A 269,061-nucleotide genomic window follows, 5' to 3' on the forward strand; every position below is an offset into this window, starting at 1 on the left:
TCTTGGGGTTGCACACGTGAAAATAAAAACCAGAAGTTCCTTTCGCCCTAACAGGGACTCTCCCAGCTGTATGAAGGGTTAGCCCACCTAAACAGAGGAGTCGTTACTAGCCACGCCCTTAAACAATGGTGTGGGTTATTGTTATTAATATTACTAAATTAACCTCTGACCCCAGATTTGTAATTAGTTTGTTGTCCGGAGGTGCTGTAACACTAGTTCTTAAGGTTCATATGTGAAAGTTTACTTTTCCCTCCGATTTCTCAGTGATTATTACATTTATTAATTTTGAGAAGTCTCTCTCTGGCCAATTTTACCCATCTTTATATTTAAAAGGCTAGGAAACAGAGAACACATTTAGAGTACTCCAGGGCTGACTGTTACTGTGGTTACCAAATTACGCTCAGTTGGCAACTTTTTTCTATATTAGCAAAGTGATAGTTTCCATGGTCACAATCGATTATAAAAAAGGATATTTATTGGGTGCAACCTTACAAAGATGTTTCTTAGTATAATCTGAAAATGATCACTGTGATTAATAGCCTTTATTCAACTTTTATTTATAGTGATAATTTATGCAAAAGTAAAAACCTTAGGGGTCCCAGTAAATTTCGAATGATCTAAAATTAGCTGAAGCATTAAACAGTAAAGAGAGAAACCTGAATTTGGCAAGGTCATTCTATATTCTGTACCAGTTAGATAACTCTGGAACATACTCTAAACTATGACACTGCTTATTGCCAGGGATGTATTGATTACTGTTACATGCATTGACATCTGCAATAATGATTTTAGTTAAAGTATTGAAAATTAATGTTCAGGAGTACATAATTGGGCAGAAAGTACCAATATATTAATTGCCAGAAGTGGGGCCAGGGGCTATACTCTATTAATTTATAAAAACAATTTATGAAATGTTCCTTTACATTTCTGTTGCCTATTACAAACAGAATTTTAAGCTGCTCTTTTCCAGAATTCTCTTATTGAAAAAGCCTCTTTTTTCTTGCAATCAAAAACTGCATATAGAGACGCTGAAAACGGCTGGAATCAACTTGATTTCAGTATCTTATTCATTACTATGACTTTTAGGTGTTGCTGAAAATTAAACCAACAAATCTATAACCCTACACGCTACCTGGATTTCTTCCTGAAGTTTCACTGCAGCAAAGTCATCAAGCTCAGCAAAGATCTGCCAGGAATATAACTTGAATCCCTCGTGTCCCAAATTCCAGCACCGGCAGACTTCTATACAAATTAAAGAATCTTTTTAATGCAACCAAAATCCATCTCCAAATAAGAATTCCCCATTCCCTCTGCACAAACTCTGCAATAGAATCAGCTCGCTAGAGGCAAAATCACGTGGCGTCAAAAGAGGTGACAGGACGCGGTTGCGTCTCTGCAGGTTTTCCTGCTGGAAACAACTGCCAAGGCGGAGAGGAAAAAAAAAAAAAAAGAAGAAGAAGAAGAAGAAGAAGAAGAAAGAAAGGAAAAGAAAGGAAAAGAAGAAAGAAAACAAACAACCCCCAACTGCAAACCAGAGAGAGGTTCATAGTTTTCACCGGCCAGTGTGGAACTAAATCCCCGGAGACAGAAGCAGCCAGGAATTCAGAAGGGGCTTCCATTTAATTTTTTCACTCTCCCAGCACAGATCACGTCCTTCTTATTCTAGTAGGTTTCAATGTGCTGCACACACTGCAAGCGTGTTTATTAAAGCTTGTTGGTGCTTCTGGCTTTTGTCCCGATTTTAGGATGCAGAAGGAAGAGGGCGTTTTCGCAGGGTTACCCTAGATGATTTACAATGTGTTGAGTTTTAATCGTATTGAACATTAATTAAAAAAAAACCAAAACAAAAACAAATCAAAAAACCCGAATACCAACAATGGCTCTACTGTAAGGCAGTCTCATTACTCACCACCACTTTGTCTGCTGCTGGGCTGGTAAAATGCATACACACACGAGGTACCAAGCTGTGCCAGAGTATCTCAGAGAAATGCAGCAATATTCCTGAGCTGACCTCACTGGGCCTCGGAGAGAGAGGGTGGGGGAGGGAGGAAGCAGCAAAGGGAAGAGAAAAGAAAAGAAGAGATTAAACGACAAGAACCACGCCCAGGCCTTGAGGCTCAATTGCAGTTCTCCTTAGCGGCACATGGCAGTATCGGATTGCAAGGCAAACAGGAGAATTAGGTTGCAGTAGATGGAGACAATTTTCCTTCAGAATTCATTCCAGGGAAACAATAGATTTCGATCAATTATTTATTCTTCTTTTTAAGGAAGACTAGCATGAGGAGACAGTGATGCCAGACGCCTTCTGATGCAGCAGCAGGATGACAACAACTGGATTTTCCTTTGTTCATTTCCTTGATTTGCATTTCAAGTATAGCAAAATCATAATTACATTTCATTAGCAAACTCCTAATGCAATTGGTAAAGGTAGAGAGACACTGCCAAACTGTTCTCCTCTGCTAGAGATAATTCCATATGTAATTAATTAATGTATGCTTTGATTAAACAAGCTGGTATTTCATTGATGAAATCCTAAAATATTTGGTAAAAATAGAAAGAGTGCCATTCTAATTTACTAAAGACTATTCAAATATTTATTTATTCTTGTGAATATTATGTAGATTTGTCTACATATCCAAGCATTATGTGGCCAGTATCACTTTGTATCTGAGTATCTCCCAAGTATATCAAAATAAAAACAACAATAAAAATACCTCTTTTTCTTCCTTCTGAGTTTGATTACAATGGGGCTATAGGAGCAACAGGAGGGAAATCAGTGGGGGAATCTGCTCAACACTTTAGATGTCTATACACAAATGCAGGGAGTATGGGGAATAAACAGGAAGAACTGGAAACATTAATACATATGCTACATTATGACTTAATTGGCATCAGAGACTTGGTGGGATAAGTCTCAGGACTGGAATACTGGTATAGAGGGATATAGCTTGTTCAGGAAGGACAGGCAAGGTAAAAAGGGAGGAGGTGTTGCATTATACATCAAGAAAACATACACTTGTTCTGAGGTGCAGAAGGAAGTGGGAGGCAGACCAAATGAGAGTCTCTGAGTAAAGACAAAAGAGGGAGAATAGGAGTGATGTCATAGTAGGGGGCTGCTATAGACCACCAAATCAGAAAGAGGAGGTAGATGAGGCATTTCTAGAATACATAACAGAAACATCCAAAATACAAAACCTAGTAGTAATGGGGGACTTTAACTATCCAGACATCTGTTGGAAAAGTAATACAGCAAAGCACAAAATTTCCAAGAAGTTATTGGAATGTACTGGGGACAACTGTTTGTTCCAGAAATTAGAGAAAGTTACCAGGGGAACAGTCATTTTAGACTTGATTCTGATATACTGGGAGGGAGGAATTCGTAGCAAATCTGAAGAGTGAAGGCAATTCAGGTACAAGTGATCACAACATGATACATTTCATGATTCTAAGGAAAGGAAGGGGTGAAAGCAGCAGAATAAGGACAATGGACTTCAACCAATCAGATTTTAACAAACTCAGAGTGTTAGCTGCACACTCTAGCCACCCACCTTTACCCTTCTGTGGGATCAAGGCATAACCCAAATCTGTTACTTGCGCACTCTAGGGCACACACCTTTACTCTTCCATGAGTTCAAGGTGTAACCCTGTTAATTTAGGCACCCCCCCTTTCCCCTCCTAGGTTCAGTGAAAGAGCCTTACATAGTAATATCCTTAATCTCTATTTATTAACAATCACCAACACAGAATGCACATGCTAAGCATACAATGCTCACCACTCCCAATAAGGCAGATGAACTTTTCCTGCTGGCCAGTCAGGATCAGGTCATCTGAAGACTCCAGCTCATGTATGATATAGTTGGCAGGGTGTTGAGGTCTGGCAGCTCTGATCTTGGGCTGTGTCCTGGAGTTGGTTCCAAAGAACTTCCTTTTGGACCCCAGTTTATATACTGACATTTGAGTCCTGCTTAACTAAACCTTAATCAATTATTTTATTAAAATATTGCAAAATAATTTTTGACCAGTCCCAACATATTGCAAAACAATTCTTTAACCAATCATACCCCAACAACTTACTTCCTTTAAATCTTGCAAAATTAGTTATCCAAGAGACAGAAACAATTAAAGAATCAGACAGAAACCATACAGACAAACAATAGAGAAGTGGGGACCATAAAGGCAAAACAATAAAAGTATAAATTTCACAATCACAACTGTTGATAAGTGATTTTTTGCCAGACAGAATGCAATCAAAGTTTTCTTTAAACATCTTAAGATCTGTTTCTTTATCTGGTGATGGTGGGTGCTATTAGGACAGGATTCACCTTCTTAATAGCCCAATATTACATTATTTTAATGTTATTTAGATGGAATGTCAGGATGTGACTTTCTGCTTCTTGGCTCGTGGTTGCTGCTCTCCTAATATGGCTTTAGAAAAAGGCCTCAGACCTTACAAGAGAACTGGTAGGTAAGGTCTCATGAGAAGAAAATCTAAGATGAAAAGGAGTTCAGGAGAGCTGGCAATTTCTCAAGGAGATAATATTAAAGGCACAACTGCAAACTATCCGAATGTGAAGGAAAGATAGGAAGAATAGTAGGAGGCCAATATGGTTCCATTAGGAGCTCTTACATGATGTCAGAAAAATAAAGGGAAGGGTAACCACCTATCTGTATACAGTGCTATAAAATCCCTCCTGGCCAGAGGCAAAACCCTTTCACCTGTAAAGGGTTAAGAAGCTAAGGTAACCTCACTGGCACCTGACCAAAATGACCAATGAGAAGAAGACAAGACAAGACAAAAAGGAGAAACAAAGGGTCTGTCTGTCTGTGTGATGTTTTTGCAGGGAACAGATCCGGAATGCAGTCTCAGAAACTCTGTTAAGTTAGTAAGTAATCTAGCTAGAAATGCATTAGATTTCCTTTTGTTAAATGGCTGGTAAAATAAGCTGTGCTGGGTGGAATGTATATTCCTGTTTTTGTGTCTTTTTGTAACTTAAGATTTTGCCTTGAGGGATTCTCTATGTTTTGAATCTGATTACTCTGTAAGGTATTTACCATCCTGATTTTACAGAGGTGATTCTCTTACCTTTTCTTTAATTACAATTCTTCGTTTAAGAACCTGATTGATTTTTCATTGTTCTTAAGATCCAAGGGTTTGGGTCTGTGTTCACCTGTACAAATTGGTGAGGATTTTTATCAAGTCCTCCCCAGGAAAGGGGGTGTAGGGCTTGGGGGGATATTTGGAGGGAAGACGTCTCCAAGTGGGCTCTTTCTCTGTTCTTTGTTTAAAATGCTTGGTGGTGGCAGCATAGGGTTCAAAGAAAAAGCAAAGTTTGTACCTTGGGGAAGTTTTTAACCTAAGCTAGTAAGAATAAGCTTAGGGGGTCTTTCATGCAGGTCCCCACATCAGAGTGGGGAAGGAACCTTGACACATGACCTTAAAATCAAAGAGGAATCCTACAAAAAGTAGAAACATGGTCAAATTGCTAAGAAGGAGTATAAAAGAATAGCACAGGTATGCAGGGACAAAATCAGAAAGGCTAAGGAAAATGATTATACTTAGCAAGGGACATCAAGGGCAGTAAGAGGTTCTTTCCATATATTAGGAGCAAGAGAAAGACAAACCAATTTTCACTCCATGCATCTGAAGAAGTGGGTTTTTTACCCATGAAAGCTTATGCCCAAATAAATCTGTTAGTCTTTAAGCTGCCACCCAGCCTCCTCATTGTTTTTGTGGATACAGACTAACACAGCTACCCCTCTGAAACAAAAGTGTAGGTCCTCTACTTAGTTGGGAAGGAGAGTTAATAACTGATCACTTCAAGAAAGCTTCAAGAATGTGTGTTTCTCTTCAGTCTTCATTAAAAGGTTACAAATACTCAACACAATTAATATTAACAGCATGGAGGAAAGAATGCAAGTCAAAATAGGGAAAGAACAGGTTAAAGAATATTTAGATAAGTTAGATGTATTCCGATTGACAGGACCTGATGGAATTCATCCTAGAATATTTACAAAATAGCTAAAGCAACCTTGGAATTGCTAGGAATCATCTTTAAGAACTCCAGGAGTTGAGGTCCCAGAAGACTGGAGATGGGCAAACATAGTACCTATCTTTAAAAAGTGGAACAAAGAGCATCAGGGGCCTTATAGACCAGTCAGCCTAACTTTGTTTAACAATTTGTTCCAATATCTTTCCAGGTTTCAATCAATTTGTAGGACACTGGAGGACAATAAGGTAATTAGGAATAGCTAACATGGATTTATCAAGAACAAACCATACCAAACCAATTTTATTTCCTTCTTCAACAGGAGTATTTACCTATGGATAGGGGAGAAGCTGTAGATGTGATATATCTTGATTTGAATAAGACTTTTGACAGTCCCACATGACATTCTAATACAAAAACTAGGGAAATGTGTCTAGATGAAATTTCTATAAGGTGGGTGTGATGCAGAAACCCACAGGTGGTTCATTATTCTATTTCAGCAACTCCTGTCAGGCTTGATATACTCACTACGTCTAACACACTGTTGTCATGATATATATCCAGAAGGTGGCACATAATACTGGAAAACTAATAGCTCATTGATCATTAATATTCTTGCATGATGTATGTACAGCATGTGTATAAAGAATAATTGATACACTAGAATTATGTTCTTAAAATGTGATTGGCAAGCAATGCATTAGCCCAATCTACACTAGACAATGAAATGTGTATTTTCCGACTAGCCTGGTTGTCAGGCAGAGCCAATGAAGATGCAAAGAGAAACTCGTAATATTACTATACATTCCCCAGCATAATTAGCGAGTTCTATGTGGATCAAATAACTATATAAATAACAGACAGAACTGTTTATTACAGAACTTCTGGAAAACAGGAATTTGGCCACATTTTCCATAAAAATATCGAGAAAGAGGGAATACTGCTTTTTGAATTTATTATATTTAATAACTTAATTTAGGTCTTTAAACATTTACCCATCACCAAATTTGTTGGCAAAAAACAAACAACAAAATAACAGGTTAAATAATGTGGAATGACAAACATGAAATATTTCTGGCGGATGAAGTTTGGAAATAAATCCAGCACACTGTAAAATGAACTTATTAATACTGAACAGATTCTATCAAAGAAAAATCAGATTATAAGACTAGTTGAATCTACAAAGTGATAGCCATTCATATCACTCACTATCACACATTGTTTGGTCCTGCCCTTGATGGCCAGCTAGATCTAGTTGAAAAATCTTCAGATAAATGCTCTTTTGTTGAAATCAGAACAGTTCATGGGAACAGATATATTTCAACAACATTTTCAATGGGAAAAAGTTTCAATGAACCATTTCAACTTTGCTGTTGTAGCCATGTTGGTCCCAGGATATTAGAGAGACAAGGTGGCTGAGGTCATATCTTTTATTGGACCAACTTCTGTTGGACAAAATTCTGTTCTGTGTAAGCTTGAAAGCTTGTATCTCTCTCACCAGCAGAAGTTGGTCCAAAAGTTCAAAAGCTTGTCTCTCTCATCAACAGATGGTGGTCCAATAAAATATATTACTTCACCCACGTTGTCTCTTTCATTTCAACTTTCTCATTTCAGTTCAAAAATGTAGAAACATGTCATTTTGATATGGTAATAACATCTCATTTTTACCTTATAATTTTGATTAGTTTTGAATTGAGTGTAAATTAAAATATTTAGTATTATATTTTATTTATATACTTTATAGTTAACACTTTAATATAAAAGTTGTTTCAATGATGTTGAATTGATTTGGTTTGACAATGTAAAATTTGAAAATAAAAACATTATTAAAAAATATTTCAATAGTTCTAAATTGAAATTTTTTGGCATTTTTATTCCACACTACATTTTGAAATTTCCACTTTTTGTTCATATTTGCATTTTTTTTTCAAAATTTTGGCATTTACCATAGAACAAAAATTCTGGTTTCTGGCTAGCACTGAGGTTTACCGCCTTGGCCCTCAGGTAGACGAACTAAGCTGCCATATCATCCTTTCTGTTAGACTCTGCATTCTTGGCTTTGATGAGGATGAGCCCATACTTATCTCTAAAATGTGTCCTAATAGCTCTTACTCATCTTGTGTAAATAGTCTCACTGAGACACTGGAAAGTTCCCCATCCCTCTCATACACCATCCTCACAGTGGAAATCAGATTTAGCTTCTATCCGCCTAATGGAGGAAAAAAATCATCCTGTCTAGGAGAGACAACCTGACTTGTTCTCCCAGTACAAGGAGATGCAAGAAATGTTAATAAAAACTCTTTTTGGTTAAGTTTTATTGTAGGTGTGACCCGATGCCCCATATTCTTCAGCAATATGCTTATGATATGAATATGGCATAACTAAGATATGTTTTGTGCAAGATAGGTCATGTCAGGTATCATTGGAAAGGTTATGATGTACTGACTATGATTATCCTATTTGTATGCATGTATCATTTCTGTATATGAAGTTAGAATACTGATTATGTAATCATTACAACTGTGTTTTAACCTGGGGAACGCCCACCAGACAATATGCAAACAGCCTGGATGGGCCATTAGGAAGGACAATAGGACTTTGAAGATACTCATCTCCCTCCTTCCTGAGAAGCTTCCTGGGATGCTGCTTTGACATTGCAGGGTCATGTGATCATGTTACCTGGTACAGGATACCATCCTGAAATGCTGGTACTTTTCCACAGGAAGGGATGGGGGCCAAACTAGGAAACAAAGCGTTCCAGCCACGTGCAAATCCTATTTAAGGATAGGGAGTGAGTTAATCTGGGCTCTTGTCCACTGCCTCCCTATCCAAGAAGGAAGACTGCTGAAAACACCAGAAGAAACAAAGGAACTAAGCTGGGGGAGGCAGGGGTTGAGCCCAGGCGAGAAAGGTCACCCTGTAAAAGGAATCGCTGGAGATTTAAGCTGCAAGCAGTGCAGTTTACCTTCAAGAAACTCTGTAACCTAATTGAAACAACATTTAGGGTGAGAAATTATCCAGTATTCCTTAGGGTATTAAGTTTAATTTGCATGTTTTGTTTTATTTGATCAGTAATCCGCTTTGATCTGTTTGCTATCCTTTATAATAACTTAAAATTTATCTTTTGTAGTTAATAAACTTATTTTTTGTTTATTACATAATGCAGTTTGTGCAATTCATGACTCGAGGGTGGGGAAAAAAGCTGTGCATATCTTCCTCCACACTGAGGGAGGGGGCAAATTTCATGAGTTTACACAGTATAGATCTCCATACAGTGCAAGGCAATATAATTTTAGGTTTACACTCCAGAGGGTGTGTGCACCAGAGTACTGGGCAATTCCCTGAGCCGAGTCTTCCCACACACAGCTGATTGCAGACTCTGTGTAATTCTACAGCGGGGTGCATCCCTACCTGTGTGTGTGTGTGCAGCAGGGCAGGGTGAGGGAGCCCAGGCTAGTGGAAGGGGTGGGCTCAGTGGGACCCCAGCACATCAGGTGGTGGGACGGGGGGGGTCCAATGCGTCACAGTAGGTTCTCATCAGACAAGCTAATGAACCTTCACTTAGACCTGGTCTTCACTTAAAAATTAGATTGACCTAGCTACATCACTCAGCTGTGAAAAATGTCAAACCCTGAGCAGTGTAGTTAGATTGACGTAATATGCAGCGTAGACGCAGCTAGGTCGACAGAAGAAGTCTTCTGTCAACCTAACTGCATCACTTGGAGAGCTGGATTAACTATACCAATGGAAAAAACCCTTCAGTTGATGTCAGAAGTATCTATGCTACAGTGCTGCAGCTGTGCTGCTGTAGTGGAGTGACAGCCGTAGTCTTCACTTCCCTTCTCAAAGAGCCTTTGTCTTCTTTTTCCCTTCCTGTGTCTCCCTATCTTCATTTCTCTCATTCTTCCTCCTCAGATTTGTTTTCATGTAGATCAGTACGTTGTCGATTCAACATTGTGAACCTGCAACCATACTGTTGCTTTTTTTTAAATCGCTTTTCAATTTTGCCTTGAATAAATTGAAGCTTTAAATGTTTCAATCCACAACTCTCCCTCCCCCTCCCCCCCCCCACATACACACACACTGTTGTTTGCTCATACGGAGAGATGTTTCTTTGTCCAATTTGCTTTTTCTGTACGTTTGAATTTTATTTACGCATGGGGATGGAGATCTTAAAGGAACGAAAAAGAAGGAAAAGTGCATCCATTCATACTATAGTCACTTTCTCTTGGGCAAAAGTATGAGTCATCTCACACTATGCGCTAAACATCAGCCAGATCAGGCCATCAGGAAAAGACCATTAGGATTAGACCATCAGGAAAAGAAACTTCTAGAGCTGAGAGCCTTCAATCAAGAATACTCTGGGCCTGATGTAGGACCCTGGTGCATTTCTTCTCTACAGTTCTGGTGGCCCAAATGGGACTGAAAGTTGATTTTAAAAAGGCAGCTAAGGATTCCCCTTGTTCAGGCATACTAAGGTCAGGAGGAGAAGTTGCTGGAGCATACTGTGTTGCACTGGCAATTCCGGCTATTTCTATAGGGTTGCTCCTGCTGGCTCAAGTAAGAGAAGCCCTGAGGCCCCCAGAATCAAAAGCCAATCCTCCTCCTCCTCTCCCTGCAGTCAACTGTACAAAGCACAGTTTAAGTACACCGGAAAAATCTTGTCCTCTGCCTCTAATCCCTGCAAATTCAACTCTAAGGACTTTAACTCACCAGTTGAAGCAGTTTCTAACATATTTCTAAACCTTCCTATAAGGCTGACAGTAATTTGGAAAAAAAGGTGAAGAAAACATGAATTCCTTAATTGTTCTCCTTTTTCATTTAAACTAAGAAAATACAAATTGTTTTCTGTTTCTTTGTTTGTTTTATGCACATAAGAGACCTACACAGCAGTAAATCACAGTAAATAAAACAGAAGAGCCCTTTGTGGGTAATAAGAGTTTGGAAAAAAGTGTTATGAGTTGGGTGGAAACTTGTTATGGGATTGAGGTTGATAGGTGTGAGCTCTTCCTTCAGTTCACATAACTGTAAAAATAAGCCCTACTGAAGGGAAAAGGAGCGTGTGAACCTGCTCAGGAGCTTTTGCTGCATATTGTGGTAGGTGTGTGCTGGGGGGAGGTAGACCACAAAGAGAGACAGCCTAACGGAGCAGCTAAAAGCATGCTGGCTGTTCCTGGAAGAAACCTGGGTTTCTGGGTCAGAGGTGCAGGCTGAAAAGAGTGCTTGTTGGTGCTGGGAGCAAAAAAAGCTGTTTCCTGCCATTTGATTCATTCGGCATTCAGAAACACAGGACTTTGTACCTTCTCTGTAAATGAACAAAATGCATCAAAGTAATACCTGACTATCACTAATTTCTACTCCCAGCTGGAACACGCACAGGGCCCCAAACTGACTAGCCACTCAGGTCAAACGGAGCAGCAATGGGAACACCTCAGTTTCTCCAATTAAGTAACATACCATTTTAGGCCCATAGGAGTTATGGAGCAGAAACATGCATTGGAAGCACAAAACTGCTTATTAGTTCATAAGAAGAAAAGGAGTACTTGTGGCACCTTAGAGACTAACCAATTTATTTGAGCATAAGCTTTCATGAGCTACAGCTCACTTCATCGGATGCACGAAAGCTTATGCTCAAATAAACTAGTTAGTCTCTAAGGTGCCACAAGTACTCCTTTTCTTTTTGCGAATACAAACTAACACGGCTGCTACTCTGAAACCTGTTATTAGTTCATAGTCACAGTTTGGCACATCCATTTGACCAAATTGTAGAACTGATCCATGAAATTGTTTTTAATTGTTCTCTTTATTAATATAACTTCATAAGCAAAGTTTTATGAATGAAACAACATTCATTCATAAAGCTGGTTACCCCAATAACTGGCTAATTGAGTTTCACTTTCAATCGAATTGCTGCTTAAATCGCTTAAACTTACACTGTTTCAACATTGTAACTTCTGCTCACTGTTTGTTAGTCATTATACTTGTCTATATTGTAACTTCTGTTCACTGTTTGCCATTCCTTACACTTGTCCATATTTCAGAGTAGCAGCCGTGTTAGTCTGTATTCACATAAAGAAAAGGAGGACTTGTGGCACCTTAGAGACTAACCAATTTATTTGAGCATAAGCTTTCATGAGCTACAGCTCACTTCATCTACTGCATGCATCCGATAAAGTGAGCTGTAGCTCACGAAACCTTCTGCTCAAATAAATTTGTTAGTCTCTAAGGTGCCACAAGTACTCCTTTTCTTTTTATTTGTCCATATTGTAACTCAAACTCCATTTTAACTTGTCTCAAACTCCATTTTAAAATGCTCACTCCATTTTGTAAAAGCTTGCTGCAACCTTCATTTTTGCAAAACCTTGCTGAAATCTTATTAGTTTAGTTTAGATGTGTGAATGAGGTATGTATGGATGATGGAATCAACCTCCAGCCCCAGCCTGTCCTGATGAAATAAAGTGTAAACACACAACGGCTGAAGATGCAGACAACAGCACTGACAAAGTAAGAGGAGTCCGCCCTCAAAAGAAAAGAATAAAAGTACAACTGAAGAAACATGAAAGCCAGGTCCTAGGCTGAAAGTCATGTCTGCACTTGACAGTTGATCAATCACACCGGACCCAGAGGCAGCGTGACACAGCAAGACCTGTAGACTCTGGATTCAAACTAAAGCCTCCTCCAGTGCTGGGAGGAGCAGGAGCCTCAGCCACCACATCAGCACATTGAGGACCTAACACGTGACAGCAGGCCCAAGTGCCGTGCCGGCAGCGCTCCCAGAAGAATGTGTGACCCCGTGTGTCGATTGCTGCACATCCACCAGCACTGTTACAAAACTGGCCGCCAACAACCTAGTAGAAAAACTGACCAGGTGGCAATCCTAGCAGCTGGGCCAAACCTGAGTGGTGCTACGACCCCCAGCATGCCAGATCACAATACCACTCACTCAAATTTGCCCTCCCCCCATCATGACAGAGGAATGGCCAGGCCAAATTTGAGTGTATGGCATTGCAACCTAGCACAGGGGTTGCAAAGCCACTGAGATTTTTTCCGGCGGTTGCCTCCCCCCACCACTACCATTTCCATGGCCTATGACTTTACTCTTGCTGTCCTGTCTTCCCACCCACACAGACATTTGGGTCTTAGGCATGTGCCTCATTTGCCTATGTCTTCAGCCAGCCCTGTTCAGGGGGTGGTGGCTTGGGGTCCACTATGCCAGGTTTATAAAATTGGGGATTCTTCCAAGTTGGGGGAATCACCAGCTGGCTAGCTAGAGCTGCTTCCTGGTCTGGCATAAAGGGACTGCATGGGCCATGATCTAGCCCAGTGTCTCCAGCCCGGAGATAATGAATGTCTTGCTATTTCTTGCTGCTTGAATTTAAGGACATTACATATAATGTGCTGTAATACCTTAGTCAAGTAAAGCTTAGTCCTTTTATTCCAGTATCTATTGTGTGTTTCCAGCCTCACAAGAAATAATGTGATATATAAATTAAAGGTATCCTTAAAAACAGAAAAATCTTTGTCTCTGGCAGCGGAGAATAAAACTAGATGATTGAAGATTTAATCCTTTACTTTGTTGACCAGAATTTATTTCTAATAATTAACAAAGGTTGTAAAATACAGTATTCTGTTAGCGCTACTCTGGCTAATAGACATTTCATTCATGCTGAGGACTGCAGAAAGTTTGCTATCCCGGTCTTCTACAGTGATCAAATGTACCCATTGTTTTAAAAATGTGCTTGTACTGAGCAGGCCTTAAAACAAGCTAAGCCATCCACACATTCATCTCTGTCCCTCACAGACTTGCTATTCCCTCTTTTGTTATCGGAAACTATTTATATTATAAATGATTCATGAATGAGAAATGAAAAATGTTATTTACACTGAGGAAATGAATCCCACATTGTTTAAAGCTTTCTGTACCATGTACCGATGAAGTGAGCTGTAACTCACGAAAGCTTATGCTCAAATAGCTTGGTTAGTCTCTAAGGTGCCACAAGTACTCCTTTTCTTTTTGCAAATACAGACTAACACGGCTGCTACTCTGAAACCTGTACCATTATAGTCATTGTGGCTCTTCTGATTCTTTATTCCACATTTGGGTCTCAGAAATGGGAGTTATGCCACAGCAGCACTTTTACATACCTACCAAAACCCTATCATACATAAATTGCTGCAAGAACTATTCGTCTTGATGTTATATTTGTGCCCACGGCACATTGATTACATAAGAAAGCTAATGGTAATGTAAGGATGTAAGTAATTCTATGTCTGACAAGACCAAAATGTGAGGTTTCTGTGGATAAACCAGCCCTATGAGTAGAGTGCACATTAAATCCTCACATTTATATAGTATGTTGACTGAAAGCTAACGGAAATAGTGTCCCTGGTAGTTAAATGGAAATAAAAATGTTACCCGTATGTTGAAATAGCTGACTCCAAGAAGAGATTGTAAATCCAGTGTACAAAAACAAAGGTGACGTCCAACCCTGAAACCCCTTATTTGAGGAGCAGTTCTGTCTTACCCACGTAGTCCCATTCATTTCCGCAGTAGTCAATGGGTCTACTCTTGTGGGTGCTGGTTTGCCCCGAAGACTAAGGGCCAGATTGTGCCTGCCCCTAGCAAGGTTGGAGGCAGAAAAAAGAAGGCTGCAAAGAGCCTTTCAATTCATTGTGTTTTCCAGGCAAGGCCTAGGGATAGCTGTGGTCCCTGCACTCAGGGTAGAATCATAGGGTTAGAAGGAACTGCAAGGGTCATCTAGCCATCAACCCCCTGCCAAGATGCAGGATGTGTTGTGTCTAAGCTATCCAAGACAGATGGCTATCCAGCCTCCTTTCGAAAGCCTCCAGTTAAGAAGCTTCCACAAACTCCCAAGGCAGTCTGTTCCATTGTCTTACTGCTCTTACAGTCAGGAAGTTTTTCCTGAGATTTAATCTAAATCTGTTGTGCTGTAGTTTGAACCCACTGCCTCTTGTCCTGTTCTTTGTGGCAAAAGAGAACTTTTCTCCATTTCTTTTATGGCAGACTTTCAAGTATCCGAAGACCACTATCATGTCCCCACTTAATCTCCTCTTTTCCAAACTCAACATACCCAGTTCCTTCAGTCTTTGCTCATATGGCTGGCATTCCATCCCTTTGATCATCTTTGTTGCTCACCTCTGGATCCTTTCTAGTTTCCTCTATGTCCTTTCCATACATTGGCAACCAAAATTGGACACACTACTCCATCTGAGGCCTAACAAGCACCAGGTAGAATGGCACTATCACTTCCCATGACTTGAACTCTAATATATTCCAAGCTAAGGATTCTGCCCTTCATGCACCCCTAGAATGCAATTGACCTCAAAGAAGGTGTGGAAGAGCCTGAGTTAGCAGGGAATGATGTAGTCAGAATGTGCCCACTCTAGCTATCAACCATATTTAAAAGAATGAAGTGACTAAACAGCTGATAAAATATTCTACATCTCTTTGGCTGGGAGATTTGTTTTTATTTTTTAATCTATAATTTATTCTTCGTTAATATTAATTTAATTTTAATTTCAACTATGCTAATTTGGGAAACTTGTTTTGTTAATAACTGGATACACCTAATTGCTCAGACAGGAACTATATCACATTTGTTTTTCATTAATTCCTTCTGAATGGTCATCCTCTTTGTGATGATTGATCTTCTCCATGGTTGTCTATGTCTTTCTGACGTTATGCTCTATAACAGTGATTTATGCAGTTCAACTGGTATTTCCAGATCAATTAATAAAATTTTCAAAAGTACCTAAGCGCTAGATCCACAAAGGGATTTAGGCACCTAACGGCCACATTAGGCACTGAAGTCCAAAATTTCAAAGTTCAAAATGCTGTAGGTGCCTACATTCCTTGGCACCAAAGTTTCTGTTGGTAAAGTCCCCATGATACATTTTTGCTGGTGGGCATGCTCAAAGTTGCCTAAGTCCCTCCACTGCTGAGTTGCTCATTCCCCCTGCCCCGGCAAACTCATAAAACTAGAAATTTCCCTGCCTATCTTGTGTAAATGGCCTGATCCAGAGTCTGTCCCAGAATGCCACTGTGCTTGAGGGAATAACAGCAACAGCCCCATCACCACCATTTTTTGCAATAAAGTGCTGACCTAGCTTAGGTGCTTAACTCTGGAAAGGGGTCACAGTTATGAATCCTAAATAGAAATAAGTGCCTAAATCCCATTGATGGGCAGGGATTAGGCTACATCCCTCTTAACATGTCCTACTGGATAGCTTAGGTGGATCTAGTTAGCATGCTAGTTTTTGTGAATCCTATTCTTAGGGTGCCTAAGTCCATATCTGCACTACAGCGGCACAGCTATGGTGCCATAATGTCACAGTGTAGATGGGTCCCACATCAACGGAAGAGTTATTTTCTGTTAATGTAGTTATTCTACTTTTCTGCGAGGCAGTACCTAGGTCAACAGAAGAATTCTTCTGTTGGCCTAGCCACATGTAGGGGTTTGGCATCCAGGGGGTGAAATTTTTCACAGACTTGAGTGATGTAGCTAGGTCAAGCTAATTTTTAAGTGTAGACCAGGCCTAGTTCCCCCTATGCATTGTATAAGGAGTCAGGGTGTTTAAAGTGGATTCCAGGGGTGGAGGGAACGCAGGGTGCCTAAAGATTGTGAATTTCACCTATGTGACTTAGGAGCCTGTGATAAATGAAGGGCAGGGAAGCTACCTTTTATGGACACTCAGCCAGCTAGTAGCTATAAAATCCCTCTTAGTAGCTGTTCTCTAATTGCTCTACCTGTAAAGGGTTAAAAAGTCTCACTGCTATGCATAAGTAAAAGGAAGTGAGTGGGCACCTGGCCAAAAGAGCCAATGGGAAGACTAGAACTTTTTAAAATTGAAAAAAGACTTCTCTTTTGTCTGTCTGTTGTTGATCTCCCGGGGAGAGGTAGACAGGGCATCAGCTAAGTTGTAAGAAGCTTGGTATGAAAAAATCATCAGTATCATACCTAGAAACTACTCATTTAAAACCTCAGATATGTAAGTAGATCAGGAAATGTCTAGGAAGATGCTATTAGGTTTATGCCTTTTATTTTGTTATGGCTTGTGGATTTCTCTGTGCTAACCCCAGGTACTTTTGTTTTGCTTGTAACCTTTAATTTGGACCTCAAGAAAGCTATTCTTGGTGCTTAGTTCTTGTAGTTGTTCTTTTAAAATCCAGCAATAGCCTGAATTCCCAAATGTATTTTCTTTCTTTTTTTTTTTTATTATCAAAATTTACCTTTTTTAAGGACAAAATTTGATTTTTGTGTCTTAAGAGATTTGTGCACATGTTGTTTAATTAGCTGGTGGCAACATCTTATTTCCTTTTTTCCCCCCTCTTTCTCAGCTCTTCCCCAGAGGGGGGGAATGAAAGGGCTTGAGGGTACCCCACAGGAAGGAATTCCCAAGTGCTCCTTCCAGGGCTCTCAAAGGGGTTCTGCACTTGGGTGGTGGCAGCATCAACCAATCCAAGGTCAGAGAAAAGCTGTAATCTTTGGAGTTTAATACAATCCTGGAGTGGACAGTATTAATTTTTGGAATCCTTGCAGGCCCCCACCTTCTGCACTCGAAGTGCCAGAGTGGGGAATTAGCCTTGACAGAGCCGAACTATCATTTGCAAAAATTATTTATGCTTCTAAGTACTTTTGAATTAGTGTCCATCTACATCTTTAGACTCCTAAATACCTTTACAAATCTAGCCACAAGTCACTTTCAAAAATTAGGGTCCTAAGTCATTTAGTTGCTTTTGAAAATTGTAGCCAGTGTTTATATAGATATGTATACCTAGCATTTCTTCATTCCCACAGCAAGAGCTCAAGGTTTTATCTATTAATGTTTGTACAGTGTTTAGAAAAAACTGGATTTAAACTGATGTAAAAACTGGAATCATGCAGTGGTGAATCAGGCCCTGTCTGTCTGTCAGTTCTTCAATATTCCTAAAGCGCATATCATTCATTGTACTATCTAGGTGTTGTATTGTGTCTTGGCATGTTACCTAATACACAGCTCCTGCAGCTGTTGTGGAGTTTAAAAAGTTCAGGTACATGTCAAAATAATAAAAGAGAGAGTGCTGGTTTGCCACTAGGTCATTTCAAGCTGCGTAGGTATTTTTCAGGGTTAAGAATACTTGCCTATTGTCTGATTCAGCCACTGTATATGAGACCAGCACCTTCAGAAAGTGGTTTTCCCCAAATATTTCTCTCTTCTTACATTGACACTGCTTTAAAAGGTTTTGAATTATAGGCAATTTTGCTAGAATCTGTTATTGTATCTACAATGGCTTCTGTTCTCTCTCTGGACTGCCTCAGAAGCGTTTTTTGTGTGAATGAGGCTGGAGTCCTGGTTTCTATGGATACATCAACCACATGTCACCTCATCAAACAGTTGCAACCTCTCTTCCACATAGTGGTTAGCTTGCTTTCAATTGAATTGTTATTTCATGGGGAAGGGTAAGAGGCTAGGAAGAGGGAAGCGACATTTTTAAGGAGGAGTGTGGGAAATTAGAGGAACAAAATATTTTACCTTTTTTAAAGCTGTCATTCACATTTGAAGACTGTAAAAACCAAAAAGAGTACAAGCATAACTCTTTCAGGACAGGTTCCCCATGGAAATTGTGCCCCCGCCACTTCAGGACTCCCTTATGCACTGCCCAGAATCTAACAGAATTACACTAGAGATCAGACACGAGTCCAATATTATTCTAGTCAGTGTAAATCTGGAGAAATTCCATTGAACACAACCTATTTACTATTGTTAAAGCTGTTATGGGTGGGATTAGAAGGTCCAATGGAGTAATGGTGGATTTATACCAATGTAACTAAATTCAGAATCTGACCCATAGGTTCTGTCTCCAGCTGACCCTGAGCAGATACAGGAGCTTGAGTCATGGACAGCTGATGCTGTCACTAGTGGGGGACCAAATCATCACATGATAGTCTTGAAATGCTCCTTCTTCAATTAGAGTAGGGTATTGATTCAAAGATACTCTCAAAGACTGGAACTTCAGATAATACATTTGAATGACGGAAGGAGGAGCAAATAGCCCCCATCTCTGTCTTTGGAAACTGAAGTGCTGGGTTAACTTGGTACCTGGCCCGGCAAGATTAAATCAAAATAGCAAATATTTCCAATGCCTGCAGATGGGACACTAGATGGGGAGGGCTCTGAGTTATACAGAGAATTCTTTCCAAGGTGTCTGACTGGTGGGTCTTGCCCACATTTCAGAGTCTAAGTGATCACCATATTTGTGGTTGGGAAGGAATTTTTCCCCAGGTCAGATTGACGGAGACATTGGAAATGTTTCCACTTTCCTCTGCAGCATGGGGCACAGGTCACTTGCTGGTTTGAACTAGAGTAAATGGTAGATTCTCTGTAACTGGAAATCTTTAATCAAGTAATTCAGCAGAGATTATGGGCCTCTTACAGGAGTGGGTGGGTGAGGTTCTCTGACCTACAATGTGCAGGAGGTCAGACTAATGTGACATACCGAGGTGCCATCTAGACCAGTGAGGGCTGTGGCACCCCTGCCCTCAACCTAGGTGCCTTACAATGCCTTCCTAAAGTAGCTCCCACCTGGGCTGCTCACAAACAGCCTTCCAGCATGCAAGTCATACCTTGAATGTCTGTGTGTAACTACAGCCTGCCAGCCACACTTGGGTTACACTCTGGCTCTCACCAGCCTCAGTTATACTGCAGGGTGACCCCAACATACTCCTAGTCCCAGATTTTCCCCCCAAAATTTATGTCTTGTACTGTCCAGCCCTCTCCTGGACAGTCCAAATATATTAAGTCCATTATTCCTTTTAAGGGAATAATATACATCGGCTTCCCATCTTAAAAGGAGTTATCCAGATACTTTAATTTAAACACACTGGGTTAAATAAAATAATAAAACAAGTTTATTAATTTACAAAGAGATATATTTTAAATGAGTACAAGTAATGAGGCATAAAAGTCAGAAATGGTTACAAGAAAATAAAGATAAAATGCGCTCTAGTGCCTAGCTTAACAAAACAAACTCTATTAGATTTAAACACCACATGCTTCCAACAGCACTCAGACCAAACTCTTCAGGATAGGCTGCCCCCCAGTCCAACAGCTGTTTCCTTATTCCTTTGCCTTCGCAGGTGCAGTGAATGCTAAGGGGAGAGAGAGAGGAGTGTCTTGGGGTGTTTGCCCCTCCATTTTATCGTTTCAGTCCCTCTTTGAAAAGCATTTTCAGCTCAGAACTAAGAATCAGGGGGTCTGATGGAGGAAGGAGACCTCATACTACTTCTTTGTTAAGACACAGATCTTTGTCCCTGTCCCCCTTTTTTGCCAAATAATTACCACTTTTTAGATGATGGCTGATCAGCTTTGTTGTCACCTAGCTGTAATGTCAGCTTGCCCTTCATCTTTGAGAAACTAGTTTAGCCACTCCCAGACTTATCTGAAAAACATACTTCCGCCATGATTTCTCCTTAAGTTCATAACTTTACACATAATGTTGCATTTTACCATGATACTCCTTATCAACATGTTATGAATTTTCAAATGATACCTCCACAAGGATTGCCTTGCACAAAGATTATTACAATAATATGTAGGGTGTGAATAAGAGGTGCATTCCATCACAACTAAATGATCACAGTGGTCCCTTCTGGCCTTAAAAATCTATGAGTCTATAGTCTCGATATGCATAAAGTCTATTGTCTGATAGATTTCTTTCTTTCTTTCTTTCTTTCTTTCTTTCTTTCTTTCTTTCTTTTTTTTGACAGTTTTGAACAGTGAATACCCCTGCTTATACACAGAACTGATACTGGACAGGTGATGGCAGTTCAGTTTCAGCCCCACTGTCTTGACAATGTGCTTCCAATCTGACCTGGTGGACATCTGTAGGAATGGAGCGAGTTTAGTCTCCAGGTTAATTCAGTCTTGTCCTCTCTTTGGAGACAGTCAACAAGGGTATCAGTTGTGGTCTGTGTGATGACATGGACATCTATCCACTAGAAACTCAACTGAACAGTTTAAGCAACCTTATTACTAAAGAACAGAAAAAGATTAAATGATTTGCCCCCATTCCACAACACCACGTGGCAAATGGTGATAGACCCCAGGTCTCCTGATTTCCAGCCCCTTGCTTGCCACAGATGTAAATATATGAATTGCAGTTTTCCATTTCAAAATAGCCTTATGTTTTTGTGTCAGCAATACCATGACATTTTTCTTCTTACAGGAAGCTATGGGGGGAGGGGGGGAGCGTTTCATAATCTGACTTGGCATGGGGCAGACATGTGAGACTGAACTTTGTCCTATGAAAGTAAATAATACTTTGTACTTGTACGGAACCTTTCACCAACTCATGGTGCGTTACATAAATTATTTAATTAAGTCACGCATTCTTCCAATTATGTTGATTTACCCTACTTTGAACATGTTCTGTTGCTCCTTTCAATGTCTAAAGCTGTTGAAAGATTCACCACCAACAAAACACACACAAAATTATATTTACAGACTTCTTTTGACTCCAGAGGCTCTCTGACAGGAATAAATGGCCTCCTCCTATTCATCCGCTGCTGCAGTGATGAATCCTAATATGAATCTCCCTCATTGAGAGATGTTTTGTGAGCCATTAAGGATACGAGCACTGATGTGTGAATCTGATTTTGATTACGTTTCTTTTTTATTGCCTTTATGCTGTATTTTCTAAGCCTTGTTTGAGATCTCTAGAAGTGTAATAAAGCAACGGCTAATAGACGGGACTTAACATTCAGTACTGTTTATGCAATCCAGCTGAAGTATGTACCAAAAATAATGCTGTGGGCTCTCAGAGGTGGGAACTCAAGAAGTTATTTAAGCAGCCTCGTCTTTAAAGCCTCATAAAATAGGGAATTACATTGTTAGGGATTTTGATGGTCATACTGGAGAAATCTAATAAAGTCAGTGTAGCTACTCTTAGCTAATGGATGGAATAGAATATCATGGGCCTGCACTTCTGGGTGCCCCCGGCAAGGTGCTGAGCACCCTCTATTTCCTCTGGCATTAATGAGAGTTGAAGGCACTCATATGAAGCATGTGTAGATGTTCATCTGCTTAGAGTTTAAAAAACTGGGGGAGGGGGGAAAAGGGTGTTGTGGAAGAACTTAATATACCTTAGATAGAGAAAAACCTCTGAAAATGAAAGCATTATAAGAGGGTACATTGTGGTTCTTATTAAAGAATGGAAAGTTTGTATTCACCAGTAAAATTCTTATATTCTTACTATACATACATTTAATACCACAAAAAACAAAGCTCTTAGCTGCAGCTCTCTGCTTCGCTGAGCAGTTACAGAGCCCTGTATTCTAATACCGAGGGTGACCTTTACTTCCACGACTCTTCCCTCCCCTCTTCCACATGCTTCCGCAACAACAGCAGCTACTCCACAGGCATTTCCTCACAATTATATTTCATCTTTTCCTCTGCCATACATATTTGTCACAATGACAGTCTGCTCGGAGTATCTAGCGACGGGAAGACTACTAAATCCAGCCCCTTACCTTTGGCTTTTCATATGCATTTTCCCTCTCCCTAGATGCCGATGGTAAATAAGTGTAACCCTTCTGCCCGTCAGAGTTGGCAGCAACAAGGGCCGGGTTCAATATCTAGGGGATCCATTCCAATAACACAATGCAAACCGGCTCGAGCCCCCACCCAGTGACCTGGGACAAATATATACCACCCCCGCTGGGCACCTCCAAGAGGCAATACTTCCCCTCTCGCAAGCACATAGTCTGAGTGTAGCAAAAGCCTTTTAATAACAGAGAGAAACAATGTGGCATTATGTTGGGGAAACACCACCAACAGGATTCATAACACAACCCATGAGCAAAAAAACCCACCCCAAGCAAATTAGGGCATGCCCCTTTTCCCTTTTGTTCTTGAGCCCAGCAACCCCAAATCACCCAAAGTCCCAAAAGTCCAACCCAAAAGTCTCTATCCCTGGTCAGGGCAGCCCCAGAGTTCGAAAGTTTATCTGCGGAGCTTTACCTCCCAACCTGGGTGGAGATGGGCTGGGGGAAAGAGGCACCTTACATGATCTGAAGCTGACCGCCCCACAGCTCCATAGGCCTTCGCTTCGCTCTGCCAGCCGCCCCACGAACTCCTTCGCTCAGCTCCGCGGCCCACAAGCAGCTCCCACCATCCCACGAACTGCTCCACCAGCCGGTCCACAAACTGCTCCACGTCCCACCAGCAGCTCCTGCCGTCCTATGAACTGCTGCACCAGCCTGTCCACAAGGCACTCCAGCCGTCCTGCAAACTGCTCCACAATATATCTTCAGGCTCCCTCACTACTTAACACAATGCTCAGTGATTTCAGCTCTTAGTCAGTTCAGCTCTTTGGTGAATTCAGCTTGTAGTAGGGGAGCCTCAATGCCGGTGCACCATTAGCCCAAAGTGAGCTCAGCAGCCTGCAACTAGACTCCTAATGGAATCAAAATTAGCTCTGATATTCCACAGTGGAGAGAGGAGGAAGTGCAATTAGCATGTAAGGCCCTCACCATGCCACCAAGTATTAATACTTGTCCCCAGCCTCTCTCAATTCACAGAGTTTTAAAACCCATGACCCTTGCCTAGCGAGTGCTACTTAGTTGATGGTGAGTCCCTCCATCATAACAAAAGGCCAAGTACAGTTCCAAGCACAGTTCCCATAATCAGGGTAATAACAATTTATTCTTCCTGCCCCAATAACAGAGACACTGGGGATCCCACAGCAGCCAAAGTAACCATTTGGGCAGCTATGGCCTCATTCTAGGCGGGGTGGGTGTGCCTATGCAAATGAGATCGGCCCCTGAAGTTCTTTTCCACAACTTGCCACACCTCACCACCAGCTGTCAGGGTGGAGCTCATCCTGACACTGCTTACATCAGTAACAGCTGCAATGAGTGATAGCTATTGATACAGAGGCAGATATCTTACTAGAGGAGATACATGGGCACATGTGGCATTGCTAAGTATAACATAATCTTTTTGACTGTGACTGGAGTGGGATACATTTAAAGAAGCATTTTCTCAAAAAAAACAAACCCCAGCAGAATTTTGTCCCTTTCCTGCTCAGAAATTTGTGATCTCATTTTGTTTTGTAGTTTTCATCTATGCAAATAATTCCCAGGAAAAGAGAGTGGGGCCTCCAGAGCAGCAGGAGGCCATGGAAGATCCAGTATAGCAGGAAGGAGTGTGGCAAGGAAGGAAGCCTCCCTCTAGCCCAATGCGGGAAGGGCAAAAGAAAACATGGGAATCCAGAAATAAGAAGAAGCAGCAGAGTTTAAAAGAAGATGAGCACAAAATACAATTTTTCATATTTATAAATTGTATTCCAAGTATAAAACAGTGCTGTGCATAGGGGTGGGGTTTGCTACTGAACTATGATGATCATATAAGTGCTTTCTTAAATCAATATCAAATCCACTTGAAGATAGATTAGCAACACTCACAAATCCTCCCTTCTCTCTGGATGCCTCCTGCAGCCAGATAACCCTTTTCCCTATGCCATCACATATATCCAGGACAATAATAAAATCACTTTAAGCATGTTCTTATAAAGGATAAAGTAACGAAAATGCAGTAACTCACATAAGAATGTGTAAATGAGATGAGATCAGCTGGAACATACAGAAAGCCAGTGGCCTTCCTTGGCCCTTATCTAATCTATTTTATCTAAGCTAATGTACTCAATGCTTTTTTTGCCTCTGTCTTCACGAACAAGGTCAGCTCCCAGACTGCTGTGCTGGACATCACAACATGGGGAATAGATGGCCAGCCCTCTGTGGAGACAGAGGTGGTTAGGGACTATTTAGAAAAACTGGACGTGCACAAGTCCATGGGGCCAGATGAGTTGCATCCGAGAGTGCTAAAGGAATTGGCGGCTGTGATTGCAGAGCCATTGGCCATTATCTTTGAAAACTCGTGGCGAACGGGGGAAGTCCCGGATGACTGGAAAAAGGCTAATGTAGTGCCAATCTTTAAAAAAGGGAAGAAGGAGGATCCTGGGAACTACAGGCCAGTAAGCCTCACTTCAGTCCCCGGAAAAATCATGGAGCAGGTCCTCAAAGAATCAATCCTGAAGCACTTACATGAGAGGAAAGTGATCAGGAACAGTCAGCATGGATTCACCAAGGGAAGGTCATGCCTGACTAATCTAATCGCCTTCTCTGATGAGATTACTGGTTCTGTGGATGAAGGGAAAGCAGTGGATGTATTGTATCTTGACTTTAGCAAAGCTTTTGACACGGTCTCCCACAGTATTCTTGTCAGCAAGTTACAGAAGTATGGGCTGGATGAATGCACTACGAGGTGGGTAGAAAGTTGGCTAGATTGTCGGGCTCAACGGGTAGTGATCAATGGCTCCATGTCTAGTTGGCAGCTGGTGTCAAGTGGAGTGCCCCAGGGGTCGGTCCTGGGGCCGGTTTTGTTCAATATCTTCATAAATGATCTGGAGGATGGTGTGTATTGCACTCTCAGCAAATTTGCGGATGATACTAAACTGGGAGGAGTGGTAGATACGCTGGAGGGCAGGGATAGGATACAGAGGGACCTAGACAAATTGGAGGATTGGGCCAAAAGAAATCTGATGAGGTTCAATAAGGATAAGTGCAGGGTCCTGCACTTAGGACGGAAGAACCCAATGCACAGCTACAGACTAGGGACAGAATGGCTAGGCAGCAGTTCTGCGGAAAAGGACCTAGGGGTGACAGTGGATGAGAAGCTGGATATGAGCCAGCAGTGTGCCCTTGTTGCCAAGAAGGCCAATGGCATTTTGGGATGTATAAGTAGGGGCATAGCGAGCAGATCGAGGGATGTGATCGTTCCCCTCTATTCGACATCGGTGAGGCCTCATCTGGAGTACTGTGTCCAGTTTTGGGCCCCACGCTACAAGAAGGATGTGGATAAATTGGAGAGAGTCCAGCGAAGGGCAACAAAAATGATTAGGGGTCTGGAACACATGAGTTATGAGGAGAGGCTGAGGGAACTGGGATTGTTTAGTCTGCAGAAGAGAAGAATGAGGGGGGATTTGATAGCTGCTTTCAACTACCTGAGAGGTAGTTCCAGAGAGGATGGTTCTAGACTATTCTCAGTGGTGGAAGAGGACAGGACAAGGAGTAATGGTCTCAAGTTGCAGTGGGGGAGGTTTAGGTTGGATATTAGGAAAAACTTTTTCACTAGGAGGGTGGTGAAACACTGGAATGCGTTGCCTAGGGAGGTGGTGGAATCTCCTTCCTTAGAAGTTTTTAAGGTCAGGCTTGACAAAGCCCTGGCTGGGATGATTTAATTGGGTATGGGTCCTGCTTTTGAGCAGGGGGTTGGACTAGATGACCTCCTGAGGTCCCTTCCAACCCTGATATTCTATGATTCTATGATCTAGTCCTGACAATCAATACGGGTCTGTCTTATGCGGGTAGCCTTAATACAAATTACAACATTCAAGTCAAATTGTGTAGTATCATGTTTCTACAAGAGCCAAAATGACTGAAAACCATGGGCCACACCCTCAGCTGGTGTAAATCAGCAGAGCTCTGTTAAAGACGCTGGCTCTAGTCCAATTAATCCAGGATCTGCCCCAAAGTACTTAGCTCCAAGGACTACTGCCTATTCTGCTGAGCTAGCAAGCAACTGGACTGAAGACATAAAATGTACAGAAGGGTTGTATATTATGATATACGAAATAGTAGCAACATGGTGATGGGAGCCCGGGCACTGCTGTACCAAAATCCATACATGCCTTCTCTTTGAATCTTTAAATAAACTTAGTGCTTATGATTTACAGTCCTGATTCTGAACTCACACTGGTTTTATACCCATATAACTGCATTGACATCAATGGAGTTATTCCTATCACCAGCGTGAGATCAGAATCATGTCAAAGTCTTCTCTTTAGCCACAGAACAGGTACACAGCATGGGCAGAGGCAATGGCAAGTTTCTGCATCATGCCCCCACCAATATACCTCAACCCTGTTCCGTGGCGGTCAAGGCCCCGAGGGCCTTGTGTGGGTTTTGTTTTCTTAAGTGTATATGTTTTGTTGCATTGATGCTACCAAAAATATAAGCCCTGGTGTAAACCACTATAGTTTTACCACTATATCATCTAATCCTGCTCTAAAAGCTTACAGTTTCCTAGGGTAATTGCTGCCTTAGGATGAGTTTCAGAGTAGTAGCCGTGTTAGTCTGTATCCGCAAAAAGAACAGGAGGATTTGTGGCACCTTAGAGACTAACAAATTTGGTGCCACAAGTACTCCTGTTCTTCTTAGGATGAGGGTGATTCAGTTTTCATGCTCATTTGAATCCTCAGCCTCTCTTCTAGTCTGACAACAAATGTCAGTTGTGATAGATATGAGGTCTGTAATAAAAATGCACATTTAACACAAACAACTAACAATACTTGGTTTATTTTCAGATTTGCCAGTGTATTAAAACAAATCTGGTTATAGTCTATCATCTTTCTTTGCTAGTTAAAATTGAAATAAATACAATATAGAGGTTGTAATATAATTATATGGCATCATCTAGTGGTCTTGTAGAGAACAACAGCATCCTACAGTTCCGTCATATTTCACTTCAAGGCTGGCATTTCAGGCAAATATATTTTATTACCAATTTCATTATTTCTAGCTGTGTGTTTGTGAACTTTAAGAAAGGCGTGTACTATTCATTTAGCAGCTGTGTAATCCCACGCACTGCTTGTGTGCAAAAACGCACTACAGAATATCAAATTTATTACTACAAAGTTTTGATTGCAGATGAGCTCAAGCCACAACATTTGGATCTGGATTTTAAGTACTTCTAAGCTTGAGGGGGTTCAGATCTGGGTAAGGGATTAAGATAAGGGCCATCTCCAATTCTCATATTGTACGTGGTTTGGTCATTTTGACACTGATTTGAGAGCTGGGTACTATATTCCTGAGAATAAGCTAGAGAATTTAAATTAGTTTCCCAAAGCCAAATGGCAAATCAGTACAAATTTACAATGATCAGCCCTATTCAAATCTCAGCTTCTTAAGATCATTGTTCCCAAGAATTTCTGTATTTAAGCTCTTGCTTGGCACTTCAAGGGCTGGTCTACACTGAAAAGTTACACTGGCATAACCACATCTCTCAGAAGTGTGAAAAATCCACACTCCTAAAAGACGTAGTTAAAATGACCTAGTCCCCAGTGTAGACAGCACTATGTTGATGGAGGAATTCTTCCATTGATCTAGCTACTGCTTCGTGGGGAGATGGATTATCTAGAGCAACGGGAATGTCTACACTGAAGCACTACAGCAGTGCAATGGTGCCACTTTAGTGTTTTAAGTGTAGACATAACCTAGCATTTCTTTGGTTCTGCATGGCTGCATCCATCTCTCAAAGTCACTTCCGATCCAGTGCCACTCTGTCTCAAGGTGCCTTGCCACACAACAGTGACACTCCCAAGCTGTTACATCTCATAATTCTACCTTATAAAGAACTCTTTATTCTTAAAGACAATAGCAGCTGTTAATTTCTGTTAAATTCAAACAGTGAATTTAATTTAACAGACTTGGTGGCTGCCATATTATGTCTCTAGAAGTGCGGTGGAACCACCTCAGCTCACAGCTCAGACCAACACCTACAACAGGGCAGAGAAATGGAAGGGAGGTCATGTGGTGACAGCCACCCAGCCTTTCTATAAATGCCTCCTATTCTTGGTAAAACAATTAACTCCTTAACACGTGAACTAGAAGGCAGCATAGTCACTTCAGCGAAATGGCCCTTCTGAAGATGCTACCAAATAGTCAGAAAACTGGGTCTTAAGTTCTATCATGTAAACAGTAAGGTTTGTGGTTATTCCAGGCTGATCCGAAAGGGAATCCCATTGAAATTCAATGCAAATTGAGCAACTAACTCCCAGCCCTAATTTCTTGTGGCAGGGAACTCCATAGACATGGGCCTATGGATTATAAAGCTAGTTCCTCACAATATTTAGCCTTGTTGTTGACAGTTTCACGATTCTGAGTAAGAACAGTTGTCATCCGAGATCTTGTGCTTCTAGTCGTCATGTTTGTTTTTAACTTTCCCACCTCCCTTTGATTTTTACTGAAGTAAAGAAAGGTTCTCATTACTCTGCTTAGGCGAGTGCACAAGGGGCCACATATTTCCCCTTTTGCCAGGATGTTACATAAATCCACAAAAATTGCTATTTTCCTGCCACCTCCCAGCTACTGAGCCTGTCCATTCTATCTTTTAGGAGTCTGTATGGCTTGCTGAGTTATTGGGCAAGCAGGAAGCATGCAGCAGCATGAGGGGCAGAGGTATAGTTTGTGAAGGAACAGGAAGAACCTGTGGAAGGAGATGGATACCATCCTGAAGCTCCTTAACTGCATGGGAGCTGAGCGTTGCTGCTGTAGGGGTTAGGAAAGTGCATGGCCTGTGGACCTCCTTAGCTGCACTGCTCCTAACCCATGTCAAAATGCTTTACTCCAGCTTTAGATGGCAGCTGCATCCTCCTAAGAGCCCCTGGTCTCCCCTGAAAAAAGAGCTTGACATCCTTGTGCCTCTGCCTCAACCCAGATTGCACAGCCCTAAGGTGGGAGAGCAATTAAACCATATAAGTAATGAACTTTAGCAAATAATCTACACAATTCAATGCAGATCTGCCCCATAAATCAATGGGCCTTGTTGCACAATTTAGGTCTAATGTGCTGAATACTACAAGGTATCTTAGATGTAGTTGAATAGCTGTCAACTCTAGATGATTTCATGCCATTGCTCCATCCCCACGGATATGAGTGGGGAAGTGCCATGTACAAATCAATGGCTATATATGGCCCTGTATCTCACTTGTCTCATTATGCATGTGGTATTGGTTTTGTTAAATTTGCTTTGGAGCATGTGAAATGACAGCATATATGAAACTCCCTGACCAGAGTTCCTAGTGCCACTGAGAATACTGGGGAAGGTTCTAAAAAGAAATAAAATGGAAGCTGGGATATGGTAATGACTGTGTCTATCTTAATGTGAAATATTTATCAGACTCACTTTTTCGAAAAAAAAGTGTCACACATTTGTTTAAAAAAACCCAGGCACTACTGTTCTCTGCTCTGTGACATAATGTCTCTCCATAAGCTGCTCAAATTGATGCTTCAAGATCATCCTTACTTTGTGTTCCCTGTCATCTCTGGATCTCTTTCAACAGCCATACTTTCCAGGCATCTCCCACTCACTGGATACATCTCCACATTGCATACACATTCCCTTGGTCTGAAGTGCCAAGACTGCACATTTACATTTCAGGCAGAGGCCATGTGGTGGGGTGACCACCCCACCATGCCTGGAAGGGCTTAAAACAGCCCTAAGAGAGGGCTGTAGCTGGAGGAAAGCTAGGCTGATTGGGGGGAAGTAGCCACAGGTGGGGCCACGCCCCAATCAGGCCACAGCTGGCCCTATAAGAGGACTGTTAGCCAGGAGCTGAGACAGACACTCTCTCTAACTACATGGAGAGAGGAGGACAACCACCTGGCTGCCTGGGAAGCTGAGGCGGGTACCTAGGGCAAAGCAGTGCTGGGGAATGGAAGGGGGAGCTCCTGCCTAGCAGAACCCAAGCTGCAGGCTGAGGTAAAGGCCCACTCAAGGGTACTAAGGCTGCAGAAGAGCTGCCCAGACTTAGACAGAGGCAGCTGGTCCAACCCACCTTGCTGATGATGAGTGGTACAGACTGCAATCTGTCCCAGGGAGCAGGGGCTACACGATGACTGACAGTAGGCACTGAGGCAAGGGAGGGGTTGGGGGTTCCTCTGGGGTGGGAGACCCAGACTGAGGCAGTACTGCCAGGGGGCAGAACCCTAATCTAGAAAGGCACCGGGGTCTGGGAGGGGCACGGGGCCAGCAGCAGGCGAGACACCGACTGGCATAGGGCGCTCCTGGCTGAAAAGAGCTAATTCCCTGGACAACCAGCAGGAGGCACTGCAGCAGTGAGTTGTCACCTGGCCACAAAACATTGCGGCATGACAGCCACACAATACGCATGAATCTGGATTTAACTCTGTTAGCATATGCTAATTTTTTTCAAGCATTTACTCTGAACAAGATCCTGAAAGAGTGATGCTGGAACTGGAAGGACCAGGGAGCCTTGGCCCTCCCACTTTTTAGACCCTGCCCTCTTCCTCTCCTCTTCCTTCCCCCCCCACCCCCCCCCCCAAAAAAAACCCCTATCACTTGGCCAGGTCAGCATGGAGCCCTGGCAACTGTAGAAGCCACACGGACCTTCCACCTGCCCAAGGTGCGGGGCGGGGGGGGGCTGAGAGTAGCCACCCGCCTGTGTCCCTGGCTCCAGGCTCCCTGCCCGGCCCAGAGCAGGTGGAGGTGGAGGGTCCGCGACTCCGCACTGGCTCCCCGCGTGGTTCTCCCGGACCCAGCTTCGGCTAGGGGAGAGCCTTGGATCTGGAGTCTGGCCATGGTAAGAGCCGCACAGGCAGCTGTGGGGAGTCACAGCGCAGACCTGCCACTGTAGCCGGTAGGGCTAGCCTGCTTACTTGCCTATGTAGCTTTTCTGATAGGTTTCTTATTTTCCTATGGTTTTGATTATTTGTTTTATTAGAATAGTTTATAATAGTTTATATTAAAGTAGTTTTGCTGTAACGCAAGGGACCTACAAGCCATGTCCTGTATGTTGAGCTAAGGCAAAGTTAGCATACATATGTCTGGGACTTTTCCCCTGGATAGATAGTGATGTGTTAAAGTATAAGGTCCATATATGTCTGAGACCTTTAACAAAGATAGATAAAGAATGTGTTGAAGCATAGGGGGATTTCCTAGGTTCATACCTTCTGTAAATGGGTACACCACAATGAAAAAAACAAAATAACTGGGAGGACAAAAACAAACATAAGAATAATCTCATGTCATTAATGTGTATATGTCATCAATACGTACAAACATACCAGCCTATGGAGTAAGTGTACCCAACATTTTGGTGGGTAAGGAAAGTAAGTCTGGACATAGAAGGAGGGTTCAAGCTCATGCCCTGGAAGAGGGATGACCCACTATGCCAAGGGAGCTTCTAGGTTTTCTAAACTTCTGTGCTTCAGAGCTTGTTTTCCAAGTTTTCTAAGCTTCAAGCTTCTTCATTCATAGTTCTTTGTTTTACTAGTCTATTAGTCTGTGAGTTCTCAGTTTTAAGTGAGTGAGTTAAGTAAAACTCCAAGTTAGCTTTGATAGCTCTTAGCTCTAGCTTCTCCTAAGCTCTACACCTCCCATTCAAGCACTGAGGAAACTGGACCTGAACTCTCTTGGCATGCCAGAGGTGAGGCTGGTCCTGTGTCTCTTACCACCAGGTTATCAAGGAAGGGTGTGAGTATATTAATCAAAAGCTTTATAGTATATCATACCATATGTATCTTTAGAATAATAGTATTGCATTTGTAACTGATTATTTTACCATTTAATTACTATTTGAGTAGAATTCCATTTAGCTCAATAAAAGTCTTTAAGACCATATTTGTCTCAGTGTAAGCATCCTGTTATACCCCCAAGGGTCCTTTGCAAATCCTGTGTAGCCTGATTCTGGGACAAAAACCTTATTATCTTCTAATCAGATTAATTGGTGAGCCTATAACCCATATTATCCAAATTAATAATATTAACTTCCTAAAATCAGGCAACACATTGGTGGGGGCTCCAGGAAACAGGGACACAGGCCATGGGCTGCTCTCAGCAGGTCCCCTGCACCATGGGCTAGGGTGGAGGGTCCACTGTGGCTCCCCACAGCTGGTGTGTGTTAGCTCTCTGATACTGGCAGCCCAAGCGCTCCTCTCTCAGCTCATGTGGGCTCCGCCGTCCCTCTGCAGGTAAGCAATAGGCACATTCCAACCTTGAGCCCTACAAGTATTTCCTGTAGCATCCAGCCCCTGCTCCACTGGAAATTCACAGAATTCCAGATCCTCTGTTTCCAAAGGAACAGTACACAAGAGTTTACTAGTTACACCATAGAACACAGGTTCTCTTAGCACACAGCACTTACACTTGCTTTCTCTATTAAAAAAAAATCTAAGTTTATTTTTCAAAACAGATTCAAATGAGAGCAAGTATTGGAAACAAAGGGTAACACAAAATAAAATCTTAGCACAAATACTACAGCCTAAACTTAACTAATAGGACATTGTCATAACAGCAAAAGACCCCCAAAATCCTTCCAGCGTATTATAGTCAGCCTTGGCTGTTCATGAAACAACCCTACTGTCAGCTTACTTCCTTAGTGAAAGATTCCAAGGTGTCCCTTAGCAACCCCAGATATATTTAAAAAAAAGTCCTTTGATCTTTATTCATAAACCAGCCACCCTCCTGCTGTGTGATCCTTCCTATAGATTTTGCAATCCCATGTTAATTTCTTAATCTAGTGTCTAAGTATGCAGATATATATTTCATAATGGATACCTAATACTTCATTTGCATATAACCAGGTAGAGCGATAAGCAACTCCAGGCTGAAAGGAACAAGTGGGGCCAGGGGTGAAAGGGAGCCGGTAGGGGTTGGTACTGCGTACTGGTAAGAACCCGCACTGGCCCATACCCAGCCCACATTAAGGCACTGCCGTGGCACCGCTTTAATGTCACTGCCCCTTTTGCCTCCCCTGTCAGCGGCCCTGCTGGTCGGGTCCGTAAGGGCAGCCGACAGGGTGGGAGGGGGAAGGGGCAGCAACATTAAAGCGCTGCCATGGCAAAGGACCTTGCAGCTTTTTAACAGGCGGGGCGGGGGGCAAAGGGAGCAGCTGCCCTGGGGCCAGCGATTTAAAAGGGCCCAGGGCTCCGGACGCTGCTGCCACTACTGCAGCAGCAGCGTCTGGAACCCTGGGCCCTTTAAATCAACACGGGAGCCCCAAGCAATGTGGGCCAGGTGGCCTGGAAGGGCTGGCTGGGGGATGCTGACCTCCCAGCTCTGCCCCCTCTGCCTGAGGCCCCACTGCTTCCTGAGCTAAAGGCATGCAATATTGGATTATGCTTTGTTGAGGATCTGGTCTGGTAAATTAGGGTCTATCACCTCTAGATTGATAGTTGAAAATATGGAAATGCAGATAAGATTATTAACAGGATGTAAGGAACAGGCATTCCCCAGTGGGAGTTGAAGGTGAGGAGATGAGGTTTTGATTCTTAATGGGGACCTAAATATCTGGCATGGAGGATTAATCTCCGAATGAACAGCTGATGATCCCAAAAATGTATGTGACCAAAGAACCTTTAAGGAACTGTGAAAATTGGGGTTAAGTAACCCACCAAAAGAAGTTTTGACACATTAGTCCAGTCTTTCTCAAACCACTGATTGATTATAAGCAATAAGTCAGTGTGCTAATTAGAAGCAGAATAATAGGTGATTGAATGAATTACGTCACAATGACCCCAGTTATAAGTAACTTAACCTGAACATATGGCAATGTAGATTAGGCTCCCAATGGAGAATTAAAGATCTTATCTATGGATTTATCGCTCTGCGGGAAGCTGAAGATCTGGAAATATGGCTTAGGCCCTACTAGGGAGCTGATGATCTGGGCTAGTGGATTAGGCTCGGAGTGAGAAGTTGAAGGTTTGGAAATATGAATTAGTCTTCAAACAGGGAGCTGAAGATTTGACCTGGGGAAATAGGTTCTGAATGTAGAGTTGAAGATCTGGAATGCTGAGGTAGGCTCTATGAGGAAGCAGAAAATCTGGTTTGATGTGCAGACTAGTATGTGGCCACAGAATCTTTTAGCACCTGTGACACATGGGCACAAGTAAACTACCATCAAGAAGTCTTGACATGTCAGTCCAGTCATACCTTTGATTTAATACAACCATTTGAACTGTTTGCAAATAGCTGTAGAATCAGGGACATGACTGGCATCACAATGGCCCTAGTCAAGAGTTATCTGACTAGAAAATATAGCTTTGTTGATCAGGCTCCCACTGAAGAAATGAAGATCTAGAAATGACTAGGCTCCAGATGGGAAGCCAAAGATCTGTTCTAATACATGTGAAGATCTGGAAATGTGAATTAGACTCTGAACAAGGAGCTAAAGATCAATGCTGTTGATGTAGAGTCATTAGGATTCTGAAGATGTAGCTTGAGATCAGTGCTAACATGCAGTCATGGAACCTTTCAGGCCCTATAAAAATTAGGACTTGTATTGGTTGTAATAAGTCAGTGGATCAACTGCACATGATAAATTAGCTGGACAATAATTGTAACTATTCATTGAAGTACATTAATGCTACAATAGCCCCAGTTAAAAGTAACTTGACCTGGACATCTGGCAATGTAGATTAGGCTCTAAATAGGAAACTGAAGATTTGGAAATAGGGATTAGGCTCACAATGGGGATCTGAAGGTCTGGAAATATGAATTTAGCCCCCACTAGTGAGCTGAAGATCTGGGGTGGTGAATTAGGCTTTGAATAAGGGTCTGAAGATATTAGCTGTACTCTGAAAGGGAGCCTTTGATTCAGCTCAGAATGTGGAGCTGAAGATCTGGCATGGTGAAGTAGGCTGTCAATGGGGAACAGAAGGTCTAAAAATACATAGCTGAACAGCTAATAATGTGAATTAGGTGCCAACTAGAATGCAGAGGATCTAGATATGGATTAGGATCCATATGAGGAGTTGAAGTTTGGTAAATATGGATAAGGCTCCTACTAGTGTTGCAAATATCTGGTATGATAGATTACGCTTTTAATGTGAAGTAGAAGATCTAGAAATGTAGATGAGGCTTCTAATGAGATGCTAAAGATGTGGTCTGTTGGATTAGGCTTTTAATGTGAAGCTGAAGAGCTGGCATACCAACTTTGGTTTTGATTTGGAAGCTAAAGGTCTAGGTTTATGCCCAAACCAGTACAAAAGCACAGAACCTTTCAGGACCAAATAACCTACCAATGGGACGTTTTGATATATAAATCCAGCCTCTCTCAACCACTGATTTATTTCAACCAATACAGTGTCACCTTGCAAGTTAGCTGCAGAAAAATGGTGATGCTTGGTTGAGTTACACAATGGGCCCAGTTAAGTTACCTGATTGGAACAGCTGGCAACCTGGATTAAGTGCCCAGTAGGGAGTTGAGCATCATGCCTACATGAGTTTGGCTTCAAATGAGAATCTGAAAATTTAACAAGATGAACTGGTATCCCAGTGGATAGTTGAAAAGATGGAAATATGGATTAGACACAAATTGGAAGTCTGAAAATCCAGATTTGATTGCTAAAGGACACTTGAATTTATGGCATGATGAATTAAGCTCCAAAAAAGGAAAATGAACTGTAAATGTGGATTAGTTTCAACTAGGGAATGGAAGTTCTGGCCTAGGGGAATAAACTCTGAATATAGAGCTGAATATCTGGCATGGCAGATATGTCTAAAGTGGCAATAGCCTCAAGTCTAAAGAGACCTGACCAGAAGCCCTTATTATGTAAATTAATCTCCCAGTGGGGAGCTAAAGATCTGGAAATGTGGATTTCCCCTCACCCCCGGCACCTTTGGCCCCTAATAGCTGACACAATGGATTAAGCTCCAGATGGGGAGTTGAAGGCATGTAACAGTGAATTCTGGTTTGATTCATGAGATAAATGTCTGTCTTGGTGGGTTAGGCTCCCAAAAGGGAGCTGAACATCAAGAAACATAGATCAGTCAGCAAATGGGTAGCTGAAGATCTGGTACTTTGGATTAGGTTCAGAATGGGATCCTGAATTATTGGTTTTTAGATGAGGCTCCAGATGGGAAAATTGAAAATCTGTTGAGACCCGGTGTGCCTGGGGCGGCCCTCACTGGACATGCCAAGGGCAGGGCAGGCTGCTAAAAGGAGAGCAGATATTCCCAAGACTGGTGGGCAACCCTGAAGTTAAACTCTCCAACCAGTCACAAACTGTGCTTCTGATCCCCCACACAGGTTATCAAGAAGCTGAAAAAAGAAATCACACAGCCCCCTTTATTGCATTCCAGTTCTCTGGCTCCCAGTCATCACATAGGCCCAGTACTCTGAGAAGTTATTTTAAAACTCTGCTCACATATACAAAATGTTCTTCTGACCCCAAAGGGTCAGCCATATTACCAGGTCAATATGAATTTGGATCTTCCTCCAAATACCATGCTGCCAGCTGATCCTTTAGTGTCTAAAACTAAAGGTTTATTATAAAGAAAAAAGAAAGAAAAGAAGAGTTGTTAAATGGTAATACAGTCACATGCAGTCTATATGCCTACTATTCTACTATCCAAATTTATCCTTCATGCTTGCTTATCTAGAGACCATTGTGGTGTGCACTGGGCCTTATTTTCTAAAAGGCAGAATTTAAGGGCTGTTTGCCATTTCAGATAACTTGAAAAAGGTGAATTTGGTACCTGATCTGCCTGCACAAATATGGTAATTGTGTATGAATTAGAAATACAAACACACACACTTTTATTCATGGCGCTGGGCTTCTGCCCTTTGCTGATCATGCCCACTGTGTCTATCATGTCCCTGGCATATCCTAGCTGTCCCCTAACTCTACCTTGCAGCATCATATTTTCCCTCTGGTGAGCTTGGTAATCCCCACATTACCGGAACGACACCCCAACAGACCTGACATTTGTTTCCAGGATTATCCTGTGTAGGTCATTTCTGAATTGGTCCTGGAGAGTAAATAAGAGACTAATTTAGGGACAAGTTCTACGATGTGAAGCCACTACAATGCACCCTGAATGGACAAAACATGCTTGCGTCTGGCCTCTGATATGTTCTATTTGTTGAACCTGGACTGTTTTCCTATAACCTGCAAGGCTAAAGCCACAAATACTAAGTGGCAAATGACTATCAAAGGGTGTAATCTGATGGAAACTTTTCTTACAGCATGCAATAAATACATCTTGGGCTAAACATCCATTTATTTCATAGGGCAGCACCAGGTTCATGTCACTGTCATTCCCTAATCCAGGAGACTGGTTTATATTACCTTGTGTACACAAAACCCAAACTATGTTCAGAGTTCTTTCAAAGAAAATAAGCATTTGCAGTTTTTCTCATATGGGAAAAAAAAAAGTAGATTTAAAGGGATTTGCTTGTTTAAATACTGCTCTTTTGCAATGGTTGTTTTTCTGAGAAAAAGCAGTTGAAGATGACAAAATTCCAAAATGTCAGAAGGTCAAAGTACCATAGTAACAGTTTTCTTTTTGTTGAAGAATAATATATGCAGAGATCAGGTTAAACAGAAGTGTCTCTTATTCTTATTCAGATTCCACAAGGTCAGCAAAGGAATTTAGGAGATAAATTTTTCAGGCGCAAGTGATATTTATAATTATTTTATAAAAGCTAATGAAAGGAAGGCATTTTAAATTATTTAGAATTATGTAAATTAAAAACAGCCTTAATGGCTCTAGTTCAATATTGATAAAGGTTGGACATACTCCAATGCGCTGTGTCACAAATAGGGCTTGCTGCTGAGGCAGAGTAATAAAGTTCTCAGCTCACTGTCACTACTATACCATCCTCTGCACACGCTTTATCAATGGCTACCCCCTCCTCCACAGACCTTCTTTCCCACTAACAGCCTCATCAATCTTAATCTGAAACCAATTAAACAAGACAGACAAAGAGAAGGATGACACTTTGTAAAAGACAGGGAAAACAAAAAGGCAGACAATGCTAATGTTCAAACAAAACTCCTAACACTGCAGGGATCCAGAGGAGCAGACCCTCAAGACTTTGAGCCTGCAGATCTGAGCTGCACCTTGTGAGGGGCATAAATTAGAAGGGGGGGAAGGCAACAGTGACTGTTCATCTCCCTTGTGTTTCCAAAGTTCTAGCCTGGTTTAATGGACAGCGTGACCTCTGGCCTAAAAATGAGAGCAGCCACAGAGACTGCCCAATTTATGGCTGCTGTCCATAGCTCTCTAAAGAGACATGCTGAATAGCATTACACAAAATAGCTCCTGCACTATGGGAATTCCCAGGAGGCAGGATTCACCAGGCTTCTGGTCCCTTTATGCTGGATCATACCCCAGATTCAGACCATTACATCCATTTCACAAGAGACTAACAGAGTAACTTTCTAGTGCCTTTTAAATGGTAGAAGAGCAAGAGTTTCTGGTGGTTTCACTGCATGGACCCAATAAGGATCTTCAGCAGACCCCTAGGCAAACAGAAATAATGTCTAACTAATGTTTCTAGTGCTTCTTCACAGTGGAATCTAGGCAACAAAATCAATTAAAAGTAGCAACAGTAGCAGATGGTGATTAAAAACTGCTTGATTATGACCATCTTCTGTGCCCCTCTTTGTAAGGTCACATTAAAATGGATCATTAGAGAAGAGAAACATAAAGGGAAAATAAAAACATCACAGCAACTCTGAAGAAATCGTTATAGGGGTGCTCCTAGCAACTCCATAGTTAAGGGCGAGTTTAGATTTGTACCTAAAGCAGGACTGAAATCCCACTGTTTCACAGTTTAACTTAGTTTTCAAATTTGGCACAATTACTTTTCAGAGGACAATTCAATTTTGTAGGAGATTTTCTGGATGAAAGACTTTACTTTTCCAGAATAGATTTCGCAATAACATTTTTTTAAAATTCAGTAATTATCTTACCTTCTCATGGCTCAAATAAGCTTAATAATGGAATAATAGAGACTCTTCAAACTTTCCAGATTGTTACATCTCTTAACAAATATGTGAGCTTTCAAAGTTAGTAATGATTTTTGCAGTATTGCCAACCCCAACAGTGCTAAACCCATGACTCAAGTCCCCAAAATAACACTTTGGGGTTGTTTTTTATTTTTATTATTTGCTTTCTGATGTTGGAATCTTTAGGACTCGTATATTTAAGCTTTTCTTCATAGCCACAAGCCATTCCCAGAAGATAACCTCATTCCAGCTGGAGCTGTAATAAAAATACAAAATACCACAAGATGCATGATAAAACCTTGAGATTTGGCTCAGCTGCTGTCATAAATATAAAGGGAAGGGTAAACCCCTTTGAAATCCCTCCTGGCCAGGGGAAAGCTCCTCTCACCTGTAAAGGGTTAAGAAGCTAAAGGTAACCTCGCTGGCACCTGACCAAAATGACCAATGAGGAGACAAGATACTTTCAAAAGCTGGGAGGAGGGAGAGAAACAAAGGGTCTGTGTGTCTGTCTATATGCTGGTCTTTGTCGGGGATAGACCAGGAATGGAGTCTTAGAACTTTTAGTAAGTAATCTAGCTAGGTATGTGTTAGATTATGATTTCTTTAAATGGCTGAGAAAAGAATTGTGCTGAATAGAATAACTATTTCTGTCTGTGTATCTTTTTTGTAACTTAAGGTTTTGCCTAGAGGGGTTCTCTATGTTTTTGAATCTAATTACCCTGTAAGATATCTACCATCCTGATTTTACAGGGGGGATTTCTTTATTTCTATTTACTTCTATTTTTATTAAAAGTCTTCTTGTAAGAAAACTGAATGCTTTTTCATTGTTCTCAGATCCAAGGGTTTGGATCGGTGGTCACCTATGCAAATTGGTGAGGCTTTTTATCCAACATTTCCCAGGAAAGGGGGGGTGCAAGTGTTGGGAGGATTGTTCATTGTTCTTAAGATCCAAGGGTCTGGGTCTGTAGTCACCTAGGCAAATTGGTGAGGCTTTTTACCAAACCTTGTCCAGGAAGTGGGGTGCAAGGTTTTGGGAAGTATTTTGGGGGGAAAGACGTGTCCAAACAGCTCTTCCCCAGTAACCAGTATTAGTTTGGTGGTGGTAGCGGCCAGTCCAAGGACAACAGGTGGAATATTTTGTACCTTGGGGAAGTTTTGACCTAAGCTGGTAAAGATAAACTTAGGAGGTTTTTCATGCAGGTCCCCACATCTGTACCCTAGAGTTCAGAGTGGGGGAGGAACCTTGACAGCTGCTGTTGAGCCAGATCCTAAGTTAGTCAAATTGGCATAGTTCCCCTGAAGTCAGTAGAGCAGCACTGAATTTCACAGCTGAGGCTCTGGCCCATTATAGTCAAGGGAAAGTCAAAAGCTCAAGACACTCATTAAGTGGTGTCATCAGAGATAATTCAACCAATCCTCACCCTTAACCTCCAGCTAATTTGCATGCCATATTTCTTTTGGTTGACATAAGTCAGCAGAGTGAAGGGTTTTGTACCTGTATGACTTCTCATTGGTAGATCATCTTTATGTAAACAGAAAGATAATGGATTGGTCCCAACTGTCTGTTTTCTATTGCCACATACCTAGGCATACAACTCTCTACCATGGACCTTCGTGAAGACAATACAACTGAAGAACAGGAGTTATGGAAAATGGCAAGAAGAAAGATGATGCTTTGACATGTTGAGATAATTACAACAATTTTGTAATGTTTTTAACCCTTAAATTACTCTAAATTTCACTAGGAGGGTGGTGAAGCACTGGAATGGGTTACCTAGGGAGGTGGTGGAATCTCCTTCTTTAGAGGTTTTTAAGGTCAGGCTTGACAAAGCCCTGGCTGGGATGATTAGGTCCTGCTTTGAGCATGGGGTTGGACTAGATGACCTTTTGAGGTCCCTTCCAACCCTGATATTCTATGATTCTTATCTACTCTCAGTCTTAACACCAGTTTAGCATCGTGTTTTGTCTGGGAACTGAATTAAGACCTGTGCTAAGAGCCATCTTGCATTGTGCTCTAAAAGAGACAAAACACAAATTCAGCCTGATCTACAGCTGGTATGGCTCTTAAAGCTGCAGACTCTGTCAAAAACACTTTCCCCCCATCTAAATGAGAATATCATCCTGGATGCTGTCAGCAACTGTATCTTTGTTAATTATAGAATTCTCAGTGTGGTGTGAAAAGTAAACAGGCCATCGCTCATTGAAAGCTTTGATGTAGCAAACTAGGCTATAAAATTGGATTCAGAATTGCATGGGGAGCTAGTGCAGAATGCAGAGCACTGGTGTACAGATCTCATCAACCTGTTCCATTCTGAAGACAGGGTGCTGTGTAAATAGTATGACCCAGAGCATCTGTATGGCCTCCATAGTTAGCCCTAGGTACTGCAATGAACCTTTTGACTCACTATTGGCACTGTGTTCCCCCAGTTCAACATCCAATCAGTAGAGGGCTCTATAGTACAAGAAAGAAAAACAGATCTGACCAAGTTTGGGAAATTCCAACGTGTTGCCAACTTAGTCATTTTGTTGCTAGATTTACTGACTTTTTGGTTTCCTTAGCAAGGAAATAAGTGTCAAAGCAACCAGTGACAAATCTAGTGACTTTCACTGCCAATTACAGTGATATTCAGAGAAAGAAGTAGCCAATTTGTAGAGTCACAAAATTATTCACAAGTAGCTCAATAGTGTTAATAAAATCCATTCCATGCTCTCCTCGCCAGCTAACTTACCTCCCCCACCCTGCCCACTTCATTAGCCATGTTTCCCTGTATCACAATGTGTGCGCTACTTACTACAGAGCAGTGAGAAAGAAAACGTTTGGGTAAAAACAACTATCCCAGATTAATAGTGTCAATAAAGGAGGTTTTGGAACAAATTGATAAATTTTAAACAGTAATAAGTCACAAGGACCAGATCATATTCACCCAAGAGTTCTGAAGGAACTCAAGAAATTGCAGAACTACTAACTGTGGTATGTAATTTATTGTTTAAATCAGCCTCTGTGTCAGATGACTGGAGAGTAGCTAATGTAATGCTTATTTTTTAAAAAAGGCCCGGAGGAGATCCTGGCAATTACAGGTAGCTAAGCTTAACTGCAGTACCAGGCAAATTGGTAGAAACTATAGTCTGCAGAACAGAATTATCAGAAACATAGATAAATACAATATGTTGGGGAAGAGTCAACACAGCTTTTGTAAAGGAAAATCATGCCTCGCCAATCTATTAGAATTATTTGACGGTGTCAACCAGTATGTGGACAAGGGTAATCCAGTTGATATCATGTACTTGGACTTAAAGGAAGTATTTGACAGGGTCACTCAAAGACTCTTAAGCAAAGTAAGCGGACATGTGATGAGAGGAAAAGTCCTCTCCTGGATCAGTAGCAGGTTAAAATTTAGGAAACAAAGGGTAGGAATAAATCATCAGTTGTCACTCTGAAGAGAGGTCAATAGCAGGGTCCCCAAAGGATCTGTACTTGGACCTATGCTATTCAACATATTCATAAATGATCTAAAAGAGGGAGTGAACTATGAGGAGGCAAAATTTGCAGATGATATAAAATTACTCAAGGTAATTAAGTCCAAAGCAGACTGTGAAAAGTTACAAATGGACCTCACAAAACTGGGTTACTGGGCAACAAAATGCCAGGTGAAATTCAGTGTTGATAAATGCAAAGTAATGCACATGGAAAAAAATAATCCCACCTATATATACAAAATGATGGTGTCTAAATTAGCTGATATCTCTAGGAAGATCTTGGAGTCATTGTGTATAATTCTCTGAAAACATTCTCTCAATATGTGGCAGCATTCAAAAAAACTAACAATGTTCAGAACCATGAAGAAAGGGATAGATAAAACAGAAAATATGATAATACCACTATATAAATCCATAGTACACAACACATTGAATACTGCATACAGTTCTGGTCTCCCCATCTCAGAAAAGATATTTAGAATTGGAAAAGGTGCAGAGAAGGGCAACAAAACTGATTAGGCGTATGGAACAGCTTCCATACGAGGAGAGGTTAAAAAGACTGGGATTATTCATTTTAGAAAAGAGATGACAGTGGTGGGGGGGAGATATGATAGAAGTCTATAAAATCATAAATGGTATAGAAAAAAAGTGAATAGGGAAGTGTTATTCGCCCCTTTGTATACCACAAAAACTAGGGTCACCCATTGAAATGAATAGGCAGAAGGTTTAACAAAAACAAAAGGAAGTACTTCTTCACATAACACACAGTCATCCTCTGTAGCTTGTTGCCATGGGATGTTCTGAAGGCCAAAAGTATAACTGGATTCAAAAAAGAATTGGATAAGTCCATGGAGGATAGGTCCCACAATAGCTATTAGCCAAGATGGTCAGAGAGATGCAACTGCATGCTCCAGGTGTCCCTAAGCCTCCAAGTGCCAGAAGCTGGTGCTGGATGACAGGGGATGGAACACTCAAAATTGCCCTGTTATACCTGAAATATCTGCCACTGGCCACTCTCAGAGACAGGATAGTGAGCTAGATGGACCATTTATGGCTGTTCTTATGTTGAACTACAACCAACAGTCCCCAAATACAGACCTTTGGGAGGGGATTCAGCTCATGCCCAGCTGCTGTCTCTGCCCCCATACTCATTTCCCCTGATCCTTCTAATAGGTCAGGATTAATTGCCTGCTGCATTCATCCTGAAGTTATATGGTTGTTAAAATGGACATTTAAGCCATGATTTTCAAAAGGCGAAGGGAGCTAGGTACCCAAATTGCTTTGAGTTTCAGTGAGATTTTGGCACCTTGGCCAGAATTCTCGAAGATATTTAGGTACCCAACTCCCATTGAAATCAGTGGGAGTTAGGGACTTAAATACTTTTAAGGATCTTGGTCCTAACTCCTTTAGGTTTCGGAGTAACAGCCGTGTTAGTCTGTATTCGCAAAAAGAAAAGGAGTACTTGTGGCACCTTAGAGTCTAACCAATTTAGCCTCCTTTGAAAATCCCAGCCTAATAATTAATTGAAACTCAAGTTCTAAAAATAAACAAGGTTTAGGGATCCTGTATGTACGGATAGCTGGAGCCACAAATAGGAAGTTTCAACCAATGTTCCCTGTAAACTGCCTGGCTAGACAGAAATCTTGTATGTACTGCACAGGTCAGAAACCATGCCACTTACGCTTCCTCCATACAGCCCAGCAGAAACAGCTACCTGTCAGAATTAACTACTGGCAATGGTTTCAACACAGCGCTCCACAACTTCAGAGCTGCGGTTGACAGGACCCAACTCACATGCTCACCACACACTTACCCTCTCCCCTCCACACAACTCGGCATACCCCTCACTGAAAAAAAGGCATAAGCCTGCCCAAGGACAAAAATGTATTGCTCAGTAGAGTGTGTAGCCTGCTCACTACAACAAATTTTTAGAGGGAACATTGGTAGCAGGAAGTTACTTTCAGTTTTCCTGACAGAGGTTGTCTAGGTATTGGGCTATATTATGGTTTTACCCACAGCCCAGTACTGCATTGTCCAAGGAGAAGCACAAGTCCCCTCCCTACTGCTCCCTCATTTTTGCCCCCTGCCCTTGTTATTGTCTCTCAGCTTGCCATGCCCCCCCTTGTTTTTCCCCTTTTGTCCCCTCACCCCCATTTTTTAAATCCCTTCTCCTTCCCCCATTTTTATCCCCATTTTGTTGGAGAAGAAGATTGTTATGGTAGGAGGGCAGCAGCTTCATTTATTCCTGCTTCTTTCCTCTGTTGTTACCGAGCATGTTCAAGTCCCTCAGAGCTGATACAGCGCCAGAGATCCTTCAGCTCCCCATCCCTGCCTCAAAGGCAGCATTGGAATGGCAGGGGTATGAGCATCACTCTTGGTATGCCAGTCTGACAGAGCCACGTCAGCTTCATGGGAAAAGGGGCAGGGTGATCCAAGCTAACTGACTTCATAGGTAGCCTGAGCCACCATCCCGCCCCTGCCTTCCCTGATGAAAGCTCATACCTACTCTGAAAGCCCCAGATACCTGTATAAGATGGTCCTACCTGACATGTGTGTGTTCCTGGGGCAGCACTCTCTTCTCCTTGTGCTACTCACCGCCGTTGCTCTCAGTCCAACAACTGTAGTAGCACTAACCCAAGAGGATGTCTGCAAAAACGATGTCTATCCTCCTCTGTGGCATCAGGCTCCTGGAAGCATAGAGGATTTCCCAGTACATGGCAACAAAATCTTCATCAGTGCCTGGAACTATCTAGAGAGACTGGGAGTGTATAAGATCTTGCTCAACTATTCAGCTAAATATTTCACCACATCTGGATCAAATAATGTTGGCAATATCCTATGGGGCTTGCCTCTGCAGCTTGGCTGGCAATATCATACAGGTACAAACTCTCTCCTTAAAGGGCTGTAATAACTAAATATTTAATAGATAAATGCAGGTTCGTTATTTTCATGGTCTCTTACTTGCAACCAGTACAGTCCCATACATTCTGAATTTTGCTTTACCCAGAAGAGAGTTAAGTTGCTAGGTTGGAAGGGAACTTTTGAGATGAATGCAATGTCCTTGCACTGTTGAGCAATAGATACGGGGACTTGAAGTTGCCTTGCTGATATGGGAACATATTGCCACATACAATGTTAATCAGAAGCCAAGTATGTTTTTTAAAATTCCTATTAGGCCAAAAATAGAGGTAGAAAATTAATAGATTAGTGTCTTAATTCACTGCTTTAAAAAGCATTTCCTGATCATCTAATTTTATACTGGATATTGCAACTCTGTTTTTAAAATATTAACTGATTGTTTTTGTTGTTGTTTTAATTTGGTAGCTTATCAGATCTTCATTGGTAGCTTCAGCATAATTCCTTGAGTGGGTTGAAAATTTTTAATTTTTTATTAATTTGTTTTTGAAAATATTTTCAAAACTTGTCACTTTTTTCCTTTTTGACCAGCTTAAAGTGCATGAGAGATTTTTTGAAATGTCAAAGTTTTAACAAAAAGAGTTGTGAAAAAATTCATGAAAACGTTTGTGCAGGTCAGCCAGGCCTAGTATCTGAGGGCCCAGTCCACAAAAGCCAAGCAACATCACTATTTTCAATGATTTGTCATTCTTGTTGTCAGTCTTAGTAGACTGCAAAATGAAAGTATATATGTGGTACAGGGAGGCATACCTATGCTAACCAGATTAAAGCTAGCCTGCCGGGGAACCTGGGTACATACCTGGGTTGCTAGCTTATGCTGAAACCCACGCTGCCATGTCTACAGTGCTGTTGTTACTGGTATTAGCAAGATTAAAATTAGCTTAGATATGCCTATCCATGCTAAAATCAGATCTTCATTTTGCAGTGTATACGTACCCTAAAGGTCTCTCCAGGTCAGATATGAGGCACATTAGTAAGAATTTTATGAGGAATCTTGCCCTGCTACTTACTGTAGTGTAACTGTTCTGTGGATACAGAGAAGCCTCCCAATTAAAGGTGGTGTTAATTCCCCCCATTTCATGTGTTAACAACTGAATTTACCAGGGCTACCACTCAGGAGACTAAATTTTCTAAGAAATTTCCTAGCTAAAAAATTGTTGGTAAATTTTCAAGTAAACATTTAAAAATCACCCTGTTCTGAAATTCCCTGCCTTCCATTGCACAGTGTTGGGAGACGGTCCTAACTTAAACAATGAAGTGCTTTTGCATCTTCCCAGTGCCATTGGGGAAATATGGAAAAAAGTTTTAGCTAAACATGATAGCGTCAGTTATCTATTGTAACAAGTTTCAGAGTAACAGCCGTGTTAGTCTGTATTCGCAAAAAGAAAAGGAGTACTTGTGGCACCTTAGAGACTAACCAATTTATTTGAGCATAAGCTTTCGTGAGCTACAGCTCACTTCATCGGATGCAAATTCTGCCTAGCTGTTCCTCTCTGCTCCCAGATTTTCACGGGAGGTCTCTTCCTGCAAGTGCCCTCTGATTAGAACCCCACTGCTGAAGCACATGGGAGAGTAGGAGCCAGAGTGCCCATTATAGGATGGTCCATGCAGTCAGCCAGGATGGGACAACATTTGGGGGCAGTGCCAGAGCTCAAGTCCTCACATTGGGCAGTAGTATAACACCCTAGGTATCAGCACACAATACTCTTAGCAGTCTGCTGGTTTCTTCTCTGACAAGTTTTTCAGCAATTCCTCAGAAGTAGCTAGAGTTAAATTTTAATTACGAACATACCTCCCACACATCTAACCTGTAATCTCCATATTCTAAATTAAGAGAAGAACAATGGAATTCATCATGCAGGGACACTCTCTTTAATTGCTTTGTTTTGTAAAGCGCTATGGATATCTTCAGCACTACTATGGAGGCTTCGGTAACTAGTGAATTTATGAAACTGTAGCTAAATATAGTTAGGCAACAGTCTCCAGGACTGTCAATATATCATCTTTCTAAAGCACTTAATTCACTTTAAAAAGCTGAACTACAATCAATTTCGACTTAGATTTGACCCATATCATTGACTAGTTTCAAATTAGGCTCCTAGTAGGGCTGTCAAATGATTAAAAAAATTGCGTGATTAATCGCACTGTTAATAATACAATACCATTTATTTAAAGATTTTTGGATGTTTTCTACATTTTCAAATATATTGATTTCAATTACAACATGGAATACAAAGTGTACAGTGCTCACTTTATATTTATTTTTATTACAAATATTTGCACTGTAAAAAAACAAAAGAAATAGTATTTTCAAGTATTGTAGTGCAATCTCTTTATCATGAAAGTTGAACTTACAAATGTAGAATTATGTATAAAATATAACTGCATTCAAAAACAAAACAATGTAAAACTTTAGAGCCTACAAGTCCACTCAGTCCTATTTCTTGTTCAACCAGTCCCTCAGACAGGCAAGTTTGTTTACATTTGCAGGAGATAATGCTGCCAGCTTCTTGTTCACAGTGTCACCTGAAAGTGAGAACAGGCATTCACATGGCACTGCTTCAGCCAGTGTCCCAAGATATTTACATGCCAGATGCACTAAAGATCCATATGTCTCTTCAGTGTGATTAAAACTGCAATTAATCGCAAATAATTTTTTTAATAATTTTAGTTAATTGCGTGAGTTAACTGTGATTAATTGACAGCTCTAGCTCCTAGTTATTTCATTTTGGTTACACAATGTATTGAAATATAATAGAAAAAGGGTCCCCAAACTTTTTCATGGTATGGATGACATCTTACCAGAGGGATTGTTTTGTGGATATCTTCTCACCGTTCATGATTACATGTCTTCCCTAAGGCAAGTACAGCAATTGTTTATATATAAAATAGTAATAAAAAAGGATTTAATGTATTTTAGATTTCATTTAATGTGATTTGCCTGGCAGAAACAAAGGTGAAAAACACCACCACATACCCAGCTCATTCTCCACAGACCAAATGCTCTACTGTCCAGCATTTGGGAACCTCTGTAATAGCAGATATTTAAGACCCGATTCACCAAAGCACATGCGTAAATAGTTTGCTTAATAAGCATGGGAATACTCACGTCACATGCTTGAATGTGTGTATAAGTGAAATGCTGAATTACAATGAGGTTACTCACATAATTAACATTAAACACATGATTTAAATATGTTGCTGAACAGGAGAGGATTACTTATGTTACATCCTTCAAGTTAAACATGTGCTTAAATGCCTTGAAAGAATCACCAGGAGACTGTAAACATGTTTAACATGAAGCACGTGTTGAAGAGTTTGGCTGAACAGGAGTGGGATTACTCAAATGCTTAATGTTGAGGACACACTTTTGTGCTTTGTTGAGTTCAGGCCTTGGTTTGGGAGTCTCAATTCATTGGCACTATAAGAGGCATTGATTGTGAAATTAAACTACCATATGAACAGTAACCATTTTCTTTCACTGAGCCAAATCCTGCATGCTTTGCTTATACAAGAAGTCCCATAGGCTTCAGTGGGACTGCTCCTGTGAATAAGGTGAGTAGCATCTGGCATTCCATTTTGTTTTGATTCAGGCAGGCTAGCAGATCCTTCCAATGTTACCACCTGCAGCCATGGCGCTGGACAGCATCTGTGCATCTCTGTCCGAAGCTGGTGGGCCTGTAAGTACATGTTATTAGTTTGCTTTTATTTGGAAAATGAGTAATGACCTAGAAGGCAATTCAGAGTCTCTCATCCATTTGAACTCCACTTCAAAGTAATTTCAGCATTACATGACTGTGCAGTGAAAGGTCACAGAACAATACATAAACACAAGTAAACTAAGACTTCTTAACCCTGAAACTTGTGGAGGTTTAAATTCTCAACCTTAAAATGGGGCAGTATTCTGAAAAGTGAATAAAAATGGCAGAGTGGGGTTCCATATTTGACATCTATCAATGACCCCAGATCCAGTTTGCTCATTTTAACTTCCAGCACCACAGCCAGTCAATGATGTGAAAGTCAAGCTGGGTTCTTTTCTGGTTCATGCATCAGCGTGAAGAATAAAAATCCTGTGGAGCAATTCTATCCTCAGTTGCACCTTCCCAACTCCATTGTTGTCAATACGATTGTACTGGGGCCAATTGGACAGGAGGAACAGGAGTAGGCTAATCCCACAGGAAGCAAGCCTGTGCTCTTATCACCTCCTCCCCTCAGAGCATGTGAATCCTTTCCTGAGATAAAAGCGTAAAGCCACCAGCTCACCCACCAGGTCTGTAGGAGGTGACTGAGGTGACTGCCCTGACTGAGCATATGATTGCCCAGACTTTCATGTGGAAGGGAAAACACACTGCTCCTACATCAGCAGTTTTCAAACTTTGAGCTGACCCACCCCACCCTCCCCCACTTTGAATTACAATTTTTGGTTGCACCAGTCCCTCCCGCTATGGGAATTTGATGGTCTCTGAGGTAGAACCAGCACTGGGCATGGAGGCTGCCAGGACTGGAAATCAGCACGGGTGCAGAAGATGTTAACACTGGCCCACAAACTGGGTAGCCCAAAAAGGTGTCAGGGGTGGAGGTGGCACTCCCTCTCCAAGTCCTGCTGTGCAAGGATGGCACCAGCTGCCTGGCATCGCTGATTGCCCCCCCCAACCTTCCTCCATGGCCCCCAGGGAGGTGCACCCCACAATTTGCAAATCTCTGTTCTACATACATCCAGGCTTGTTAAGAGACTTTGCAGTGATACTGGCAGTTGATTTATTGCCCTTTCCTTTAGGCTTATGAGTTCCAGGAGCTTATGTAACAGGTCTTCTGTTTTCCAAAAAAAGCTGTGCCAAAGTTTGCAGAAAAACAAAGGCTGCATTCTTTACCGGCTGAGGATTTGAGTGTCTTAATTTGCTATTCCACTCTCCTTTTAATTCATAGACATATGGAAATAAGCTCCAAAAACACACATTGAAACAATATAGCCAGTTTTTTTCTCCCCGAGCTGGCCTTACATGGCAGTATTTCTAGTCTTTCTACTGAAGCATAACTCCTCAAAGAAAGAAAAAGGATTTTTTTTTTTTAAAGAAATCACTGATTTCTTACTGGCCTGTTTCTCCTTGAGGGCTACCCACATGCCAGTTGAGAAACTTTAGCTATTCTAAAATGAACCATAAAAAGCATACTTTTCTCTGTTTACATATCCAAAAATGAATGAACCTGTTCAGAGATTTTAAAGAAATTTCTATTTTATGTCCTGGGTAAGATTTTCAAAAGCATCAAAATGATTTAGATTCTAAGCCTCATTGAACGGCAATGGAATCTGGGCTTGGCACTTTTGATATGAGGCTTAGGCTCCCAGGTCACTTAAGCCTTGCAATGCTGAGTGGAGTAATGCCTGAATACCTTCAAAAAGTTGGGCCATAGGTGCTTTTGTAATTTTATCTTGTGCCTTTTTTCAAAAAGGAAACTGACAGGTAGGGAAAAAATGAGAATAATCCTTTACAGCTTAATATGAATATTTGAGTTTAAAGACACTTACATGGAACCAATGTTTGTTAAACAACCCTGTTCTTTTAGATAAGGCAGGCTTTTTCCTACAGAAAACTTCAATCTTCAAATTTTTATGATCTTTTTTAATGTTCAACCAATAGTCTATCTCCTTTAAAAAAAATAAATCTTTTCCCTCCATCACTTCTGTCCCTCACTCCCGAATCTCCCCTGCTCATATTTTCCTGTCAAGTGACCCTCCTCCTGCTCCACACCACATGCTGGCTGGCTGCCTGGATCTACTTCATCCTAGCAACCTCCCATGCCATACACATTTTTTTTTTGGAGACTTCTGTAATTAAGAGTCTGGCAACAAGTCAGACCCTAAAAATATACATCATGTGACCAGTGGGTGCTCAAAGTTACAAAGAAACATAGGAATTGCCATGCTGGATCAAACCATCTAATCCAGCATCCTCTCCCTGACAGTGGCCAGCATCACAGAGGAGGGTGCGAGAAACCTTGCGTTAGGATAACCAATTTGAATGGGTATCATAATGTCATCAGGTATTCTTAGCAAAATAGAAACATGACTTTACTTTTAACTGTGTTTACGCTACCTCTCTTCAACAACATAGTGCAGCACATTTGCTACACAGAGCTCACAGTGTGTGACTTTTTTTGCTATCTTCAGAAAAGATGATTAAATAAACTCATTCCTGTAAGAATGGAGCAGTGCAAGTATGGGTGTGTGTTGAAGATTTTTTGAAACTAGCAAGATACATGTAAAACACCAGGGCTAGATCACTTTGCTTATATGTTGCATTTGTCCCCACCCCCATCCTTTTCTCCTTCTTAGATGGTAACCGTTTCAGTACTGGGCTCCAATCTCAATACATGTCTGAAGCACCAAGCAAACTTTTGGTGCTACGTAAATGGGAAAAAAAAATGTCAGGCTTATAAGTGTATGAAGGTAAATATGAGTTTAAAATAAGAGCTGTAACTTGTAATTAGAGGTATGTATGCATACCTTCCTTCCATTCCGGTTTTTATATCATGCCCATCATCAGGATAAGTCCCTCCTTCTGAGTAATAGAGCATTGTCAAACAAGGAGTACTGCTCACACTAATAGGAGACATGATGTCAAACCTTTGGTATCCTTCTGACGGAGTGTAAAGCTTGAGGGCATGAGCAGAGTGAACTGCATACTATATTTTAACTAGCATCATTCTCGTATCATGGAAATGTGTCTCCATAGGAAAAGAAAGAGGCTATATGATCTTCAGTCACTTTTTCCCCAAGCATGCAGTATAAATACTCCACAGACTTTCAGATCTGGGCTCAAACACTTAAATAGTCAGAAATAAACCTACTGTTACCACTATCTACTTTCGACCACTGGTTAGTTATTTCTGAAAGCCTGCCTCAGAGTGACCCACCAAAACAACCACTATACTTATAAATAAAACCATATTTGGGGGCCATTCCTGAATTTCTTGTGCACCTAAAATTCAATGAGTTTGAGGGGCAAAGGAATGCCAGGAGACTGGGAATAGGGAGAAGAAAGAGAAAACTCTTTCTTCCAGCAACTAGATGGAGATCAGAGACTTAAAAACCAGGAGGCACCCACAATCTATATGCTGTTAGGAAGCAAACAGCCCCATACAATGCCCACCAGAGGGCACCCTGATAAGAGTGTCAGCACCTTTTCGTTTCCTAGATGCTAGATGTGGGTGCTGGGCTTCTCTCCAGGATAAGGCCCATGGAGCTAATTTTCATGAGTTTAGTATTGTGCGAGTGTCTGGTAAACTTTTGAGCCCTGTACATGGTAACATTTAAGGGCCTCATTTTTCAAGTTGCTAACCCATCCTGCAAAATACTGAACACCTTCAACTCCTATTGACTTAACAACAATCGAACTATCATGTGTAAACGACTGGTGATTTTAAACATTAGCACAGAGGCAGAATCTCACTGTTTTCTCTAGGTAGGCATGTTTCATTCACTTGCAACTGTCATCTCTTTTTCTTTTCATGTGTTATTATAGCTGTGAATTACTATCTGGGTATTATACCATTTCTGGGTGCCACGGAAGCTGGTTTCTTTGGACAGTTGCAACACGAGATAAAAATATTACCACCAGAAGAGCTAAGAGCAGACTTCTGCTACAGCACTGCTGACTGCCGTTCCCGCATTCCAAAAGTCATGGATGCATGGAAGGCTTATTTTGAGGTAGATCATCTTTTTTCTGTTGTTCATAGTTTGTGACAGATGATACCAGAACATTGCTTTTTAAACTTATTATTAATGTTTTTTAAGAATCAGAGGGCCTGATTCACATCTCATTAATACCCGTTTCAGTTAGGAGAAATCCAGGTGAAGTCAATGGAGTTACCATGATGTAAAATTAGTTAGAGAGGAGTATCACGTCCAGAATTTTTAAGGTTTATAGCTTTATTTCTTCACTTTAAATAATTCTATGTTTTGGAGTCTGACTCGAGAGATTGTTATGCTAATACTTATACTAGTAATTTGGGAGCTGTGCTATGGCTATACAAAGAACAGAAATGTGATACAGAATCTTCTCCTTGAGAAATGCCCTTATCCTACTTTTATATGATCCCTTTGCTTCTTTTGAGTGTCAAAAGAGTTGTTGAAAGTTTCACCCAGAAAGACAGTCTTTTGTACACGTACACAGTCTTTCCCTCTCACTTCACACCTTTTCTCTAAAAGAGAGGTGACAGTTTCTTTTCCATCCCAAGTTTCAATAATGATTCCTTTACTTACACTTCCTCTCAGATTTTCAGTGAACAGCCAGAGATGCAAGTATTATAATGTCCAGTCCATCAGAGACTCAAAGTCTAAAACAAAAATTCTCTTGGTAAACTAGACAGATGAACCAGAGAGCGGAAGGGTATGACTGGATCAGTCATTACAGATATTTGTTTTCTTAAGTTTATTCATCTGAAATAATATGTTTAAAAGATTATAATCAAAGAACTAAAATTATAATCCTAACCTAAAAGACAGCTGGCATGATACATTTTACAGCTAACTTTCTTTCTGACTTCCTGAAAATCTATATCAATGCACTTGAAAGTGTGTAAGAGACTGCTCAAGTCAGACCAAGAATACAAGGATTGTAGCATAGAAAATTCCATGATGTCAAAACACAGAACTCTTGTTTATAATAAGACATTTTAATAAAAATGTCCCCACTATTGCTAATACCAGTTCAGCTCCACAAGTTTTGGCAACATTGGGAACCTACGGGAAGTGGTGGTGTTTTTTTTAAAAAAACCCAACATATCCTAACAATTTCGTGGGACCTCTCCATAATCCAAAAAATCAACTAAAGCCACTGCACAACTTAATTTAGAAATCAGTACCCACTGACTGTAGCAGAAAGAGGTAATCCAATTGTACCAAGCCCTTTGTTTATTGTTGACTTGTTTGTTTCTTGTCTTCCCCTTGGAAATAATATCCTCAGCTGAATCATCCATTATAAGTACAGCAAACTATAGAAGAATTCAGTCTAAACATTTTTTCCCCAACTCTAGCAGCAGTTTCCCATATTTTAAAAAGCAAAGTGGGACTGTAATGAAATGTATCCATTTAAACAGGAATTTTGAATAACAGAATGCTTTCAGGTTGCAAATCAACTATTTCAGAGTCAGAAAAAGCACCACTTTAGGAGTAAATTACAATGTGTGTCATCCAGTTTTAGGCCTGATGCATAAGTTACTGGGTGAAATTCTATGTCGCGTACTATGCAGAAGATCATCCTAGATCATCAGAATGGCAACCCTTGTCCCTCCCTTTCCCCTCACCCCCATTTTGTCTTCTAGATTTGACCTGGCTCCATTGAAGTCAATGACAAAATCTCACTAACCTTAATGATTAGTCATGATTTCACCCTGTAAATTTATTAATCATTCTTTCTCCCCCCCCCATGTCAAATATTAAGCTTTAATCGATATGCAACATGACCACACTCTAACTATTTAAAAGCAATTTGCCCCAGTTAAACAAAACACTTGTCAAAATAATTGTTTTGCAAGTAACTAACTACTATGTATTTTTTTAAACTAGTCTCACTGGTAATATTTGTATGTTCTGCTTTTACTTTAGTATCTATTATCCACTGAACAGAAATCTGAAAGGCCCACAGCATCTTCCTTCTCAATAGAAAAGGATGAAGCATTGCATTACTTGTGGGAAGCGCATGTAGCATCCATCGCTTATGCAGTTCCAAAGTTCAGAAACAGGTAAGAGAAAGCCACAAAAGTAAGTTCAAAAGGGGATGATTCCCCAGTTCCATGTCCATTAGTAGGCACCATATTTGCACGGTTTAGTATACTCTTTCTTGCTCATCATGCTCCTGACTCTTTAGTTATATTGTAGTGGTACGTGTTCAGCAAGATTTGTATATTCAAAGAGTGACAGGGACTGCAACATGAACGCTCCTTCTAGAAAATGGCAGGGCATCAAACAACCTAAGACATGGCTGAAGTGGCAAGAAGACCAGGAGATGTATCATTCTGGGGCAGTGTATACAATGACGGAATTAACTGGAATTAACATCCTCAAGAATGGCAAAGCAGCTGGTATAGATGACATTCACAAAGAACAAATCAAATACTTCTGACCAGCAACAAAGATCTGGTTATTCAAGTTGTTTAACACACTCTCAGCCACACATAAAGTCCCCAGTGTCTGGGGGTGAGCATGTGCCATGGCACTCCTTAAGCCAGGGAAGAATGAAATGGAGCTGAAGAACTTAAGGCCTATAACCACTGCTATGCCACCTCTACAAACTATATGAGCATTTCATCTTAAACCACCTATCACCACTTGCTGAAAAGCAACTAATCCCAGAGCAAGCTTTGAAAAGCGTATGGTAACAGGCTCTGTGTTTGCCGACCTATCAGCAGCAAACGACACAGCTATGTTAAAATTGGCAAGATCTGGGCTCTCAGTTTATTACACCAAGAACCAATTGTGGACCAAGCCAGCCAAAACACAGGTGAGTCTGTTCCATTTTTGGTACCATGAGGCCAATAGACAAGTCAGCATCATCTGGAATGGGGTACCATTTGCCCTCTATCTACCTACGAGTGATCCTAGAACTCTCTCTCTCCTTCAGGGCACATGTGGAGAAGATAAAAGGCAAAGTTAGCACCCAGGATAACATACTCAGGAAGCTTGTAAATTCAAAATGGGGAGCCAACCCAGCAACACTAAGAGCCACTGCACTTGCACTTTGCTATTCAATGGCCAAATACGCATATCCGGGGTAGAAAAGATCAACTCATGCAAAGAAGCTGGATCCTGTTCTGAATGACAGATGCTCCATCATCACAGAATGTCTAAAACCAACAAATGTGAACAGCCTTTATGCGCTAGCTGGACTCGCTCCACTGGATATCAGATCAGTCACAAACAAAACGGAATGATTACAACAGGTCAACAATACCAGACATCTGTTACGTGGCTATAATGTAGTAGTGAGCCACCTGAAGTCATGGAAAAGCTTCCTTGCTGCAACAGGCCTGCTTAAAAAAAATCACTGACTGTCGCACAACTGGAAATGTAGCACATATAACTAGAAATACTTATCAAGGATGTCAAAATGCACATTGACATTGCTGGACACCTTCTCACAGGCACGGAGTAGGGTTGGTTGACCTGGAGATGTTTAAATCACCTCCGAACAAGAGTTGACTGGTCAAAAGTCAATATGTGGAAGTGGGGCTACTCCAGTGACCCAGGCACATGTGACTGAGGTAAAATACAGACCATAGAACATCTGTTAGTCTTCCAGCTTGTGCCAGACTTCACCAGAGCCAGAGGCCAGGCCATATTATGTGCCCAATACTGGAAAAACCTATGACTTCAGTGGAAGGACATTGGAAGAAGATGGGCCTGATCCAGAGCCCACTGATTTCAACAGGAGTTAACTTCAGTAAGTTTTGGATTAGCCTCCTAGAGAGATTTAATGAGTGACTTCCTCCAGTCCTTTCATCTACTGCCTCCATATTCACCACTTTGGTTTGCACTAAGCACAATCATTTCATCCTGTGTACACTCTTATTTACGCTTTCCCCTTGCTTGCTCTGTACCTCAGTTTCCCTACTGTTAGGTAGGGATAATGATACTGACTGCCTTTGTAAAGTACTTTGAGATCTACAGATTAAAGTGCTATATGAGAGCTAATTGTCATTCTTAGTATTATTTTAGGTATCCATTCAAATCTTTCTCTCACTCAGTTGTTTGGGTCATGATACTAACTCAAAACCAAGTTAGATAAATGATACCACCAATGCTACCAACCATATACAGGAGTGAACTTGACAGGAAATCTGCAGCACTGCCCTTACAATAACAAGCATTGGAACAGTATTATTCTTGCATCTATGCATAGTCCTAATCATTCTGCCATCATGTGTAGGAATTAGAGCTGGTTGAAAAAGCAAATTTTTTTCACAGGAAATTTTGAAAAATATTAGGTTTTTTTCTGAAATTTCCCATGGAAAATTTTTAGTTTCTTGAAAAATGTAAACAAACTAAACATTTTTGGATTTTTGCCCAAAGGCCTTGTGACAGGTTTGCTCTACTCACCACTGGATGGTGCCGCCTGCTGGCAGTTCTGGAGATTAGCTTGGTCAGACTGATGCCCTTTCCAGTTGTTGCATGCTGTCCCTCCACCTTGGTCTCTGTCTGCAGCCCCTCTCTTGCTCCAGGAGCTGTTGCATCCCATTTCTGACTCAGCCCTCTGGCTAGGTCACTATCGTGGTTTCCCCTTCCGGGGCAGGAAGTCTCTTCTCCAAAACAGGCGCAAGGAGTCTTCTTCCTGTGCACTACTTCCCCGGTGGCTAGTTGGGGAGCCCGAGCCCACCCACTACTCTGAGATCTGGCTCAGGCACCCTCTAGTCAGCAGTTAATGTCTGTTCTCCCCCATACCTTGTGGCATTTCCCTGAACCCTTTCCTAACCTTCTGGTTCTCCCTTCCTTCTCTGGGTCTGCCAGATTCATGGCTCTATCATCCAAAGGAGCAACTGCAGCCTCCAGGTCTCTGCAGCCTCCAAACACTTCTCACTCCTTCCAGGGAGTGACTGCAGCCTTTCCCAGCAGCCCCTTCTGTTGCCAGCCTCCTGGCTTTTGTAGAAGCCCTGCCTGTCCCTCACAGGTGAGCTTCTAACTAGCTTTCTCCAGCTTAAAGCTCCCTTGCTTGCAGCCTAATTAGCTGATTTGGGCCCACCTGGCCTAATTCAGCTCTTGCAGGGCTTGTGTGAGGAGCACACCCCATTACGGGCCTGAACATTTTAACCAAAATAAACCATTTTTACCAAAAATGTTTGTTTTAGTCAAAAAGCCATTTTCTGTTGAAAAAAAAATGATTCTAGGATAAAAATTTTAGCCAGCCCTAGTAGAAACCATCAGAGAAACACAAGTCCTCCTTTTCGTTTTGCGGATACAGACTAACATGGCTGCTACTCTGAAACCACAATTATATAATGGAGGCACTGGTCATGACTCCATAATTAAGGCTGAATTCCACTTTGCATGTAAAGTACGGATTCAATGAACTTCTTTTGGATGAAATATACAGCATATCCTCCTCAAACTTGCAGTGGTTATTCTCTGTGTACATCATTGGTTTTCTGAGAATTTACAAGAAATCCATTCCTTAGTTTGTGAGCCAGAATTAATTAAAAACTGGGTGGTTCTTTAAGAAGTTTAGCATCTTTGTCAGTCTTTTCTTTGCCCCAGATAATCTTAGCAACAGAATAATACAGGCACTTCAAAATTTCCTTATATTTAAAATTAAACTGAAATCCTGTTCAAAGGCTACATTTAAATGTGGTCATAGTTAAGATATTAACTTAGTTTTTATTATATAGGTAACAAGCAGGCTCAGGTAACTCTTAAGGAGGGCCACTGTGATTTCAGGTAACTCAGCCAATCATCACCCTTCCTCTACTGCTAATTTGCATGCTACAGTTCTGTTAGTCATAATGACTCAGTGTTATGAGGGAGACTAGTCACACATATCACGAATTCTCATTGGTAGACTACGGAGACCAGATGTCACTGCTCTTTAAAGTTTGCATGGCCATATTCTAGGTTGGGAATCAGTGCTTGAAAGGCTCCACAATAGCACTTCAAACAGCTCACTTGCACTCCAAGGTAGCACTGCCAGGGAAACTGAGGCAGGAGCACCCAGGGAGCCCTTAAGGCCCAATGATATTGGGTCTCTGGGACTAAGCTTTCTCTGCTACCCCTTTCACATATCACTGGTCTCACTAACACAGTCCTTTAAAGCAAGAAGTCATTTATGGATTAAGGCATCTGACACGTTAGATGTAATGAAATATAAATGGGAGATTCATGAGCTCTGGGTAGGATTAATTTACCTGTTAACTTTGAGTTTTTATTTCTTTCAGCTTAAAATATGTCTCTGGCCCCGAAGCAAGTTTTGGGGAGAATTGGGCTAATGCTGTGGATTTCATTGCGGCTACACATTTTTCAGCAGATCTACAGAACACAAACTATTTCCAGGCTTTCTTACCACCGCGGATGCTTTCTGAACGTGATAAAGCCCCATTCATTAGTGACTTCAGTCCAGAGCAGAACAAAGTCTTACTTTTATTTTGTGTTCTTCACAAAACAAATAAATTGACAGGTATGCGCCACCCATATTTTGTGTGTATATTACACCTTATCCATCATCTGTATAGTAAAAAAAAAAAAAATCACAGGTAAATGGGTCAACCAACAGAGTGTGTGGAGACAACTTTGATTAGGGATTGTGTGTGTGTGTGTGTGTACGTACACCAAAGCAACTGACTTCATGCTTTTTCTCAATTATCAAAGGTATCATATAAATTTGAGTCTTCTTTAAAGTTAACATGAAAGCTGCAAAATCAGTTACACAGCATCATCTGATGGCAAAGTTTAGAACTACAAGCTCCTACGGTTCCAGTTCATTTACAGTTACACTGCTTAAATCTCTTTATTTAGTTCCCTTTATTTAGGAAAAGAGGTCGGCATCTTGAAGTGAAAATACAGTACTGTATAAGTATAGTGATATTGTAAAATAAGGATATTATATAATAAGTCTGAAAGAAATCTTTAATCCACGCAGTATTCATGTACAACAATACAGAGCACATGTCAAAATTGTTCCTGTGACAGGCTCTCTGATTTGTGAATTCAGTATGTGCTTGTGTCATTCTGATGCTTCTTTGAGAGCTGTAAGAAAGATTTCTTGCTGTAAAGGCCTTCTCACAGGAAACTTTCAGAAATGCCACAGAACTTGTATTCAACGAGCACTGAATAAATGTAAGAGCTGGATTATCTATAGAGATCTTTCTTTTAGATGTGCCTGTCTTCATGGAACTTCAGCACGAACAAATTTACATAAAACAATGGTCTCTCAGTAAGACTGTCTTCTCTGTCCTTCCTTGTAATGCCATTAGTGTATGTTTGGTAGCAATTTCTTTTATCAATTGGCCATCTGTAGGATAGTTATTGTATAGGAACGGGTTTTCTGTTTAATTGTATAGATGAGGACAGCCATGGTCAGTCTGATGTCTGCTTGGAAAGGGCTTCTGTAGCTAGGGACACCTGCCAATCTACCCTGAAATACTTGAGGCCCACTGAGTAGTTTCGGAACCAGGATTAGGACTTCAAATTGCATCTGAGTTGAGATTGGAACCGCTGCAGTGACTGGAGCACTGAAATGTTGTTTCCTCATCACTGAAACTCAGATGCCAGGCTGTGGCAAGTTGCTGGCCTTCACTTTCAGCTCCAGGTTTTAGTGATATCAAGCTTGGAATTGACCACAGTATGGATCACTATGGCCAGCTCCACCTCTGACCAGGATGGGGTGAAAGTGCCTTGCCAGCCAAAGATGATGCAGGGGATTTCTAGCCACGGATGCCATTTGGGTGTCCAGGAGTTTGAATAGTCCAGAAGGACCCTGAGTCTGTCATACCACTTGATTAGAGGACTGACACATTCTACTGAGGGAAATGTGCTTTTGGATAGTCATTCAAACTTTTATGCTCTTGCCACTACTGTCATCTCCATCTTATCTGGATTAAGTTTCAGCCAGCCACTCTTCATCCAGGTGCCTATCTACTTCAGACATCGGGGAAGCTAGGTGACGGAGCAGCTGCCCTGTTCAGTGTGGAAGAGATGTAGAGCTGGATATTATCTGTATTTTCAGACTGTTCAAGATCACAGCCCCAAGTGGGTGAATGGTTGCATTGAATAACATAGGAGAAAAATCTGACCCTTTCGGCACTCTGCAAATGGGTGCTCTAGAGGCAGATCTCCACTCTCTGTGATCTGTCTGACACCAGAGATCAGAGGGAAAGCTCAGCCTCCTGTTAAGTGTCTCAGAAGACTCAGCTGTGTCTGTACATGGCTGGGTGCCTGTCCATTATTCATACCTAAAGGTATGAGCATCAACATGTCTAGTATCATCCTAGTTTTATCTGGGTGCGAAACCTGACTGTGAAGAGTTTATTGTAGGATAATGTTAGACGACAGCTGGTGATGAAGCCCTTTGTCTTCTTCCCCCCAAATGGGCGATTAGTCTAGACACATCTCCCACTTCCTCCTTCAGAACTCTCAGTTGAAATTGACATTGTCCCAAAATCTTTCCTAGCTTGTTCTCTGTCCCAATAACATGTCTTATTCCTCTCTGAACTGAACTTTTGTCCTATATCTTCTTTTCTTGTCTTGTCATTTCTTGGACCTGGTTCTGCAGGCTGTTGAGCACCTCCTGTGAGGTGCTGAGTCTCCTCGGCTCTGGCTGACTTCAACGGGACTTGATGAGTTTTGGTACCGCACAGGACTGGGCCCTTGGACCGTAAGCTCTTTGGAGCAGGGCACATGTCTCAATCTATGTTAGTGAAGCACCACATAAACGTCTTGTGCTAGATACATTTTTATTGCCAGAAGTTGTAGAGATTTGAAACAAAATACAAAGAGCTTTATGCAAACAGGCAATAAAACCCTGCCATGCTCAGCCATAACCATCTTTTCCAATCTGGTGTAAACATCTGCCTCCCAGGTGCCTAGTTTAGGCTGCTCCCTACTGTCCTCTAGTCTCCCCTAACTAGCAGGGAGCTATATTTGTAGAGATCTCCTCCTCGCTCATTCATTAGCTCCTGCTTGATGCCATCATTCAGGAGCACCAGTTCCATTTAGGTTTTTATACTATATGCATCACTGGAGACCTGCCTTTTTATAGTGCTCCTTTCCACTTGTTCTCACAGGGGGCAGCAGGAAGGAGTGAACGCCCTATATATTGGTGTTAGTATATGGTTTCTGAACCCCAGCATACACACTGTCAGCTGGAATAATCGATAGTCTATATGGAAATATTAGTGTATTTTCCCCACTTTGGCTTGATCTTTGAAGCCTCAGCTTAATAGTGGTGCAAAACCTGGATGGATTTTAAAAAAAATTAAGAAGTGTGTGATCATAACTGCTAGCGCATTGTCTTTTAAACACAGAAGCTATACATAGTTGTCAAAACAACATCTATATTTGATCATAAATATAAAAAAACCAAGATCACAACATCTATATTTGATCATCCTTTCTTGCCACAGGCGTTCTGAGAGAACTTACCCAGTTGTTTATCACTACCACAATGCCCTAATTTGACAGACCAGTTTCTGTCTCCATATATAGTTTTAAGTGATTATTATGCAGGCAACCCACTTCTGTTTTGTACATATTACCTTCCACTATTCACACTTTTGTAATAGGTTTCAGCAGAGGTGTCTTCCACCTGATGGCCTCTTTGCCCCTGGACAGCTCACCCTACTCTTTTGTAGTGGCACTGATTTTACAGTAGCATATTTTTGTTTGTTTCTTTCCAAGGAGGAACCTTGCTGCTGCTGTGGAGAATGGCTATGTCTACTGAAGCAGGAAGGGCAGTGGTCCAAAGCCTCATTGAAAACTTGATTACAGGCTCCGGAGTTTGATCCAGTGGGAATATATAATGAGCTGAGCTACTTTGACAGCACTTCATGTCTCAAAAACAGTTCCAATATGACCCTGATTGATTCAGCTATTTAACCCACAGTATATCAGGTGACCTGGTCACATTAACTTCTTGAAGCAGGATTTCCTAAGTAGCCATGTGAGTGCCTCTCTCTCTCCTATTGAATCAATATCATTCTGCCTAATTTTCTTTATTAGTCCTTATTTAGCTCATTTGCATGTAATTAAAATGTCTCGCTAAAATTATAAATGAGAACTCAGTTAATTTGCCTTATAAACAAATGTATAATGAATGAAAAATTAAATAAAGCCCAATTACAGTCTGACTGTCTCTCTTTTTCTGTATTCAATGGTCTTGCTAAATATGTAATTTGTCTGGTCTCTGATGGTCTCTGAATTGGTATTTCTCTGCTACAGCAGATTCCAGATTTTACATGACAGCAGCAATTAGGTTTGAAACTTCCAGCCTTTTCAATTTAAATACAGATCAGATGAATCATCTATCTGCTGCATTGCATCTTGGAAACACCTCAGTTTATAACATGGAGTCAAATCCTAAGTGGTGCCAGATATCTGTAACTCCCATTGATACTATTCTCTGGCATAATCCAGCTACTGCTAGAGGACCAACACAGACTTTGAGTATTTCATTTATTTTACCTATTAATCCATGCGCTCAACCCTAAAAAATAGCCCACTGGTACCATTTGAGTGGGCAAAATCTGTTCCTGCATTTTGAATAGCTCTATGTCAACAGCTAACAAAAAAGTTGTGGGTGACCTTCCTGCAGAGCAGTTTAGTGGTCGAGCTGAACCTGGTTTTTCATTAAATTTTTTTTATAAAAAATTCCTAAAATGCAGATGCTTTTATTTCGTGAAAAATGAAAGGCAACACACTTTGATTATCTTTTATTCAACACATCATTCGTTTATAAGCAAAAAGGATTGTTTCGGTATCATGTTCAAGACATTAATTTCCAGTTTAAAAATTTACAAAATATATCATTATACCACATAATGTAATAGAAATGTGTCTCACCATGTTTTCTGAAGCTTTTTCAATGCTCCTAACGTAATTGTGTGTCTTGCCATAACTACACTGATGAGTAACATATCAAGCCCAGCAACCCAATAGTCAATTGGAACGTCATCTCCTGATTCATGTACAAAGGGCAAAATCTTTGTCGGAAACACCAGGGGTGAGATCCTCACCCCGGCTGCAGCCCTTTTCCACTATAAAAGGGCTCTTGTAGCCTCAGTTGCAGCTGGGTGAGGATTCACCCTTGCCATTTGCTCAGTTTGATTGGCCAGTTTCCCCCCAAATGTGTATGAAATCTGTACTGGAAATCAAGAAATAATTGTTAGTACATTGAGCAGTTCAATGTTATTCTGTCCTTTAATGTCCCAGGATAAAGATTTCAATTACTCAATGTCATTTTATGGATAAACTTTTAATGTGCTTTAATGATTCCTGTCATTATCCAACCATTTTCAAAAGAAATACATTAATGAGGTCTAAGAAAATGTGGGAGTTTTTACCTTAATTACCTGGTTCATAGATCAGAGTAATTATACTTCAACAGATTTTGTGTATAATCTAAAAGTAATTACTACAGCTTCCAGCTGTTAAAATATTAAGCTAATTGTATTCAAGAAAAGTTTGAAAACAAGATTTTGACCTTTTCTGTGTTTAAATTAGCTCCATCCCCATGGAGTCTTTGGGAAAAACAAGAGCTGACAACATAAATGTCCAGATAAATCAACAAGGAGCATAACTACGTATTGTAATTAGAATATATTTGTAGAATACATTTTTAAAAACCAGAAATTTCTTTACATACATTGATTACATTTATTAATAATTTGTAAATGGCAATCAGTAATTTCAGCACTTTGAAAAACAAAATTGAGTTGAACAATTCCTCTTTTTCAAAAATAATTATTGGGTGCTCAGAAATTTGAACTGACAATACTTAGGCCCTGATCCTGCAATGAGTTCTGCATACATATTAAGCCCCATTGACTTACTTTGAGGAGGATATCCTTACTGGTCAAACCTTTATTTCCTTTTTAGTCTGTGGTTTCTCTGGTGAAATTCTCAGTGAAGGCAACAGAGGTTTGCCTGAGTAAGGACTAGTCAGGCAGACTTCAGAATTTGGCTCATTGTTATGCTTTTCGGGTTTAGCTTTCTACAGTATTTTCTGATTTTAGGTGTTCATGTTTGTGACAAAAGATGGCTTACTTTGAGAATGAAGTTTAGTTTAAAAATGTATTTCCCTTAAAATATGTATTTAAAACTGTCCTATTCCTGATCCATGGCCTCCAGCAGGACAGAAGTCACAGTGGTTGTGGGAAATCTTTAACATTGTTTCTCAGCTCCCTCTGCAAACAATCCTCACCAGTGCAAAAAAAGAGTAAATATCACTTGTTTGGGTATATACCGACTGATGAGCAGGAGGTGGCTGGGGGATAGGAGTGAATGGAGCTTGTACAAGCTGGCCTCAGGAACCAGACTCAGCAAACCTCATTTTTTGAAGAAAGAAAGAAGGAAGGAAAGAAAGAAAGAACACAAACTACATTTCTAGCTATTTTTCTTGCTAAATTAGACTTGAAAATGTAAACGGATGTAACATGATTACTGTAGTTGAAAGGATTATAGTTGAAAGTAGCAGGATTTCTCCTCTCCTAAGCAAACTAGGGAAAGGTGGTCTAAATGAAATTACAGTAAGGTGGGTGTACAACTGGTTAAAACACCGCACTCACAGTAGTTATCAATGGTTTGCTGTCAAACTAGGAGGGTGGATCTACTGAGCCCGTGCAGGGGTCAGATCTGGATCCTCTACTAGTCAATATTTTCAATGATGACTCTGATAATGGAGTGGAGAGTATGTTTATAAAATTTATAGACTCCAAGCTGGGAGGGGTTGCAAACACTTTGGAGACAGGATTAGAATTAAAAACAACCTTAACGAATTGGTCTGAAATCAACAAGGTGAAAGTCAATAAAGACAAGTGCAAAGTACTACACTTAGGAAGGAAAAATCAAACACACAGTTATAAAATGGGGACTGACAGGGTTGTAGTACTGTTGAACAGAAGCTGGAAGTTATAGTGGATCACCAATAAATATGAGTCAAAAATGTGATGCAGTTGCAAAAAAAGATGACTATCATTCTTAGGTGTATTATCAGGAATGGTGAATAAACACAGGAGCTAATTGTCCCTTTCTAGTCAGCACTGGTGAGGCCCCAGGTGGAGTACTGTGTCCAACTCTGGGCACCACACTTTAGGAAAGAGCAACAGAAATGATAAAAGGTTTAGAAAACCTGAGCTATGAGGAAAGGTTAAAAAACTGGGCATGTTTAGTCTTGAGAAAGGAAGACTGAGGTGGGACCTTATAAAAGTCTTCAAAAATGTTAAGGCTGTTATAAAGAAGACTGTGATCAATTGCTCTCCATGTCTACTGAAGGAAAAACAAGAAGTAATTGTCTTAATCTGCAGCAAAGGAGATTTAGGTTAGATATTAGCAATTAGAAAGTCAGTTATTTATAGTGTACTGCATAGAATCATCTCACTAACTCTTCCTAATCTGCCCCTGTACACCTTCGCAGGATTATGAGGGAATCAGGTATGTTTATGAGAAAGGGAGGACACAAAGATTTGTTTTTCAAGACTTTCAAAAATAGCTAAGGCCAATTCTGTTGCTTATCTGAGGCAAAGCCTGAGCTGGCAGGTGCTTGCTAAGGCAGCTGCAGACATGCCATGACTATTCCCACATCCAGGTGAACTCACAGACATAAAGACAAACATGTGCGGTAGTCTTTGCAGGATCAGGGTCTGAGTCGCCATTTGGCCATGCTCCACATATTGATTGAACTCTTTTCATCTTTCCTCATCAGAGGAAGTATGAGTTACACAGGAAAGGGTATCCTGTGGAGACATTTAGAGAAGAGATATGAAACCTAAGGGGGAAGAGCCAAATAGGCAAATCTATCACTGGAAAACAAAAAAGTATTCCTGTAATGGGATGGTCACCCACTTTAAGGGCCAGGACGCATGAGGTCAGCCAGCCCTACTGTTAGGCAGAACCCCTTTAAGAATGGGTGTTTGGGCTGGGTGGAGGGAAAGGGGTCAGGGGATTCCCGTAAAGGGCTGAACAAGCTCAGCTGAAGGGGTTGCTGCAGGAAGGAGTTTGGCTCCTGTTCTGTGGCAGACCCTGGAAATGAAAGGGAGTGGGGTAAAGAGAGACACAAAGGGCTTCTGGGCACCTGCTTTGTGTTTGTTGGTGAGTTTTGTGTTTGAAGATTAAACAGTACCCTGAAGGAAGAGCCTGAACAGACTCTTGGCATGGTGTTAGTCCTTCCTGAGCTTTGCAAGACAGGCCAGCAGCCCAGCAATTCCTAAACCTCCCTCCTTCCCCCCAAGCACAACACAAACATTACACCCTGCTTCTAATCTTTGAAAGCAAACTTGGTTTCTCTTTGAAGACTTCAAGTATTTAACACTATGTCAGATACTTGCAAAGAGCGGCATCAAAGCAAAAATTTAAAATAACCCTTGGGCAGACATAAGAGGTAACGAAAGCATCAAATGCACTAAGTGGAGAGATAACAAGCATCAACAGCAGCACTCCTTGGCAAGAGTGTTGTAGATAAGGATTTGTCTGACACAAAGAAGGAGCACATTGTATTTAAACAAAAGACTTTTTGGCATTTGAAGAAGAATGCTGGGAGAAAGGTTTTTCTTATCTTCTCCAAGCACAAAGGCGGAACATATGGAAAATGTGCATGTTGATTATCCACATGGAAATGCTGTCTCACTAGGGGTTTGTGTACACAATAACTCCACGTGGGACACTCTTATTCCAATATAAGGCTGACCTGCCCCTATTTAATTTAATACACTTTCTGGGTTAAGCCAAACAGACCCAAGGCATTCCTATTCCTGAATAAAGGCGGCTGCATGTAGAGTTATTCAGGAATGGCTGTTTCTGAATAACTCCATGTGCAGTAAGCCCTTAGTGAGAGTGCAGTGGAAGGAAATGCTCATTAACACTCATTAACAATAAATAAATTAAGCCTTTAAACTAGCAAATATATGTGAGGGATTATGCCAATCATTTACAAGGCAACTATTTTATTATTTAAGGTGCTGGCCTCTGCTTCCTGCAGCTCCCATTGGCTGGGAATGGAGAACCGCGGCCCCTGGGAGCTGCAAGGGGCCATGCCTGCAGATGGTTGACGTAAACAAAATGTCTCGTGGCCCACCAGCAGATTACCCTGATACGCCGCGTGCCCAAGGTTGCCGACTCCTGTGCTACAGTAAGGGCTAATACCACTGAGACTTCATTTTTACAAAAGAGACCACCACATGCATATATACATATGTGTGTGCTGTGAAATAAACCTACGATTGTCACAATAACAGCTTGATTCTATGATGAGTTGAGCAGGCACAACCATTGAGGGTGCTCAACACCTCATAGGAGGCGCTTAGCCACTTACAGGCTTGAGCTTTATTATATTTGTCCTTGTAGCTCCAAAAACACAGACCTCTGCCACTTGAGCTAAAGGAGAGTTTGGTAGTAATAGATCCCTTATCTCTAAACCACCGACTGAATGGCAACATCCCCCACACAAAAACCTAGTAAAATACCGCATGAACTACATTTATTTATGCAGAAGATTGGGTTTGCCAATGTTACAAGCTGGACTGTTTTCACCTACAAAAAGGCAAATATTGTTTTTTGTGCAATCTATCCAAAGAGGCACATCAGTACATTCACAGGCCACATTACCCAATTAATCCTATGTATACAATAGACAGACAAGGTGGGTGCATACATACAATAGACACACATCCAAAACTGTCCCTCATGTTAACTATTTATATGCCGAATGTTGCATAAAAACATGTGCATACAAAGTACTGTTTAGGTTTCAGAGTAGGAGCCGTGTTAGTCTGTATCCGCAAAAAGAAAAGGAGGACTTGTGGCACCTCAGAGACTAACCAATTTATTAGAGCATAAGCTTTCGTGAGCTACAGCTCACTTCATCGGATGAAGTGAGCTGTAGCTCACAAAAGCTTATGCTCTAATAAATTGGTCAGTCTCTGAAGTACTGTTTAGTAATTGGAATAATTTAAACAATGGTTATAGTAAGGAAAAGGATTTACCCTAATTAAATTAATATAAAACAGTGCAAAGAAATCCTAAATGAATTTACCATACAGGTAACTAACCATTCTATGGATTTCCTATCAGCAATTCAGGGTATACTATATATCGTAGGGATTTTTTCTTTAAAAATATTTACAGAAAAATGTTGTAGGCATTTTTGGTGATTCGTTGCTTTGTAATATGAGAGTACAGAATGTATGTTTCCCACATCAGCACTGCTCATACATTCACAGCTAGATTTAAAAGCATCCTCATCTAAATAAGCAGAAATACCCACCATAATTGCTATTTCCACAATACTAAGAAGGATAGTGGTAGGGCACCAATGAATGTACCTCAGATGCTTATCAGGTAGGTTTTGCATCCAGCAAACCCTTCACCTCTCATGGAACTGTCTAAGCACTTATTTTTCATTTTTCAAAAATATTTTTAAAAAGGAAAACATTTTAAAGCAAATTTTTAAAAAATATGAAGAATCTGGTATGCTCTTTTTCCCGTGACCTCACTTGTCTTGGGATATTCTTTGTTACAGGCAGTTACCCATTTATATGTAACAGATAGAGCGTTAATCAAGACCTAATGGCTCCTGTTTGGCACAGCCCATTGAAAGGCTGTGTGGAGATGCACTGGCCCAGTTGTGCTTGGGTGTGGATGGGAGAATAATTTGCTACATAACTTTTTAAAAGTGCAGCGTGCTCCCTGCTCACAACGCACAGGGAGGACGGAGACATGACTCCACCTGCTCTCACCCCTCCCCATGCTTCCTTGTTCTGTTTTCAGCAAATAACTCCCAGACTGAGCAACTGTCTCTTCCTGAACAAAGAGGCTATGATTCTTAGTGGCTCCTACTCCGAGCCCAGAAGATCAGCCCTTCCTATCCCTCATATGGACACAATCTAACCCAAAATACTCTGATTTACTTTGTTCCAGGTTCAGCCACCCTTACTCCCACTGGGTAGTATTTTACTCTGTGAGCACTTGCATTGATTTCAGTGGGATTACTTGTGAAGCAAAGGTACTACCTGTACAGTAAGGTACTACGCAGCACCAGAAAGGGTGGCAGAATCTGTCCCTTGGTAATTTTGAGTACACCACACCTGAAACTCAACCCGGAACATTTGCAAGTGTTTAATTAAATGAGGAATTACTTTACCCTCTCTCCCCAAAACATTTACAATTATAGCACACTTTAGAATAAGGAATTGGCCTGGAGCAAGTGCCATACAGTGGCCTAGGAAATCAATGGGTGTTTTGGGTGCACTGAGAAGGCAAAATTGTATCCTAATTGGCATAATTATATGAATTTGTGAATAAATATTTACTAGGGGAACCAGTACCGTGCATGACTTTTTATTTATGATTGTGAAAGTAGTTTAGTTTCTCAGGGGCTTGGTGTAGTTGAATTGCAGCCTTGAGAGCTTTTCATGAGACAGAAGGAAGACGGTGTTTCTTTCGTGATTCGTTTGTTCTTGTAGTTGTGGATGATCTTATTACATAATATATGCAGTTTTCCAGTCATTTCGGGTTAATTTCAGTATTATTCCATTTTAGAGGTTTCTGAAAACAAACAAAAAAAGAAAATGAATGGCTGAAATTGAAACGGAAATCTTTTATATTGGTTTTAAAATGACACAGTGAATGAATGTGCGGGTGCATGAGTGTTGTGTTGTGTGAACAGTTGTGTGTCAATGAAGAGTTAGCAAGCAACAGTACCTGAATGATATTTAGCTTAAAACAGATGGGGAGCAGATCAGTCACTGAGGAGAAAAAACCCTGTTGCTTCTACTGAACTAAGAAAAATGCAAACTCAGCTTTTGCGTGGGCTGGTGATTAAAGCAAAGGAGTGGGAGTCAACAGACCTTGGATGAAATCTTGGCTCTGTTGAAGTCAATGACAAAGCACTCACCGATTTCAACAGGGCCAGGATTTCACCATCCTCTGCTCTGCCACGGACCAGTTGCATGATGTGAGTCACTTCACCTCTTTGTCCATCTGTTTTTATTTTATTTATCTGAGTGTCCCACTGTCACTGTGCACCGGGGTGCAATCCAGACCAGTGAGGGGTTGTATCACCACCTGTCCTGTAACCTGGGGTGCCTCACAATGCTTTGCTGTTGTAGCTCTTAACCTGGGCTGCTCAGGGCTAGTCTACCAGCATGTAGGTCACGCCGAGTGACTGTGTGCCAGACAGCACTGGTTTAACAGTTCTGACCCCAGCAGCCGGTCTACAGCCCCACTCGAGCTTCCACCAGCCTTGATTACTACTTGCACGGTGATCCCAACACATTCCCATACTGTGTGTTTTTCACTGTCCAGCCCTCTCCTGGATAGCTCAGAGAAATTATATGGTTTGTTCATTCCTCTAAAAACACAAAAGCACATCACAGCTTAATTTAACTGGGGTGAACACACAGTTCCTTTTAAACACAGCACTGAGTTGGTTTATGGTAAAAATGAAAGAAATGTATTAACAAAATATACATAGGATTAAGTGAGTTCACATATAAGGAATGAATATTAAAAGAGTTACAAGTAAAACAAACCAAAATATGCTTCTAAAATTCTAAAACTTAATCTAGCAAGATACAGGCTTTGTTCAAGCTGGTTTCTCTCACCACTCATTCTTTTTCCCCAACATGGCTGACTTTCCCACAGTCAGGACCTTCCACAAAAGTACAAGGCTTTCCTTGTCATCCTAAGTGCAAGATCTTTACCTTAGCAAGTTTCTCACCTATATTCAGTTCCAGAAACTTCAACTCCCCCTTTGTTGAAGGACCCATCTTTCTCAGCTTGCAAGAGCTCTGTTTCCTCATGTCTGTCTTGTGATGGATGCCAAAAATGGCTTCTGCCCTTGCTTTTATCTTTCAAAGTTCAATGAACTTGTTTCAAGAGGCAGGGTGACCTCATGCTGTTCTTTCCTTCCTGTGGGCTTCCTATCCCCCTGTATGTAATGGGGATTCCATTGTTTTGATTCCACCATGCTTAATTAACATAGAAAACAGGTAGATAGCTGTTTCCCCTCCTGTCTGGGTGGGAACTATTCCTTCCGTTGTTTGGCCACACATTTTAAAATGTGTGAGTATTCATAATTCTTCCAGTAGTATTGATATATACTTTTTACAATGATATCTGATCACTGGTTCAAGCATCCCCTACCCCTTATCATCTTTATAGACTGGTAAACCTTTTATATGGATTCTTCTGAAAAATAAAACCCAGACCAAGCTTCTCTCTCCGGCTGGGTGTATACGCCATTCTGTCTTCTCCCGCACTTGTTAACATAACATTTACCTCCATCCCTTGTTAGCTTGATGGGTCTGTTTACTGCTTATATGTAAATTGAGGTGAACACATTCCTTTGTTTACCATAGACCTGTTTAACAAGTCCCCCGACATACCTGGTTTACACACACTTTAGTTATAATTCCAGCATAGATTTATAACTCTTAATACCCACTGTGTACATATATTACACAAGAATATTAATAGATCAGCGAGTTATTAATTTTCAAATAATACCTCACACAGCATATTTTGTTCAAAGATGATTACATCAGTGTGTAGGATGTGAATACTGGGGTGACACCCACAATCTTTAATACGTTTGTCCTCACAACACCCCTGAAATAGGACTACACTATCATTCTCTCTTTACAGATAAGGAATTGAGAAAGAGAGAAGTAAAGCAACTTGCCAAGTTCACACAGGAAGCTGGTGGCAGACCAGGGAACTGAACCTGTGTCTCCCAACTCCTATGCGAGTACCCCAATCACTCCCTGTTCATTTTTCCTCCTACATTCACCATTCATTATTCTCTCATTTAAAAGCTTCAGTCTTCTCATCGGAGAGTAGAGAAAATACCAAATGGCAAAAGTTTTCAAATTTGGCTGACTAAAACTAGGCACCCAAATCCATATTTAAGAATCTAAATAAAAGTGATTGGATTTTTCAAAGATGCTAGGAACCCACAACTCCCAATGACTTAAGCAGGAGTTCTGAATGCCTAAATATGGATTTAGATGCCTGAGTTTAAGGTACCTGAGTCTGAAAATTTTGACCTTTATCATTTGGTCCAGGTTCAGTGAAGCAACAAAATAAATAGTTAACTTCACTTTGTGTAAGAACAAAAGGATATGAAAGCCCAGAGAAAGTCTATTGAAATTAGTACAAAAGATAGAAAGGCAGTGTGGTCTAGTAGACAGTGCAGTAGCCTGGGAGTGACAAGACCTGGGTTCTGTTCCCAGATCTGCCAGTGACCTTGGGTAAGTATCTTTGCCTCCATTTCCCCTCTCACTCTTTATCGTGTCTGTTTGGATTGTAAGCTCTTTGGGACAAGGAGCGGTTTTTACTATGTGTTGGTATAGTGCCTGGTACAATGGAGCTTTAATCTTGGTTGGAGTCTCTGTACTCGACTAAATAACTGATTATAAACACTGATTTAAAATCCGTTCTTTGAGGGTTGAAGCTCAGACAAGGGTTAAATTATTGGGGTTTGCTTTTATTTTTAATATCTTAAAATATTTTCTAACAATTCTGTTATAACATAATTTGCACCAATGAATTTGAGTTTGACTGTCTGTACATGTTTAAATAATAGAAAGGAAGAATTAAATGAATGGTATAAATTAATGGGAAGCAGTCCTGTGGTGTAACCAATATGACAGATAATTAAACCTTTGGCAGAGATGCAGCAGACCATTGATTCTTGTAAATCTTTTCCCCTTAAAAAGCTTATAAGAGATGTTCTCAATCAGGCCAAAGCAGCAAATTCATCTATGTTTTGAATGGCCCATTGACCTGACTTTATGAGACTTTTTCAAAAGCAGCCTCTTATGCTGTCCCTGCTGGCTCACCAGAAGTCTTCCAGGTTTGTTTTTAAACTCACCAAAGCTTGGATTGACATGCACAAATCAAATCCACATTTCCCAATGCACACACAAATGTGCACACAGAGAACCTTGGCAGAAATGTTTAATATAAACCTTAATGGAGGATTTCTGAATGTCAGAAGGAGACCAAAAGATTGGATGAAAATCAACATGTCCTTTGGTTATCTAATGATCTTAGAGCGGGTGGCAGCTCCTTCAATCACTGAATAAAATAATTTGTGGGACTGTTTCATAATCCAAGACTCTGATAGCAATATCCCTAGAGACAGCAAAGGTCTTTTCTTGCATATTTTGCTAAAGCCTTAAAACAAGAGGAGTAATAAAGTGCAGCCTTTTCTCTGTTAACAGGGAGTTTAAAGGGCAGGTGAATAAAGGTTTGAAGGATCTGATGCCTCAACAGTAATAATTAGAGGCTGGCATAATTAGAGGCTGAGCCCTCAGGCAGATGTTTGTCTCTTGAAGCTGCATTCTGCCTGGTTACCTGTGGGTAAAAAGTCAAATGGAAAAATTTTCTTTTCCAGTGTAAGCCCTGTTTACAGTGTCCAGTTAGGCCCTGTCTACATGACAGTGCAGCCACATTAGCCAGAATCATTACTGACCCTGTTTGGGCTAGCTGGGCACTAATTCCCTGGCTAGTGTAGATCTGGACTACAATGTTGTCCTCAGTCTCTCCCCCTTCCTTCTATGCCAGCTGCTTGTTTTTTCCCCACCCTTCTGGGTGTGATCTGCTGTGGTTGCTGGGCATGCAGCGGACTCCAATCTCTATGCTCTTGCTGCTTCCTGGCTCTCCTTCTCTCATGCTCCATGAAAATTTCTTTCTCAGCATAGGCACAGGGGAGAGGGGAAGCAGCATGAATTTAAATCAGCTGCCCCCATCTGAATTAGAAATGCCTCATCTCAGTTAATGAGAGGGAAGAGAAGCCAGGCTGCAGAACCCCCACTGCTGGTCCTCCTCGAGGCATTGCTGCAATGAGGTTTGGAGATGGAAGAGAACATGATCTGTTGCTACAGATCCCACAATGCCTGCATACAGGAAGAAGAGGATTTGCTTCTGTGAACACTGGCCACAAGCGTGAGGAGGGGAAGACGAGGATCCACAGCTGCACCACATGTGCTGCCTGCAAAGGACTGGAAACCACTCTTGAGACAAGGGAATTGATACAAGCTGCAACACACAAACGTCAGCTATAGGGAGGAGTAGACTACTAGGGCATCCTGTTCACCTCCCCAGGCATGGGAGAAATTTCACTACCTAGGATCCTCACTGAAAATTAGTCTTTGGATCCTGCACTGAGTTAAGAGGAGGATTTGGCAGGAAGAGAGATTAAGAGGGAACCTAGAGAGGGGAAAATCAGGAGTTGTTGTTAGAGCATGGGAAAGCTGAGGAGCTCAGTCACCTCTTCCACCAGCTCCACCCCTACTTACCAATATAAATGCAATTTGTGCTAAGTTGGAACTGACAATTTGGGGTTATTAAGCAGTAAGAACCTGATTCTTGTTTACTCCTGCTTTAAGTCTCCTTCCCACAGCCAGAGCAGCAGAAAGTAGCCTTAGTGTAAATTAAAATCAGGGCCTAAAAGTTTACCTCTTTTTAAAAAGCTTAGTTATGTATTACACTTAGAGCAGAGTGAAGAACTGGGTTTTTGCTTCACTGGCAGTTCTGAAAAATGGAACAAAAATGCTGGAAAATTTCAGCAAATTTGTGAGTTGACAAAAATTTCATTTTAGGCTGAATGAAACTTTTTGTCTTTGGGCATTTTTAAAATAGAAAGCAAAGCATATGAAGGGCTAGAGTGACAAAACAGCTGATGGAGGAAGAGCTAGTTCCCTTATAACCATTAGTCCTTTAGCGTATGTCTACTCAGCAGCTGGGAGATGTGATTCCCAGGGTGGGTTGACAGACACATGCTAGCTCTGCTCCACGTAGGGTGCTAAAAATAGCAGCATGGCCATGGTGGCTGCTCAGGCTAGCTGTCCAAGTATGTACCGGGGGGTTGGGCAGAATCACACTCAGGTGGCTAGCCTAAGCCGGCACCACAGCTACACTGCTATTTTTAGTGCACTAACTTGAGCAGAGCTAGCATGTGTTGGGCTACCCTAGCTTGGAATCACATACCTCCCAGCTGCTGTGTAGATATACCTTTAGTGATTAGGACAGTCACCTGGGCTGGGGGAAGACCTGGGTTCAATTCCCCGCTCTGCCTGATATGCAGAAGGGATTTGAACTTGGATCTCCTATACCACAGGAGAGTGCCCTGACCGCTGGGCTAGGGGACGTTCTGGGGCAGGCTCTCAATCTCTCCATTGAAGCTGTTCCACTTTGTAGAAGTGATTAAACAGTTATTAGCACAGGGACTTAAACTTGGATCTCTCACATCCCAGCTGAGTGCTCTGACTACCAAGCGCTAGGGTCACTGGCTCTTCCTCTGAGCCAATGACTATTCAAATAGTTTATACAAAGTGGTACAGTTTCAACTGGAGAGGGTTATGGCCACATCTGCACTGAGGCAGGGCTGCAATTTGTAGCTTGTGCAGACATAGCTGAACCCTAACTAGCTTGCTATAAAGATCAGCGAGGATGTGGCAGCATAGGCTTCAGTGCAGGCTGGACAAGGCCGCCTGCCCCTGTTCCCCCTCCCCCGGTATATACGTGCATTGCTAGCTCATGGCTGCCACATACTTGCTATTATTTTTAGCAAGCTTCCTAAATTAAAAGCTAGTGTGGGTACATCTACACAAGCTGCAAATTACATCCCTTGTTGCAGTGCAGACACCCACCTCCAGACTGCCCTACATCCCAGGGCATCCTCTTCTAAAGGAGGCGGGGCAGCAGCACCACCACTGGACAAATATTTTTTGTCCAAAACTATTCAGCGCATCTGTGTCAAATTTGCAAATACTTTTTGGTCGAATGAAACTGCATTTTTTGGTGAATAAACTATTGTGCAAAAAATTTCACTCAGCTCGAATGACTCAGTGTCTATTTAACAAGGTGTCATTCTCAACAATGACAGTGAGTCATGAATTGTACTATTGGTGTCTCCCCTGCTCTGCCCCTGTTCCTCAGAAAAGGCTACTGTAGAGACTTGGACACTTTCACAGACAATTCCCAAATTCATGAAGAGTGAAGACTGCCATTAGATCTGAAAACAGTGGCACGCATTTGTTAACATTCGTAAGTGATCGAATGACACACCCACCTTCCCTCTTCTTCTTCAGGGGATACGTTTTATGATGAACTGTGCTTTCTTGGAATTTTTTCCTTATGTTTTCAATTACGTTTTCATCCACATATTCATAGGTGTGCTTCTCCTCCAGTTCCTTTTCTGTTCCATACGTCAGAAGCATATTGTTTATTGGACCTAAATAACAAAGAAAGAAAACATAAAATATCTGTAAGGAGGTGACACGGGAGTCTGTTGATCACTGTATTTATATGATCCCCATTCTTCAGAATTATCTCCTTGTTTTTAACCATTTTTTCACTGCTTTTACTCCTCTTTTCTCTTCTCCTTCCTTCTTCATGTCAAGAACAGATCATACCAAACCAATCTAATTTCCTTCTTTGACAGGGTTACTGGCCTCGTGGATGCGGGGAGCAGTAGATGTGATATACCATGATTTTAGTAAGGATTTTGACACAGTCCCGTATGACATTTTTATAAGCAGACTAATGAAATGCAATCTAGATGAAATTTCTATAAGGGTGGGTGCACAACGGGTTGAAAGACCATACTCAAAGGGTTATCATCAATGGTTCACTGTAAAACACGGAGGGCCTATCTAGTGAGGTCTGGCGCCATTCAGTATTTTCACTAATGACTTGGATAATGGAGGGTATGCTCATAAAGTTTGTGGATGACACCAAGATGGGAGGGGTCACTAGCACTTTGGAGGACAGGATTAGAATTCAAAAGGACCTTGACAAATTAGAGAATTGGTCTAAAATCAACAAGATGCAATTCAATAAAGACAAGTGCAAAGTACTACCCCGAGGAAGGAAAAATCAAATGCACAACTACAAAATCACTGTCTAAGTGGGAGCACTACTGAAAAAGATCTCAACAATGTGATGCAGCTGCGAATAAGGCTACTATCATTCTGGGGTTTATTAACAGGAACGTATGTAAGATGGGACATAAATTGCCTCAGTCTGCTTGGCACAGATGAGGCCTCAGCTGAAGTACTGTGCATAGACACTGACTTCCTCTCTACCCAGGGGATGCTCGACTCCTCCCCCTCCACCCCAGGCCTGCCCTCAGTCCACCCCTTCCCCCAGGCTCCCACCTCCATCCTGCCTCTTCCCTCCCCCTCCCACGAGCATGCCCTGTCCGTGGCAGGTAGGAGATACTCGGGGGGAGTGGAAGGAGTTGATCGGTGGGGCCGCTAGCAGGCGTGAGAAGCTGGGGGGAGGAGGGGAGCTTGGCTGCCAGAAGGTGCTAAGCACCCGCTAATTTTTGCGGTGGGTGCTCCAGCCGTGGAGCATCCATGGAGTTGATGCCTATCATACTGTGTCCAGTTCTGGGTGCCACACTCTAAGAAAAATACAGACAAAGAGAGGTAACTGGCTCTGTGGATATGGGGAAAGTGGTAGATGTGATATATCTTGACTTTAGCAAAGCTTTTCATATGGTATCCCACAGTATTCTTCACAGCAAGTTAAAAAAAGTATGGATTGGATGAACATCTTTATTAATGACATCTTTATTAATGATCTGGACGATGGGATAGATTGCACCCTCAACAAGTTCGTAGATGGCACTAAGCTGCGGGGGAAAGGTAGATACGCTGGAGGGTAGGTATAAAGTCCAGAGTGACCTAGGCAAGTTGGAGGATTGGGCCAAAAGAAATCTGATAAGGTTCAACAAGGATAAGTGCAGAGTCCTGCACTTAGGATGGAAGAATCCCATGCACTGCTACAGGCTGGGGACCGACTGGCTAAGTGGCAGTTCTGTAGAAAAGGACTTGGGGATTACAGTGGGTGAGAAGCTGGATATGAGTCAGCAGCGTGCCCTTGTTGCCAAGAAGGCTAACGGCATATTGGGCTGCATTAGTAGGAGCCTTGCCAGCAGATCAGGGAAGCGACTATTCCCTTCTATTTGGCACTAGTGAGCCCACATCTGGAGTATTATGTCCAGTTTTGGGCCCCACACTACAGAAAGGATGTGGACAAATTGGAGAGAGTCCAGCAGAGGGCAACAAAAATGATGAGGGAGCTGGGGCACATGACTTATGAGGAGAGGCTGAGGGAACTGGGCTTGATTATTCTGCAGAAGAGAAGAGTCAGGGGGATTTGATAGCAGCCTTCAACTACTTGAAGAGGGGTTCCAAAGAGGATGGAGCTCTGCTGTTCTCAGTGATGGCAGATGACAGAACAAGGAGTAATGGTCTCAAGTTGCAGTGGGGGAGGTCTAGGCTGGATATTAGGAAACACTATTTCACTAGGAGGGTGGTGAAGCACTGGAGTACGTTACCTAGGGAGATGGTGGAATCTCCATCCTTAGAAGTTTTTAAGGTCAGGCTTGACAAAGCCCTGGCTGGGATGATTTAGTTGGGGTTGATCCTGCTTTGCACAGGGGTTGGACTTGATGACTTCCTGAGGTCTCTTCCACATCTAATATTTTATGATTCTATGAATCCAGATGAGAGAAAAAAAAACTATGCAAGATTAAGAAAACCTGACCTAGCAGGAACGGTTAAAAAAATGGGCAGTTTAGTCTTGAGAAAAGACAACTGAGGCAGGACAGTATAACCATCTTCAAATATGTTAAAGGCAGTTACAAAGAAGATGATGATCAGTTGTTCTCCATGTCCATTGAAGGCAGGACAAGTAATAATGAGCTTAATCTGCAGCAAGGGAGAATTAGGTTTGATTTTAGGAAAATCTTACTAACTGGAAGGATGGTTAATCTCTGGAATAGGTTTCCAAAGGAGGCTGAGGAATGCCCATCACTGGAGGTTTTAGCAAATGTTACACAAACCCCTGTTAGGGATGGTCTAGGGTTACTTGGCCTTGCCTCAGCACAGGGAGCTGGACTTCAGGACCTCTCTTGGTCTTTTTCACCCCTCCATTTCTATTATTCTATTTGTATTACAGCAGCATCTAGAGGCCCCCAATCAAGACCAAGGACCCATTGTGGTAAGCACTCTACAGACACAGTGAGAGATTGGTTTCAGAGTAACAGCCGTGTTAGTCTGTATTCGCAAAAAGAAAAGGAGTACTTGCGGCACCTTAGAGACTAACCAATTTATTTGAGTGTAAGCTTTCGTGATCTACATGCATCCGATGAAGTGAGCTGTAGCTCACGAAAGCTTAGGCTCAAATAAATTGGTTAGTCTCTAAGGTGCCAGAAGTACTCCTTTTCTTTTAGTGAGAGATTGCATACTTTTCAGGGCAGGGACTATCTAAACAGACAAGGCACACAAAAGTGTGAGAGAAAGGAAACATTATTACCCACACTTTACATATTTTCCCACAGAGAGATTAAGTGATTTGCACAAGATTACCTAGGAAATCTGTGGCAGACCCAAGAATTAATCCCAGGTCTCCCATTTCAGTGCCATAGCCACGAGAGCATCCTTCCTTCTCTTTTAGGAATCCTTCTTTTGGATTGTATATATTAGTGTCAGATCAAAATTTGTGCATACACGAGGTGATCTGTTATTCACCCCCTGTCCATAGTACACCAGTAACCCTCAAATGTAAACAAACTGTTAATATAGTATGATCACTCACAGACCGAGTGCAGATAGATCTAGATCTGACTGTTAGTAAAAGGCCTGAAGACAAAAAGAACTTGTTACCTTCTTAAAAAATGTTGCCATAGTAAATTCAGATTATCTGCCATGTGTGGCACGTAGCCTCCATAATACAAATTTATTCCACATATGGTTGTGTCTCATGGAAGTGACGAATCACTCTAGCTGGGAAACTGCATTCTTACCTTGGTATTTCCTAGGGATGTGCCCTTCAGCTATGTCTCATTTAGAGGGTGATATGCTCCATATCAGATGTATGTTTTGCTCCAGTTACGTAAGACTTGACTACATTTGCATGTTGTTTTGAGTTAATTTGAGTGTTTCGGGGGAAAACTGCCTTGTGTTCAGAGACAGAGGATTTTATTTCTCATTCCCTGCTTTAATGAACCCTCCTTGGAAATGAGTTTGCTGGCATGCAGGATGAGTTTTTCCAGAACACAGTTGGTGTGATCAAATTCCCATTTCAGTTCACAATGGTCCACCTCTGGCAGTTCTCCCATTGCCATCCCACGCTGCTCTGCCCTACAGCTGGATCAGCCTGTCTGTTTACCTGTGTGCCCGCTACAGCTTCAGGGACATCTTGATAAGACATCACCTCCTCCTTTAAATGCTGTCATGCAGCCAGATGTGTCTCTTTGCAATTCCAGCTTGTGGAAAGTACACACACCTGGTGCCACATACCTCACCAGTCATAGCAGCCATGCCCCACGCTTTCACATGGTCTCATGCTGAGGTCCTGGACTTCCTTGCCCACTGGGGAGAGGAGATCCAGTCCCGTCTTAACAGCACTCACCAGAATGCCAAGTTACACAAGAGGTTATCAAGCAAATGAAAGAAGGGGCCATTCCTGGGACCCGATCCAGTGACTCAAAATAGGAAAGGCACACTGGCAGGGTTAGAAAGATTTCGGGGACAGTAACAAGAGCTCTGTGAGAGCTTGCATGAACTATGCCTATTATAAGGCACTGGAATGAATTTTTGCAAATTTTGCCCTGGTTTTCATTTTGCATCATGGGGTGTTCAATAAAGGTGATTTTTTTTAAATGCATGACTTGCAACTTCTGTTATTCTTTGTTAAATCAATTCATAAAATCCTTGCCCAGACCACCATGAAATCCCTACATACAGCATCACTAGTATTTGCATTACCGTTGAGCCCCATTGTGCTAGGTGCTGTACAAACACAGAATAAAAAGATGGCCCCCGCACCAAGGAGTTTACAATCTAAGTACAAGACAAGAAACAACACATAGATACAGACCGAAGGGAAGTACAATCAGTTGATATTAGTCAGCATGATAGGCAGAGATCGCAGCACACCTGCAGCCTAACTGTTGTTCAGAGCTTTTTAGGCATAATGGCAAAGGCAATTATTGAAGGTGAATAATGAGATAGCTTTGCAGATGTTTACAGGAGTTCCTCCCAAGCATGAGGGGAAGAATGGGAGAAAGCACAAAGGTACTTGTTTTACAAGTGGGCAGTAGAGGCTAGCATTAGGGGCCTATCAGAGCTGGGAATCAGCAACATGATAGCAAATGAGAGATGATAGGCAGGGCTGGTACTGAAGGTGAAGGGCCTTCAGCATAAGACAAGCATCTTATGTTTGGTGCCATAGCAACGGGGGTGGGGGGAGCCAGTGGAGAGAAATCAAAGAGGGGGGTGACAGGGTCAGTGAGATGGTCGAGGAAAATGATCTTTGCAGCAACATTCTGAATGGATCTGAATAGGGTCTGACTGCATTTGTCAAGGCCTGAGAGATGGACGTTGCAGTCATGAAGATGTGAGATGATAACATCTTAAATTAAAGTTTTAGCTGGGTGGATTGATAAGAAAAACTGTTTCTTGGAGATGTTATGAAGAAAGAATCAGCAAGACTTTGATACAACATAATTGCCACACAGATTAACATAAAATAATTACCCAAAGCATCATGTAAACCCTACACAAAGTTTTATGCATTTTTCACATTGACACTCTGACGTCAATCTAGGAGCACAATGTATCCCTGACCCTGTGTCCCTCTAGCGGTTGGCAGTGTCCAGAAAGCCTGTCTACCTCTGGCCTCATCAATGAGGCGCTCTCTCTTGCTCTCACAGAGGTTGTGCAAAACTCAGCAAACAGCTATCCCATGAGGCAGATATTGCTCCTCAGCTTCCAGACTTATCATGAAACACTTCTGTCTGTCGTTCAGTCACATATTCCAATGCCATTCTGCAGCTATTCACATTCCACAGGTTCCTAAATGGGACTCAGACAAAGATCCCCCCAATCTACCCTTGAGTCCACCCTACTTCTACTCAAGAAGAAATAAACAGGACTCCCTTAGCTCCCATCAATATTCCTTAATCAGTCACGATTGAGCAATGTGAAAAACAATTCCACCTGCCTCTCTCTGGGACTGAACAAACTAGCAGTGTTTCCAGACCTTGGCAGCCTGGGGAGCAGAGAAGCCAGTAACTGAATGCAGAGTTCAGACACAGAAGTGATGCAGCCATCATTTTCTTCATATACATTTCTACATTTGTAATTCATTTTCAACTGGGGGCATCTCTTATCGGTGAAAATAAGCTAAAGAATGAAACAAGCACTGCAAGGAATAAAGTAATCCTTGGGGGTCAGACGGAGAAATATTGTTTGTGCTCACTGGACTTGTTAATATGGAATTAAACCACAGAAGAGCTCAGAATTGATATTGCTCTGTTTTTTCTCTCCCCAAAATGCATGCTTATAAACAAAATCATAACATCTAAGTCAGACACGTCAGGGAGAAAGGAAATTAATGGCACTAACCCAAAACACATCCCAAGGGATTAATGTCAGTAAGACTTCATTGGAAGTATCCTTTAATCCCAAACTGGAGTGGTACATGTTTTGAAATATATGTATTTACACTTCAATTAAGTATTAGAAAATGAGACAGAGAAAACGAATGATCTCAAGAGAATCCCAAGCAGTAAAATCAATGCAACTTAACTCCTTGCTTGGAAATCTATTAACCTCAACACTAAATTTACATAACAGCTATATGAATTTTTTAATTACATTCCTTTCCTAAGGGTTGAAGGGCATGCTCCCCAAAACTCAAAGCTCTGAAACTCTCCACCCTAACCCACTTGTTAATGGCTATGGACACTCTCTTTGCAGAGAGGTAGGCTGGATTTAATTTCTTCTGAAGTCCTTCTCTGATCCCTCCAGCGGCACCAATTTAGATATTTCTTTGGGGGAGGGGGCAACTTCCAGCTCCCACCTTCCCCCAGCAGGGACTCCAGTCTGGTCCCTGTTCATTCCCCACTCCTTCCTCCCACATAGATCCTGGGTCTCCCCTGGCCAGGAAGTCTTCCCTCTCTCTTACCCACACAGTCCATCAGAAAGTGCCACCAGAAGTCACCTTCTCGGCAGACTCCCCTGCACTCTCCACCATACAAGAACAGACTCCACGTGCCCCAGGTTATAATACCATTTGGCACAGCCATCCTTCCATCTGAACAGAGGCAAGGTTGGGCCAAATTTGAGTGGCGTTGCTACCCTGGGTGCCAGGTCACAATGGAATGGGCTGAAATTTGGTTCGGCCACCCTTCTGTCTGTACCAAGGGGTGTCTGGGTCAAATTCCAGGAAGATTGCAACCACACAACTGGAATGACACTCCAGCAGTAGCCACGCTGATTTAGTACAGGACCACTGCTTAAAAGTAGTTGAGTGATGGCCCCCTTGATGCCACAGCCTATGGAATTTAGAACGAGTTTAAAAGTCTAAGAGTCTAAAAACCTGGGGGGGGGCCTTACCCCAGCTCCCCTTACTGGTGTTACTGGCTTCTTGGTAGCTTTTAAGGCCAGAAGAGACCATTATGATCATCTAGTCTGACCTCCTCCATAAGACAGGCCATGGAAGTCTAGAGAGCAACATGAGGTTCCTATATCCACAGCGCTCAAATCTCCTTCCAGCCCAGCCGTGAAAGCCAGCATAGTCAAATCCCAAACTCGGCTCCCTTTGAGGATGCCCACTGCACAGCTGGCAGCCTCATCAGGCTGGCCCTAAAAATAATACTTTGTAATACAATTGTGTAATTGCAAGATGATACTCCAGAGCTAGAGTTATGTTTCATCACTTTGCATCCAGGCACACAGAGAGCACTCCATCTTTGGCCTTATGCTGAACAGAACAATATAGCTGTAAATGATCACTCAATAATTCAAACCCTGTTGTGATCTAAATGAGACACGAGTGCGTATTTATTTATGAGAGCACACCTCGCTAGATGTTACATACAAAGCTGAAGAGCAAGTGTTGTGAGCAAACTCAGGTGTGTATTTATGCCCAGTTGTGTTTTATTTACTGTGAGGCAGATTCTGGTACTCTTACTCATGCTCACAGCTACCTTGATCATTGAGGTGCTCCATGGAGATCAATGACTAAGGTATATCAGAATCTGGCCCTATACAAATCACATTTCACAACAATGGGCCGTATCCTCCGCTGATATAAATCAAGAGAGCTTCACTGGTTCAGTGAAGCCACCACAATAGACACCAGCAGAGGATACCCAGTATCTTTTAAAATAGCATTTTTGACATGTTAAAACATACAGCGACTATTATATAGGTTAAATACATGAAAGATTAATGTTTACAATGTGCTGGAATCAAATAAAACATTAGTAATAAAAGTTGAATTTTAAATTGTATGTTTTGCTGAAAGGTTTAGCTGCTGAATACGTTCGCTGTTTCTCTTTTTTATTTTGAGTAGCTACTATGCCCTGGTTGTGTCTCTTTTTCTGTTACTTCACTTTCAGTAATTCTACCTTATTAATTATAATTATAATCTTTCTGTCCTGAATTTCTGTTTGCTGTACCATTGTTTCTTTTTGGTACAATAAATCTTCCATCCATTCTTTAATATATCAACACTTCTGACCGGTAAGAAACAGATATTTCAAGGTTTAAATTGTTCTGTCACTGCTAGTAACAGTTACATTGTTAAAAATGTCTTGTGCTTATGTGATTTAGAGTCTGATCCAGGGGCGCTGGAACAATTTTTATTGTGGGGGTGCTGATGATGGAAACCATGGAAACCAGGTATTTGGTGTTTGTTATTACTACTTCAAGCCAGGGGATGCAGCAGCACCACTGGTCTGATCCTGGTCCTGTTGAAATCAGTGCTATTGTCTTCAACGAAGACAGTGAAAAGGGGGCCCAACTTGGCTCCTGCCACAGAGCATATGAGGATTCTTGAGGACGGTGCATAACAATCTGACCCCACCTGCTACCCAACGGGCAGAATCTGTGGCCTTGTTTCCCCAAAGCCTTTGGGGCACAGTAGGGGAAGCAGGGCTTAATTTGTGCCAGGGCTGACCACTGGCACCTCTAGGCTTGGGCGTTCATAGCCTCGGCACCTCTGGGCTTGCTGCATCAGTTATGAAGAGAAACAAATTGTTTGAGCCCCGGAACCTCTTTCATTACAAATTGAGCACTGAGGGGAAGTATTGTACCTGTGCAGAGTCTGCCCACCTCATCAGAGGTACACTCAGCCATGGAGATCTTTAAAGAGGCCATGTAGCCCCAGACAACTCTGAAATGAAGTCGTCAGCAAACTAAAAATCTCCTTCCCTGTAACCACTCCCAGGTACAGCTGGGCAGGAAACAGCTATCCCATTTCATGAAAATTTTCAGCATTTTGAATTGTTTCCCATTTTTGCTTCAGGACAAGGCTGAGACCTTTTAAAATGAAAGAGAAACAGAAAGACCCACCCCAGCCTGGTGGTCAGGGCACTCAATCCTGCTGTGAAAGCCGCAGGTTCAAACCCCCTACTCTGCCTGATTTGGAGCAGGGACTTGAACCCAGGACTCCCATATCACAAGCGAGTGGCCGAACCACTTGGCTATTCTAGGGTGGGTTTTACTTAGTTGCTCCTGTTAGTGTTGTTTCACTTAGAATAAACAATTTGAATATTCATTGCAACAGGGACTAAATTTTGATTCTCTCACTTTGAGGAGCAAAATCTACCCTGGACCTGAGAAACTTATCCCAATGAACATTTTGGTTTTGATAGATCAGTACTTGCAGACAAAAAACTGTTTTGTCAAAAAATTCCCACCAGCTCTACTCCCAATCCCCTGACTGGGACTTCTGGCTGCTACTCTAAGACATAATAAATATATAATAATTAATGAAAATGTGTAGGAGTACAGAACAGGTTATTCCTGCAATACAGAGGGTCAGTATTTGGTCATGAGAGATTAGTCAGGTGCACTGTAGACTAAATCTGACCAGTGCATTAATGCAGATACTTATCAAGATTGTTACAAGGAGGAGGGAGAAAAATTATTTTTCTTAACCTCTGAGGACAGGACAAGAAGCAATGGGCTTAAATTTCAGCAAAGGACATTTAGGGTCGACATTAGGAAAAACTTCTGTCAGAGTGGTTAAAAATTGAAATAAATTGCCCGGGCAGGTTGTGGAATCTCCATCATTGGAGATATTTAAGAGCAGGTTAGACAAACACCTGTCAGGGATGGTCTAGATAATACTTAGTCCTGCCATGAGTGCAGGGGACTGGACTAGATGACCTTTTGAGGTACCTTCGAGTCCTATGATTCTATGATTTCTTTCCTTGGTCCTTTATTTATCATTTCAAGATGCATCATACAATAATAAATATTGAGATCAAGCCCCACACACAAGAAAAAAGTTGTAATTATAACAAAAAAGGAAGAAAGATTTAGAAATAGAAAAAAATGGATCACAGGAGCAAGGAGGGCTTCAGGGCTTAATGTCAATTTTGATCTTCTACTCTTGTCTTAGTCAAATGCAAGAGCAGAGGATGTGGTCAAGGTATCGAATCATCAACAAACAGAAGTTTCTGAAGAAGGAATGTAACAATTCTAGAATTCTAAACTACTAGCAAGAAGATTAGGTAACTTTTTAGAAAATCCATTTAAAGGATTAATTTTAAGGGTAAACAAAGAAATTCAGATGGATATTTTCTGACTAGAATTTTTTTTATTGTAAATATTGCTGGTATTTCTAGTGAGTTCAAACTCAGTGAAACTCATGTATAAGAGAACAAAATACCTCAACCTTCAGTACCAAGTTCATTTTAGAAGCAAATGGTGCGGAAGTAAAAAGCTGTAGCTTCACTGAAATAATAATTTTTTAAAAATCCCATCTTTATTAACATGAAGTTTACAAGGAAACAAAACGGAGGCCTTAAAACCCAAAGATATAAATTCACATTTTTCTTCAGATCTATATATTCTTTGATACATCAGGAATCATATGGACCTTTTTTAAAAAAAGGAAATATTCTATGAGCCATAGACTGTGGAAACAAAGCAAGAATTCTGCTCATGATGGGCTTCTCTGACAGCACAGATTTCATGCCCTTATTAGAATATGAAACAGTTTAGCTGTTTGTAGGAGTGGATTGAAATCACCAGTAGAAGTTTAAAAATTAGTCAAACAAGACAGTTTCTCCCACTCAGAACCCACAAGGAACATGTGCATGTTTGACATATTTTAGATTATGTTATTATTATGTTAGACATATGTGGTCTTAGACATATTTTTCTGGAGCACCCCTGGAGTCAGTGCCTATCATACTGTGTCCAATTCTGGGTGCCACATATTAAGAAAGATGCAGACAAATTAGAGACAATCCAGAGGAGAGCAACAAAAACAATACAAGATTTAGAAAACTTGACCTAGCAGGAACGGTTAAAAAAATGGACAGTTTAGTCTTGAGAAAAGACAACTGAGGCAGGACCTGATAACCATCTTCAAATATGTTAAAGGCAGTTACAAAGAAGATGATGATCAGTTGTTCTCCATGTCCACTGAAGGCAGGACAAGTAATAATGAGCTTAATCTGCAGCAAGGGAGAATTAGGTTTGATTTTAGAAAAATCTTACTAACTACAAGAATCGTTAAGCTCTGGAATAGGCTTCCAAAGGAGGCTGAGGAATCCCCATCACTGGAGGTTTAAGCAAATGTTACACAAACCCCTGTCAGGGATGGTCTAGGTTTACTTGGTCCTGCCTCAGCACAGAGAACTGGACTTCAGGACCTCTCTTGGTCTTTTTCACCCCTCCATTTCTATTATTCTATTTGTATTACAGTAGCATCTAGAGGCCCCAGCCGAGACCAAGGACCCATTGTGGTAAGCACTCTACAGACACAGTGAGAGATTGCTTACTTTTCAGGGCAGGGACTATCTAAACAGACAAGGCACACAAAAGTGAGAGAGAAAGGAAGCATTATTACCCACACTTTACATATTTTCCCACAGAGAGATTAAGTGATTTGCACAAGATTACCTAGGAAATCTGTGGCAGACCCAAGAATTAATCCCAGGTCTCCTGATTCCCATTTCAGTGCCATAGCCACGAGAGCATCCTTCCTTCTCTTTTAGGAATCCTTCTTTTGGATTGTATATATTAGTGTCAGATCAAAATTTGTGCATACACGAGGTGATCTGTTATTCACCCCCTGTCCATAGTACACCAGTAACCCCCAAACGTAAACAAACTGTTAATATAGTATGATCACTCACAGACCAGGTGCAGATAGATCTAGATCTGACTTTTAGTAAAAGGCCTGAAGACAAAAAGAACTTGTTATCTTCTTAAAAAATGTTGCCATAGTAAATTCAGATTATCTGCCATATGTGGCACATAGCCTCCATAATACAAATTTATTCCACATATGGTTGTGTCTCATTGTCTGAAGTGACGAATCACTCTAGCTGGGAAACTGCATTCTTACCTTGGTATTTCCTAGGGATGTGCCTTTCAGCTATGTCTCATTTAGAGGGTGATATGCTCCATATCAGATGTATGTTTTGCTCTAGTTACATAAGACTTGACTACATTTGCATGTTGTTTTGAGTTAATTTGAGTGTTTCGGGGGAAAACTGCCTTGTGTTCAGAGACAAAGGATTTTATTTCTCATTCCCTGCTTTAATGAACCCTCCTTGGAAATGAGTTTGCTGGCATGCAGGATGAGTTTTTCCAGAACACAGTAGGTGTGGTCAAATTCCCATTTCAATTCACAATGGTCCACCTCTGGCAGTTCTCCCATTGCCATCCCACGCTGCTCTGCCCTACAGCTGGATCAGCCTGTCTGTTTACCTGTGTGCCCGCTACAGCTTCAGGGACATCTTGATAAGACATCACCTCCTCCTTTAAATGCTGTCATGCAGCCAGATGTGTCTCTTTGCAATTACAGCTTGTGGAAAGTATACACACCTGGTGTCATATACCACACTACCACACACCAGTCATAGCAGCCATGCACCTTGCTTTCACATGGTCCCATGCTGAGGTCCTGGACTTCCTTGCCCACTGGGGAGAGGAGATTAGGGTGACCAGATGTCCCGATTTTATTGGGACATTTCTGATTTTTGGATCTTTTTCTTATATGGGCTCCTATTAGCGCCCACCACCGTCCCAATTTTTCACACTTGCTGTCTGGTCACCCTAGAGGAGCTCCAGTCCCATCTTAACAGCACTCACCGGAATGCCAAGTTATGCAAGAGGTTATCAAACAAATGAAAGAGGGGGCCACTCCTGGGACCCAATCCAGTGACTCAAAATAGGAAAGGCACACTGGCAGGGTTAGAAAAACATTGGGAACAGTAACAACAGCTTTGTGAGAGTTTGCATGGACATGCCTATTACGAGGCACTAGAATGAATTTTTGCAAATTTTGCCCTGGTTTTCATTTTGTACCATGGGGTGTTCAATAAAGGTGATTTTTTTAAAATGTATGACTTGCAACTTCTGTTATGCTTTGCTAAAATGATCAATAAAATCCTTGCCCAGACCATCATGAAATCCCTACATCATTAGTACTTGCATTACCGTTGAGCCCTATTGTCCTAGGCGCTGTACGAACACAGAACAAAAAGATGGCCCCCACACCAAGGAGTTTACCACGTAAGAACAAGACAAGAAGCAACACATAGATGGGAAGTACAATCAGTTGATATTAGTCAGCATGACAGGCAGAGATCTCAGTACACCAGCAGCCTAACTGTTATTCAGAGTTTTGTAGGCATCACGGCAAAGGCAATTTTTGAGGGTGGATAACGAGGTAGCTTTGCAGATGTTTACAGGAGCTCCTCCCAAGCATGAGGGGCAGAATGGGAGAAAGCACAAAGGTGCTTGTTTAACAAGTAGGCAGTGGAGGCTAACATCATGGGCCTATCAGAGGTGGGAATCAGCAAAGTGATAGCAAATGAGAGATGATAGGTAAGGCAGGTACTGAAGGCGAAGGGCCTTGAGCATAATACAAGCAGCTTATGTTTGATGCCATAGAGAAGGGGGAGCCAGTAGAGGGAAATCAAAGAGAGCGGTGACGGGGTCAGTGTGATGGGCGAGGAAAATGATCTTTGCAACAACGTTCTGAATGGATTTGAGCAGGTCTGACTGCATTTGTCAAGGCAAGAGAGAAAGACCTTGCAATATAGTTTCTCCTACTCAGAACCCACAGGAACATGTGCATGTTACTGGTCTTAGACATATTTTCTAACTGTTCCATTATCCTGAATTAGCTTCTGTGGTCTAGTCAAGCTGTTTTCGACACAGGACTGGTAAAGATTCAGTCAATGTAAGGCCAGAAAGAACCATTAGATCATCTAGTCTGACCTCATGTATAACACAGGCCATGAAATTTAATCCATTTACTCCTGTATTGAGCCCAATTACTTGAGTTTGGCTAAAACATATCTTTAAGAAAGGCATCCAGCCTTGATCGGAAGGCATCAAAAGATGGAGAATCCATCACTTTCCCCGATAGTTTGTTCCAATGGTTAATCACCCTCAATGTTAAAAATGTTGCCTTACTCTAATTTGAATTTGTCTGGCATCAGGTTCCACCCATTGGTTATTGTTATGCCTAAAGGAGTGCTAAGTCAGCTTCAAACCATTTTTGTGATCTCCAAATCCCAAGGCCCTCTAGGTCCTGGCCAGTCCTCAGGATAAGTTATAACAGCCTGACCTGCCACAGTACAGGAGCCCCTTTACTATGTATAGACTCCCCGTGATAGTCCTTACACATGTGGGTAGTCTGACTTCAATGTGACTGCTAGCACGAGTAATGGTTTTCAGGGTCAGACTCTAAAGCCCTGAAAGTGGTCCCTTTGGAATAAGATTGCTCATTACTAATTATATCTGTTGTGGGGACTAAACAGAGGACTTAATTTTCCAGACCTGACAATCTGGAACCTTCCTCTTTTGCAGCCACCAAACACATTCACTCGACAAAAAATACCAATGTGGGGGAGATTTTCAAAGGCACATGTGACAGGCATGTCAATTTCCTGCAATATCCTGGATAAACCTTATTGAATTAAGTTAAACCATATCAAAATTAAGGTTAAGTATTTTAGGAGCTCATTGTATTAAAATGCAAATGTTTCTATGTATCTTGTCTAGGAGACATGACTAACCTAAACCTGGGGAAGTGTTATGAGCTTCAAAGGACTCTTTTAATCAATGGGCAAAGATAAGAATTAACTGTTAGTTGAGTAGGTTTCCTAGGAAATACATGGGAGGTGGGGAATGCAAATGCCGCCTCACCCCCCTCCCCCATATATGATCTTTTGAAGCTTTGCCCTGGGAGGGGACCTTTGTCTATGAATTACCTGCTCCCAGGATCAAACAGCATAAAGGAGCAATTCATCGATTCTTAAGTGCTTGTTCTGAGCCAAAACGGTTACAGACTGGTAACCTCAGAAAAACCCTCGCCAGGGTTTGAAGGAGGACTGTTCACCAGCCAGAGCTCTTGCTGGAATGTGGGAGGATCTCTGGTAAGGTTATTAGCATGTGTGTATGTTCTTTTATTGTTTTCAATATGTTTTCTCTGTAGTGCTTTTCCCTTAAGAATAAATGTGCTTGTTGAGAAAGCTGTGTGGTAACTTATACCTATGGGCAATTGTACTGTTTATAGCCTCTGAGAAGACAAAGAAGGCCTGCTTAGGCAGTCTGATTTTGCTGAGGAATTCGCAGTGTAGACAGGGAACTGTGCAGCCTAGAAATATCCCAATCAGGAAGGAGAGAGACGTGGGTCTCCATCCAAGAGAGGTGATGGCTGAGGAGCTGGAAGCCTAGAGAAAGTGCCGTTGCTGGACCTTCAGGGGGAAAGAGGTGCAGCTGCCCTGGACTGTGACAGCACAAATGGGAGCTAGGTGACAAACTCCTATTATCTTTCAACAGGAGTTAGGTGCCCCTTGTGCCTTTGAAATTCTCCCCTCAAACAAATTACTTTCAGAGCATTAATAATGAATCCCTTTTTATGAACACTATGTTATTTTTGGAGGAGTTGCAATATGCAAGGTTTTCAAAGTAATGTCCTGAATTTCATAGTTGGGAGTCACACACATTCAATGACAAGGCAATAAAGAAAATCTTTATGTGATGTTTTTATATTACTAGCAGAAACCACTCAACTGATTGCATGCAGATAGACATCCAGGGCCCAGTCCTGCACACACTACATGTGGAAGTCCCATTATCAGATAGATATGATGGGTGGACCATTAAGATGGGCCATGAGCCTGATCCAAACCCTATTGAAATCAATGGCAGTTATTCCATTGACGTCATAGGTTTTGGATCAGGCCCCATGTCATGTAGCTTTTCAGCTTTAACATGCTCTGAAAGAAAAAAAATAGAACTCCAAAACAGATGGTGAAAATATAGAGGAAATCCTAGCACACAGTACATAAAAAGTATAAATAAATAAAAGCCAATTAATTTTCTCAGTTCAATTTTTTCTTAGAAATTTAAAAATGTGACTTGAGACATCTTAATATTTTTACACAACTCACTCGTTCAGCTTTGCCAACAGGGCTGTCATAAATATAAAGGGAAGGGTAAACCCCTTTGAAATCCCTCCTGGCCAGGGGAAAGCTCCTCTCACCTGTAAACGGTTAAGAAGCTAAAGGTAACCTCGCTGGCACCTGACCAAAATGACCAATGAGGAGACAAGATACTTTCAAAAGCTGGGAGGAGGGAAAGAAACAAAGGGTCTGTGTGTCTGTCTATATTCTGTCTTTGCCGGGGATAGAGCAGGAATGGAGTCTTAGAACTTTTAGTAAGTAATCTAGGTAGGTACGTGTTAGATTATGATTTCTTTAAATGGCTGAGAAAAGAACTGTGCTGAACAGAATAACTATTTCTGTCTGTGTATCTTTTTTGTAACTTAAGGTTTTGCCTAGAGGGGTTCTCTATGTTTTTGAATCTAATTACCCTGTAAGGTATCTACCATCCTGATTTTACAGGGGGGATTTCTTTATTTCTATTTACTTCTATTTTTATTAAAAGTCTTCTTGTAAGAAAACTGAATGCTTTTTCATTGTTCTCAGATCCAAGGGTTTGGGTCTGTGGTCACCTATGCAAATTGGTGAGGCTTTTTATCTAACATTTCCCAGGAAAGGGGGGGTGCAAGTGTTGGGAGGATTGTTCATTGTTCTTAAGATCCAAGGGTCTGGGTCTGTAGTCACCTAGGCAAATTGGTGAGGCTTTTTACCAAACCTTGTCCAGGAAGTGGGGTGCAAGGTTTTGGGAAGTATTTTGGGGGGAAAGACGCGTCCAAACAGCTTTTCCCCAGTAACCAGTATTAGTTTGGTGGTGGTAGCGGCCAATCCAAGGACAAAGGGTGGAATATTTTGTACCTTGGGGAAGTTTTGACCTAAGCTGGTAAAGATAAGCTTAGGAGGTTTTTCATGCAGGTCCCCACATCTGTACCTTAGAGTTCAGAGTGGGGGAGGAACCTTGACAAGGGCTGAATCATCAGTCTTTTAAAAAGATTGACTGTAAATGAATGCAGCATCTTCTCCACGCAGGCCTGCTCCTGAGAACCACTGAATATTCATGCTGCAGTGTCAAACTGAGTTTAATACCATGCTGCTGCTGAGAGTTTGCCTTATGGCATTTATTCAGGAAGAAAAGAGAGGTTCACATTTTGTCTCCTTTGACTGATCCACAGGTTCCAACTGAATCATGCAAAATACTTCCGCACGTCAAGCATTTATCAGGGCTGAGGTTCAGTGCTGTTATATTAATAACTCAAATCATAAAGCTTAACTGACCTTTAATCACACTGGTGTCCAGTAATGTTGCTGTCCCAGTCACGTCGTCCTCATTCTCCCAGTGCACTAAATCATTCTGACAACTAACTTGTAATTCTGAAACAGCAGTAGCTTGGTCTGAGCACGGTTTCTTAGTGGTGTCTACATAGAGATTCTGAAATTACATAGAACAGCATGATTGATTTCTTGTCTGCATTGTTAGTCCAAACTAGATACTTTTCACAAATGTGACAAGGGAGCGCATCAGTCATACTTGAGGTCATTTCTGTGGATTTAGAACATGAATCTACTGTTCGTTAAAGTAAGTTATAAATAACTGCAATGCTCGCCTTGGAGGCATGTATTCCACAAAGTAACATGACTAGAATGAGAAGATATTCTAGGTACAGAAAATTACCTTTAAGACATATTTCATAGCCTTTCTCTCTCTCATGTGTGTGTGTCTGAGAGAGAGAGATTTCCTTATCTGTTTCTTTTCAAATATCTTTCTTTTTAGTCAGTTGTTCTTACTGTATTGCTAATTAATTCAATGAGTTTTATGATACAGTACATGACAAATACCACACACACACACAAACGTCTGGCATTTTAATTATATATATTAATACTTATAGAATGGTGACTGTGGTTAGGCAGTACTTACATGCAATTCTAGTGTAAATACATTACAGTTATGGTTTTGATAACTTGATAATATGAATAAGTTATCAAAACCATAACTGTAATGTATTTACTTTGTAATTGCATGTAAGTTCTGCCTAACCACAGTCACCATTTTATAAAGTATAAATATGTATAACTGAAATGCCAATCAATTCAAAACAGAACAGCTGAGATGCAGACTAGCGAATAAGAGCTAATGATCAAAATCTATCTACTTGTGCAAGAAGTGTAGCCCTTCTGCATCAGATCAATCTTGTACCACACATATGGGTAAAATTAATCCTAACTGCAACAACAATGAAAATATTGTAATATCAGAGCATATAATGAGAGATAAAAAACAGTTAACACTTTCTTGGGCTTACCTATAGTTGTATTTTCTGAAACAAACACTAGAACAGGGGTGGCCAACCTATGGCCACACGCGGCTCTTCAGACATTAATATGAGGCTCCTTGTCCAGGCACCGACTCCAGGGCTAGAGCTACAGGTGCCAACTTTCCAATGTGCCTGGGGGTGCTCACTGCTTAACGCCTGGCTCTGCCATGGGCCCTGCCCTCACTCCACCCCTTCCCACCCCCTCCTCTGAGCTTGCCGTGCCCTCGCTCCTCCTCCTCCTCTTCCCCCTCCCCACCAAGCCTCCTGCATGCCACAAAATAGCTGATCAGGAGGTGCAGGGAGGGAGAGGGAGGCGCTGATCGGTGTGGCTGCCAGTGGGCGGGAGATGCTGGCAGTGGGTGGTGGGGAGCTGATGGGGGCCTGCTGACTTATTACTGTGGCTTTTTGGCAATGTACATTGGTAAATTCTGGCTCCTTCTCAGGCTCAGGTTGGCCACCCCTGCACTAGAAGATACATCAGCAGGGGTTCACTGCATCACAAGATTCTATACAAGGTTGTGTAGTACAACTTGTACAATGTTATGCAGTACAGTTCATGATTGTGAAAGAACTATGATATCAAGCAAAGCTTGTAGCAGTGGTAAAATTCACAAGGATCTCAGGGATTTGTGGAAAGAGAAATACAGCTGAACACATTACAAAGAGGACAGAATTGTCAGAAGAAATACTTAACAGCAATGAAGAAAAAAACAGTGAAACATATACTGTAATCACTGAGCTATATTCTCCGCTAGTGGATAGTGGCATAGCTCCAGTGAAGTTAACAGAGCTCTGCCATTTCACACCAGCAAACTATGGGCCCCTTCTTCAAACATGAGATCTCTTCTTCCTCCTTTGTATTGCACCAGACCTACATGTATCACCAACGTGACACCAGTCTGTCCTGACCATATTAATAAAAGTTTTAAGAAATGTCCAAATTTTAGCCAGGACAAAAATTAACACATTTCAAAACAGAAATGTACAAAACTTTCAATAAACTTGTCACAGCCTCCATAAATGCATAGTTTACATTAACGGTGAATGATAAAGGAAAAAAAATAAGTGGAGATCAATTTACGCGCAGGTTGTCCTCAGAGCCCAGATGGTTGGGGACATTTCAGCACAGAAATAAGTTTTAACCAATCTTTTCCTCGGGGTTTACAAAATTAAGAAAAACCTGAGAACATACTATGTAACTAACAGGAATAATAAGAACATATTTTTAAAATATCTTTGTCTTTTATTCTTTTCTATTTAGATTTCATTTTTTATATGTTAATCCTAGTAATTAACACAATGTGTTACACTCATAGTCTTTATTTTGTGTTGTCCAAAATAACCTGAAAACAAGTCTAGACATCAAAAATAGCCATGCAAGGGGAAATCCCACAATTCTGAAGCATATGATTAACACTTGCAATAATCTTATCAATCTACTGTACCACTCTTTTAGAGCCACTTCTTTGCAATGGTTCCCCAAGGCACTTTGCAAATACATTAAAATAGACAGAGCTCAGACATTTAAGAAGAAACCAGGTTACACAAATTAGATTTTCACTTCAGTTTAGATTGAAATCTGTAGCACACTAGCATCCCTCATTGTAATATACACATGTAGTAGATTTACAGAATACTTAAAAATACACCTTATAACTACACTAAACATCTAAAAGAAAAGGAGTACTTGTGGCACCTTAGAGACTAACCAATTTATTTGAGCATAAGCTTTCATGAGCTACAGCTCACTTCATCTTATGCTCAAATAAATTGGTTAGTCTCTAAGGTGCCACAAGTACTCCTTTTCTTTTTGCGAATACAGACTAACACAGACTAACACGGCTGTTACTCTGAAAACTAAACATCTAGGGTCAAATCCTGTTGTTCTAATTCAGTATTACTCAGACACCTCTGAAGAAGAATTCCAATTAGATGAACTCTTGGTTCTACTGAAGTCAATGGGAGCTCTGCCATTGGACTTCAACCGAGCCACGAATTGCCAATTGTCTTCAGTGAGCATTCTGCCACAGGAAGGACTGAGTTAAAATCTTCAGGATTTGGACCATGGAAATTTGTTAAAAAGGATCACAGACCAGTAAATAGAGGGAATTTCATATCTGACCATTATAACAACTAAAAGCTTGTGACCAGAAAAATTTACCTCAGTAGTTAAGAATTGCCCAAAAAACCTCTACTACGACTCAACCTTTAGAAGAAAAGGTACAAAGCCATAAAGGTAAGGTAACTACGTAATGCCTCAGGAAGTAAGGTGGGTTATAGTAAAGCAAATACAAAATGTCTTTGGGGGCGAATGCAAGGATCAAAGTACTGGGGATGCATCATTTTAGTACAAACTGAGGCTGCAGCATTCTTCAGAAGTTGTAAATCTGCACAGAACTTATCTGTAAGGCATAAAATATAAGACATTGAAATAATAAAGGAGGCTAAAAGTGACCAAAGCAAATTTTACCTGACAACTGCATACTGAGCTTAGCACACAGTGTGCATGTGCACACTCGCTTACCCAGCCATACAGAAACATTTACTATTCTACTGAACAATATTGAATAAATAATAATAAATAATATTCAGAATGCTGTGTCTTTAACACAAGGCACTGATTGTGCTTTAAAATCAGTAATGAATAAAACATCTTGATATCCCTGTGATGTGGGCATATATTACCACCCTGATTTTACACCTGGGGAAACTATAGTACTTCGGTGTCACACAGGAAGTGTGTGGCAGAACTGGGAAAAGAACCAAGATTTCTTCACTCCAGCCTGTGCTTCGACCACAAGACTACCTTTCCTGGCCTATTTAGGCCATTCCCACCCAAAGCTGCCATCAGCAGAGATGGGCAGTAATGTTATGCCGGGCATAGGACCCCTGAACTCTTGTGAAAGAAACCACCCAAAAACTATTGTAGACACTCGATAGATCTCACACACTTGAGACAGCAGGGTTCTTCACTGGAATCTATAGCTACAGTTATATGACACCCAGAAAAATGGCTCTGCAGATAACCCGAGTGTTCTTATATTGAAAGACTAAGCAAGAGAGACAGTTCCAAAAATAATAGCTGTGACCACTGAAACAAGTACAAAAACCTCCCAAATGTGGCTACAGTAAGGAGGGGATGCTCTCTAAATAAGTGTGATAAGAATTCTGTAATTTGATGCATTGCAACGTTTATGAAATTTTCCCATTTATATCCAGAATAAGCTACTGGTTTTATTATTTATTTATGTATTCATTTATTTTAAGTCTCAACAATGAATAGCTCAGTGGTTTGAGCATTGGCCTGCTAAACCCAGGGTTGTGAGTTCAATCCTTGAGGGGGCCATTTAGGGATCTGGGGCAATCATTGGGGACTGGTCCTGCTTTGAGCAGGGCGTTGGACTAGATGACCTCCTGAGGTCCCTTCCTACCCTGACATTCTATGATTCTAAGTAGGCTCGGAATAAAAAGGAGAAAAGCTATGATGCTGTGTCATATTAAAACGTGGGAGTAAATATGAAACCAACAACTGCCGTGCTTTCTGGAAATGTTGAGAGTGATGTAGTGGCATAAAACATTTTGACAAAACTGTGCCTTTCCAGACAGAAAGTAAAGCTGTTATATGGTTACAAAGGACTGTATTGCAGAGGGAGACCCATTTATTGGAGCAATCACTGCTGGACATGGCACTACACCTTTGGAGGACGTTTATTATGAGTCACACATGCTATAAGATATAGATCATAAATCTTTTACTGTAATCTTTAAAGACTTGGAATGGCACATTATACTGTCTTCAGAAACTCAGGCTAAAACTATAGAGATATTTCTTCGCTTTGGTATATACAATACTATACATCCATCTGTAAAACACTTAATTGCTGCAGATACCCTTTTCGGTAGTAAACACATACCAATACCATAACACTGTGGGAAATTATTTTGAAATCCACAGGCACCTCACTCTTTTCAAACAGAAGTAGCAGTTTATTGACACAAGCAGCAAAGAAAGATTCTGCAACAGATAAGTACAGCAGTGTACCCATAGCTAAGCCTAAACCTGACTGAAAGTAAGCCTACACTTTTGAACTTAGTTTTCAGTATTTAGGAAAGTATTTTTAAAGAAAAAGAGCAGTCTAACTTAGATAAAGAATTATCTTTTTGTTTTGTTTTCTTATACAGGGCCTTTCACAATCCTCAGAGCCCTTTCTAGAATTAAACTATACAGGGATCATTTCACTCCAGCCACCACATTTCTCTTATAGCTATAGTGTAGAGCCATAGGTCTTGATTCTGATCTCACACCAATGTTAAAACCAGCGTAAGTGATATCAGAATCAAATCAAAATACCATACTGATCCACCAGACCAAATTCTAATCCCATTGACAAGGGCTGCAAATTTGGAGTAATTCCATTTGTTTCAACTGAATTGCTCCAGATTTACACCAGCATACATAATAACAAAATTTAGCTTACTGCATGCCAAGGAATAAGGGAACGGAGTGTTTAAAAGTGACACCTGGCAAAAGGACAGATTCAAATAAAGGGGATAACACAATTGGAAATGGTGAGAGCTCATAGGAAACTTGAAATATAACAGCAGAAGATCAGGACTGATTTATTCCATTTGGAAAGAAACAATTACCTTTTGATTGTGACTTGTATCCCAAGGCAGCCTTCTTGAATGATCCATCGGCAAGCCAAGTTATCTTGCATGCTAACATAATTTTTTCAAGGGCAGAGTGTATCTACAGTTATGGATACTGACAAGAGGCCCTGATTTTGTAGTCAAGAATTGTAACTGTCTCCCTAAACACACAAATTCTAACACATGACAACAAGCCTTTATTTCAAAAGTTCTTTGGGCAGCCTGAAAAAGGAACAAAGCTACTTAAAAGATTCTTCAGAAAGGCCATGGACAATAAACAGGTTTCTCATAAACATACAAAAGAGCAGAACTTCAGAGTTCTTATTTGCCTGCAGAACTTGCAAATTATAAATTATAGTTGAATATAGGCCTAAAGAGGAGGTTCAACAAAAGGTCAAAGCTGAGAGCCTGGAGAGACAGGAGCAAAGTTATGATAGACTCTCAGCCACTTCACTCCAAAAGTTAGATGGCCCATTTGGTTAAAGTTCTGGGCTTTCACATATGGCAACTTGAGTTCAAATTCTCCCTCTAACCTCTATTACAATATACTGTCACACATATCCATGCCATAAAACCATGATCAATTTCACACTTATTTTCAGTAGAAGCCCAGGACCAGGACAAGTGGAGTGTTGCAGGAAATAAAAATGGAATGCAATACAAAGTCATAATGGGTTATGGACAGAAAACACTAAGCATTTTCTTAGAGTTAAAAATAAATAAAGCAACAAATTTCCACCAGGCAACAGTAGATCTGGTATAACCTTATTCAGGCCTTGACTGCAAATTGTTTCCAGTAACAAGAGAGACCCAGAAGACAATATTATGGTTATTCCCATTGCTACAAAAATAAAACAAAAAAAGTGAATGTAACTGAGACAAGCCCTTTGAGAAATGGAGAGGAATGTTGAACATTCAGAGTTTCTCACAATAAGCAGAGTGACGAGGTGGGTTAAAAAATCTGTGAACTTGCGTAAATATGCTCATTTGTTATCTGAAAAAGAATAACTGGCACAGGAAAAAGGCACTCCTTTAAGAACAGAGGAAACTAATATCTTTACCAAAAGGGGAAACACAGGAAGGAAGGAATGTTAAGAAGCCACTAGATGGCTCTCTTCCCTGTCTTATGCGATGCATTCAAAAAACTCCAGTTAAGCGTTTCCTTTTTAAACTTCTTATTTCAATGGCTTATAACTCGGCGGCAAAATTCACCACAGGCAAAAACGTGCCATAAAGGGTCTCATTCTAACAGAGATGTTTTTCTGCCCCAAATCCTTCCTGCCCTCCCCAAAGCACAATAAAAACAATTGTTGAAGTTTGAAATGGAGGGGGCGATGTTCTTCACCAGATACAGCTGTGATTTGGTGCAATGGTGAACAATGAAAAACTGATGTCTGGAAACTGAGCAGACCAAGATATAATACATTTTGGTGGGGAGGGATGTGGGAGTGTGAGAGGAAGAAGGAAACCATCCAATAGAATAACCTTTAAAAAGAGGCTATTGCTCATGCACAGTAAGGCTTTTTCAGTGAAATTTCACAAGGGTTTTAAGTACATATTTAAATACTTTTGCCCTTCACGGATCATTTCCACAGGAAGGATAAATCAGAGGTCCCCAAACTGTGGGGTGTGCCTTGAACATTCAGGAGTGGGGGAGGCCAGCCCCCACGGGGAGTGAGGAAGGAGTGCCACCCAGCCCTGCTCTGCTCCAAGCTCGGCTCCTGGCCCCAGCATCAGCCCCAGCCCCTGGCCATGACTCCACTCCCGGCCTGGGCTTGACAGCCCCAGCCCCACCCCAGGCTGCAGCCTCCTGGCCATGGCTCTGCTCCCAGTCTGGCTGCATCCCTGTCCCCACCCTTGGCCCCCAGCTGCGGCTCCATTTCCGGCCCCAGACCCAGCCTTGGCCCATTTGCCTCTGTCCTAGCTCCCCTGCCCCCGCTCCCCCCCCCCCCCTCCAAGCTGTGGGCCTATTCCTGGCCTCAGCTCCTGGGGGAGGCGGTGGACAAAGATGGGGAGGGCACGACTGTAAAAATTTTGGGGACCACGGGGGTAAATATTCAACAGATTTTTGTCATGAAATATGTTGCATCAATAAAAAACATGCAAGTGTGCACAGTTCCAAAGTTCCTGCAGAATCCATTGCTAGCTCAGAATTCCAGCACCCGTCTCTGGACTCATTCACTGCTCAAGGAATGTATTTACCCATTTCATTACACTTCCGAGTGGGAATGGAGCCCCTGTTTTCAGGGTCTGTTCCGAAATAGTGCTGAGTAGAACTTGGTGCCTTTTGAAATGAAACTCTGCCTCCAAAGGGTAAAAAAATCTATGGATGGCAGTGTGATAAAAGGGACATCTGCTCCTCACTCCTGCCATTTTTTCCTGGGCCTTATGTTTGTCACAACAGAACAGAAAGTGATCTAGGGTAGCCCTGAGTGACTTGGGTTGTGATGACATTGTATTTAAAAGACTCAGGACAATCAGAGTTAAAACTTTGGCATTATTTGTACAAATCCAAATGGATCCTTTAAAATTATATTGTATAGCTTAATAGTACTGAATTGTTCAAACATCCCCTGCAGTTTGGAGAAATACTCATTGTATCCTGTAGCAACATCACAGCAAAGCAGAGAATGTACCTGAGCATGCCTTTACCATAACACAAACTGTGCACCCACCAACATTTGTTTTAATCAAGATCAGGCACTCATCTTGAGACATCTAAGCTGATTTTTCAGATACTTAGCATTTATATAGCACTTCATATGTTCAACACACTGTAAGACTGAAACCAATTAATCTTCACAACACTCCTGGGGGTTAAGTGGGTAAATACTAGGTCTTCATCTTACAGATGCCCAGTGAACTGAAACAGATTGTTCTGCAAGGCCTCCAACAGTGAGTCAGTGGCAGCAGGATTCAAATTTGGGGGTTCCCGGCTTCCAACTCAGTGCTCATTCTGCCACATCACCATGGCCAGATTTCCAATTAGGCACAGTAGGCAGGTGCCTTGGGGTGCCAGCGTTCCAGGGGTGCCTAAAACCTAAACGTGGGTTCAAAGTTTCATTTTTTATGGAAAACACGAAGGTCAGCTCTAGGCAAGGAGTCACTGAAGATGCTGTGTCTGCGGGCACACAAGATGTAAATCCGGCCCTGCACATCACATTGACTTACTGCCAGAGGTGCTGAGCCTGCACATTTCCCATTGAATTCAGCCAAAGTGAATGTGAACTTCCTGTTTGGTGCGTGGGAAAGTGACTTTGATACCATATCCCTAGCCAGCTTCTCCTGCCCTCCTAAGCCTCATAACTGATTACTTTCTTTGCCCAGTCTTTTTGCTGCTGCCTTACTGAGCTGGAACCTCTGATCAGATCCCCCAACCTGCCCCTCACCGTTCCAGCTGTTTCCTCTCAGATCCTCAGATCTACTCCACACTCCATCCTCTTCACACCTTGTGCTGGTTCCTCCAGAGCCCTCACACATCCTATACAACTTCCTCTACCTGTGACTTGGGGGGAGAAAGAGGAAGCAAGATTTTAAAAATAAATTGTTTTCAAGTCCTTATCGCCGTGCTGTCCTTACTAACATTAAGATGCTAGTCCAGCTTCAGAGCCCACACTGTGCTTGCTCTTACTGAATGATAGAAAGTGCTGTGTGTGGCAGACAGCAGCCTCAGTAAAGCAGCAGGACACCACAATGGTAGGAATTAAATACTTTAGACCAGATTCTGGTCTCAGGTACACCAGAATAAATTTGCAGTAATCCCCCACAGGTCAGGGGAGTTATTCTGGAGTTACTCCAGCTTACCTGGAGTTCAGAATCTGGCCCTTGGTTTTTCAAAATCATCTGCTCTCCAGGCCACAGTGAGGAATGGAACAGCCGGGCAAAGGGGGAGAGGAGCGGGAGGAATGGGTCATTTTATTAGTAAAATATATTTCTAGCGTAGTCACACTGTTCTTTTTGTAACAATTGAATCTCTATATTTATTTGCCTTCCCATACAGATATATGTGTATATAGATATTTTCATTCCACTATGCCCATTAGAAGTAAGGTTTTTTAAAAAATTATTGTGGAAAAGAAAAAAAAAACCCTCTAAATCATCCCCACCTCTGGATTTCCTATGAATCCCTTCTTCTCTGTGTCTATCTTTCAGGCGCTGACCTTACAAACACTTATCTCCATGTTAAACTCTACACATGTGATTAGCCCCCACTCAAGCCAAGAGGACTAACTCGTGGGAGTAAAGTAATGCACATGCATAAGGGTGTGTCTATGCTACTGTGGATACCACCGTAAAGCTGTAGTGTAGATGTTTCCTACATCAACTGAACAGGGTTTTCCATTAATGTTAGTAATCCATCTCTCCAAGAGGTAGTAGCTAGGTCAACAGAAGAATTCTTCTATCCACCTACCTTAGTCTACAGTGGGGCTTAGGTTGACCAGTGTCACACAGTGAGTGAAATTTTTCCCAGCACTGAGCAATATGATTAGGACAAACAAGCCTGCAGGTTTGCAGGATTAGAGCCTGAAGCCCTGATCCTGCCAACAGTTGTGTTTGTGCTTTTCTTTACTACTGTGGGAAGCCAATGGAACTACTCAATAGCATGTGCATAAGAGCTGGCCAGATCAGGACCTTAGACTGTAAGCTTTCCAGGGCAGAGCGCAGTGTTGGAACTAACTAAACATCATCATCATCGACTAGTGTAACACTGACAAAGCCAAATAATATATCAGATACTCAAGTCCTGGAATATTGCATTTGGAAATCATAATCTGATCATTTACCTCTGTGAAAATCTTAGATTGTAAAGTTTTCAGGCCAGGAACGGAATTTTCTCACAAAAAAGTGATGTCAGTGCTTGTGGATACTACCAAATATAAATAATAAATAAAATTTAAAAATCAGTATCCTCTATATACTTGCTTCTTCAAAACATTCATTATATGGCTTAGGAGAATGGAAGTAGAATGTAGAGCTTTTCACTGTTAAATCACTGGCATATTTGCAAATTTAGTTATTTTTATGTACAAAACAACACATTAGCACCTACCTAAATGCTCTGGGTGCCCTGCCATTGCTTAATAACACACACAAAGAATAACCCCAGGTCACCCTCATCTGCAGTAATTGTCTTCTCTACTGGGACTGCCAATAATACTGCCAGAAGTGCCATATGTGAAGATAGTTTCTGTGATGAAGATACCTTGTCTGCCAGGAACTGGACTGAAATTACTAACTCATTTCACACAAGTCACCAGATAGCATGTGGAATAGTAATGAGTTTCAGATGTTTCTGACCTGAGCTAGATTCATACCAGTGATTTAGAGGTGAAAGCCTCCACATCTGTGCTATTTCTTCCTGAGTCACCTGAATCCCCAGATTGTGCTAATGTTAGGTGCTTGATTGATAACCTTGGAAATCAAAGTAATTTCTTTGTGCACAGAATAGCTGTAGCTCAGGCACTCCTAGCTTCCCCACAATGCCTCTTCCCAGGTGAGAATTTCCCTATCCACTCAGGGTTGTTTGTTTGTTTGTTTTTTTACCAGCATGCCAGCTGGGATCCCAATCTACATGGTCATTTCTATAATGGGCCTGATTCTTATTTACACTAGGCCATTTTACACCACTGTGGCAGTGTAAAGGGACCTTAATGTGATTGTAATAGTAATGAATCTCATTTTAAGGCCCCTTTGTAGTGACAGAATGGTGTAAAGAAGCCTTAGTGTAAATGAGAATCTGACCAAATGTGGGGTAGGAGCTCACTTTTTCAAGTAGAGCTAGGTGAAACCAGTCAGCTTCAGTGTTCACAGGTTCCAGCAAACCTTTCCGGTGTGTGTGATCTATCTGGTTTCATAACTCCCTGGTTTCATATTGAGTTTTGGGGCTTCTAGAAACCTAAAAACCTCAGAGAAAAATGGCAAGTTGTACTGTTTTTTCAACAAGAATTGCATGTTTAGTTGATTGCGTAAGAAAACTCTAGCAATCAGACTTCCTGGTTTCAGGCAAACCTTTCCCCTAATCTTCTTTCCGCTGTTCCTCTCTAATCTAGACAGGAAAAAAGTACATGGAAGGTTTGTACCTATCTTAATAAGTTTGTTGAGCCCAAAACTGAACTTGCCTGGCTCCAAGTTGTGCTAGAACAGTGTTAATTTTGATCCATGCTACAAGAAGCAGGAAGAAACTATCTTGTATTTCAAACTACTGTTTCTTTTGCTGTTTCTGACTACTTGACTGACAATGTTTTATTTTATAAAATGTTTCATAGGCATTTCCTCACAGGAATTAGCACATCAACATCAGTAATGCCATCTTTCCAAAGTTTTGCATATTTTAACAAAAGTTTTGTGCAGTATTAAACGGGTGAAAAAGTAGATGCTGCAGCATGTAATATTGGTAAAAGTAATACTGTTAAAATTGCACCTAGATTAATGTATCTCACTGTATTTCCCTTAAAAAATTAAGTATGTTCTTTGAAATGAGTAGGAATATAACTATATGAAACCTCTCTGTTAAAATCTGGATTCAAGCAAGTATTCATTTTATATGACTCTACAGATACAAATAGTACATCACTCTTGGCAGGTTAGAAAGGGAGCATACAAGCATTATCTCATTCAACTGCAGATCAATGCCATGGCTGCAACTATAAAATCCTAGCCAAATTGTACAGTAACTACGATTATTATCAATCACTTTTAGCTCTGCAGTAGCACAGAAGAGAGGAAAGATACTGCGATAGGCTCTCTGCTGAGTACATTTTATGAATACACTCAGTTGTCTTCCATAGCATTATACACCCTTTGCTTCAAATAGCTGCTTTCATCTTGCCAATGATAAAAATAAAGACCCAGACTGAAACAGTGCACTAAATATGACAGGAAACAGCAAGTTTTTTCTTCTCTTAGATTCTGGAAATTACAAAAAAAAAAAAAAAAGATATGTGGGTGTGTACATACATATACATATATTTTACATTTCTTTTATTAGAAATGTATCTGACTGGCACTTTCTATGATCACCCAATATCTTTCTGCTTTGTTTTACTAATTATCTGGCTACTGCTCTACTTAACTGGAAGATATCAAAGAACAAAATCAAGGGCCTGATTCTCTGCTGTATTACTCCAGATTTAGGCTGGTATAGCTCCACAGAAATCAACAGAGCTACACTAGAGTAAAAGCAGAGCCCCAAGAGGTTCCTGTAGTTTATCTGATTTTGACATGTAATTTCCAGAGGCACGAGTCAGACTGCATGCTTAGGCACCGTTGTTCAGCTCTTAGCCTCATTAGCAATTGTATGTCATTTAGATCTATGAAAATACCCGCCATCAGAGCCTAGTCTTCTGGCTGCTCGTACAAAAAAAACCTGCCAGTCTGCTCCATTGTTCACAGAGAAAGTATGATCCAGTGAATAGGGGACAGGATTTGGAATCAGGAGACGCGGGTTCTACTGCCAGCACAACTGCTTCTTTTCTCATTACCAACTTTTTTTTTTTAATTTCACCCTCTCTCAACCTCTACATTCCTCCCTTATCAACATATTCATTTTGGCTGCCCATTAAACTCATTGAGCTCAGGGTGCTATCAGGGGACTGGTTGCAACTCCCTGAGTCTCAGCCACATGGATGTAGTACAAGTTAAAAGTTGGTTTTTTTGTTTTTTTTTTGGGGGGGGGCAGTTTTAACTAATAACCTGATGAAAGGTGTGTCAGGGACCTTATGCCAAAAAAGAACTGGGCACAGCTGAGCCTAGCTCCATCTTTACATCCCATCTCTTTCTATACTATGTCCCCTCCCTGCCCTTAGAATCATAGAATAGAATCATAGAATATCAGGGTTGGAAGGGACCCCAGAAGGTCATCTAGTCCAACCCCCTGCTCGAAGCAGGACCAATTCCCAGTTAAATCATCCCAGCCAGGGCTTTGTCAAGCCTGACCTTAAAAACCTCTAAGGAAGGAGATTCTACCACCTCCCTAGGTAACGCATTCCAGTGTTTCACCACCCTCTTAGTGAAAAAGTTTTTCCTAATATCCAACCTAAACCTCCCCCACTGCAACTTGAGACCATTACTCCTCGTTCTGTCATCTGCTACCATTGAGAACAGTCTAGAACCATCCTCTTTGGAACCCCCTCTCAGGTAGTTGAAAGCAGCTATCAAATCCCCCCTCATTCTTCTCTTCTGCAGACTAAACAATCCCAGCTCCCTCAGCCTCTCCTCATAAGTCATGTGTTCTAGACCCCTAATCATTTTTGTTGCCCTTCGCTGGACTCTCTCCAATTTATCCACATCCTTCTTGTAGTGTGGGGCCCAAAACTGGACACAGTACTCCAGATGAGGCCTCACCAATGTCGAATAGAGGGGAACGATCACGTCCCTCGATCTGCTCGCTATGCCCCTACTTATACATCCCAAAATGCCATTGGCCTTCTTGGCAACAAGGGCACACTGCTGACTCATATCCAGCTTCTCGTCCACTGTCACCCCTAGGTCCTTTTCCGCAGAACTGCTGCCTAGCCATTCGGTCCCTAGTCTGTAGCTGTGCATTGGATTCTTATATATATTCTTATATATATACCCTTATATTGAGGAGGGGGATTTCCAGCGTAGGAGCTGGGAGAGCACACCATCAGCTTTATACCAGTGGAAATTCCCCCATAGAGTGAAGAAATTCTCAGTGAAGATCTCCAACCAATTCGGATTCATTTTCCAGTAATAACAATAATTCACTGAACTAACAATATTTCACAAGATTATTTCAGCATAATGCTCCTCACCTAATCTACCTAGGCACTGACACTGAGCTCATTACTCGTGTAACTGAGCAGCTTACTAGACCCATATTGCATCCTCATGCAGTATGCACACTTCCACAGGCAGAATTTATCCAACTCATTAATCAACATATGATTTAACTATATTGTAGCTGTTGTGGATTCAGTTTCTAGACAGATTCAGGGACAAGCTGTGCATTTTGGATCCATATCTAAACTTTCCCAAAGACTGAGGAATATTCATGTCCCAACATTTACGGTAAGTCTACACTACAAAATTAAGTTGACGTAGGTTACATCAATGTATCACTTGCACTGATTTAACTGTCAATGTGGGACACTGTGGGATGGCTTCTGAAAAGCAGAAACAGTCAACATAAGCAATGCAGTGTGTACACTGATACTGCGTTGACCTAAGTGTTACCCCTCTCGGGGAGCTGGAGTTATTAAGTTGGTGTAGTGGGTGAGTTACATCGGTGGGAGCCACATTTTGGTGCAGACACTTACAGAGCTAGGTCAACGTAATTTGCCTTATGTTGACTTAACTCTGTACTGTAGACCTGGCCATAGTTTGAGCCCATGGATACAGCACGGATTGGAACCTGGGATCTAATCCTGTTGCAGCCATTAACCTGCTGAGTGACCTTGGGCAAATCATTTGATCTCTGTTTCCTTTTCCACCCTTTCGCTGTCTCACCTATTTAGACTGTAAAGTCATCAGAGCCGGGTCTGTCTCTCACCAGGTGTTTGTACAGAATTTAGCACGAGACCTTGATCTTAGATGGGCCTCTGGGTTAGGGTTGCCAACTTTCTGATTGCAGAAAACCAAACACTCTTACCCCACTCTATGCCCCGCCCCTTTCTCCAATGCACTGCCTCCCTCTTATGCCATCCCCCTTCCCTCGGTCGCTCACTCTCCCCCACACTCACTCATTTTCACCAGGCTACGGCGGGGGGGGGGGGGGGTTGGAGGGGTGCGGGCTCCGGCCAGGCAGCATTTACCTCAGGCAGCTCCCAGAAGCTGCCGGCATGTCTGGCTCCTAGGCAGAGGCATGGCCAGGTGGTTCCACACACTGCCCCCACCTGCAGGGGCTACCCCTGCAGCTCCCATTGGCTGTGGTTCCCAGTCAATGGGAGCTGCAGAGCCAGTGCTTGGAGCAGGGGCAGCACACGGAGCTCCCAGGCTGCCCCTGTGCCTAGGGGCTGTAGGGACATGCCGGCCGCTTCCAGGCGCTGCGTGGAGCCAGGGCAGGCAGGGAGCCTGCCTCAACCCTGCTGCACTGCTGACCAGACTTTTAACAGCCCAGTCAGCAGTGCTGACTGGAGCAACCAAAGTCCCTTTTCGACTGGGTGTTCTGGTCTAAAACTGGACACACGGCAACTCTACTCTGGGTACTATTATAATAATAAATGGCAGTACAATATTTTACCACTACAGCTTTCCACTGTAGAAATTAACTTGGTCCAAAATGTTCCAATCTTTTATTCTAGCAATGATCCCAAACCAAAACCCCAGATCTGAACAGCTGCCACCTTGAACCTTCCAGCTAGTGCCCATCTCTTATTCCTGTCTGTTTATGAATTAGCTACATACAATCATATATTAATTATGACTCTGATATAGGCAAATTTCCTTAATCTGAGATTAGACTATACGTCTAAGTAAAATCATATTTTTTTTAAGCAGGAATGCTCTATCCTATCTAACTCAATCTGTTGAGCTAGAAACCAAACTGTAATTCAGAAAGTTTCCAATCCTAGTAAAATTAGATCTTTTAGAACATATTAAAATAGATACAATGAATTAATTTGATTAAACCCATTCTGCCAATAAGGAAGAGTGTGCTCTTTGATTTTTATATGTGCAGTTGAGTGAAGCCTTAAGCACCAAAGGGACCAGCAAAAAAAAAAAAAAAAAAAAAGACCTAGCAGAAGTGAAATTTAGTTGAACAAATTTGTACTGGAAACCCTTAGAATATTTAAAAGTGATCGATCACTTGAGACAAGAAGTTGCATAATGGCAGGTGGCCCTAAGTGAAGGTTTTTCCATATTCACTGGACTCCATTACAATAATCAACATTTTCCACATGCCACAGGTTTTCCATTTCCTTAGAACAGGAAATCAATGTGGTATCCAAAATAGCACTAAATTGTAAGGCAGGTAACTATTGGTAGATAGCAAGATTTAATGGCAACCACTGTATCAAAATACGATCAAATCGTAGCCTCTCCATTTGCCAGCCATTACAGACCAGGGGCTTTCAGTTTCAGTGACACCAGCTATACTACATATCCTACTTTTCTTTCTTTCTTTCTTTCTTTCTTTCTTTCTTTCTTTCTTTCAACTATTGTAAACTCTTTGGGGGAAGGGATTGCCTCTTCCTCAGTGTCTGCACAGTGCACTGTAAGCCTCCTTCTGAAACCTTCTCTGAGGGGGATCAATACTTACTTACACAGTAGCCCCATGGACTTAAATTGATTTCATCGGGACCAAGAACAAACTCACCATGTGTAAGAGTAGCAAAGGAAGATGTTAAGGAGGTATCATAGCCAGGCCCAGGGTATGCCAAAATCATTCCACCTCAGACTCCAGGTTAGGGCAACTTTACTAAGACAGCTTTACTAAGGCCTTGTCTACACTACAGTTTTGTCAGCAAAAGGCAACTTTTGCCAACAAAACAGTGGAGGTGTACACACTACAAAGTTACTTTTGGCGGCAAAACTTGGTATTTTGCCATCAAAATAGAGCCTCGCCGAAAGGCATATTTTACTTTTTGTGGCAAAGTTAAAGCGACAGAGCATCAGTGCAGACGCTGCCGTTCGTTATGTCGACATAACTGGCCTCCCCCAGTATCCCACAATGCCCGCTGTGACCCTCTGCTCACTGTTTTGAATTTGGCTGCCCTGCAGGCATGTGCCCCTCCTCTTTCAAAAGCTCCAGGAAGCTTTGACATTCCTCAGCAGGGAGAGCTCACAGAGCTGCTGAGGATGCCACTCACAGGCACCAGCTTCCTCCGGGGTTGCTCAACCCCTGCTCTGGCCCAGGCCCTGCCCCTACTCCACCCCTTTCCCCAAGCCCCCACCCCCACGCCGCCTCTTCCGCCCCCGCCCTGCCTCTTTCCGCCCAGTTCCACCCCCTCCCGCAAGCACACCCTGTCCCCGCTCCTCCCTCTCCCCCCCAGCACCCCCTGCACGCCACTGATCAGCTGATCCTCCGTGGTGGGCGGGAGGCACTGGGGAGGGAGAGGGAGGAGCTGGCTACAGGTGGGTGCTAAGCAGCCACTCATTTTTTCCCCCTGGATGCACCAGCCCTGGAGCACCCATGGAGTCGCCGCCTATGATGCCGCTTGCAGTAGCTGAGGCGGCTGTGGGGAATCAGAACCATTCATGTGTAATGTTGCTCTCGCTGGCAGGCAGGCAGGCAGAGCAGGCTGCTGCTGGCGAGAGGAGAGAGGAAGACTGCTCAAGCTGCTGTCGAAAGTTAAAGAGACAGCATGCCAATACGCTCTCCCCTAAAACACATGCTTCCCCAACACACACGCTGTCTGTCTCTCCCGCCACAAACACACACCCTGTCACACACTCTGCCCCGCCCCACTTCAGTTGAAAAGTGGCTGACAATCTACTAGGATACCCATGGAATGATGTGACTGAGAAACCTGCATCATGTGACACTGCACCTGCCCCATGAGGCATTGCAAACCCTTCCCAAAGCAGCCTGCAACGAGTTGCACAATGCACTTCTCTCTGTGTCAAAACGAGAGCTGCTAGTATGGATGCACTCTGGCAACACTAGAAGCACAGTATTGACAGGCAACAGTGGTTTAATTAAAGCGGCATAACTTTTGTAGACAAAACTCTGTCGAGTACACATAGCCTAAAGATAAATAACACCAACAGAGAAAACTGGGAGAGAGAAACAGAACTTATCCTCTGACAAATAGTTGAGAGCTGAAAAGAAGACAGTTGCCTGCTCCCCTAATTTAAATTGCTACCCTGAAAATAACTGCCCAGAAACTGTGATATATCCAGTTTGCAGAACACGATTCTACAAGTAAGGTGTCAAACCACCTCCGGTGAAATTCTGTGCTGCATCCTCAGCGCTGCACCACCAAACTCCCAGCCCAGGGGGAGGGGAGCTTTGGTAGCTTTAAGCCACCTTTGCAACATCCCAACACTGGTCTCTTCTGAGGGATGGAATAGCCAGCGTTGGAGAGCCTGTCTAAGTTACAGCAGCCTCCCCACGCTTCCCTATGGACTTCAGCTTTGCCTCCGAATCGCCACATTCTGTGCTGCATTCTGTAGCCCCACCTCACATGCTACTCCTATCTCTGGCATGCCCCCTATGCCTGAGCTTGCAAAGCAATCGTTGCAAGACAGCCTCACAATGCTTCCGTTACACTCCCAGAGCAGGGTGCTCTTTCAAACTGGAGCATCTTGTTAAAACTTTTGTCAGAATTCAACACAGAGAGAGATTGAGACAGAGCTTGCACAAGCCCCACTGCTGAAGTGTCTTCTGGGGCCACCAAATTCTGCTGCAACATACCAGGCTCACTAGAGTTTTGCCATTCTGACCTCTTCCGTATAATTCCAAACCTTAAAGGAAAATATAGCCCCGCCATTCCATCCGGTTCTTACAACAAAAACAGTATACATTTATACTAACATACATATCATAATGTAGGAGTGCTTCAGCTACTCTTGGAGAAAACCTGGCTGGAACAGAGACTTTAAGGGCCCCTTTATGCCATATAGACACTATTGTCTGGTGTTACCAGGCCATAGCAGGGGTGAGGATTTCACCCCTAGTCTCTTTAGAAGTCCCTTCCCGCAAGCCTAACAGTTTGATCATCAGGGAGCCACGCTAGAAAAATGGACCTTGGAACAGGCTATCTGGGAATACTGGAAACAAGCTCGAGCTTGTCTATGGTATTCTTAAAAGAACAGCACACAATGCTCCGCTGAGTCCCTGGGACCCACCACTATTATTTTTACACCCTAATACTTAGTTTTCTACAAGGCTTTTCATACTAGGAGGAAACTTTCCTTGATCCTCATGGGCCACCAAGCAAAGCATTTACTTTAGTAGGGATTATTTAATCATACCATTTGAGTGCATCATGCTTTACACACAAATAAAAATGGCACATCCCTGTCTTTAGAGTTGCCATATAAATAAGACTTTTTGAACCAGATCCCCCGCTGGTGTAAAATAGCATAACTGTTTTAACTTCAGTGGAATTGTGCTAATTTACACCAGTTGAGGATCTGTCCCAACAAGGCAATCATTAGCAATCAACAAAGAGTGGAGGAGGTGGCATGGGGAGGAGAAGTTTTTCAGCTGTGGAAGATCATGAAACATGATTATTTTTATTTAATTCTTGCTTCTAAGAGCACCTCTGTTGATTCAATATCCACGCTATTCATAGTCCTAGAAGACTTCCATGGTACAATCAATTGTACAATTCCTGGGCAGAGAGTACGTAGTGATAAGACATACAGGACACTCTAAAGACTATTATCCAGGTTGCAGAGTGTCCACAAAATGTACTTGCAGTTTTGGCTTCTACATCTACCACTGCCTCAGTGGAAAGTGTTCTTGAAAAATTTGATCATCCATATAAAGAAAGCATTTCCTCTGCTGTCTCTATTAGTTATCATCACAAAGAGCACACCTACTGAGCCCTTATGCCTCTTGATGGAGAACGGAACTCCTCCTTTGGGGGAGCAACAAGCAACAGAGGGAAGGCACAGACATTGTGCTCATATAATTGGTGTCTATCTGCTCTCTACCTATCATGTCAATAAATGAGATGTAATTTTCTGCTCGTGTCGATTTCAGCCAAGTCATCAAAATTAATTAATTTTTGCTGCAGTAGAAATTTCTGTCTGAGAAATTTTAAAGTGTACAAATAATGACAGTAGGAATCATGCCCCTAAACTCTTAAAGAGGACATATCCAAGATGCTACCACCAATATCAAAAGACTGAATGACATAAGTGCATCCAAGGGTGCCCTGGAGCCAAAGCACTTGGGCATTATTATTGCAACCAGTTATGAGTCTACCAAGCAGAGGGATTACATTTGCGCCATTCACTTTATAATGGTGAATCCAAAGTCCGACAAAGGTGATGTGATTGTGATACAACAACCTATTAATGCTAACTGACAAGGGAGTGCTGTGATTCTGGTATGTACAGTCTATGTCACCAAAGAATACCATGTGAGGTCACAAACGAAAGCTGGCATCACACAGGTCATTAATATTGTTGTGAAATGTATATACAGATATTAGCAAAAAGAAAAGGAGGACTTGTGGCACCTTAGAGACTAACAAATTTATTTGAGCATAAACTTTTATGAGATACAGCTCACTTCATTGGATGCATTCAGTGGAAAATACAGTGGGGAGATTTATATACATAGAGAACATGAAACAATGGGTGTTACCATACATACTGTAACAAGACAGTGATCACTTAAGGTGAGCTATTACCAGCAGGAAAGTGGGGGGGAACCTTTTGTAGTGATAATCAAGGTGGGCCATTTCCAGCAGTTGACAAGAACGTCTGAGGAACAGTGGGGGATGGAGGGGGTGAATAAACATGGGGAAATAGTTTTACTTTGTGTAATGACCCATCCACTCCCAGTCTCTATTCAAGCCTAAGTTAATTGTATCCAGTTTGCAAATTAATTCCAATTCAACAGTCTCTCGAAGTTTTTCTGTTGAAGAATTGCCACTTTTAGGTCTGTAATCGAGTAACCAAAGAGATTGAAGTGTTCTCTGACTGGTTTTTGAATGTTATAATTCTTGACATCTGATTTGTGTCCATTTTTTCTTTTATGTAGAGACTGACCAGTTTGACCAATGTACATGGCCAAGGGGCATTGCTGGCACATGATGGCATATATCACATTGGTAGATGTGCAGGTGAACGAGCCTCTGATAGTGTGGCTGATGTGATTAGGCCCTATGATGGTGTCCCCTGAATAGATATGTGGACACAGTTGGCAACGGGCTTTGTTGCAAGGATAGATTCTGGGGTTAGTGGTTCTGTTGTGTGGTGTATGGTTGTTGGTGAGTATTTGCTTCAGGTTGGGGGGCTGTCTGTAAGCAAGGACTGGCCTGTCTCCCAAGATCTGTGAGAGTGATGGTTCGTCCTTCAGGATAGGTTGTAGATCCTTGATGATGCGTTGGAGAGGTTTTAGTTGGGGGCTGAAGGTGATGGCTAGTGGCGTTCTGTTATTTTCTTTGTTGGGCCTGTCCTGTAGTAGGTGGGTACTCTTCTGGCTCTGTCAGTCTGGCTCATTTCAGCAGGGGTATTGTAGTTGTAAGAATGCTTGATAGAGATCTTGTAGGTGTTTGTCTCTGTCTGAGGGGTTGGAGCAAATGCAGTTTTATCGTAGAGCTTGACTTTAGACCATGGATCGTGTGGTGTGGTCTGGATGAAAGCTGGAGGCATGTAGGTAGGAATAGCGGTCAGTAGGTTTCCGGTATAGGGCGGCGTTTATGTGACCATCATTTATTAGCACTGTAGTGTCCAGGAAGTGGATCTCTTGTGTGGACTGGTCCAGGCTGAGGTTGATGGTGGGATGGAAATTGTTGAAATCATGGTGGAATTCCTCAAGGTCTTCTTTTCCACGTGTCCAGATGATGAAGATGTCATCATTGTAGAGCAGGTAGAGTAGGGGCATTAGGGGACGAGAGCTGAGGAAGCGTTGTTCTAAATCAGCCATAAAAATGTTGGCATACTGTGGGGCAATGAGGGTACCCGTAGCAGTGCCGCTGATTTGAAGGTATACATTGTCCCCAAATGTAAAATAGCAAATGCTGTAGTTTCTTTTGGTAACTCTCAGTGGGATCAGAGGGTAATGGCTTGTAGAAAGTGGTGCTGGAGAGCTGCCGAGCAGCTTCTTGTTCATATTCCGACCTATTCATGATGACAACAGCACCTCCTTTGTCAGCCTTTTTGATTATGATGTCAGAGTTGTTTCTTAGGCTGTGGATGGCATTGTGTTCCGCACGGCTGAGGTTATGGGGCAAGTGATGCTGCTCTTCCACAATTTCAGCCCGTGCATGTCGGCGGAAGCACTGTATGTAGAAGTCCAGTCTGCTGTTTCAACCTTTACCCTCTGATCCCACTGAGAGTTACCAAAAGAAACTACAGCATTTGCTCAAGAAACTCCCTGCCTACAGACAGCCCCACAACCTGAAGCAAATACTCACCAGCAACCACATACCGCACAACAGAACCACTAACCCAGGAATCTATCCTTGCAACAAAGCCCGTTGCCAACTGTGCCCACATATCTATTCAGGGGACACCATCACAGGGCCTAATCACATCAGCCACACTATCAGAGGCTCGTTCACCTGCACATCCACCAATGTGATATATGCCATCATGTGCCAGCAATGCCCCTCTGCCAGGTACATTGGTCAAACTGGACAGTCTCTACGTAAAAGAATAAATGGACACAAATCAGATGTCAAGAATTATAACATTCATAAACCAGTCGGAGAACACTTCAATCTCTCTGGTCACGCGATTACAGACATGAAAGTTGCTATATTACAACAAAAAAACTTCAAATCCAGACTCCAGCGAGAAACTGTTGAATTGGAATTCATTTGCAAATTGGATACAATTAACTTAGGCTTGAATAGAGACTGGGAGTGGCTAAGTCATTATGCAAGGTAACCTATTTCCCCTTGTTTTTTCCTCTCCCCCCCCACCCAGACGTTCTTGTTAAACCCTGGATTTGTGCTCGAAATTGCCCACCTTGATTTATCATACACATTGTAAGGAGAGTGGTCACTTTAGATAAGCTATTACCAGCATGAGAGTGGGTTTGTGGAGGGGGGGGGGGTGTGTGAGAAAACCTGGATTTGTGTTGGAAATGGCCCAACTTGATTATCATACACATTGTAAGGAGAATGATCACTTTAGATAAGCTATTACCAGCAGGAGAGTGGGGTGGGAGGAGGTATTTTTTCATGCTTTGTGTGTATATAAAAAGATATTCTACACTTTCCACAGTATGCATCTGATGAAGTGAGCTGTAGCTCACGAAAGCTTATGCTCAAATAAATTGGTTAGTCTCTAAGGTGCCACAAGTACTCCTTTTCAGTTATGGATATATACTGAAAATATGTTTTTAAAGTCTGTATCAAGGCGTTAGTCACCCGCAAAGGTGAACAACAGGCTTTTCTCCAGGTAGGAGGTCAGAAACCTGCACCTCTCTGTCAGGATGTAAATTAAGCATCATAAGCTAAGACAATGGCCGGCCATTTACATATGAAGTCAGGTGTTAACAGAGAGATGTGAAGTCAGCAGGGAAGCAGCACTCAGGAAAATACAAGCCACAGGAGGTTATCTTGTCTAAGAGAACAGGCAATGAATTTTGGGGTTATTTTTAAGAGGCAAAGAAGACACCCTGGTATCCTGCACCTAGGGTTACCAGACATCCGAGTATTATCAGGACCATCCCGATGCTGGGGGCTTTGTCTTATATAGGCTACCTATTACCCCTCATTGTCCCTTCGCCTTGTCCCGATTTTTCACACTTGCTATCTGGTCACCCAACCTGCACCTATGGAATAAATAGACAGCATTTGCATTTGTGAAAGCAGGGTCTCAGCCAACCCTGGTTGAAAATGCTACGAAGAACTTTGGGTGAAATAAACTTCTTAACACAGGAGGTTAACCTGTTATTTAAGTTTAGTCTCTAGAAAGTGTGGGGTTTTGGTTTGTTTTACATCTAACCATTTGTTTCCAATATTCTTACTCACTCTTACTTGAATATGTGATAATAAATTTATTCTTGTTTTCACTGTAAATATTTCTAAGTACTGTGGTGTTAAGCAAAGTGCTGGTCTAGAGTTGAATCTTCCAAGATGGTGTGTTGCTTTGGGAACAGCAGACCTGGGAATTCTGTGACTGTTCAGTGGATAAGGGGCTGGACACTGCAGGGAATGCTCCGAGTATTTGAGGGTTGGTGTGTGCCTTTCACAAAAGACCTGGAAGGCAGTGCTTGTGCTGTCAGAGGCTCTTCGTTTCAGGGAGCTGATCCGCAGCAGACACAGACAAGACACCTTCACACTAAGGGCAGGTGGTAATGAGGTACCTCACAATCCTGGGGACCTCTGGTGAGCTTCACTGTGATATTGCTAATCCTGTTCTTCTCCAGAAATTTTGGAAGGGATGGTGCTTTTACCTGCTAATGTGCATCAAGGCAGTTCAGTGAGTTCATTTTAAATGCTGTGGAAGTAAAAACCAATTACCTTGATTTTATAAACTGGTAATTTGGTTTATTTGAAGAGGATGAGCCAGTATTTCCTCCCATAAGAAGCGCCTTACTGAGGTCACCAAAAAACAAACCTTGTGAAGAGCATTCATTTGAAAATTATATACAGTAAAATAAAACACTTGTACTAATGAGAGGCCTCATGCTGCTCTAAATTAAGTCAGTAGCAATTCCTACCTCCTGTAGTTTTATGGAATAGGCTTTGCTGAGGAAACACAGTTTATTTACAACATGGTTAAAGAACTTAGATCAAGCTCCTGGAAAACTGATTAATTCTGGTGTCTGTCTATACCATCAGTTTATTGAACCAGGACTTTACATTGCGGTACACATGGTAGACTTTAATACATGGGCTAAGTGTCTAGTCTGTCCTATTATCAGAAAAATATGGATAGGTATGTACTATGATTATTACTACATTGTTCAAAAGTAAATCACATTCTAAAAGGAACAAAAACCCCTTTGTTGGCTTTGGTATCTCTCACCAGCAAAAAATCTGTTTGAAATATTCAAGATGACGTTTCCCCCCCATGTGAATTAATATCAAGTTTCTAGTTGAAATGCATTTAACAAACACATCTACCCAGCAGCTGTAAAAAAATTTGTACTGAAAGCTGCAAATATTAATTTATTCAACTCCCACTGAAGTCAACAGAAACATTAACTGACTTCTCTGAGTAAGAGAACTTTGTTAGTTCACATAAAATGGACCCAGATCTGAACACTACCTTAGAATTTTCAAACCAAAATATAGCTTCCTTGATCCAAATCTACAAATTAGCTCTGTTCTTATAGTTATTTCTTAAAATGATGCTATAATCAGTCATCTTTTCCATCATTAGTGAGAAGTCATGGTATTCATGGATATTAATGATATATTATTTCCAAATGAAACCACAGTGCTTAGACACTACTATAGGGATAGGTGCTTTAGAAAGGCTTATCTGGGGGTACTTTTGCATTTTAACTTATGGAATTGTGATAAGGTTAACTAAACTTAGCACTTATATGAAAAGCTTGATAAACTCTAGACTGATACAGCAGAATTTAATAGCAATAAAAGTCTTCCAGAAGGTAAAATTATTCTTATCCAAGTGTACTACAATCTATAGGCCATGGCCACTTCAGGTGCATTGATGTAAAGAACAAAGGCGCCCATTTTCTTTCAGTTTTTTCAGTGCTCTGTAGTTTTTTGTAAGTTTTTCTGTAATTGGTATCTACCCACAAACATATTTCAGATGAGAGAGAAAGATCAAGGAAAAAAGATCTGAAAGTACCATGAAGTGACAACTAAACTATTTTAATACATTGACAAATGTAATATGGACCCTCTGTTATTATTCACCAAGGTGCCAGCTATTAAAAATTGAAGTAAAAAAAATTCAGGGAGAAATTATGCTGTGGAATATTTATTTTATCCCCAATTTAAAAGCGACAACAGTTTGATGTAGCAACATGTTCATATGATGTCATCTAGTGACTATGGCATGTATAATTGTGAAAACATAATGTTCACATAGAAACAGGAAGCACAGGATTTCTAAACCAGATCAGAGCTTTTGTCTGTCATATTTAATATTCTGTTTCTGGCAGTATCCAATACCAGATACTTCAGAGAAACGAGAAACGGAAAGAAACCAACTCTAGCCAATTGTGCAATAATGTATATCACGCTTTCCAGAATGGTTCATGACTGTGAGTGCAAACTTCAGGGCAGACTGTCAAAAAGCAGGGCAGAATCCCCAAACTGTTTGTATATTCTATGATTAGATTTCACCAACCTAGTAACAAGTGTGAACACCTAAAGCACTATTACACTCCTACCATGGAGTCACAGATAGTCCCCTGGGGCATTCCATTCTATCTTGCCACCCAGGCAAGCTGGACTATGTGATAGATGGTCATTTTACATTAAAAATCACAACAATATTCACATTACGTCCAGTCCCAAAGGACCAGTCAATTACCTCAGGTCATTTGTGCTCAGATCTCAAACCAAAGACAACACCTGTATCCAATCCCATAATAAACTAACTAAAGATTTGTTAACTAAGAAAAGGAATTGCGGTTATTTACAAGGTTAAAACAGGAAACTTACACACACAAATGAGGTAGTCTTAGATTTAAAAAGATAATATAAGCTTCTATAATAAGCAGCTGTATTTGTCTTTTAGGGCTGACCCATGCCAAGCAGCATGGTGATCTCCTGCTTATGTTTAGGAATCTTTGCCCCTCAGAGTCCAGACAGGATAAAGATATCAAGTTTCCCCTTGACAGGGATTTTCTTATCCCCTTCACCCCACATTCCAAGCTGATGGGATGAGTTCATGCCTAGGTTTCCCCTGCCTGGGGAGTGAGTGAGAAACGCAGTCAACAAGGTCTCTGCCCATTGAAGCTACACAATGCCCCATTTGCCTTCAAGGGGTCATCCTGTGTGCAGGACAAGCACTTTACATTAATTATTGCTTCTTTTCCAGTTTGGTGAGTTGCACAATTACAGATGTTTACAGTGCAAACACTCAATAGAACAGTATACTATGGGATATAGATATTATAAGTAGGATTAATACACGCAACATCTTACAAGCAATCCATAAAGACTAAACACATTCTTTTAACACTAATATGTATTTTAACTATGCTAACTCACAGGGAAGCGAGAGTGGTTCCGAGCTGCACATTTGTCATTGTTCAGTAAGGCCATGGGCCTTCGCATGAGCTCACACCAGGTCTGTATATGTAGCAAGGAGAGTTGTCAGAATTTGGGAGTTGATAAAGAATGTAAAACTGTGATAAAACCATTCATCTTTAATATTCCAAATGGAAGCTATATGGACAACCTGGTATGCTTCTCACAAAATCTTTGAATATGGATTTATCAAAACTATAGCAATGGTGCAACCAGTAAACATTTCTTCTCAGTGTAAATGATGCAATTAAAGTTTTGTGGTTTTTTGGCCACAACAAATATATTAAAAGCCACTGGAACTATTTTTAAATTCAAGTTTATATTCAGTGATACCAGAAGTGAAGTTGCATCCTTCAGAAACCCCTTGTTATTTGTCTTTTTATAAGAAATATACAGTTCATACTATGGAGTTTGTTCTCTCAAAATGCACACTACTCATTAATATTAATAAACTCTGTGTGCAAGCATGTGTGCAGAGAGCAAAATAGACTCCATATGGATTTCAATAATATAAACAAACTTTTTCCTTGATTCCATTTCTAGGAAAACATTATCTGCTTTTAAAGTGAGGTTTCTTGGACAAGAGAAAGCACCACCACTTCTTCCAAGAGGTCAGTCTTTTTCACATTTTTGAAAAAAAAAAAATTAGCCTCACATCACCACTTTCAGTTCATGGCAGTGGTTTAAAAAGGAACTACAATAGCAAATGGATAGCTGAAAATGAAGATCTGCTTAACAGATGTAATATCTACCAGTGTGACTCTCAGTTATTCCCCAGTGCTATAAAGAGCTCTGAGGCATTCAGCAGAATCATATGATCTTTGAATTCTTTCATCCAATTCTTATCTTGAAAGAAATTGTACTGTCAATGGATTTATTTATTTAAAAATATACAAATCATATAGGCTTTGCAGTTGTGTCCTGTGAAGGGTATAATACACTTACTTCTGCATTCATGGTTAACATCCTTTAGCCTTAGTGGCAGTACAGGAAGGTCTCGCTTAAAGTCGTCCTGGTTAACGTTATTTCATTGCTGATCAATTAGGGAACATGCTCGTTTAAAGTTGAGCCATGCTGCCTGCTTTCTCCACAGCAGGCAGCCTCCCTATGCTCCCACCCTCTGCACAGCGTCCCCCACCCTGGCAGATGCCGCGGATCAGCGCCTTTCCCCTCCTCCCCACCTGCCTCCTGCCAGCAGCAATCAGCTGGCTTGCCACGTTTAGGAGGCAGGAGGGAGGGGGGAGGAGCAAGGACTTGGCAAACAGGCTCCCCCACCCTCCCCTGCCCATGGCAATCAGCTGGCTTGCAGCATTCAGGAGGGAGGGAGGGGAGAGAGGAGCAAGGAAGCAGCCTGCGAAGTAAAGGGGGATGAGGTGGAGGGTGGGGGGAGAAGAGGCGTGTCAAGAGTGGGGGGTTGGGAGTGGAGTGGGTGGGCTAAGGGTTGAGCCCCCCACCCCTGGTGCTTGCAGAGTAGGGGAAGCTGCCACTGCTGCTGCACAATGTGCTTCTCCTAGCCTACAGCACCTTCAGCCTCCTTGCCTGCCTCATTGTCTCCAGTGACTTGTAGGATTTAAAGATGTTGTCCCCGCTATGAAGAAAGATATCCTCGGCTTGGCCAAGAAAGCAGGTTTTGATGAGGTGGAAGAAGCCGATGTTACACAACTTCTGCAATCACACGGAGAAGAGCTAACCAATGAAGATCTGATGCAACTAGAGGTGACGAAAGCAATGGCAGAAGAGGGCCAAGAAGTAGAAGAAGAACCAACCCATCGAAATTTGACTGCCAAACGTCTTCCTGAAGCTTTCCAAATGATTGAAGCTGGCTTGCAAATCCTGAGTGATGACGACCATAACAGGGAACACAGCTCCAAAGTGATAGGGCAGTTGGTCATCTAATGACTTGCTATAAAGAAATTTACCAAGGGAAAAAAAAAGGAAAGCAAAACAACAATCTCTAGATGTGTTTTTTCAAGTTCATAAAATTCAGCAGGAGGAGCAGCTGGACAATCCACCCTCTTCCACTCTCTGACTCTACCACCTCAACCAAGCTTCATACTCAGCAATGACTGTAGTATTAAATTGATTGTTTACTATTGTTTAAATTGTGAATAATGCCTTTTGTCTGGCAAAAAAAAAATTCCCTGGAACCTAACCGACCCCCATTTACATTAATTCTTATGGGGAAATTGGATTCACTTAACATCGTTTCACTTAAAGTTGCATTTTTCAGGAACATAACTACAACGTTAAGTGAGGAGTTCCTGTACATGGAGAAGAGAACAGATCCCCTGAGCCCACTTTGAGGCCTATGTGGGAACTGTAAAGTGGTGCTTATGCCTTATACTGACCCACTGCAAAGGGGGGTGAATTTCTCTCTAGATGTTCACATGCAAGTGGCTGAAATCACAGATCTACTGTGAAATAAAGGTAGATACAACTCAGTACCTGTCAGTAAATACAGCATCTGTCACTGAAAAACATGCTAAACCACCACTGATATAACACCTATGGCATATTCCAGTATTAAAACCAAGGGACCAAATTAACACCTGGTGGAAGCAGGTGCATCTCCAGTAAATAGAGCAAATGGAGTTATGCTTGCTTACACCAGGTCTGAATTTGTCCCACTAAGTATGTCCAGTACCTCCCCAAATGTGTGCATACAGACAGTCTAAACCAGAGTCCAGGAATCAAAATGTATTCACAGCTGAGTGGCTGGAAATGTTGAGCAAATAAAACTGAGTATGCTTTTCAGAAAGGAAGCAGTGTTGTAATGCCTGCTGAACAAGAACAAGTACAAAAGCCAGGGACTATCTGACAAACATTTTGATATTGGAGTGGAGGTTTATTTGTGGTTATACTTAAAATGTGCTAGGTTTTCATAAAATTGCAGGCAAGTGATTTTAGGTAGTAAGTGCACGGAATGCACAAACCTTTTTCAAAATAGATAAAATCGATGCTTTTTTGTAACCATCAAATTAGTGCTTACGACCTTTGTCATATTCTTATAATTGAGTTCTGTCCGCAATTACATTTATACACTGCAGAGCCAGATTGACTTGGGAATTTTGAAAATTACAAATGCACTGTTTTATAATGCATTCTCTCCAATAAATTGAGTGCTCCCCTTAACGGGAAGTCATGAGCGTATATGTTCATTGTAGTAAGTTATCTTTTAAAATCTCTACTTTGTAAATAAATATGTAACCACAATCAGTGAATACAAAAAAAGTTATTTAGCTGCTTTAGAGAAACTAAGATCTACACGAGTTCAGTCTATACCTCCTAAAACTGATAAAATAATCAATTCTTAACAAATACCACAAATGTAGAATGCGTATAACGATATGACCTTTGTAAAGTGCTTTGAGATCTACTGATGAAAAGCCCTATGTAAGTGTTATTAGGTATTATTTATTATTGTTGTTGTAGTCTCTACCATCAGGAAAACATATTTAGAAATATTGTCTTTTACATCACAGATTTCCCATTAATTGCAGTGGTAATTTCACACATAGAACTAAATGCCCTTGATCCAATTATTTGTTCTGACTAACTCTAGTGGATGTGTTCAGCCTTTCACCCTGTATCTGCATTATTCAATCACATCATTAATTTTACAGTTTTAGTTGGTATTTGTAATTGTTTCACAAACAATTGTGTAAACTGGTTGCTCTGGGTATTCACTGTTCATACCATGTGATTGGTTTCTGAAGTCACATGGAATTGTTTCTGTGCTCTGACTGGATTATCAATACTTTATCAACAAAATAAATTCCCCTTAGTTTTCACAAAATAATCATGAACAGATCTTGCTTTTATTCATTCATTTGCTGTTCAGAAATTGATCAGCAAATCATTGTGCAACTTTTAAAAAAGAACTTTTCAAAATGGCCACAGAGCAAATACTCAAAATTTTACTCAAGTTAATATTCACAGCACCTCCATTTTCTAGTCCTGTGCTCATTCTGCTGGCTTTACTTAGGGCTGGTCTCACTCTGAGCTAGACTGTACCTCTTAGCCCTGGTCTACACTAGGACTTTAGGTCAAATTTAGCAGCGTTAAATCGATGTAATCCTGCACCCGTCCACACGATGAAGCCCTTTATTTCAACTTAAAGGGCTCTTAAAATCGATTTCCTTACTCCACCCCGACAAGTGGATTAGCGCCTAAATCGGCCTTGCCGGGTCGAATTTGGGGTACTGTGGACACAATTCGACGGTATTGGCCTCCGGGAGCTATCCCAGAGTGCTCCGTTGTGACTGCTCTGGAAAGCACTCTCAACTCAGATGCACGATTGTCTGCCGTTGCTCTGACGTAGGGAGAGGCGACTGAGGACATGGCTTACAGGGTTGGCTTACAGGGAGTTAAAATCAACAAAGGGGGTGGCTTTACATCAAGGAGTATTTCAGGCAGGACTTCACGGAGGGTTCCAATAAGAAATGGTACACCTAAGTTATTGTTCTTATTGGAACAAGCAGGTTGGTCTGGCCTCTGCTTGATACATGGCTAGATTTACCTCGCTGCACCTTCTCTGTGAGTGACTGCAGTGTGACCTAGAGGAATGAGTCCCCTAGACAGGGGGCAGGAGGGGGTTGCAAATGAGTACTAAACAAATCTGGTCTATTTCTTGTTTTGATACACTCCATCTATCTTTTACATCTTTGGCTGGCAGCAGACAGTGCAGAAGGACTGCATGCCATCCACATCTCATGGCTGCTCGGCAGAAGATGGTACAAGAGGACTGCTAGCAATCCGTATTGCCTGCTTGCTCACCATAAGATGGTTCAATAGGACTGACTGCAGGACTAAAGAGAATGACCTGATCAAGTCACTCCAAATTGCGCCCATGTCTGCCCAGGCACTCCTGATCGACCTCACAGAGGCGACCAGGAGCACCTCGGACATGACAATGACGGCTACCAGTCCTACTGTACCGTCTGCTGCCATAAGGCAATGGGCTGCTGCTGCTGTGTAGCAATGCAGTACCACGTCTGCCAGCACCCAGGAGACATACGGTGACGGTGAGCTGAGCGGGCTCCATGCTTGCCGTGGTATGGCATCTGCACGGATAACCCAGGAAAAAAGGCGCAAAACGATTGTCTGCCCTTTCTTTCACAGAGGGAGGGAGGGAACGGGGGCCTGACGACATGTACCCAGAACCACCCGCAACAATGTTTTAGCCCCATCAGGCATTGGGATCTCAACCCAGAATTCCAATAGGCAGCAGAGACTGCAGGAACTGTGGGATAGCTACCCACAGTGCAACACTCTGGAAGTCAACGCTTGCCTCGGTACTGTTGAAGCACTCTGCCGAGTTAAGGCACTTAATGCACTTAGAGCATTTTCTGTGGGGACACACACACTCGAATATATAAAACCGATTTCTAAAAAACCGACATACCCTTAGGCACAAACCAAAGTAAGCAATGGTGCAGAATTGCATTGACTCAGAGGGAAATGGGGGAGGCATTCTGACTCAGTGATCCTGCTAAATCCCTTTATGATGCAGTCTGCTCCCCTTTGCATGCCTGTTCTTTATGAGAGACACAAGTGAGCAAAAGTTCCTCATATTCTCATGCTCCAAAATACATATGGGAAAGGGTCAAATATATGCACAGCTAGCCCTTAGCAAAAGGTAAAAACAAAAGGTGTATTCTACCTGTGATCATGAAACTCCCGTGAATGTTAGATTCAATTACCATGCATAGATCAAGAAGAAAATATACCCTATAGCCTAGTCAGATATTCCTGGATTATTAAACACCGATATAAAGCATCTCATTATTTGGTGCAAGCAGTGCATGAATGACTTTATAATCTCCTCTTCAACCTAATTTTAGCCTACTAGTGGTCAAGCAATGCTTCTGTACCACATAAGCATCTCATTCTGCATCATTTTTCTTCTCACCATTTTATCTGTTAAGAACAACATTTTCAACAACTATTTTAATGAAGATATGAATAGCTTTGAGCCAACTAAGGTGATCTGAACCTCTTGTATTTAATCTTTTACTAACACAAGCCCTGGTCCTGGGCCCTTAAAAGTCATATGGCTACAGGAAGGCCTTTGGGCATAATATAAATCTTCACTACTACTACAAAAATAATATGGCTCCGGTGTCCTTGCATCCTGGTCATGGTAAGGGCCCAGGGGGGTGTTAGCTGGCATCGCTTAGTTCATCCCTCAATTAGACCCTACTGGCACACAAATCACCCAGGCCTGGAGGGATCACAAAAGGTCTTATAACATCAGCCCCTCCCTTAGCTGCACCAGGCACATCTCAGTCACCACTGAGGGCCTGACCTTTTATGTCCCTCCATTGTTGCTTGCCCTCAAAGTCTTCTTAGTTGTTTAGGTTTTCTTCTTTATGTTTCTTTCTGAGCTTTTTTGTTGAACCTCATTGAATCAAAATTTATGTCCAAGGTTCCCCTTTGATATATTACTGGGGCTTCTCAAGCTCCGCAGTAAAATATACATAAAACAGTTTCTTGACTGTTTCATACCTATTCTCCTGAGCTATAGTTAGGCCCGATGGCATCAGTTTGTTGTTTGCCTCGTCTCCTGTGGAATAGATGAGGCAACTTACTCGGTCCCACCATTTTTACTGACAAGTTCTTTTTCATCACAAAACTGCTCTAAATGACCTATCCATTTTGGCCACTATGATTTATCAGTATTTTGAAGCATTATATGCTAATATCTCCACTGTTTTGAGAAATAATTTTTGTTCCTTTACAAATGTTTTAATATTTTATCCTCCTGCTTCTGGGCCTTTAAGGAAGCTCTGTCTTTTCTAATGCCTCCTGTGCTCCTCCTTTCTATTTTCTTCCTTCACAGTCTTCGTCATAGTCCTCACGTGCTCTCTCTCTCTATGTATGTGGCACTCAGTCTGTTCTGGGGGTGAAGAAACCCCACCACCACCACTGATAAGGAATTTTGCTTATTCTCCTTTTCTTGCTTTCCCTTATTCAGCCCTGACTCTGGATCCAGGTGGTACTACCACTGTATTGTGGCTACATCCAGAAGTGACACAGAGCGTCAAGGACTACTTCAGGGTGCACTGAACATCGGCTCGCTTCCTGGAAACAGCACTTAGGCTGACATTTTCATACCAGTATTTTTCGGTATCTGAGCAGTCAATTAAACATCTATCCACTAAGTAAGATCCAATTATAGTAAGTGCTTGCATTGACAGGAAATATTGTTATAAATTAACAGGATGTCAAATCCATGATTTATATGCTTTTTTCACTTATGACTCAACAATAGCAGCTTTCAACCATTAGCATACTGTTACTGAATAACTTAGAGCATTTGTAACTGAGGTTTAACTTCCATTCATTTTTGAAGGGTAACATTTCCACTTATACATAACCTTTCAAGTTTGGCAGAAGTGGTTTCAAAAAGTCATGGGGAGATTTCATTTCTGAATTTCCTGTGGATACCAGCTACATCCTTCCATTTAAGCTGCTGCTGCTGCTTTCTATTTTTCTCCTATTTGCTACGTCTTTGTCTCCTTGCTGCTTGAAACTTGAACACCAGAAGCTAGTGAAGGAATGGAGCAGGGATAAATGCTTCTATCCTGGATGGGGCTGTTAATTGTGTGGGATGTGAACAGCTGGGAAGTAAAGAGTATGGCTAGAACACTGCAGGTAGCAGTTCAGACAACAGACAGATTGCTTTCTACCCCCGAGGTTTTCCAAACTGGAGGAGTTGCAGCAAATTTATCCTGGGGGGCTTGAGGACCTGACAGGTGCTAGGTTGAGCCCCAGGTTAAAAAACAAAATAAACTGGAAAAAAAAAACGAAAAAAGACTGGCTCGCAGTGCTACTCAGGTTTGGCCCGGCCACCCTTCTCACTTCCCCTCTGTCATGGTGATGGAAGGGTGGCCGGGCCATACCTGAGCAACACTGCAACCTCATGCACTAGATCACAATGCCTTGAGCGGAGAGCTGGGCCCAGCCCTGTGGGACAGGAGCCACCGCTGCCTGGGGTGAGTACAGGGTAGGCTCACTTTCAATCCTTGGACCCAAGCTCAACACCACAGGACACAGAAGCCCTCTGTGGCTGGGACATGACTCTCTGAAGAGGGGCACAGCAAAAAAAGTTTGGGAACCTCTATTCTGCCTCCCAAAAGTTTGGGAAATATAAGGTGGCAACTGCTCTGCCAGGCATAAAAAGTAAACTTTAGACATTTTTTATTAGCTTCAACGTGAACTTAAATAAAAAAGCCAGTGCCCTTATGTTTGGTTCAAGCTGAGGAATCTTGAGATTAAGAAAAAGGTGGAATTTTCCTTTAGGTCAAAGATATTGAGAGCTGGAAAGTCACAAAATGGAGTCCTGCATGTAAAGAAAACTGATTTCATTAAAAATCATCATCATATTCTAAGTTTTTAAAAACTTGTTTGTTTGGTTTTTTTTTTACAAAAAAAATGCAAATCATTTCCTTCTTATATGGGTGCTATTCCTGTATTCCACTGCTTCTTTTCCATATCAAAAAGGGGGGGACCTTCAGATACGAAGAAGAACAAATGGATTTCTGATTTCCTTGCTCCATTGGTTCTCAATTTCCCCCTCGCAGCACCTCCCCCTTCTACCCATATTTTAGTGTGAGACCCAAAGGCCTGGTCTATGCTGGGGATCTTCTGACATTTTCCCACAATTTGTGCACTGATACAGGTCCACCAATGCAAGCAATATGCATTGAGTTGCTATCGTTGAGTGCCACTGCTATACAATCCAAATGCTTTGGTTGGCTCCAACAAAAACTATTAGTCAGTTTTTTATCACCAAGTCGTCTTGACCTGCTCTCATTAACTAACTGCTGTAAGACCTTATCCCAAGATGATATGTTTATAAAAAGGAAGTACATGTATGGCCAGCAGTCCCTATCCTTGTCTACACAGTTCTTCATTTACTTCCTTTCCTGACCCTGGCTAAATTGTACATTGAAATTTTTAATGTCTAGCTTGTACTACAATGCTATCATCTGAAAAGAAGTTTGCCAAACTGAGGAAATTTACTCTGGTTTTCTGAAAAGCATCTGTGAAGTTTTATCAGTAATCCAGAAAAATTTACAGCTAACTGATGGATCCTATAAGTTTCAAGATGAAGGAACAAAAATTTAGCTGATGGTACTGTAAATCAGACATGCCAAACCCACAAAAAACCCACAGAAATTGGGCTTGTTTTTGGCTTAATTGGCTTGTGAGTTGCTTGTTGGCTAATTTTTGGCTTGTAGCTTCTTGTAACATATATTAAAACAGGGCGTGGCCCTCTAAGTAGCCAAGACAGACAAAAGGTTGGATTAAGGATACAGAGATAGGGAACTCAGGCAAAAGATTAAGTGACTTGTCCAAGGTCACAAGATAGAACAGGGTGGTGAATCAAGACCCCCTGAGTTTCAGACCCATTCATTAACCACAAGACCATCCTTTCTCTTCCTCAGAGTCACTATTCTAAATGAGACTTGTCAGGTTTCTGCTCAAATTGTAACAATGTATACATGAATATAGCCATTCTCCTTTTTTCAATTTTACTAAACCTGTAACATTCTTTTTTAAACCACGCTCATTTTTATAACAAGTTTCTGTTCTTTTCTTTCTTTAAAAAAAGTAATTTCTGGATGCATTTGCTCAAGTTCAAATGTAAATATTCTTCACTCCCTCAGATAATTTGAGCTTGTAACATTTAAAGTAAAACAATGACGGGCGTTTATCTAGAGCACGTTTTGTCACCCCATCTGGTCAAGCAGTAAATTGTCATTCCTATTCTTCCCTTTAGTGCTAATCCAATTACACAATTACCATTTCATAGCAAATATCTTTCGTGTCAGTTTTCTGGTGACTGATCTGCACTCTTCGAAATCCCTATCTCCTCTCCCCTCTAAATTCCATCCTCCAGTGGCCATTCCAATCTTTCATAAAGGACACATCTCTCTCTGTCATGTGGAGTTACCACCCATCCACTTCCTACGGCTATTGTAGCCAGACTGGGATCCACGTGACGTTCCCTTTCATTCTCCATTGGTGCTATTCCTGTCGAGTCACAACAGATGTAACTAAAGGCTTCCCTAGCTACTCCAACTTTTTTTGTTACCTGAGTCCTAACATTAATGATAAAACTATATTAAATATTTTTCAACAGAATTATTTTATGTCCTACAGTAGAACTAATAAAATGAAGACAGTAACACCAAATACTACCATTCTACGGTATCAAAAATGGGAATAAACTATAGGTCCATCCATGGTGCAAGGACAATCAATTTCAATGTACAGACATTAAAAATACTATATTCCACCCTGCTATAGTGGCTTCCCTCATCCATCCTAATGCTATTCAGCTGATAGTGGATACACCTTACTATATTGATTTTAGAATCCCCATAGTTTTTACTCTAGATAGCAAGGTACCCATGCACTAACAACTTTCTAATAAGCAAACCTGGGAATCTTCAGAACTGAGTGTCTTTGATTAGCTCCTCAGACAGTATCTTCTCTCTCCTGATTATCCTTATCCTATTCCTCCCCATGACTTCTCTCTCGAAATTCTCTTGTGTTCTGTTTATGGGTCCTCTTGGGCTTGACCTGCTGCTGCACTGATGGAGATCTTCTCATGTCAGTTCTCTTTGCTGAAAACATATGTCTGAAACATAATCACAGCTCTTCTAGGGACTTTTTATGCTCCACCACAGTTCTGATAGTGTAATCTTGAGTTTTCAAGGAAAAGGAAAAGGAAAAGGAAAAACTTCAGTGGGAAGCCACAGCATTTTTTTTTATATTGGTCTGGTTTTGCACTGCAGTGATTCTGCTTAGCTCCCATCTCTTTCCTAAAATGAGCAAAGACAGATCTTGCGATTATTATGTAGCTATTATGTAGCTGCACTACCATGCAGACAAGGACAATAATGATGACAGTCAGGCAGCCACCTACACATGGAGCTGGGCTGCCAGAGTCAGGAACAGCGGGGAGATGGGCAAGCCAAAATCTTTTTTTTAGGTTCTACCAAATCAGAATTTTGGGGGAATTTTCCTGTCACAACACTTTTTATTTATTTATTTACTTATTACTTTTTGTCCTGATTTGGGACAACTTTTTTCCCATAAATTGAAGACATTTTGTGGGAGACAAATTCTATTTCCCAGCCATATTTACTTTCCAGTGACTTCAGTGGACTTTGAATCAGACGCTACTTGTGCAGGTGCTCCTTTTCCTTCCTGGGGAGTTCTACATTTTTCTATGGTTTCCCTTTTCTATTCCTTATGACACCTTTTTAATCTTGATACTTTTTCTGTCCCTGTTCCCCGAGCCATCCATTTTAATCTCCAAATCAACCAATTTGCTTTCTCTCTACCACATAAAGCTTGGTATTGACATCAGTTAGCATATCTAAATGTTCATTTATGCCTGCCTGAATTTCATTCACTCTGCCAATGAGTTCTACATCAGTTATGAATTCCCTGTAAAAGGTGTGTCTCAGATTTCCTTGATATCATTTCAGGCAATTCTGTAATGTCTGCCTTTATGGCAGACACATCCCTATCTTTCCGCATTGCATTCTGTTTATGAGGGCAACATGGTGAGTTCCACAATTTGCTTCAGAGTAACAGCCGTGTTAGTCTGTATTCGCAAAAAGAAAAGGAGGACTTGTGGCACCTTAGAGACTAACCAATTTATTTGAGCATGAGCTTTGAGCTGTAGCTCACGAAAGCTCATGCTCCAATAAATTGGTTAGTCTCTAAGGTGCCACAAGTACTCCACAATTTGCTGCTTCTCTTGCCAGCGCACAAAGAAGCTTTCATTATTCAGAGGAGCTTTTCTTAACAAACATCTGAGGATTTCCAGACACTTGTTAGGTGGGATTTCAGGTTCTCTTGGTTCTCAAACTCATTTAAACTAGCACATGTAATAACTACTGCAGTGGAGTTTTAGTGGATGACTAAGCATTGGCCATCTCACTGACTTGAGGCTGCTTGCCTCCCTATCATTATGTAGGGCTTACTTTTTGGGTTATTCGAGCAGTAGATGGGGAGAGACTGCAAAACAAAACAAAAGGTGAGAATCCATAAAAGGGGTGACTTCTGTGGGGCCGCAGTCCTGCTGGTAGATTTTCCAAGAGGGAAGTTAGAGGAGAGGAACAGGACTCACTCAGATCCTATGTTTTCATGGGCATATATTTTTCTACTTAAGAATTGCATATTTCCCCTTATTTCTAATGTCAAAGAATTATTGATTCTTAAAGTCTGGCCTTACCTATATCTTTCTAGCAGCCCTGCGTACATCTTCTATTTTAATGTTTATTTAGGAAGTTTAGCTTCCTGCTGCACAGCATAAACATCTTCATTAAACCTACCTTATATTGACGCAAAATTCATGAGAAATAGCTCTGAAAGCAGGAAAAAAGTAACGGTTAGGAAAGGAGGGGCTGCAGCGAAAATCATTTGCTTAAATATACAGACTTATATTTTATCAATTTTATTCTAGACAAGTCTTCATTCTGATGTGAATACAGATGTGAGAAATATGTTAATGGCAGATTTTGGTAGTTCTGTCCATAGAACTGCAAAGCCAAATGGAAGTGATCACTTTTCTTTTCATTTTTTTAGATTTAAGATTCAAAAAATACCGCAGACCATTAAAAAAAAAATTCAAGGAACAGCTCAACATTGCAAGAACTTCCTGAAAGATGATAATGGACTTTAGCATCGAATCACAGTTAACCATCATGTCCTGATGCTTATTGGTAACTCAACTAAATTGCACTTTGGACAGTTACATTGTCTCTTCCTCAGTTCTAGCACTGAGCAAATAATTGGCCATGATTAACTTCCTCAGCCCTAAATTCTGCAAGGTAAAGACATACCTAACTTAAAGCACATAAGTAGTCCCAAGTTAGGCACATGCAATAGTACCTTGCTGAAACAGGTCAACAGTAGATTTAACAGGTTTCAGAGGAACAGCCGTGTTAGTCTGTATTCGCAAAAAGAAAAGGAGTACTTGTGGCACCTTAGAGACTAACCAATTTATTTGAGCATGAGCTTTCGTGAGCTACAGCTCACTTCATCAGATGTTTACCGTGGAAACAGGTAGATTTAACCTGTGTCTGCTGACTGAGAGCCCAATACTGCCAACTTTATGCCCCTTGAGACACTTGTGCTCCACACATACTGTCCATGAAATTGTAAGCATGGCAGGATTAGGCACTGGATGTCCATGTGCAGGTTGTGATTTCCTCTTTATTAGAATTGATAATTTTTTGTTGAGTTATTTTTTTGTTTGTTTAGTTTTTTAAATAAAGACTATTGCTCAATAGTGAACAGTTTTCGCCATCTATTTGACACTCACTCTTTAAAACCTGAGCTGTGTAAATTGTGATTAGTAACTTACAGTAGGTCACATGATACTTTTTCTGTTTCCCAAGTGTAGTATTATTATTATTCATTTTTTTTGTATTACTGTATCACTGAGAAGCCCCAGTCATGGAGCAGGACCCCATTGTGCTAGGTGCTGAATCCTTATAATCAGAAAGATAGTTTGAAAAAAGCCACTGCAGTTTTGAATCTCTCGCGAAGGGTGGCAGTTTACGTAGAGGTAGCAGATAAACAGGATGAGGGAATTTTAGAAAATCTTAAACCCCTTCCTTCCTGGACCACACAGGCCTCACCTGATACACCCTTCTAGATTTATCAGCCAGGTGAAAAGTTTAGTTTTTGTTTTCTCATATTCACTGTGTGTGGTCCTAATTGTGAAGGGTGCATTCAAATCTTTGTCTGGTTCACTTACTTGCCAGTGTGCCAGAGCTCTGGCAAAGGGTTTTGGGAAACCATGTCAGCCTGCTGTATTAAATATATAAAATATACAAAACCTACTGCATTTACTAGTCTTGTAATTTTCTGCCATTGACAGAAAGCAGTTGTGCGTGCACAGTTCTAATTTTGTCCACAATAGAAAATGGAGAGGGAAATTCATCCTGAGAAAATTAGAATATTTTCCCTGCTGTTTTGAAGGTGGGCTTTTTGGTTTTGTTCTTTAAGGATACCTAGACTTATCATTGTTAATATTTTCTATATTTCTGAGCAGTATGTGAGGTTAAAGGAAACTTTCCAATGATTTCAGTGGGCTTTGGATCAGGCCCTAATTGCACAGTGTTTGTTTCCCACCAGTCCTGGAGATGTGGGAAGGTTATAAGACTAAGCATTAGGACAAGGGTTCTCAAACTTTTTTTTTCATAGTATGGCCAACATCTTGATAGAGAGGTTATCTCACACAGACCTCGTCTTCCCCTCCTCCTTTTTTCCAACTGTTCTTACAAACCTATCAGGTCTTTCTTTTAATGCTCTGTTTGGCCAAAGGTAGAAGCTGGAAACAAAAAATAGATCCAGTTCCATGTGACCAACCAGTTCTCTGTGGATCACCGAGTGCTTCCCAGACCATAGTTTGTGGACTACTGTATTGGAAATGATCTAAGACAAATTACTCAGTAAATGTAATGCTCACAAGATACCATGCCCCATATGGTTACCATGAGAAATAGTTACAAATTTTGGTTCTGCGCCATCAGCAGAAATACTAAAGCAATTCACTTTGGGACAATCACTATATAGAGTCATGCTTCAAGAAAAAACAACAACATGTAACTAGGCATACAGTACTTGTTTTATAGTTACTTGCCCAAGTTGATAGTAAGGCATGAGAATAAAGGAGACCAATGGTTTTCAATGTGAAAAGCTGTGATTCGGTTCTCTTTTTTTCTCGCAAACTCTGATCTGCACTGGGGAGAACACTGTGCTACTACTACACTGGCCCATGATCTCCGATGGATAACAATGAGCGCGCTCAGTGAGAAAACTGACAGAAGAAAGTATCAAGGAACAAGCCAAGAAAGAATGCTAAAGTCACAGTGTGACATCTCATCTACCCACCACCCTTAAGGAAAACGATAGAGAAAGTGTCTCTCTGATTCCCCCGAGGCAGAAGATTATAACACAGCTGCATGACTTGCCATGTGTTGCTCTTTCTTATAACTACAGATAGCAATCATCTGACAATCACAGGAGATCCATGGCATTCACAGTCTTTGAATCATGAGCCATAAATCCAGGAGATATAAGTGTATACTATAAAAGTCTAGACTCAGACTAGGAATCTCTCTCTTTGGCACTTGTCGGTCAAGCAGAAGCGATGCTGTGGCACAACAAATAGCTCCTAAGAGTCTTTCCTTTGCCTTAGAGGAAACAACATAACACACTTTCCCCTTTGCAGTTATACTCCATCACGCTGGTTCCACAATTTTCCGATCCAATGCACAATTACTTTCCAGTACTAAGGGCACATATGATGCTTTTTGCTTCAAAAAACAACTATCTGAAAGAACTCCGATTTTGACACGACTCCTCTAAATATCTTCTTCATCGTGTAAGAAGTTAGCTAGCTAGTCTCAATATGTAGAAGAAGGGAAATGCAAATTCCTCCAATGGTAAGACAAATTCTGCTCTGGAGTGTACAGCAGTGAAACCTTTTAGTATCTTAAATAATATATTACCTTTATTTAGTTTTTTGCATCTGATCTCAATATATTATAATTAAAAGGATCACTCTGGCCTAGCACAGCAACACTACTTGATGGATAGGACAGGAAGAGAGGAAGAATACCATATTCATAGTGAAACTTTTTAAAAAAGAGACTTTTAATCCAATATTGCTCTGACTGAACAAAACAACCAGTTTTGAAATGACTATAGATTCAAAGCCATATAAAAGGACTTCATTGCATTCTGCAGAATCACCAAACACCTGAAGTACAAATGGAGGGACCCTTCAGTAGGATGCAGACAGAAAGCTCTTCAATGAGGCTGCCAGCCCATCAGCAGCAGAGAGAAGAGCAGCTCAAACTAGGACATTCCCTGCAGAATGGTGCAGTCTCCCACAATGGTTAGGAGGCTCTTGGTTTTAGCTACTCTCTCATGGGCCCCAAAGTAGCACATGCCTGACTTCCAATGGCATGACTTCCATTGGCCGGGTACGGTGAACCGCGGCCATTGGGAGCTGCAGGGGGGCGTGCCTGCGGACGGTCAACGTAAACACAATGTCTTGCGGCCCACCAGCGGATTACCCTGATGGGCCACGTGCCAAAGGTTGCTGACCCGTCATAGAACCTTCATCCTTTCATTTCCTTAGTCCATAGGTCTTGCCATTCCTTTGCAAGCTCCTCCATGGCCACACTTTTAAAGCCCTGTTTACTTAAGGGTATCTTAATATCCACTCCCTCATTTTTTAGAGCATGTTTTGCTGCTGTCAGCCATTTCACTTCCAGGTATTCCAATGGCTATTCCAGGAATGGGAATGGGAATTCCAGGTATTCCATGGTATTGTAACACAGATACCTGCTTAATTCCGTAGTTAAGAACATATTTCACTTACGTCATTTCTGCTTTCTGAAGTCCCTGTTCTGATTGTCATTATGCTTGACAAGGAATCAGATAAAATTACAGCTGCAGCTGGTTGTACATCTCTTATCCATGTTAGTGCGAACATTATCCCCATCAGTTCAGTTGTCAGAATTGTCACATAATTTAATAATATTTTAGATTTCTGCATTCCAAGACTAGGGACACAGAAGACTGTTCCTACTCTACTTGTGCTGTCATCTTTTGATTCATCTGTAGAGACTTGGCAAAGATAGCCCCATTTTTCATAAATAGATTCAGGAATTTCATTCATAATGTGTAGTTTTTTCCTTCTCTCAGTTTTTCCCCCCATACAATTCCAAATCCTCAAACATGGGAATAATTTTCAGCTGTAATTTGATTTCTCATGACTAAAAATGTTTAAGTCTCTCCATTTTTCTTCTTTACATGTCTCCATCCATTTTTTTTAACACAGACAGTATGAGGAAGTCTGTGGCAATCTATATAGTTTTGTCTACTAAGCTCCCACCAATCCTCATAAATCTGTTATGTTCTTCTATTTTCAGGTTCCCCTTTTAGTTTCGCCCAAAAGGTTAGATTAAATAGCTTCATCCTTGGATTTATAGCTGCTTCTCCAGTGGCTACTTTCAGCACACACCCTGGTGTTGTTATCATTGCACTATGTGCCAATCACAGAGCTTGGATGCAGAGCAGTTCCAAGTTTCGAACAGTTGTTTTTGAGGCTGAACCTAAAGCTTGGCATCCATAATCTAAAGCTGGTCTTATCAATGCTCTATACATTATCGTCAGTATCTTGTTATCTGCACTCCAGTTTTTTTCAACTACATTTTTAAGTAAGTTTTATATGATATGATCTATGTCACTTTCCCGGTTCATTTTTTTAAAATTAAACATGACTTCTAGGAACAGAAACTTTTGAACTATCTGATTTTTTTCACCATAAAGAAATAAATCCAATTTTTCCTTAATTTCCTTCCTGGATAAAAGCATTCCGTTTGTTTTTGCAAGTGAGAATTTAAATCCTCGATAATTTCCCCACTTGGAAATTGTCTGGTGTGCCTCATTTGTCTTTTCTACAGCTACTTGAAGTCTTTTATGCTTAGTCCACATAGCACAGCCATCTGCACAAAGGAAAATACCTATTCCTGTTTGCACGCTTTCTGGGAGGTGATTCATAATAATGGAAAAAATAATACTGATAATACTCCCTCAGAGAGCTGCATGCCATCAGAGGCTCATTCACCTGCACAGCTACCAATGTGATATATGCCATCGTGTGCCAGCAATGCCCCTCTGCCATGTACATTGGCAAAACCAGACCGTCTCTACGCAAAAGAATAAATGGACACAAATCTGACATCAGGAATCATAACAGTCAAAAACTGGTAGGAGAACACTTCAACCTCTCTGGCCACTCAGTAAAAGATTTAAGGGTGGCAATTTTGCAACAGAAAAGCTTCAAAAACAGACTCCAGTAAGAAACTGCTGAGCTTGAATTAATATGCAAACTAGATACCATTAACTTGGGTTTGAATAGAGACTGGGAGTGGCTGGGTCATTTCACATATTGAATCTATTTCCTTAAGTTAAGTATCCTCACACCTTCTTGTCAACTGTCTAAATGGGCCATCTTGATTATCACTACAAAAGTTTTTTTCTCCTATTGATAATAGCTCATCTTAACTAATTAGCCTCTCACAGTTTGTATGGCAACTTCCCACTTCTCTGTTTGTATATATATGTATCTTACTATAAGTTCCATTCTATGCATCCGATGAAGTGTACTGTAGCCCATGAAAGCTTATGCTCTAATAAATCTGTTAGTCTCTAAGGTGCCACTAGTACTCCTGTTCTTTTTGCGGATACAGACTAACACAGTTGCTACTCTGAACCATGTGTAAGCTTGTAGATTTTTGACGTTCCCTCTATGACTTGTATGATTCTATCACTTAAAAAGTCCCTTATCCACCAAAACATTCTCCTTTTTATTCCAGCTTTGGCTAATTTATAGAGGAGGCCAGGAAGACTTTTACCATGAAGTTCTTTGTCCTTATGCTTTTTTGTACCTCTCTTTGTAATCTGACTATATGGTCATCTTTCTCTTCTGAAGCCACTTTGTACCTCAATTATAATATAATTTTTCTCCAAGTATTCTGCAAGTCTTACATTTATTTTTTCCATGATTTCCCCCACATATGTTGTGAGGGTAATAGGCCTATAAGTGTCAGGCCCTGTACGTACCTTGCCTGGTTCCCTCACTGGTATTACCAGTGCTTGTTTCCATTCTACTGGCAACTGTCTTTTCGCCAGAATATCATTATATAACTGCAAAAGAATCTTTAGACTTCCTTCTGACAAGTGTTGGAGCATTCCATTACTTATATTTAGGGTTAAGATTTTGTCACAGTTATTTTTAGTAAAAGTCACAGGTTGCAGACAATAAAAATTCATGGAAGCTTGTGACCTGTCTGACTTTTACTAAAAATAATGGAGGGGGGGACTGATGAGACAACTGAAGCCTAAGCCCAAGCCACGGCAGCTGGGAGCTCCAGGGGCCCCAACACTCGCAGTGACTGAGAGCTCTGAGGTCTCCCCTCTGCCCCCAGCAGCTGGGAGCCCTGGGTCCCCCCGCTGCCCATGGTGACTGAAAGCTCTGCTCATGGGCTGACAGCTGTGGCCCCACTGCCCTAAGCTGAAGCAGAAAATGTCACAAAGGTCTCTAAAAGTCATAGAATCTGTTACTGATGTAAGCAGTGTCACGATGAGCTCCACCCTGACATCTGGTGGTGAGGTGTGGCAAGTTGTGGAAAAGAACTTTAGGGGCCAATCTCATTTGCATAGGCACACCCACCCCGCCTAGAATGAGGCCATAGCTGCCCAAGTGGTCACTTTGGCTGCTGTGGGATCCCCAGTGTCTCTGTTATTGGGGCAGGAAGAATAAATTGTTATTACCCTGATTATGGGAACTGTGCTTGGAACTGTACTTGGCCTTTTGTTATGATGGAGGGACTCACCATCAACTAAGTAGCACTCACTAGGCAAGGGTCATGGGTTTTAAAACTCTGTGAATTGAGAGAGGCTGGGGACAAGTATTAATACTTGGTGGCGTGGGCCCCTTGGTGAGGGCCTTACATGCTAATTGCACTTCCTCCTCTCTCCACTGTGGAATATCAGAGCTAATTTTGATTCCATTAGGAGTCTAGTTGCAGGCTGCTGAGCTCACTTTGTGCTAATGGTGCACCAGCACTGAGGCTCCCCTACTACAAGCTGAATTCACCAAAGAGCTGAACTGACTAAGAGCTGAAATCACTGAGCGTTGTGTTAAGTAGCGGGGGAGCCTGAAGATATATTGTGGAGCAGTTTGCGGGACGGCTGGAGTGCCTTGTGGACAGGCTGGTGGAGCAGTTTGTAGGACGGCGGGAGCTGCTGGTGGGACGCGGAGCAGTTTGTGGACTGGCTGGTGGAGCAGTTCATGGGACGGTGGGAGCTGCACGAAGGAGTTCGTGGGGCGGCTGGCAGAGCGGAGCGAAGCAAAGGCCTATGGAGCTGTGGGGCGGTCAGCTTCAGATCATGTAAGGTGCCTCTTAGCCCCGTCCCATCTCCACCCAGGTTGGGAGGTAAAGCTCTGCAGATAAACTTTCAAACTCTGGGGCTGCCCTGACCAGGGACAGAGACTTTTGGGTCATTGGACTTTTGGGACTTTGGGTGATTTGAGGTTGCTGGACTCAAGAACCAAAGGGAAACGGGCATGCCCCAATTTGCTTGGGGTGGGTTTTTTTGCTCGTGGGTTGTGTTATGAATCCTGTTGGTGGTGCTTCCACAACATAATGCCACATTGTTTCTCTCTGTTATTAAAAGGCTTTTTGCTACACTCACACTATATGCTTGCGAGAGGGAAAGTATTGCCTCTTGGAGGCGCCCAGCGGGGGTGGTATATATTTGTCCCAGGTCACTGGGTGGGGGCTCGAACCAGTTTGCATTGTGTTATTGGAATGGATCCCCTAGATAATGAACCCGGCCCTTGTTGCTGCCAACTCTGACGGGCAGAAGGGTTACATTTCCATGACATAATCTTGTCCTTCCTTATATTATCTTTATCTGAAGCTGTATTTTTCCTTTTTCTAGTGGCTAAAATAAGCTCCTGCACACTAAAACTTTTGTTTAACACATGAGCAGCATATTCTCTCCAGCCATTTAATAGTTCACAGTAATCCTCAATAAACCTTCATTTTTTTCACAAAACTTATTTCTTTGATTCATACCACTACTGACCTTTTGGAATTCTTTTCCTAAAATGTCTGCCTTTCCTAAGTTGGAGACCTTAGTTTCATTGCTTCACTGTTTAAGACTTTTACTTCCAATTCCAGTCATTCTTTGAATTTGCTTATATATTTCTGAAAACCTTGAATCTTGGTTCAGTTAACATACATTTCTCCAACTTTCTTTTTTGGTCTGTCTGATAATCCTTTGCACTACCACCTAACATCTTTTATAATTCTTTAAGTCTTTAGTATTCACTATATGTTTGTTTGCTTGGATGCCTTATTACTTTCCTTGATTGCTTATTTGCAATCCTAATTCCACCAGGGAACCGAATTTCTAAGTCGGCAGCAATTTGGTGTTTTGTAGATGGCCTGATCAGCTGCTGCTGTAATTCTTTTTATTACATTGTTATAGAATTCTCCTAGGTTGTCAATTGCACAGCTACTGCATAAATATTCATCATCCTTAATCTTGAAAGGGCCCCAATTAGCTTTTTAAAATTCCAGTTCGAAACTCTTTTCATGTTTTTTGACATTTCTTCAGCCTTGATACCCAATAAGTGTGGGAGGTGATCATTTCCCATTTACTAGCTTATATTATTTGTTGCAATTCCCAGATCCAAAACAGAAGAGGATCCATCCAATCAATTACATCTAGTAGGTGCTCCTGTGTTTAATATTACAGTTATGTATATCAATAAATTGTTCTAAACAGTTACCATTTCAGTCAGTTTTCTTACTTCACCATAGTACATTATGACTATTAAAGTCTCTTCAAATTATCATAGAGTTTTTGACATTACATAATTTTTCTAGTTCCATATTAACTAATTTTTACATGGATTATAAAAATTATATATCTGTATATAAATGATTTTGTTCTGCATAAGAATCTTAATAGCATTATATTCAAAACGTAGTTTCTGCGTATCCATTTTGATGTAGCTAAATCCTCCTCTCCTTTGGTAGCCTCTCGATCCCTCCAGAGTATATCATACCCCCGTAGATTGAATGCAAGTTTACTTATTATCCATCTTTCTTGCATACATATTGCATTAGGCTTTTTTCCCCCAATTTAGAGATGGCTTTCTTAAATTCCGGTCTATGCACTATTAAACCATGCACATTCCAGCTAAGGATCATTAAGATCATGTTATTTAAGCTATTTTATTGCATTCAGTCAAAATCCTGTTAATGCAGTCTATTGAGAGGTTGTCTCTCTTTACATATTTTTCTGCTGCATTTGCTGTGATTTCAAACCTTTGAGGTTTTTTCTCCACCTGCAAGGTGCAATTAATTACTTCTATAATGAACACTATAAACTTCTCTTTACTTACAAGCAATACATCATCTCCCATTCCTCTCATATTCTCCTCCCTGGTCAGAGATGTGTTCTGCTGCACCGAACATCTTTTTTGCTTACTTGCAAATGCATCCGATGAAGTGAGCTGTAGCTCACAAAAGCTTATGCTCAAATAAATTGGTTAGTCTCTAAGGTGCCACTAGTACTCCTTGTCTTTTTGCAAATACAGACTAACACGGCTGCTACTCTGAAACCTTTGCTTACTTGCATATTTTTTTTCTATTTTCTGCAGTGTGTATCTTTTGATTGCCTCTGCATGAGATACTTTGTGAATAGGTTTCATTTTTTGTAATTCTCTAGCTTGTTCTGCTACTGCACATCCTTTATTGCTGCACTGGGTTTTCCCTCGCAAGTACTGCATTTAGGTTCTGTTCCTTCTACACACTTGTCATGGGAGTTATTTCCTCCACATTTGCTGCACCACGTTGTTCCCTTGCAAATGGCTGCCATACATCCAAATCTTTGACAATTAAAGCACCTCACCAGAGGTGCGGGGACTGGGAATATATGGTTTAACGCAGAAAGATTGATAATCCATTTGGATCCTATTGGGAAGCATCCTACCTTTAAGTGTTATATGTACAGTCGTAGATGGCCTTTCCCTCCCTCTCTTACTAAGTAGCCATTTAGCAAACAATACTTTATCTTCACCCATACTCTTTTAGATATTATCCTCAGATTTCATACATAACCCCTCTTACTTCAATCAGGAATTTAGGCCATTGAGAAGTAACTTTCATTTTCCCTAAGGTTGCAGTTTTTAGAAGTTTTTCAGCTTGCTCTTTATGCCTACACTCTATCAATAGATCGCCACCCAGCAATTCTTTTAGTTCTTTGAATGACACCAACACTTCGCTTCATCCATTCTGCCATTCTCAGGGGGTTAACTTCCCCTGTTTTCACATCTTCTGTCTCTGATCTGACAATTACAACATGCTGACTTTTATCCTGTTTTTTTCTTTAATTTCTATGAATTCCTTATTCTTCAAATCCTGGTATATCTAATTTTTTTTAATTTTTCCTGATCCGAGACCATCCCTCATCCCTTGCTTTTTCTCCTTCATAATCCAAGACAATTTTCTCTTTTTCCCCACTGACCCCCATTGTCAGGTTCAATGTTCAGCCTCATTTCAGCTGGGGGCTAGCTGCAGTCCTCCACCCTGCCTCCTCCTCAACTGCCTGCCAGCCAGCTTTCTCTCTCCAGCCATCCTCAGCCACCGCTTCCTCTCTCCACTAGCTGCCCCAGCCAGGCCCCTTCTCCTTTGGTTCTGAGGCATGGCAAGCTCACTCCCTGAGTGTATGACTGCTATCCACTGGATTTCATAGACAGATTATGAAAAAGTCTGTCATCTTTCCCAGGACGATTAAAAATTGGAGAATAGCTTTTTTAATTGGGCCCCATTTTCCTTGCATTCTGTACTGGTGTTGCAAAGAAAATTTTATTACTCCAAGGTTTCTGAGTTTTCCATATAAATATCTCCTTTTACTGGTACAATCTTTACGGGTCCATGGGAGATGATCTATTTTTTCCTCAGACCTTACATATTTTACCTAGTCCATCCTTAAGTTTGTTAGAAATAGATTACTATTTAATCCACAATGACCTGCTAAAATTCTGAATTGAGCCACTTCACTCTCCCTCTCATGTCCTTGGATTATGTAAACATTTCAACTATTGGCCATACTTCACAGATTCCCCCCTTTCCCCCCCCTTCATTTCACATGGACACAAGTTCCTGCCATTCCTTCCTTATCTCATTTTTGATTAAGTGTGTAAATTCAATTTGCTCAGTGGGATCTCTAGGTCAACTTGTTCATGCTCAATAGCATTTTTTGCCTCTTTGGTTGCCTACGCATTGCCAGCAATCCCTACATGTGCCTGGATCCATGCTATTACTAGTCACATCACATTGCACCAATTTGTTTGTTAGCATATTTCATTAAGTATATCATTTCTGTGTAGGGTGACCAGATGTCCTGATTTTATAGGGACAGTCCCAATATTCGGGGCTTTTTTGTTTATATATGCGCCAATTACCCCCTACCCCAATCCCGAATTTTCACACTTTCTACTGGTCACCCTAGCCATTGTATAGTGCCTGCAATCCTGATAAGGAATCAGACAGGAAGGCAACTGGCCATACATGGTAGGCCCAACTTAGTGTTAGCTCAGCCATAAAGACAGAGATAAAGTTAGTTAGCCCTATGGTTTTCTTGAATCCAAATGCAGGCACACAGAAAGCTGTTCCCACTCTACCTGTTGCTTCCCCTTTGGAGCCATCAATATACATTTGACAGTAATGTCCCCACTTATCACAGATATATTGATTTGCTATATCTTGTATTTTTATCATTCTTTTCCCTTTTTTTTATTTTATTATATAATTCCATGTCTATTGCAGAGGGATGGTTTTCCAGTGATAGAGTATTTTCCTATAGCTATAGATTTTGGCCTCTTTTAAGCCTCTCTTTTCACTGGACTAGATGACCTCTCGAGGTCCCTTCCATCCCTATATTTCTGTGATTCTGTGATTCCACCCCAGTCAGGGAGCAGCAGGCCGGTGCAGTTAGAGCCTCCTCCATTTCCCTCTAGTCAGGAAACAAGGGTAAAGGGGCAATTAAAGCTGAATTCCCAGCTAGGGGCTATCAGCCCAACCAGAGCATGACCAGCTGATGGTCACCGACCCAAAGACAGCCTTTCACCCAGATCAGGACAAAGAGCAACCAGGGGCAGAGCCTCCAACAGGCGCCAGAGTTAGCTGAACATCAGCTGGGGAGATGCCAGAGCCAGCTAGGACCAAGGCAATTTCTAGGATCCTAAAGTTCATTCTATGCATCACCCTTATTGGGTTTATGTTCTGCTCATTTGGAGGTTTGTAGTCATTTATGCAAATGAGAAAATGCACAATCATAAAATATGCAGATTAGGCCATTTATCATCTGGGCAAATTTCTGAACCTTCAGATTTAGTAGGTATGTTCAGAAGAAAATTGTAGCCTTCTCCCCCACCCCCCAACTATAATCATCACATGGGCCAAAGCAGGAAAATATCAGCGCAGATCCAGGTACTCTCAAAGGCCTCTTTCTGTTCAGGATGGAGAGATAATACATTCTGTTTGACTCTAAATCTATTATATTAGAGCTTGAGGGTTTGATCTTATGAATAAGGGATATCTACTTGTTTCACCTTTCAAGTAAAAGAGAATTTACAAATCTGTATAGATCTAACATTTTGACTATAATTTATTATTTATTTATTGCAAGCTTTCATAAAAATGTCATTTGCTTAAATGTGTTTCTGTATCCAAGTATTTGAAGTCTGCGGTTGCAGTCACTCACAAATGTAGAAGTGAACCATAATGTATCTCTGTTATTCTAACTGCCTCATCCTAGCTGCAGTAAAACAACATCTCTTGCACGATACTAATCCAGAGTCAGATACCAGCTCATTGTTCTCAGACACATACACACTGGTACCAGTGGGCAGTCTGCCTCCTTCTGATTGGTGGTTCAGTTGCCTATGAAATAGACCTCGGGAAGAGTTCATAGAATCATAGAATATCAGGGTTGTTATCTGGGTTGGAAGGGACCTCAGGAGGTCATCTAGTCCAACCCCCTGCTCAAAGCAGGACCAATCCCCAACTAAATCACCCCAGCCAGGGCTTTGTCAAGCCTGACCTTAAAAATCACAAAGGAAGGAGATTCCACCACATCCCTAGGTAACCCATTCCAGTGCTTCACCACCCTCCTAGTGAAAAAGTTTTTCCTAATATCCAACCTAAACCTTCCCCACTGCAACTTGAGACCATTACTCCTCATTCTGTCATCTGCTACCACTGAGAACAGTCTAGATCCATCCTTGTTGGAACCCCCTTTCAGGTAGTTGAAAGCAGCTATCAAATCCCCCCTCATTCTTCTCTTCCGCAGACTAAACAATCCCAGTTCCCTCAGCCTCTCCTCATAAGTCATGTGTTCCAGTCCCCTAATCATTTTTGTTGCCCTCCGCTGGACGCTTTCAAATTTTTCCACATCCTTCTTGTAGTGTGGGGCCCAAAACTGGACACAGTATTCCAGATGAGACCTCACCAATGTTGAATAGAGGGGAACAATCACGTCCCTCCATCTGCTGGCAATGCCCCTACTTATACCTCCCAAAATGATGTTAGCCTTCTTGGCAACAAGGGCACACTATTGACTCATATCCAGCTTCTCATCCACTGTAACCCCTTGGTCCTTTTCTGCAGAACTGCTGCCTAGTCATTCAGTCCCTAGTCTGTAGCCGTGCATGGGATTCTTCCATCCTAAGTGCAGGACTCTGCACTTGTCCTCGTTGAACCTCATCAGAGTTCTTGAGTTCCCATCCAGTACTTCATACTGCAACATCACACAGGCCTCAGGTCTCCCTACCAATTCTGGAACCCATGCCTTCTGTATATCCCCACTAGCTGGCAGCATGGCTTAATGGATCCTTGCTATTAGGAATTCCCTGCAGCCAGCAGCCGGCTGTGACTCAACCTACACCCCTTACCCCTCCCCCCCCAAAAAAGGGTCAGTGAAGGGGCTTCACCAGCTTGGAGGGAAGACGGAGGAAATCAGCACATCCTCTTAATTTAACACTTGTACCTGAAGGATTCCACAGGACTGGTATCAGAACAATTCCCCCACATCCACTTCTCCCCAGGCCTGCTTGCTCCTTCTGCATAGACCCTCAGGCCCATGGAAAACGATCTGTCCTAAGAACAGAGGCAGAAAATGCTGCCACAGAGGTGAATAACATTCAGCAAATGGGGGGAGAGGCGCAAAGATGTTCCCTTCCAAACGTGGATGCAAAGGGCAAAATATGGCCCTTATTTTTAAAAAAAATGTAAACACATCAATTCCTGTTTGCGTTCCAAGCAGATCATCGTCACCAAGATGTAGCTAGTCACATTCTGGAGACTCAACTGCATTAATAATTAATGTAAAATTAGTCTTTTTTTCCTTTTGGTGGATTTGCATTTGAACAGGAAAGCAAGAGGGGAATGGGAGCTCTGACTAGAGAGACACATATAGTCTGAGCAGGCCCTGTACTTGTTTCCCCGCTGAGACCTCATCGAGTCACCTTTCTGTACATAGCTCTTTCAACGTATAGGAGAAAACCAATGATAAGCACAATTGTTATGGGTTAACTGCTACTAAAAATACTCCAGTATTTGTCCATCTATAATGGGCACTTTTGTATGTGCTCTTTGCCTTGGTGAAATATTGAAACTTCAGTAGCTTTATGAAAATCAATACTTTCCATTCAAAAATCTATTTGCTGTTTGGATACAATGCAAAATATTCAGAACAAAAATATCTCTGTAGAATGTCTATGTGAAAATTTCAAATACAAATTCCGTGATCTCTATCTGAACAAAATTCTCTCTTAATGTATCGAATCAACATGTATTTCCCATTTTTAAGCATTTAGCTGTAATTGCCCAAATTGTCCCCTCACTTATACACCAGTGCAACAAAGGATTATCCAACCCCAAAGCTCTAGGGCCAGATCTTCAACTGGCCACAGATCAATTTACACCAATGGAGGATTCAGACCTCAATGTTAAGTTCTAGTCAAGATGTATAACAGCTCATTTGTCTATCATGTGGGGTTCACTGCCATCTCAAAGGCTGCATGACAATAAATGAGTTTAACATAAAACATAAGCCAACATAAAATGGAAGCAGATTGTGAAGCATCTCAAACATATGACAAAGGATATATAACAGAAGAAATGTCCTACCTTCACAGCATGCAGTGCATCTGACACACTTCGCTCTGGCACAGTGAGAAGAGGTTTTGATTCCAGTGTTGTTGGCTTTTTGGGAGGTCTGGGTGGTGGGTGTAGGGCTTGGTTTTCAAATCTCCTCACCATGTAATATTGTTCTTCACTGATCTCTTCCACAATAGTCCTAGTTGGGGAGGATACAGTTTCGTCAACAGGTTTGCTGAGCAACTGAACAGACATATTTAGACGATACACAGGAATTTCCCAACTGTCTGCAGGATCACCAGCACTGCTGATTAGCAAGTAGGAGTCTGTGATTTCTTCTTCAAGCTGCAGTCCAGGCATAGCAGCCAAGACATCCTCCTCAATGGAGAGATCCCTCACAGACACTTTGACATTAAAGGGCAAGCGGAACTCTTTGCAAAGCTCTGAAAGCTGGTACTGTCTCTTGTCATGAATCACTTCAACAAAGCCACCTTCCATATACATAGGAAGAAGCACTTTCTTATAGGCCTCATTTAGTATTTGTTCACAGGCCAAAACATCTATCACTTTCTTCCTTCCCTGGTATATGACTTCACCAGTCTGGCACTGTTGAACTAGAAACTGGTCTCCAACAGAAACAGAAAACAATTCTGCATGGGGAGAATCAAAGGCTTTAGTTGCTACAACATGAAGCTGCTCCTTGTCACTTCTTGCTATCTCCAGGTCATAGGCAGTTAGAAACTCCCGAGGTCTTCTCTTGAACTTTCCTTTGTAGCTGGCAGGAATTAAAAAGTGTCTTTTGTGGGAATCACTTCTGATCTCAGATGCAAGGATTCTTTTTGCCTGGTACTTTTTGTGAATGACAATTTCTTTCCCAGGACATAATAAATTATAAGGTTGCTGTCTTCCTGTGGGCCCTTCTATAACCTCAGCAACCATCGGAAATTCTTTGCTTGTCCTTTCAAATACATCTTCCATGGATAATGGCTGAAGGAAAGAGCTAATATCATAACCATCTGTTACATCTATGACTTCAATGTCTAGATCAGAGAGGATATGAACTATATCCCTTCGAACTGAAAGGAAAAAGGTAAAAGTCAGTTTTTGTTTTCACACTGATGTTGTAATGAAATATACACACTCCAAGAGACAACTTAAAAAAAACCTCTAAGATGTTGTACAACCATTGTGTCCACAATTTTGCCCGTGTAAACCAATTACAAATGCAAATATTATATCTATTTTACAGATGGCTAAATACAGCCAAAAATTAAATGATTGCCCCATGGTAACACAGTTAGTCAATAAGAGTTTCTGGGAATAGAACCCAGAACTCTTAGTTATCTGCTCCATCTGCTTGAAAAAAAAGTTTCCTCTCTAAAGATAATTTAATAGTAGTATCAGGAAAAGTGATAATAGCAGATTGCAATAAAAAGATACAGAGTCAGTATTTGAATTTGAGGACGAGGGAAGATGGAGAAAAATTCTTCCCCTTCTTTCCCCATTTTTAAACTAGCAGCAGTAGCAAATATGGATATGGAATACCCATCTTCTATCTGTCCAAAACAAGCACTGTCTGTAACAGATATTTTGAGCAGTTTGCATTCAGTTTAGAACACACTGCAAGGCACAGAAGTACAGCTCATTAACTTAGATTTTTACTTACATTTCATCACTCCTTGTACTTCGTAGATTGGTGCTAGAATCAGACAGCCATCAAAATTTTCAGGAAGTGGATTAGAGGAGTCCCATGTATGTAACAGATTGGTAAATTTCACAATCCGGTTTCTACTTTTTGGGATTTTCCATTCAACAATCTCTTTCAGGGTGTAAATATGGTCATCTTCACATTCATAGAACTCTCCTTCTTGTGAGAATGGCAAAATAAACGAGTGAGACTGGTTATCTCTTACCACTCCGCAGTTCACAGTCAGTGTCCCGTTGACCTCTTCCACAGAGTTGAACATGATCTGCTCACCTTGTTTGACGGTGAGATTTGCCAGTTTTATGTCTTCATTGCAATAGAAGCAAGGATGGCCCAGTCGCGTTGGCCCAATAGAAACCTTTCTTGTGATTTCTTCAATGCTGAGATATGGAGTTTTATCAGCCACAATCTTACAAAGACCTAAGAACACAAATGTTGTATTATACAAGGGGACTTGGGAAATATGCAAGCATTCACTGTTACATCAACTTTTAGTTCATGAACCCATGAAGCCAATAAAAACTCGAAATCAAAACAAAACAAAATATTTATCATTTAAAGCATGGTTGTATTGTCAGAAAAGTGGCTCTATGAAAACAGAAAAGGAGTACTTGTGGCACCTTAGAGACTAACAAATTTGTTAGTCTCTATGGTGCCACAAGTCCTCCTTTTCTTTTTGCGAATACAGACTAACACGGCTGCTACTCTGAAACCTGTCTCTATAAAAACAGAATCATGAAGCTTGAGTATTCATTCTCTGAGGATGACATTCAAACCTGTGCAGAAGGCCAGCCAGCACAAGACCTACGCATCACTTAAGTCCCACTTAAATCTGAATGTTAGAGTTTAAATGGGATTTAAGTGATGCATAGTTCCTGAGTTCACTCTTTATGCATGTGTAAATTAAATTCTTAACAGCTTTCGAAGCAAATAAGTTCAATATACAGAGGGAAAGATAATTTTTCTAACTGACTACCCTGCAAAATCAACTCGGATGTGAAAATCAAACAGTATCCTTGACACAATACACAAAGAAGTATTTTTCAGTCTAAATTATTTTCATTTCAGATTGAGGAAAACAACAAACAGGGAAGAATAAATATAAAGTCTCAATGGGAGAAAGTGAGAGAGAGAAAACAGTCTCTCATTCTATAATGTTGCATAGCTGAGCTGAAATACAAAATGACGCTACCCCGGCAACACACAGGAGATTCTTCTACATTAAATGGTGCAGCAAACAAAACTGAAAGGAGATGTCATTTAGTGACATAGCTATATAGCCCAAATGTTCTTTCAGGCTTTTGCATTTCCACCTGGAATGAAGATTATGCAAGTGGACTGTAGCTGAAGTTTTGTTGATGATTCGTGACATAGAATAGAATCCTGCTTCATGTACAATAGCTTTGTTGGCTTTGGAGAGTGTGCAGGAGTAAACACTTCCCCTCCCGCCCCCCCGTCGGTAAAGTGAGCTGATGTGACTCAGACAAACAAACAACAACATTGAGTAAAAACATTTTTATAGTGTCACTTTTCTGACCATCACTACGCTACGGCCCCATCCCTTCCAGCACGTACACAAGTGCTTAATTTTACACAGTCAATGACTTCAAAGTTAAGCACATGCATGTTTCCAAGGTAGAGTAGGGTTTAAAATTTTCTTCACAACATTTGATCCAATGACAGTATTCCCTTTCATCTCTGGTTTTTTTTCTTTGCTGATCACTGAAATATTATCACACTCTGCTGCTACTGGTACAATTGGAGTGTAAATCACAGAGGATTATGAGAAACTTGATCCATGCCTCTAAGATAGGAAATCAATGTTTTTATCAACATCTTCATGTTAACAAAAGAAACCCTCCCATGATAAAACCAGCAGCAAGTGAAAAAGAGAATTAAAATGCTTAGGCATTACAGTGAGGAGTAAACAACGAATCTTGTCAACTTCCGGATGAAGTATTCTCTCTTAGAAGCCAGATTTGTGCCCTTGTGGAACTGGTTGTGGGGTGCAACCTCCAAATCCCATCTGAGGCTCCATGGGAAATGTGAAGTCCAGAGAATAGATCCCAAGACATTCATGTCAGCTTAGGAACTGTACTATCATTGGCTGCACTTGCCATGCTCTATGCCAGCTTGAAGGGTGGACAGCACAAAGAGGAGATGATGTTTCTCTTAGTTTAGAAGCAATACTTTTACTCCCCAAGCCCAAATAGAACACTTCTAGTTCCAGCATCCCTCACCAATTCTTACATGAAGGATAAAATAATAATAATCAGTTTCTTTGCTTCACCAAAAGGCAAATTGATTTATCGCCCCACCACACACCTGATCATGAAAACTAAGCCTTATAGGACAAATCCAGACCTGGAACTCTGTTGTTCTCAGTGTAGTTTCACATACTTATACAAAAACCGAATTTGGTCCTCAATGTTCACACTAATTATCTTTTTTCATACAGTTCAGTGACTTAGAGAGTAATTATTGATCTATATTAAAACAAACAACCAAAAACGCCCCCTCCACTGGATTATAAAAGCAAGGGAGAAGAATGTGCCGTAGCATGATTAATAGTACAGGCCACCAGATGGATGACTCCAGTATTTAGGCACTAGAGCAGCATGGTTTATCATGAGGTAATTGCAACTCTGAAGTATTACAAGGCAGAGGCTGCATATGTGCTTCTCTAATCCCTAGGGGCACTATTAATTCGTGTTAATCATGCCCTTGGGAACTGTCTTGTTAGAAGTCCATACAGCAAGAAAAACGTGTACATTTATATATTTGTGACTGTTTTCCTAGATGAAGTGGACAGTTTAGAGAACTGAACAGAGCGGTTTCGTTAAGCTGTGTGATTAAGCTATCTTTTCACAAGATTCAGCAGTGATAACATTGCCTCATACAGACTCTTGAATAATAGTTATCCTGTGGTTTTTTTGGACAGCCATAGCAAAACGCCAATTTCCCAGAAACTATAACTACATTTAATAGGTTATTCTAGGACAAATTTTCAAAAGCAAATACCTAGGTTGTGGCTGCAAAATATGCATCAGTCCAAATTAAGTGGTAATTGCAAGCAAATGTGCACTCTCAGAATCACGCCATCCTCCCCCAATAAGGTGGCAAGGCTCTTTCCTTCCCACAAAAAACACAGCCAAACAGACCAAAAGCTCAGGCAAGAGCCTTCCCCAGCCCATCTCTTCTAGGGTGACCAGACAGCAAGTGTGAAAAATCGGGACAGGGGGTGAGGGGTAACAGGCACCCATATAAGACACAAAGTCCCAAATATCAGGACTGTCCCTATAAAATTGGGACATCTGGTCACCCTAATCTCTACTCACTTCCCATTGGGACCACACAAGAGGTATTGCAATCCTATGCTTAAAATGAAATGCCCACTGTCCCCGGTATGGAGAAAAAGAAGGGACAGGGTGTCCCACAATGCAGCTTGGCACAGTAGGAAGTGCATTTCCATGAGTTCTCCACCTCCTGAGTGATTCTACACCTCCCTTCCACACCAGAGGTGCTGTTGTTCTCCCCCCACTCTCTGTGCCCTTCGTCTCGGAAGCACCAGGTGGATAATCTCCAAAGTCAATCTTAGCAAGCAGTCAGTTCATACAGCAAGGTGGGGGTAATGAGCCAATTGCAGCCTTGGGTGCTCAGCCAAAGATCTAGTGTAACAGTGAATTCGTTTTTGTCACAGAATCACTTCAGTGTGATCATTGCTTCACTATGACAAACTTGAGTCTTCACGTTGCAATGTGCGTATAGCAGTTATGGCCTTTCACTCTAAAGGGAGCTTCACTAAGCTCCTGTGTACACTTCAGCTTGTAACTGAGTTTATAACCAGTTAGGCGCATGGTTGGCTCTAAGCATGGATTGTATCCACATACAACATGATTAATACTCCAGTAGCACCTATGATAACTAACAGAAGTGTGCCCTTGCCAGAAACCCGCCTGGTAAGGATCTGTCTGGTTTAGTGTAGAGACGGAGTCACTAACAGTGCCTGTATGGCTGGCTTTTACAATCCTAGTTCTTCACAGCCATACTAAAACTTTCCAGAGTTCACTGCCTCCTGTGCCTCTGCGTATACATCTCCTCTGGACACTCTGTCCACGGCGGAAGCATTGTGGGAAAGCTATCAGTTTTTCCCAGAATGCCCTCATTCCAGCATGGTTGGTGTGAAGGCACAAACATAGCTAAGATATGGACCTTGTGTACACTACAAAACGGGGCTATGTTTGAACATGGTTGTAAGTAATTGAGTTAGTTAACATAATGCTGATCACAACTTAGTTGTCAGTACAGACCAAGAAAAATGGGATTCAACATTGGGTCAGTTAACAGTGATTAAACCTTGGTTTTAACATTAAGGAAGGGCTGTGCTTGAGGGGGATTCCCCTAGGTAAGGCGAATCCACAGTTGCCCATTAGGGTAGCTTTCTAGTTGCAATGTCTGAGCAGCAGAAAGGGGTTTCAAAGGTCTGACCCTTAATTTCTGTAGCATGTGACATAACTAAGGGTTTAATAAGGGTCACTATAATTTATAGCACCATTGCTATGCATTTAAAGAAGTTACAAGTAAGCAGATCTCCATATAGTATGTCCAAAAAGTATCGTGTTTGCAGGGATGTGGTCCTGATGAGTGAGTAAGTCACAAAGACAACACTAGTATCCAGCCAATGTTCCAGGCAAGTAAGCTGCAGGAGCAAGATGGGCATTATCCCCCTGTAAATGTTGGGGATGAGGGGAACAGGGATATCATTCCTATGAAAAGTTTTTGAAAAAAATACAAGCTATTTCAATATGTTGTATTCCAAAGGCAAAAGCTATGCTCTTCAGGAGTATCTTTATAAACTAGGATTAAAAGTCATCTCTGTCTGGGAATTCTTTGGCAATATATAGGGAGTCGGAAAGGATCGTCACCACAAATAAAGAGATCCCTTTCCCCTCTATCAGTCTGAGACGGAACTTAGTGCTATGTTAAATTTCCTGGGACTGCTGAGCTATTTGGAATTCAGCTTTGGTACCATGAAACTGATGAATATCCTCATGTCAAAAAGCAGGTTTTATATGAATCAGTAATTAATACCCTTTAATCATACAAAACTAGAGATCCAATTAGCCCCTTGGGTTCATGCTCCGTCAGGGTTGGGAGGAGAAAAATCTTTATCTTTCATTCTGATGGTTTTCTTAATTTTGGTAACAGCATGCTCGAGCAGACAGCTAAAAGAACTATGTGGACTTGTGCATGTTGCTCCTATACTGATTATGCCCGTGAATTAAATGTTATCTAGTAACCACCTGCTTGTGTTTGAGTATGTAAGGTTCCATATGTCTCTCTCTCTACAGATAAGAGGTAAATATTAAAATTTTTATTATTGTGTGAAGAGTGAAAACAATAGCAATCCTTCTTTAGCTGGCATTGTATGCACTGATGATTTCTGATAATGCTTTGCTTGCTCTGATATATTTGTTCATTTTTTTTACCAGGATTTTTTTTAAAATCTGTTATCCACGGCTATCCAGAACCTTATTAAAATCATTATAAATTACATTATTATAAATTACAATCCAGATGTTTTTCATACTTAACATAGCAACAATTCCTCATGAGAAAGAGACATACGATAAAGTTAAGTTTCTAAATTTCAGACGTTGAGGCTGAGTGCAAAAAAGTGTCAATAGACCTTTTTTTCCATCCATGTCATAAAAAATGGCTGGATCAACTTCACTTAGACTCTCTAAATATAATCACATTTTGGCAGAAATCAAGGCATGTACATTTCCCAGAAGGGAACTTTTGGGGCTGGGAGAAAGTTACAAGCAATGGAAAGTACAAGTTTAGAATGCATTTGCAAATATATTGGCCAAGGCCCTCCACTGAACTCAGTGGCATTTCTCTATTATAAGTGAATAACCAGAATTAGGCTTAATCCCAGCTCTGCCATTGATATACTGTGTTATTTTTGGCAAGTTACATCTCTACGTACCTCAGTTGCCCTTAGCTAAAATGGGGATAACCATGCTAACCTCTTTTTGTGAGAATGCTAATCAAGATTATTATTAAAAGGAAACTATTACAGGTCTTCGTAAAAAGAAAAGGAGTACTTGTGGCACCTTAGAGACTAACAAATTTATTTGTAGCTCACAGAAGCTTATGCTCAAATAAATTTGTTAGTCTCTAAGGTGCCACAAGTCCTCCTTTTCTTATTGCGAATACAGACTAACACGGCTGCTATTCTGAAACTATTACAGGTCTTGTGAGCAGTCAGAGAATCTACAAATACGTATGCAGACTAAAGAGCACAAAGAAAACATTAACAGTAGGACCAAGTTCAGGTGTCATGAAATCTGTCAGCCTTCACCAAGTTGTTCATGATGAAAAGAGTAGTTCAGAAATATTTGCTGGATGTAGCTATTCAAGCGACTAACATAACGGCATAAGATTTTTTTTGTCCAGTGTGTGAGCACAGAAAGAATAGACTGATCCTCTGAAGCATGAAAGGACAGATTAGAATGAGGATAAAATGAAATAACATAGATATGAACTCATGTTTTCAGTAGTTTTTGCTAATACCAGGGTCAAATTAGGCCTTTATCAGGAATCAGATTTTCCAGAAAAGAAATAAGGAGTTCTACAGAGTTGTGCAGACAAACACCAGAAATGTTCACAAAGAAAAAGAGCAAAAATTATTTAAAGCCAGTGGGCCTGATTCTTCTCTCAAATGCATCAATTTTTTACCAGTCTAATTCTCTTAACTTGGATGGAGTTGCTCCTCATTTACACCAGCACAAAGAGAGAGGATAAGCAGGCTCATGGGGTGCAAATGATAATTCACAATGAATGGCACTTGAAAAGAACATAACAAAAAGTTTGCTCTTTTCCACAAGGAGCCAGAAGACTGCTAGAAGCACAGCACAAGAGTTCTGGTGAACTAAATAATATTTCTTCCAAAATAAGCCAATGATAGAGTTTTAGAAAGGAACTGTAACTCAAATACAGCATAGACTTTTATGTGCTGTGAGGGAAAGTAAGCCAAGAACATTTAACATAATTTCATTCAGGCCAGAATTTTAGAAAAGGAAAAAGTGTATAGTCAGACAATAATGGCAATGAGTGGGACTGTTTGGTGTTTTACAATTGAATCTTTTTTTATAGAAGAAAAAAATTAGACCAGTGAAGCAAATTTTCAGTACAGTGTACACCAGAAGAGATCCCAAATGCAGGTATATAATGCGTTTTCTCTCTTAGACTAACAAGAGGCTTCATCGTTACCTTTACGCTGCTGAGTTTAGCACAACCCATCACCTAGGGTGTGACCGTGCAAAGTGGTGTTAGTAGATATGAGTTCAGTCTCACAAGGCTCAACATAATGGATTTATGTTTCCAATGGAAATTGATTTTCTTTCCTGTCTAAACCCAAGTTCCTTTCTCAAATAGACTGGTTGAATGAGTTTTCAGATCTCCCTGAAGATTGGAGTAGAGTCAGAGCAATCATAGAATCTCAGGGTTGGAAGGGACCTCAGGGGGTCATCTAGTCCAACCCCCTGCTCAAAGCAGGACCAATCCCCAATATTTGCCCCAGATCCCTAAATGGCCGCCTCAAGGATTGAACTCACAACCCTGGGTTTAGCAGGCCAATGCTCAAACCACTGAGCTAGACCCTCCAGGATTAAATTCAGCTCTGGTGTAAAAGGATGCAACTCTCTAACACCAAGTGTAAATTTGATTCCCTGAATTCAACCGGTGCCAGTACTGACTACCCCATGCATTTAAAACACAAGTCAGATCCCCCCAAAAACATGAGACTGACTTAAAAAGCACAAGACTTTCAAGCTCTGGCTCCCAGTCCAGTTGCCTAGTGTGTCTCATTGCCCGCTCCCTGATCCCGTCTCTTAGTCTTGCCGCTCCCACTGACCCCCGAGTTTCCACATCAGCCCTTGTTTCACAGTCACTCCCAGTGTTCCCCCTGTCATCTCCCAGTACGAGTTACAATTCCCTCCCCTCCCCCTCCACCAAGTCCCATTTTTAATCTACTTCCTCCACTGCCCCCCTTGCCCCAGGTCCAGGTCCAATCCCTTCTGAATTTGAATCTGGCTGCTTCCTCCTCCACTGTGCCTGGGCCCCCTCAGTGGCGGCGCTAAGAGCACAGGAGAGACAGCCTCTCTGCTCTAGTTCTGGTTCCTGGCACTAGAACAGCCCATAGCAACTGGGAATAGTAATTGCAGAGTGCCTGGGATGGAGTGTGTGTGGTCTGATGAGCATGTAGGAGCTATGAAGGGCTTGAATATGGTCACCAGAGATGGAATCTTTGGGAAGTGCAGCTGCCAAACTCTAAGAAGTCTCTTCTGAGCATGTGTGAGCTTAGCTTTTTCAGAGGCTGCTAACTTGGCCAAATGTTGGTGCTGCTTCTGTGGGGAAAAAACACAAGATCCATCCCTGAGGCAAGGGCCACGCTTGCCAAATTTCAAGTCCCTGATCCAAAGCGCGGGGACACCAGAACTTCTCAACCAAACAGTAGTAAGAATTTTTTTCAACATTGACAAAACACCGTATTTTCCCCTAATCTCATTCTCAGAAATGGCTGAACCATTTTTGCAGACGCCAAAAATAAATAAATAAATATTAGCCTCAAGAAGACACCTGGCATGGAAAATTTCAGCCCAAACAGTTGAAGTCTGGCATAGTCATAAGTAACTGAAAACAGAGTTTGATGATGAGTCTTCTGTTGGACAACCTTAGGTATAAGCAGTGTTACCAGCTCCACTTTTAATATTATTATTTCTTATTCAAGCATGAGAGTCCCGCAAAGTAAAATGTAGAAATTAGTTTCTTTTATCTAGTGCCATCTATTATGACTGTATTTTTTGGCATCCTAGTGGGTACCTCAACAGACATCATCATGTACATCATAAGAATAGAACAGATAAAGGTGATAATGGGGTTTATAAAACTTCAGTAACCTATATTCATGAAATACTGTACCTGGAAAATTCAGGGGCAATTCAATTCTGGCTGAGCACTGGTCGTCTTCATTACTCTCGCAGATGCTTGCAATGATCTTATTAACTTTGAACCCAGTAACTTTAATCAATTCTCCGGTTGGCAGGCAGCATTCATTTCCAAACATTTCATAAACGGAGCCTTAGGAAACACAAAAGGAAAGGAAAGATGGTACACAAGTTTTAAGCACGATTTAAAATACCCGTATTGCTTTTCTTGGAATATTTCCTTCTGCATAGACACTAAAAGCCATTTAAATCAGTTATGTGAAACTTACATGATCTTCTGCAACTACGTGGTTTTCATTCTCCCTCTCAATATTACAGACCCTGCCGTCAGGTTTTTTCCCTAGTTTTTTTCCCCCTTCGGTATAATTTCTGACCAAAAGATCAAAATCAATCTAAGATCAAAGTTTACTCTATTGGGATATAGGGTATATACAAGAAGCTATATGGGATAGGATCCTAGTATTTCCTATAGGATACATAATATTAAAAAGAATGGAGTTTCCTCTCCATGGGCCTGATACAAAGACTATTGAAGTAAAGGGAAAGCTTTCTTTTGACTTCAGTGCACTTTGGATCAGCTGCATCGGTGCATGTAGTCCATGTAGTTCCCAATAGCATTTTAACATACCATTATGAAGAGAAAAGAGCCTAAAAAGATCAGCCCTTCAATCTTTTTACATTGAAATAGAATGGTCTCAGCCAGTCAGAGAGTAGGAATATCATACAATCTGGACCCACAACTGCACAGTAAATTTCAGTAGCAGTGCAGAACACAAATCTCTGTACTCTGATTTTTACCACTGCCTGCAGAACTCATCAACCTGGTGGCCACTATATGGGGAAGGACCATCTCAACTTCACAGCTATATCAAAAATACTACCTATTAGCAGTGTCATTCTCTTCTTAGTGACTCAAGGTTGAATCCAAGTCATAACCATATCCTGGGCTAATAAACACCTCTCACTCAGTACAGGGTTTTGTAGTGAACTCATAGATAAGCTGCAGTCTCAAGGTGTCGTTGTTTAAGAACTCAGTGATGAAACCATGCACTACCATGAGTGGTCCCATTGAAACCTATGGTGCTCCTCTTGGTAATAAGCACTACATTTGGTAGTAGGTGATTGCAGTATTGAGCCCTAAGAGGAGGATAAAAGCGCAATCTAAAATAAGATACATTGGAGAAGTGGCAGCATCTCCATAATTAAGGCTATATTCAGTGTTCCCTTAGAAATGAAGGTTCCCCTACACTTCTCACTGGGAATATGAAAGCCCACTGAAGCGGTGTGAGCTGTCTCCCAAAATAATTTCCAGGAGCTGAGGAGAGTCCAGAAAAAGAGCTCTCCCTACGTTCTTTAGCACATATTGGGCGAGCAGAGGAAATAACACTTCCCCCACCCCCATGGACCTGGGTTCGAGGTATGAAGGGGGTGTCTTCACTGGAGTGTGTCACTAGGACTTCTGGGGGCATATCCCATGGTTCTTTGCGCTGCTGCAGGCTTAGCCATTCTATGGTTCTTGCCCAGTGAAATATGGGAAACCTTGTCTTTTCCTTCTGGGCATATGGGGGGGGCTGGGTAGAATGATGGGAAGGCATTGGGGGACTAAGAGCACTTGCTTACTTCAGCCTGCATCCTCACTGTCGAATGCATGGGTTACCAGCCACCCTGACAGCCTCACGCAGGCTTGAGCCTTATCTACACCCCCAGCCACGCCATGCTTTGGAACGAAAGCACCACCAAAGTCAGCCAAGAGGGTGTGGATGGGAGACGGTTTACGGGTAACACCTGAGTAAGAGCCAGGGTGAACTTTGCAGTGAAAACATACCGAAAGAAACCATTCTATTCCCAGTAACATCCTCATCTTATGGGGTGCCTTCAGAGGCAGCAAGGCGAGGTTGCTCCTGTACTGTACTTCTCCAGTGATTACAGGATTGCAGTCCTCAGATACCTCCTCACAGGGAGCATGTGCAGGACTGATTTTCTGCTCCCTGCAAGGAGAAGCAGGATGAAGCAGTATTTTCTCTCTTCACGTAGAACAGGGAAGTACATTTACACTCACACAGCACCGAGAGAGGGTGGGGATTGCAGTGCTGCCAGGACTTCCTCACAGTGAATCCCCCCCTGCGATGCAGAGGGCCATTCTACTTTGCTTGTAGACTCTGCAGGCAGGGACTGTCTTTTTGTTACATGTTTGTACAGGGCTTAGCACAATGGAGTCCTCATCTATGGTTATGGTCCTTGGAAACTACTGCAACCCAAACAACAATCTGGCGCAAGCTGGTGTAGTTTATGCCTCCCTGAGCCACGCTCAGTTAATCTGGCCCTAAATATATAAGACCAGGAAAGTCACTGCCCTGATTCACTATAAAAGAACAATTTGTCTTTCTTACGGCAAAAACTGAATCCTGTCACTGCTTGCATCCCTAGCAATACCGTATTGACTAACACAGCTACTACTATACGCCCTGCTGGACCTCTCTGGGTTACAGTGGCTGATGCTCCAATGACCACATGAGGAAGTGTCAGAGCTCTCCTTGCTTTAGCTGTGCTCCATAGGCACATGTTAGAGAGAGCGAGATGAAACAGCCGTGAAAATGGTAATCCTCTTTATCTCATGGAAAAAACCTCACCACCCTTCATATACAGTACAGTATACAGATAATAACATCACTGATTTTGATCAGAAAAGGTAAATCCCAGAGGACACAGCATGAAAGAACACTTCGGGGGTATTGGGTTTAGTGTGCGGGTGCTGGTCTTTGGTGTACAGAAGGTCAGACTAGATGATCTGATGGTCCCTTCTGGCCTTAAACTCCATGACTCTGGATTACAGTCCACATGGAACTATGTACACTGAATTCTATTATTCTCTCCTGCACATTAGCCACTGGACCAACGGGTCCGTGACCAATTGGGGGCCTTGGAAAATTGGGCGCCCCCATGTCCCAACCCTTCTCCCCAGCAGGAGCGCCAGGTGTGGGGGCGGGGCAAGCCCCAGCGCCCTTACCCCATTTCCCGGCAGGAGCGCTGCGGTGTTGGGGGAGGAGGAAACTGCAGGCAGAAGGAGTGGAGAGGGGCCCCCACTTGCTCTGGCCCAACACCCCACCAATCCATAATCCACCTCTGACCCTCTCCCACAAAATGAATCTATGATGAATGCGCTAGTAAAAGGGAGCACATTGTTCATTGTATCTTCTTTATTCATTGAAGCTTTAGGGCTAGATTCTCTGCTGCACCCACTTTTCCAAACTATGTAAGTTGGCAATAGCCCCCAACAGACCAACTACCAGCTGAGAATAGCTGGACTGTAGTGGTGCTCCAGCCACAACCCTCTAAAGTCAGGGCTGATGACAGATGTCAGGGTTCCCCCACACACACTCTGACCTCTGAGGTACAGATGTGGGGACCTGCGTGAAAGACCCCCTAAATTTATATTCTACCAGTTTAGGTAAAAACTTCCCCAAGGCACAAATTCCTTTCCTTGTCCTTGGATGGTATTGCTGCCACCACCAAGTGATTTACACAAAAATTCAGGGAAGGGTCACTTAGAATACCTATCCCTCCAAAATATCCCCCCAAACTCCTTCACCCCCTTTCCTGGGGAGACTTGAGAATAATATACCAACCAGTTGCCTTAGCAATGTGAGCACAGACCAGACCCTTTGTCTTCAGGACACTGAATCAATCAGGTTCTTAAAAAAAGACCTTTATTTATAAAGAAAAAAGTAAAAGAATCATACCTGCAAAATCAGGATGAAAGGTAACTTTACAAGGTAATAAAAAGATTTAAAACACAGAGGATTCCCCTCTGGGCTCAGCTTCACAGTTACAAAAACAGGAATAAAACTACCGCCGTAGCATAGGAAAATTCACAAGCCAGAACAAAAGATAATCTAACACATTTCTTTGCCCTGCTTACAATTTCTGTGGGTTTAGATGGATTATTCCAGGTAGGTTTCAGAGTAGCAGCCGTGTTAGTCTGTATTCACAAAAAGAAAAGAAGTACTTGTGGCACCTTAGAGACTAACAAATTTATTTGAGCATAAGCTCTCGTGAGCTACAGCTCACTTCATCGGACGCATTCAGTGGAAAATACAGTGGGCAGATTTATATACACAGACAACATGAAACAATGGGTGTTACCATACACACTGTAACAAGAGAGTGATCACTTAAGGTGAGCTATTACCAGCAGGAGGGCGGGGGAGATCTTTTGTAGTGATAATCAAGGTGGGCCATTTCCAGCAGTTGACAAGAACGTCTGAGGAACAGTGGGGGGTGGAGGGGGGCAATAAACATGGGGAAATAGTTTTACTTTGTGTAATGACCCATCCACTCCCAGTCTCTATTCAAGCCTAAGTTAATTGTATCCAGTTTGCAAATTAATTCCAATTCAGCAGTCTCTCATTAGAGTCTGTTTCTGAAGTTTTTTTGTTGAAGAATTGCCACTTTTAGGTCTGTAATCGAGTGACCAAAGAGATTGAAGTGTTCTCCAACTGGTTTTCGAATGTTATAATTCTTGACATCTGATTTGTGTCCATTTATTCTTTTACGTAGAGACTGTCCAGTTTGACCAATGTACATGGCAGAGGGGCATTGCTGGCACGATGACATATATCATATTGGTAGATGTGCAAGTGAACGAGCCTCTGATAGTGTGGCTGATGTGATTAGGCCCTGTGATGGTGTCCCCGAATAGATATGTGGACACAGTTGGCAACGGGCTTTGTTGCAAGGATAGTTTCCGGGATTAGTGGTTCTCTTGTGGGGTTGCTGGTGAGTATTTGCTTCAGGTTGGGGGGCTGCCTGTCAGCAAGGACTGGCCTGTCTCCCAAGATCTGTGAGAGAGATGGGTCATCCTTCAGGATAGGTTGTAGATCCTTGATGCATTGGAGAGGTTTTAATTGGGGGCTGAAGGTGATGGCTAGTGGCATTCTGTTATTTTCTTTGTTGGGCCTGTCCTGTAGTAGGTGACTTCTGGGTACTCTTCTGGCTCTGTCAATCTGGTTCTTCACTTCAGCAGGTGGGTATTGTAGTTGTAAGAATCCTTGATAGAGATCTTGTAGGCGTTTGTCTCTCTCTGAGGGGTTGGAGCAAATGCGGTTGTATCGTAGAGCTTGGCTGTAGACAATGGATCATGTGGTGTGGTCTGGATGAAAGCTGGAGGTATGTAGGTAGGAATAGCGGTCAGTAGGTTTCCGGTATAGGGTGGTGTTTATGTGCCCATTGCTTATTAGCACAGTAGTGTCCAGGAAGTGAATCTCTTGTGTGGACTGATCCAGGCTGAGGTTGATGGTGGGATGGAAATTGTTGAAATCATGGTGGAATTCCTCAAGGCCTTCTTTTCCATGGGTCCAGATGATGAAGATGTCATCAATGTAGCGCAAGTAGAGTAGGGGCATTAGGGGACGAGAGCTGAGGAAGCGTTGTTCTAAGTCAGCAATAAAAATGTTGGCATACTGTGGGGCCATGCGGGTACCCATAGCAGTGCCGCTGATTTGAAGGTATACATTGTCAACAAAAAAAATTCAAAAACAGACTCCAACAAGAGACTGCTGAATTGGAATTAATTTGCAAACTGGATACAATTAACTTAGGCTTGAATAGAGACTGGGAGTGGATGGGTCATTACACAAAGTAAAACTATTTCCCCATGTTTATTGCCCCCCTCCACCCCCCACTGTTCCTCAGACGTTCTTGTCAACTGCTGGAAATGGCCCACCTTGATTATCACTACAAAAGATCTCCCCCCCCCCTCCTGCTGGTAATAGCTCACCTTAAGTGATCACTCTCTTGTTACTGTGTGTATGGTAACAACCATTGTTTCATGTTCTCTATGTATATAAATCTCCCCACTGTATTTTCCACTGAATGCATCTGATTAAGTGAGCTGTAGCTCACAAAAGCTTATGCTCAAATAAATTTGTTAGTCTCTAAGGTGCCACAAGTACTCCTTTTCTTATTCCAGATATATCTTCAGGAGATATTGTACCTGCTTGGCGTCTCCCTCTGTCCAGAGAGGGAACAACAAAAGAGAACAACAAACAAATCCTTACCCTCCAGATTTGAAAGTATCTTCTTTCCTCATTGGTCCTTCTGGTCAGGTGCCAGCTAGGTTATTTGAACTGTTTAACCCCTTACAGGTAAGGCAATTCAGTACAACTGCTACTCTTTCCTCTATATTTATGACACCAGACGACTCTAGCTAGTGGTGGTCCTAATTTACCACTCCCACTAGAAGAAAGTGTAGCTTGAGAGATCTAGCCAATTTCCAACCCCTCAGTTCCAGACCATGAAAGAGAATCTGGCTTTTAGCCTTTTCTTCTGTTTCATAATTGTTCACAAACTGAGTCTGATTGCTGTGAATATATTTGCTATTAATTTCTTCTTCTCTCTCCTTCTCTTAGCAAGCTTTCTTTCAGCTAAGCTGAAATGCATAACCCAGTGAAAGGCCCAACTTAGTGGTACTCTCATGATGGGGACAGGGAATACGCTTAAAACAATGAGGTTCATCTGTCAATTTTTTCCTCCAGATGTATGAGGTGGGTGATCTCCACTGGTTTGTTTAATGAAGGTTTCCAGCTTGGCCCCAGTACCTGAGCCTCCCATACCACAGTGTGGTAAAACTGGAGCCCCAGATGGACATTACAGTAGCCTTAATAATTTATTTATTTATTTTGGTGTGGTTTGACTGGAATAACCAAGTGCTTTACGGTAACACATCACACAGTAGCAGAGTGTCACAAAGTAGCTGGTTTGTTGATGCATTTTTTAAAAAAACACTTCCTGCACTCTAAAAGCTCTTCATTTTATTGCTGGTCATCATCCCCATGAATCCTTGTCTCCTTGTTCCAGGACCAAGTACCTCTTCAGTGCTTCCCTCAACTGCTATGAATGACATTCTCTAGACTACTCGGCAGGAAGATTGTGTGTTGTATTTTTTAAAGTGATATGTAGTTATGCATTATGATGGTAGTTATGTACAGAACTTGCATTTCTAGCAAGAGGGTATCTCCTGGACACAATTGCCCTTTTGTGTTCCATTAGAGGCAGCATGTTAAAGAAAGACACATACTGTGCTCTCACCTGGATACATTTTATTGTTCTTTCTTATTTTCCCTTAATGTAAAATAAAAATTCAGGAAGAGATTACACATTTGTGATGTATATGTGAAAAATATAAGATATGCCCAGCCACTCATGATCCTCCCTCTAGGCACTAAGGGCATCAACTCTTCCACACAACTGATCTTCAGCACAAGACACACAGGTGTAAAGGGGGTCATCTCTGTATGTGAGCCATCTCTTGGCAATGTTTACATCCCATTGCCACCATTACATGGATCTTATAGTACAATAAGCAAATGGCTGAAGTGAACAAATGTAACCCTTACAAATGGCTGTGAGTGAAAGTCTACAAGGAGATGTTAGCAAATAAGATGCTGTGGGCCAGATTCTGATCTGTTATATTGGTGTAAATCCAGAGTAATTCTGTTGAATATCCTTGCACTTCAGTGGAGTTGCTCTGGATTTACACAAGTATAGCGAAGATCAGAATTTGGCCCAATGTGCACTGTTTAGACCCAAAAAATAACCCTGGCAAGCACAAATACATTTCTGGGCACAACTATATAGTATTGATTATAATTACATATTTGTCTCAAGTTAAATGGCCTAAATCCTGATTTTAGCCCTAGCCTGGCAGTTTGAGTGGACTAATACAATAAGGGTAAAATTTCAGGCAAGAAAAATGTTACCTAGTGATTTGTCATCCAACTAATTTTACCAAATATGTGTGCTGATGAGAAGTAGAACCAAGTTGTTTTCAAATAGACAATAAAAATGCTTTTCCTATTAATACCAGCGGGATTAGTGTTATTGTCAGAGTTCCTTCAGGGTAGCTTTGTGAATCAGAAAACCCTTGCTGAAGCTGATTGTCTGTGCACCATGGAGCCTCATATATAATATATTATGTACCTATGGAAAAAATGGAAAATGTCATATTTCGTGCATTACTCATTGTCAGCATGCCAATTCTCTGTGTTTAACCACAAAGAAAGAATAAAATACACTGAAAACTTAAGTCAATTAACCTTAAAGACTGATTCTTTTCAACTCAAGAAAGATGGAGAGAATACAATGCAAAACCATCTTAGCAAAAGCTAGAATAAGGCAGCCTATTTACAGTGATCAAACAATGGCCCTGAATGCTGTAATTAAAGAACGAGTTGCCTTTGAAACCACCGTTTTGGATTGCTTCTTTGTTCAACAAAAACTACATTTATATCCTTTTATAAGCTCATCTCTGGTATGACAATCCATATTAGCAGCTGCTGTGATCACATCAAAGCAACCAAAACAAAATAGCTTTTTCCTCTCTCTCCTAAAATAATACCCTGAAATAAAAATTATTGTAGGTTTTTTCATGATTTTCCTCTCATATGTACAGTAGGGTTTATTTTCCCCTCAAAAACACCAATTATAAATACAATACATGCATGAGATGAATCAACTTACCCTTCACATCACGGAGGAGTGAGACAGAATGATTGAGATCAATATTTTATATTATAAGTTAGAACAATTGACATTGAAGTTGCATTTCTGCTTTTTTCCCTCCTAGCTTATGTAAGCGGGGGAATAGTCCCGCAATTGTGGGGAACTTTCCTGGCTTCTGCACTACCCCGGTGAAGTGGGCTAGCAAAAGGATCTGAATCCTCGCTCCCACTTCCTTTACCCAGTGGCCTCCCTGCCCTTGAGGACTCCCCTTTCACTCTCCTGTCTGGAAGAGTCCTTGTAACCCCAACAAGGCTGGGCCCAGGATTCCTGGGGGGCTCGACCACCAACCCTGCTGTGGTCACCTAGGACAGGGGCTAGGTGTCAGGAAGAGATTACACATTTGTGTCCCCACTCCGGGGTACTCTCTCTGCACTGGGCACTTCTCTGACCCACTGACCATTACATACAAGTTAAAGCAAATGCAAGTTATTTAATCAACAATTAATTTTAAAAAGAATAAGGAATAATGAGAAAGGTTAAAGGAAACACATCAACCCGCTCTGTGGCAGGGAACATCACAAACAGTGTCTCTGGAATGTCCGGGCAGTTCACAGTCTGTTCCCTGTACGTCCCAGGCCTTCTTCTCAGGCCCTGGCTGTGCTGTAGGGATGCTGTGGGTTGGACACTTGCTCTGGTGGTGGCTCTCAGGCTCTAAGTGGTAGGACCCTTCTTCCCAGTGTCGCCCCCGCCCTGTCGGGGTTACGATCCAAGCCTGGCCTGCAGAGCCCCTTGGCTGAGGCGTCTCCCTGTGCTGGGCCCGCTGCCCAGGGTCCCCCTCGCTCTCCCCAGCTGCTCACCACACCCAGCTCCAGACTGCTCCAGCCCCAGCTCCACCACTCGGTCTCAGTGCTGCTGCTGCTCTGCCTCCAGCTCCCGGGCTGCTTCTTTGGCCCCTCTGCCTCTGGTTGCTACAGCTCTGCTCCCAGGACAGGTCTGCTCTGCAGGCTGCTTCTGTGACTCTGCTCCCAGCACTGACCTGCTTCCTGGGCTGCTTTTCTGGCCCCTCTGGCTCTGGTTGCTGCAGCTCTGCTCCCAGGGCAAGTCTGCTCTCTCTGGGCTGTGCCTCTGGCTTTGGGGCTGCAGCTCTGCTCCCAGGACAGGGTGTGCTCTCTCTGGATCTGGCCCGGCCCTGCTCCCTAGCTCAGCTCGGGCCCTTGCTTTCTCCTTAGCTCAGCCCCACTCTGTCTGACCCAGGCAAATCCAGCTCACACAGAGGACGGGACCTCCCTGGCTTCCTGACTCCCTGATTAGCCTGCTCGCCCTGTCATTCAGGCTGACCTGGAGCATTGGCCTCTCCCCATTGTTCCTGGAGGCTGTCAGTCTCAGGGTCCTGATTCCCCATTGACCCTTCCCCCTTTTTGTACTGGAAGCTAGCAACTAAAACACCCCCACCGAATGTTGGTAAGGGGGCAACAGTCCCCTTACACTTAGGACCCAGTTCCATAGCTGCTCTGAGAGTGAAATGTTCATCGACTCCCCTGGGAACTGTGCACACATGATGTCTCAGAATGAGGTCCATAATTAAGTCAATTAATAATAATTAGTTCTTACATCACTTTTTTCATCTATTCACTTCAAAGCACTTTATGAAGGAAGCCATTATCGTTACTCGCATTTTACAAACAGAAAAATCGAAACACAAAGAGGTAACCTGACTTGCCCACGGTCACCCAGTAGGTCTGTAAGAGAGCTCGGACTAAAACCCAGGTTTCCTGATTCCCACTTCAGGGCTATTTCTACTGGACCATATTGTCAAGTACATAGCAGGTTTCTTAACATCTCTGGTTTGTTTGTTCTTTCTCCTACAAAGATCAGCACAGAGTGCAATCTACTATCCCAAACATCAGATATTGAATCTCTGGACCCATAGGCTGGAAGTCCTAGCGGGTCAAATTCAGCCTCTCTCCTCCAAACAGCCTCCACTGATTAACTGAATTCCATGCAGCTGGTGGTGTGGGATCTCTCTGAAAGGAGGTTTGAGGTGAGGGAGGAGAGACAGTCTTGGCCTTTTTGCATGGATGTTAAAGATTCCCTGGCATGTTTTATAAGAATAGGGATTTTCCCTGCTGTCGTTTCCCAAATTTCCTTTCCCCTACTATTACACTGTGCACTAGCTACCCACCTGACCATAGGCATGGAGCACCCACGGAAAAAAATTAGTGGATGCTTAGCACCCACCAACAGCTAGCACCTTCCCCTCCCCCCAGCACTCCCACCTGCCAGCGGCCCTGCTGGTCAACCCCTCCCGCTCCCTCCCAGTGCCTCCTGCCCACTGCCATCAGCTGTTCCAGAGCATGCAGGAAGCACTGGGGTGTCAGGGGCTGGGGGGAGGACGGCAGGCGGTAGGGGTGGGGAACGGCCCCCACTTGCTCTGGCCCAGGGTCCCACCAATCGATAATCCGCCTCTGACCCTCTCTCTGGAATACCTGCTCAGCTAGAATGACAATAGACTGCCTTGTGGTGTGACATGGTCAGCTCAAATCACTGTTTTCATCAAAGCTGCTACAGGCTCCTGTAGGAGAAAGTGAACAAAATATCTCTACACAGTGTCAGTAAAACAAAATCCATTCTTAATGGGGACTGTCTGTTGGTGGGGTTTAGCAAAAAGTTTTAATTTGAAATCTATTTTAAGGTTTTCATTTTAGCTTATAAACTTTTTTCAGCAGTCTTATACTTCTGGCTAAGCGAGTAGGTAAACATGGTCATACATCTCCACCAGTAGAGGCATTATCTTTTCTCAGTCACATGTCCAGTATGAAATTCAGCCAATGTCCCACTAAGCCCAGGTAAACTATCTTTGTGTGGGGAAGTATAGGTAGAGGACAGAATTCATCCCCAAGCTAGCCAATGAGGCCTAGAATAGCCCTGCAGCTCCTCTATAGCCTCTACTCCCACCCCAGGCTGTAATCGGAGCTGCAAACTCTGTGAACCCCCAATGTGAGCTAATCTTGTCTTTCCTAGCTATTTTACCTCACCTCTCTCCTAACCTCCATGCTTATTTTCATCTACCTAGAGCATGAAGCCCAGCACCACTGCATTCAGAGGGTGCTGCAGAGACCCTTGGCGCATCCACTCCACCCTTATGTTCTCCATACACAGCAAAAATCACTATTTCGCCGGGTTTTCTATGGCTCCTGCCCTGTGTGGTGAATTTCACTTCCAGTGCATTACAGTCATGCTTTCTGTCATGCAGCACATTTCCTCCTCCCAAAGCAATACACTGTGCGCTTTGATAGGACCTTTCTAAAGCGTCCTGATTAATAAATGATTGCATTGAGTCAGCCAGTCTGAACGAAGCTGCAGCAGGAGCTCTGTTTGTAAAGATGGCCTCACACATTCATGCACCCATCTATTAACCACCCTGGCTGCGGAGGGGCTGATTTTGCAAGCACCAAACCATTAGAAAACAAAAGAAGCAGATCTATGTTTCTACATATAGTGACATTTTAAATGCCAAGTGCTTTAAGCCATTTCTATCATAATGGAATTCTCTAAAAACCACTTCGGCAGTTTCTGATTTATTCCTTTCCTGATGGATTGATGACTCTTTTTATTTGGAGGGCTTACACTTTGCATGCAGCAGCATGCCTTTGATGCACACTGCACCCATGTTATAGGAAAGAGCAACCAAAACCACAGCTCCAAATGCAACATTTTTGAGCTTTTGTTATTTTTACTTCTGAGAGTTAGAATTTCTGCAACAAAGTTACACAACTGCCTACCAGCAATGTCGCTTGGCCTTTGGTGAGAGCTCTTTCAATAGAACTTTAGTCACAGCAGTTGTAATTGTTTGATTTTTTAAAGCATCTATATGATGAGATTGCTTCTCTCCCCAGTTCTGAGCAAGGAGGAGACCCCCCTCCAGGACAGACTGCATAAGGGCAGTCCATTCACCCCATGACAATATTCCTATTCCCTTCCTCTGGACCACCTGGGCAGCATGGTAAGGGGAGGACTGAGTGGACCAAGGGAGAATCCACAAAAGTGACTTGCTGAATCAAGGTCTAACTTTAAGCATGAGTCTAGTCCCATTAAAAATTAATAGAACTATCCATGTGCTTGTAGAGCTGCAGAGTTTAAGGCCAGAAGGGACCACTAGATCATCTAGTCTGACTTCCTGCATGTCACAGGCCACCAACACCACCCAGCACCTGCATGCTAAATTCGACAACCAAAAGGAGACCAAAGTATTACAGCCCACAGGAGAATAGATCATTATGTGCCACAGGCAGAGAATAGGAGGGATGGAGGCACACCCTTGTTCAAGGCCCCCGCTATGGCAGACAAATGATTAAATGAGATGTACCCAGATAATCCTGGCAAGTGATCCTCACCCACAGAGGAAGGCAAAAAAACGCAACATCACTGTCAACCGGACATGGGAGGAAATTCCTTCCTGCCCCCACATATGATAATCAGTGGGCATACGAGCAACAACGAGCCAGCCAAACACCTGAAAGAGAGAATGCTCTGGCCCATCTTCAGCTGTGACCATTCCTGATGCTTCAGAGGAAGGAGGTTAAAAATCCTCCCAGAACACATTTGGGTCGCAGTGGAAATTCCTTCCTGATCCCTCCCTTCTAATTTCTCTTCCCAGTTTGTTCATGACCATTTTTTTTTGGGCCAGCATTGTCCTTTAGCTTAAATAACTCTGCACTCTCCTTCTCCTACTGGGGTATTTCCTTCCCCAATATATTTATAGCAAGTAATCATATCCTCTCTGAGCTTTCTCTTTGCTAAGCTAAGCAAGGCAAGCTCTTCCAGTCTCCTCTCATAAAATAGGCCCTCCATTCCCCTGATCATCCTAATAGCTGTTCTCTGCACCTGTTCCCGTTTAAATTAATCTTTCTTGAATATGGGTGACCAGAATTGTACACAGTATTCCCAGTGAGTTCCTACCAGTGCCTTGTATAATGGCATTAACAGTTCTCTATCTCTACTGGAAATGCCTCACCTGACAAATCCTAGGATCACATTTGCCTTCTTAATGGCTGCATTACATTGGTGCCTCAACATAATCGTGTGATTGACCCACATAGGCAGGTCTCTCTCCTCCTCTGTCAGTTGAAACTGCTGAGACCCCAGCTTGCAGCTAAAATTTTTATTACTAGAGCCTAAGTGCATGACCTGGCACATTGTACTATTGAATTTCGTCCCGTTTCTGTCACTCCAGACTTCAAAGTCATCCAGATCTTCCCATGTAATATTCCAATCCTCATCTGTACTGACATCCTTGTATCAGAAATAAATTTCATTAGCACCCTCTTGCTTTTTGTGCGAAGGTCATTAATAAAGTGGTTGGATACTGCAACGCACTTTAGCACTTGCTTAATTATAAGCATCAATGCAACTACTCAGAGTTTAATGGAGCTGCTTAAAATCAAGCATATTTTTCTCTGCTGGATCAGGCCAGAGCATTCGGCGCCTTGCAGGATCAAGCCCATAGTTAGGCACGTGCTTAAGTACCTTGCACAATCTCCTCTCTGGCCCAATAAAGATCAGCAGAAAAAGGTAACAACGCCTGACCTTTATTATCCTTTCCACAGAGCCTCAGCCACTCATCCTATGAGTTCCAGGGGCAGCCACAGCTGGAGGGATTCCATTAGTACCATACTGGCTGGAACAATATAGCTGGCAATAGAGGGAATCCAGGGCAGCTGCAGAAATTCAGGACCTTGATATGGATGACCCTAGAGATTGGCAGAGTACCTGATTGAGCCCTATAGCCTATTTAATGAATGAAGAGGTCAACCCCCAACCCCCACCCAATCCACAGAATGATGCAGAGAGGATCTCCCTGTGGAGATCCTCCAGGAGATTTTCTGCCCCCAGGATCTTCTCATGTGGGTTCTCCTGCAAGAGGGGACAGTTCTAGCCCCTAGAGCTTAAATTGTATTGATCCTCACAACTTTCTGAAGGGAGCTGCCGAGGGTTAAATCCTATTCACCTTATTTGGATAAGCCTCCCATTGAAGTCAATGACATGAGCAAAGTGGGCAAGATTTGACTCACAAATGTGAGATGTTACTATCAGTCAGAACCTAACTACTGAAACATGCTTTCCTTGCAGAATCTTATTGTAAACAAAATTTGCTTTAAAATCTGCCTGAACACGGGAGAGCAGAGTTTATAATGGTAGGCAGAGAAAATTTACAAGCAGTCTCGTGAATACAGATCACACCAGAAAATCCACACCGCTAAGTGAATAGTTACTCTCTGCTGTTCCTCTGGAACCTTTTTCCTCCTACAGGGTGAATCAAGAGGAGTTGAGAGTGCTTGGAGCTTTTTAGGAGTGAACTCGCAAGGGAGAGAAATCTCAGGTTCCATTGACAAATTTGTCATTTATCTACGTACTCAAATGAAACAAATTTGCCAGGGTAAACATTGTATAGAAAATGTCAGCAATTTCTTTCCTTATGTTGAAAACATGCAAGGATTTTTGTTTTGTTTTGTTTTGTTTTTTTGGCATAGATACAACTGAGCATTCAACTCAGTAGATGCCCAGGCCATTGTTAAAAAATGCACACTCCCCCACTTTAAATCCTACAACCTTAATTATTTTCATCAACGTTTTTCTGGCTTTGTTTACATTGGAGTTATATTTAAAAAACAAAAATATTTCTTTAACAGCCACGAATAGACATCCTATTTATGTTATTTCCACATTTTATTGCTGACATATTTGGCCAACTCTACTCATGCATTGATTCATTTGGCTTTTCACATTTGTAACGCAAGTAGGATTGGTCCACTCCATGTTGCCTTAAAGGGTTACCATCAACCTGAAAAATAACATTTCCATCTGATCATTTTCTACCTACTATTGCTACAAGTAACCCCTGCTAGATTTCACAGACAAATAAGACCTTAAATAAAAGTTCTCCACTGTTTGAGTCAGTTTGCTTATTTGCTGGTTTTGAATTTGGCAGAACACGATGCCGTCAGTTTCACGGTTTTGCTGATGGTCAGTTGCATCACTCTCATGCAGGGCTCTGGGAAGAGCTCATGAGCACCACAGGCTCTGGAAGAGGGCGTTTACCAGGAACAGCAGCAGCAAAACTGAAAGTGAAAATGTGCAGGCAGCCAACAGGCATGTATATACAGAGATGAAGGAGAAGCAGCAGGAGTGATGAGCCCAGGCATGTTTGGGGGCATTGCTCTATGGATCACCTAAAATCTTTAAAATGAAGCTACTCACAGGCTTAAAAAATTAGGCTGATACTTAAATGCCTCGCTTTGTACTGGGGTCCTAGATATCGCTGTTAAGAGGGTATGGAGTAACCTTCTGGATCACCACTAATAAAGAGCCTGAAAGTGCTGAGCAGTCTCATAACCACACAGCACCTTGCTCAAAAAGCATTAGCTCCGTATGTGTGCACACATGGGGGACGGGGGGAAAGAGGTGCAGTATCTGTGTGGGGAACTCCCACAAGACACTTCATTTCCCCACAGCTTCCAAGAGTGCAGGGAACCTACACTTGCAGTTCCCAGCTGTAGGGGACTGTGGAACTTGTAGCATTACATTTGTGGTGTGCTCCCTCAATTCTGTTCCAACCAAGCCTCTGGGGATGAGGCTTCCGGCCCTCAGGATTCCTCTTCCCACTGCAAATATATAGGGCAAAGCTGCATAAATTACGCCTGCTAGGTTTCCAGGGGGCAACCATTATCAGGAGAGCCCCTGGTACCATGATCATGCAGTAGACCTGTTGTTCCTGGGGCCAGTCATAGCGAGAAGTCAAGGAGTGTCCATAAAGTGGTCACTTTCCTCCGGCAAATCCCCAGAGATCTGCAGTTTTGAGAAGTCCAAACCCCACATCACTGACATGTGCACGTAGGGAGCAGGGGGCAAATCCAGCCCAAAGACAAATGGAAGAATTAGAAGAAAACTTGCAAAATTCCCACTCCCGCTTAGAGGAAGACGAAGGCCAATATACTGTTGAAGAATCACTGCGTGTTAAGGGTGCATTGGGGAGCATGTTTAGGTATCAAAAATAGGAAGGAGCCATCCTGGACAACTCTATGTTTTTCAGGATAAAAATCTGACACATTTTACTGCCTTGACATTGGTTAAATTAAGCCCACAAAAAATTAAATTCAATTATGCATAAAATAATTATACCAAAATTAAAACATACATAATTTTTCAACATAAAAGTGAAAGCTCCTACTTGCCATCCTATCAGTAAAGTCAATGGCCATATTATAGCTCACTGAACATCAATATTTACTGAAATATTCAAAGACAGACATGTAATAAATCAAATCAATTTCCAATGGAGTTTCAGTAGTTCAACTGTTTTAATAACATATTAAAATGAACTACTAAACAGCCATGTATTTCAGACTGTCCTGTAGTTCCTTTCTCATCCATGCTGATCACCAAGATATTTGTGTCTAAATAGCCTCTGGCTTGCTATTATAATTGGCTTACTCCTTCGTTCTCATTTCCTTCAGTGGTTCAACTATCCAGTGTTTGTAGCACTGAAAGTTAAGACTAGGGCAGTGAAGTATGATAGCACAAACACTGAACTGAAGTACGCTGTATGAGCCAGCCTCCGTTTTCCCAGCTCCAAACTGGAGATAAAGATATTTCCCCTTTTTTTTGTAAAATACTTGGTTTTGATGGATGGAAATCAACTTGTAACATCAAAGGGTTGTTATTAAGCCTGATTGTGGTGATTCTAAAGCTGTTTGAGGCAAGGGCTGTTTTCATGTTCAGTTTTGTATAGGGCTGATCATACTGTCAATGCTCAGCCCTGTGCATATATCCATCTGGCAAGATTGTGCCTAAAAGCTAGGGACCAGATTGTGCTCAGCGTTATGTGGTAATGCAAAGCAGAGGCCTCTGGGAGCCTTCCCTCTTCCAAATGGCCTCTTCTGGCCAGAGACAAATGCATTCCCAGTCCTTGCCCTGCCCTCTATCTCTGCAACAGCCAGTAAAACAGGCTTCCCACATGCAAGAAGCACCTGCTTCATCCTCTCAGAGGATGGAGTAACAATTTGCTCTCTCTGCACTCCCAGGGGCATCGAGTCTGCCTCAAGGACACTGGGGCTGATTCACAGGTCCAGACTTGTGCAGTGCTTTCATGCTGGCTGAAGTGTATGGAGAATGCCACCTCCAGTGAGAGTGAGCGGAGAATTCTTATTCAGCAGCACTTCATATCCACTGCTCCAAAAGGCACAAAGGCAGTGGAGAATCAAGCCCTGTTGTCTCCATATTACCCCCTCCACACTGCAGCGGAAGGCTTCGTGGCCACAATCTGCCCCTTCCTTTGCTACATCTTTGAGCACGCCCCTCAGGACTGGATTTAAATGATTCTTGTTCACTTCATATTTCATTCTACATGGCTGTTCAAAATGGCATCAGAAAATCCTACATTCTTTTTTGGACAATATACCTGGTGCTGCTGTGACACAAACCCAACCGCTGGAAATATTTTTCCTCTCTGCTGTAAACTCTCCTTCATAGGTTTATTTTTCCCCCCAGTTGATGAATTTCAAATATTCCCCATGATTTCTTGTCATACTCTTTGAGGCCAGGTCTACACTACAAACTTACATCGATATAACTGCGTTGCTCAGGAGTGTGAAAAATCCACACTCCAGAGTGACCTAGTTATACCGATCTAATCCTTGGTATAGCTTCTCCCATTGACGCAGCTACTGCCTCTCGCAGCGGTGGATTCATGACACGGACAGAAGCTCTCTCGTTGGCGTAGTGGCATCTTCACTAAAGCACCCACAGCTGCAGCACAGTGCATGTAGAGAAGCCCGAAGTGAATCCTCTCCTTTACTGACCATCAGTTTTTTCTAGCTATAGTACGAATAACGTACTAAGAATCCCTCAAAACCACAATACAGTAAATGAAAGGCCCCAGAAAAGCTAAGCTGAACAGCACTCAACTGCCTCTTGCCCCTTCACAACAGGATCATAGCTACTAAAATCTGTACATACCCACTCTCATTTGTTCTTCGCAACATTAGTAATAAATCCATAATCTACCACAGTAGCCATGCTGTGATCACTAGTATAATTGAATGCAGTAAGAGAGATCGTGGGGACTTCTGGGGCAAAAATCCAGTGAGGAACCAAAGAACTGTTGTCCATTTGGAAATTCACATTGTATACAGTGGTCTACCCTCATGCTTACCAGTACGACAACCGTTACATATCAGACTCTCTTTAAGGCTGCCATCTCACTTCAGAGAATGCAGTATAAGGCATAATAGACATGCTGGGCCGTGGGCTCTCTTCCACTATGTGGTATGGAGGGGCGTGAGTATTCGAAAGTGAAAAGGGCAGTGGAGTTTATTAATCCTGCACTTTCAAGGAACTAGATTAGATGATCAAGGAGGGTCTTTTCCACCTTTTGATTCAGTGAATTCAAACCTTAAAGGTGCAGAGCACCCTGAACTTCCATTTTAGTCAGAGGAGTTGAGGAAGCTGAGCATGTTACAGAATCAGGTCCACTTATTATAATATGGGTGCCCATTTTCCTCCAAGCCTGTGGTGTCATCCCTGCCTGAGCACCAGAGTTTGGGGGCTCCAGGGTATTTCAGAAGACGGGTCGGGTTGTGGGAAGGAGAAGTCAGGGAGCACCTGCTTATTACACCGTGATCTCTTCCAAAAGAAGGAGATAGCTGCATGTAAGCGAGTGTTGCCAATCCCAGCATTTCCTTATACCCTGCGCCTGCACTGCTGTTGGAGAGGAGAGTTCTGGGTAATATGGGAGCACAGTTCATGAGCCCAGAAAGAGAGCAGCACCGTAAGTCTAGTCTTGTGTGCAGAGATCTCTGCATCTGTCGGGAAGCAGCTTCCACTCTCTGCAGCTCCCCAGCGTCTGTGGTGTTTTGAGGCTGTGGCCTTGTCAGCTAATAACACTCTCCTCCCAGAGGGACTAAGAGGTTAGAAAGACCACAAGGTAAAACCTCATGGAATGGCCCTCAGCCCGCATCATGTGGGTTTCCCCAGGGGCAGGCCCAGGCAGGAACCATGCTAACTTTCCAGTGAATTACATAGTTGCCACCACTACTCACTTTCCTCCTCTTAAGGAGCTTTGCTTTCAATTTACAGATTCCGCTCCGCTGGGTTTTCCAGCTCAAATGGAAACCCTCTTTTCAAGATTTTAATGAATCTTAGCGTGGAACTTGAGTCACAGGTTCTCAGCCCAGAGACAAAGGATTTTTCAATGCAGAGCTTTAGCTGCCAATGAATGGGGTCATATTTTATAGTAGAGTGTGAAAAAATAATATTTTTAGAAGACTTGGACACTTTTAGGTGAGTTAATTTCCCAGAATGCCATTTTCTAGGCCCAATAAACTGTCAGGTGGAGGAAGCACTTTTGTGTTTTTGTTTTAGATCAGTCAAAATAGGAGCGTTTGAGAAGATGCCATGCAATAGACCATGATTATAACTGAACTTTTTGCCCTAAAGTTGAAATTCACCCCTTCCCTCTTCTCCCCTCCAATAAGGAAACTTCTTGCATATTGGTAGGTTGGAATTCATCAGACTCCAACAGGCAGGCTCTGAGACTGCAGCTCAGTCTCTACCCAGCCACTGCTCATATAATCTCTTGCCACCCTTTGCAGGACTTTAGGGCTTTTGGATCTGCATACGCACAGATATTATAACCCCTGCTCCAGCTGATTCCCCAAAAGCCTCTTCCACTGCGGCATATCTGAGATTTCTTCCTAGCTAACACGGGTTTGTGACAACTCCACCCTCACCCCCTCCTGTGCACTGCAACACAACAGACTGATGTGGAGTGAAGGACTTTCCTGGACCTCTGCTGCAGTGAATTTAACCCTAAGGGAAGGGAAGCATTCCCTTCTCTGACTTGTTACATTCTTGACTGCTTCATCTCATGGAATTTCCAGACAAAGGCTTGTCTACACTGGCACTTTACAGCTTTACACTTTTCTCGCTCAGGGGTGTGAAAAAAACGCACCCCTGAGTGTTGCAAGTTTCAGCGATGTAACGAGCCAGTATAGACAGTGCACCGGCGCTGGGCACCAGTAGCCATGCTCTTAGTGCTGGTAGCTACGCCCCTCGTGGAGGTGGGTGTTTTAGAGCGTTGGGAGGTCTCTCCCAGCGCTGTGCCATGACTACGAAGCCACGTTAAAATGCTGCCATGGCAGTGCTTTAACGTTGCCAGTGTAGACAAGCCCTAAGAGAGCCCATGCACTCAATGAATGCAGAATATGCAGTCGAGACTTTTGCCTTCCAGTGCAAGCCCTTGGGAGCTAGTTCAGTCCTTTCATCAGGATTTTGTGGAGTAACAAGCCCCAAGAGTAGGAATGCCATGAATACCTAGTACAAATACTTGGGGAAAACCCAGCAAAAAATCACCACGATGACGTTAATGTCAGAATCACAATGATACATTTATATCATAGCACATCTAAAGGATCTACAGGTCCAGAACCAAGTTTGTGGCTTTTCTCCTTCTTGCCTCAAGAGAGGCACACTCCTACCTCTTAATCCCTGCCTCAGTGCTCTGGTGCATAAAAAGGGGTATTATTACTTGCCTATCTCACAAGACAGATGTGAGGCTTAATCAATTAACCTTTGTGAAGTGACTTGAGATCCTTTGGTTGAAGGCTTTATATTAGCGCTAAGCACTCACAGAAATGTTGGACTGGAAGGGTTCTCAAGAAGCCATCTGGTGCATTCCCCTGCACTGAGGCAGGATTAAGTATACCCTGGCACTTATGGCACTCCCAGTAATGGTCCAGGACTGGAGGAGTGTTAAGTGCCCTGTTCCAAATCTCGTCTCCTATATGCCTACATGTAACTGAATGTACCCCTAGCCAAGCCAGCCTCCCAAAGTCATCTACAACTTCACTTCTCTTTTCACAGGGGTGTCTCCTTTCCCCGGAAAGGTCCAAGCTGCTATCATCCTTCCCCATCCTCCCCCCGTTCCCCAGCATCTCCTCTCTCTAGAGTGAGGGAACAGCACAGAGTCCATGAACCCCACCCCATGAAAAGTCTGCAACTCACCTTGGAAGTAGATGCCTGATTGGATTTGGAGGACCCTGGGGAGGGTTCTTGGATCCAGGGAATGGATGAATGTTGTCAGGTTTGATGCCATGGTCTGTGTTAAGGCAGCACATGCATTTGGTGTCTAAAGGCCAGCAACTTCTGGGAAGCCTGCCATGGTACTCACAGGAACCGAGTCTGGGACTTCTCTCAGAAACTTTCTGTTGCTGGAGGGAGGCGTGGGGAGGAGAGGTGAGGGAGGCGCTTCTCTTCTTTACTATGATCGCCACTTCCTCCCACTGTGGCAGCTCAAGGGGTGGTGGGGGGCAAGAGTAGGTTGAGCAATACCACAAGAATGGGCATCAAATGACATGGTTAAGTTTTTACTGCCTGGTGCTTGGGCATGTGCCAATTTAGGCTAAACGAAGTGCTGCTTATGTTGGTTGCAGCTGGTACCAAATGTAATAGGAAAGAGGAGGTCTTTCTCCAGAACTCAACCTAAAACAGGGAGTTATTTGATTTGGTACCTTGAGGCACTAACTAGTCATCTGTCCACATGGAAAGGATTTTGTGTAATGTTAAACATATCTGAAGCTGGAAAAACAAATCACATTTATTTTGGAGCACAAAATACAGTTTTACATTTGTGCTTTTCAGAAACCACAAACTCTCTGGAGATGTAAAATGAAACTGTTTTGTTTTTTTGCTTTTGCTGCTTTTAGAGAGTTCCTGTGGTGTCGTGAGGAAGGTGCAGACAAAAATATGGGCCTCTTTGGATCTGTGCATGACAGTTGAATTTAGCTATGCAGAATAGCCAAGATTTTCAAAAGCAACTAGTTACTTTGGGGCTCTCACTTGGCGTACCTTAACAGGGCCTGGATTTCAGAGGGTAGATGCCTCGCACTTTCTGAAAAATCAGCCTGGTTTAAGGTGTCTCAAATTGGGCACCCAAAATCACTAGTCGCTTTTGAAAATCTTTGCCATTGTTCATATATGAGTTTGGCTCCGCTATATGTAACAACAGTGAGTAGTGCCATCGATTTCAATAGCAGTGCACGTAGGGTAAGGCATAAAGTCCATAAAATCATAGAGTCAATGGTAGGATTAGGGCTCTTCCTTGCTACACTGTTTCACACTCTACAGTGACAACAGGTTCTTCCCTAAGTATCTATATGGTGTCAGGATAAAGCAGCAAGCTAGCTGTGTAATCAGATGGGTGGGGGAGTGGATTGCCACCTACTTTAATTAATTAGCCTCTTACAGTTCGTATGGCAAATTCCACCTTCTCTGTATGTATATATATATCTATCTTCTTACTATATGTTCCATTCAATGCATCCGATGAAGTGGGCTGGAGCCCACGAAAGCTTATGCTCTAAAAAATTGGTTAGTCTCTAAGGTGCAACAAGTACTCCTGGTTTTTTTTGCGGCTACAGACTAACACGGCTGCTAACTATTTTAATTGTGACAGACTGACAATATCCTGAACGAACTTTATGGGATTAAGATAAACTTTACTGAGTTAAACTAAACCTCATTGAATTCAGATTAAAACCTTTCGGGTACACTTATTAAAGATGCAGTTATGGGTTGTGGACCTGCAGGTACCTTCCCTAGTTGGGAGGAGGAGGAGAATAAAGGTCCTCCATTATCAGCCTTAGAAGCCTCCTGAAGAGAGGTGCATATACTAGTTCAAAGTGGATACTTCAGAGACCCAGAAACAAAGAAAAGACTTTTGGAGAAAAAGCCGAGTTTAGGCTGACTCAGGGCCTTCGTCCTGATCCAGCAAATGGACAGGACCCTGGTCCATGGAGGGGCCCAGTCCATAGGGTAGGGTTGGAAAGACAGGTCTACTGAGGCCCCATAAGACTGGGGACTTGTTCTGAGTGTTGAAAGCCTGTTCTTGCCAGAGCCCAGATGAGAGTCTGGCAAGTTTACTAGCATGTGTGTAGGCTCTTTAACTGGTTTTCCGTTGTTTTATCTAATGCTTTTTATCTTGTATCTGTAGCTATCACTCTCTGAAGAGAAAGCAAGCAGGTGGGCTTAGGCAGACTGTCTTTGCTGGGAAATACACGGTGAAAGCAGGGAACTGTACAGCCTGGACATCCCCCCCCATGTCAGAAGGTGGAGAGACGTTTGTCTCCAGCCAAGAGAGAAGGACGGGGGAGCTGGAAGCCTGAGAGTGGGTGCCCTTGCTGGACCACTCAGGGGAAATACAGATGCAGGTGCACTGCACTATGTCATCAGATGATGAGCATGATTGTGACCTGCTTCAGTACTGGGGGTGGGGGTTAATTCGTTTGCTTTTCTGACGTTTTAAAATTGCTTTCTATGTGTATAACATGTCTGAGCTGTCTCTTATAAAGGGGGAATGTTTGCAGCTCGTGGCCCCAAATCACAGGGGCATGGGAGCCAGTTTTAGGGACAGGGTATCTGCACCAGGCACTGGGTGAAGGAATGAGGATCTGATTCGGGGATGGGTAAGGGGTTGCTTAACAGAATGCAGCAGATGGTTTTGTGAGCAGGTGGAGAGATCACCGTTAGCAGCTGGTAACACTGCAGGGTAGAGGCATGAAAAATAGGACTTTGGTTCTAGTAGTGACAGCTATTATTGTTGTCTTACCTAGAAAACAGATGCAGGCAATTATTTACTAGCTTTATAAAAAGACCTTCCCCCATTCCCTTCCAGCAACACACACACACATACACACACAAATTAAGCAAACATAATTAATCATGGGGAAAAAAATAATTTGCATTCCCAAACACCTTTCAGTTCAGTGAGGAAGACACACAATAAAGGGCTCCATCTCACAAGGTGCTGAGCAATCTGGTCCCAGTCCCGCTACGTATTTCTAATAATACCACCAAGCTGTAATATGGCACGTTTTTCATCCATCCATTTCAATGCTCTTTACAAAGGAGGTTGGTAGCATTACCCCATTTTACAGATGGAGAACTGAGGCATAGGGAGGGGAAGTGACTTGCTTAAGGTCACACTGGAGGCCAGTTGCCAAGCTGGGAAAAGAACCCATGTACCCAGAATCCCAGTCCAGTGCTCTATCTACTAGGCAACGCTGCCTCCCTGTGAGTAGTCCCAACAAGTTCAGTGGGAATTTATGTGTGCTCAGATGTTAAGCATGCATTTTGCTGGATCGAGGCCAGAGTGCTCAGCCCCTGGCAGGATTGAGCTCATAAAATTCAATCGTCTCCAGAGGACCGAATGAGTGTGGAAGTTGGCTGAATTCTTCCATTGCCCCTAGAGGTCGGGGTCAATCCAGGTCAGAGCTGAGGTGCTGCAGCAGCATTGTGCAACGTCCCCTCACTTGTCCATGCTGTACTCGGTCTGTGGCTCACTGGCAGGTTTCATTCCTTAGGGTCACCTTTGACCATCACTAAATTGCTCTACATTTGATTTTTTTTTTAATCTAAATTTCTTTTTAGTTTCATCTGACATCGGTAGAGCAGATTTCCTGAAATGCAGCGCCATGATGAATACCTTAACAGCAATTTATGCAAAATTATAAATTGCTTAAAAGGCATTTAAATCTGAGTAACTCAATGTGTAAAGCATAAAGTACATTTCTCTCAGGAACAAAATACAGTAAAAGCTGTGTTATCCGGCACTTTATCAACCGGAAAGCTCTATTAACCGGCAGTTCTGGTATCTCCCAATACAAATCTTCAATCTAGTAACCAGGACGAGTACACTGCCCAGGAGGTTCTGCAGTTGCCCATTCTGCACTCTACCTTTATGCAAAAAGAGGCAAAAAACAAGTAAGCAAGCTGATAGCAGGGATTTTTTCAAAAAAGCAGCTTCCAGGGTGTGTCATAGGGTCAGTACAGATTCAGCCCAATCTCTTACACCTTCTACATCAACAATGATAATTGAGGTTGATAATGATGCAAGACCCTGAAGTGCCTTCTGAATCATCGACGAAAGATTAAATTATGTTCAGTACAGTTTTAGTGTTAAGTGCATTTTCAGTGATCTGGGGAGACGCCGTGCGCTGCCCATAGTGAGCGGTAGTACCATAAGATAACCTACGCTATAGAAAACTTTAGCTGTACACACCTAAGTGCTTCAAGAAAGCAACCACCCTGCAGTGTAGTTCTGCTACGGGATTGGGGAGTACCCGTATCCTATTTGATACTTGATTCATTTTACTGTATTCTAATGCCTTGAAAATTGGTATTCAGTTGGTAAGTTATAACTCTTAGTTAACCAGAATTTTCGATTAACCGGCATCCTCCGTTGCCCCAACATGTTAGATTGCAAAGCTTTTACTGTACAACTGTCAGTTACCATAACAAAAATGATATGTTTCCATTCATCCAAATCAGCAATGCCACCCTCAGTTCACGTATTAGCACAGGAATTCTAGTCTTACTAGCACATATTGTGGTAAAGTAGAGGTGCCCTTCTGTACTCTCTACAGCTCTAGGGGAGCTGTTTTCAGCTTGCTGTGTGGTGCAATGTGAAAGGACAACGAGGAGTCCTTGTGGCGCCTTAGACACTAACAGATTTATTTGGGCATAAGCTTTCGTGGGCTAGAACCCACTTCATCAGATGCATGGAGTGGCAAATACAGGAGCACGTATAAATACATGAAAAGATGGGAGTTGCCTTACCAAGTGTGAGGTCAGTCTAACGAGACAATTCAATTAACAGTAGGATACCAAGGGAGGAAAAATAACTTTTGAAGTGGTAATGAGAGTGGTCCATTTCAAACACTTGACAAGATGATGTGAGTAACAGTGGGGGGAAATTAGGTTTAGGTTTTGTAATGACCCAACCACTCCCAGTCTTTATTCAGGTCTAACGTGATGGTGTCCAGTTTGCAAATTAATTCCAGTTCTGCAGTTTCATGTTGGAGACCATTTTTGAAGTTTTTTTGTTGAAGAATTGCAACTTTTAGGTCTGTTATTGAGTGATCAGGGAGACTGAAGTGTTCTCCTACTGGTTTTTGACTGTTATAATTCCTGATGTCAGATTTGTGTCCATTTATTCTTTTGCATAGAGACTGTCCGGTTTGGCCAATGTACCTGGCAGAGGGGCATTGCTGGCACATATCACATTGGTAGATGTGCAGGTGAATGAGCAGAGCAGAGGAGCAACTCCCACCTTTTCATGTATTTATACCTGCTCCTGTATTTTCCACTTCATGCATCTGATGAAGTGGGCTCTAGTCCACAAAAGTTTATGCCCAAATAAATGTGTTAGTCTACAAGGTGCCACAAGGACTCCTCATTGTTTTTGCTGATACAGACTAACACGGCTACCACTCTGAAACGTGAAAAGAGTTATTTGCCATCTCTAAACAGTCACTCATTCCAAACTGTGCATCAAACTGTGCTTTAGCCTTATCACCACAAATTACTGGTGAAGGAACCTTGATTCTTCCGGCTAGATGAGTGGTCCCCAAACTGTGGGGCGTGCCAAGGAACATTCGGGGAGTGGGGGGCAGTGATGTGGCAGGGCCCAGGCCAGCCCCCATAGGAGTCAGGGGGGAAGTGCCACCCAGCTCTGCTCTGCCCCCAGCTCCACTCTGCCCCCACCCCCAGCTTCAGTTCTGGCCCCAACCACGGCCCCAGTTCCTGGCCCAACCACAGGCCTGGGCCCAGTTGCAGCTCCTGGGAGGACATGGGCTGGGTAAGGGGAGGGACATGGACAAAAAAGTTTGGGGACCACTGGTTTAGACCCTCTGCTTAGCAGAATATTGACTTGAGGGAATCTCTCCTCTATTCATTCAGGCTCCAGTGCTGAAAATAAGGAGTAATTGGGTGAAGTACATGTAAATTATGAGAAAAGAGGCAAAATCCTCCCTCCCAGTTCAGGATGGGGTGCAACACAGACATTCCCTAGTGACAGAATAGAGATCACAGCTCCTCCATGCCAATGTTGTGAAGGCTGACAGTGCCACTGTCAGAGCTCCCTGCCAACACTGCCTTCTTCACTAATCTATGTGAACCCACCACAGAGATCCCCTCCGCAGCATGCAGGGGCTATGCTGATTGTCCTGCATGCTTACTCAACCCCTACAGCCAGGCATATTGCTTCAAATGTCACAGGGGCCATGCTGGATGTCCTATGCACCAGCACACATTTAACCCAAAACACATAAATCTACAAAATTCAAGTTGGGCTTATGCCCTGTGTAGCCAGTCTGTCTGCAGCTCAACTTGTGGAGGATATAATTCAAGGAGACAAGAAGAATGAGGAGACCCTGTGACAGGAGTCTTCACCCCATCCTTTCCTTTAAGAGGTTAATGCAGGCTAAGAAGGGGGCCAATTAACCCCACCGGCCACAGCTGAGGGGGATCAAGTGGCTTAAGTAATCCCCTGACTGAATGAGGGAGCCAAACTGAACAGGAACAAGCTGGGCTGGCTTTTTAAAGGCAGGAAGCTGATAGCAGATGGGGGCTTAAGGGAAGGAGTCTGCTGTTACTCCCTGGGAGAAGGGAGGTGTGTTTGGGGGCTATAGAAACAAGTAGCCATGGTTACTCCCTGGGAGGAGGGAGTTGTGAGGCTAGCAAACCCAGAGAAGTGGGGAGAGCCAGACGGTTCGGAAGAGGCTCAGAGAAAGGCAGCAAGGTTCAGGAGAGAGCAGACCTTGGCTGTTGACTAGAGGGTCCCTGAGCTGGAACCCGGCACAGAGGGTGGGCCCAGCTTCCCCTGCCAGCCACAGAGGAAGTGGCACCATGGGGCGGTGAATAGGAAGACTGCCTGAGACCACTGGTGAGGAAAGACTTTGATATGCTGGAAGGAGGAAACATGTATAGTGACCTGACCGGAGGGCCAAGTTGCGAAGGAGCACCTGGAATTGCAGAGACAGAGAGCGGCAGCAGGATGTGCAGCAAGCAGCAGAAGGGGGCCTCTGATTTGGAAGCAGCTAATCCCCAGAGCAGCCAGGAGGAGGCACCCCTAGCAGTGAGTGGACCCTGTCATACACCCATTTATCAACCCATCACAAGACAGGCTACTCCAGGAAACAGTTGGGAACTAGTGGCTTATAGCATAAGATTGAGAGATCTAAATATGTCGCAATTAGCTGAGCAATGATTAAGGAGACAGTAGAGACATGGTAACTACAGCTAGTCAAAAAAACTGGAATTTTCAAAATTTCTATTTAATTGGTCTGTAAACATTTTTCCAGTAGCTCATACAGTGGTTTGAATTTTTCAACAATTCCAAAATTCCAACAAATTCTCCAATCAGCGATAACGATAAACATGTACAATTGTTTATACTTCTCCAGCACCAAAGATGAAGAGGAGTTATATGCATGAGGTGCATAACCAGGTGTCAGAAGTCTTCCCTCCCCATGCTCTTAGCAGGCACTGGAATTCTGAAGGGAGATGCTCACTGCGAAAGGGCTGAAGGAGTTTATTAGCTCTAGTTATAAAGGATATAGATGAAGTGTTTGGGCAGAGAGAACCATAATCCATGATACAGTGGTCTCTGCAGGGATAGCCCAGGAACAGCCAAGATTGGGGATGAAATTTAGGCTGATGATTTTAGTTTTTTATGTTTGAGTTACCAATCAAATCAGTCCTCATGAAAGCAGTAAGTTAGGACTAAATGTAGCGTGTGTGTATATAGATTCTTTTCAGAGGAAGTTGGGAACTCCACCTGTCAGAAAGAATAAATCTAGACAATGTTAGGAAGTTCTTCCTGACACAAATGTATTGGGCTATGAAATAATCTCCCCAGGGAACAGCTGAACAATTTGGGACATTTAAACCAAGACTAAATAAAGCACTATAAGGCACCACAGGTATCAATTCTGTACAAGAGAACGTGGGAGATGGAATAGGTGACCTAATAGATATATTTCTAATCTCAATGATTCTATTATCTCAGTCGCTGAAGCAGAACTTTATAGTTTTTGATGAGACACCCCCAGAGAAGGACCCAGCATACTTCAAGGAAGTGGTGTAGGTGACTCAGTGGTTGGGATGCTCTCCTCTGGATCAGTACTCATTCAGACCCCAAAGTGATCTTTGCAGCCTCGGTCAGAAGTGAGTCACCATCATCAATTAACAATGACTTTTCAGTGTCCTTTGTGAAAAAAAGTTGATGGTCTCAATCCAGTACTTAGTGGACATATGTCCACATCACAAAAAATCATCTTCACAGTTGGCACCCTTGCCTTGCTGGTAGTGCCCGAAAGGGCAAGGACAAAGAGTACAAAGACTGAGCTGTCAGCCCAGGGCTAAGGCATGCTAGAGAGGCAGTGGGAGAAAGCTAGTTTCATTGCTGCACCTGTTCTGTAGATAAAGGGAATTAATTCTGCAGTATTATCATCTCGCCTTTCACAAGCACTGAAATCACTTCAGTAAAATACAAGACTAGCTCAGTTAACTTGTCATCAACACGTCTTTTCCTCAAACAGCTTCAAGACAAGTAAATTGCTTCTAATGTTATTTTAATAATATGTAGTTTAAATATTAGGGAAAGTTATTATGTGCCGTGTTTCAGTATGTGAAAGAAAAATGGTTTTTAATATTCCTTCCAATTTCCACATCAAACTTCTGCTGACACTGACCTCAACACCTTCATGTTCGGTAAAGGCCTTTTTAATCTAGCAGACAAAGGCACAGTGAAATCCAGTGGGAGCTAAAGCTAGACAAATTCATACTAAAATAATATACATGTGTTTTAAAGTGAGGGTAACTAGCCACTGGAACTTACCGAGGAATGTGGTGGATTCCCCATCACTTGAAGTCTTTAGATCAAGAATGAATGTCCTTCTAAGACAGATACTCTAACTCTACCACAAGTTGCTGGGCTTGAGGCAGAAGTCGCTGGGTGCAATGTTATGGCCTGTTTTATGCTGGAGGTCACACTAGATGATTATAATGTTTCCTCTTGGCGTTTAAATCTATTAAAATTGTGATGCAGCATGACCATAATGTGAATTTTCAGTTATGTTCTTAGTAGCTCATTTTGAAGTTGTCTGACATTTTCTTATGGTCCAGCAGAGAGCTTAGACTAGCTTAATAATAAACCTAAGTGGCTTAGCAGGATGTGGTGAAAGTCTGCAAGCTATGGTTCTTGAGTCCAGAGCACTGGTTGCCAATGTTGGACTCTAATGGACAGTCAAGAAAGAAGTGTTCTCCCCCAAAGCATATTTTTATATATTATACTTTAAAACTTTTTTGGTAAACTATTTTTGACTGAACAATAACAACCTAGATATAGAACATTTCCTATGTTTTAGGGACTGATCTATCTCCTGCTGAAATTAACAAGTGGCTGTCCACTGATTTTAATGGGAGTTGGACTGGGTCCTTAACAAGGGAGGGCTAATAGTTCCTGCTGGTCATTGGTTCCTAAGAAACACCATACACGGAGTCTGATATTGCTATTTTAATTTACTTTAATCTAGTGAAGAATATTAATCTCTCTTTTTCAGTTTCTTTAATGCGTGTTGATTGCTTCAAATGAACCAGAAATTTCTATGAAGTGTATCTCTAGTGCACTAATTCATAACATATGATCTGGGATTATATATAGTTTTAGAATTGTGTATGAATTTGACATGAATGAAACTGAAAGGCTAGAGTGCAGGCAGTTCTCACAATGCAAACCTAAACCCACATGCTGCAGAAAGTGGGGTGATCTGAAAAGTAGGCTATGAGCCAAAAATTCCTGATTTCTAATCCCTGTTATTGCACTGAGTCTGTGTAATCCTGGGTAACTCACTTAAATTCCCCACCTAAATTTCCCCCCATTTGTAAAAGGGGATTGATACTTACCTACCTTCAAAAGCATATTGTGAGGATTGATTAATGTTTGCAGTACTTTGAAGATAAAGTTATGCAGATGCCAAATATTATTAATTATTGTAGTTCTGGGCCTTTCTAGCACAAAGATAATCCCGCCAAGGAGTAGTAGTTATACAGAATAGGCATTAGATAAGCCCATCAAATATTATCACCACCTGATAAACTAATTCATAATTTGAACCCCCAGACCTCCATCTGTGTCAGATCAGAGTATTAATACCTACTCTTACTGCATCTAGAGCTGTGTGACTAACTGACTGTTTGGGTCACTGGCAATTAAAAAAAATGTCAGGTCAACCTCAACCCAAATTTTTTTGGAATTTTGGGTGAATTGAACATTAAAAAAAATTCATTTCAGGTCAAGCAAAATTCATTTTAAACCTTTTATGTTTTTAAAATAAAAAGTAAAAAATTTGGAAACAAAGAGCTAGATTTCCAACAGGACTTAAGGTACCACTACACTGACATAAAACACCCCTGGCATCAAATCTCGGAGCTTGGGACAGCTGACTTGGGCTTGCAGGGCTAAATGTGGCACTGTAGATGTTTGGGCTCCGAGACCCTCCCTCCTCGCAAGCTATCAGATCCTAGGCTCCAGTCCGAGCTCAACCATCTACATTGCGATGTGATAGCTTGAGCCCCACAAGCCCCAGTCAGCAGAGTGGGCCAGCCGCGGACATGCCACTGGTCTTTTATTGCAGTGTATATGTACCCTTAGGTGCCATTCACTAACTGCAGGAGGTGATGAATGGAGACCCATACCCAGGTCCCAGCTTTGGGGCAGAACCTTGAATCCAAATTTCCTGTCCCCACCAACAAGTGAGTGCCCTAATCACCAGGCCATTGGCTATTCTGGGAGGGGTCGGGTCTGTCTCGCAATCTCTCCTGTTGAAGCTGTTCCATTTGGCTGTTGGGAATAAGAAGGACTACCACCTCCTACGGCATTTTGTGTGTTTTGAAAATTTCAACAAAATGAACCATTTCCTAATTTTTTTTTTTAAATTTCCAACTGAAACCATTTGCTGAAATCGACCAATGCAAAAGTGTTTTGATTGATCTGAATCTGCATTTTTTGATCTAAAAATTTCACCAAGTTCAAATTACACCATATTGTAAAATCGATCTAGATATTTATACAGCCTCCATCATTGCAGTATCTGAACACCTCACAATTATTAATGGATTTTATCCTCAACACCACTTTGAAGTAAGGAAGTATTATCCCCATTTTACATACTGGGAACTGAAGCAAGGAGAAATTATAACTTGCCCATATTCACACAGGAAGTCTGTTAGAGATCCAAAAACTAAATCCAGATTTCCTGAGTCCCAGACAAGTGTCTTAACCATCAGATTACACTTCTGCCCTTTGTAAATAGTCACAAATGTAGAATAAATTATATATGCCACTCTTATGGAAAGACAATTGTCTAAAAGAAGGACATTACTAAGTTTGAGAGAGGAGTATAGGTCCATTAAAGGTTTACTTAGGGCTCAAATATAATTTAAGTTGTCTTCAAATTACAAAAAGTGTTTTGAAATAAGTGTCATATCTTCAGTGCAGCTGGGGACATGTTGGAGGGTTTTTTAAAAATTAATTTTAAATATCACTTCCCCCTCTGTGGTTTCCTGAATGTTGCACTCTGTAATTTATTTTTAAAGAGGCAACATAGGATCTTGGGTGCCATCAACAAAATCTTAAAAGGAAAGGACACTGAATTCATTTAAATATACTTGTGAAAGATTGATTTTCCCAATGGGATTTACACATGTACTTTCTCTAATTATTCTTGAAGTTTTGCCTATCAACTGACAATTTTCTACAGAAGGGAAGAAAAACAGCTTGACTTTTCTTGACAGCAAAGAGCTTTAACGAAAGTAGAATGAAAACTGCATGTCACTTTCCTTATCTTCGCTCATGTCTAAGTTACAGTGAGAAAACAACAACCCATTCTTAAGCAAGCACCATTGCCAGGAATATTTACACTAAACAGAAAAGCACATTTCAACAAATGCATCTATTTTGATAACATTTGCCTTGATTTTATTTTTGTAATCTACTCCACTGATTTATTGTAAACGTCCAATGTGTTAGCTGAAAACAATCAGAATTGCAAATAAAGTGTAAAGCAGTAGCACTCTGTTACATTTGTCCATCTTATTTAAACTGAACTCTAACCTATCATTTAACTATTCCTACAAAAACAAGCAACTCTTTAGCATCAGCGGGCATCCCAAAAATAAATAAATAAAAGTTACTCCTCCAAACATACAGTACATCACATACAAAATCTTATTAGCTGAGTTAGGAAGTGGCTTTTGAAAGCTGGAGAATGCTTTTAATTGCAATTTCTTCCAGTGTGTGTATGAAGTTCAATCTAAAAGCAGCTTTATACCGTTTCATTTCAACACTTAAAATGGGCATTCATCTAAAGAATCAAGGTCCACACAAAATGCTGTTGACAATTTCAACACGTTGGTTAAATTGATCGTAGTAATTTCCTATCTTCTGCAAGACATAGATATTGCACTGCTGCAGGGCAGATTTTCCCCACTCTTTCATAGAAAGGTGCAGCACAAAGGTTTAAATAACGGGTGGAATTCATTATCATGTATTTGCAGTAGAGTGGGGGAGAGTTGAACATGGATGAAGGTCTTTGAAAAAGTCTAAAAAAGTTGCTGAAAACTGAGATTGGCAATAAATGACAGTGCAAAGCTCATTTTATGGGAAGAGATGGTGTGAGACAATGGCTGGTAACCACCAAAATGTCTAGTGATGGGGAGGAATAGAGGTAGAAGGGTGATTCTAAATCCTTTATTCCACATGATATTGGAGGTTGAGGGGTTCTGAGTGGGACTACCTAAACTCTATCACAGTGACTGACGTGTAGGTTTTACTCTGGGTCTGCTGTGTATGTCATGAGCACTGTTTATTTTTGCCTACTTACTGTTTGTAAGGCTGAATCCCCACTCTGTCACTCCGAGTGCAGGAAGTGGGGGCCAGCAAGGATTTTAAAAATTAATACTTGCCACTCCAGGCTTGTATTAAACTCCCAAGGTTACAGCTACTCTCTGACCTTGGCTTGGTAAATGCTGCCACCACCCAAACGCAAAAAAACCCCTTTGCACCCAGGAAGGCGCACTTGGGAATTCTTCCCTCTGGGGTACCCTCAAGCCCTTTCACGCCCCCCTCCGGGGAAGAGCTGAGAAAGAAAACAAAGGAGATTAGCTGTGGCTATCAGCTAATCAAACAACATGCACAATCCTCTTAGAACACCAAAAATCCAATCCTGTTCTTAAAAAAAGAAAATTTCATTAAAACAAAAAGAAAGAAAATACATCTGAAATTTAGGCATTTGCTAGATTTTGAACGAGCAATTCCCTTAAGTACCCAATCTAGCTTTCTTGGGGGTTCAGCTTAAAGGTTACAAGCAAACAAAAGCATCAGAGGGTTAGCACAGAGAGGATCCACAAGCCAAAATAAGAAATAAACCTGATAGCGTCTAACTAAACATTCCCTATCCAAATTATTCCTTCTAGGTATGGAAGTATGAAATACTTTTTCATACCTGGTTCAAACCTTACACAGCATTTTTGCTTATAGCATTTCTGCTCCGTGTTCCCGCAGCCCAGAGAACAACAGACAAAGGGAAAGTTTCTTTCCCCATTTTAAAAAGTTCTAGCCTTCCCATTGGCTCTTTTGGTCAGGTGCCCACTTTTTTTCTTTACCTGGGGGACTTTTTAACCCTTTACAGGTAAAGCAAGTAAAGAACAGCTACCAAGTGGGATTTTACAGCTAACTGGCTGGCTGTCCATCAAAGGGAGCTACCTCCACCCCCTTTATTTATCACACTGTTAGTTATCTGGTTTGGGATCAGACTTCTACTGAAATTAAACAGGAAGTTTTAGATGCACAAGGGATTCTGAATCAGACCCATAGTCAAACATTTGGTCTTGTTATATATATGGCTTTTTGCCCTGGGGACTACTATGGAGTCTCCAAATCAGGCAGAGAATTACCCCCTCGCTATAGAAGACCTTATTCTCTCCTTCACTGTGCACAGAATTTTTGCTAATAGCAGGAGTCACAGTTAACATTGGCCAGGGATATCAAATACCGTATATACCAGTTATTTCCTATTCAGTGTAGAGAAATACGGCGATGCCTTAGATGTTCCTCCATGGGTTATAGTTGACAAAGAATGAATTTTTTTCTGGTGATTCTACGTTTAAACAGTACCTTTCACAAAACTACTGAACCACAGCTAGCTCTGTGGTAGAGCTCAACAGCCAGATGGACAATTAGGGAGACATGGCCTACTAGCATGCAGCCTGTTTCCTAGTGGGGCAGAAGGAACTTTTGGCCTTTGAAGATTCAAACTGGGGAGCTTGAAGAAGGAGACCACTAGAAGGCACATACTTTCTCCAATTTTATTGGCTGATGGAACTTTTATCTGAGGGACAGATTTAGGGTTCGTTTGGTGAGACAATGCAGATACTTTGTCCTTTGGCAGGCTAAAATGATCTTTTCTTGTGCAAACCATTTGTGTTATGTGCTTCAACTTCCCTAGTACATGTTTTGGTAACTTCCTGTTTAAAATACAGGGAAGATGCTTCACTGTTTGTTGCCCTTCCTGGAACCAGCTTTTCAGAGGCTAACTATCTCATTCACTCAGGTATTGTGATTAACAATATGAGCATACAAGCATTGTGTCCATTTCTTGTTGGGAACAGCACACAAATATGAGATGTATGTTAGAACCCAGCCCAAGCCCTTTCAGTTCATCATTTTTCACAAACTACATTTAAAAAATCTGAGGTTTTAAAAGGTTTGTAAGGAAATATCCTGGGGCTCTAACCTCATAGTTCAGTCCTTCTGCCAGCCCTTCAGCTCATTTTCAGTTTGTTGCATCTACATTTCTTTGACATCTGAGAACATTTGTGACCCTTAGGCAACTCCCACATGTGTTCCTAGCACATGTCCTCATATATACAGCATAGCATTTGGACACTTCTCCCTGCCCTCAACCAATTCTTCAAGGTGCTGAGTGCCTTTTGTGTGCTGTTCAATCACCTTCAGCATGGCTAGTGAGCACCCCATGTGATCTGGCCCTATATGAATAGCTAGTTACAGTCTGAAAAATGATAGTCTGCAGCACTCTTCACATCTCTATAAGGAATATTTATACACATGATTGTATACAGGAGAATTATGTCAACAAATAATCCAGATGTCTCACTGCCGGAGGGTGACACTTTGAGTCCAGCATATGGTCGCTTATACCAAGGTCCATTCTATGCCCCTGCTTAGATGGAAGTGGAAAGTTGGGGATGTGGGTGGTCAGGCCTAACAGTTAGAATCAGGAACTGGGGGAGGAGGGGTGAGAGCCAGGGTAGTGCATAGGAGCAGGGATGTGGAGCGAGGCAGAACAGCAGGAATCACAAACAGATGGGGGTCTGGGATAAAGAGGGCAAGAACCAGCTGGGAGGCACGGCTCAGGAGTCAGGCAAATAAGCAGGGGCTGTAGTAGCAGCCAGCCAGAGATTCACCTAGTTGCTCAGACAACTTCCTGTGCCTCTTTCTGGCTTAAGTAGTGCTTCCCAGCCAATCAATTGGGCTGCACGTCTCCCCGAATCAGGAGCTTTGTGGGCGGGACCCTCTGAGCTAATGCTTCCCTAGCTGCCTTCTCCACGGGTTTGGGTGAGCTGCTGAGTGGCGGCCATAGTCTGAGCACTGCCTGTGGCTCTGGTTCGAGTACCGAGATCCCTCACAGTAATGGGGGTGATTCATGCAAGTGTTGTCTGCTGAGACACCTACCACCATTCCTATTTGGACAGCTGGGACCTTCCTGGACCACTTCAGGTGAGCTGCGTTCTGCCCCAGCAGAGGGAAGACTTGACCTCTGCCCACCCAAGCAGATGACTATGTTTGGACCCTACTGATAACAGGGCCATGAGAAGGAAACCTTGATGCATCCCCCACTGACTCTCTTTGACTGCGGTGGTTTTATAGGGAGGGTGACCAGAGCAACAGGGTTGAGACACAGCAACATGTCTAGGATGAATGGCACAGTTCTCACAGCTATTGTTTCATATTTTTCCCCACAAACTTGGGCAACCGTTCCTGCATCATTTATATAGGGTCACATTTTCAAGGGGTTCGTCACAACCATGAGGGCATTTATTTTTTCTTAAATGAAAGCTGACACACCAATCTCATCATGGGGCGCACAGCACAGTGCTCTTCCGTAATCCTGCCCTGACTGCAGCCAATGCTTCGTAGCACTCTTTGGAGATAGGCGTCTTCTTGCCCTATGCCTTAGACAGAATGCTGTAAGCTGGGTACTCCCATTCAGACTGTTTGAGATAGTGATGGTTCACAGTAGTTATGCCCAGTAAGAGCGCCCACATCTTCAGTAAAGCAACATTTGTTTATGTACTGCCTGTGAAGCCTATTGACACGCTTAAGTAGCTGGAAGGAAACCGGCTTCCTTCCTGCCCCATATCTTTCCCCTCCGGAGATACAACCAGTGGACATAGGAGCATCTGCTGGAAACCAGTCCTCCTCTACAGTTTTGTTCTGTTGTTGTTTTGCTTGATGCCATGACAGGACTGCAGTCTTACCACTCTGGAGCCTCCTAGTGGCCCATCTGGGGATTAGCTTGCCAGATGGTTTTATGCCCCTTCCTGTGGTTGCTCCGCCCGTCGTCCCACTCACTTGCTCCATGGCCTCTTGCAAGCTTGCGGAGCTGCAGCGCTTTCCTCTTCATGGCATAGTCTTCTGGGCAAGTCACACTGAAGTCCCCCACATGGCCGGGGCATTATCAAAGTTTCCTTCTAAAGTGTACGTGGCAGTCTCCAAATGGGCTGACCCTAGTGTGCCACTCTAGCCGTGGCTGGTAAGGGAATCCGGGCCCACTCTCTTCACCAGGTTCCAAACCAGGGACCTTTGAACAAGCAGCTCAAGTCTTTACTCTCCCATCCCTTACTGCTCCTTCCCTGGATTGCTTCTTACACTCCTACCAGAGACTCCTACTCTCCCCTCTTGTAACAGGGGGTGAGACTGCAGGCTTCCTCACTGCAGGCCCTCTGTTGCAACCAGCTTGGCTTTATAGAAGCCCCACCTATTTCCACCCAGCTGAGCTTCTTGTCCAATTAAGCCTCATTGCATCCTAGCTCCCCTCCAGTTGCAGCCTATGACTAATTGGCCTGTCTTGCCTACATTAACCCCTCCAGGGCTATTGTGGGGAGAACAGCCCATCACAGATGCCTTCATCCTAACTTTTAAGTTACAGACACCAGGGAAGCTACTCTTGACACATGCCATTATGATCTTGCATAATGCAGTGGTCCCCAAACTGTGGGGGGAGTGGAGGAACAACAGGGAGAGGAGACGTGGGGGGCCTGAGCCAGCCCCTGGGAGCGAGCACCACCCAGTCTTGCTCTGCCTCCAGCTCTGCTCCCAGCCCCGTCCCACTCCCAGCCACGACCCTGCTCCCGGCCCCCGTCTCTGCTCCCAGCCCCAGCCTAGGGTGACCTGGTATCCGGTTTTCGACTGGCGGCTCTGGTCAGCACCACCGACTGGCCTGTTAAAAGTCTGGTCAGTTGTGCTGCAGGGGTAAGGCTCTGCTCCTAGATGTGGGGGCGGGAGTGTAGACACATTCCATTACAGGTAGGGGAGGGGGCAGAAAGGAAAAGTTTGGGCACCAATTTAAGATTGGCGAACAGGGAGTTTTAACCGCATCTCCTGCCAAAATCCAGCCTAAATTTGAGCCAGCCATATGAAATTCTTTCTTCCCAAAGAAGTTACAGAACATACACAAAAAGGAGTACTTGTGGCACCTTAGGGACTAACCAATTTATTTGAGCATAAACTTTCGTGAGCTACAGCTCACTTCATCGGATGCAGTGAGCTGTAGCTCATGAAAGCTTATGCTCAAATAAATTGGTTAGTCCCTAAGGTGCCACAAGTACTCCTTTTCTTTTTGCGAATACAGACTAACACGGCTGTTATTCTGAAACAGAACATACACACTACACAGCAGCCCTGTGCCTACCTGCTCAACTTTGACCCAACTACTTTATAGCAAATGACTGCCAGAACAGGGTAGAATTTACTGGGGCAATCAAGGTGAGACTCTTGTTTCAGAAAGGACACCCACAAGGGTACTTGCAGCTCTCAGCTTGCTCCCACATACAAAAGCAACTCTAACAACGGCAGCCATTGCACAGATCAGCCCTATAAAAGGCTTATTCTGAAAAGCATTCAAGCCTGAACACAGTTTTTAAATGGATCTGTCCTTCTTAAACACTTGTGGCCTCTACCAACTCTAATAATGATGGCTGATTTAGAAACTGTGACGGGGCAAGGCCAGATGGCTATAGAAAAGTAGTGGGAGACAGATATATTAGCTCCAGGCTAAACAAATCCCTGGTACCAGGTTAAGTGAAATGGCAGCTGCTCCAGGTCAATTAAGACACCTGGGGCCAATTAAGAACTTTCCAGAAGGCAGGGAGAAGGCTAGGTTGATTGGGACACCTGAAGCCAATCAGGGGGTGGCTGAAACTAGTTAAAGGCCTCCCAGCCAGTCAGGTGGGCGTGCATGTCAGGAGCTGTGGGAGAGGCTGAGTAGTACACACCATATCAGGCACAAGGAAGGAGGCCCTGAGGTAAGGGTGAAGTGGAGCTTGAGGAAGTGAGGGCTGCTGTGGGGGAAATAGCCCAGAGAATTGTATGTCATGTTTCTAAAAGCTACCATAGCTGATACTATTAGGGTCCCTAGGCTGGAGCCCGGAGTAGAGGGTGGGCCTAGGCTCCCCCCCCACCTTTGCCCCCTGATTAATCATTGAGATTGGGAGACAATAGTGGCTGTTCAAGGAAGGATAACTTCTTCTCACCTCCCTTGCTGGCTTATGATGAAAATGGCTCAGTAGACTGTGACCCTTGTCTCTAGAGAAAGAAGGGTTATGTGGAGGGTCACAGTGAGCCTCTGAGCCAAGCGAAATCCACCAGGAAATGCGGGACCCACAGAGGCAAGGACAGAGCTTTGTCACAAAACTCAGCTTAATCAACAAGAGAACTAGATCAAGACACAGTGCCCAGACATGAGCCTTTCCATGATCAAATAAATGTGTTACCTGACTGAAAATCCGGAAAAGATATATTTGAGAGTATACATCTTCAACATAATTGTCAGTTTTTATTCCCTCTTCCCAGTGCTGCCTGCCTATAGTTTTCAGTTTGTTTGGCTTATATTGGACTGTGAAGCACAGATACCAACTTGGGGAAAAACATAAATCCATGTCAGATTCTCCAAAATACTCCAAGTTGTAGGTGGGTGTGTCTTTTTTTCCCCTTTTTCTTTTTCTTTTTTTTTTTAAAAAACACTGAACTTGCTTTTAATTTCAAAACATTCAAAATGGAAAAATTCTTTCTTCCCATTAAAAAAACCAACTACCTTAATAGTCATTCCCAATCTTATTTTTCCTTCTCTTAGTCTATTAAAGACTAGCCTAGGAGGCAGTGTTTGGATCTGGAATAAGAATAGGATAGAATTGAGCATAGGGGGCCAAATCAAGATTAGGGAGTTGAATTCTGATCTGGTGTCAGAAACTCACCTGTAAATTTTCATTTTTTGCTTTTAAGATGCTCAACTGCTAGCTCAGAAAATGAATATCCTAGTTATCATCTTCAACCTCAGCTTGATGCTCTCTTCCTCCCCACTCCTTGATCAAGAATCACAAATCTATATATATGGTCCCCACCACTGTTTTATCAGAGCACCTCCTGGACATCAATTAATTTCGCTTACCATGTAGCAGAATTAGGTGGCATTCATCCCCGTCATGAATTGATCTCAAACTCATCTGTAAATTAGCCTGTCCCCACCACTGACATCACAAGACACCATTTAGACTGTTTCTTTGTTGCTACTATTACTCATGTAAGCTCTCCTTTTCTTCCTTTCCCAAAGCAGCAACTCTCTAAACCATCTCTTCAGCCTTAGCTAGATATAAGCACATCACACCCATTCTTGGAAACCATAACTGGCTCTTCATTCCTTGGGGAATCCAGCACAAGAGCTTTTATATTTACATCTTTCAGATACACCACAGTACCCCCCGCACATACACCCGTCTTTGACCAGATCTTTTCCTGATCTCCAGCTTGTCTTCTAAGATCTCCAGAACATCAGGACTTTCCCGGGTCTCCTCACTCTGGATGCTAGATCCTTTCCCCATGGTGCTACTCATCCCAGGTGACTTGCTATTTCCAAATTTAATTCTCTTTTTGTGACTCAAAGCTCTTAAATCACTGCTCCAAAAGCACAACCAAATCCTACACCTCTTTCCACTCCAGAAATGCTCAGTCACTCTCCCTGAAACTTGCCCAAAGCACCTGTTCTTTACCATATCTACACATGCTATGTCATCTACGTGCCAGTAGTTTACTTGTATTTGAATGCACATATTGTATTAGGCTGTGAATGTGATTTTTTTTTTAAAGGAATGTCTTATCAAAAAAGGCCTTTATCAAGCTTAGCTGGTGCTTCAAGGGGTTTGTGAAAGGAAGGCACTCTGCAGCTCACTAGGGTAGAAACAAAGCCTGCAAAGGTTTTGAGAAAGTTGAAAAGAAATAAAAAACCTCTGCCACAGACAAAAACCGCAAAGTTATTTTCTCACAGTCACAATTACAGAGGATCATCTCACTAAATGAACAAGGCTTTTTCCCTGAAGGAGAAACCTTCAATGAACTTACACTGTACCTAGTACTTCTGTCCTCCATTTATTTCTGCTGGTCAGTGAAGTGACCTGTGAGAACTACTGTTCAAATACTGCCTTTTTAAAAAATACAAGCTAAGATGGAAGCTTCAGTCTTTTCAAAGGTGAAACTAAATAGCAACCCAGTGTTTATAGTTTGAACTGCACCAGTCTTGGCTTTAGTGATGTGACTCGGTGCAACAGAGTTATTGTGATGTCCCAAAACAAGACTTTGATACCAATGGCACAACATCTTCCTAAATCTCTTATGTTTTCTATATGCTCCACATTCACCACAGACTCATACATATTTATAGAATGAATTACATTTTCAGAAAATATAGAAGTGGCCTTTGGGCTTCTAATTTGCAGCATGGACCATTTTGGCAACTGGTTGACTGCAGGCTTGGGGGAGCAGAAAGGTGCCTATGAGCCATCTTCCTAACCCTGGGGCCTACACCAAGTACATCTCATCTGGGCCCATGGATTTATCTATTTATATATTGTATTTATATGTAGATTAGCAACCAATTCAAAGATACTGGGTGAAATCCTGATCTTACTGAAAGGGACTGTTGCCCTTGAAGTCAGTGGGCCAGGATTTAACCCATTGTTCTTGATATGCACAGTTGCAATCTCTAACACGAAGAACTTTTCTTTCAGAATTTTTCTGCAGCTCTTAATTCTACACTTATAACAAAGTAACTTACTTTCGAGGGGGGAGAGGGATAGCTCAGTGGTTTGAGCATTGGCCTGGTGAATTCAATCCCTGAGGGGGCCATTTAGGGATCTGGGGCAAAAAAAAAAAAATTGGGGATTGGTCCTGCTTTGAGCAGGGGGTTGGACTAGATGACCTCCTGAGGTCCCTTCCAACCCTGATATTCTATGTTCTCAAGACAGACAGCAAAGGTTTCAGACATGTTGCCTATACTTAAAATGGGGAATACTGCTGGAATCAGTAATCTCTGTAGAACTGGGAGGAAATTTTAAAGTTTGCCGACTGAATAAACAATTTCTTCCTTCAGTTGAAGACTCCTTTAAAATGCTAGGAACATGGCAAGAAGTTCAATCAAATTGAATCTTGTTCTAGTTACCGCTTTTTATATGATGAGATTCACGGGAGAAAGAGTCAAGCTACCCGTCATGGACTGGAAAGAGCTCACACTGTTTTGCACCTGGCATAAAAATGTGCATGTATTATCACAATCTGGAGGTGCTGTGTTTTGCCAGATGCTGTTTTGTGCATGCAACTGAAAAATTGTAAGGTATTCCAAAGCTTGCAAAAATTATTATTTCTTTTTTGGTTCTCAGTATTGTTATATTCAGGAGAGTATTTTTATATAGTTTTCATTTTTTATGCTTACTTGGTGGAATGGTAAAAATCTCTTAGCATATAGAGTTTCAAATGTAGTCCTGATTTCACAAATGATAAACTATTGTCTGACCCAGATGGAAGATAGAAGTTACAGAGGCTTACAAAACGCCTTTTGAAACTGAGTTTCCTGTCCCAACAAGGCAGCAAATCATGCATTCTTGGCTGGCCAAGACAAGGTCAGTGTGTATTATTTTTAGGTAACATCTTACGTGCTTTGCACTGCACAAGCCAATCCCGGCACACTCTGGGTATCAGAACTCAGTACTGGGAACATAATTAATCTCAGAGAAAACAGCCTGCTGCAATGAAAGTAACATTTTTGTCAGACAACTGCAATGACTGATTATTTCAAAATATACACACCCTCACGCTCAGGTCATACCCATAAGATCAATATCCAGCAAATTTTAAAAGATCAAACTTTTTTTTATTTTATATTATTCATTTAAATTGGTTAAAATTTGTCCCAGTAATAGGGCCCTACAGTTTGAGATCTTCAAAGCAGACTAGTTGATTTTGCCACACAAAATCCTATTGAAATTAATGGAAGTTGCTGGCTAAATCCTTTAGCTGCCTTTGAAAATTTCAATCCCACTGTACAGAAGCAGTTATTAACAGATCATTCAATCTGAGACAGTAAAAACATCAGTAAATCTTCACAGGTATACTTGACTATCGTAGATCTGCAAAGGTTAGAGTTCTGTCTATTTAACAAAAGGAAAGTATGAGCAATAAACCACCATGCAAGTTTCTTTCTGAGATTGGGATCATTTAACTCAGTGCAGACCTTTCTGTATGCCACTGGAAAGTACAGTAGAGAATGAGAGTAGCTTTTATGTTTACTTCAGGATCTCAGAGTTTCTTCTGAAACAGCAGCAGAATCAGGCTTTAAAAGGCCTTTGTATAGTCATTTGTCAGTCCAGGTGGCCTAGTCTTGTAATAATTTTGTAACAAAAATTTCTCTCAAGCTGCCTCCTTCTTTTAATTTAACATTTCAATTCACTATGGTGGAGTTTAGCGACATTCTAACAGTACTTACCTAGCATTGCGCCCCTCACTTTGTCGTGTTAGGACTTCTATCTTGGAAATCAGTAAGCCATTTGTAACAGCAGCTAAGTGAAGTCCTGCAGTAGCTTTTATTTTCATGTTTGTTAATATTGTGGGCAAACATCATTAGCTCAGGAGCACTGTTATTGTGAGTGCTTTCTCTCCAATGTAACAAATGCTGGTGACTGGTCACACAAGCTCAGGATAAGGGTTTCAGACCAAAACTGGGAGATAGTGAGTGACCTTGGTACTGCTTTATGGAAGATCTACTGAAGCCTTCAAAGGAACAGCCAAATCTTGTTCTGTAATCGTTTAGAGACCAGGATATTGAGGTCAATCACTTTTTAAATGTTAGACCAAAGAATAACTTTTGTTGTTCTTTGGTCTGTTTTCATTGTGCAATATTAAGCCAGCTCAGAAACTGCACCCATTTTAACTCTGACGGATAGCACACCAACCCACTGATTATCCTTTATTGCCACACCCTGGTTCTCTCTTACTTTACATCTCTACTAGCAGTTTAACTCAATCCTGCCTTCACTTCCTGACAGAGGTAGGCTGGGAGGGCTGTGCTTGGATATCTGGAGCAGAGCAGTACCCAGAGAGTTCACAGCTACAAATGCTGAGGCAAGAGGTGGGAGCAGATAGAACAGTACTGAGAGAGAGCCCTGACTTCCATGGATGGCTAGTGGGCATGAGCTGACAGATTGTGCTGCTGCTCCTGGTAGCTCTTCCACAGCCACAAGAAAAAAAAACACAAAAACATTTTCTCCTCCCACGTGCTCTGGGCAGAGGAGAATCCTCTCCCTCAGCCACAGGACTTCATTTACTTGAGGTGCTTGTTCTGCTCCCTGTGGGGAAGCTGCTGCACACTCCCACACTTCTCTTCTTGTGTCTTGTCCAGGGATAAGGAAGGGATCATGTAGCAGCTTCTGCCTTGGAGGAAGGAGCTGGTGCTGCTGGTAAGTGAAGTTGGCAGTTGCTGCCACTAAGTAAGAAAAGGAAGGAGGGAAAAGAGCTGGTGCAATGATGGAAAATTCATCCCTCAGAATTTGCTTCCAGTAGCCAGTTCTGACACGACATTACACATCGTTTTATGGTCCTCATTCAGAATATGCAGGCGTAAGGACTCCATTACATTTGTATCTTCAGTACAGGAAGAAATTTCTGATGGGTGAGGAACACCCATCTGATAATGCCACCCCAACAGTGACTCTTCCTTGGCCTGGTAGAGAACAATTTCTGAGGAGTTTTTATCACCCATCAGTTATATACAAGGTCACCCAGTCAGCAAGAGTGTACAGAAACTACATGCCCATGTCAAAAGATTTAAATTTCAATGGGAAATGTCACTGCTAACTAATTGCTTGTTCATGGTAACTACACTACCGCATGACTGTCCAGTGCATTTTTGGTTGGGAAAGAAGATGGAACTGGATGTTGTGCACATCAACACAGAGCTTTAGAACTTGCATTCTGTAGTATGTGGGCCACCCCTGCAGACGAGGGCCGTTGCAATCTGATCCTCTCTATGGAAATTAGATTTTGCTTTCCAGTTGAGCAAGTGACAAATGTGGTTCTCAGTTAGGTATCGCTTTTGCCCCACCAAACATTATATGACCTCCCCATTGGTCATCAAGAGTTCAGATTTGGTGATCTTCTGCAAAGCTTGCTGTTTTTCCAGGATTTTTATGGGCAGGTGCTTGAATGTTGAGAGATCTACAGCAGATGGATGGGATGGGATGTACTGATGTGGTGGGAAGTCTTTAAAAAATTTTAAAAATCTATTAAGCGGTTTGTAAGCACCCTCACATGGGCCAAATTGGGAGATGATTGAGTAGGACTGGGTGATTAGCAAGTTAACCAGGGGATTCAGCTCATCACCTGGGGATGGCTAAAGAGGAGACAGAAAAGAGAGGGCTGGAAGGAAGGACAAAGAAGGGGGAGAAAGGCAAAAAGGCTGAGGGCTTGAAAGACCCAGAGCAAGAGCAACAGTGTATTGCAATCCAGGGTAACCTGGACAATATAGGTTTCAGAGTAACAGCCGTGTTAGTCTGTATTCGCAAAAAGAAAAGGTACTTGTGGCACCTTAGAGACTAACCAATTTATTTGAGCATAAGCTTTCGTGAACTACAGCTCACTTCATCGGATGCATACTGTGGAAAATACAGAAGATGTTTTTATACACACAAACCATTAAAAAATGGGCGTTTACCACTACAGAAGGTTTTCTCTCCCCCCACCCCACTCTCCTGCTGGTAATAGCTTATCTAAAGTGATCACTCTCCTTACAATGTGTATGATAATCAAGGTGGGCCATTTCCAGCACAAATCCAGGGTTTAACAAGAATGTCTGAGGAACGGGGGAGGGAGGGTAGGAAAAAACAAGGGGAAATAGGCTTGAATAGAAACTGGGAGTGGCTAAGTCATTATGCAAGGTAACCTAAGTTAATTGTATCCAATTTGCAAATGAATTCCAATTCAGCAGTCTCTCGCTGGAGTCTGGTTTTGAAGTTTTTCTGTTGTAATATCGCAACTTTCATGTCTGTAATCACGTGACCAGAGAGATTGAAGTGTTCTCCGACTGGTTTATGAATGTTATAATTCTTGACATCTGACTTGTGTCCATTTATTCTTTTACATAGAGACTGTCCAGTTTGACCAATGTACATGGCAGAGGGGCATTGCTGGCACATGATGGCATATATCACATTGGTAGATGTGCAGGTGAACGAGCCTCTGATAGTGTAGCTGATGTTATTAGGCTCTGTGATGGTGTCCCCTGAATAGATATGTGGGCACAGTTGGCAACGGGCTTTGTTGCAAGGATAGGTTCCTGGGTTAGTGGTTCTGTTGTGTGGCATGTGGTTGCTGGTGAGTATTCGTTTCAGGTTGGGGGGCTGTCTGTAAGCAAGGACTGGCCTGTCTCCCAAGATTTGTGAGCGTGTTGGGTCGTCCTTCAGGATAGGTTGTAGATCCTTGATAATGCGTTGGAGGGGTTTTAGTTGGGGGCTGAAGGTGACGGCTAGTGGCGTTCTGTTATTTTCTTTGTTAGGCCTGTCCTGTAGTAGGTGACTTCTGGGAACTCTTCTGGCTCTATCAATCTGTTTCTTCACTTCCGCAGGTGGGTATCGTAGTTGTAAGAATGCTTGATAGAGATCTTGTAGGTGTTTGTCTCTGTCTGAGGGGTTGGAGCAAATGCGGCTGTATCGCAAAGCCTGGCTGTAGACAATGGATCGTGTGGTTGGCCCACCTTGATTATCATACACATTGTAAGGAAAGTTGGGGGGGGGGGGAGAACCTTTTGTAGTGATAACAAACCATGAAAAAAATGGGTGTTGTGTATAAAAGCATCTTCTGTATTTTCCACAGTATGCATCCGACGAAGTGAGCTGTCGTTCACGAAAGCTTATGCTCAAATAAATTGGTTAGTCTCTAAGGTGCCACAAGTACTCCTTTTCTTTCTGGACAATATAGTAGAGGGGGAGACTTCAAATGCAAGGGAGAAGTCTGATGCTGCAAAAGACTGCCCATGATGTGAAGACAGAAGTGCAGAAACTGAGATGTGGTGGATACCCCATCTCTTGGAAGGTACCTTTTGTGGGTGGAAGATAGAGAAGTCTCCGACAGTGATTTTAGAAAGTCAGCTTAAAGGAACTGCTTGTGGGATGGGATGGCAGCCCCCAGAGGAAAGGCAGAGCCTGGGGAGGAGAGGAAAGACCCTGGTAAGAAACAAACAAAAACACAGTAGCCGGAGCATGAGAGTGGGAGTAGCCTAGAGCTGGATCACCACTCTGTGCTCTTTGTAAGCGTCCCCAGGCATGGGACAAATTGGGAGATAATTGATTAGGGCTGGGTGATTAACCAGTTAACAAGGCGATTCAGCTCACTAACTGGGGATGGTTAAGTGGGAGACACAGGAAGGGGGAGGGGCTGGAAGGACAAAGCAGCCCCAGATCTAAGACGTGAGAACTCTCTTCCCACCTTCTCACCCTTTGCTTAGGGGGTACAATGAAACTTGGGAAAAGCCATATGGTGACAGGACCTGAAGCTGCATACAACCTTGTAAATAAAGTACACTGTGATGGGCTTACATAAGAGTGTGTGGGGACTGCTTGCTAAGATAAATTCAGGGTGAGGGAGCATGCCCTGTGACTTTCTTCCTTTAAGCAAATATGGACATCTGTTGGAATCCACTGACATTGCACTACTCCAGCAACATGACGATTTCTTAGTAATGATAATAAATGAAATGTTGTCAAAATGAGCAATAATATGGAATCAATGTATTTTTAAAAAAGTTGTTTAATTCACTCTTACTTTACATTAGTATTTATAAGCACCTTGCCATTTTCTGTCAATTCCAAAAACAACTGGAGACTGGAACGATATTAGCTAGCAAAATGTCAAGACTTATTAACTGTGGATGAAGAACTAAGTAAAAACTCATGGCTGTTTTGTACACCAAGACCATAACCAGAATCTGGCATTGATTTATTCAAATTTTGCTTTGTCAGAGGCCAAAGCTTACATGTCTGTAAACATCAAAATAAACATCACCTAATTTTACAATTTGCTAAACAAACATTTCTTACCCTGAAAGGATATATGTTGTCCTCCTCTCTTGACCTGTGCTTCAAGCATTGTTGAATAATTTGTTCCCCTAAAACTAAATGGTGCTTAGAAACTACTTCCAACATTGTGCAAGTCATAAGCAAGGCCATTTTAATGTGTGCAGTTTCCTTATATATTCCTTTGATCAATATTTAACTAATGCAACTGTGAAAAACTATACATCGTCAACAAAATGATTTGATTTTGGTCCTGTAGTTAAAGACCTTCTATAACTGAGTTGTTTACATGGATTTAATTCACAAGCATGTACACAACAAAATCACTATACCAATGTTTCTTCATCTACGCATAAAAAGTGTCTTCTACTTACACTAAAACATACAAAAAATAAACTACAAAAATCGTTTACACTTGATTTCAGCAAAAAAAGCTTTCTTCAAGAAAAATGATTGTTTTTTCAGCCATCAAAAAAGGAATGCAAGTAAATAATAAATACAATGTGCTTTCTCCGTATCGACATATTTACACTTGAGTCTTTGGCTTATGTTGAAGTTTCTCTATAAAGAACTTTATGTGATCCAGCCATCATTGCACATTAAAACAAAATAAGCCAGTTATATAGAGTTGCAACACTTGAAATGTATAAAGAATGAATTTTATGATCAATCGGCACAGTTTTGTTTTACTTCAACGATTTGTCAGAAGGAAAAATAATACCATTTAGGAAATATTGGTACATGCAACAGATGGTGGCTCTACTGTAATTGAAAGATGGCTGTATATACAAACACTGAAAAGTCCTAATTTGAGCAAATCTCTTCTGACTCTGGATTTCATTAAATTTATTTTTGTGACACTAAATGCTGATACTGTATACAGGCATAGAAACAGATTGAGTTCTTTTATTTAGATCCACAACTTCATAAGAAAAATACTTTTGCATTTAAATTTTAAAAGTCCCCCTCACTAAAATCTCTCTTCACAGGTTGAACAACTGTTGTCAAAACAGTTTACTGAGCTTCATATACTTGGTGTGCTTTGTCACATCCATTCCAACTAAGATGATTCAAGGTACTCCAAAGCGACATCATAGCAGAAACGATATTGCTCCTGAAAAAAAATGAGAATTAAAGAAACAGTCTAATATATTAAAGGGCAGGGATCTCTATGAGCACCTATATTCTCTGCCTACTGCTGTGCCATTTTAGTCCATACTAGTCTCACATGAGTTTTCTTTTAAATTATTAGATGTCTGATGTCAGCTCTGATTTTAAATCTCAGCCTAATAGACACAGTGGAAGGGAAGAAATGGCCACACATGGCAATAAGCTATTTGCTTCCCTGTGATTTGTTCTGCTTCTGAGTTGGTTATAAAACTTGTAGTTTTCATTTTCTAACAAAGTGTTTCTCTAGTGAATAACTTCAGTCTCTGTACAACTGACAGCTGCTTCTTCTATGTCAAATGGTATTTAGCAGTAAACTAGCAATAGCATCTTAATATCACTGCAAGGGAATACTAAGCTGTGATAGTGAACTGCATTAGGCCTCAAGACAGCATTAGAAATTGTGATAGATAATGTAAAGTCAAATAGATCGGAAGGTGCATTTAAGGGAGGCGATCAGGAAATACAGCTAGGAAAACGGATATTTATTTTTAACGAGGTTGCTGTTCAATGTCAATATTTGAAAAAAAAAGAAAAAGAAAAAAGAGAAGTTAATTATATTCTACCACCTTTTAAAACTAAATGAAACAAGCCTGGTCTCATGATTTACTTTAGGTTGCACAATCCACTAGCAGGAAGTGGTAGGATATCTAAAAGGTTTTATTGTGCTGCTTACTTTTGTTATCTGATGATCTTGTTGAATGTAGGGCAGATGACAATGCTACATTGGTTTTCCTGGTTTGTTTTCTACTAACGACTCAACAGCTGCTGCTGCTGTCGTTCAAGAGTTCTGAATAAAAGCCCACACAACACACACCACAGAGAAACACATTTACAGAAATTCAGTAACTGCAGATTAAAACTACAATGGATTTGGGGCTTTTAAAAAAATAGAGAGAAGTTTTCAGATAATTTACCAGAATATACATTGGACTCTCTTTATAGCAGCACTTAAGTACCACAAGTAATTTTCCATGTGATCTGACCTGCTTTCACTCTCAACAATGAACTGGAATCTGTGCACCAGTTTTGTGCGCTACATAGTCTATATAGTACTTTTAGCAAAATGGCCACAGGTAAGCCAGATATGTTCAATAATATCCCTCTTACAGCTGTTAACATTTTAGCTATCTTTTAATCCACTTGGTACTGGCAGACAGAAGCAACTATGATGCTGGCAGACCAGGTCATGCTAGAGTGTACTCAGCTCGATTCACGTGTGTATTAGTATAGATCAAAGTACACTGTTAACTGTAGAAGAGTGTATTTGGTGTTTAAACTTCATAAAACTAATGGGATGTTACATGAATTGTTTTTACTTATCTGTGTCCTGTCATAATAGCAAACGTTTGCATTGTAAATACGCCTGTAACTCAATAACTCATCAGACATCAAAGAAGCCTTGTGGACTGCTAATGAAAGACTTTATGAGAAAAGGAGCTAGTTCCAAAGCAAATGGCCACTGTGTGTGATGACCTGAGGTCAGAGACTCAAAGTGCATTCCTCACTCAGCGCCATCAAAGGAAAGGCCCACATGGGTAGAGACTCTGTTACCTTGTGTTCTGTGAGGAGAAGGTATAAGAATGAATGCAAAGAAAGATCCTTCATCTCTGAAGCATTTGGACTCTTCAGGGAAGTGTACCAGATGCATAGTGGAGATCTCCAGAGTTATTCTGGGTAGCCCTGAAAGACTTTTGGAACTGGTAGTTTATTACATCACTGCCACCAATTGGGGTTACAAACTGTGATTCACCTGTACATATATTTTACCTGCTTTAACCTCTCAATAACTCTCATTCTTTTTTCTCAGCTAATAAATCTTTAGTTAGCTTACTATAGATTTGGCAGCCAGCGTTGTCTTTGGTGTAAGATCTGGAGTACCCAATGATCTGGGGCAAGTTACTGGTCTCTTGGGACTGGGAGTAACCTGATGTGGTGTGATTTTTTTGGTTTGAGTGACCATTATCACAAAGTTCCGTTTGTCTGGGTGGCAAGATAGGCTGGAGAGTCTAACGGGACTGTCAGTGATTCCATGGTAAAGCTGGTATAGTGAACCAGGAGTTCACATTTGTTACTGGCCTGATGAAATCTAATTATAGAGCACCCCATCAGCTTGGGGTATCTGCTCTGTTTTCTGACAGTCTGCCCTCAGGTAGGCACTCACAGTTGTGAGCCACTCCGCACAGCGTGACAGCAACAAACAATAATTAGGGAAATCATATCATGTACACCCGAAGCCTAGTAAATTCTGACACCTGGAAAAAGGGATGTATGAGGAAAGGCAAACTGCACCCATTTTGTTCAATATGTAAGTTTGAAGGGTCAGAAGCAATTTTCATGATATACAAACCGTGAACATTTTTAATTTCAATTGGCATATCTGAGCTTAGTGCTAGAGGCAACCATCTGGCTGAAGAGTGAGGGTATTTGCAATACTGGCTGCTGTCAGCATGACAGTCAAATGGCAAAAATTCCAAGCCATTCTCCTATCTGCTTTCATACTTAACCATGACAAGAAAAATCTTTAATATTTAAGGACTCATATTTTCTAAAGGGCCTTCACTCGGTCTGCAATTTTGGAGGCAGGAGTGGAACATGAACAGGTAAAATACCCGGGGGGGGGGGGGGGGGGAGTGAGGTGAGGGAGAGAGCTGCATCGAGAAAACGAGAGACTATTTCAAAATCAGGCATTTAACGTTTTAAAAAACTTTTTTTTTTAGAGTTATGGTTTGATAAAGCAAGTTTACAATAATAAAAACTAATCTATTAAAAGAAAATGTCTTTATCATTAAAATTTTCCTGTGTCATTTTGACTCTGTCAGGAAGTAGTGTTACAAATTACCACAAAGGCCCAGAAATAGTAATTGCAATTACAAAATATATTTCCACTTCACAGTTTATTCCTCTTAGGAAGAACTGTCTTGGTTTGTAAACTTTTAAGATGGTTTGTCTGAGCAAAATAGGCTCTAGTGTTAATTTAAGAACATAGGGTGATCTTGAGAGATTATAGTGTACCCTAAGGGCTTGTCTACACTTACTGGGGGATCGAGGCGTGGCAATCGATGCATCAGCGGTTGATTTAGCAGGTTTAGTGAAGGCCTGCTAAATTGACCGCAGATTACTCTCCCATCAACTCCTGTACTCCACCTGAATGAGAAGCACAAGGGGAGTCAACAGGACAGTGCCTCCCATCAACATAGCACAGTGTGGACCCCACAGTAAGTAGATCTGAGTACATCGACTTCAGCAACGTTATTAACGTAGCTGAAGTTGCGTAACTTAGGTCAATCTACCCCTGTAGTGTAGAAAAGTTCTGAATATTTTCCTTGAAAAGTAGGTGATATGGTAGGAGAGAAATGACCTACCAAAACACCCAACCCAGTTGCTTATGATGCTATCCAATGTGTAGTCCCTCTATGTGCAATAGGTTTCCAACTCAGGATATAACAATTCCCAACAGTACACCCACTCAGAATTATACTAGGGTGATACCTGCAGGTCTCCTAGCTCTAGTAGATGGATTGCTATGTTTTTTGAGCACAAGTTTCAGGATCTAGTACTTTTGGTCACACCACTAAAACGATGAACAATCCCCTGCATCCCAGGTGAGAGTGCTCCCAAGTGAGCCATATCAATACATACTGTACGTTATCCTTCTTGCTAACTGGCTGTCTGAATTCCAATCAATGTGCTGTAACTTACCGGGGTTTCTACCATGTTTGGCTTACTATTCCGTAATGTCTTTACTGCGTGGAAAACATCAACAACATTTTGTCTTTTGACCATTTCCACAACTATGCCTATAGCACAGAACATTCCACTCCGACCACCACCATTCCTGAATGGAAGCAAAACAACAGAGTTAATACATCTGTTACGTATAAATATACCTGGCACCAATATCTCACCTTTAATTTTGTAAAAATACAAGATGGAGGATCCATTAGATGAGACAGACCTTTATGAATCCCCTCATAGCTCTAGTTGATGTGGTTTGAAACATCTGACACCACTGCCATTCTTGATACTGTTTTGAATCAATTGTGTGTGCTATATAGCTCATTATGCGGCCTAGCTATGCTATAACACAGCTTAAGTAGGCAGGACAAATTAAAAACAAGTGTTATGAATATAAACTGCAACATTTTCCATTTGTTTCTGGAGGGAACTGTTTAAAGTCATCATAAGCTACAGGAGTATTGGCAGAATATTACGGGAGTGTGCTGCCGATTTTATCTTTAGAGACACTTCTAATCTTTTTTGTAACTTTTTGATATTATTTCTGAAGGGTCCTGGAAACTAGGATAGGTGTTTTTTTTCTTCAATATAAATTTAAATTACATAAACAAACTATATGAGTCTCCAGACACCATATGGGCATTCTGGAATTTTGCTGTGGATAAGCGTCAAAACCGATCTGTGAACACTTAATTATAAACCTTCTTTTGAGGACAGTTTATTCAACTGCTAAAATTGAAGCTTTAAGTTGAAATATGGTAGAAAAGAGATTGGTCACTTTTCATTCAGGGAATGTAAAAAAATAGCTCTCTTTTAAAGATGACATTTAATTGGTTACACATATGGTGGGACTCAGTGGGTTTTTTTAATTCTCTCTTTTTAAATGACAGTGCTAGAAAAGCAAGTACTGCCTACATGGTGTACATTAATTATTTTTCACAAGCACTACTATAGATGTAACAAAAATGTCTCTGATTTCAGGTATGCATATTCTTGGTCCAGAATGACACAAAATATCTGTAACGTATAAACTTGTTGGAAGAGCACTATTCAAAATATGCAAAACATATAATGAAAAGCTTCATTATATGTAATCTCTTGCCACTTAGTACAAAGAAGCATCCTGTTGGATTACTCAATAGTATAATGGTATTGGATCAGAAGTCACTTGTGTACCCTCATTTATAGCCACCTGGAGAACACTGCCATTAGGTGTAAAACCCCCACAAAAGAGAACACACATCTGTCCAGCTAGCCACTTCTATTGTGCTCATCGCCACAGTATGTAGGCCCCAGTTTGAAATGAGTGACAAATATCAGAGCCACAATTAAAGAAAACAAAATAGGACACATGCAATAAAATGTATTAATAGGAGCACTGGATTGAATTTAAAATAATGAATTGGATGCTAAAAAGTCCAAGATGCTGCCATATACCCAGTCGGCCACAATAAAATTACTCACAGACAGTGAATGATAGTTCGGCCTTCCCCTTCTTCACATTCCTCTTGCCATTTTTCAACCTGAAGAATTAACTTCAAAAATGATCTCTTGGAGCCTGGAATGTCTCTGTGAGAGGCCCATCCCAAATACTGGAATTGCTGCACCATCAGATAGCCTTCCTGCGGCTGATGGAAGCCAAACCACTTTACATTAACCACGGCACATTTATAATCGATTTATGAAAACTACACAGATCAAATAAAGTGAAGCTAAATCAGAGTATATATTGCACACAAATTCTATTACATGTATGTGCTGAGCATACATACAAAGAGATAGCATAAAGATGTCTGTGTAAGTATTACAGAAGTCGGGCACAATGAAACAAGTTTAAGAAGAAAATGTTCTGGAGTTGTTGCAATTATGACATCAAAGTTTATAGGGCCACTAATTAAATAAACTAACAGGGATATTTCTCTGGATTCTAAACAGCTAGTTTATTTTAAAAAAAATTCTATCTCTACATAAGCAATAAGAAACCCTGTTGTTGAATCTGTAGACCTTACAGAAATGCAGTGGCTCTGTAGGAGCACTTATCCTGACAAAATATTTCCAGTTATAAAACAACAATAAATGATGGTGGTGTACAAATATGTTTTTTGCTTGAATGGAGTCTGCTCCTTTTGCCAACCCATCATATCCTGATGGCAAATCTCTGAGCCTTTCCTAAATTGGATTTCAGACACAGAGTGTTCTGGGGTGGCTTAGAATGTTTCAGAAAAGTTTTCCTGTACCTGGCTGTCCTAAAGAATAAATAACTCACTCTGGTTTCATGTAGCAGGGGCAGGCAAAGATGGAAAGAGATGTAGGGTCCTGGGAGGAAAAGAGATGGTGCAGAGAGAAAGAAAGGTTCACAGGAAAGGGATGGGAGAGAGATAGAGGAAACAAAAATAAAAAAGCCAAAACAGAAGAAAAGGAGAGAATGACAATAAGAGATGGAACAAGTGAAAGAGACAGGAACAAGGAAACTACAAAATATAAGAAACAAAAAAGGACTACAACATAATCATTTAATGTATTAATATCTCTACACTGTATTGAAATTCCCAGACACAACAAGGAGAGTTAAAAGGAGAAATGAAAACATTTTGCTTAATACCCCTTTCAACCAATGCATTGAATTTGGATAAAACATGACCCAGTTCTGAACCATCCATGAAAAATAGCTTGGAAAATCAAAATCTGACAGAAGAGCCTTTGCAACACCCTTTCGTTTCCCCATATCCATTAGCATCATCATTTATGAGTTAAATTAGAAATATGCTATGTACATCACAGACATTGTCCTAACTTGATTTCTAAATATGAGACATAACAAGTGAGGGCAATAAAGCGGGGGGTGGTTACAATAGCACAACCTATTGGTTCTCACAAATTTTTCTTTAACTCATTGCATGCAGGCAACATGGCAGAAATGAGTTCCTAGTGGGGACCTGAAGGAGAAGGTAGTGGCTGGTAAACAGAGTTTGAGAGAGTATTGAAAGAATGCAGGACAACCTGAAAAAAGGCAGAGACAGTAATGGATAAAAGAGATGAAAAGTGCATCAAGTCTTGAATCATTATTGGAGGTGGAGAGAACATGTTAGTAAATGTAGGTCAGGGAAGAGTGTCTCAAGAACCTCCAAAATCAGAATAACTTTGAGTCTTTTCACACATATTTAGTAGAATGTCATAACGCTTCTGCTTTGTTTTGTGGTTCTTGCACCACAAGGCCCACGAGGTGTTAATTATATAACCACAAGTGTCCTTCAGATATGCTTACATGCAACTTCATATGAAGGTTATAAAATGAAATACTGCTTGGGTCCATTATAGGCAGCTGCAGAAAAATAGTTAAATCTTAGGAACTGAATGTTTAATTCTGTTCTGCTTAATGTCTGAAGAGAATTAATATTGTATATTTAGTATTATGTAATACTCAAATCCACAATAGCTCAGTTAGCTGTTATCATTATGATGATACTTACTCTTGTTAGATTGCATATCCTGAAAATTCTGTTTATTACATCACAATCCATTGAACAAGACATGCATTCCACTTGAATAGGACCATATCTCAGCATTCCTTCTTCAGGCCAATACTGTGGACAGCCCTGCACAAGAATAAAATGGGTATAATTAAAATTTAAGTTGCATCATGAATATTGTAGTATTTCATTATTATTATAACACACTTTATAGTACAGTAATAGATACGTTAATTAATACTAATTAGTTATTGAAAAGCAAAGCCACAGGGTAATTATACTGTAATTGCAATGAAACTGCACTGTAATTATATTCACCCTATTACAAAGCATAACCACCTTGAGGCATTAATTTGTTCACAAAATCCCCATACACAAACACTAACCTGTGCTAAATCAACTTCATTTAACATTACAACAGAGGTACAGCCATAGTCATACACTAATCTCCAGAAATCTTTCACAGTGTTTGGCAAAGGATGTTGTGTGACAATGAAAGCAGCTGGTTGCCTGTAGCTCTGTAAAGAAAAAGGGTGAGTAGGAGACTATTACTAAAGAAAGCACTAAATAACGATTATGCAAACTCTGGGCCTCTTGGAAACATAACTACAAAAAAGTAGTGGCATAAAATCTAGCAGTTTTAACCAAAACAACTATTCAGACAATAAGATATCTTAAAGTGGGAAAAAAAAACCCAACAGGTCACATATGCATAAATCCCCTTTAAATTAATCACTTAAAAGTTGAGCCCATTGTTGCATACTTTGCTGAACTGGTGCTTATATTAAATGCATTCATCATAGTTTCAGATTATTTTAAAATACTTGGGAGACAAAGTAGAGATATATTAGCCCCATTTTACAGAGCGGGATACTGAGGCACAGAAAGATTGATTTAACCAAATTCACACAAGAAGTCTGTGACTCAGCCAGGAACTGGACCTAGATCTTGAGTCCCATAATGGTGCGATAACCACAAGGCCACCTTTCCTCTCCTAACTGAGCCTAAAGCTTTTTTCTTTTCTTTATAAACCTCTCTGGGCTGACATCAAAAAGATTTCAAGTTTAAAAATGTGTTTTTAATAGTTTTATTGGAGAAGTCTTTTGGCATTTTACATCCCCTCCCTGCATCTCTTGGCTGGGGTTGGACTCAGGTTGTGAGCATTGCTATGTTGTCACTAGTGGAAGGAGTTAACAGAAGACCAGCAGGTGACTATCATGCACAGTTGCCATCTGGGATAATGATAGTCGGGGTGGGGTGGGGTGGGGGGAGGGAAGGGAGGCTGGCAGTTATTTTTAAAGGTAATTAGGGATTAATTCTGACCAGTAAGGACACAGCTGTGTAGCTGCTGATGTACTCAGGCTGCACTACCTCCTATTGCAACTGGAATCCTCCTGATAGGCCTGGAGAAGCTCTATCTCCTGACGGCTGCAGCCCATATGCCTGCAACTGGGGGACTTCTGGCCCTGTAGCACATAGACTGCAGGCAGCACAGAGGGGAGGCACAAAGCAGTGCAAATAGGCTTCGATGGGACTAACCTCCTGGAGGCTGAGAACATAGAATCATAGAGTATCAGGGTTGGAAGGCACCTCAGGAGGTCATCTAGTCCAACCCCCTGCTCAAAGCAGGACCAATCCCTAACTAAATCATCCCAGCCAGGCCTTTGTCAAGCCTGATCTTAAAAACCTCAAAGGAAGGAGATTCCACCACCTCCCTAGGTAACCCATTCCAGTGCTTCACCACCCTCCTAGTGAAAAAGATTTTCCTAATATCCAACCTAAACCTCCCCCACTGCAACTTGAGACCATTACTCCTTGTTCTGTCATCTGCTATCACTGAGAACTAGATCCATCCTCTTTGGAACCCTCTTTCAGGTAGTTGAAAGCAGCTATCAAATCCCCCCTCATTCTTCTTTTCCGCAGACTAAAAAATCCCAGTTCCCTCAGCCTCTCCTCATAAGTCATGTGTTCCAGTCCCCTAATCACTTTTGTTGCCCTCTGCTGGACGCTTACCAATTTTTCCACATCCTTCTTGTACTGTGGGGCCCAAAACTGGACACAGTACTCCAGATGAGGCCTCACCAATGTTGAATAGAGGGGAATGATCACATCTCTCGATCTGCTGACAATGCCCCTACTTATACAGACCAAAATGCCATTGGCCTTCTTGGCAACAAGGGCACACTGCTGACTCATATCCAGCTTCTCGTCCACTGTCACCCCTAGGTCCTTTTCTGCAGAGCAGCTGCCTAGCCATTCAGTCCCTAGTCTGTAGCGGTGCATTGGATTCTTCCGTCCTAAGTGCAGGACTCTGCACTTGTCCTTGTTGAACCTCATCAGATTTCTTTTGGACCAATCCTCTAATTTGTCTAGGTCCCTCTGTATCCTATCCCTACCCTCCAGCGTATCCACCTCTCTTCCCAGTTTAGTGTCATCTGCAAACTTACTGAGGGTACAATCCACACCATCCTCCAGATCATTTATGAAGATATTGAACAAAACCGGCCCGAGGACTGACCCTTGGGGCACTCTGCTTGATACCAGCTGCCAACTAGACATGGAGCCCTTGATCACTACCTGTTGAGCCCGACAATCTAGCCAGCTTTCTATCCACCTTACAGTCCATTCATCCAGCCCATACTTCTTTAACTTGCTGACAAGAATACTGTGGGAGACCGTGTCAAAAGCTTTGCTAAAGTCAAGGAATAACATGTCCATTGCTTTCCCCTCATCCACAGAGCCAGTTATCTCGTCATAGAAGGCAATTAGATTAGTCAGGCATGACTTGCCCTTGGTGAATCCATGCTGACTGTTCCTGATCAATTTCCTCTCGTCTAAGTGCTTCAGAATTGATTCCTTGAGGACCTGCTCCACGATTTTTCCAGGGACTGAGGTGAGGCTGACTGGCCTGTATCTACTGTTCTACTACAGGGCTGTTCGTATCTACTCCCTGCAGCCTCCAGCTCCTGGTGTCCTGGCAACACATGGTTTGCAAGTAGCAGAAGGAGACCGTCTATTGTGGGACTGTTACATCAGATCACATTTGAGGGCATGGGTGCTGAGATGGAAAGGGATTGGGTGGCTTGGCAGGACTTCCTTTTTTCCCCAACAAATATGGAATTGCTACCCGCAAATTATTAGCCCAAAGCTCAGATGAGCAGTATTCATTTCTGGACCAGTGACAGATTTGAAGATGCTATATATTGTGAATATGGAGGAATGGAAATTGGAGATTTAATACAATACTATTAAAAAGGGGAGTTCCCAGCTTTCCAGAGGATCACAGAAGCACTGAGATGCCTGAGATATCTAACACTGTAAAGGAACAACAAAAGTTAGATTAGTTGGATTTTAAAAATGTTGCCAAGACTTCCCTCTCCCTTCTTTAAGACCATTTTACTGAACACTACAGGAAGAAAGAATTACCCTTTCTTTAACCAGCAAGAGTTCTCTCTCACATTACACAGCTTTTCATGGCACGTTACGTAGACAAAGGAGGTAGTCTCTTACATCCATAAGAGCAGCATTGATATAGTTGCTGCTCTCCCCATCAATAGTAATTAAGAAAGGCAGACATCTGTCAGGTGGCAGCATATCCATGAAGCGATTCTTGTCATGATTCCTTGGCAAGCAGGCTATGCTGCAATCTTCAGCTTGCAGCCGAGGGGTCACAGAATTCAGGGTCTAAACAGCAGAAGGAATTAATATCGTGTTACATGTTACATATATACATCTTATATACAGTGTTCTTGAAATTCATTTGTTTATTTAAAATGTTGCAATGTGGGAAACATGAAAAATCACAAGCAAACAAGAGCATGGGTCTGCTTGAGAAACTTGACAGTTTTTCAGTTAAAATGAATGAAAGCTCAGGTACGAAGACACATCAGGAACTACTGAACGGATCCTCTAAATGCATCCCCCCCCAACATGCAATCCCTAAGGAAGAAAATAGAAGAGAATCTTGTGAAACACATATGAACTGTGTCTCACTTGCTTAAAATGCAAAATAACCCCCCATCCTGCCAGTTCAAGGTCAGTACTGTTCATTATAGTCAGCAGTCTACTGCAATTATAATCTAAGAAGGGTCCTTCATATTTAAGAGTGACCTTGTAAAGTACATAATAAAAGAAAAGGGTGTTATATTATCTTAAATACAAGAAAGGGACAAAGGTTATGAATTTGATATGAAAGCCTTTTAAGGAAAAAGAAATTGTATGTACCTATAGGCAAAGAAGTTGCTATTCTATGAAGAGCTACCAGTAACTGTAAATACCTGAAATTCATCTTTGAGATGTGAAGAGTTTGTCTGAGAGTCTATTCTAATCATATCAAAATATGCAGCTTTGAATTCACAGACAGGGATGGCAGTTTCTCCACATAAGCAAGCTTCCAGAATGGCGTCATGAATAAAGATGTACTGCTCCTACCAAAGGGGAAAAGAAAAAAAATCTAACAATTTTAAAACAAAATAAAATCTTACTTTCCTTCAAGATAAGTGGATCTTTCCCCTTCTATAAATCTTATTTCAAAGCAGCTTCCATCAATCCCTTGGATATTGCTTTAGCACCTTAAGTACAGTACACTCTGCCTAACTAGGATGCAGTTAATCAGTATTTTCCCTGAGAACTAATTTAAGTACAGCGATAGTAAGTGCATAAGTACACTAATTTGCTTAATGGGGGAATTTTCAAGTGATTTTGTGGTGCATAGGTCAGTGTGGGAGACAGGCTCATGCTGGTTCTGCTTGTTTGCTTCCTTAACAGTAGCTTTCAGTTCCATGATACATATAGAAAGCATATAAAATGCTTCAAGCACTACCCGCTCCTAGAAATTATGTGGCATATTTCATGCTACTTATTCGTGGGTGGACTGGTATACCTAGTGTCTCATAACTAGCACTGGGTAGGCAATAGACTCAGCATTACACCAACACAGGAAATGCTGCCTCCTGATTCTGTTGGCCTGTCCAGTGAGTCTGCAGCCCCCAGCCAGCTGCATTATTATTCCAACAGTATCTTTTGTCAAATATTATACAACACCCCAGGCCTGTCAACAGGGGATGGCAAAGGGGGCACCTGCCCAGGGGCCCGGGTGATTTAAAAGGGCCTGGAAGCCCCCGGCTGCTGCCACAGCAGCAGCGGTGTCAGCCAGGAGACCTGGGCCCTTTTAAATTGCCCGGGCAGGCCGCAGGACTCCTCGGCATGCGACTGCTCCAGGCCCCAGGCTTTGGGGGGCCCCAAGGGCAGGCGCGATTGGCCAGTGCGGGCAGTCCCAGAAGTGACAGATTCGTCACTTCTGCCCCTGGCCTCACCCCGCTCGGGATGGCCCTGGGGCCCGGAATTTCACAGTGTGCTAGTCACATCAGAGAGTTCGTAACACACACAGTCTCTGCCCACAAAGAATTTAAAATCCAAGGCTAGACAAGAAGTAACAAACAACTGGGAGAGTAAGTGGAAGGGACAATGAGAATGACAGTAAGATCGTGTGGTGACTCAATGGTGTGAACGCTTCATGATGGTAGTTTTTATTACTTCGTTATTAGAGAAAACGGTGACTAACCCTTCTGTATTCTTTGAGATGTGTTGCTGCTCATGTCCATTCTAAGTTAGGTGTGTTTGTGCACCACGTGGACCATTGCCAGAGATTTTTCCCTTAGTGGTATCTGTCAAGCTGGCTTTAGCACCCTCTGGTGCTGTGCGCTTATGTGCCGGTTTAAAGAGTGCCATCTTCACCCCCTCAGTTACTTCTTGTCCTTAACTCTGACAGAGGGTCAGGAGGGAGGGCTGTAGAACGGACACGAGCAACACACCTTGAAGAACAGTTATGGAAAGGTTAGTAAGTATGTTTTCTTCTTCGAGTGCTTGCTCTTGTCCATTCCATATTAGGTGACTCACAAACAGTACCCCAGGAGGTGGGCTCAGAGGTCATGGAGACGCTGACAGCAACACTGCTCTCCCAAGACGAGTGTTGTCCTGGGCCTGCTGGGTGATGGTGTAGTGAGATGCGAAAGTCTGTACTGATGTCTAGGTTGTGGTCCTGCAAATGTCCTGGACTGGGAACTGTGAGATGAACTCTGCTGATGAAGCCTGGGCTCTTGGCCTGGTTGATATAAAATTGTGACACCACCTCTGGCAGGAAGGCCAGGTTGGGGCGTGGCTGGACCTTGTCCTTGAAGAACTCCATATGAGGTGGTTCTGATGTAAAGGTCTTGATTTCAGAGACCCTTCTGGCTAAGGTGATTGCCTCCAGGAAGGTGACCTTCCAAGAGAGAAGCAACAGGGGGCATGATGCTAGTGGCTTGAAGAGGGGACCCATGAGGTTTGATAGAACCAGGTTTAAGTCCCATGGGGGGACTGGCTCACAGACCTGAGGATAGAGCTTCTCCAGCCCTTTGAGAAACATACAATTATCTCGTAGGAGAACACTGATCTGCCGTTCACCGGTGGGTGGAAAGCTGAGATGGCTGCTAAGTGCACCTTGATAGACAAGAGGAATCAGCCCCCGTTGCTTTAAGTGGAGCAAGTAGTCCAAGACAGACTGAAGGGAAGATCGAGATGGAGAGAGAGCTCATTGAGATGCACATGTTGAGAAGTGCTTCCATTTGGCCAGGTAGGTAGCCCTGGTGGACGCCGTTCTACAACACAGCAAGACCTGTTCTGAGCAAGCTGCTTCTTCTGGGTTCAGCCATGCAGCATCCATACAGTTAGGGGCAGGAAAGCGAGGTTCGGGTGAAGCAACCTGCCGTGGTCTTGTGAGATTAGGTCTGGGCTGAGTGGGAGCGAGAGTGGAGCTGCTACTGACAGATCCAGGAGCACGACGAGCCAGTGTTGGCATGGCCATGTGGGGGCTATCAGAATGACTCTTGACTTGTTTGTTTGACTTTTAGGAGGACCGTGTGAACCAGAGAGATTGGAGGAAAGGCATAGAATCAGAGATCTGTCCATGGGAACAGGAAAGCATTGGAGAGGGAGCCTGAGCTGTACCCAGACAGCGAGCAGAACTGTTGGCATTTTCTGTTCTGTCTGGTAATGAACAGGTCCACCTGGGGAGGCCCCGCTGTTGGAAGATTAATTTGGGACCTTCATAAGAAGGGACCACTCATAGTGAGAGGAAAGGAATTTGCTGAGGTGATCTGACAGTACATTCCAGGCTCCTGGGAGATGTGTCACCTCGAGATGAATGGAGTACTTTGTGCAGAAGTTCCAGATAGGTAGCCTCCTGACAAAGAGCTAAAGATTGGGCACCTCCCTGCTTGTTGATATAGAACATGGCTGTGGTATTGTCTGTCAGGACTTGCACCACATCACCTGAGATTCAGGGAAGGAACACCTGGCAAGCTAAGTGTACTGCCCTGAGATCCGTGAAGTTTATGTGCAATGAGAGTTCTTCTTGGGACCTGTGGCCCTGAGTCCTGAGGTGGGCTCCCCACCCTAGGTCTGACGCATCCAAGATTAAAACTACTGATAGTTGAAAGGTAATAAAGGGCAACCCCATCATTTCAGATCTTGGGTCTTTCCACCAGTTCAGGGAGGCGAAGACTAGGGGAGTCCCAGAGTCCAAGTGGTGTCTGCTCAGGGAGCATACTGATGCTAGCCACGTCTGGAGGGGTCTGAGGCACAGTCTTTCACGCTGAACTACGTAAGTACATGTTGCCATGTGCCCCAGTAGCTTGAGGCAAACCCAAGCTGTCATAATTGGATGGACCATAACATTGGATATCAGCTCCAACCTGGTCCGGAATCAGGCCTCTGACAGAAAGGCCCTGGGTTGGGTCGAGTCAAGCACCGCCCAAAAAATTCTATTCTCTGAGCCAGGACAAGAGTTGACTTTTGTTCTTTTATCAGCAGGCCCAGCGTTCGAAGGTGCTTTGGACTGTGCTGATCCTGGAGCACGTGGAAGCTACTGGGTTCTATTGTTCTGGATTGGGTGAGCTCCAGTTTGGGAGCAGGCAAAGAGCTGGCAGATCCTCTGTGCTGTGTGCTCATGGCTCCACAGTTCTGTTCTTATGCAGAAATTCCTCTTACTGTGGATAAATAGCCATCTGCCGGGGGGAGGGTGGGATGGGTGACTGACTGGGGGGATTTAGAGTAGCAGCCATGTTAGTCTGTATTCACAAAAAGAAAAGGAGTACTTGTGGCACCTTAGAGACTAACAAATTTATTTGTTCAGTGGTTTGAGCATTGGCCTGCTAAACCCAGGGTTGTGAGTTCAGTTCTTGAGGGGGCCACTTAGGGATCTGGGGCAAAAATTGGGGATTGGTCCTGCTTTGAGCAGGAGGTTGGACTAGATGACCTCCTGAGGTCCCTTCCAACCCTGATATTCTATGATTCTGTGATAAAGAGGATTTTGCTGTATTGATTACAGGAATAAAATTCTGACTTAATGCAGCTAGGAAAGATAAGCTACCATACCTCTGTTTGTACCATGTTGATGCGACGTGACCGTAAGGCTTTGACACAATTGTAGATGTCCACAACACCTTCCCTTTCTGCCATGTCTAGCATGATGTCAATCACAATGTAACAGCCAGTTCGTCCAGCACCAGCACTGGAAAGAATTAGGAAATAATTTCAGAGTACTCCCCACAATCCAGTAAATCTACCCCACGAACTTAGCAAACTCTCTTTGGCATTTACAAGTACACACTTGGAACACTAACCTAAGTTCTCATACGTATCTTTCCAATCATTACATAAACTTCCAGTTTTCCCTTTTATTCTTCAGAATAGCATTTAAACACACATGAAATGTATATAACTCAAAAGCAAGAACTTTTCAACAGATCTCAGATTATGTAAAAACAGCATCAGTGAGGTTCCTTTTTAGTATCTCAGAACATTCCTTCATGGTCCAGAAACAAAACTGTAGTAACAGACTTGTTAGTTGAACAGAGATCTTCAGGATGACTATGCTCTTTATGGAATCACTTCAAAACATATAGGACTTCATCTTTATTCAGAGAGACTAAGGGGAACCTTTTTTTCCCAAGGGACAATTTCAGATAAAGTTTGACTGTAAAATGTAGACTCTCCCTTATACTCTGCTTTACGCAGTTAACAGTCCGGTGCAATATCAGGATTGTATGGAAATGTCTCTTGGGTTTTTACATAGCTATTATAGATATTTGCAAAGTGAATTTCTGCAACATACACAACTTGGCTAACTCTATGTGCAGAATGTAGTTAACACATTTGATGGATTTGCCAAGAAATCGTATTTCAATGAACTGTGCACCATAATGGGAAATTTGCAAAACTTACAAGGAAAACAACACTCTTTAGTTGTTCCCACTATATCCAATATCCAGGCTTATTTCAGAATGTTGCTTCACTGGGTGGATCTATTTGTTGCTATATGTTCAATTAAATATTCTACTTAAAATTATATTTCACAAAAGCACATTTTAAATGTCAACATAGCTGTAACAAAATACCGTCCTAGTACTCGGTCATAAAATTTTGCCATAGAGCACGTTAAACGTTAGCCTACATTATAACAAGGCTTGGCTAACAGTTTTGAGGAAAAAATATCTTCCCATACCAATCGGGGAAATTTTACTAGAATCTAGCTATGTTTGAACATTGTTGTAGTTAGCCTAGTTTTGCTTCCAGTGTGGACAGGGCATTGAAAGAGCAAATACATTCCCAAAAGTTAAACAACAAAAAGACAAACCCCACAACTTCACAAGAGACCACTATACAAGTTCACGTATAAAGTTGTAGAAAATTCATCTACCTCTTTTCTACACACCTGCAATGTACAACAACAGGCCCAGCACTAGGAGGGTTAGACAATTTGACTCGACGTATAAATGAGAGGAGGCCTGTGGCATTGTAAGGAACTCCATGATCTGGCCAGCCTGTGAAATGGAACTGTTTAAGTTCACGGATTTCATTGTAACCTCTCTGTCAAAGACAAAAATAATATTTTGAAAGAGGTTATTAAACTCAAAATATTCAACACCCAAAAATATTCTTTGAGTCAAGCAATGACAACACTCTCAGAATCTATATACTGTCTTCTCAAATTAATTTAAGCAAAGAACATGGCATTCTACGTTTAAAGGAAAACTGATTTTACAATAGAATTTAAACATGGCTATTAATAAATTCCTGGTTCATCTTTATCACGTATACATAAAAAGAGCAGAATCTATTCTAAACTGCCTGGCATCTTATCACATAAGGCTTACATAGTATAATGGTGCCATACTGTGATATTTTAATAATGTAGGGCAAATCTGAAACACATAATACTTATATTTGCTATTAAAGGATGCTAGATCAACTGTTCTAATAGTTTTTAGAGACAACACAGAAAAGCATTTTACTGATGTTTCTATATATCATATAGAATTCTCCAACCTATGCAGACAGGTGTAACAGTTATACCAGATGACCATAGCTGTTCCACACCAGCTAGTATTTGCTATCCATATTCATTTATGTTCATACTCTACGTAATAAACAAGTCAGGGTATTGATGCAACATTAACTCCTGTAAGGGTCAGGACATGTTCCAGTGAATGGGAAGATGGTTAAGAACAATGTACTTGGGCCCAGCATACAGGTTCGTTTTTAACGTCAGGAAGGGAAGTATACAACATCAGTCAAAACAAATTATTGAAGTACAAGAGCTACAGGTATATGAATGATTGCGAACCAATGATGTAACATATTCTTCCTATGGTAAAATAAATTCTGCATTATGGAATTGTTAACTAGGCAGAATGACTTGGTATTGTACTTGAATACGTGAAAGACACTGTTTAATGAACTGAGCTGCGAGGAAGCAATATTCTGATGATGTCTTTCAAAGGGCTTACCCTTTCAAGGGTGAATGTCCTGACTACGTACTCCGCAAGTGGCTCCATTTCCACACAAGTCACTTTGAAGTCCCCATAAACTTCGGTGTCATCAGGCCAGTACTTATAGCACTTGACCTAAAAACAGAATTAAAAGGCATCTTAAAGCATACAAAAGTGAAAGCATGCCAAATAGTAATTTAACTCATTATATCACAATTATTTTCAAAATGATGATGTAGTCATATGAACCCTCTTGTGGACCAGATGCACCAACTGCCAATCAAGTACTGCGAAAGCTGTTCATAATGTTAGTGTTAGGAGTTCATGCTGATTTACACATCCCTCCACAAAGGCCAAATAATCTTTCTGAATTAGTGAATCTGAATTCAATAGTTTTCTAGTAAGGAAAACATATTTTTCACTAGTTTTAATTAATGCTGTGTGATGTTTTCCATTTCAATAATTATGTTGTTGTAAAGCAATCTCAGGTGTTTTATTAAAGTAATTCTCAAGAGACTGGCTAATCCTAAAATGCAAAATAATTTGCTGATTTCTATCTGCTGTTAAAGATGATGTGCACTTGTTGTCTAGTCAGCTAACTGTGATCATCTGAGCACAGAGTAATATACAAATGTTTCTTATGCACTAGATTGTATTATGGATTCAGGCAGCATTGTTCCCTATTCATTAAAATAACATGGCAACAGCCTGATTCGTTAGGTCTTTTCTTTATAAAGCAGCCATATTATATAATGCTACTTCAAGCTGCAAGGACATATGAACTCAGAAAAATACTTTCTTATCTCCTTCACCCTCAGAGTTAAGGGTGTCTTTCAAAAGACTTTTCTGTATTTTCTTCAGCAATGATAAACAGCCATTTGAGAGGCTATCCTTAGGATATAACATTTTAAAAATAAAGTTCCTTACCCGTCCAACTTCAACTAAATTTGTAACCATCACAACACAAGCTGACTGTTCCTGCCATATCATTCTCCAGAAATCGTACACTGTTTCATGGACTGGACCTGGAAAAAAAACATTTAACACTATGTAATAAAACTATTACCCAACTGAACACTAAAAACAAAATCTTTTAGCATAGGCATTTGATATGCAGAAAATTATTTGCTCAGATATGAAAGGCTCTAATAATCCCTACAGAATTGCAGCATTATATTGACGACAGTTGTTAAACTATAATGTTATTCATAATTGGGGCAGAAGCATCTCAATTTAACCAAACTACCCCTTGAAAGACATTAAAGTGTAAGTGCTCATACACTGTAGTAGCTACTCAGACAGTACGACAGAAGCCATATGTGGATATAATTTTTTAGTTTTGTTTTAACACTTGTTAATTAACATGGCTGTAAATTCTAGTGTCGACACTACACAAACATTTGATTGAGGACACAAACATTTGCCTCTACTTATGTTTGATCATATGCTGTAGCCTAGATCTAAATATAATAGGCAACAAATGTTTGTGTCCTGTATGGACAAGAATTTACAACTGTATTAATTAATGTGTTAAAACACAACTAAATGTTCGGGTGCAAACATAATCAATAAAGGAAGGCAGGCATATATAGATTCCATTAGAGCCCAAAGAAAAGGACTTTGGACTGATATATGATAAAAACTTATGGGCCAAATTTTTAAACAGGTTTCCATTTAGCCTCTAATTTTGCAGGTACAATCAACTACAAGTAAAAATTAGACTTAGACATCTAATTACTTGATTTGGGACCATAATTGGGTAGCTACATAGAATCATGGAATATCAGGGTTGGAAGGGACCTCAGGAGGTCATCAAGTCCAAACCCCTGCTCAAAGCAGGACCAATCCCCAATTAAATCATCCCAGCCAGGGCTTTGTCAAGCCTGACCTTAAAAACTTCTAAGGAAGGAGATTCTACCACCTCCCTAGGTAACGCATTCCAGTGTTTCACCACCCTCCTAGTGAAAAAGTTTTTCCTAATATCCAACCTAAACCTCCCCCACTGCAACTTGAGACCATTACTCCTTGTCCTGTCCTCTTCTACCACTGAGAATAGTCTAGAACCATCCTCTCTGGAACCACCTCTCAGGTAGTTGAAAGCAGCTATCAAATCCCCCCTCATTCTTCTCTTCTGCAGACGAAACAATCCCAGTTCCCTCAGCCTCTCCTCATAAGTCATGTGTTCCAGACCCCTAATCATTTTTGTTGCCCTTCGCTGGACTCTCTCCAATTTTTCCACATCATTCTTGTAGTGTGGGGCCCAAAACTGGACACAGTACTCCAGATGAGGCCTCACCAATGTCGAATAGAGGGGAACGATCACGTCCCTCAATCTGCTGGCAATGCCCCTACTTATACATCCCAAAATGCCATTGGCCTTCTTGGCAACCAGGGCTCACTGCTGACTCATATCCAGCTTCTCGTCCACTGTCACCCCTAGGTCCTTTTCTGCAGAACTGCTGCCTAGCCATTCGGTCCCTAGTCTGTAGCTGTGCATTGGGTCCTTCCGTCCTAAGTGCAGGACCCTGCACTTATCCTTATTGAACCTCATCAGATTTCTTTTGGCCCAATCCTCCAATTTGTCTAGGTCCCTCTGTATCCTATCCCTGCCCTCCAGCGTATCTACCATTCCTCCTAGTTTAGTATCATCCGCAAATTTGCTGAGAGTGCAATCCACACCATCCTCCAGATCATTTATGAAGATATTGAACAAAACCGGCCCCAGGACCAACCCCTGGGGCACTCCACTTGACACCGGCTGCCAACTAGACATGGAGCCATTGATCACTACCCGTTGAGCCCGACAATCTAGCCAACTTTCTACCCACCTTATAGTGCATTCATCCAGCCCATACTTCTTTAACTTGCTGACAAGAATACTGTGGGAGACCGTGTCAAAAGCTTTGCTAAAGTCAAGAAACAATACATCCACTGCTTTCCCTTCATCCACAGAACCAGTAATCTCATCATAGAAGGCGATTAGATTAGTCAGGCATGACCTTCCCTTGGTGAATCCATGCTGACTGTTCCTGATCACTTTCCTCTCATGTAAGTGCTTCAGGATTGATTCCTTGAGGACCTGCTCCATAATTTTTCCGGGGACTGAGGTGAGGCTGACTGGCCTGTAGTTCCCAGGATCCTCCTTCTTCCCTTTTTTAAAGATTGGCACTACATTAGCCTTTTTCCAGTCATCTGGGACTTCCCCCGTTCGCCACGAGCATGACAAAAGCATATTATTTATGCCTGCAATTGATTGCAGGTGCATAATTAGAGGCAGTCTTTAAAATGTGGCCCTATATTAGGAAATGGAAACAATTTAGTCAAACCTGTTTACTTTTCTACAACTTGCATAGCTTCACCTGAGGTGCGAAGTGATTGATTTATACAGAAAATGGAAGCCTCCTCCTCTCCTTTCCTTTTCCTTCCAGAATGTTGAATTTGGAAGACTTTCCTCACTTCTCTCTGTTAAGAGCGTCACTGGTCAAAGCTCCCTGGGAGTGACTGCCCATCTTTGGTCTCAGCTTGTCCAAAAACTACTACAATGGTGGTAACTACATCATTATTTACCCCAGCAATATTGGTCTTGGACCAACACCACAGCTGCATAACATATAGTACTATGAGAAGACAAACACCTGAGATACGCTGAAATCTTCCTCTTCTTTCAGCCCATGTGCCCTTCCCGCACTACCCTCAAAATTGCAAATGACTGTAGGAACTATTGATTAGACTTACATGGGGAAACAATAAGAGGAGGAGTAGGAGGTACTCAATATTTAGTACAACAAATTAATCCAAGTTCTAATTTATGCATGCTCCATGTAGGCAAATTATATTAAATTGCTGCAGCATAGAAGGATAAACAGTGGCTGCTGCAAACTATACACTACATACCAAATCTAGTTCCATTTTTATATTGTAGGTTTAAGTGCAGAGTCCACTGATTGTTATGGAGCAGGTTTGCTGGGTGACAGTGCTCTGGAAAATTCTTACCTTGGGTTGCAATGTAGTGACTTGGTCTTTGATAGCCCTAAAACAGAAGAATAAGTTGGTTTCTGTACTTTAATACCAACCAGAGCAAGCTAGGGAGGGGGAAATGAAGACATAATGAACTGTAAGACAGCTTAGCTATAGAAAACCTTTTCAGAACAGACTAGTAGCTAAGAACTGTGTATAGGTCAGGGGCGGCTTTGTCAGCCCAGGCCAGTGAGGCACAGCCTAATCAAGAATTCCCAAAAGGTACAAAACACATTTTGCATATTCTTTTTTAAAAAATTGATAAATATATACAGATTTAAGGACAAATTATGATTCAATTTAAATGGCATAACTCTCTCTCTCCAGTAGCAAAATGCAATACCAGAAAGTTTGAGGGACACAGTGCTGTTCAAATCTTGGTATAGCTAATTGTGCCTCAGGAAGCCACCTTGTTATCATGGCAATTTACCACGCCCATGAGTCACTTTTTAAAGGCGTTGCTATGGTCCCCACTGCTTGGAGAGGCCAGGGCAGGATTGTAGCAGTTTAAGCCCAGGAAGCCAGGAGTTTGCAGGGGACGGGCCCTCTGGCTTCTTGCACACACACAGACCTCGCCCCCCTGAACTCTTCCTGCACAGGGCGAGCTCCGAGTGTGTGTGAGAAGCTCCTGCAGAGCCCTACAGCCTACCTAATGTTCTGGCACCCCATGCAAGCTGGGTAGCAGCAGCAGTGGTGGCAGGTCCAGCTCCCAAATCTGCCTGCTGTTTCTTCACTATAAATAAGGTAAGCTTTATTTCTACCCCGGGTAGAAATAACTATTTTGTGATTTGTGCTTCACCTGTCAAAAAAGTGGAGAGCCGCCACTGAATAGCTCATAACAAACTGATCTATTAAATCTGAAAAGGTTCAAATGGTAACCAATAAAATGGAAAGATTAACATCAGACCTGAGCATACTTGTACTGTAACAGTAAAAATTAGTTTAGTCAGGTCACTGGGGTTATTAATTAGTCTTTTTTTTTGACACCCCCTTTCTCTGCTGAGTGCATTGGGTGGCTTATTTTAAATTTAGTGAAAATGGGCTTTGCATTCACATTACCAAAAGTGGTAGTCCTTGTTGCCATAAGCAATTAAACGAATATAGACTTCTTATTTTCTGATAAAAATAATTTTAATTACAAATGCACAATAATATCTATGAGAGCCATATATAATAACAACAGAACATTCCAATGTTAGAGCTGGACAATGTGTGTGCGCGTAAAATCAATGCCCTGCTGCATTTGGGTACAACAGAATGTTTTGCAAAATGTTTTCAATATTATACAGAGCGTGTGCATGTGCATTATATTGTACGTGATACACACACATGTATATACACACACACATATACAAAACCAAACCTGTACAACTGAACCTTTCCAGCTAGCTGGCTAAGTTCCATTGCTTGCTGTTCTGCACATCATCATCAACTGTCAGTTATTAGCATGTGAACTGCAAGATGAATGGATCCTGTACTAAATTAAGTCACCAAAAACTTATTCAGGTTGATGCTAGTAATAAGGTAGAAAGATCAGGGCTGTAGGAAGGAACTAAATTTAGTAGTACTAGTATGAGAGGAAGTGATATAAGTGATATCATTCTGTGAGAATGTGAGAGAAATAACCCCAGCTATTTGCTGTGTTATAGTCTTACTAAGCCAACAGGGTCAAACACTCATTAGAGGAATCATGGATCTTTAGACTTCTTGTATCCCCTTGTTGCCACTAAACTGACAGATTTCCATGTATCTGTGCAATTCAAAGCCTCTCTCTGAGAACTGTTTAATCATCCTTGCCAACGATTGATTACCTTCCTCTGCAGCTCATAAAAATCCTTCTGAACAGCATTTTATTTGTGTCTTTAGAATGGACCGGATTACTCAAGCGTTCTTAAAAAACACCCCAGGAAGGACAATCCAATCCCCCATGAGGTTTTAATACCTAGCCCCAACTTCAAATTACACAAGGTTAACACAGTGTTACACTCTCTCTATACACAGTGTTTTCAGGAACAAGAAAGAAATATTTTCAGCAAAGAGCCAATGTAGGTTTGTGGTCTTCCTCCTTGGTTATGATGAGATGGTGCTTTTGTCTACATGGGATAACAGTACCCCTGAGAAATGGGATTTATCACAAACCAAGGGAAACATTTTGTGGAAGTCCTTTGTCAAAATATCTCTGGTCCTACATATCACAGTAGCGGAGATAAGAAATTCAGTGCTATATATGTAGCAGAAACTTTATATCCTAGAGAGTCTTAAGTTTTACAAACCACAGAAAGGGAAAAGAGTTAGTGTGGTGCTACATATAAAAGAAGTTGAGAAAAAAACAGCCCTTTAAAACACACCCAGTAAATACTCTGGGTGATATTATTTTTACAGGTCTTTCATTCATCCAAATTATTTATTCTCCCACCCTCTTTTTTCCTCAAGGTTTCGGTTAAACATGGTTATATTTTCTTGACCAATACACATGGCAGAGATCTCTCAAGATTCCTGTTTCTTTGAACTCCTGACAAAATGTGGAAATTCAAATTTGAAAAAAGATCTACAGTAGAAATCAAGAAACTTACACTACATTTCTAAACTAATATAAATATATATATGTTTGTGTATATACTGTATAATATCCAATTGGCACCTCAAGATCAAATATTAATTACATATTCCGCTTGATGACAGTTGCCCTTAAGAAAATAAATAAGGCTATCCTCCCCAACTCCTTTCCAAGCCATGTATTAGAAACACCACCTCGATAGACTTTCAGAACCACTACTTTACAGCATACTATCCAGCTTCTCACATAAAAATGGGAGGGGAAAATAAATGCTAGTAAACGAAACCATCCAAAATAAAATTTAAATAAACAGCAAATTTTCTTAAAGAGGGAAGTTTTTCTGGTTTATGTAACAATACCTAGAACTATATTAACAGTCTAAGCGATCTCTTTAACACAGGTATATACATAAAGTATTTACACAAAAGAAAATGGAAAAAAAAAAAGAACAGATATTACATGAGGTAAATTAAATGAAGCATGCATTGATATCTAGTAATAAAACCAGAAAAGTAAAGTAATTAAGAACAATGTCTATAGCAAATATTTACAATAGGATGCTGTTATTCACATATAGTGGTACTTACATCCCTGTACAGCCAAATCTACAGGCCAAACCAAAGTCAGATGTGAAAGAAAGCACAACAATGTCAGTGAGTACTGGGACGTAGAACAAGGAAAGTGTACATTTTGTTCTTAATTAAAAAAAAAGCTTTCAATAAATTTGTAGGCACAACATGCAGAAAGTTTCACACACAGAAGCTGGCAAGGTGAAAGGCAGAAATCCATGCAACCACTTACATCTATATAGTTGGCATTAATGTAATCTGAAGAAGGATCATCCTCAACAGGTTGCAAAATCACTCTGGAGTGGTCATCTGTAAATTTAATATAAGACAAAAAACAAAAATAGGTAATAGAAGTTTCTTCAGATCCGGCTTGAATATAAATGTGAAATAAATGGCAGCCAACTGTAAATTACAATGATCTAGTGGACTAGAAAGGCTTCTGAGGAAACTACTAGTGCTTGATAATTTAAAATCTTTAAATCAGAGGGATTACCTTATAGTTACACAGAGAGGGGTCTTTTGTCAGAGGGTCTGAAAACATTTCACAACAGTTAATAAGTTTCATTAACCCTGTGTAGTCAGTAGCTATCACAATGCTACATAAGGTAAATAGAGACAAAGAATCTATGTGATTTGCTCCAAGTCACAAAACAAGTTAGTGGCAGAGATGGTAAACTAGAAACCCAAACAGTTCTGACTATGAGTCCTTTGCTCCCACCGTCATGTAACTTCATATATAGTGCCTTAAAAAACTGCAATGTGCATATTAGCAACATGCTTTCAATCATTTAAATGTTATGAGTGGCATTATTATTGCATACACAATTCCCATATAAAATGATAATCAAATATGTTTAGCCTGTGTTTGAATCTAAGACCTGGTCTACACCCCTTAGTGGCATAGTTAAATGGACCTAACCCCCAGTATTGAGAGCGCTAGGTGGACAGAAGAATTATACTGTTGACCAAGCTACAGCTTCTCAGGGAGGTGGATCACTTACACCAAGAGAATCCCTCCCGCTGGAGTGGGTAATGTGTACACTGAAGCGCTAGACTGGCACAGCTGTGCCACTGTAGCATTTTAAGTATAGACATACTCTGAGCTAGCAAAAGCATTACGCCTAAGGATTTGAGAGAGTCAGGACTCCCTGCTCCTAGCCATCAATGTAAAACACACTATGTTACACAACTGGGGTTCAGACACAATGGCTACAAGCAACAACAACAACAACAAAAGAGCCTGTGGACAGTCTGATATACTTTAACCTGGAATACAATTATAGTTGCACAAAACTACAATTAAAGTAACATTCAAAGGGATTTTGTTACTCTGTCACTCTCACATGTTTAATCTCTACATGCATTTTATGTACAAACATAAAATTAAACACGCATTAGCCCTGAAGGGAAAGAATCTTTAACAATGGCACAAATTCTGAAGACAGACCTGTATTTCTGCACTGATCAATAATGAGCACTTGATTTTATAAGCAGATGTGCCACTGCATTTTTTATTTTTACTTTAAAAACTGTTCAACAAATACAGAAGTACATGACAATTAATATCAGCAGAGTCAAACACTGACTGCAAGCCATCTAGGAACTTACATGCTATAATGTTTCCATATCGGTTCTTTGTTCTGTTTTGATCCTTTTTAGCGACATCCCAAGATGCTGACTGTCCCTCAAAGAAACTCTATTAAAAAAATATATAGACAGACAGATAGATAAATAGATCAGGAAATTAGTTTGAATAAAATTATTAATCTAACCATGGTAAAACCTATCTAAATTTCGAAAACAACATTACTAAAGACATCTTTTTTAGGATAGCATGATTATATCCTGACAGTTCTCTATCATGAAAGAATCTCAGCTTTGATTATCTGATCCGTCACCCACTAGCTTCCTTGATAGCAGAAGTAGAAATGTAGCTATAGGAAGAGAGAAAGTCTCTCTCTCAGCAATCCCTATAGGCTAATGAATCAGTCACTGACTGATTTCCAAAGGGATTTCAAACCCAGTCCTCCTGGCCCAAAATAGATGGAGGTACGATGGAGGTTTGATGAAGAGCTAGAAACAGACAGGCAAGTGCTCAGTGGTCTTCACAAGGTGGGGAGGAAGGAAAAGAAGAGGAAATCTAGATTAAATATACATAGACTGACCCTCCCCCCTCTTATAATGTACCACAATAGATTCAGACACCTACTACCTGTTCCATAATTTTTCTTAGACTGAAGCAGGCGTTACTCTTGAACACAGCAATCATGAAGACTTCTCCTAAAACTCTTGCTGTTTGTGCTCTTATTTTAAAGCTAAAACTTTAAAACTGCTAGCAAAACATTTTCAAACTCCTCTCCATATTGTGAAGGGTGTAAAATAAAGGTTGCTATCTCAGCAATGGCAGACGAGACTTTTCTCTATGTTCTTTTCCATCGCCCACAACTTGTATTCCATGCTTGTATCTAATAGCTGAAGGCATGTGCCACTATAGCTTCCTTTCTGGGTGTTGTGCTGCCCCTACCTGGGAGATCGGCCACAGAAATAGAACAGTCACTATGGAAACAAACTTAAAAGCACATTCTCCACCATAGGCCCACGTTAGGGCAAGGAGGGATTAAGCAGGAGGCCATCCATCTGAAGTAGAAATCAGGGACTAAACTAGTCACTGCTCTTTGTGCACTATGGAAGCAAAGCCCTAAAATGAAGCACGGTATAAGAAAACACTGACAAAGGGGAAAATGCGTATAAGTGAAGAGGGGAAATGGCAGGGGTATGATGAAAACAGCTACGCATCCATATTAAGCTTAGTTCTCCTCTTAAATCCATAAGTAGGTGGTGGGTGGAGGGCTCTAAATTTAATCAGCACAGTTTACCAAGCAAGTGGAAACCATTACTTCTTTTAAAATATAGTTGTAATTGTATACAAACTGGACTGTAACACTTTACTGGTTGTACTGTTTTTGACATTCTAACCTCACAGAATCATCCCAGAGAATCCAAAACCAGAGGTGGAGGAGAGTTATCTGTCCATCTGTACCTACCCTTCACCACCAGTGCTGGATTTTTCACTGTTGGACATTTCTAGTCCTTTGTCCAGACTACTGTCATTTGGAATGTCTCAAGTAATGGAACTCCTCTCCTTATCTAATATAAGGTATTATATTAGGTATTCCTCTGGGATTATCTCACTATCTATCTCTCTGTCAAATTTTCTTTCACCCCATTACGATTAGTTTAACCCCTCTGCAACCCAGAGCCCTCACTGCAAACAAGATACTGTACTCACAAGGGGTTTTTCTGATAGAGTAATTCATGAATAAATCACTGAAATTCTACCTCATATTCCTCTTTAAAACCATAGCTATCAGATGTCTTCATGAGGTTAATATGTTGTAGCAAATCAGCTACTCTGATGGCCGGATGCAGCTGTCCAGTCTGGTAAGGGGACTCTGTTCCTTCACAAAGGTAGCGAGGGACATCCAGCAGGCGACTGGACTCAGCTGTTGCACTGTGATTCTCATCTGTGGTTACAAAAGCCCGGAGAAGTAAGTAACATTTATTCTAACACTAGTGTATACACTTAAAATGAATCAACTACAGTAAAATGTTCAATCTGTTATTGAAACAGAGACTTACAGTTTCTCATCACTTCACCTTCCCCCAAAATTCCTGAGTGTGCAAGCTAGCACCTACCACACTCTGGGTATTAAGTAAATAAATTTATTTATTTGATTGCAAACACACTGAAAAGATTGAGATTCTCTTTCCTGTAGAACAGAAGGTCTAAGGGCACTTCACTAAAAAGCTACAAAGCTAGTTTTTAATAGTCACTTTTTAGAAAATTTCACTTTCTCACTGTTATTTAACATGTAAACTTTTCTGAAACAAGCTTCTGTAATAAAGACAACAAAACTATGAAATAAGCAACATAATGAGGCTAGCTCTTCAGTGCTCCCAGCTCACGATGGCTCTACATCCAGAATCAGTGAGTTTAGATCCCAGTTTAAAAAACAAACAAAAAAACCCCACCAAACATTGTAGATTACAGATATACCACTTGTTATTAAAAAATCTTCGCATTAGGGTTCAGCCTACATAATCCATGTGGGATGAAGAACCAACACATACGGAAGTATAACTTCAAGTTGCAGTGGGGGAGGTTTAGATTGGATATTAGGAAAAACTTTTTCACTAAGAGGGTGGTGAAACACTGGAATGCGTTACCTAGGGAGGTGGTAGAATCTCCTTCCTTAGAGGTTTTTAAGGTCAGGCTTGACAAAGCCCTGGCTGGGATGATTTAACTGGGAATTGGTCCTGCTTCGAGCAGGGGGTTGGACTAGATGACCTTCTGGGGTCCCTTCCAACCCTGATATTCTATGATTCTATAATTAATAATTTAATTATCATTATAATAATTATTATCATTGTGCCACCTATCCTTCAGCTGAACAGCTGAGTTGTCAAGTGTCCTGATTTCAGCTGAATACACTCCATTTTATGTAAAGAAAAATACTATTTATAAAATTAATATGTAACTATCCTTTCCTCCTGAAGGATTCCAGAAATACTACTCAAACCTAAACTGATGTATAAACTCCATAAAGGGATCACTTCTTACACTACTGACAAGGATTCAACTTCTTTTGTGAAATGCTAATAGCAAGCAGCAATTCTATTGACTGTTTAGCACAGGAAGTAAAGGTGAATGCCACTTTCAAAATTCCAATTAAAACTACAGGTAGTATTTAGGAAGATAGACTGTAATACAGAAACCAGATTTTGGATACTTGGCCACTCGAAGTATGTTGCTGCTGTTTTCATAGGCAAAAGTTGATTTATCATTCCAAATCATTCCATAAGAGATCCAACACCCATACATGCCACTTTACAATCAGTCCACTCCTGTCCCTTCCAACGAACCAAGCAGAAAGCCCTAGCAATGTAGCCAGTATTTCAAGGTTTGGACAGGGAGCCCTGCATTTAAAAAATCTCTACAATTCTGCCAAAGGTGCACAAAACTTGAATGCTGTATCAAATGCAACCTTAAAATAAGTAACCTTGCTCCATAAGCTGTTACACAAGAGTTGCTAATTTCAATACATTTATGCCTCATTAAACCACCTAATAGCATGAGTGACATGTACCAGTCACTTTTACTGTGGTATTATACATATTAAACCATATACATTTTAAACATTCTCTTGATGTGCAGTTCCACTATACTTACCAGTAATAGGCACTTTAACCCATTGAAGCAGCAAAAAACAAAAAGTGAACAAGAACATAAGAAATTTATTTGAAGTCTGTATTAGATTAGAAAACGACTAAATGATAAATAGCATTAAAAGTTATGAGGCTTTATAATATTTCAAATAGTTTCTAAAATATAAGGGCTATATCACGCCATCAATTTTTAAGGAGAGCTCCCCACTGAATCCAATGGAATGGTATGGATCTAAGAAAACCAAAATTATCAGAGTAACTTACTACTAGATAATGTATGTAGAATGGAATGAGACACTAGCATGCTGAAAATGAACTAAAAAAATCATTCAAACGTCTAATACCACTACAACCTAACACAACCTTTAGCTAAAATAAGACTTATTATTATAGTTCTGGTCATATGAAAAACTGCTCATCTGTGCAAAACAAATGAAAAGTATGCTGAGATGTGAATACATACAAAAACTATTAAACTCTCCTTCAATTAACCCCTAGCGCTTGCTCTTCACAGTTATATGTCACAGTATAGTTTCAACAGATTTACCATTGGCTATCAAGAAATTTGTTTCACCTAGATGAATTAGTAGTTTCAGTAGTTCTAATGTCATTGCAAATATAGTTGGACATGGCCTACATGAATAGTAAAAGCCTGAGATAATGCATATTAGAAAAAAGTCTTCCAAAGAAACACATTAGGGAAAGTTCAATTTTTAAATACCACCCAATCAGTAAGTCTAATTTTGCTGACTTTTTAGTATTAAAGCAGCCATGGTAACTGACTGAACTCTAATATCATTCATTAGATTATATCAAGTCAGAAAACAGGATACAAATTTCATTTTTCCACTGCATTTTAAAAACCATTTTCTATAAAACAAAATTCTTCAATATTGTTTGTAAAGCCAAAAATAGAATAAAATAAATTAAAACAAAACAAAACCTCTTCAATGTTTGCAATAATTCCAAAGTCACCACTGCCTATCACTCAGGGGCATTTGAAAACTGTAATTACATAAAGGGTGGAAAGCATAAATCAAGATTTTATTAATCTTTCTTGCATATTAGATATTTAATCTCCCCCTTCTCCCCATTCTTTAGTTAGAAAATAGAACTTGGGGTGCTATCTAATCATAATACAGGTTTTTGTTTTGTTGCCCCCCACCCCTCCAGGTCCTAACCTCACAGATCAATTCATCTGGATTAGTCCTAGTGTCATGAGGAATTATTAAATGCAAGAATTAAAGAATGCTCTCTCTCTCTTGCTCTTTTTTTTTTATTGACACTTATTTCAACTTTAACTGAGCTGATAAACTGAGTATAGAGTTGAATACACCCACATTGTCTGATAATAGCGTGGCTATCTATTATCTAAAACAAGCAGCTTCAATACTGCACATAATATATTTGTTGACAGAGCTATAAACCATGCAAGGAGATGAAATCCATGCAGGAACAGAGGATGAAGGACTAGGTCCTCACCTAACACAGCAGTCGGCACAAGTGGATCATTGGGCACTGCAGGAAAACAAAGCTCATGAAGAAATACATTACCCTCAATTAGTGTATTTTTAAGAAGAAAAACAACAGGATAAATGCACAGTGAAACTCCCATTAATTTTGTTACAGAAAATAGAGAACGTATACTTCCAGTTTACTGGACATCATGCATAACAGAGGGGAAAGGGTATGTGCAGTATATTTATATTAATAGCTAAGACAAACTAAACTTCAGCAGCATTAGATTAGGTGATGATGTTCCTAAGTATAAGGATACAAGCAGAAGAGATTCTTATTTGCAGCGAAGTCCAATAAGATATCATATGCATTTAACTCAATAAGCTTTTATTCTTGGAAGGAACACGGTCCCCCACTAGTCTTCATTAGCAGTGATGTAATAGTTCACTTTTACAGAACTATGCCTTTCCTTTTTAACCCAACCCATCGCTTAATAAGCAACATTTACCCAAATACCCCAATTCCAATAACAAATGGTATTCCTTAAAAGCTTTCCAATTATCTTAGAAAACTAAATAAATGTTTGCAGTTAATAGCCTCATTATTTGTAGTACTCAAGGTATTTCCTGTAGTAAGTACAGGGAAAAACAAGGAAACGCTGCACATACTGACATAACCATACCTTAGTTAAAACTGGCAGGATTTTACAGGCCATGATTAGAGCTGTTGGGAGAAATGTACTCCATTTCATGGAGGATTTTGATATTTCAAAATCTGATTTGGAACGAGAACAAAAAAATTCAAAATTTTCTGTAAAATGTAATAAAGTCAAAGCCACAGGGCAATCTGCCTGGTTGTCTTCTCCAAAGCTGCAGACCCTGGAAGCCTGTGAGTCAGCATTCCCAGGGCTTCCAGACTGGCTGTTGAGGAGCTGGGTGAGAGAGCTGGCAGGAAACCAGGCAGGTGGCCAAAGGAGCCCTACCTCATTTCTTGTTTAGATTCTGATGAATTAGCAGTCGTTGGCAAAATTCTGACCAACTCTAGCCACAATTGTACACAGCCACTAGTATAGTACCTTAACTCCATACAGAAGTGGCAAGCTAGGTTGGTATTAAAGTGGATAAGAGATATTTAAAGAATGTTGTCTCCACAGCATATTGAGCTGTACTGACGTGAACAGCGAGATCTAAGGTTACCCCCAAATTTTGTTTCCTATATCACAAAATAACACACTGCTGCCAAACCACCAAGAGAGTTTCTGCTCAGAGTTCTAACTGCCTCCAAGTGCAGAAAAGTTAAAAACTAATTTTTGACATTATCACCTACATTTTAAATTTTCTCCAACAATATTAAGGAGCAATAATGCAAGAGATCAAAGATCACTGTTATAATTACTACTCAGTTCTGAAATGAATCATGAAGTATTTGCAAGTACTGATATAGACCATGATCCAGGAAAGCACTTAATCACATGCTTAACATTGACTTAAATGCCTTCCTGAGTCATGACCTTAGAAGTACTATAGTAAGGGAGTCTCAAAACTACACATTTCAGTAATAACCCTTCCTGTCTTCAAAGAAATATTAAGTATGTAGCAAACCTCCAAGTATGCCAGCAAACATGCATTTTACAAAAGGAAGGGAAGTTGAATTGTTGTTCCCTGTTGCAAGCTCCTCACCTCCAAAAGGGAGAAACTTATTTGGAGCTCTTTAAAAACAAACAAACAAACAAACAAAAAAACTAATTGATTATGGTTACAGACATTGTGCAAAATAGTCATTATTTAATATTTTGGTATACGATGCCCTTGCCTGGGAAAAGAAAATTTTGGAATGCAATTTAAAAAGGTACTCTAAAAACACAGAACTGACTCTAGAAGGTGTACTAATCAGTACTAAATATAACTGGCTGTAAGTATATCAAACATGACACACTCCTATGGAAAAATACTCCCAACCCATTATACATAAGCATTCCTTTCTAAACATTTTTATTTCTCTTATTTCCCACTGAAATCTACATTTGTAGATTGGTCCTATATGCCAGTGGTTCTCAACCTTTCCAGAATACTGTACCCCTTTCAGGAGTCGGATTTGTCTTGTGTAGCCCAACTTTCAGAATATTAAAAACTACTTGCTTACAAAATCAGACATAAAAATACAAAAGTGTCACAGCACACCATTACTGAAAATTTGCTTGCTTTCTCATTTTTACCATGGAATATAAATATTGTACTTACATTTTAGTGTATGGTATATAGAGCAGTATAAACAAGTCATTGTCTGTATGAAATTTCAGTTTGCACTGATTTCACCAGTGCTTTTTATGTAGCCTGTTGTAAAAGCAGGCAAACATTGAGATGAGCTGATGTACCCCCTGGAAGACCTCCACATACTCCTGGCTGAGAACCAGTGCTATATGGAACAATCCAGAAAAGCACACTAACCTGCCTTTCCAATTCCCTTATAGCCAACTACAGTCAATAGGATCTAGCACTGTTGTACTTACATCTGGGGCTGAAGTTATGAGAGTCCATAAATGTGACTGAGAGGGGATCCTCTGCATGAAGGGTGCTCTGATCAGCATAACTCCTATCCATCGCGTTCACCATGTGTGTCATTTCTTGTCTGGTGTTCCCCATGGCATCCTTGCGTTTCTTAGCAAGTTTGCTGCCCAGCCAAGAAAAAACAACAACCCAAAACACCTTAATATTTGATGAAACATTAACACCCGCAATAGTAATTAACGGTGCATGTGAGTGAGGCTTGGTGGCAACAAGCACTGGCCAATGATCCAATAAGCATAGCTGCACTTATATTTCCTGCTATATGAGAGAAAGAGAGAATATAATATTTATGCTGCATAAATACTTTAATATGCACATTCTTATTTCCCTACCTAGTGATATTAATTTTTTTCTAGAGAGTAATTATACTAATATAAACAAATTAGAGGTTGTAGTTATATTTTAACTAAAATGATAAATTATCATCTGTACATGCAATTTTATCAATCATCCCCATTTAAGTCTACATTTGGATTTTATAACCGGATAATTCATTTCCCTGTTCCTCCTATTAGGGGAAAATCATTTTACCACTGAGATTACTTTATTAGCCAAGAAATCCAACAACACAACATAATTATTCAATGCAGATTAATGGTATATTTCATGTTAGGAGCTGCTCCTTCCCTTTATAGACACAATACTAAATGGTATGAGATTTCTTTATCTTCCCTGATTCTAACTTTTTTGTTCAGAAAAATCTGTATTCTGTGCAATTTGAGAACACTAGATTTTTTGAATTAGCAACCACAGACTGTGACTGTATCACACACAAATGCCGTAGCACCCTGAATTGTACAGCTAAAACCAAAACAGTCACTGCACCTGAATTGCACATTGAGGAAATAGTTCAAGAAACTCTCCTTATGAATGCAGCACTGCAAGTAACTAATTGCCCTTTGAAGTCAGAGCCGATAGATTATAGTCGTCATTTTAAGACTTCTATAGTTAAAGTCTTAAATGTTCAGGGTATTAATAAAGTGTTCTTCTGTTCTTTATGAATGATCTACATACATTTTATTATATTAAAATATTATTAAATATTCCAAATTGTTGTTGTAGTAACAACTACAGCTCAAAGCAGTATGGCTCAGATAACCATTTAGCATGGTCTTCTTGGATGAACCAAAAGCACCATATAGAAAAGAGGTAATCAGCACACCAAATACTGTATGTTGAAAATCTAATATTTTTAAAAAGCAGTTTAATTTCATGACCTTTTTCTGTCCAAAAGCAATGTTATTACCATAGTGTTAAACGCTTTTACAATTTGCATATCTATCTTATATTTCATAGGATAAAAGTTCTGTTAGAGCTTTCTAGTGTTGGCTGCAAAATTTCAATATTCTGCAGCTACACAGGAGAGGTTGGTGAGGAAAACACTACTGTAGGTTATGTATGCCATCAGCTTGGTATGTGCTAGGATTTACGACAGACCAGAATAGGGAAGTGATCTACCCTGGCGTCCAGAAATAGGAAGTGGGGCTGTCTCTTCATGTGATACTAATTCCTTTGAAGTCTGTTTCTCAGGTTTCACAAACTTAATTAAGCTTTTAAGGCCCACCAAGAAGTGTTGAAGATAGACAAGGCACAGCAGACCTGAAAACTGGTCTCCTCATATATAATCAAGCAGGGAAGATTCTTAGATTGATCTAACTCCTTCCTCTCCTTGACACTTTCATCCTAACAACCACCAGTCTGTTAAGGACGTCTTGAAGGTCTTCTCAGACTATTATTCTTTAATTAAAGCCCGAGGGGTCAAAAATTTAGAATTCTGATGTCCAAAAATAAACATGTTCGCATGATTCCATTAGTGAATAATACATTTTTGGTGTCTCTTTAAAACACTTTATGATATAGATTTCTCTCCAGGCAGGCATTTTTAGAGTAATTAGCAAAGTTTGTTTATGTAATACTCCAGCTGAACAAACCTTTAAAATCCATAAAAATAGAAGCCCTAGAACTAAAAATGCTCTCTAATTCTGTCAAAGCTCTTCTGAAACTGGCATTTCTAGTTCAGAGTCTAGTTTTCTAGTATCAAAGCCTTTCAGATATTTTCCAGACATTAAAGCTCCCATTTGGAAGGCTCCTAGCTTTGAAGGCCACCTCTGGAAAGGAACAAAAATGGTTATTAAGTCTAATCTCTCAGCTATACTAAGCCCCCTTTTAAAGCACCACTTTGTATCAAAATTTGCTAGCTATGCTACATAAATCAGCAGCCACTGAAAAGCTTTACAACTTATTAATGCATAACAGTAGTGCACTACTAATTTTTCTGCTCTAAGTCAACTTCCTCAAAAAAGGCCCATTGTGTTCTAGCACTGCAATTTATTGACTCCTTGTAGGCCTGATGTTTTCTAAAGGCACATCCGGTCAGACAGTTAAACAATTTATTATGTAAGTACCTGAGATTGACAGAAGCGTAAATGATTCTCATTATCTATCAAAGGATCCAAGTGCATAAACCTAAGGCAGGTGGGTGTTTCAAGAGGGAAAAAGAGCTCTATCATAGTATGAAACTATGCAGTTAATTATCTTTGGCTGAAGCAATTCTTATTTAACAAGCAAATTACAATTCATTACAATGAAGTAGAGAATGGCAGCGTTAGTTTACAACAGCTTGTTTAGCTTTTCCAGTTTATTAAAAGAAGTCAAGTAAATAACCCGTTTAAACAAAAATGTAGAGAGGCATCCATAATCAGGTACTCGCTGAGCACATGCTTTAGTCCAGTGGTTTTCAAACTTTTTTTCTGGCGACCCAGTTAAAGAAAATCATTGATGCCCGCGACCCAACGGAGCTAGGGATGAGGGGTCTGGAGTGTGGGAGGGAGCTCTGGGCTGGGGTAGCGGGATATGGTGCAGGAGGGGGTCAGGGCTCTGGGGTGGGGCCAGGGATGAGGGGTTTGAGGTGCAGGAGGGACCTCAGAGTTTGGGGGGCAGGCTCAGGGCTGGTGGTTGGGGCGTGGGGTTGGGGCACAGGTTTACCTCCGGCAGCTCCCTGTCAGTGGCGCAGCAGGGGTGCAGAAGCAGGCTTCCCACCTCTCCTGGCACTGTGGACCGTGCTGCACACCAGAAGCGGCCAGCAGCAGGTCTGGCTCCTAGGCAGAGGCGTGCAAGCGACTCCCTCCCACAGGCACCGCCCCTCCAGCTGGGAACCGACGAAAGGGAGTGCGGAGCTGATGCTTGGGGTAGGAGCAGCACGTGGAGCCCCGTGGCCCCCTGGCCTAGGAGCCGGACCTGTTGCTGGCCACTTCTGGGGCGCAGCACGGTGTTGAAATAGGTAGGGAGTAGCTTGTCTTAGCCGGGCAGCACTGCCAATGGGACTTTTAAAGGCCTGGTTGGTGGTGCTGACCAGAGCCGCCGTGACCCAGTGCCTTACATTCCGCGACCCAGTACTGGGTTACGACCCACAGTTTGAAAACCACTGCTTTAGTCCCTTTGAAATCAATGGGACTTTATGCACATCCTTAAAGTTAAGCACATGCTCAAGCACTTTGCTCAATCAATGTCTACATCATTACAGAGCTTACAAAATTTCATTTGGCCAACACGGACAAAAATATAATTCTGCTACACAGTATAAAATAATACTTTTACTTGCATATGCAGACTGCCCAATGAGCAACAGAGAAAGACCTTGTATACAACAGACATTTTTGTAAAAACCCTTCCCATTGCTGCTCCCACCACTGTAAACACCCTGCCCTCCAGGCAGCATGCAAGAGCCTGTTTACATGGTTGAAATTTACATCTGATTTGCATACTACAGGTGTTACGCAGTATCAGCTGCAAATGTACTTTCTCTCCATTGACTTGTTCGTGTTAAATAAAAACAAAAAATAGTGATTCACAACCATGGTTCCCTATAGGATAGCTACTACACAAGACATTTTGTAGTGTGACATGTAAGTTTGATATAGAATGCAAATCAAAATGTGACTACACTAACTAAAATGATAATTATGGAAAAAAGGTAGGCAAAGAGTAAAAATTTCATTATACAGTTATAAATACAATATCCCTTTAGAAAAAAAAAACAAGGTAAACTAGGAAAACCACAAGGGAACCTTTAGACCCCCTAAGACTAAGGAAATGTATCAATAATTGAAATTTAGCAAAAGTATGAAGACTATATTTTATCTTTTTTTAAAAAGGGATACTGCATCTTTAAAACATGTAAAGTAGTAAGTCACCCATTTTCTACTTACAGATAGTAGGAGTAAGAATAGTAGCTCCTCCTGGCAAGCAAATCACAGACAGTGGAAAAAGAGAAGCAATGGTGAATGAAAAGCGTGACTCCGTCACATTGAACAAAGCAGAGAAATGTGTGTTTAAAAAAAAATTGAAAAATTCATGTTTCTTTGGTTAGCATTTCAACTTGCTCATGCACTGATTAGCTTTACTTTGCCATGCAATTAAAAAAATACACTGGCATATAAAAATGATTTGGTTTTTAGAAAGAGATCACTTGAGAAAATTACATGCTGACATTTAATCTATTGCCAAAAAATGGAAAATTAAATGGATTATGTATTTTCAACATGAAGTTCAGCATAGTATGATGATCAATTACTACCTAAATGTCATGATAAATGGAATAGCTGTGTACAAAGCCTGTGCACTAAATATGCTTTTTACTTTTCAGTTACAAAAACTAAAGATTGTATTAATATACTTAGCCAGAAAACCACTAAATTTAATGAAGACATTTTAAAGTTGTTACTGGTACACAGGTGTACATATATGTTTGCAAACATACTGTATGTACATATATGTTTACACTCATACCATACACAATACTCATTTTACAGCAGATGTATGTGTATACTAATACCTATATATACACACATTTTCTGAATGCAAACATATATTTAATATTTTTAAATCTTAAAGTCAGAAATGTTGACGTGTGCATGCTAAGCATTTAAAAATATGGAAGGTAAACAAATGGAAGGAAATGAAATACATTTGGAAATAGTCCAACGATTAAAAAAAACTGGTATTGCTATTTGAAAGATGCAGTATCCCTTTTCTTAGCTTGATTACTTTGTAAAATTGTAAGAGCCAATAGAGTTTCATCCAGTTGAATGTAAAGCAATTTGCACAAAATGATCAGGCAAAGCATAAAACATCTCTTAGACTTGTGAAATCATGAACAGAACGGCTTACCACTCAGGTTTTTTTCTTCATTAAAAGATAAAGTCACATTTAATCAAATTTAGAGATCTATGTTAACATGAGACTTATTAAACCCATGGGAATGAGTAAATTTATTGTATTGTTAATTTTTCCTATATAATAGCTTATAATCAATCTCAGGTATCAAAAGGGATACTACATTATGGAATCATTGGATATGTATGCTGATATGTAACTTATCAAATTTTCAATCCCACCAAACCTAACTGAAATGTGTGTTTGCGTGTGTGTGTGTGTGTGTGTGTGTGTGTGTGTGTGTGTGTGAGAGAGAGAGAGAGAGAGAGTGTGTGCGAGAGAGACAGAGAGAGAAAGAGATGTTCCATCTGTTCATGGATTTATTATACAAATTGTCCTGATTCACCAGAGGAACTGAATTAACTTAGGTATGTGTATACCATTGTCTTAACTTTTATATATTTGTTGTAAGTGACCTTGACTAAGGGTTGATCTAAAAAATTGTCCACTTTTCCTGAGGGGAAAAAACTGAAAGATCTATTATATTTTCAGCAGACGACCAATTAAGCTATCATTGTGAAAAATTACCAAACATTAAAGATTCATTAAATAGGTTAATTTTCCCACCTATTTTGAATACAGAATGTTGCAGAAGTTTTAATGTATTATGCATTTTTAGACAGATGATCAAGTATAACTTCTAACATATTATTGCTTGCAGGGTTTCATACACGGAGAAAAGTTTTAAAGTATCATTTTACGGACATTGTTAACTTATCTTCATCAAGCAATTTAATACATTAGGAATTAAAGTTTCATTTAAAAATTAGTGAAAGCAAGAGTTCAGGAAGGCTTTGAATGTAAGAATGAATACATCTGCTAACGAATGTTTTCATACACCCCTTGAAGTTTTATGCAGTTCTTACCCACAAGATTAGCCAATCCCATTTGGAAGTGACTGGCAATATATAATGGGGAGCTAGTCACATACAATCTTCTATCAAATATGAGGGGACCACAGCGAAAAGATATGTCCCAGTGATATATCTTGCAATAGAGATCAAGCAAAATTCCTTGCTGAAAGTTGAAAAATCTATATATTGCTCTTCCCAATTTGTGTAAATAGAGAAAATAATAAGAATTTATGTCTTTAAAACATTATGACTTGCTCTTTTGTATATGCATATAATTCTCAACCACAGAGGTAGACAACAGAGAGAAGTGAAAGCACTGTTTGGAAAATCACATATGTAGCTAACTAACACAGAATACTATAAGCATACCTAATGTTTCTAATGCAGACGTTTCTTCTCCAAGTTATATATCTCCAGGGGTAATTGTAAAGAGGCAATACATTAAAAAAATCTAATGGAAACCATTATTTATAACATGTAGTATGATTTTAGGCACAATTTTAATGTTTTTCTACTTTTTAAAAATAATAGAAAACGTCATTTCAGTTTAACATATGCAACATTTACAAATATATTCTTTGTTAGGAATTTGAGGGGGAAAAAAAAGACTGCAATGCACAAACCTCTGGAAGAAAAAGATCTCATTTTAAGCAGGACATGCTGGTTTGTGCATCCTGAGAGGGATCGGGGTAAAGGATTGGGTGTAGGGAAAAAAGAGGGAATGAAGGACTCGTTTGTATTAATAGTTCAGATGTTCTGACTAAGAATTTATAGAAATAGATTATGAAATTTTATGGGAGGTTAAGAGTTGAAAGTACTGAAAAGTTAAGCATATTTTTAAAATGCACAAGTAGTATACTGTAGTACCATTTAAATTAAATTAGCCTTTTGTGTTATCATTTTATAATTCCAGAAGATGGTGCTATTGCTTGTTTTCTGGCTGTGAAAAGTACTAAAACCACCTGAATTTCATTCAGATTAATACTTTCTTAAATAATAAATAAATCATGCACTAAGGACTCACCAAATAATTTTATAGTGATGTAAAGTGATTTTTAAAAAAATATATATTATTTTCTAGATTTACAAGAATGGGGCCAAATATACCAAAAATATTTAAAACATTTTGCAGGAAAAGTCAGACAATTTATAACAAAGGACTCATAAGGACTGCATATGGAATCAAATCTCTATAAAGTTTACAATATGGAAGGAAAATAAGTAAATAAGAATCCATGAATTTCAATTTTATCTTTTTAATGCACTCCTGTATAGCTTTACAACTTTAAAATTAAAGCTACTTGGAAACAAACAACAAAAAAGTAAAGATACTAGACCTCAAAATGACAGCAATCCTCATTTTATTTATATATATATCTCAAAATTTAGTATAAAAACAGTGTTCTAATAACTAATAAGAGGAAATAAGAATCCACTCAAATGCTGAGCATATATTTTATTCAGCTATTGGTCCTGACAATTGTCTTTCCCTGAAATGATCTGTGAAAGAATATTCTTGGATTATTCAGTATAGAAGAAACAGGAGGAGACAGGAAAATTTAATATTCTTACCTTTTTTTGACAATTAATATGACAACTAGGAGGAGGAGGATGAATACCAGAATTCCAGCACTTATTCCTGCTATTTTCACCACTCGATCTGTCTGCTTGGCTGGGTCTGGAATCACCTCTGGTTCTTCTGTTGCTGCTGCTAAATGAATCCAAAAAGAAGTTATTTAAAGCAAGTTCTTTAAAGACAGTTTCTACATTTTGTTAATACAGTACACAAACACATGCACAAACACCTTGTGTGTGTGTGTGTATATATGCACATGCATGTGTGAGGTACATACTGTGAACTTCTATAGATACATCACACACGCTGTATCGTGTATATATTATATATATAAATAATTCATGGTATTCACCTGATATATAAATGCATATATATAGTTTAAAACAAACACTAGTATTACAAAACAGAGGGAAAATGTGTTTTAATGGACTCCAGTTAACACCCAAAATCAATACTACTTTCTTTACAACAATTTCCCCCCACCAAAAAACACCCCAAATAGTGTCTACAAATGATTATTAGAAGGATCCATCATGATTTGCATTGTCATATCCTCCACTCACACTGCCCATTTTACATCACTTATCCAAACTTAACTTTGTCCCCTAAATTTTGCACAATAAAAACCAAAATAAATTTTTACTAGATTATTGAAATTATTTATGACTAGATCCCTCAAATAACAAATTGAAATTCATAATCTCGTACACTTTAATGTAACCGTTCCTATATTTTTGCAATATTAGGACCTCCCTCATTCACATCCCCATGCTGTTCTAGTTTCCTAACGATCTTGTATAGCCCCATTGCCACAGGATCTTAGCACCTAACAATCTTTTTACGCATTTATCCTCAAAACATGCCTGTGAAGTAATGATGGGGAACTGAGAGATTAAATGCTTGTCCAAGGTCGCTCAGGAAATCTGTGGTGGAACAGAAAACAGTGGACTCCTGAGTCCCTTATCTATGTTTTCCTTCCTCTTGCTTACGGCGAGCAGACATCCCAAGACCAGGTTAGCATAGTGCCCCCTCCCTCATCATTTCATCATCCTGGACCCATATCCTCTGCAGATTGGCATGGCAGGAGATCTGTAACACTGAGTCACTAGTGGGCTTTATATACTCACATCTGAAGAAGAGCTCTGTATAAGCTCAAAAGCTTGTCTCTTTCACCAACAGAAGTTGGTCCAATAAAAGGTATTACCTCACCCACCTTGTTTCTCTAATATACATATTTACATACCCAAACAAGATTAAACTATATGGCTGGATAGACAGAAGAATACATTTATTGTCCACTGCTTATACTATTATTGCTTGCACTGTTTAGCATCTAGAGGCTCCATTTAGTGATCAAGGTGCTAAGAGTTCACCATATATAACAAGGATCAACAGTATCAGTGCCAAATAGCTTACAGTCTTGGCATACAGTTTTGATCAGACACAACAAGAGGACAAAGCAAATGGGGAAATGGATGGGATGTGTGAGAGGGTGTACAAACCTCACACTGGTTAAAAAAAGGGTTCAGGAGCAGCTCTGGGCCCAGATGCCCCTGCTGCGCATGCTCTCAGAGAGGCGGAGCTCAAAAGGGAGCAGCTCAGCTCAGTCAGGGCAGATGGACCAGGGGAGCAGTTGTATGTTGCAGGCTCCTGACAAGAAGCCGCTGAGGCCCCATGTGGCTAGGCCCAGGCCTCACCGCCAAGCCGCTCCAGACCTTTCAATCACAGGGGTAAATGACAACAAGAGGTGACTGCGAGAGGAAGACATACTGGAGCACAGACAGAGAGGACTTCAGGAGGGACCCAGAGGCGAACCAGTGACACCAACAGAGGACCAGAAGCCAGGGTAGAAAGTGGCCCAGTGAGCAGGCGTAGGGGCAGCTGTTGCCCTAGTCCGCACATTCTGAACTACTATTTACTGGGCCCAGGGTTTGAACCTGGTAGAGCAGGGAGGGCCCGGGTTCCCTTACCCCAGTGACTCCCACTGTTGGGCAATGTGGCCAGTGACTCCCGCCGCTGGGCGACATAACCCAGAGTAATAATACCACCAGGAGGCTGCTGCCAGAATCAGACCTGAAACCCCTCCGCTCCCGACACGGTGACAGTATACTTATAAAATAATCATTTTTAGCATAAATAGCACAGCACACTAGCTGCCTAGCCATTGTTGAGTGTTTTGTGGGCACCATAAGAAGGATGAGTTTTACGGATGGACTTGAAAGAGGATAATGTAGTGTTTGAATGGAATTTAGACAGAGGTTGACATGGGAGAAAGCACAAAGGTGACTGAGGGAAAACTGGATCAATGGGCATTGGCATCTGGCAGAATAGACGGAGTGATGTATTAGATAATGTATTTGAGTCAGGAGACAAAGGAGGGTTAAGCTCTGTATGGTGTTAAATGTAAAGAGAAGTGTCTTGTTATTGATGTAATGGAGAAGGGAGAAGCAGTGGAGAGATGTGAAGTGGGGGGAGAGGATGTATTCAGAGCAATGAGCTAAGGAGATTAATAACAGCTTTTTTAAAATCAATTGGAGTGGGATAAGATGGCTGGTGTCATGCATAGGTAGGAAGTTTTAGTAGTCAAGATGCAAAATGACGAGGGCCCGGACAAAAGTTTTAACTGGGTGGACTGAGAGGAAAGGCCTTCTTGTGTAGGAAGAAGCAGAAAAGTTTAGATATGGCATAAATGTGAACATCAAAAGAGGGCTGAATCAAAGATGACAGGTAGAATATCAGCCTGACTCACTGGGGGGGATGGTGGTGTTTTCATGGTGACTTAGAAAGGAGGCAGAGGAGAGTGACTGGAAGGAAAGAATAAGAGCTCAGTTATATTAACCTCTATTATAGTAATCCTTATGACAAGTTTGCTACTTAAGTTTCATTAAAAGGTATCTCCTCCTCAGCCATGCAATTATCTCATTTTCAAAAGCCACCGTACGAACTCAGCAAATAAACGTTTCTCAAGCAATCTGCAGAAAAGATTGCCTCAGGAGTTTACTATTTTCCTGGCTTAGGTGACAGTGTTTTATTGGCTATATTCCATGAGAAATATCAGAGCTCAGGTCCTTGTAACTGTTCAAAATGGGGCACTCCGTACAAGCCTTTAGAACAACTGCCAAGGCCTAGACAGGTATCTGTTGCATGTTCATTTACTTTGTTTTTAAATTAAAGAGTCTGAACTAACGGTCAATAATGCTCATTCTATACTTCAATAATGCTAGGAAATAAGGCTACTGTCTAATGGGACTATATACTAGATACTAGCCTTTCTTAAAAAAAGAGTAGAAAAATTACTTTGAAAAGTCACAGATCAAGCACATATGTAGGCTGAATCCTTTCTATCCAAAATGCTTAAAATCTATAGGTGCAAAACTGGCTCACTGAAGTCAATGCCAAAACTCCCACTGGCTTCTCTAGGGCCAGGATTTTACCCAATATTATTCCAGCAATAAATAATATATGCATTCTTTGGTGAAAATTATATAACACTGTGGGCTAATTCAGAGGGGTTATATTTTTATATTACAAGGTGTAAATGTTTAAATAAAATCACTGCATATAACAGATAATTAAATTTTAGGAAAAAGAATAGAAAACTGCAGATGTTTAATATTCTTTGAGTTCAGTTTCCATATTTATTTTATTCCACCGCCTGTCAATTTTTTCAGCTTTTACTGGTCTAAATGTATATATCCAGACAAATAACAACAAATAATATACAAAAAAAGGAAATGCAGGTACACATCTTAACAATGATGTGCATCCAATTGTCCAATTACTCATTTAATGTGTGCATGTGTGTGGGTGCAATCTGTCATTATAATTACTGTAACTGCTCGTACAAGTTTTCCATGTATTGGAATGTATACAGAATGGTGACAATTGGGTCTCACAAAACACACTGGGCCAGCTCCTAGAGTCTGAATGAAGAATTGCATGTATTGCAGATCTGTGTGTGTGCAAAGGTGGCATAAAGATCACCATTGCACTTCAGCAATCCTGGAGTTCAGGGTCAATCCCCTGGTGTAAATTAGAGCACCTGCTGGCTGCTAATGCTGCAAGCTGTAACTGATAATCAACACAGTTTGTGGTGGCTTGTTCGAACCATCTATATACCCCTGTAAGATTCCCCCTTGCATTGGGGTGGTTCCCTCCTGGGTTGGATCTGGTGGCTCTGGGGTCAAATTCTGCTCATGGTGCGGCACAAAGCAGCCTCAACCACATCTGAGGTATAGGGCAATAATATTCACTTTTATTAGCGATCAGTAAATGGAAAACTAACCTTGTTGAGTGCTAGAGTGAGGGTGACCGTATTTCCCTGTTCTGAATATGGGACACCTGGTAAAATTACTCGTATTCAAGTGAGTTCAATGGCAATCAATCAGAACTATGCAGTACAAATGTTCAAAATTAACATCGAGTTCACTGTTAAAAAGAAATACTGCAGAGTTGATTCTCTGCATTTACCTTCTTATCTTTAAGGCTTTAGGGTTCACATGGGGAGGGATGACACAAACACATTCCTGTACACCTCTTTCACACGGGGTGGGTGACCGACTGACCCTCCCCTCCCTGGCTGGCACTTTCCACCCTCCGTGCCTGGCTGGGCCCCTGGGACAGACTCGCCTCTCCTGGCACCGTGTCTTCCCGAGACAACACGTGGAGTGGGAGCGGAGAGGCAAATAGGATCACATGCCCCCCTTCCCCAGATTTCTGTAGCTGTCCACACCAGAATGCGGCCAGCAGCAGCCTTTTGGCACTGTGCTGGAGGGAACAGATGGGAGCTACTTCCAACCACGGGACAGGGGGAAGAGATGACCTGGCTCATATCTTAGCAGAGCTCATCTCTTCTCTCCCCTCCCAGGTGGCTGGAAGCAGCTCGTCTCTTCCTGCCTGCCCATTGTTGAAAGGCAACTAATACCTCCAGGCTGCTGCTGGCCACCGACAGAACCTGGCCGCCTCCTGTCCCCTGGCTACAGCACAGGCAGGAAGGGATTATGCCCTAAGGATGCATTGTGAACCAGGGCCCAGGGAACCTGACTGCAGGGGCGTCAGTGAACCTGGCCAGAGAGGTGGCTCAGCAGGGGAGGGCGAGTGAAGAGGGTGCTAAGCCCCTGTCCAGGGGATTGCTGTGGAGTCTGCAGAGTCGGGGCACAAACAGGCTGGAAATCACTTCCTCCACTCCCCTCCGCCACTCCAGAGCTTAGCTGAGAGGCGAAAAGGCTTCCCTGTGCCAGCGCTCTCTGGGGCTTTGGCACATGCAGGGCTCGGCTCTTCCTGGCCACCGCCCTGGGCCGGTGGGTCTTGGGCTTTCCCAGGGCACCGGCCCAGACGGGCAGTGGGGGAAGGAAAAAGCCTGCCGGCCGGGCTGTTACTGAGCTGAGCGCTCTGACCAGAGGCTGGTTCTTTGCACAGTGCTGGGAGTGGGATGTGCCCCGCCAGGGGGCATATGGAGGAGCAACGGGGCTGGAGGGAGGTGTGAGGGGGCAAAGCAGGGAGAGGACAGTGAGAGGGGGAGCATGTAAAGGGCCAATGTGTGGGCAGCAGAGGTGACATGTAACCGGCCACTGCCTAGCACCTGTCCGCACTTACCAGCCACCGCAGCTTGCAGCACACAGCCAGTGCTGGCCGGAAACAGGATGAGGGGCTGGCCAAGAGCCAGCACGCAGTGAAGGCTGTGCTATGGACCAGCAGGAGAAGCAGCCGGCCCAGTGTGCTGCATCCTCACCCCGCAATCAGTCTTACACACCCACACCCATCATTGGCTACTGGACCCCCCCCACTCACTGCTGGTGGGCGGGTGGCTAGCGAGCAGGGATCCAGCTAGCAACAGGACCCACCAGTACTGATGGGGGGATACAGAAAATACAGGACAATTTGTCCATTTTTAAGAAAAAGTTGGAACAGCTGCAGGAGGGTTTAAATATGGGACTGTTCTTTTAAAAATGGGACGTCTGGTCACCCTTGCTAGAGTGCTATTTATTTTTCACTAATCCATAAAAGATAAATACAGCTCAAAATATTTTTCCAATTTGAGGGGTTTCTTTCCAGCACTAATATGTCCCCCTTGGTTAAACCAATATGTTCACATAGGAGACCTTTTTCTTCCCATGATTTACAACTACTCTTCATATCTGTTTACAATCTTCTCTATCAATTTTTTACCTTACACCTTTTTCCCATTTCTTCATTAGAGGGGATTTCTTGTTTTAATGCCAGTAAAAATATAAAACCTTCTTTGGTGCTCATTTGCACTGACACATTGTTATTAATATAAGGTATTCCCATTGCTTTCAATTGGGTTATTTGCTTGGAAGAAATATTACTCCCATAAGAAATTGAAGGATGGAGACTGTTCCCCCCCACTCCCATTATTTCTGATCCACAAGGAGGGGACTGCATTTTTTTTTAAGATGAGTTATCACACACAGAAGAGTCACTAGTGAGAATGAGGGATAAACTAGATCCAACACACTTACTGGATTTCTCCCATTAGTTTTCTATATGGTACCAACAATAACAGCAGTTACATTTCACAGTTCCATCTACAGTTGATGCATACTCAAACTTTCTTGCAACACCTCTATCAATAATTTTTTTCTGTGTGTTATCAGTTATCATCACCTCTGTAATGCTGATTTTTCTCTATGTCTTGTAGCAACCAAAGGGTGAAATGCTATTCAGCTTACTCTTGCAAGCAGTCCCATGAACTTCAATGATGAGCAGGACTGTATTTGACTAAGAGTGTTGCAACTGTCTAAAGCCTAGCCTTACACTACTGCTCAGGTTGATGTAAGTTACATTGCTCAAGGGTGTCAAAAAATCACCTCCCTGAGCGATGTAGCTTACACTGACTGACCACGGAGTCTACACCACACTGTCGGCAAGAGATTCTCTCCTGCCAACTTAGCTTCCACCTCTCCGGGAGGTGAAATACTGAAGTCGACAGAAAAGCGCTCACCCATCGACTTATTGCGTCTTCACCAGACTCCGCTAAATTGACACCGCTGCATGGATCCCAGTACTGATTTAGCCTATAGTGAAGACAAGCCCTAAATAATGGTGAGCTCCTGACTGGCTGGTGAAGGTGGCAAGTTTTCCTTCTACAGACAATAGCAGAGGAAGGACACTTTTCCTCACATTTCTGATAAATGTAGTCACTTTGAACTTTTTTTAAAAACTAATTTTTATTACATACTCAACAAATTCACCTCAAAATTCAACACCTATTTACATAATGGAACTGTACGTTGGATACTATAATAATTCAATTATATCACCGTGGATGAGATTCAGTTATAGCACATCTCTTATCTGTATTCTCCTTCCTTCTGGAGCTCAGTATTTACATGTAACCTTGCACAATCGTCAGAAAATGTGTAAGACTATGCATGAAATCGACTCACCTACCCTTACTAAGAAGATGGTGATAGGAAAAATAATAATGATATTCTACTCTGTCAAACAAAGTTATTCCAGGAGCAAAGGCAAGGAGGATTTGCAAGGCGGTTTATACGATACTATTAGTGAACAGACATCCTTCTAAAAGCCAGTTTTAAATCCATAGATTTTGTATAAGATTGTATATATAACCTCTTAACCTGGTGTTTTACTCTCTAACACTCATGGCGTTTTATGCTAGGTTTTCCTCCTCTGTAGTATGGGATATACTGTGCCTTGTGTTTGACTGAAGCTGCTGTTTATGTTATGTCTTGTTTACATGTTAATTTTTTATTTGTATTACTTTGTGAGTATTCACCATGTTATGCAGTAATAGCATAACGATGTAGCATGAGTAGGTCCAGATGTATTTGATCAAGAAAAACTGTTTTACACTATGATTTTATGCTTGCATTGTAAAACTATTAATTAAAACTAAAATTTGACTGAATAGATTCAACAGCCAATGTTGGGCAACATCACAAAGAACTGGTATCCCATGCAACTCAGGTAATGAGTCAATCTATCATGGGCAGGGGGCGGAGGGGTTCTGTGAGAAATACAAGTGAGTTTTTCTTATAAGCAGTTAATTTTCAGAGTGACTTGCTCTATGTTTTAATAGTCTGACCAGAAAGACCATTCTGCTTTCTATCAATTTGAGTTTTATTCTCTGGTTACTGACTTTCCAGAGCCATGTTAACGATATAATTAAGGAGATTTTAAAAAGCTTTAAAAATTCATTACTAAAGAAAGATTCCTTTTACCTGATTACTGTAAAAAGTTTCATATGAAACTGTCTGTTGAGAACACCTGAGCCAAGTTGTACTGTGATTGAAGGAGTCCAGTTGCATGATACGTATCAGTAGACTGCTGTATGCACATATACTGTGTGCAAGACTCCTGTAAGACTTTCCTAGGTGAATGAAAAATTCTTAGATTATTTGCCTTTTTGGAAGGTGAGAGGTTTTTGTTCACTTAATCAACATGGGCTTAATAACCTTCCCTATGGAAATAGCAATGAGAGTATGAAATGGGAAAGGAAAAGCATGACAATGTTCTCACCAAATTCCCCTTTCTGAAAATGAGGTTTGTGTCAGACGCAGTGGGTGTGCCCTGCAGATGTTAGGGATCCATTCACTAGAGCACAGGTGCCTAAACTGTGGCTCTCAAGGCTCTAAATCATGGGCCTTATGGGTAAACCATATTAAGAAGAAACTTTGTATTTGATAATGAACTGAAAATGTGATCCCTGAGCTGTGCCATGAGATTTTTAAACTGATGTGTCTGAATAGTTCCCATTACTATGGGGAGGGCCCAGGGTCTGTGGGAGCCCAGAGGAGCAGATTTCAATTGGTTCTGCCTGAGCTTAGGGGAATGTCTAGCAAAGAAACTTTCGCTCAGTGGAGCCACCGAGGGTAGCCCAGGAAAGGAGAACGACGAGAAGCTGAGAAACTACAGTTATAGCTCCTTGGTTCTCTATCACAGCCCAGGTTAGAGCATCTTGTATGATGCCCTAAATTGTGCCAACCGGTTTTGGTCTCCAAGGGACCATATGCTAGCTGGGGATGGCTAAAGTGCAGCAAGTTGTGACCACTCACACCCCTTTTTCAAGGACGATAGGGAAGGCGAAGTGGAAGCTGGCAGTGCTAGCTCTATACTTGTGGAACTCCCCATCAAGGACTCTCCCCCTTGACCTTTTTGAAACAGCATGTTCAGCCCTCATGCCAAAAAGGTTGGACTATAGCTGAAGGGCCATCACTGTAGAGATAGCCTATATACAATGTTTCCTGGGTCCCCTGGAGAACACTGCAGGGGCTTCTTCGGACAGCAGACCGGACAGCTGACCGGTCTCTCTTTAAATGATGGCTGTACTAAAATGTTAATACAGCATCTGGCCAAGTTACTACTAGCTTCCGTGGGTGGTGTGTGTGTATGAGATGCACACAGAGCACCCCTTCTTTCCCAAACCCTGGCCCCCACATCACATGTGGATCTCCAGATAAGGGTGGTGCAATGGATATGGCTAACTACCATTTCCATGAAAAAAGAGCAACTTCTGTATACACAGAGAATGCGGAGAAACAGCTTGGCCCTCCTTACTGTGTTTTTTTCTAAATGATGTGCATGCCCCAAGCAATGTTTGTGCTTGATGCATTATTATATATTTAAAACTAATGCAAGCAAGCTCGCATACCATACTAAGTGGGAGTGAGAGAGCTACCTAGAAATTCCCATATATTGTACTCAAATTGACCTGTTCGTTACTGGTAGCATTAGGTCACTGCAAATGAAGGTGGAGCTTGTTCTGATTGCTCATTTATAAATTAGCGCCCCTATAGCCCATTTCCACATCTCCAGAACATTGAAATCTCCTCTTCTTCCAAAGGGCATAGGAGCAGTGAATTAAGCGTCCCTTTCTGTTCGGGACTAAACTCAGAGGTTAAATGGGAATTACTCTTGCAATGCGCCAAAAGAGTGGCAATTTACATTCATATTGACAACTTCGAAAACAGGAATTTCAGCGAATTACTGATCAGTTATTTGAAGAGTGAGCCTTAAAGTACTGAGAAATACCAAGAGGTAAAGTGCTCAGATCCTGACGGCTGTGCAGATTAAACAACAGTAGAGTAGGAACCAGATTGTGGAGACAAGTTCCAGCACTGTCTATGCACTTGTGTTCATGAATAGGTATTAAATGAATAGATTGGCACCTTTAACTGCATCCTTCTACAGTCTGCAACCAAAAACTCCTACATGTGCGTGAACTCTGTAGGCATTTTTAGGGTCTGTCATGATGCTGAATGACAAGACTCGGAGCGAGCATAAAGGGGATTCTTAATGTTGGTGTTGGGCACACAGATTCTGATTCTGAAGATCACAGATTACGGAAGATAGTTTGTGCAGCTACACTGTTACCAGACAGCATTTGCCTAGGATTTGGCCTGGGTTAAGCAGTAACAAAATGGATGGCTGACTACATTATAGCACATATAGCATAGATAAGTAATGCTAAAAGCCTGGCCTGAACACAAACAACAAGGAAATGAAGAGTTATGGCAGAAAATGAATGCGGACACTGGCAAACTTTTTTCAGCTAGGGGATGGTACAGGGGGGTATAAGTTAGAAGGATTCTGTCAGCTTCCAGTTCAGCCTCTACAGTGTTTTTGAATAAAACAGCTAAATGTGGAGTTAGGTTTCTGCAATTCTATCTCACAAAGCATACTGTATAGGAAGGCGTAAGCACACAAATATAACCTTTTGGTATGTCACCAGGCAAGAGCAGCATGCTGTGAAAAGGCTTGGAGACATTCTGGATACTAACATGTCCCCAGGCACTGCCAGATTTGCACTTTGCTTTGGAATTCTCATGTCTAGTAGGGTTTCAACGAGCAACATTTTACACTGCAGTAGGGCTTATCCAGTGGAGGTGCGTCCTATGGATCTACATTGCCAACCCCCAAGCAAGCAAAACTCGTGAGTCAGGCCCCCAAAGATAATGAGATTAAAAATATATTACCCTTGGGGTTCTTTTTATTTGCACTTTGTTCATTGAGCATTTAGAATACACTTGGGTCACGTTTTCAATCTTTTCTCCCCAACCACAAGAGCAAGAGACTTATTTATTTAAAAAAAGAAAGTGGAAATTCACATATTCACAAGACTTAGAAGCTGAGGTATTAAGAAAATCACCAAATATCATGAGACTCATGATAAAAATAGTGAGAGCTGGATAGGAACGCTAGATATTTGTTTCATAATCATAGAATATCAGGGTTGGAAGGGACCTCAGGAGGTTATCTAGTCCAACCCCTAGCTCAAAGCAGGACCAATCCCCAACTAACTCAATGTCAAGGCTCTTCTTGTTTAAGAACTCCACGTGGAACTCTCATCGAAATCAAGGGAAATTCTGCATGCAAAGTGTGTGCAGAATCAGGCTCATTACAGCTTTTGTGGCTTTAAAATCATACACTCAGATAACAGGCTCTTGCGTGCCATTATGTGGAGCTCATTCATTAGTACAGACCCGAAGAGTGATACAAATCCCACTTTTATAGATGGGCACTACAGCAGTGAAATTCAGATTCTGCTTCTGAAAGCAGGGTTTGATAATAGTAAAAAAAAAAAAAAGTTATATTAAGATGAGCACTGACAGTGTAAATGAACAGCTCTCAGAAAGGAATAATTAAAGATCTACTGTGTAAATACATAATTATGCACTTTTGTGCATCCATATTATTATCTCCAAAGTCTAACTGTGGACTCTCCTGCAATGGTTTCATTCTGGGCTTCTTAAAAAGCAAGTTGTTAGACATAATTGTCTTTTGAAGCCATTATGAGCTATCAGGTCTCAAGCTTCTATGACTCATCAGTTTGCACATCAGTGACCCTGCAGACTGTTACAGTCAGCTAGGTCATTGCTAATGTTGCCCTTAGATAGTAGGGCTACCAGCTCAAATTATTATGACATTTCTGATGGAAAAAAAATGTACAATGGGTGCAGTAAATCCTTCTGAAATAAAGCCATGCTTTTAACTTTTCAGAAAAGAAATCTGGGCAATTAGGGCACATTATGAAATAATCACCTGTCAGACTGTGATTTGAAAAACAAAGCGGTTTAACTAAAGGAATAGCAATCTTAAAAATTCACTTGTAAATAAAAAGGGAATGTTAACAATTACAATTCAGCCACAATTTTTTTAAAAAATAATATCGTGTAAAATTTTTTCTCCCAGGCATTAGAAATGCCTTATACATCACTTATTAGCCCCCAAATTAACACTGACAGCTGGTATTCAAACTCCTGAAAATAGGTGATGACACATACTTTATTACAAAAGCAACACTTTGTACATGGCATACACAACAGAAACTGTTTAAGTGTCATTCCACCTCCGCGGAAAATGATGTATTATACCATACAAGATGTTTAATTGTTTTACCACAGAAATACATTTTAATCATCTCTGTTGTTCATATAGAGGCACACACAGTACACAGAAAATAAAATTACAATTATTAATATAATTGCCTATAAAAATTACAAGCAAGACTTTACTGGCAGCAAGGAATACCTTGAACTCCGTGTTCCAAAGTTGTTATAGAGCTATGTAATTTCACTGAAGGAAGCAAAGGCAGCTAACCTCTCCTCTGCCATACAGACTTCAAAGTTACAACCCAAAGAATTTTTTTGCAGTGCAAATTGCTTTGTAAATCCAGACTGCCCCCTTACAACCCCAGAACACAGCAACAAACATGATGAGGAATTACTTTATATCAAACAAAAGATTACCCGCATCTGGGATGAACGCAGGAGACACAAAAAACAAGCCAAGAGGAGGAGGAGAAATATAATGCCTCCCTTTCCAAGAATTTAGAGTATTCAAAGTAGTTGTCATGGAACCACTGACAGTAATCAGAGCCACTACATGAAACTCTGACTCCTGACCTTCCTAGATGGTTTAAGAGTAGAAAGTACCTAGGACATCACCCTATTGAGGGAGATTTCAGAGTAGCAGCCGTGTTAGTCTGTATTCGCAAAAAGAAAAGGAGTACTTGTGGCACCTTAGAGACTAACCAATTTATTTGAGCATAAGCTTTCAAAAGCTTATGCTCAAATAAATTGGTTAGTCTCTAAGGTGCCACAAGTACTCCTTTTCTTATAGAGGGAGATTGTCAGCAACTCACCCTTTGAAGAGGGGAATCCTAAAATACGTAATTACCAGATGAATCCTAAAGGAAACATTGCTTAGTGCTAGAGGCCATGCAACTTACCATAAACAAACATAAGAACATAAAAACTGCCATACTGGGTCAGACCAATGGTCATCTAGTCCAGTATACTGTCTCCAACAGTGGCCAGTACAGAAGCTTCAGAGGGAGTGAACAGAACAAAACAAATCCAACTAGGGGCGGAGCTCTTCGTGACCTGCTGCTCACAAACCGGGAAGAATTAGTAGGGGAAGCAAAAGTGGATGGGAACCTGGGAGGCAGTGACCATGAGATGGTCGACTTCAAGATCCTGACACAAGGAAGAAAGGAAAGCAGCAGAATACGGACCCTGGACTTCAGAAAAGCAGACTTTGACTCCCTCAGGGAACTGATGGGCAAGATCCCCTGGGAGAATAACATGAGGGGGAAAGGAGTCCAGGAGAGCTGGCTGTATTTTAAAGAATCCTTATTGAGGTTACAGGGTCAAACCATCCCGATGCGTAGAAAGAATAGTAAATATGGCAGGCGACCAGCTTGGCTTAACAGTGAAATCCTTGCTGATCTTAAACACAAAAAAGAGGCTTACAAGAAGTGGAAGATTGGACAAATGACCAGGGATGAGTATATAAATATTGCTCGGGCATGTAGGAATGAAATCAGGAAGGTTAAATCACACCTGGAGTTGCAGCTAGCGAGGGATGTTAAGAGTAACAAGAACGGTTTCTTCAGGTATGTTGGCAATAAGAAGAAAGCCAAGGAAAGTGTGGGCCCCTTACTAAATGAGGGAGGCAACCTAGTGACAGAGGATGTGGAAAAAGCTAATGTACTCAATGCTTTTTTTGCCTCTGTCTTCACGAACGAGGTCAGCTCCCAGACTGCTGCACTGGGCAGCACAGCATGGGGAGGACGTGGCCAGCCCTCTGTGAAGGAAGAAGTGATTCGGGACTATTTAGAAAAACTGGACGTGCACAAGTCCATGGGGCCGGATGCATTGTATCTGAGAGTGCTAAAGGAATTGGCGGATGTGATTGCAGAGCCATTGGCCATTATCTTTGAAAACTCATGGCGATCGGGGGAAGTCCCTGAAGACTGGAAAAAGGCTTATATAGTGCCAATCTTTAAAAAAGGGAAGAAGGATGATCCTGGGAACTACAGGCCCTTCAGCCTCACTTCAGTCCCTGGAAAAATTACGGAGCATGTCCTCAAGGAATCAATTCTGAAGCACTTAGACGAGAGGAAAGTGATCAGGAACAGTCAGCATGAATTCACTAAGGGAAAGTCATGCCTGACTAATCTAATTGCCTTCTATGATGAGATAACTGGTTCTGTGGATGAGGGGAAAGCAGTGGACGTGTTATTCCTCGACTTTAGCAAAGCTTTTGACACGGTCTCCCCACAGTATTCTTGTCAGCAAGTTAAAGAAGTATGGGCTGGATGGATGCACTACAAGGTGGGTAGAAAGTTGGCTAGATTGTCGGGCTCAAAGGGTAGTGATCAATAGCTCCATGTCTAGTTGGCAGCCAGTATCTGGCGGAGTGCTCCAAAGGTCGGTCCTGGGGCCGGTTTTGTTCAATATCTTCATAAATGATCTGGAGGATGGTGTGGATTGCACCCTCAGCAAGTTTGCAGATGACACTAAACTGGGAGGAGTGGTAGATACGCTGGAGGGTAGGGGTAGGATACAGAGGGACCTAGACAAATTGGAGGACTGGGCCAAAAGAAATCTGATGAGTTTCAACAAGGACAAGTGCAGAGTCCTGCACTTAGGACGGAAGAATCCAATGCACCGCTACAGACTAGGGACCGAATGGCTAGGCAGCAGTTCTGCAGAGAAGGACCTAGGGGTGACAGTGGACGAGAAGCTGGATATGAGTCAACAGTGTGCCCTTATTGCCAAGAAGGCCAATGGCTTTCTGGGCTGTATAAGTAGGGGCATTGCCAGCAGATCGAGGGACGTGATCGTTCCCCTCTATTCGACATTGGTGAGGCCTCATCTGGAGTACTGTGTCCAGTTTTGGGCCCCACACTACAAGAAGGATGTGGAAAAATTGGAAAGAGTCCAGCGGAGGGCAACAAAAATGATTAGGGGACTGGAACACATGACTTATGAGGAGAGGCTGAGGGAACTGGGGATGTTTAGTCTACGGAAGAGAAGAATGAGGGGGGATTTGATAGCTGCTTTTAACTACCTGAAAGGTGGATCCAAAGAGGATGGATCTAGACTATTCTCAGTGATA

General features: G+C 41.6%; 3 protein-coding genes across 10 annotated transcripts in view; 1 reads left to right on the forward strand and 2 right to left on the reverse strand.

Annotated features, from left to right (window-relative positions):
- Positions 1 to 45,593: 45,593 nt before the first annotated feature.
- Positions 45,594 to 60,516, forward strand: C3H6orf58 (chromosome 3 C6orf58 homolog). Its single transcript, XM_078851967.1, has 6 exons — positions 45,594 to 45,939; positions 49,570 to 49,656; positions 53,500 to 53,684; positions 55,584 to 55,720; positions 59,900 to 60,138; positions 60,491 to 60,516. Exons 1-6 carry the CDS (start codon positions 45,594 to 45,596, stop codon positions 60,514 to 60,516), a joined length of 1,020 nt encoding a protein of 339 aa, XP_078708093.1.
- A 10,338-nt stretch (positions 60,517 to 70,854) lies between these two features.
- Positions 70,855 to 183,013, reverse strand: THEMIS (thymocyte selection associated). Its single transcript, XM_073335191.1, has 7 exons — positions 182,923 to 183,013; positions 161,339 to 161,497; positions 152,312 to 152,770; positions 150,676 to 151,721; positions 95,392 to 95,545; positions 77,746 to 77,907; positions 70,855 to 71,213 (listed from the first exon to the last, which is right to left on the reverse strand). Exons 1-7 carry the CDS (start codon positions 183,011 to 183,013, stop codon positions 71,194 to 71,196), a joined length of 2,091 nt encoding a protein of 696 aa, XP_073191292.1. The 3' UTR covers positions 70,855 to 71,193.
- Positions 183,014 to 210,163: 27,150 nt separating this feature from the next.
- PTPRK (protein tyrosine phosphatase receptor type K) overlaps positions 210,164 to 269,061 on the reverse strand; it is a 584,612-nt gene continuing 525,714 nt past the window's right edge. For 3 of the 8 annotated variants that reach the window (XM_073337267.2, XM_073337263.2, XM_073337260.2), the window contains 17 exons: positions 253,668 to 253,806; positions 245,970 to 246,130; positions 240,116 to 240,300; positions 238,385 to 238,472; positions 237,009 to 237,085; positions 233,627 to 233,663; positions 230,561 to 230,658; positions 229,652 to 229,768; positions 228,562 to 228,731; positions 227,238 to 227,373; positions 223,100 to 223,249; positions 222,333 to 222,506; positions 219,209 to 219,340; positions 218,823 to 218,948; positions 216,817 to 216,980; positions 215,317 to 215,452; positions 210,164 to 211,561 (listed from right to left, as the gene is read on the reverse strand). In XM_073337267.2, the coding sequence (XP_073193368.1) occupies positions 211,508 to 211,561; positions 215,317 to 215,452; positions 216,817 to 216,980; positions 218,823 to 218,948; positions 219,209 to 219,340; positions 222,333 to 222,506; positions 223,100 to 223,249; positions 227,238 to 227,373; positions 228,562 to 228,731; positions 229,652 to 229,768; positions 230,561 to 230,658; positions 233,627 to 233,663; positions 237,009 to 237,085; positions 238,385 to 238,472; positions 240,116 to 240,300; positions 245,970 to 246,130; positions 253,668 to 253,806 (2,144 nt within the window). In that variant the 3' untranslated portion in view covers positions 210,164 to 211,507. Of the gene's footprint in view, positions 211,562 to 215,316; positions 215,453 to 216,816; positions 216,981 to 218,822; positions 218,949 to 219,208; positions 219,341 to 222,332; positions 222,507 to 223,099; positions 223,250 to 227,237; positions 227,374 to 228,561; positions 228,732 to 229,651; positions 229,769 to 230,560; positions 230,659 to 233,626; positions 233,664 to 237,008; positions 237,086 to 238,384; positions 238,473 to 240,115; positions 240,301 to 242,006; positions 242,019 to 243,484; positions 243,521 to 245,969; positions 246,131 to 253,667; positions 253,807 to 269,061 lie in introns of all 8 variants that reach the window. The other 5 variants (XM_073337265.2, XM_073337262.2, XM_073337268.2 and 2 more) reach the window with 4 other exon arrangements.

The sequence above is a fragment of the Lepidochelys kempii genome, chromosome 3 (assembly GCF_965140285.1).
Source record: "Lepidochelys kempii isolate rLepKem1 chromosome 3, rLepKem1.hap1, whole genome shotgun sequence".
In the NCBI taxonomy this organism is placed as follows: Eukaryota; Metazoa; Chordata; order Testudines; family Cheloniidae; genus Lepidochelys; species Lepidochelys kempii.

Bases quoted from the DNA above. Each gene is read 5' to 3' on its own strand.
- C3H6orf58 (XM_078851967.1), top strand. From the start codon at position 45,594: ATGGTCCTACCTGACATGTGTGTGTTCCTGGGGCAGCACTCTCTTCTC. The intron at 45,940-49,569 runs GTACAAACTCTC...GTTTTGATTCAG, and splicing joins TGGCTGGCAATATCATACAG to GCAGGCTAGCAGATCCTTCC. The intron at 60,139-60,490 runs GTATGCGCCACC...CCCTTTATTTAG, and splicing joins CAAAACAAATAAATTGACAG to GAAAAGAGGTCGGCATCTTG.
- THEMIS (XM_073335191.1), bottom strand. From the start codon at position 183,013: ATGGCATCAAACCTGACAACATTCATCCATTCCCTGGATCCAAGAACC. The intron at 161,498-182,922 runs GTGAGTTGCAGA...GTGTTTCCTAAG, and splicing joins ATCAGGCATCTACTTCCAAG to GCTCCGTTTATGAAATGTTT. The intron at 77,908-95,391 runs GTCAGTTAAGCT...TTTGTTATTTAG, and splicing joins GGACACCAGTGTGATTAAAG to GTCCAATAAACAATATGCTT.